A 285,789-nucleotide genomic window follows, 5' to 3' on the forward strand; every position below is an offset into this window, starting at 1 on the left:
GAATTTGTATATGTAATATGAACATAGTATTATGAACACTAGTTTTATCCCATCCAACTAACATAGGATTCCTGGTGCTTCTTGAGGGTGCAATGTATTTCAGAATTCAAGACTGCAGTCAAATTTTCAGCTGCCATGTATTACACAGAATCTCAGGTACTAAAAGAAAAACATACCCTCAAAACGTCAATTTATATTTATTATAGGGGGGGTTAAAACTTTTTTTTATAATCACATGGTTGGTGTGCTGTTTTCATAAAATTATTGATTTTATTTTAGTCATTATTTTTAGGGTATACTTTGACTTCCCATGTGAAAAGTTTTAAAAGTGTAAGTTAAATGTTAAAAAACAGAAGGGATTTGATTCTATTTTTGTTTTTCCTTGACTTTGGTGAACATAGCCACCTCTCTTTTTCACACAGTACCAAATGCTTGTGAGGTTGAGCAATGGTTTAGCTGACAACTACCATTATTTGGAGAGGGCATGAGGGGTGAAGGAAACTTCATATAGTGAAACCACTGTGAAAGGAAGATAGCACAATAGTCCAGGCAGGTCCAGACCCACCTCTTTCCCAGAGATTGCCCCTAGTTGCTATAGAGTATCCCATCCCTAAAACCTGCTGATTTTAGGGATAGGATACAGTCTTTAACCGTCTTCAGTTCTATAGTGGTGTCTTAGAAAACCCCTAAGTACACGAGGCAATATAACATAAATAGTTTTTAACAGGAACAGGCATGAATTCTGTAATAAAAATACAGACAAAACTCCCAGGGATCCTACATAGGCAATGGCATACTATCTATGGGAATGCAACAGCAATAGCAGGTGGAAATCATCATCTGTTGGGTTGTCTCTGACCCATAATTAATGCTGATCAGAACATTATATTCACTTTTCTACACACACCCAGGCAAAATTAGATCACTAGCTGAAATATTCATGAGTGCCCTGCTCACGCTCAGAGTGAACAACGTGGCTTCCTCAACGGTTACACTGGTCTTTCAGTTTTGAAAATACCATCATGTGTGTGGTACTAAATAAAGAGCATGTATTACTAAAAGGGAATAAAAAGCAAGATGCCCAAAGCCACAGAGGACATCTGCAGCTGAGGAATGACATGCTTTCCATGGGCCCATAAAGCACTCTAAACTTGCATGATCATTTCTGTGGTGAAAATAGTAGCAAAACAAGGAATTTCAGCCATACATAGTTATTGAGTGCATTTAACTGCTTCTATACCACCTTTCAGTGGAAATCCTTACTTCAAATTTAGTAAACTTCAAAGTTTATTTGAGTATGAAAAATAGGATTTAAGCATATTTTCCTGAAATACTTTTATCTTTTTATTGGTTTCACCAGTTTGACAAAATACTTTCAAATTCCTTTCTTTATAGGATCTTTTAGTAGGGTAGTATGCAATTTGATTTGGAGAGAATTATATCCTGCTTTTAACCATTATATAGGATAAAAAAACCTCACTATCAAGCTCATGATACCCAAATACGGCAATGTACAATAAGAGTCACAAGCGGGCCAGGCCATTTGAATGAAATAAAAATACCATTAAGCTCAATGAAGGATATGCACGTGCAAACAGTACAGCAAACATTTGAAAATTGCTTGTTTGAAGTCATCAATACACTTTTGTGTTTTACTGATTCAGAATCATAGAATAGTTAGGATTGGAAAGGACCTTAAGATCATCAAGTTCCAACCCCCTTGCCATGGGCAGGGACACCTCACACTAGACCATATCACCCAAGGCCTCATCCAGCCTGCCCTTGAACACTGCCAGGGGTGGAGCATTCACAACCTCCCTGGGCAACCTATTCCAGTGCCTCACCACCCTAACAGGAAAGAATTTCCTCCTTATATCCAAGCTAAACTTCCCCTGTTTAAGTTTTAACCCATTACCCCTTGTCCTATCACTACAGTCCCTAATGAAGAGTCCATCCCCAGCATCCCTATAGGCCCCCTCCAGATACTGGAAGGCTGCTATTTAGCAGGTATTCTAGCAAGTATTCTCAATTATCTACAGAACCCTGAGTATGTCCAACTCTCTGTGCTTTGTTCAGTATATGTAGCTAAAATGTAGGGATAAAATCCTTAACACGATCTACCTCCTTATTTCACTGTGTCTTTGCATTTTCACATTCTTCATACATCTTAGTCATGTGTCTTCCTTCTTTTGCAACAGAAATTCCAGAGAGACAAATTTCAGAGGTGTTCATTTTTAAATACAACTGTGTCCTGCAAAAATTTACAACTGTCTCTAGCTAATTTTTATATCTTCAAAATGTTATTAATAGTAACACTGTCATTTGGCCATCTGGGCCCTAACCAGATGGATCACAACATGCAGTTGACATGTTTTGATGATGTGTTTTACTCAAAAGCACTATGTTCTGCCACTTCCAGGGGTTCAATGTACAAATATTGCCACAACGTGATATCCATGTAAATATTTTACCTAATTTTATGAGAATTATACTGTAAATTAAGAAGGAAATAATATGAATTTCTGGAAGCTACTAAGCTAGGTTAGCAGACTGGCTATCTGATATCAAAGAGTAAAAAAAAAAAAAAACCAAACCAAAATATTAGCATACATACTTTGAAAATAAGCAAACGTCACAACCTTGTGTGTGACACCTTGTGCCAAATGCTGTGCTGGCTGGAGACTCATCCATACCATGAAAAACATATTGCTCTTTGATCAGTGATGGAATATAACTAAGCGGCTGAACAACCTGGAGAGAATCCCTGGGAAAACAAGACCTAGAGTCATGCCTTCAGTAACACGTTGTGGAGTGTAACTTGAAATTATACTGAAGACTCAACTGTTTCAACTAACCTTCCTGTGAAAAAATCACTTTTCTCACACAGATCAGAAGACCCTTATATTCCAGGCAGCCAGCAGTCTTGTTGGTCAGATGCACGCACCACGGATACTAGCAGTTCTCTTTCCACCCTCACTAATACAACATTGCAATAGCTTGTTAAGCTGGTTATCCCACAGTGGTTTAGCATCTATACAACTGATTTGGCCCTTGGTTAGATACTCAAGCTCCTTGGAGAAGATGAGCCTGCCTTTGTACAACAAGTAACTCAAAATCCCTTATTAACTCCATCAGAAAAACTCAATTAAAATATGGAGAGAAGGAAACATTTAAGGACAGTTGCACAGATTTCTTTCTTCTTAGCTATGGGTCCAGTCATTCTGTCCACAGAGGGAGTGGTGAAATTTTCTGACTTCAGTGATAACTGAACTAAGTTTGTCAGGACAGCTTGTCACTGCCAAAGGCAGCCTGCACATGCATGAATATCAAAAGTGTCTACTACCAGTCATGATAATAAAGTTATGGATAGCTGGCTAACGTGTGAGTCAGTAGCTCTTGCAAGGGCTCAGTGCAGCCCCATACTTGAGCATATGTCTGTTAATCAGAGCATTGTGATTTCACAGGGTTGGAACTTCAAGAGTAGAAGCAAAATGACTTAAGTGTATGACATGAAAAATACTGCTAGAAAAACCTCTATGAGAAAATACTGAAAATAAGGTTCCCTGTTTCTTCTTTTTATTTTCATTTTATTTGCTTATTTTAGTCTCTTCCTTCACAGAGGCCTTGAGTCCCTCTCTCTGACATTGCCATGGACCAAATACGCTCTCTTCCATCAGATAACAGCCTGTGGTGCTGTGCTCTCCAAGGCCAGAAAAAAATTCAGACTTCCTAGTTTTGCTGAGAACGTGCAAAGTGAGACTGCCATGAAGCAGCAGTGCGTAGCAGAAATGCTCCTGAGAGTCCAGCCCTCACTGCCTGATCTGAGAGAGCTTCATCTCTCTCAGAAAGTCAATTACTACGGAATTATTTCTTTCACAGCTTATTTTGTGCTACTGAGTGGAGCTCAAGGTAAACACAGGCAAATATCATTAAGCGTTTTACAATGACAATACAAAGCTTCTTTGAACTGTTCCTACCAACACAGTTAAATGGGCAGAATTCACTGCCCAGACTATTAGAAATCATTTGGCCTAGACAATTAGTCTTCTGCAAACATCTCTTACAACTGGATTTTATCCATTCACTCAAAGGGATGCACTTTTGACAACCTGGGTTTTAGCTTCTCCATTCTGGTACACACCAGAAGTGTGTCATCATGCTGTGGAACAGGACTCTACAAACAGAAAACTTCATACTTTGCAAGGTAAGTGGATATGAAACTGGTGAGTGACAGAGAAATGTAGAACATAAAAGACAAAAAGAGTATTTTCTTTTTCCTTCTGTTGACTCTGCTGATGAGCGCCTTAAACTTGAGTCTTCTCAGAGGGTAAGAGTAAGATCACAGAAAGGATGTGGGTGGAGTGGACCTCAGAAGGTCTGTGGTTCAGCCTCCTGACCAAAGCAGGGTCAGCCCTGGTGGCAGCACAAGCAGGGCTGTAACAGCTCTTCACTGAGGGGAATAAAGAAACACGAGTTTCTCTCACACAGTCTTTGGGTGCAGCTTTCTCTGCTTTCTCCTGGTGCCTTTCCCTGAATCCCACACCCCACAGTGGGAGGGCTCCAGCCTGCTGTCTGATATGGCCATGGCTCCTGAGCCTCTGGGCCATGTTGCAGTGCCTCCTCCTGCAGGAATTCCCACTGCAGCTGAGCAGCACAGTCAATGCCAAGAGCAGATGGGACTTTACTGGGTCAGGAGCAGATTTTTAGAGAGGTCAGTCCTGCAGATATCTGGAGCCTCCAGGAAGAATAATGTGAAATCACATTATTTCTAAATATCCCTGCTTCACGTACTCCCTGCCTCCCCCTTCATGGCTTTAAGGGTTTTTGGCCCTCCAAGCTTTTGTCTAATCATAGCCATTCCGCCATGACTCAACCTATTGTAAAATCCAGAGAAAGTGAGAACTGGGCCTGGGATGCTTAGGAAAAGGAAGGTTACGTGGAACTGGGTTCAGTTTCTTCTGGCTAAGACTTCTGCTGCGTAACTTGGCAGCACATGTTTTCACCTTAATACTGTGGGACACACAGGCTTATGGCTTGGAGCATCTGGTGGTCCAGCATCCTCGTGGGTGCCACTCAGAGCAACTGTGCCTGTGCAGTGAGAGGCAATGCTTGTGTATGGTGGCAAGGAGCAGATGAGCAGGAGCGTGCCGGTAGTTAGAGCCTGGGCTTAACTAGAAAATATACTAACAGGCAATAGGCATCTAGGAGGCTGCTCCTGCGCTGCTCATGGCTCTTCATCACAGGCTCTCAAGTAAGGCATGTAGCAGCAACCATCCAGTGAACTCAGAGGTAGGGCCAAGCACACCATCTAGACAGAGGATCACCAGGTAGGTGGAAAACACCAGCAGCACTGAGAACCAGATCTGCCATCACAACCTTCTCTAGCCAAGTAGGCTATGTAAAATGTCACCTTACTCATTTTCAAGTCACAATAGCTGCTGTTCATGACTTCAAAGTATTGAAAAGAGGCAAAGTACCACAGAGCACTGTCTTGCAGTTGGGCCTTCCCACTAATGAGGTGGGTATATGCCTCTCTGGTGCAGGCAAACAGAACTTCCTTCATTCTCCACAACCCTCCAAAATAACATACAACATATGGAGAATGTTCAAAATCTAAACATTCACACAACCACCAGCTAACAGCATTTCTCTGTGGCCTTTTCATATAGAAGTGTGGAGTGGCAGGGTGAGAATTTGACAGGTTTAGAAATCCCAGTCAGTGTCTGGATTAACAGTTTACCCTTGCTTCCTATCTTACCTCTCTCTTCTCTCCTGTGTAATGAGATCCCTGGTGTCTGTGGCAGTGAGGGCTCTAGACCCCAGGTCTGCAAAGGGTTGAGCTCCGTGGAGCTGCAGCAGTACTGACAGTCACCATGCCCTGTAGCATCACTGATAATTTTGTAGAAATTACACATGATAAGAGGACAGTAACAGACACTTGAATTTCCTTTAAGTGCCTCAGTTACTTACATAGCTTCAATAACTAGAGGCTATGTGATTTGTTGTGTGACAGGGAAAGCTGTCAAGCTGATGATTTCAATTTTTTCTTGATTAAGAAGCTAAACATACTTTCAGGGCTAGGGTTGTACCAGCAAATGGTGGACTTAAATACTTCAAAGACTGAAAACTATTTTGCCTTAAAGAACAACAACAACAACAGCAACAACAACAAAAAAAAAATCCAAAAATAGGCTTATCTCTGCTTATCCAAAGAATATTTTATCCAGCGTTGCCCATATAAGTGTTCCACCCTGTTGTCTCTCTTCATTTTCAGAGTTTTGCAGTTGTGCGTACTTCAGTCTTATCATAGAGGAACAAAACACGATGGAAACTGTCACTGTGAAAAATAGAAGAGCTGAGAGCTGAATGAAAAAGTGCCTTACTCAAAACTGTAAAAAAAACCCAGGCCAACTATCACTTTAAGTAAAAAGAATCCAGCCTTTTGCTGTGCTCCTCATTTACTGATCTTAACAAGCACAAAGACTGCCAAACGTCTTTCTTTCTTGAAGCATTCCAAATCTATCAAAAAAAAAAGAGTAAGTCTCTAAGCCTAGTCAATCTCAGATTTCCACCTAAACTTGTTTAGGGTAGAAAGATTCAGACACAGGTCTACCTTTGCTTCTCTGTTTTGTCTGTCCTGTGAGCATAATTTACTGTTTCAGGGCCCATGAACTTTTCCAGGCTGGAATAGAGCCTAGATTTTCTTTGCTCTCTCTTTAACTGGAACAGAAGGACTGTATGTAGAGGGAATGCAGGAGCACACCACCTGATTCACAGTAATTCAAGTGACTGCTCCATTAGATGACTTCTCTACCCACACACAACACCTTACAGCCCAGTGCAAACAAAAAAACTAATAACAACCATCTGTTAACACAGCCAAACACACAGAGGAGGAACATCCTGGCTCCAGTATTGCATGATCATCTTGGACTCAGGGCTAATAAAGGCACCTCTTTTTGTCATACCATAGCCTGTGCATCCAGGACAGTCTTGACACCAAAAGCTTTAGTTAGCAAGAACTCTTTAAGTGTCAGATGACAGAATCAGACACATAAATTTTCTGCCATTCCCGTCAAAAGAAAACTCAAGGTTACACTTGAGATGTGCAATGGGAGTGATGCATATTCACCTGCTCTTAAATGTATATCCTATCTACATCTGAGATGCACAAGCACCACCCACATGTTTTTTCACGAGGAACTTCTGAAGGCTGTGGGCAGCCTGCATGGGTTAAATGCAGGCAGTCCACATACACACTGTAACTGACCACATGGAGCTACCAGCACAAGGAAGTTGTAAATAGCTCTTTACAACTTCCAGATCTCTTTCTGGAATACTGTTTAACTTTCTATTGGAAAGAAAAGCTTATTTTCTCAAAGGCTACTCTTGCAGAGGCTGCACTTCAGGATAAATGAAAGTCAAATGGCTCTCGAGTTTGAGTTTGTAATGTTTGCTGATAAAATTTAATTAGGAGCTGTATTTGTAAATGCTAACGCACTCAGTTATGTTTAAGTTTGTGTGAATATATAATCCTCTTAAAGTCTAGATGATTTAATAGTCACTCTACTGAATAACAGTGCTTCTTTCCCCACAGGTAACACAGCTGAATACCGCAGACACAGGATTTAAGTGGTTTGGAGGCCTTAAACTGAAACAGACTTGGAATTATGCCACTTGGAAAAAGTTATCTTTTATGCACAAAATTTTTCTCATTTCAACGTCACAGACACTTATGCAGAGACAAGTCTCTTCTTAGAGAGCTCTGTGCACAGAACTAACACAAATCAAATTAGTGCACTGAAGCTGAAAAGGACATCTTTAATCTCATCTCTCAAAAGTTATTCAGGAAGTAATTAAAAAGAAGTTGTGGTTTTGTTTCGTTTTTTTTTTTTTAATCATCTCACTAGGAATAACTGGAAAAATACAGTAATGGATTGCTAAGAGCAGAAGTCATAGAGCTCTGTTCAGAGAAGGGAAAACTTATCACCAACCACTGGAATTATCTTTTTTAAATCCCCCTTCTCTTTAAAAAGATGGAAATACTAGAAGGTAAATAATGCCTTTTTGATTGAAAATATTGTCAATGCCTTGCATGATTCCAGTCATGCACTCTCCAATGTCATTCACTTGGAAACAGACACCAGTGAAGGTGGTAGCTACTTCAAGAAACAGTGCACAGGTTATTGCAGAGCAATGCAAAATCTAAGTATTTCTATATTTCATATAAACTGGATGTCGTGGTTTAAACCCACTTGAAAAACACTAATACAGCAAATACTGGCTCGAAGTAAGGTACGACATACTGAAACTGTGAGAGGAACAACTTTGAGAGCCAATAAATCAGCATTGTGATGAGTGACTATTAATCCAGTCAGATCTGTCATTATCTCAACCCTTCAGGCCCCACGCTGGGTGCCAAAAAGAAGTGTCATAGTTTAAACCCAGCCAGACAGCTCGTTCACTCACTCTCCCCCTTTTCCTGCCTCTTTCTTTCCTTCCCCTTCCCCCCCCTCCCTCCCCCTCCCTTTTCCCTGCTTCCAGAGGGATGGGAAGGAGAATCAAAAGAATGTAACTTCCATGGGTTGAGATAAGAACAGTCCAGTAACTAAGGTATAACACAAACCACTACTGCTACCACTAATGATAATAATGATAAGAGAAAATAACAAGGGAAGAGAATACACCCCGAAAAACGAGTCTGACCCAGAAGACCCCGTGTACTTCGGGGTAATTCCTGGTTACCCCCCCCGAGCATGACGTGCTGTGGTATGGAATACCTCTTTGGCTATCTTGGGTCAGGTGTCCTGTTTCTGCTTCCTCTCGGCTTCCCCTTCTCCCTGGCAGAGCATGAGACTCACAGAGTCCTTGGTCAGAGTAAATATTACTTAGCAACAACTAGAATCATCGGCATTATCAGCACTGTTCGCAGGCTGAAAGTCAAAACACAACGCTGCACCAGCTACCAAGGAGGAGAAAAATTGACTGCTACTGCTAAACCCAGGACACTGGGTTTATATGAAAATATGAAAACACTTGCAAGTGTTTCCCAGATAAACCATCTGTCTATAGATTTCTTTTTACAGACTAACTCTCCTTTTTCACTCCAAAACTAACAGAAATTTTAATCCTATCTTATTCTATCACAGTGCTCATTCACACATGTAGAAGTATCTATGACGCAGCAGTATTCTAAGAGAGCAATAAAAACCTCAAGAAGTCTTCCTTCAACAACAAATGCACTTTAAGAGATCAAAAAATGGATTTATGATTTGAAACTAACTATAGTCTAAATCTTCCAAAGTTGGCCTTGACCAACATTTTCTTGGAGGAAAACAGCTGTAGAGCTAAGAGGCCAACATGTTCAGCCTGTGCAATATATAGGGAGTAACATGCAGCAAAGAGATTTGAAAGCAGGGATGGTGACCACTCTCAAGCAGTCACTAATATATATGAGCTTTACAGTACGTTTTGTGATAGAATTCCTTAATTTCATTTTCCATTTATTTTCCACTTAAGCATAGATAAGATCTTCTGAAGAAAAAAGAAAAAAGAGTAAGAACTTCTGACTCGGAAGATTTTTTAAGAACTACTCCCCCCCCCCCCCCAGGTTTCTGTTCAGTTGCAAAGGTTTTCTAGAATAGTTATAATAGAAAAAATATGGTTTATGCACAAAAAAATTCTCATTTGAAGCTCACAAGTCTCTTACATGGAGATAGTTCTCTGAAAAAAGAGTTCTGTGCACAGAACTGACTCTATATGCTCTGGATGTCAGCATTTTCTTTTCCCTTTCAAGTAGAAATATTGTTTTCTATTTTTTCTTTTCAAATAGCAGTGCACTATCGAAGTCCTGTATTTCCAATTCTTATATCTAATTAATTTTTTCCTTTTTTTTTTTTTTTTTCCCCTCATCATTAAAGCAGCTGGCACTGGTTTACCCCAGAGAATTGATCAGTTTCTAGCCTTCACAATTCAAGGTAAAATTCAATATATCAACAACACCAGCTTGAAACCCTGAAGGCATGCAGGAACAGAAATATTTTGGGTTGTTTTAATTTTGATGTTTAGTAACTTGGGATTGACAGGTTTAAAACAACTGAACTAGAAGTGATCAGATGGGTGAAATTTAAAAAATGTAAGTCTATGTAGTGAATTATTAAAATAGCAGGCTCCATTATTGCTAAAAAAAAAATGTACTAAAAATTTGTGGTGCAAACCAGTAGAAGAAGAAGCTGTAGTTTCAGCAGCATGGGCAGGAGGATTTGCTGATGGTGGAAGCATGCTTCCAGTAACTCCACACCGGTTTTTGAAAAGGAGCTAGTGTGGTGGATGGGAAGAGGGTGTCCTTACAATGTTCTCAGAGAGGGACTGAGGACAGGCATGGTGGAAAGCAAGAAGGAATCACCAATCAGTACATATTACCATATTACAGCATAAACAATGTGTTAGAGCAGGTATCTCAGTAGCAAATTCAAAGGGAAAATATTATTATTATTATTATAATTATTATAAAAATATTACTTGCCTGAGGGAGACTTATTAGGAGTGTTTGCCAAATAGAAATGGACTGTTGAACCAAACCCAAGTGCAGTAATGGAGATTGCTATTGCATCTGTTGGCACTCTCATTCCTGTAATGCTCGATAGGCAAATAAAACATCACAGAGGGACATAATTCTTGCAGCAATATTGTTACTTAATATTGCAAAGTGACGGTCATTTCATAAGGACAGGCAAAAAGGGCTGACTTTTAGAAAGGCTGTCGATTCTTCCAGCAGCCATTTCTTCAGGTCTCTGCATAAAATGTTAATGCCATGACATTTGTAGAAGGCTTAAATCCTTGTAATGAAACTGGAACAGTTACTGAAGTGATTCATCCCAGCATGCTTCACTGTAGATTTTTTATTAGCATTTTAAGATAATGAAATTATAACAAGAATGTTTCCCAGTGAGATTTGACCATATGCCATTTTGTCTGTTTATTTAAGAACTTGAGTAGTCCCTGTCACATATTAGCTGAACACAGCTCAGTGTTCACATTTAGCAACAGAGATCAGCTGTATTTCTTTCACAGATCATTTTTACCTTAGAATTCAGGTGAAACATTTCAGAATTACTTCAGCAGGGTGGAGAGCTAACAAAAACAAAATTATTCCTACCTATCCAGGGAAATCCCCAAACCACTAAAAATCCTGTTGTGGACTGAAAAAGAACAGTCTGGCATGATTTGAGGTAGCTGTAGTTTCATGCAGTATGTGATAAAGCAGAAGCCAGTGTACCTGGGCAAGTAAAAGAGCAAAGCCTGAAAGAGGAAGAGGTATTAAGACGCAGTTTTTCTCAGCCTCTTACATGGCACAAAATTTCTAGGAAATGAATACATTCACAGAGGCAAGTTAAACTGGGCGCGTTTCTGCTACTGCTTCAATTATGTTTAAGGTAATAGAAATTCTTGCATTCTGTATAAAAAGATGCACCTGAACTTCCTCTCCTTTTGAGTAAGAGGTGAACACAACTCATCTCCAAGATATTTCATGCAAAATTATTTTGCTATTGGTAGGATTTGTTGTTTTTTTTTTTTCCTTTTTATGCAAAAATACACTTCAGATATACTTCAGAGAACTGCTGAAATGAAAATCTGGGAAACCCTATTAAAAGATCAGTGTTTATCAAATAATAGCAACTGCTACAACAAGGTTTTTTACCAAAGCTTTTGTTATAACAGCGTCTTAATTGAAAACCATAAAAATCTGCAGTCAGAACAGAAGAAGGTCTCTCCAAAATAAGGCCATCATAGTTTTATTCCCAGCCGCCTATGATCCTCTAGGTGAGTCTGCACACTGTGAAGCTCAAATAAAATGTATGAGTTCATAAATGGAGAGTCTGTTATGAATGTATAAATATGTGTGTGTATATATATATGCACAGAAAAGTGTGTGGGTAACTGAAGTTCCAGTTATACATATTGTCTTATGTGATTATGTGTATCAAATCTTCTCACAGAAATTTGCTAGAAGGGCTGGGAGATTTGAGGAGACAACTGCACAGTTGACACATGGACTCTCAAAGGTGAATATTTAATAAAATTTTCCCAGCAACTTACCATAACAGTTAAAGGAAGAGAAGTACATTGGGCTGCAGTAAGAGACAAGGGAGAACCTGACATGCTAAATCAGTGTCCACATGAATGGTCCATTACACCATTTACAGGCATTAGTTTCTGCTGATGTCACAGAATGCCTACTGTAGGCTTTACCTTAGTAGGAGGGATTCCTTCTACAGTAAACATGGAATCAGTTAAATTAACTGCTGTGGAAAAAGATGCACTATTTTTTACTCGTAGAAAGTTGTAATACAGTTTTCCAGAACAATAAGACATAAGGCAAATACATAAGTAATTCCAGCAATCTGACTCTGAAATGAGCCCTTCAGGCTGAAAAGGTCACTGGTATCATCACAGGCACACTGGCTTCACAAGCTGCACACCAAGTGTGTGTCAGAGTAAGAAGAAACCAGAAAACCATCAGAAACAGTGCTCTATTTAAGTCAGTTTGACCCACCAGGCCACACCTGAAAATCTAGGTCACTCTTTTTCTTTCTGCTAGGCATGTTTCTGGAAAAGAAAAACAACCACAAAACAACAAACAACAAAACCCCACAACAACAAAACCAGATCATGGGTATGTCCCACAGCTCCCATTGCTGATCTCTCTCTCACCACTGGAGGACCCTAAATTTTACTTAGAAGATGAGATCTTTAATCTTGGACCAAGTGAAGTAGCTTTTTTGATCCAAGACTTACAATAGAAGAAGTAAATTAAATCCCTGCCTGCCCCCTCCTATCTCCTAAATCTTACAAATTGAAAATATTCCCTCTTAATTTACTTCCATGGCATCTCTTGTAAAATAGATTATTTTCTCTATACAGTCTTAATGTTCATTGACTTCACCCTTGGAATCTCTCAAGGGATTCCTTAAACTGACTTACACTGAAGAGGCAGGTTGGACTCCTGAGTAATGCTAGTGTTATGAAATGAAATATAATGAAAGACGGTAGTTGAGTGATGAACAATAAAGCAAACCCTTACACTTGCCTGCTGTCTAAGTGAGAATATGTATTATTTCTTGCTACTCTGCAAGATTTCTGTATCTAAGAAGTGCTGCTCTGCTGAGTTTTAACATTTTAATTTGCATAAGGATCACTGCTATCCCACAGCCTCATAAGAATTTCAAAGGCTTTGGCAGAGCAACTGGAATGAGTGCAAATGCCCACATTTGCGCAGAAGCATGTAAGTCCTCACCCTGGGAATCCATCCACCAGCAACACCAGGTCCAGAGCAAGGGGTTTGTTGCTTTTATGAACTTACCACTTATATATGCCTACACACACGCAGTCGCTACTAATGCCACATGTGTCTGGCCATGAGGAGTTCCTATGGAGATAAATAGCAGCTACATGGACATTATTCATGCTGGTGCTGTCAGGCTTTCCATCTCTGACAGCATGCTACCAAGTGAGTTTTGTAAAGCCTGAAGCTGGGAATAGATCCTTCTTGAGAGCCTGTAAGTCAACACTCAGGTGCTGTTAGCTCAAGTACTCAGATGTTTACAGGCATGAAAATGAACTTTAAGTTAGAGTGAATTTAGATTTAACACACTTCATATGGTTGCATCTGGTCAGTCAAATTAAGCCGTGTACAAATAAGAGAGCATACAGGCTGCAATTTCTCTTGTGAAGCAGTCGTGCTAAATGCAGGTTGGTACTGTTGACGCAGTTTGATTCACAAGAGAACAAATGGTCTAGATAAATGAATAAATTGTGATAGCTTTTGAAGAAGAGCCAAGCTTCTATTTGGAGGGGCTGGGGGGGTAATCATTCTTATGTACAGTAAACTACAGCCAATTTAACCTGAGTACAAGCATTTGTGATAAAAGTGCCAAAACCCGTGAAGCAGACTGAGTGAGCAAACCACAGATGAGAAGGCACTGCAGGAAACCCTCTTCCTGCAGCCTTCCAGCCTTGTGGCAGCTCCTTTGAGCCCTGCTTTGGCACTCCCTCCTTACTTGGCAAAGAAGTTCAGTACCCGCTAAGAGGCAACTTACTCCCATGTGATTCAAAACGGAGTTAGACAGCATAAAACTGAATTCTTCTAGCAGAATTCCACAGTTAATCCACACTCTGCATACAGAGGATGTGAGCTTGCTCAGACAGAATGTTTAATAAGACCATGTTAATTTCTGACACTCCCCAACTGTCTTCTCCTATCAGACAACTGCCTTAGGACACATAGTGAGGAAATACCCCTGTAAAGATTGATGATACCTCTCCTCCCTTTTCACAAAAAGTTATAAAGCATCACTCTTTAAAAAAATAATATGTAGCATAATAATAAAAATCATAAAAATAATCAGGACAATTGGATGGGGAAGGAACAGAGATGCTATATCCTAGTTGCTAGATGATGCTGAGAGGTTGAGAAGGTTATCTGGATGAAGAATGAAAAAAATGTGGATTTTTTTAATGTGTTTTATATTGGAGATAGATCTCTATTACCAAGTCTTTGCTTGCAGAAGTGTATGAAGAAAGTATCTCACAAAAGAAAATTCTTCATGAACACATATAAAACTTGGGTTGGACTGTGAACAGTCAAGTGCCAGGGCAACTTCCACATGTGGGTGCTGGAAGATTGCTGTTCCAGAGGAATTTGGGTACTGCTAGTCACATTTCAGTGTTGCCAACCATGCAGGGCACAAAAAACCCTTGAGGTTATCTTGGTGGCAGAAAGTGAATGCAATCAAGATTAATCCAGTTGAAAAGAAAATCTGTCTATCACAGGCGGGGTGTCTTTCATGACCGAGGATCCTGCTTGTTGCACTTTGTGTACCTACAGGACTTACAGAAGGCATGGAGACACTGCAGGTGCACAGTGACTCTGACAGATCATTGAGTGCAACACAAAAGAAGAACTGCCCTAGCTTTGAGCATTTCCTGTGTTAGAGGTAACCCTTACTGAAATCCAGATTTGTGCCTGTGATGGTCAGGAAAGAGAGTTGTCCCACCCAAAGTCTTCATTCCTTCTACCACAGAATTTTGTTTAAAAAAAGAAAAAAGGAAAAAAAAAAATAAATCTATGTATCAAGCTTGAGGAGGTGTTACATTTGGTTTGTACTATTTTGGTAATTTCCTAACACTGGCTTTTCCATCCAAAGTCTCTAGTGAGTCAACAATAAATGCAGAAAATATTTTAATGCTCCTGAAGTCTTCTCTTTTCTAATTTTTTAAGCTAGACATAACTGCCCGTAAATAATGACATACAACATATCAAAGAATAGCTGTCAGCTCCTGCATGGGCCCTCAACTGAACTAAAATGATGAATAATGCAAAGTAGTAAAAATAAAATGGAGAGGCTGAATCAAAACAGCAGAATCCAGAAGTGCAGCCCAGTTCTTACATGGGGTGAAATTCTGACCATTTGAAACTATTTTGGGTTGCAAATCCTCCTGCCTCTGCATCAGCAGACTGACTGAGGTTGTTGAGGTGGAACCATCTCTGCTCTCACTGGAGTGAAGCCTGCAGGACTGGGAAATGGGACGTCAGTTGCTCAATAGAAATAAACTGCAGTGCAGGAGAAACATAACCTCTTTAGGTCAGAAAATACTCGCAGGTGTGTCATGTATCTGTTGTTCTGTCTGTTCATGTCTTTTGTAAATAAGTATGGGAACACATCTGCAAGTGAGTTTATGTTGAAAGTAAAGTCAAAAGGGGTAAGTAAACCTCAGGTTCCTGCAGCTGAACAGCTCTTGTGTAGTCCTAATTAACAATACTAAGTTCATAAAACAATACTGCTTTATAAATAACAGTTAATGAACATTTTATAATTAACTCCCATGTAATTCATAGAGATGACAGCAGAATTAACAGTTCTTTGAAATGAAGAAAACAGGTAAAATACTTCCTTTCATCGTGCACTGTCAAAGCAGTATCATCAAAAGCTTCTGTTACCTTAGGGACCACTGAAACTCATCACTTTCATGGAACACAGCAACGGTGTATTTTAAAGCTTGACTAAGTTGTAGGCTATGTTTCCATAGTGCTTATGTCCTGAAGACAGCACAGGCAGTTTAGAACATCTACTAAATATAAGGCAAGAAATAGTCAGATGAAGCACATAGCCACCATGATTAATTTACAAGAACATGGCAGGCTTAAGAAGTGACAACAGGATCTAACAGTCCACTGGCACATTGTTTTCCAGCAACATTAATGTTGCCAAGTTAAAATAAATAACTTGTAGTTTTTTGTGTCACTAGCTCACCTAGTAATTCTGCATGACTTGACTGTCATCCATCTGGACTTTTGTAAGGCCTTTCACATGGTCCCCCACAACATTCTTATCTCTAAAGTGGAGAGAGATACATTTGATAGATGGACTGTATTGTGCATGAGGAGTTGGTTAGATTGTTGCATCCAGAGGGTAGTAGTCAATGACTTAATGTCGAGATGGAGATCAGTGACACGCGGTGTCCCTCAGGGTTCCATGTTGGGACCAGTACTGTTTATTAACTTCATCAATGATGTAGATGGATGAGTTTGAGAAGTGGGCCCATGTGAACCTCATGAGGTTCAACAAGGACAAGGGCAAGGTCCTGCACACAGGTAAGGGGAACCCCTGATGTCAATACAGGCTGGGGGATGAGGGGACTGAGAGCAGCTCTGTGGAGAAGGACTCGGGAGTACCGATGAATGAAAAGCAGGACATGAGCCCTCAGTGTGTGCTTGCAGCCTAGAAAGCCAACTATATGCTGGGCTGCATCAAAAGGAGCATGACCAGCAGGTTGAGGGAGGTGGTTCTGGCCCCTTCTCTGCTCTGGTGAGACCCCAGCTGCAGTACTGCATCCAGCTCTGAGGCCCTCAGTATAGGAAAGACAGACATAGTGGAGTGGGTCCAGAGGAGGGCCAGAAAAATGATCAGAGGGCTGGAGCACCTCTCCAATGAGAAAAGGCTGAGAGTTGGAGTTGTTGAGCCTGGAGGAGAGAAGGATCCAGGGACACCTTCTTGCAGCCTTTCAAAACTTAAAGGGAGCCTATAAGAAGGAAGGGGGCAAAATTTTTGTACGGCCTGTTGCAGTAGGAAAAGGGGTAATGATTTCAAACTGAAAGAGGGTAGATTTAGATTGTCCGTAAGGAAGACATTTTTTACAATTAGGGTCATGAAACCCTGGAACAGGTTGCCCAGAGAGGTCAGATTGGATGGGGCTTTGAGCAACCTGACCTAGCTGAAGATGCTCCTGCTCAATGTGTAGGGGTTGGAACTAGATGGCCTTTAAAGATCCCTTCCAAGCCAAATCATTCTGTGATTCTATGACTATCTGCCTTGACTTTGGAGACTTATTCCCAGCAATATCTTTAAAATTTCTGCTTTGAAAGTTGAGGCAAGCATCGAGATATTTCTAATGAGGTAATTCACATAAAAAGGTTGGTATGTTTTGTATTGACTTGGGCAATAGGACCCTGAGACATCTCATCCACTGTCTTTGCTGGTAAACTTCTGTTAAGCGAGTTCTTTACACCTTTACACACCTTTTCTTGTTGCTTAACAAAGGGAAAGGAAGTTGCAGTCTGGTGAAAAGCTGTAATCTGGGGTAGGTGGTTGGCCCTGCTCCTGTTTAGTTTGATTGCAAAAGGGGACATAAATTACATACACTTTCTTAGTTATTATGTTTGATTGTAGCTTACTATACCTAGTACGCATTTAATGCTGGCTGTAATTTAGCACCAGAAATCTCGTGCATGGAAATCACAAAAGGATAAATGCTTTTTTCTGTTTGCAAGTTGCATTTTCAGATTTTAGAAAGTATTTGTTCTTACGTCACTTTATATTCCAAATTTTATTTGGGAAAATCATGCTTAGTTGTAATCTTACTTTGGATTTAGCGAGGGCTCATGGAGCTTTTGTCAATATTTTAATCAAAAACCCTCCAGCTCAATGTTTCTGAGCAAGCCGGGATGTAATATAAAGGAAGAGTTTGATTTATAAAGGGTATCCAAGGTATTACCATATTACAAGGTAATCTTTTTAAGATGACATAGCTGTCCAAGGACAGAATGGCAAAACAACTGCCCCAGAACAAATGCATTATATTTACCAGGGTCTGTATGATCTACAGCATGAAGCTCCTGCCCAAGCTTGCCAGTCCTTGGGGTTGTGGAGGCTCAGCAGGACTCTCATCACCCATACATCATGCAGGTGCAAGTTCATAGCCAATCTTTCTTATTCCTACCCAGTTTTCATGTACATGGTACAAAACACTTTATAATATTTAATTAGAATACCATTAATATGGTGGTATTTGAATGATAAGGCTCTTTTTTAATTGCCTTGGAGTCTAGTGACCTTTTACTGTTTTGTTAAGTCCAGAGTTTCATCTCATTACTAAAAGACAGAAGGAAATGGAGGGGAAACCATTAGAGAAAACTGAATGGATTGGGGAAGAGATTAACAACATGCACATGAATTTGTCAGTTCATAAAACACCCACTGGAAAAACAACTGAGATGTTTTGCTTATTGCTGACTGTTATTACTGTTGCTATTGCAGCTGGACACAAGAACTGTTGAAAACTATTGAGGGTTTAAAGAAGCCCTGGTAAGGATATTTTCTTTAAAGACAGTCCCACTTGATTTATTCTGAAGAATGAATTAAGCCGAGTGGGCTTGCTAAGTGCTGTGCAGTTTGCCTTGTGATTATGTGCTTGAAAAATGGTAGTGCTTTAAAAATAGGTAGTATAATGCCAAGGTTGGCCTTTTTTATGTGAAAAATGCCTGAGCCTCAAATAGTGCACTGAAAGAAAGCTAATGGTATTGTTTGGCACAAAGTGTGTGCATCTCCGATGCATTTTGCTCACCATACAGAGAGATACTATTACAATTCTCTCTCCATCTGTACATTTTCCATACTAGGGAAGAATCTTCATTTGGCAGTTAGAGCAGGTGTGTTTGCATTTCATTGTCAGCTCACGTTACTGACTCACTAATAAGTTATTTTCACAACATGCATGTATCTGTCTTGCAAAGGGTATTTTCAACTTTCATAAAATGTTAAATAATACAAAATTAGACTGAGTTGCATTAGAATTCTGTGTATCTCACTTCAAACTTCAGCTTATCCTTGCCTTCAGAGAAATGCTGAACTACAGAGAGTAGGTTTTATCACCATATTTAGAAGATGTGGAAAAAGAATTTCCTAGCTTTAACCACTGGGACTTCAAGAAAGTGAAACAGCATCAATCAGCTACTCACAGTTGGATGATGAATTTAACCAAGGCATAAAGTAAGTAAGGTTTGAAGATGTGTCTGGCAAGTTGCAGGAACTGCACGATGGCTTGCTGAAAAGAAGTAATTTTATCTACTGTATCTAGAAGACCTTCAATTTTCCTGCCAGAAGAACCTATGTACTTCTAGTGTGCATTACTACAGTTAAAGAATCCAGTTGCCCAAAGTGTATGTATTTCACAAATCAGAACTTCAGGGAAAAGTAAAAATAGGCAGCTTTCATGAGTGCAGCTAGAAGAACACAGTCACTAAAGTAATGGATTATTATATATAGTGACATTTCTGATAACATTTGTTCCAAAATCCCCAAAGAATTTACCCATTTCTACCAAAACAGAAGATCTCTACATTTCTGTATATCCTCCTCTGAGTTTCTTTTATCTTCCTCAGGAGGATTTCACACTGGATATTAATTTTTTGCTAACATAAACATTTTATAGGTTTTAATAAATTACTGCTTTAATTTATGCATTGTTTTTAGAATGTTCTTCTACACTGCTTTCTCTTTTATGCTCAGAACAATGAGGGGAACATTTACAATCTGTAGGTTTGTATGCTTTATACTAATATTTACTCATTAATGTAATATGATTTATACAAGAGTGGTAAACTTGCATATCTCAGGTCATTATAGTAGAATGTCATTAATGGTCTTTTTTGTATGTAACATCCCCCTGTTCTTGGCACTGGTGAGGGCGCACCTTGAATCTTAGGGCTCCTTAGGCCCCTCACCACAAGAAAGACATTGAGGTGCTGGAGCAAGTCCAGAGAAAGCAACGAAGCTGGTGAATGGTCTGGAACACAGATCTAATGAGGAGTGGCTGAAGTAACTGGGGGTGTTTAGTCTGGAGAAGAGAAGGTTCAGGGGGGACCTTGTGGCTGTCTACAACTACATGAAAGGAGGATGAAGTGAGGAGGTGGCTGGTCTCTTCTCCCAAGTAACAAGTGATAGGATAAGAGGAAACGGCCTCAAGCTGCACCAGGGGAGGTTTAGATTAGATGTTAGGAGAGATTTCTTCACAGAGAGGGTGCTCCGGCATTGGAACAGGCTGCCCAGGGAAGTGGTGAAATCACTGTCCTTGGAAGTGTTCAAAAATCATGTAGATGCAGCCCTCAGTGTCATGGTTCGGTGGTGTACTGTCAGTCCTGGGGTAACAGTCAGGCTTGATGATCTTAAAGGTCTTTTCCAACCTAGCTGATTCTAAGATCACACACGAGAGTCACACCAATGCCATGTGAGAAGCTTGTCTAAAGAGCCTTCCTGTGATCCAAAAATAGCTTAGCATTTACCATCCATGTACACAGCCAACTCTCAGATCTGAGAAAAAAAATTCCCCAATACATGATTAAAGAACCTTTCGTCTTTCATTTTGCATGAGGTTTAGAAATACATTAAGAGAACAAAACTTGAATGAAATCTTGTTCAGCTCTTGACATAAGTAGGCCAGCTTTAATATAATGAGACAGTGAACATGAGGCCCTGTGCCAAAATCCTGACTTGAAAGGGCTAAAAATGACACCTTTTTCCTCTTCATCAGTGAGTTACAATTTCCCAGAAGCACTTTGAGTTTTTAAACCAGGAAGTCACTTTCTCACAGCCTTTTCTGAATGTGATTAATAGACTTAACAGAAGTTTAAAAAGTAAGAGTAGACATACTCAGCTCATTGGCAGCACAGTATCTAAATATACCTGTAGTTCAGGGAAGTTTGTGGAAATAAGAGAGCGGAACAATAATGCATGATCATGCATCCAGAAAACAAATGGGAATATTGTAATTTACTTAGTTGAAATACAAGATTGAATCGTTACATGATACTTCAAAGAGTGCCAGTGCATTCACAACAAAATCCACTTATCTTACCAAAACCAACAGAAATATAAAGGTAATTGGTTGGAACTAGATGATCTTAAGGTCCTTTGCAACCCTAACTAATTGTAACTGTGATTTGTTTCAAGATTGGCTTGTTGATAGCAACCTTACTAAAGCCATATTCTTCTTCCATTCATATGCACCTCAGTATGCAAATGAGGTTCATCAGGCAGTAAAAATTATCTGTCCCTGTGTTCAGTGAATCTCAGGTCAAAGAGCTCATGGTATGAAGCTTGCAGGCTCAAGCCCCACTTAGAAGCACTTTTGGAAAAGACATTCTCACTCTTATAAAACTAAGCAGTTGCATGTAAGCATTGTGCCCCTGGCTCAGGAAAGAGTTGATTCTTAGAAAAATTAAGTTCATTTAATTTGCAAGAGCAACTACAAAAGCCAATGTTGGCATCTTGATTTATTTCTGAATTATTTCATATTCAAATTTGTCTCTTCATAAGAAAAATACTAAAGGCATGTCTTCCCCACCCTTGGAGCCTGAAACACATAGTAAATTCTCTGAGCTCATCACGTCTTGTACAGAAATCCTCTTAGAATAAAAACAGTGTCTCTCATTATTAAAGATGATTATTCTCATAATTTATTTTTTAAATGGAAAAAAGGAAGGCCCAGATAACCTCAGTCCAGTCAGTCTCACCTTTGTGCCAAAACAGAACAGATCATGGAGCAGATCCTCCTGGAAAATAGGATAAGACACAAATTAAAGAAGGAAATGGTTGGTGACAGCCAACATGGGCAACTAAGGTCAAATCATGCCTATGAATTCAGTGGCCTTCTACAATGGGGTTATAGCATTGACGGATAAGGGAAGAAACACTGATGTCATCCACCTAAACTTTTACAAAGTATTTGACACTGTTCCACAAAACATCATTGCCTCTAAACTGGAGAGGCATGGATTTGACAGATGGATGACTTGGTGAATAAGGAACTGGCTGGATGTTCTCTCTCAGAGAGTTGTGGTCAATGGCTCATGTTCAGCTGAAGACCAGTAATGAGTGGTGTCCCTCAGGGGCTGGCATTGGGACTGATCCTGTTCAACATCTTTGTCAGGGACATGAACAGTAGGACCAAGTTTGCTGATGACACCGAGCTGTTTGATGAAGTTGACATGCTGGAAAGAAGGGATGTCATTCAGAGAGACCTGGACAGGATCAAGAGATGGGTCTGTGAAGACCTCATGAAGTTCAACAAAGCCAAATGTGAGGTCCTACACATGGGTCTGGGAAATCCCAAGCACAAATACAGGCTGGGCAGAGACTTGATTGAGACCAGCCTGATGAGAATGACTTGGGGGTGCTGGTGAGTAAAAAACTGGACAGGAGCTGGCAGTGCGCACTATGGTAATGCAATCGTATCCTGGGCTGCATCACGATAAACGTGACCAACAGATCGAGGGAAATGATTCTGCTCCTCTGCTCTTGTGAGACCCCACATGGAGTACCGAATCCAGCTCTGGGGCCCCCAAAGTAAGAAAGATGAGGTCCTGTTGCAGTGAGTGCAGAGGAAACTATGAAAATGATCAGAGGCCTGGAGCACCTATCATATGAAGACAGGCTGAGCATGGTAAGCTCGTTCAACCTGGAGAAGAGGGTGCTCCAGGGAGACTTTAAAGCAATCTTACAATACCTAAATATATTGGTAGTGAAAGGACAAGGGGTAATAGCTTTAAATGGCAAAAGGGTAGATTTACATTAGACATTCAGAAGAGATTCTTTCCTGGTGAGGCACCGTAACAGGTTGTACCAAGAAGCCATGGTTGCACCATCCCTGGAAGTGTTGGGTGAGGTTTTGTGCAACCAGGTCTAGTGTTTGGAACTGAATGATCTTTAAAGTACCCTTCAACACAAACCATTCTATGATTCTATGATTCTGTAAATGAACAGAACACAGATCACAAGAACTAAAACTCTATCAACATTTTAGGATGAGACTAAAACAAGTCTAGTATCAATAATCAAGCATTTTGTTTATCAGTTTTGACAGTCTGTTCCAAGGAAGAGACTAGCAGAGCTGGTCGATTCATTCCTCTCTGTTGTGTTCCTTACCATTCCATATTCCCCAAACTATTTATACAAACTTCCAAGAGAGCTGAAATACTGGAACTAAGACACTATGTTCATTCAGTCCCAATCTCTCCACTGAACTTAAAAAAGAAAATCAATTATTTTCTTCAAACACTGAAAAGTATCTGTGTCATAAAAGGTAATGTAATTGTGGATACAATTGCAACTGATGACAACAGTTCTCCACCCCCTCTATCTTCATTAAAACAAATGGAAGGCAAGATCAGCTGGACTCTTAAGTCTCATTTGCAGCTTGGTAGCTTGGATGGCACAACCCCATTTCAAAGCTGTTGAAAATTTGAACATTTCAGAAGAGATCAAAGGATCACCGCAAACTTCCTAAGTGTGTTCCTCTTGAGACAGATTCACAGACTGCTAGAAATCATCATATGACCCCACCCAGGATTATATGAAACCACCTTGTTTTCAGACCATATGGTATTATGCTTAATAAGATTAATAGAAGCATACTGTAAAACCATTATCTACTTCTGGTATAAACTAATTAAGGGCAAAGGTTTCTGTGCACTGTTATCCACAAACCTCGCAAACTCACAATGTTCTTCAGTCAGTGATTGAATTAGTCAAATCGTCTCTGGTTTTGGGAAATTTTATCCTTACATATTCAGAAACTCTGTAGATAAAAAAAGCTAAAACTCTTTGTTTAGTAGCTGAAATCAGCAGAAGGACTAGTTAACAGTAGTTTGATGCTCCTTACTGTTCTAACAACTCCAGGTTACGCTATCTTTAAACTATATAGTATCAGAAATTGTTTTTAGATCATCGGAATAAAACAGAAAAAAAATCCATGTGTATATTGATTTCCTGTCTGATTTATTGTGCACAAGCTACACTGGTATTTTTGCTATGATTCTTAAACTGAGAACAGAAATTCTTAAACAATCAGTTCATATATCAGTTCATTACCGATAATGTAATTTAATGACTTCAGGACACTGTAACATTCTGATGCTTTTAGCATGCACTTACTGAGCTTATCTTTATACAGAATATGTGTGACATTTTGGATTATTTATTATGCAGATACTAATTTGTACTTTATTCATGAAAATGCAAAACAAATCTAAGACCATTCCTGGGTCCAGAAACACATTTCTTTCCCTGCTCTGGAAGTATTTTATCCTCTGAAGACAAAATACCACAGGTTCAACTGTGGCTTGACTAGTTCTCTTCCCATCTAGTCTAAGCAACTAGAGAAGAAGACAAATTTATCCCATGTTTGAACTATTGCATTGCACAATTTGAATTGTGATACCAAAGGCACTAAAGGAACGACCCAATCCAGCAGAGGACAAGGCCCACAGGAAACTGGGCAAGTGCAGTGGCAACCCAAGCTGAGCTGGCTCTAGAGCCCAACAACTCAACACAACATGCTGCCTTTCCTGTTCTGAGTGACATAACAGAGGTAGGCCAAACCATGGACTAAATGAAGGCAGTGGACATTTATGGACATTTGATGAGAGTTATCCATAAAGAGAAGGATATAGGCATGTATAACAAAGGACAGGAAAGGGCACGCTGGTTGATGAGGACCTGTTGGGTGGTGGAGGGCCTGAGTATGCTGTCAATGATATGGAATAGGAGTTAGAGATTGCATTGGGTCTGGAATGAATGTTCTTCGCAGGAGTCCATAAGCTACTGTGTTTTGGATTTGTTACTAAAACAGCTTTGACAGCATGCTCATGTTTTGACTATTGCTGATCAGTGTTTCCACGTTGTCAAGAATTTCTTTGCCCCTCATGCTGCTGCCTTGTCCTCTGTGGACAAGAAGCTGGCAGTGGACACAGCTGGAACAGCTGACATGAATTGACTACAGAGATATTCGATATCGTATGTCATGATCTGCAATAAAAGCTCAAGGAAATGAGGAAGAAACAGCAACACTTGTGATTACGGTTTTTATCCTCCACTTGCCAAGCAGACATCCCATGTGCTGAGGTTCTGCTTTCCAGCAAGTGCTAAACATCTGCTGCTCATGGGAAATAGTGAATAAACCCCTCGTTTGCTTTCCTGGTGCAAGCAGCTTTTGCTTCACATATTAAACTGCCTTTATTTCAATGCACGGGTCTTTTTGCCTTCCTACTATTTCCTTCCTGTCCCACAGGATAGGACTGGGTGAGAGAGCGGCTGTGTGGGTGCCTAGTTTTCTGCCAGTCTCAACCTATAACATCCAGGAAATTCAGAATCCCAAACATGCATTGCCATTGTTCTGAGACAAAGAGGCACAAAATCACAAAATGTAATATAGAAACCTTTAGAATTAGTTTTAAGTAATGTTAAGTTTGATGGCTTTGTAATAGTAGCAATGGAAAATTACTGAGGTTCATGATACATAGTGAAAAAAAATAGAGTACAGCTAGAGAACATACTGAGAATTCTCAAAAGACAAATTGTTATAGTTGGCATAGTTTTAAGAAAAACAGTCTAGAAGAACAGGACACAGGGATAAGGAGTATCTGGGAACTGCAGGTGTCCAGGATGGGCTACAGTTAAACTAACTGATAAGTAGGAGGATAGGAGGATTATTATGTCTCTGGTGCTAACGAACCAATTAAACTGGTATGAGCATCTACTGTGCGTGCTTCAAAGGCTGCCAGAAGTGATGAAGATTGTTGGAAGAAGTAAACGACCCTCAGAGACCACCACCACAATTCTGTACGCATGCAGGGAACTCTCTGGAAAATGATGTAATCCATACGTAGCCTCATGAACATGTATGTATGCACAGGGACTATATAAGGATGGCTTGTATAGCAGTACGGGGACAGACGTTAGGAGGAGCTATCCCCCGTGTCTCCTGGCGCTGCAATAAAGAATACCTGCTTGCCAGATTGAAAACTTTGTTGGCAAGTTTGTTCCTGGAGATTTCTCCGAATCAGTACCATCCGAGTCCCAAGGGAATGAAACCCAGGTTAACCACCTCAGAAAGGCTCATGATTTATTTTGTGCTCTAATGCATTTTGCTAGGTTGCCCAATAAGGCTTTCAGATGTAGCAGCACCTCCAGGAGGTAAGTGGGAATTCCTGCCTCTGTATTTTTCAGGTCATGTTTTCTCACTCAACTCTCTGGCTTCCAAGATATTATTCTCAAAATCTGGCCTTTTCTAAAGATTCCTGGACCTGTTATTTTCTGTGCTTGAACCCACGTTTGTTAACAGGACAGATGAGACTGAAAGAGCAGTGTTTGGGAAGAAAAACAAGTAAGCAGGGAAGAAATGTGGACTGTGATTATTCCAGTGCACAGAGAAGCACAGGTACAACCAATTCCTGTTTGAAGCCACCTTAATGCCAAAAGTGTGCTTGGAACACCTGCAGGAGGGACATGGGTGTGCATGGAACTGGAACCAGGCAGGTTTGCAATGACTTGGAGAAAAGAATATCATCTTTCTAGAGGAATTTACTACTGGAGCTCCTCTGCTACCGTTAATCTTGGGGCTTAGCTTTCAAGGTTTATAATTTCACAGCACAGAATAAAACAGAGCCTTATGATGCATGGTGTGGCACACCTTGCTTAAGCAATGAGACGTGACAAGCCATGGATTTTTATGAGATTATTAGCACACCATGAATGGTGTGATGACACAAAAGGCTAAAGGTCAAGAACAAAGTCACTTTAATCACTGAGAAATATCCTAACTACCCTGAAGTGAATTTCCTGGTCGGTCTCATACTGCTGTGAAGCAGAATGCGTTCAGGCAAATACAGCTGAGCATTTACTGGGCATGAAGAGTGCTGCACCTTACCTTCCCAAGTGAGCAAGCACTCATTTATTAACACACTCCAAAGGTAAATGACAGCTTATGTTATAAATACGACTTACTCCACAAAAGATTCACATGCTTGCAGACAAGGTGATATACATAGCTAGGTGTCTGGTTTTGCTACTTTACCAGCATGAAGTATCCCAAAGTAGCCTTTTTTTGATGCTAGATATAAAATCTTTTGCTGTAGCTTCATATAGGGGAAAAAAACATGAATCTCTGCATCCAACAGACCTTATGACAGATAATTAGACATATAAGCACTATAACATACATCTCTGAGAAACTGATTCAGTATTTACTTGGAGCATCTGATACAATATACCAACAAAAAACTATGAACACCTTCCAGTTTCAGTATTACATCTCACCATATGCTCTGATAATTCAGACCATAACTGTAGCACCAGCTCCAGGATACAATTCTGTCCTTAATTAAAGAACAGCAATCTCCACTTACTTACATAACTAGAGAGAAGCATCAAATAAGAATGTGAGAGTACAATCCGATTCATTCCTGTAGACAGCCGTGGAGCTTGGTCACTAGCTTAGCAAATGCATCAGAATTTGAAATGTATGAATCTGAAGTTTTTAAATGATTATCTTAAGATTTTGTGCTTTGCTGTCTCCATATATTTACCCAAACCAAATACCTAATTCTTCTGATAGCTGTTTGTGGTGCCTTTATATAGAGAAATTTACATTTTGGACATTTTTTGTCCATAGAATAAAGCAGTGCAAGAATTTTTAATTTCTTACATTTGAGAAGGCCTTTTTTACATGTGGCCTAAATACACATTAAGTTTTTTAAAAATGTGTTTACTCCTAGTCAAAAAGAGCAAGGTGGCAGAAAATTTTCTTCTATAAAGAGATTACAACATTCTATTCTGATGAAGTCTATTAGCCAAAGGCAAGAGACCTGAACCTTCAAAACTTGTGCTTTGCCCAAAGAATGAACATGATCAGAGCATATTTTGCACAGGTGCAGTTAACCAGTAGATGTAGTCCAAAACATGCCTGATGATAGCCAAATGCATATGTAACGCTTAGAGAATGCGCAGACTCCTCTGGCACAAAACCATCCAGAGCACCCATCACTTCTTAGATCAGCAGAGTGCAAGAGCAGTGTCATATAATTGCAAATTAATTTACTGCATAAATCTCAAATAAAAAAAAATGCACTTAATTGCCAATTTGTTAAATTTGGCAGTCTGATGTGTCAAACAGAAGCTGGCTTTGCCTCCTCCTTGCAAGCTGAAAACCACTGATACACTTTCCACACTCTTTATGGCTGCTAAGAAACAATATGTTCACGTGGTACACTTCTCTTGGCGAAAATTGCCAGGTACTGTTTACAGCTTAACATGCTGTCCTTTCTTGTCTCTCTTCTGTGACTGCACTTCTCTCTCAACTTGACTCACATACTACTCATTTAAATACCACTCAGTGTAGATTCCTAGTGCTGTTTTGAGCAGGAAAGATAAAAATGAGGTTAATAAACAAAGAAATTAAAGCTTTCTTAAGGAAGCTTCCTCAGCATGTCCTGCATGTACTGGGAATTGGCAAATTCGCAGACTTGGGCTGAAGAATCAAATCTGGGCAGTCACTCATACTCTGGCTGTATTTAAGTCAGGGAGAGTGACTGAACTGCACTACATTACTCTCAATTATTAAAGTTCAACTTTGGCTGCCTTTGAACCCACTGTTTTGGCTAACTCATTTGGATGCCATGTGAAAGCTTGAGGCCACTCCGGACCTGTGCAATGTGAGTTACAGTCCTGCTACACCAGCCAGTCAATCAATATCGCAAATGACACTGTTCTCCACTAGGATGTTTGCCCTGGGAGAGAGGTTTTCACAGATGATACAAAGCAGCTAGAATGTCGCAATTCTCTAAACCTCGTGAGTGATTCAGCAGTGGATGAAAAGTGATTGCTGACCCTATTTGCTGACAAACACTCCTTACGTACCTGGCACAGTGAATCTATACCTCTGACAACTCATTTTTTTAAGAGAAAGGATTGTTCTCTGTCTGGTGGCGTGTTAAGGCAGGAAGCTTTGTTTTGCCAAGATAGCAGTAACTGGAGGGATGGCTCCATTTTGAATGATGTAACAGAACCAGGGAACATTTTTTAAATGTATGTGGAGGTCAGGTAGAGTTCTTCCCTAAATAGAGCTTATGCTGGCTACCACTATGCCAAGCAGTTTGTATGTAACTGACATACGAGAGTCAAATGTCATATTGCTTAGACACATACCCACTCAAAAAAAAAATAATATCCATTTATTCCGTAATTAACTGTTTTTTATTTCACTTACTTAATTTGATTATAGTTACTCTAAGAGATTTAAATATTTTCAGAACCTATTAAGATTTGTCAGAAGAGGATGAACCTGTCATTTAAACCTGCAGTACAATACATCTGTGTACAGAACCCAAGACAGACCTCATGGATCTATGTAGAAGCAACAGGAAGCAAGAGAGATGACATTCAGGAAAAATGCAGTCCGTCCACTTTAAGTACTGCAAATCCAGAAAAGTTCGATTTTTAAAGGAAATGGCTTCTTGAACGCAGGTTGTTTTGCATGTTGTAGCATAGGCAGTTCAAGAACACATTTACACCTGAATTTTGGTGCAGAACAGATACCCACTTGTGGGCTACATTGGCAATGTTGGGCTATAGTAATTTCAAATCTCAACACAGCAACCACCTCCTTTCCTCCCTCACAGCATGTGTGCCTGCACAAACTACCCTGGTAAAGTGGCATTCTGCTGGTAACCTCTTCTCCCGGTCATCCAGTCCTGACACAATGAAATACCTGTCAGGGGCATTCAGGGGACCTGGAATCCTTTGCAAACTACAGGGAAGTGAGGAAAAGACAGGGAGATACTTTGCATCCAATCACAAAAGAAAAGTTTTGCAAACTTAGCATTTCCAAGTTGCCTGCTAAAAATCAGCAAGAGATTTTTGCTGAAGTTCAGGTAACAACATTAATCTTCTGGAATTCCAGAACTGTGCATGAATACTTCCTCCTCTTAAGAGAATCACATATGCTGGGAACCACATGGTAGGGCACAAAAGAGTTTTGACAGTTTATTCATCAGTTCTACTAACAAAACCAAATAATGTTTCACGAAAAGACAACATTCATTTCTCTTAGCATTTGTTTTTCTTAATTGACTTTCTCAGGTTAAACAAATTCACTTTATTCCCACTCACAAGTTACCAGATACCTGATTCTGTCAGAACTGTTACAAGTCCAAAAATTCAGACACACTATTTACTATTTTTTAAATAAGAAAGAAAGAAAAGTGTTACATTTATGACAGGATCCTTGAAATCTAATAACTAGTAAAGCCACATTACACAAAGGTGTAATCTAGAGGCAACACACAGCATGCAGCTTGGGTAATGAATAAAAACTGAAATGCACTAGTGTGTTTAAAGCTGTGAAATTTAAAAATGATACAATATGTGTATTTCACACTCAAGCTGTGGCTTTCATGTGCTAATGGGAATTGCCAGACCTTGATGACAACATCAGCCCTTCCTAAGAAAAAGATTGCAATTGTTTGATGAGGATTTCTTTGATTCTTGAAAATGATTTGCAACAGAAAATGTTGTTTTTGGTGGAAAAAAACCCCACAACTCTGACTGAGGAAGACAGTCAAAGTGCTTTCATTTCAGTTAGAACTTTTTTTTCACACTTTCAAAAACTGAGTTACAAAATGTATGAAGTACAAAGAAGGCAAGGACTGGATTGCTTAAAGAAAGAAGGAATTATTTTTTATGATCAGTTAGTAGAGGGACCAAACAGAAAGAAAGTGGGGCTTCTCAGTGTGAACCTACAGAAACCTGGTACTTCCTGGCTGTGGTCACAGTCTTTGGTGTCACTGCCAATTTGGGCAGTCTCTCCCCAGACGTTATTTTCTTCTATGCTGCTGGACTTCAGGTGTATTCACACCCCAGTACAGCTACCTCTGTAGTACAGATGGAATGAGAAGATGAACTGTCATTTCTTAAAAATGGTAAACTATGTCCTACTCAGCCATATGGAATGAAACTCTACAAAAGCCCCATGGACACTGTATAGATCCTGAAAAGCAAATAGCCAAACCTTTGAAGCCCATTTTTTTCTGAATCAGATGCAATTCATTTTAAAGTGATGAAATAACATGACTTAAACAAAGCTAATGAAAACTCCTTAAGAGTACTGCTAGAAGCATAAACGAACAACCACTTCCCACTAACCAGTGCCACTTCCATCCTAATGTGACCACTAGTGCTGACGTTGTGGAGGCTTGAACAAGGCACCAACAGCCAGCAAAATCATGAACTGCATCATGGCCTTCCCCACTACTGTAGCACTAATTTTTTACATTACTTTTTAAAAAGACATCCCTGTTTGTCTGGAAAACTGAAGAAAAGCATTTTCAACAATTTCCCTTTGTCCATGAGGTGGATCCTTGCTGCAGAGAAAGCTGCTCTGTATCACAGCTGAGATGAAGTCAGTCCAATTTTAATGTAGTCCAGTTATCAGTTGCCATGAAAAATATTAAAAATACCAAGGCTAAGAGCAACATTAAGCAACAGCAATAACTGAGAGGAGTTGCCAGTAAGACTATGGTATCCCCAACGAGTAAATGAAGAATACAAAGAAATTTTTAACTGAGATCAGAGACTGTTCATAACTTCTTTCACCTAACCCATCAAATGTTTCTTTTTTTTCCCCCAGATAGCTGATCTTCCATTTTTTTCTCTAAGCTATTGTCCTGGGTTTAGCAGCAGCAGTCACTTTTTCTCCTTCTTGGTAGCCGGTGCAGTGCTGTGTTTTGACTTTTGGGCTGGGAACAAAGCTGATAAAAATGATGTTTTGGTTTGGCCAAGGACTTTGTGAGCCTCATGCTCTGCCAGGGAGGAGGGAAGCCGGGAGGAAGCAGAGACAGGACACCTGACCCAAACTGACCAAAGAGGTATTCCATACCACAGCACGTCATGCCCAGGTTGTAACTGGGAGAGTGACCCGGAAGGGGGCAGAGGGACTGCAGGGTTGGAGGAGGTATCAGTCAGTGCTTGGTCGGGCTGGGGGGGCAAGTTATCGGTCGCCTGGTGATGGGGTGTTGTATTCTCTTCCCTTGTTATTTCCTTTATCATTATTATTATTAATGGTAGCAGTAGTGATTTGTGTTATACCTTAGTTACTAAACTGTTCTTATCTCAACCCATGGGAGTTGCATTCTTTCTGATTCTCCTCTCCGTCCCTCCAGGAGTAGGGGGAGGGCAAGAAGGAGGGGGGAGTGAGTGGACAGGCTGTCTCAGCTGGGTTTAAACCACGACAGTTCTTTTTGGCGCCCAACGTGGGGCACGAGGGGTTGAGATAACGACAGATCTGACCATCACAATGCTGATATATTGGCTCTCAGAGTTGTTCCTCTTGATCTCACAGCTTCAGAATGTTGTAACTTACTTAGAGCCGGTATTTGCTGTGTTAGTGTTTATCAAGTGTGGGGCTTGGGCTAAGGTTCCTGTCTCACTGTACTTTATGGCAATGACTTGTAATACGGGCGAGCTCCAGCAGCAGGGTGGGACGGACGTGGCCATGGACTGGTCCCTGGCCGTCCGGCTGCTCCTCACCGTCCTGGCCCTCGCCCTCGCCTCCGTCTGCGTCTCACAGCTGCCTTCCATTTCCAATGTTTCCAAAGCACTGGAGGGGCCCAGTGGACTAGATACTTGCCCATGCCGTCCCACATGCCCTGCCACTCATGGCTGTCCAGCCTTGGGGGAAATCTCTTGGTCCTCCCATATCGTCGTCTAACCCCAGACAAGACCCAAACCCAACTCTGCTTAACTTTTGAGATCAGACAAAATGGTAGTGGGTAAAACACACTCTGTATGCATGCCAACATGCTGCTCCCCATCACAATCAGCAGGCAGGTCCCAAGGTTACCCAGAGGCCATTCAAAACCTTCAGAACTCTCAAACGATGCTGCCATACTTGTCACTGGGGCTGGTGTAGCTGCTGTGCTTGCCGGCTCTCCCACCACCAGCTTCTCTTTTTCTGAGCCCAGATCTTCCTCCTCTGCCTTGTTGGGAAATGCTGTGGGGTCTCCTGCGTCCTCCTGCTAAAAGCAAACTCCCTACTTTGTGCAAACAGCAGGAGTTTTGGGACTACTCGGTTTTACATATGCCGCTAAAGTCATTAATATGTTTCTTTTCCTGGACCTTGACACTTACTGTCAACAAGCTCATATTTCTGCAAATAAAATGGTAGGGCTACATACCAAGAGACAAAACTGTGTGCTCAATTACTGGGAATACATAAGCTGCAGACTCCCCAGACCAGTCCAAAGCAGGCCAAGACATCTATTTGTCCTAAAAGCATCTTCTATCCACCTTTCATGAGAACATTTCTGCACTGATAGCTAGAACCAGTATAAATCCTGAATAGCGAGAATCTGCTGTATGCAACATCTGTGATGGAATTTGTACACAAAACCTCCCTTCTCAGAAGCATGCTGCTCCCTTAGCCTGGCTTCACGTCACAGCTCTTCCACCCATTTGCTGTATGACCTAGAGGAAGAGTTTACTTACATTGCTGTCTCCATCCTCACCCTGCTCATCGGGTCACATTCCTTGACCTGATGATTTTGGGGCAGGCTGCTAGCAACCTCTGTTCATCAGCTATGGAGGCCTTCTCTAAACAGTCTGGTTTATCTTGCAAGATGCAATTTGGATGGCTTCACAGTGTGTTTTGGGAGTAGTTTTGATGGGACAAAGACAATACCACTCCCCTGATGTGACCTTCCAAAGGAACCTCTCTGCTTCCAATCTTGATTTGGATTCTTTTGTCTCCTTTGACTCATTAATAGCCCATGACAAAAGTAATGCAAATCTTTCCCTATATAGTTAAGACATCGGAGGAAAAGGAAGTTGGGCTTCACTATAAATTAGTACTTTACAAATGAAAGTGAAAAATTTCGGGAAAAATTAATCAATCCACAAATTTTCTCAGCCTGTGTGCTTTTTGCTAATGGTTTTCAAGATCATTAAAGAGTTTTGCAGTCAAATAGTTAATTTTCTGTTTGTGTTTTGAAGAATGAAGCAACATGTATGCAAAAAACCACTGGCATAGGAATCAAAGGTCATTGAATAAAGTAATATTGTTCCCGGTTTTAGCCAAGTGTCAGGCTCTCTGTTAATATCAACAGGTGCTGCTGTATTAGTTATGCTCTTCTCCCATGCATTTGTCCTGACACCACAAGAAAGACAACCAAACAAAACACCAGGAGAGGAGCCAGTCAGTTCAAAAAGCACATCTGACAGATCACCCTAGTTTACTGTTTCAGCCTACCATCATGAGAAGGTTGGTATTTTTCTGAGATCGTCAAAGGCATTTCAAGGAAAAGTTTTCTCATGTTTCCCAGATGGGAGCAGTGGCCATACCTTAAAGGACAGGATTTTAGAGAAAAAGAGATATTTCACATGGAAGAAACCTTATATGTATGTACACATATGAGGAGAGCAGATGTATGAATTTCACTGATGGGAGCAATTTCTGGAGGATTCACCAGAAACGTACTCTCTGAGAAGGGAAAAAAATAAAAAATAAAATGGAAACCTGCTTTTATTTCTAGATGTCTTACAGTATATTTGCTTAAAATGTGTTTGCTTCAAAAAGTTCCTTCAATTAATAATTCCAGATGGAAAGTCAATTTTCCCTCTATCATGGTTCACTGCCTTTTTTCCATCTGCCTATAGTACACAGCTTCTAGCTATTATCTCCCAGCAGATTATTTTGCACTGAAGATCAGGTACACTGCCTTGGAAAAAGTTGTTTTTTATTAATCAGGTTTTTAAAGTCTTGCTAATGTTCTGTGCTGCTGACATTAACAGAATTATTATTGGCCAGTAACTAGGTATTGCCACATTTCACTGTGCTGTGACATTACTACTGCTGCTGATTTACTTAGTGCCCTAAACACAACAATTTGTAGTTAACAATTTCATGTGAAAAGATTTCATTCTTTTATGACATTAGAATATACTCCCACTTTTCCTAGTCCACACCAAAAGAGTCTAATTTCATCAGCCCATTTTTCTTCAAAATATGCCTCTTCGTGGTGAAGTCACTCTTTGTGAAAGGAGAGCTACTCTACCCTTGCCTTGCAACTTGCACAGCTGCTCAAACCCACCACAGAATAAATAGAGTGAAGCTCTCCTGACTCATCTGCAGTGACACAAATACTAAAAAACAGAGAGCGATGGCAAATTGTGAACTTGGTTTCTCAGCAGCAGCTTCTTTTATACGATCTCAGTCCTAATCTGATGGGAGTGACCAAGTCCTCACAGATTTGACAGAAATACCATGACCTTCACAGGGATGGAGATGCAGAGCAGGACAGGGGCCGATTCACCTCATCTTCTGTCCAGAGGAAGGAGAGGGAGAGAAATGGCTTGGGCAGGCAAAGCAAGTTCTCAGCACAAGTGTTGCTCAATAGAGGAAACACCACTGGAGGGAACGTTGGAACTGATCTTCTCACCTCAGCTATGGTGCCCCCAGGACAGCAGAGAGAGATGTTACTACTGCTTCCTCACTGTGGTGTGATAACACCACAGACTGTGCTCTCCAAAGCCATGGAAGATGTTGGCCAAAGATAAAACGTGATAAACTGTACCACTGGATTAAAGGTGTTAAAAGGCCACATGGTCAGAAGAGAAGCCTGGGCACAGCAATACCACTGAACACACCAGCAAAATGCAATCAGTCTGCTAAGAAACTAAGGGAGCTGTGGCATGTCCTGCAGCTGGGCTTTGCACAGGGCTGGCTGCCACTAGCCCACATAGCAATGGCGCCACATATACCACAGCCTGGAAATACTTAAGCTGTGTTTCTGCCAGGTTCTAGTAAACACCAAGAATGCTGTCCGCAAGATATGCCTGAGCTACCTCAAAATTTGTTAATTCAGATACCCATGGCAACAGATGCAACAGGACGACAGCAGCAGAGGTGAATGTTTCACCTATACACTAAGCTGCTTGTCTGGGTTTGATATTTCAGTTAGGCTGTTGAAATAAAATGGCTTAGCTGGCTTCAGATCATTCTGGCCATGCCCATGTAAGCTATGCACACACCCTGACTGTAACATAATCCTGTGCTGTATGGATGTATTTTCTGTATTTTGGGATACTGACATATAGCAAAGAGCGCCAACTGAAAATTCTTGCGGCTCTGGCTTACTGTAAGGTCTCACACATTGGATCTGTGACTGGACACAGTTCAGTACTGTGCGAAGGGCACAAAGCAGCTTGTGAAAGAGAAATTGTTTTTTCCTCACAATACCAGGGATGCCTCACAAGTGTGAAAAATGAAACAGAAGTAAATGTGAAAAGTCAAGACAAAATCCTAAACTCTTCGCTTTCCATGCGAAAACCTGATGGGTTTTGAAAATGTAGAATTCGGCTTCCCAGGTCCTGGAAACTTGCGTTTCACTCACAGACAAGGAAATATGCAATTTAATTTATTATCTGATTTTGGTCAGTTTGTTGGAGCTTGTTTTTTGGGTTTTTTTCCCATGCTTAGGCTTCTCCTGGGACCTCACACAGTGTTGATAAAATCTTTTTCTATTCCAGATATAATGTCAGAAATGCAAAAGATATCCAAAAGATAAGAAATTTATATTGGCTAAACCAAGAGCCACCACCTTAAATAAAACCAAATTCTTATTTGCATTAAATTACCCATAAAAAGCTCCAAAATTATAATTCAGCATAGTCATGCTGAATTTTCAGTGTGTCGAAATTAAGGATATACTTCAGAGTAATTTTGCATGAGCCAGTGACTTTTCTTCTTCACAGGTGTATTTAAACATTCAGATGCACCGGAGAATTGCATTATTAAATGTGCTGCAGAGTACGTTAAAAATGGACTACTGCTGAACATCTGTTTGTTTTGCATAGCAATTCCCTTTCTTACTCTTGCTAATGATTGTTGCCATTGCTTCAATCTAAATCACTTAATCATCTGACCTGGGGAAGGGAGGAAGAAAAAAGAAACAAGAAAGAAGAAATCACACCAGGCTGAGCAGTGCCTTTGGTCAAAAGGGCAATCTGTGCTCCAAATGCTGCTCAGCCTGTGTTCCCTGAGCTAGGAGGTACTAGTCTGAGCAGCTTCTAGGAAAAGGGAGATAAAAAGCAGTATTTCCACAGAAATAAACCAGATTACTCCAGGTATGTAAATAAATACTTGAAATTTATTGTGATAGAACTGTGTAGAAAAACAATGGTGATTTCAAAGCTATATGCTTCACTGCTCCTCCAAGCTCTCCTTCTGGGATACAGGATAAGCCACACTTCTGCATCACATCCTCAGTGATAAGGCCTCCAGCTAAATATACATAAATTCGTGTGCAAAATAAACAAATATTTGAAGCAGACTGAGATGATGCAGAGGATCTTTGGCTTAGCATTGAAAAACAAACAATCTGCATGGAAAAGACCTGCATCAAAGGAGCTCACACCCGAAAAGCACTGAGACCACATAAATAGCCTTTTATGGTCTATAAATCACTACAATCACAGACAAGGGGAAGAACAAGCTCTTCTGCCACCTACAAAAGTATCTTTTCAATTTCGGAAGCCAACAGTGGTGGAAAGGATGGAAAAATGAAGAGACAGTTTGGATGTCTTCCCAGGACTGTGAACTTAGTAAGATTTGTCCATTGCTGTCCAGTTTCTCACACGCAATGCTGTCCAGTTTCTCACCTTTCGAGATGTGTTGCTTTCTAAAATGGTGTAGGAAGGAGCACTGCCTCATTTGGCCTGGAAGGAACGCTTCCCTTTATGTGCTTAGGAGAGACTCTGGCCTCTGCCACTGGCTAGGCTGCATTTAAACAGCAGCTTCTCTTGAAAAACAGTATTTTTCCTTTTCTCTTAAGTCCTTCTTTTCTCCTAAAAATAACACCCAGCACAATTTAAGATACTCTCTAAGGTACTTTGCACTCTTGCTCTTTCTCAGAAGACAGAATCCTCAGAAATGAAAAACCAAATAAATCATAAAAACAGAGCAATATGATCAAATGTGGAAGGCCAGATTCTCAGGAAATAGAAATTGATATGACTCTGCTGAAATTCCTGGAACTAAGCCAAACTAAGCTTGGCTTAAACTAATTTGGCCACAGGCCCAATTCACTTTTTTTTTTTTGTTCTGTTTGAAGTGATGGAATGCAGTATTCAGTGCTGAGAGAGGTTGTGTATGTTTAAAAGATGTCAAATTTCTTTGCACTTTCATTCCCTTCGGCTAACATTTCCCCCACTATCACATACACTCTATCAAATAGCCACATCTTTACAGTGGCTTCTCTCAAAGTTTCTCAAACAGTGATACTGGTTAGTGAAACCCTGCTGGAGGTGCTTTTGAAGACGCTACAGAGAAGCATGTTGCCTCACAGTTCGGTTGATGAAAGCACGTATTCCTCAAGTCTGTCTCCCAGACATTGTTTGGTGGAAATAAGACATGTGCAGATCTGAGCATATTGACAAGAGCTCTCATGTTCCAGTTACATGCATTCAGACACAGGATTTCTGGTCACCTGTATTAAGATTCCTCAACCTTTACCAGTTGGAGCTGTACGTGACTGTGGTGACTGTGCGTGTACGTGTACGTGTACGTGACGTGACCAGGTGACTGTGCGTGATGGTGTGGCTGCGTATCACATTCTCTTTGCAAAAAACTCCATTTGTACATTTGCTAAAAAAAAACCCACCAAAAACGAAGAGCTGTTAAGTCTGTTTTCTCTGCAATTTTATCTAGCTAAAAGATAAACTCCAGAATGAGGAAAACACTTTATGAGCCATTAATAAAGCACAGAAGGTGGAAAACCACAGTGTAACAACAAAATTAAAAATGTAAAAAGATTTCAGAATGTGTTTGGTGCAGTATATGTCAGAAGTCCTGAAGACATCATATTTAGGACAACCAGCTTCTCCAGTCCTTCAACTCCAGAATATGAGAATGCCAGGGAGCCACACAAACATCAAAATTGGCAGCAGCTGCCTATTCAAGGCAGGATGCTATAGGTCTTTCACAACTTTCCACCTGAAACTCTGATGGTGTGAGTTCATGAAGTATTAACATCTCACCAGCACTCGCTAGAAGTTGTGAGCATAAAATACAAGATGTCTCTATAATAAAAGTCTGATGGACTGTTCCCAGGCTGAGCATTATTAGTCTTTCTTCAGCTACTGCTGACCCACAGGAATGAACATGAACCATCTTCCTGATCAACACTTCCATTTTACAATGGATTAGCCAGATTACAGGAGTCAAATCTTGCATGCTATTGTGGGTCATTTTGGAAAGACAGATGAAGCAAAAACACTGTAGAGAGATTATGATGAAGAAGAAAATTACTCCCTTATTGATGCAGATCTCTAAGCCTGGTCTATGCATTTAATGTTTCCTCCTGCCTCTACCTAGGTCCATCAAAAAAGAAGTAAAAAATGCTCATTCTAACAAGATTATACTAACAAGACAGTATGGAGTAGCTTACCCCTCATTCATATGCTGGCCACTACCACCTGTGTGAAGATAGTGCTCTAAACAATATGGTTAGAGTCTGTTTTTAATTATCTAGTAATATTTTTTCCAATGTAGCAGGTTGTGCTCAACAGCTGATTTTTGCTCTGCAGTAATTTGGTTTTATGATAAAAGATCTTCAAGGTCAATAAAGATGGGTAAAAGATGTTAAAATGGTTTAAAATATGAATTTAAAAATAAACTGGATGAGTAAACAACACATTTATCAGCTTTGTCTTAGTAATGTGTAGTCACTGTATCTTGACACTTGCAGGCTGACAGCATCTGTGTTATATTTTCCTCTGCAAGTAGCAAGAGAGGAGTTTGGAATTCATACTGGTGTAGGTCTTTTTTTAAGTTAGCTTTATATAGTACACACCCAACAGGCATGCACAAACTCAGATCTATAAAAACCTTGTTTTAATTCTCCTTTTCCAGTGCAAATCATGAATGTGTTTCAGATTTGTCTTCATTTAACATCAGGAGATAAGAACACTGTTCATGACACTGCTCTATCTGTGAGTAGTAAAGCCAGCTTTAACCACAGGCAAAACAATGAGCACCATCCTGGGAAGTATCAAAATTGCATTGTCAACTCATTTAGTATTTTGTTGGCCAACAATTTTTACTAAAGGTTGGTTAATAATTGCCCCGTTCAGGTTAATCTTTTGGGATAGCAAAAACAGCTGGCTTTCTCCTCAGCCATACTGTTCATGTGTCTGGGTGTAAATGGGCTTCTCTGGCTTTATAAAAGCTATGCCAGTTTTGATCTTCACAGTGAAAACACGGTTGTACAGCTGGCTCTCAGTGCGAACTGCATTCTGCTCCTTGCTCTGGAAGGCAAGGAAATTTACAGAAATCATACTGCAGGTGATTTTTTTTGTGTAAAGACTACACGTCCTCAAAGCTATATGTAACTATTCCATCGGTGGCATTTCCAGCTTAATCCCATCTGCTTCACAGTTAATTTGCTTCTTTTGTGTTTTGACTTTTCTCTCTGACATTATTTATACTCAGATTCTGATGTCCTGGCTCTGGCTGACCAGCCCTCAACTTCATGCATGGGTCTATGCCATTGCTTGCAATAACAGAAATAAAGATCTCACATGATAAGTCTTGTTAGTTATGGATGCCCTCCTTTCACCCTATCTCCTCTAAATAATTTCATAAAACTGCTCAGTTTAACACCCTCAGTTTGAACAACGCTAAAATAATGTTCAACTTTAGGAAAATTGCCATCAAGGTCAAAATAATTTTTTGTGATTCCTTTCTCTCTTCAACATGTGAATAGAGTTCAACAGAGACTAATTTATTTTTCTTCCTTCAATTGCCTCTGGCTGATGAAAATGTGGAAGACCCCTAGAGACCAGAAAGAAGAAGCTGAGAGCAACAAAAAATTCAAAATGTAATTATAGTTTCCAGTTCAAACATAACTATTTACCTCCTACGTTTCCATTCTACCTGCCTTAGATAGGTTTTGTACAGAAAAAAGGACTGTGAATGGCTCCATGATCACTTCTGCAGCCACTGTTGTTTTCAGTTTGACTGGAGAGCCAAAAAGGTGATGAGTTACTAGTAAGTGGCTGTGCAGGAGTGAGAAAACATACAGGTCCTGCTAAAAAGATACTCACCATGATGAAGAAGAATATGATGGTAGTGAGAAAATTTTATAAACGTTCTTAATTGCAAACAAAGCTTCCACCAATACTTGCATCATCCGCCGTATCTATCTACATCCACCAGCTTGGAGATAAATCGTCAGGAAACCAAATGCTATTAATTCCTTTGTTAACTGAACTATTCATTTGTTTGTAGCACGTTGCCTGTGCCTGTCTTAGACTGCAAGATACAGTACAAGTGTAAAAGTGCAAGACTACGAGTCCCCATTTTGTTATGCTTGCACAGCAATAAGCACTGTACAAAACCTCTGTCTTTATCTGGAGGATCTGGCATTCAACCCAAACAACCCCTGTTTCTTCTGGTATGGAAAAATCAAGCTTTTCACCCCAGTTATCAGGGAAATTTTTGCAGGCTTCAAACAAAGCACCAGCGGCATAGAATATAACCTCCTTCTGCAGCTGCTAAAGCACAGAGTAACTACAGAAGTCAGAACTGTAGTTCAGAGAAAGGTTTTCCTTTCAGGCCTGTGTATCTTTGCAGACAGTAAGTTGACCACAGAAAGCTGCAGAAATTGTTTAATGTAATGACTACACAATAGATTAACTTGTGCATCAGACATTTCCTGCATGTCATGCTAATTCAAGCACTGAAAAAGCATCCTATTAATTGATGCATATATAATATGGTCCTTTTATTGGCTGTTGAGGTTAGAATAATACTGATTAAGAAACAGGAAAAACTTTTGTTACTACTATAAGCAGCTTCAAGCTTCAAGCAGCTTCACTGTAGATGCTAACTATACGTTTATTCACAGTCTGTTACAGCAAACTTCCACAAGAAGTCAATTGCTGAGGTCAATTGCTGAGGTGAGTAGCTCGAGAGAGGACACCTTGAACACCAGAGCAGGGGGAGATCGGCGTCCAGGAGCCTCAACTCAGAGCAACAAGAGCAGAGCCACCGAGGGAACCTCAAGTCCTCAACAGCACCTGCCCAGGAGCCGGCAGCTCAGCTGACGGGAGCAGGGACTAACACAGGGCGGAGCCAGGAGGAACGGCGCTAGCCCTGATTGGTTAAAAACCTGCCCCAGGGAGCGGGAGCAACCAGGAGCGCAGCGAACAGAGCGGGTCGAGGCAGTTCGTGCGGGCAGGCGAGCGGGATGGTGAGCACTCGCCGTATGACCAGGACCCGGTCTGGGAGCTCTGCTCTGGCTGCCCCGGCGGTGGCCACCGTAGGCACTCAGAGTCAATGAGAGGGAAGGCTGCAGTGCAGACTTTGGGGTGTAGAGAGTGCCTGCACTGCGCGGGTGAGGGAAAGGTGCACAATGGGCAGGGCTGCACTGGGTGCTCCCTGGTGGAGGCTCTCCTGCAGCAGGTGGCTGAGCTGCAGGAAGCTATTAATGGGCTACAAGATGTCAGGGTATCTGAGAGGAAGCAGGAATGCTTGCTCCCTCCCCAAACTGTGCAGAGTTCTCAAGCTTCCCCTGTTCATGGAGGAAAGAAGGAGGTTGTTAACCTTCGAAGCTGGGAATTGGTGACAAAAAAAAAAACAAACAAACAAAAAAAAAAAAAACCAAAAAAAAATCAAAAAAAAAAAGAGAAAAAGGACAATTAAAAGCAAGGGACTTCCTCCTAAACCTGTTGCCTCCAAGCAGAACCACTTTGCTGTCCTGCAGGGGGCTCATGAGGAAATGCACTTGGTCAGAAACAGCCAGCTGATGAACTAGTAAAAAAGATTTCTACTGGTGCTGCCAGGAAAAAGCAGCGAGTCATAGTAGTAGGGGATTCTACTTTATGTTAGGAATAGGCTGGAGAGTATGGAACTGTCTGGGGACTGGTGAGCAGTTAACAAAGAGCTTGTGGGTCAGGGTTAAAGGGAAAACAACGATGGGAGACATTACTGTGGGGATCTGTTATAGACCACCTGATCAAGAGGAATCTGCGGATGAAGCACTCTATAGGCAGATAGGAAAAGCCTCACGCTCACAGGGCCTTGTTCTTATGGGTGACTTCAACCACCCTGACATCTGTTGGAATGACGGTACAGCCCAGCACAAGCAATCCAGGAGGTTCCCCGATTGTGTGGAAGACAACTTCCTTCTGCAAGTAAAAGAGGAACCGACAAGGAGAGGATGACCTTGTGCTCACCAACAGGGAAGGGCTCGTTGGAAATGTGGCACTCCAGGGCAGCCTTGGATGCAGCGACCACGAGATGGTTGAATTTGAGATCCTTAGGACAGTGAGAAGAGTGTGCAGCAAGCTCACTGCCCTGGACTTCAAAAAAGCAGAATTTGGCCTCTTCAGGAGCCTGCTTAGTAAGATTCCATGGGATATAGCCCTAGAGGGGAGGGGGGCTCAAGACTCTTGGTTGGTCTTCAAGGGTCACCTGCTACAAGCTCAGGAGTGTTGCATCCCAACCAGAAGGAAGTGCAGCAGGAAGGCCAGGAGACCTCCTTGGGTGGATAAGATGCTCCTGAGGAAAATTCAAATGAAAAAAGAGTTTTATAGAAAGTGGAAGCAAGGGCAGGCAGCCTGGGAAGAGTACAAGGATGTTGTCCGGGAAGCTAGGGACCAGGTTAGGAAAGCTAAGGCCCAGTTAGAATTAAACTTGGCTAGGGATATTAGGGACAACAGGAAGGGATTCTACAGGTACATAGCAAATAAAAAACAGATTAGGGAGAACGCAGGCCCCCCTCAGGAAGCTCTCAGGTGAACTAGCTACACAGGATTTGGAGAAGGCTGAGGTTCTGAATGACTTGTTTGCCTCGGTCTTCTCTGGCAAAGGCTCTGACCGCATGACCCAAGTCTTGGAAGGCAGATGCAGGGACTGTGAGAATGAAGACCTTGGGCCCACTGTAGGAGAGGAATTGGTTCGAGACCATCTTAAAAACCTGAACGTGCACAAGTCCATGGGACCTGATGAAATCCATCCACAGCTCCTGAAGGAGCTGGCGAATGAAGTTGCTAAGCCGCTGGCCATCATATTTGAAAAATCATGGCAGTCAGGTGAAGTTCCCGACGACTGGAAAAATGGAAATATAACCCCCATTTTCAAGAAGGGGAAAATGGATGACCCAGGGAATTACAGACCAGTCAGTCTCACCTCTGTGCCTGGCAAAATCTTGGAGCAGATTCTCCTGGAAGGCATGCTAAGGCACATGAAAAGCAACAAGGTGCTTGGTGACAGACAGCATGGCTTCACTAAGGGGAAATCCTGCCTGACCAATTTGGTGGCCTTCTATGATGGAGCTACAGAACTGACGTACAGCGGTAGAGCAATTGTTGTCATCTACCTGGATTTGTGTAAAGTGTTTGACACTGTCCCACACGACATCCTTGTCTCTAAATTGGAAAGACATCAATTTGATGGATGGACCACTCGGTGGGTAAAGAACTTGCTGGATGGTCACACACAAAGAGTTGTGGTCAATGGCTCCATGTCCAGCTGGAGACCAGTAACGAGTGGTGTCCCTCAGGGATCGGTGTTGGGACCAGTCTTGCTTAACATCTTTGTCGCTGACAGGGACAGTGGGATTGAGTGCGCCCTCAGCAAGTTTGCCAATGACACCAAGCTGTGTGGTTCAGTTGATAGGCTGGAGGGAAGGAATGCCATCCAGAGGGACCTTGACATGCTTGTGAGCTGTGCTGTTGCCAACTTCATGAAGTTTAACCATGCGAAGTGCAAGGTCCTACACCTGGGTCAGAGCAATCTAAGGCACAGCTACAGGTTGGGCAGAGAAGAGATTCAGAGCAGCCCTGCAGAGAAGGACTTGGGGGTGCTGGTCGATGAGAAAATGAACATGAGCCAGCAGTGTGTGCTTGCAGCCCAGAAAGCCAACCATATCCTGGGCTGCATCAAAAGGAGTATGACCAGCAGGTTGAAGGAGGTGATCCTGCCCCTTTATTCTGCTCTCATGAGACCTCAGTTGGAGTATTGTGTGCAGTTCTGGTGTCCTCAACATAAAAAGGACATGGATCTGTTGGAACAAGTCCAGAGGAGGGTCACAAGGATGATCAGGGGACTGGAGCACCTCCTGTATGAAGATCGGCTGAGAAAGTTGGGGCTGCTCAGCCTGGAGAAGAGAAGGCTGCGTGGAGACCTCATAGCAGCCTTCCAGTATCTAAAGGGGGCATACAGGGATGCTGGGGATGGACTCTTCATTAGAGACTGTAATGACAGGACAAGGGGTAATGGGTTAAAACTTAAAGAGGGGAAGTTTAGATTGGATATAAGGAGGAAATTCTTTCCTGTTAGGGTGGTGAGGCACTGGAACAGGTTGCTCAAGGAGGTTGTGAATGCTCCATCCTTGGCAGTGTTCAAGGCCAGGTTGGACGAAGCCTTGGGGGATATGGTTTAGAGTGAGGTGTCCCTCCCCATGGCAGGGGGGTTGGAACCTGATGACCTTAAGGTCCTTTCCAATCCTAACCATTCTGTGATTCTATGATTCTAAGACAGGGACAGAAAGAAAAAAAAAACAGCCGACTGAAAAGGCAGTGGTCATATAGGCCTGCTCCTTGAAGTGTTACACACCTATTCCCAATGCAACGTAAAGTGTTACAATGAAGACAGAAACAAAGAAGTATGTTGACATACACCTTCATCAAGGAGATGTTTCTCTGTCAGATCTTTGGGTGTATTTCTATCCCTGTCATCCTGTCAGTTACATAAATCTATTCTCACAGTAATTAAAATCAAATCCTTGCTTTGAAGTCTGCAGGTAGTATCATACATTTTATCATACGTTTTAATCGAGACTGTTCAAGGACACAGATCAAAAGAGCTATAAAAATTGAGCTTGTGGGTCAAGTAATCAGGGCAATGCTAGTGAGAAACTTGTCACTCATTAGAGGAGCAAAATGCAATTTGATTATTCCAGCCTGTTCTGTAAGAAATAATTGTTGTTCTAGCATTTAATGCAAAACCAGTTGTCTTTTCTGGGGCCTAAGCCCTGGCAGATGGGGATACAAGTTTGCAGCTTAGTGAATTAGTGGTCCTTCATTGTACTTTTTGTGTGGTAATACCAAATGCAGACCAAAGGTATTTACACATTGGTAGGACAGAACCAATTAATAGCAAAGCAGTCAACACTTCCGACATACCATTTTGTCTCACTATACGTACACATTCTTGTTAAGGTTTCCGCTCTGGACTCTCCCCACTGACCACAGCAAGTCTTTTCACTGTCTCCCTCTCATGCGGTCAGATATTTTCCTGAATACTACATAACATGATAACTGTCAGACCTCTCCCCTTCTGGAAGATGCAGCTGCAGCGATGAGTAGGTCTGAAAGTTAGTAACACTTCATCTCTCTTGCGAGCTGATTAGCCAGTTTGTGCATCTGAATAAACCCTATTGTATTAGGAAATCAGGCAAAAGTACTTCTTCACAGTTTGGTGAGGACTTTTTTCTCAGAAGTATGTTCCAGACCAGGAAACATGGTCTTTCTTGGCTTCATAAGTTGCTCCTACCACTGTCGGGATCTTTGAAAACAAACGTGTGTGTTAGTGATGTCTGCTGGTAATCAGCATCCAGCCCTGCAGAGGCAGGAAAGGAAATATTCCATGCCTGCAAGGACATCCCAATCTGCTGGGATGCTCCAAAGCTAGGTTTGCTCTTGCCTTTAGCATAGAATGCAGAAAAAGCACTAAGAAATAAGGGTTAAAATAAACCTGAGTTAACATGCCTCCTTGGGTCCTCTGGAGTTCTACAAATTCATCTTTAAGTAATGTTTTTCTTGAGAGTACTCAAGATTTGTGAGTTTAAGCAGATGATTCAAGAATATTAGTAAACCTGCGGATAAAAATCTTTACAGAGAGAAAACACTGCTGTTGAATGATCTTGTAAAATCAGGAGTGTAAATGTCTTTACATTGTTACTATAAAATACCCTGAATTTCAAGAAAGAACAAATATATGAATAGGTTCGAACACAGTTCCTTTTCCACTGATGGCACATGCTTTCACTGATCATAGACAAGAAGTAGGAAGCCAGAGTCAGGAATAAGTCTGCTGTTCTGTGAAAGTGCAGTCACCTCATTAAGACCCATTGTGTTTTAAAGAAACCACATCATATCCAAGCATGAAGAAGTGTATTTTGGAAAGAGACAGAAGCTCCCTTCACAATTCAGCATTCCTGTTAGTGGTTGAACAAGTAGGTCTGCTTGGCATTGTAACTTGGGCAAATAATTACGGGTTTCTTGCGCTCTGCTATTGATGGTGTCACTGTGTCATGTTTTGCTGGTGGGAGAGATAAGATTACATTTCTCTTGCACAGTCTGGGCTTTTTTTTTATTTTTTTAGTAAATTCTACCAAAGCTTTGGGTGCCCAGAGCATTTTTCAAAAAGCTTCTTTTAGTAACAGAAAGCTTGACCAGGAAAGTGCTACCATGCTGGGCGGGATGTATGTTCAGCACATAGTGATTCTTGGAAATAAGCTTCAAGTACACATGCTGTCTCCCCTCAAGCTCTGACACAGCTGTGGAAAGATAAAACTTTCAAAGTTCACAGCTATTTGCTCAATGGGGATGACCAGGTGAGTCTATTACCAGGAGTACAAAGAACTGGGAAACAAGATTGCCAGCCACTACCCCTTCCTGACTTAGAATCTCATTGCATGCTGCTGTGATGGTCTTTCCACCTAGAGCAAAGAAAGGTGAGGATCACACCCTGTGTGCTGCAACGTCACCTTCAAAGGAAAGCAAGAGTCCAGACTTGGGCTGAACTGAGCAGATGCAGCTCAGCAGGGTTGGTGCCAGCTGCCGAAGGGCTCATCTACCCCTGTCTCTGCTCCACCAGCTGCCAGGGCAGCACAGCCTCCACAGACACCATGTCAGCAGTGCAGCTGCAGCACACCCGCAGCCGGCCACTTAGCCACCCACCAGTCAGGTGTATTGATCTGCAATGATAAACAATGACTCAGGGGCCCTCTGTGTTGTGCAACACCTCCTCTTTGCAGAGATGTGCAATAAATATAGGAGGGGGTTGGTTTATTTCAAGGTGGATGAATTTTACCTAGGTACCTGCATACCTGCCTGCCTGCCTATCTGTATCTATCTATCTATCTATCTATCTATCTATCTATCTATCTATCTATCTATCTATCTCAAAGCACTGTCCAATCTGGCTTTGAACACTTCCAGGGATGGGGTAGTCATAGCTTGTCTGGGCAACCTGTGCCAGTGTCTGGCCAACCTCATAGTAAAGAATTTTTTCCTAATGTGTAATCTAAATCAACCTTTGTTAGTTTAAAGCCATTCCCCTTTGTCCTGTTACTACATGCTCTTTTAAAAAGTCCTTCTCCATCTTTCCTGCACACCCTGTTTAGGTACAGGAAGCTGCTCTCAGGTCTCCCTGGAAGTGTCTTTTTCCAGGCTGAACAAGCTCAACTGTCTCAGCCTGTCTTCATAAGAGAGTAACAGAGTAATCTTTGAATGCAGAGACATTGTAAGCAGAATAAATCAAACAACATGGGGAAAAGCTGGGTTTATGGCACAGGGCTACTTACTTAAGACCATGATCTGGCTTGTCTGCAGCAGCGGTTGTAGACACCCTGAGTTTGATAATCCATTTTAGCCTCAAAACTGCTTTTTATACCTCCACTGATGCTATTCTCCAAAATAAGTCACAAAGCTATGCAGTTAGCTTTTGTTCAGCCTTAGTGTTATGACCTAAAGAGGAAGAGGCAGGCCAATGTGGAAAAGGAATAAAAAGTGTGAGTGCAGCTGAGAAAGCCATGGTTGCCTCAGTCAGGTTCTGCACTTACTGTGCAAGAATGTTTCATAACCTGGTCCTGAGCAGGTTTTCCTGCACGTTGGTGTCTTGTTGCCTTAATGCTGGTTTCCACCACAGTTTTACCTTCAATCATGAGGTTACCATGGAAACATACCTGCCTGAGAAACATAAGATCCAGCTGTAGGGCTTAGAGAATACATAAATGAGTAAGTAGGAGTGTAAGTCAGAAACAAGCAAGGGATTCAGATGTGCACCTTTTCATTAAAGCCATACCTGAATGTGCTGAAGAGGGTAAGAAAGGTGCCTTATCCTAGTAGAAGCCATGGGTTACAGAAGCAGGCCATAGGGTAGTTAAGACGTTGAACTGAAATCTAGACAGCATGAAAAAGATATTATTTTCTTGCATGAAAATGTTTGATTATTAACATGATCTTGGAGCCTGATAAACACTTTTCCCATGCCTGTCCCAGGCAACATTTTTGGCTATCCTAGCCTTGAGACTGCAAGCGACTTCCCTCATGTCACAGTAGCATAAATCAGTTTTAACCAGTATCTCATAAGGGAATAAGAGTCCTGTATCTTTCTTCTTCCCACACTGTTCTCGTCCCACTCCTTCTTTTTCTACTGCATGCAGTCCAATAAATCAGAATTTGATTTGCTGTCTTGACCTAAGATGTGCACTTACGGGTGCACTATGTGGTAGCATTATTTTTTTCTAAAAGTGAGAGATACACTGCATACAAAGAAGGGGATTTTGCCTCTGTCAGCTGCATAACTGTCAGATAGTAGCAGTAGGACAGACCAGTTCATACTCTATGGGTCACAGACAAAAGACTAGGCAATGAGGTGTTGCAAAAGACGGACTTAGTTGTGTCCCTCCCTTGGCTGTTTAGCACTGCACTTAATACTAAAAGATTTTAGAGTTTCCACTTAAAAAATATGGTGAAATACTTTACATAGTCATCTTGATTAAGTCACTGATGCTCATCAAAGAATTAAGGTACATAAAGAGTTAAGATGCTTGCTTAGGAAAGCACCTTCTTGTCTTCTCCCTCTTCTGCATACCTGACTCTCAGCTACAGCATTGATGGCAGCCTTTCTTCTGTCTGACAGCTGCATGCTCACAGCATCAGCTGTATTGAATAGATCTTGGGAATAAAACTGAGGACTGTGCTCCTTCTTTCCTGAGAATTCAAACCAACCTGCTAAATGAACTGACTTCACTTCTTGGTGACTTTTGGGGGTGCACAGTTGCAGTCTAATGCTCTCTCTGCTTAAAGAACAGGCTTTTTTTGTTAAGGGTAAAATGCCATAACACCTTGCTTTCAGTGCTGTCTCAGGAGACTGGAGGTTAAAATCATGCTATTCGAAATTACTCGTTACAGGACAAAGCAGACACAGCCTGTACTTAGACAAACAGAAAGCAGTTCCTTCTGTTGCTAACTAAGCCCCTTTGATCACTTTATTGCCTAACAAGTTGTTATTATTATTTTATCAAGTGTCTTTAATCCTTTCCTGTGGCAAAGTCTTATTTTCCACTATTGTCCTTCTGAAAAAGAGTCTCTGTCTTAGCAAAATTTTGTTTTCTTGCTCTGAGTTATTCATGTTGTTAATGTTTCATTAGTCAAAGCTTTGATTTGACTTTATGTGCAGGGGAATAAGAAGCAGAAATTTCCATAAAAGACAAAAAGAAATTTATACCTGGTAATGCGAGAAATGCATCTCACAGGGATTCATGTCATCAGGAAAGTCAATTTTCTCAAGAAGAGATACAAGATACTTCATACACCCGGTGACTGCATTTCCCCAGTCTAATATATGGCATTTTAGTCACACACACCCATTCTTCCTAGAAATTACCCAAATTCATAATTATTCTTTTCCCAAAATTCACAAAGTTTCCATGCTACCCTCTCCTTCCCCCCTCTCAAAATACATAGTTTGGGACTTGTTACCAATCAAAACAGATTTAAAAAACTGCCTGTACCTGGAAGCTTTTCTCCCAGATCTTTTGGAAAAGGGACATATAATACCTTTCCCTTGGTGCTGTGTGTCAATATGCAGTAACTCCAGAGCACAGCTTTTTGGACTTTTGCTCTCAAAACAACACTACCAACAAAAATTATTATGAAATTCAGAGTCGTTATTACCATGCTAACTATTAACAATTGCTAGTTACACTTTAAAATTTTGTAGGATAAAATACTTTAGGAAATTCAAGTTGTTTCAAATTCTGAGTAATTTTTGAACCCAAGTTACCAAGTCACATGTTTTATAGGATATTCCTCTTGCCTTTAGAGATACAGATATACATAATCTCTCCATGTCACAGAAAGGACCCTTTGGGGAATTTCAGCAGACATTGTCACAGGAGTTTTCTATTCATCAGACAAAGAGCTGGAGCACAATAGGGACCTGGGGATTTTCAGCAGGTCCGCAGGGAACCTCACCTGACAATGTAAATTTGCATGCCCTAAGGCTGCTTTCATTTGCACCAAAGGTTAGATCAGTCTCTGAATACTGCCTGGCAGATATAAGTCAGGCTGGAGCCACTTTGGATGTCCAGTATCAATTTCTAATGTTTAAAAAGACTGCTTACCAAGTAGACAGGAAGGGAGATAGATTGACATGAACTGGAAAAGACTACTGAGTAAGTAAATGATAGTGGATAATCTCATTCATTTGTTCTGACAGAGAAAGCTTACAAAAAATATAGAAGTCCAAATACTGCTGAATATGTAGGTAATACTAAAGAGCTGACATTTGTGAAAGGAGTGATAGCAAATATAGAGAACATTACTAGTTCTGCAAGAGTAAAATACCATTTTGCAGATGCTTACAAGAAAAAAATCAGATCCTACAGGTAGAGTCACTGTGCCCTGGAGCTGCTAATGGAAATTTAAATATATATTTTCCCTCACCTTCCAAAAGGTGAGAAATGTGTTTCATTTTCTTTTAGCCTCCTTGACATTTTCTGGTACTGTTCTTGTGTTCTTTATATCAGTTTAAACAATTTCAGCTGTAGAAGTTATATTTACATGCAGGTTTATTCATATGCAATTGTTTGCTTATAACAGTATTTGGGTAGTTTAACATCTACTTTAAATTTGCTGGTAATATGCATTTGGTTTACTATGTGATACCTGCCTGGATTTTTAGTCTTGAAGTTTTTGACCATGACAAGTGTTCACTATTTATACTGTGTTATAATTTGTTAAAAAGGTTTTGTTGCAGAGCAACAAGATCAGATTTCTATTCAACTCATCCTGAATGCTCCACTCTGAAGTCCAATTGGACATCTTTGGAGCTGCAAAACAGGATGGTCAAGAAAAGATGAGGGCTTGATACACAGGTATAGATGGGAAGATGCCCAAGAAGTGGGAAAGCAAAATTACTTTATTGGCATGTAATACTGAGAAGACTATAGCAATATACAGAAGTTCTGGTTCCAAAGGAAGGAAATGGAAAAGCACTGGTTTGCATCTGGAAGCTGCCTCCTCTTCTTACTCCTGTGTTAAAAGACAGCTCAGCTGTCTCACAATTAGGTGTTCATTGAATAACACTGAGATTTTAGGTAGAAATTTTATGGTATGGATAGTGAACACTGTTGTTCATTCTAGAAGGCAGAAGCCACAAATGTTATTGAAGCCTTTTGTCATCAGGCCAAAATATCTAATGAGATTTCATTTCAGACCCTAACTTAACACCTCAGATTTTATGGAAAGCCATACCTTTCTAAAGCCTTCTCAGTAAATCAAACTAGATCCTAAATAATTGACTCCTAAAGGAGTATCCTGAATTGTATATCAAATTACGAGGTCAGAAGTCCCACATTCAATGACAGCCTCTAGTTACAGCAACTGTCATTTCTGCTGCCTTAGCATTTCTTCATTTACCTTCTTCAATAATATAAACTTAATCAATACAAATAAAAATAATGGCACAAAAGCTTGTGCTGGCATTGGGCTTTCTAGTAATTTGCAGACAACAGCAAAAGCTGATGTTGTGATGACTGCTTCTGTATGGGACTGGTATAACTACTTGCTGAGGAGCTGTAAAGGCACAGCCTTGACATTACAGTTCATACTGAGGCTCAGTTACAATGCATCCACAGTATTTTATTGGGACATTCAGTTTTGGGCTTACATGACTTAAGAGAGAAGATATTTGGGCATTTTGAAAAGCCTCTTTAAACTAACTGCAGAGTATAGGACTTATGGTTTGTCCCTTGTTTATGTATTATGGTTTTGTCCCTTGTTCATGTTCTTTCCCTCTTTTCTGTTGTTTTGGACTTCTTTTTTTCCCTTCTCCCTAAATAAACCTTCCAGTACTCCCAGTAATGGACTAAACACAATCTCAGCCTGCAGGCATAATCAGAGAGGAAGAAGAGACTGAAAATGAAGTGGTGAGTGATTGCCAAGTATGCCAGTGTTTCCAGCGCAGGGACTCTTACTAAATACCTGTTCACATGGAGGTTTGCTTGTCTGCTTCCTTGTTTTTCCCTATTGAAAGAGTCAAAGGGCTTTGAATTACCTATCTATCTTTACCGTTTCACAGGCAACTAATCAGAAGACATTTACAACTGAACATTTGCAAATAGGTTTATATAATGTATTTTACAATATTTTAAATGCACACTTTGTCAGGCCAGTTAAGTTTCAGCTAGTTAGTGAAAGAGACATCCAAATGTCAGCAGAAGAGTCATGGAATACCTCTCCATTCCTGTTTAAGTCAGACTTCAGTCGATTTTTTTCTATGAGCATCAGTTTCCATTCATTCCCACAGGTCTTTAATCAGCAAAACACTCACCATTAAAGCAATGGGCTTGAAACTGCAGTGTATGCCCTCCCTCCTTCCCTCCCTTCCTTCTTCCCTCCGTTCCTCTCTCCCTCCCTCACTCTCTCCTTCTCTTTCTCCCTCCGTTCCTTTCTCCCTCCTTCCCTCCCTCCTTTCTTTCCCTCCCTCCCTCTCTCCCACCCTTCCTTCCTTCTTGAGCCCAGCCCTCCTCTCATCTGCACTTGCCACCCATGGGCTGCCTTCTGTCCCGCAGGAATGTGGACCAATGCTGGGAAATCGTCCCTCGCTTTCCCTCACCACATGTGTCCTTTGGGTGGGCTTAGGGTGAGGAGCCACGAGGCCACCTGCATCCTTCCTTCCTGCTCTGACATGAGGATGCTATCATGGCTCTGTGCTGCAAAAGCCAACGCGTTAACCTCAGCAGCCTCTCCTTAATTAGATTTTTTTTTTCCCCTCTACATCTCTCTTTTAATGTGCAGTTCCCAGATTCCTTCACAGTCAGCTATCCCTTTTATGCCTTCTGGAAAGCAATATATAGCACAAGGGCTATAAATAAGACTAGCAATGTCATGGTAACCATGGTAACCAGTAGGCTTCAAACATGGAAGTGTGTGAGTTTTATAGGAGCCTGCTCTCGACAGTACAGCCAGATGATCTGTCCTTTTTAAAATTACACTGAAAGGAATTTGAATTTCTCACCTGGCACAAAAATTGTTCTTTCTTTTTTTAAATACTACACAAGAAACTGGAGAGTTTTTTCCTTCTTAAAAAATAAATGGGTGTTGAAAAGAATGCCTGAAATGGATACGTTCTTTGGATACAGACTGCAATGGTACTTTGAAAACTTTTTCATTTCATATAAAGGGAGCAGCTGTTCTTGTGCACCATTCATTGTAACTATTATGTCTCATCTCTTGCTGTGAAGGATAACTCAATTCATTGCAAGGATGAAATGGATGTATTCTATCTTTGTGCTGGGCAGTATATTAAAGGTTCAATTTCTTGAAAACAAATTCAGCAACTGAAATTCAAAGACCCAACTGGGATCTATCAATAGCTATACAATAAAAAGTTGCTACTCAGTTGCCCGGGGGTGTTGTAACTCACAACACAGTTTGCACGTGAAGCAGAGACAGCCTTTCAGTACTTTGCAGTCCTGCCCCTGAAGCAAAGCACTGACATCCACACAGTCTTTGTGGGCAGTGACTGGGCACTGATTTATGAGGGGGTCAAGCCCTGGTCTGCAGCTCCAGCCCACAGCTGCCAGCACCCTGTGTGTTCCTGCCATCTGCAACTGCAAGGCTGTGCCTTCTGGTCCCTTGATATTCATGCAACCACAGCAGTTCACTGCTGGCTGCAGAAATCCACCTGGGAAACAGGGTTGATGGTCAGATTGCTGGTCTGTGCAACCTGACATAGCTGTGGCAGCAGCACAGGCATCCCTTGCTGTGGGCTCCCAGGAGCTTCTCCACACTGTGATTTATTGCTCTGCCCTTCTGAGAATACTGATACCAAACTCTACAGCAATCCCTCAGCTAGTGGTACCGTCATGTGCTTGTGACCTTCCCTGGAGAACAGCCCAGTGTTCTCCTTAATCAACATGGACAATAACTAGAGCAGGGGACCTGGAGCTCTTCAAGGTCAGGACAGATATTCACATATAAATAAACTGATTGCAAAGTCAAACCCTGAGCAGGAAGCACCAACAAGTTGCATCTCAGCAAAAGATCTGGGAAAAGCCATACTGAGAGGTCCCTCCGCACATAATTCCTGAGTTACAGAGGAGTATGATCACATCCCTGCTCCACAGGGTGCCCGCGAACTCATCCAGACTAGAGAAAGAGGGGAACACCCCCTCCCCCACTTCTTAGTTTTTTCCTACCAGGATCCCGCTGTAATTGCTGCAGCCAGCACAGCACTGCACACCTGGCTGGATTTTACACTGGCATCCAGCGTGAGCACCTGGGTAGAGAGCGTGGTGAGGTCTGTTCCCATCTTCATTGCACAGGAAGAGAATGTATTGTACGTGTTTTTAGACTGGGGTTGGACGTGAGCAGTAGAAGGCTCCCCCAGTGGCAAAGCTGTTCTCATTCCATGAACCTCAGTGAGAATAAACTTGTGCTATGCTATCTGAGCAATTTTTACTAATGCATGAATGCTTCTTGGACAAAAAGTAAGAAGCTTTCATTGCCCCAGAGATGGTTCAGCTTGGACAGTTCAGAGATGCAGTTCTCTACAGAAGGATTTGGGAATAGTATCTGGGGAGAAGAGTAATGCACTGATGTTCAACCTTAAGGTTTGTTGGCAGCCCCTTGGGCACGGATCTGGGGAAGGAAACAGCAATGTGCTGTATATGGATGTTTCAGCTGGATGTTTTTACAGATTAGCTCCACAGCAAATGGAAATTACTGTGAAAGGATGAAGTTTATCAGTCCACATGTTAATGGAGGTGTTTGAAAGGTGACCCTAACTTCAGTGAACTTCAGAAACCTCCTTCACAGCATTGTGGCTTGTTTCAGTCAGTCCTGTGGCTCTATGATGTTTTTCTATTATAATGCCTATCCTTAGCTCAGCATCACCTGTGAGTTTTTTATAATTGGAAATAAAAATGGGTCTATTAAAAAATGTTGCTTGCACATATTTTGTGTGTGTGTGTGTAAAATATGCAGCAGGGGGGGAGGGGAAGCACTATGAGTCAGACTATTTCTTTCCACTCCATCAAGATTTGCCAAAAGGTCTGAGTTTATACAAATACACAGAATTTTTTCTCTTCCCACATCACACAAGACATGCACGCTGCCCCCAGCATAGCCATTGTCTCTGCAGCTTTTGCTGTCTTCAGCAGGAATTAGGCTCAGAAATTCCCACCCCAAGCACCTGCGCTCCATCTGTCAGCAGTGAATGCTCTTGAACTGACATAAGTGCCAACAGTGAGATTCACAGTGCAATGTGAGGCTGCTCCATCAGCCCACTGACCCATAACCATTGCCATAGATTTTCAGTGAGAGTGCGTTGGAGTGTTGAAATGGCTGTGGTCCTCTTGATAAGCAAGGGCATAGAAAGGTGGCAAGGACACAGCAGATCCATTAAGAGTGTTAGGTGGAGATAGTGAACCTTGATCTCACAAGCATTTGCAGGGTAGCATTACAGCTCTCTGTTTTCCCATTCACTTTGGTGGGATTTCTGATGTCAGGAAAATCCTTTGTCAGCAGTGCCAGCTCTGGTGTCTTTTGGTCAAGAATTCAGAGCCTCTTGGTGGACTTAGACTCAACCATGAAGAAAATACATCCTTCAGGATGTTTCACAGACAGCTGTCAAACCTTTCACTGGCACTGAACCACCAAGCTCTTGCACACTTTTTTTTTCACTCTGACAACAGTAACACATCTTCAGATTGCTGAAATTTATTACTTTTGAGAAAACCCTAGTGTACCCTTGAACTTTATACCAGAGACTTGTGTTTAGAGTCATCTCTCTGCCAAACAGCAGATACCTCATAATACATTTTGAAACCTGCTTCCAGACAGCAGAGTGCTGTTAGATGCTGTGAACAGCCTCATGATAAAGATGAGCACAGTCTTTGCCAAAACACCTCAGACACCTACTTCCCAGGCCCTCTCCTTTCCCTTTTCTTGGGTAACAGACCCAGGTTATTACTTGTTTTCAACTGACCTTTCTCAGCTGGAGGTAATAGAAGACATTAATTTCCACTGGCTGACGTTAAATAAATTGCCAAGAGTGGGGGAAGGTCAGGGAAGAGTGGTGGAGCCTCTTTTCTTCAACTCTCACAATTTCTATGGTTCCAGTCAGGCATTATAATTGTTCTTGGCATCCTTTTTTTTTCCCACAGACTACAAACTTGGGTTCATATACAGTTCTCCCAGTTCCTCCTTTGTTGTACAACTGGTCATAAGCCATTTCAGACACAGAGAAACTTTCTGCCTATCTGCAATGGCTTCTGTGTGAGTCTAATTTATAGTAGCAGTAGGTTTACAAAGACCAAACTGTTGGAGGCGAGTAACTTGCAAAGGTTTTCTTTCAAAGCAAATTTTCTCTCTTATATTTTTCAGTGTAAGGGAAATGTTTACACATTTCAGTATAAATAGCCAGCAAAAAAAGAGCTACTATTTCCTTGGGGCATACAAGGGTGCTGGAGAGGGACTCTTCAGTAGGGACTGTACTGGTAGTTCAAGGAGTAATGGGTTAAAACTTAAACAGGGGAAATTTAGATTGGATATAAGGAGGAAGTTCTTTACTGTAGGGGTGGTGAGGCACTGGAATGGGCTGCCCAGAGAAGTTGTGAACGCTCCATCCCTGGTGGTGTTCAAGGCCAGGCTGGACAAAGCCTCAGGTGACATGGTTTAGTGGGAGGTGTCCCTGCCCATGGCAGGGGGGGTTTGAACTTGATGATCTTAAGGTCCTAGGGGTCCAACCCTAACTATTCTATGATTTTGTGGTTAGGGGCCCAAAGATTGCTCCACCATTGGCTTACCAATGGTGAATTTTTCACTCATGTTAGGGAAATTCTCGGCTGAAGTAAATGCCACTGGAGGAGTCTCAATTGATCCTCCAACTGCACAAAGAAGAAAAACACTCCCTTTGATATTAATTAACTAGAGATAAGTTCAGTGTATGGTTGCTATCAAGGGACAGTAGGTCTGACGCAGATTTGGGACACATCCTGTTATTTCTGTGCCATCCAACATCTGCCCTCATCAGTTTCAGTCTCATCGTTATTCTGTTGAGACTGATCTTTGATGTTGTAAGAAATCTCTGGCAGGGGCTGAATTTTGCTGTGTGATTCACACACAACATCTGGTACAGCAGAAGCCAGAGTAGTCTGGGCAGTACAGATTTTGACCAATTCATATCTGAATCCACTTGATACTGGCAGAAAATACACATTTTTGATTTTCGAAAGTACTGAGTTGCCTAGTGCAGGGTGACTTTGCTTCTGAAATTGTATTAAACATTTCTGTGCATCTTTTAAAGCCAAGATCCATTTGACAATCCACCCTGCATGTCTGAAAAGACAAGAGCCACAGCTTTAGAGAGGACAGGTGGCGTCTCATTTCTCTGCCAAAAGCAGTTTTGTCATTTCAGGGAAGGAGGAGACATATGGAGGGGGGGCATGACTTTTTGCAGCCACAGTAGCTGAAGCAGAAGGAGCTTGTCATTGTGGGCTACCTGGATCTGAAGCTGACAATGGACTGTACATAAAGGACCTTCATGCTTTCTGAGGCATTGCCTTCAGGAAACCATTTCACAAGTACTAGTCCTTGCCTGCACTGTGCTGCCCTGAACACCTTATCCCATTCTTTCATCACTTTCTGCTTCAGTCTTTTGGGGGAAATAGTATGTGCTGAAGCACTGCACTGTTGACAATAACGATTATCTCCATAATAAACTGGCTTGATCCAGGAAGACAGATGGGAGAGAAAGTGAGAAAATAATTAAAAAAGGCACACAGATGAAGAGTTTGGAAGGAGGGAGAAAGCAGATGGTGGATGAAATTCATTAGTTTAGAGTAACCATATTGATCCCCTCCTTTTCTCCCGAGCTGCAGCTAACTTTTGCTGCTCATATTTGTAATCCTGCACCCCTTGACTAGTACCTTCCTTTCACATTTGCTATCCTTACAATGCAGTCCTCAGAGCATGCCAACAATTCCTCTTTGATTTACCTGTAACGAAGTGAAGCCACCTCCAGAACATCTTTCCACCTACTGAAACAGCCAGTCAGCCATAAATTCAGGTGGAGCTCCAGCTGTTGGAAGGTATTACTTTCTGGTTTTAGCCATACTGAGGCTGTTAATTTTCAAATAGGGGCATATGTCCTTTTTTTGTCCCAGGAGGTTTTTTTGCCCAATGGGAACCACTTGGGTACAAAGCCTAAAAGCTCAAGTCCCTGTGAAGTTCAAAGAGACTGACCATTTTTTGAGGGAGATCAAACAACAGTCATATAAATGCTTTCTCAAGCAATAATCCAATTACTGCTGTCTCACACTGAGGGGAGCTGAAAGTGGGCAGGTTTCCCTGAAGCATCTAGATGAATCTGGCAACATCCAAGAAGTTTCAGACATGACCGTGCCCTGGTGAGCAGTGCTGTGTCAGAGGGAGCACCTGTATGGCAGACAAAAGCACTTTCCAGGTCTGCTCACCTCAACAAGACAAGCAGAATTCGGCTGATAGCCTTCCCAAACACATCTTGTCCCATGGGTTCATCTGCAGACATGGAGGAATACTTCCTGCAGCTCCTTTGAAAAGGCTCAGAACATGTTTCCATGAGGCTGGGATACTCCTTTTTGTGCAGCTGTGAAGCCAGCAAGGCAGTGCCAAAGCCCAAAGAAGAAACTGGTCCTAAACTGAATGCAGGGATGGACAGAAGCAAGATGAATTAGATGCTAAGGCAGCAATTAAGTTGAGCTTTGGGTCTGGATCATAAATGGCTTCTACATTTTTGTGTGATGATTTTGCGTGTTGCTAATTTGACTAATTAATTTGACTAATTCTCCATGTTGTAAAACTGTTGATATTGGGGAAGCTAATGTTTAATTTAGAAGCTAATTGAAGAACATCAGGCTGCAGTCAAAAAGTGCAACAGGATAAAATATGTATTTGCCCATCACCTAGGTTTCATCATTTTCAGTGGAAGAAGGCAGGCTTGGTAAGCTTAGGAAACCAACGCCGTGTGTGAGTGAAGAGCAAGGGAGACAGATAATTTCTGATTGACATAACTAATGCTGATTTGTTTTTATGAAGCTGTCTTTCTTACAGTGAGCAACTAGAATATTAAGTTTCCACCTTGCTTAAACGATTTTAGAACTTGTGGCTCAAAATGTTCAGAGTATTTAAGTGCTGACACATAGCCAAATACTTTTAAATTCACCTTAAAAGTTACTTTGTGAGAATACTAACTGTATCAAGACTGGATTGCTTTCTCAAAGGCTTTAATTATAAGTACTTCATTAGGAAGGGTGTACATGGGCATGATTTTTTATTTTCGAAGATAAATGAAGAGCACAGCAAAAGCGTCCCTCCTGTCTGTGAAATGTACGTACAGTGCAACTGACACAGTGGTTTGAAGGCTTCAAAATGGTAGTTAACGATGCCAAACCCAGTAACAATTTTCTATTACTTAATGTTAATTACATCTTCTGTAACTGTACATATTCTGTGCATCTTCTGGGCCCCTGTATATAGAGAAAATTAAACCTCAGGAGAATTAATCCTTCACAAACTGAAAGGTGCTCCTTGCAAGGACTTTACCACTTAAAAAAGAATAGCTGTGAAATATTACCATATTTTTTTTTTGACACTCTGATCACATTTTCCCAGTACCAAGCAGAGCAAAAGGCAAGTTGCTCCACAACAAAGAATAAAACATTTTGCATGTATATATGTCAAAAGAGTTGTCAAGCATGCAAGAAAGGCTAGAAGTTACTGGGAATTTTAAAGGTTATTCTGCAAAATGCAGACCTAAAAATTGGTTGACAATTATATACTTAATGTCTTGTGTGCATTTAGAGATATGTAAATTGAATAAAAGAACAGAACAGAGGGTGGTGGATCACCATTATAAAAAAATGATTTTTTTTTTTTTTATTTTTATGCTATGTGTTAAAAGTAAAAATATAGTAAGTCAAGATTTCCAAAATATTTCATTGCTGTCAGAGGCTCAGGATCCCAAGAGAAACTGTAAGATTTTTCAAGTGGAAGTTGCTTTGCAATGAATGAGCTTAAACATTGTGCATGAATTCTCTATACAGTTTTTCATGTACATCAATGGATTTTGTAAAGCAGAAAGAAGCAATTAGATGTCTTCAGGATTTACTTATCAAAATTAATCTCAAATTAATTTTGAATTTTACATTCTGCAGAGGGCAAAAGCAAGCTATAAAAAGAAATAACGGCTCCAGACCAGAGGCTTCTGTTTTCTTAAATCTCACATTGACAGAATTGGGTTTAGGAAGAGATCTATAGCTGTTAACAGCACATTAAGTTATCCCATTAGGCTAAAGTGTAGAAACGTGACCTGTTACACTCCTATTTTTATTATGGCTATCCTTACGCCTCGAAGGATGATATGTGAGCTGCAGAAATACCAACCTACAGGCCGCAAAAAATTAACAAAAATAAAGTGTCTTAAGAAACGCTAAGAAATCTCTTAATGATAGCTTTTTGTCTAAATAGAGGTCAGGCTCCTATTTGGATGTCAACAACATAACTGTGTACTCTGAATGTTGGCTTTTTGGTGTTGATATACAGGCAGCATTGGCAATGTCCCAAAATCTCTGTATCAAGGCTGTTATTTATTGTATGGTGTTAGTCAATGATCATAGCCAATGCTCCTTTCTACTGTGATTTATTAAAAGATCACAAAAGGCTGTGGTACATGCAGCCTACCACCAAGATTCAAAGGCACAAAAGTCTTGGCGTTGAGTGTGTGTAGCAGAATAAATGCCTTCCATTAGTCCTAATTCCTAAAGCTTCCTAAGCCAACCTTGTGCTCAGTTGCCATAACTAGTAATGGAAAAAAGGGTATTTGAATGCTTAATTTGGCACTGAAAATCTTAGCAAATAAGTATTCCAACCTTAAAAGGCATGCCTGAACATTTTCCAATTGTACTGCAGTAGTATTTCTGATTAATTGCTGTTATTCCATGTCATTTGCCTTTTTCATAAAGACAGGTCACAGCTTGTTCACCCTTCAGACTTCTGAAGCACTGCTCCTCAAGGATTTTGTCTTAAAAGAAATTGCACAGAAAAACTGAAACTTGCCAAAGCTATTAATCAACATAATTTATTCTCTAAGTGCTGTAGCAATATCAATTTGTGCAGCCTAGCTTTTGTTGGTTTTACTGAGGTACACACTTGTTCTTGGAAAAAATAAAAGCATTTATTCAGTTGAAAACAGCTTGTGTTTTACTGGTAGCGTTAAAATAGCACTTAACGGCTGAAAGCAGAACACGTGGCCCTGGCTTGTTCTGATCCTTGTTGCTCTAAGTAGGATGGGAAATAGTTTTTCTAGCTTGTGAAAATCGCTATGAGAGAACAAATATTTTTCCTCATCCTGCGTTAGGTGGTAATTGTGTTATTTGTCATTTCCATTAAAAAAATGACCTATTTTTTCATTTGGACTGGACATAAACTCCCAGGAATTGATGGGCTTTTTTATGCATGTTTTAAATCTATTTTTCTATATATTTTAAATATTTTTATACATTTCTCTGCTATGTTATAGGCAAGATCAGCACATGGAAATCATTCATCACAGAGGTACTCTTCCAGAGGCGTCACATCTTAGATCAGACTCCTTCGTGATAAGTGAAACAGGCAGATTCCTGTAAATATATCATCTTAATGGATTTGCTGCAGCCCCTAAATGCTGTCTGATGTGTCCTTGATGTTACCTCTCCAGTTTTTCTTTCAACTTTTAAATTAAAGCACAGGTACCTGAAGTGCAGCACTAGCACCTGATCTTAGAGGCCCTTGTGCAGAGACTGGTACAGCCTGTGCCCAGTATGTCACAAGGACCCCATTCCATCAAGGAAAATGCTCCACATCTGTCTTCTGGCAGAGAATGGTGGAGATGCCAGAGTCCTGAATGTATCCAGGAAGATCTGTGGTGTGATCTACACATCACAGTGAATTGCAACCCTGACAGCTTCTGAAGTCAATTGCAAATCTTCAGTTAAGTTCAGCAGTGTCGTAAGGACCCCAGGACAGACCCCATAATGTGGACATGGATGTGTAACAAAGATGAAAAGACAACTTACTACCTCAAGTTAAAATGGGGAAATACCTTCTCAGAATGAGACTTCACAACCAAAGAATAGCCAGACTACAGTCCAGAAGCTGCCCTAGGCATGGAACACACTGCAGCAACATGGCAGTTTGGCACTTTCCCACATCAGGTTTAACGTGTTAATCTCTGAGACCACACCAGCTTTGAGAGCTGACCTGAAGAAACATGCAGATAAGACTCTGAAGGAGCAGGTGGAAAGAACAGATAAATTCAACCTCAAATTCAGCCTATTTCTCTAATCAGAACAGGCTCTTTCAATGTCAGGCTTTTCAAAACTCTGGGCACACTACAGTCATTGAGATAAAAACTGTAAAGTGAGGTTCATAGAAACTGGTACTTGGTTTGGATCCTGCTCCTTCTTCAGTGACAATGACCAAGGACTGATGGTGTAGCTCCCTGTGGAAGAAGTCTGCATGTTCCTCTTAGCTCAATGAGCAACCGCATACATATTTGTGTTGAATGTTAAATACATGCTTTCCTACCCTTGCTTCCTGAAAACATAAATTCTGCAAACTGCAGCATAAGCATTTTTCAGACTTCCACTGGTAATTGTTCTGATGGTTACTAAGAGCTGGAGAGGCAATGTAGCCTGCAAAATTTATTGCTACAGCTAATTACAGAGGGTGTACATGGGCAGCATGTTACAAAGAAAGAAACGTATACAAGTGCATGCATGTAAAAAAACAGCCCTTAATCTTCCTCCTAATGAAAGCTCCGAATGAAATTTCCCAATACTCATTATATTCATATCTAAATACTCATTAGCACTTCCATACCTATAGGCGTACATGGTTTACCATAGCTAATCATGACACAATTAGAAACTCAGCTTAGAAAGCTAGGGAAGGGTACTTGGTTAAAAGCCATTCAGTTTAGCACTTTTGCTGTCTCCCTGGAATGATTTTAGGGTTGAGCTAGTGTTTACTAATGAAGCACAGGGATTAGATTGCAGAGGAGTATCGATCTTACCCCTGATATGTTAAGAGGCACTCCACCTCATCACAAGGAAGATCACACCTGTGACAGATTTCTTCTATACTGTACCTCTCTCCTACCTTAAGTTCTCTTGAAGGTAGCCAGAACTGTACATTTATTAACAGTGTACACAGCAACTTTGGCTTAACTGATAATGTCTTTTCCCAATGGCATCAAGGTCACACATTTGTCTAGATGTCCTCAGGATTTCCAGCTCAAACATGGTCTCATTTTGCTGAATGCTGATCAGACACATGGTATGGACACTTTCCTTTAAGTTGATAATCTAGATATTAGACAGAAAATGGCAGGTAAGCAGAACAGAAAAGTGATCACAAAATGAACTGGAAAAAGTGTGTAGATAAAATTGACATGTTGCTATAATTGCAGTTTCAGTAAAACGATAATTTTCTCACCAAAAAATGCAGTGTGAGCTCAGGTGTCTTCTGCCATACTGCAATTCACTTTGTCAGGCATTTCTGCTAGTACCTGAATTTTTAAACTAAGGATATGTCATTCAGTGGCTTCAGCAAAATAAGGATGAACTCTTCCTAACCAAAACTGACTTTTCATGGGTAAAGCAGTACCTGCTTGATTACCTGTGGGCATGTGCTTGAGCTACACAGACATGCTGCTTTGACAGATGCACTACCATGCTGTTACACAAGAACTGGATGATGAAATGCAGAGAAAAAAATTCAGCAATTGACTAAATGACAGATTCTTTCTTTTTTTTTTAATTATAAAATTTGCAAATCAAAACAAAACACATTAAAAAAAAAAGGCAAATCAAAATCTGAAACATCCAAATCTAAATTCAGGGTCTCTTTTCCACAGTAGTAACAGGAATTTCATGCAGTTGTATCCTTGAAATGAGGATGCCAGAAATTTACTATACAGCTTCTTCTTCTTATTTCCAAAAATAGCTATTCCTAACACACTGAGTGAGAAACTTCAGAAACATTTCTGAAGTAATAAATCAGTAGCTCAGTATATTTAACTGATCACTAACTTATGAATACTCCTTAGTAAAGAAATCATAAGGGTTAGAAAAAGCATGCAAAATGTCATAGGCTATTGATATTTCTGCAGCTTGATAAACAACACTAAAAACATGCAGTCATAGCTAGATCAGTGGGAAGTTTTTCAGCTTTTTTATCAGATACAGATGCTGTTTGAGCTGTCTTGCTCATGTGCAGAGGCATAGCAAGAAAAAAAAAACAGGAAACCTGATAAAATATTGAGTATGTCTTGGTAAAAGACATAAGCATACAAAACATAAACACCACTTACAGCTTCATCAACAAAAAATAGGATCTTATACTGATAGGCTCGACAATGTTAGAAAATACTTCTTCAAACAATACAGAAGACTTTTCTCCAGTTTCTGGGCCTTTTGCTGAATCATGTTCAATGGAAAGGCACCAGCAGGGCTGAATTCCTGGGGCAAAACTTAGGTGCTATAAATAATTGTAGCTGCTTCTGCCTTACGGTGGGTTCTGAGATCAAGGAAGTTATGGTGGTTTCCAATGAAATTTATAAACTATCCAGTCGTTTAGTTAGTTATAACTTATTGTTATGCTCAACCCAGAAACCAACAAATGCCAGGAAGAAGAACAATCTAAACCCTCTGTAAGAGAACCCATGCAATTCTTCTCCATGTAGTATATAATTTCCATGTCCATTACAGAAGCTGTCTGCTTTTGCCACTTTTGCCACTGGAGACCATTAATTCTTCTCTTTGCATTTTTGTGCACTGCAGTGATTGGAGCTTTTAACACAACTACGAGCAATTGCTACTGATACCTCTGTCAATATACTTTTATACTTCTATATATCAATATACTTCTATACAAGAATTTTACTGCAGGACTCTGCCAAACTCCACTTTGCATGCCCTTTCGTACAAAGGGTTTCTTTCCCTCTACTCCACCCATGCTTCCAGCTCCATTTTCTGGTATTTCCAAATCTTCATAGATGTTTGCCTACATAGATGATTGCAGCAATCACACCTTCCTCAGTTCACTCTCTCATATCTCTTCTGTTGAAATAATTATGACTCACCACTTTCTTCTTTCTCTTGAAGAATATGGCAGAACTCCATACCAGTGAAAGAATAAACACCCCCAAAGCATGGTTTTTACTTCCTCCTCTTTAGATGGGGATAAAAATTAACTTCTGAAGTCATCCAGCTGCTCTTCTTTGGCAGTGGTGATGATACAGTGATAATGAGAGACCAACAAGAACAATGCAAGGTCAGCGTTAAAGGTGGGGGAAAGGGAAAGGCACAGTGGAGTTATCCAGCCAGGTATAAATTGGTGATTGTATGATCCATAGAATCAGAATCCTTTAAGTTAGAGAAGACTGTTCAGATCATCAGGTCCAACTGTTAACCTACTACTGCCAAGTACACCACTAAACCACATCCTCTGCCTTGCTCTAAGTCTTGGCATCTTCTGTCCTGGAAACTACCCTTCTAATATGCTTTGCAGCTGCTAAAGTACTGTAGTGCTTTCTTGTTGCTTTTCTGCAGAAATAAATATTTGCATACAAAAAAGTACTTCATAAAGACATTTATGAGAGATCTGTTTGTCCTCTTAGCTCACCCTGAATGATTAGGTCCTATTGGTGATAGAAGTTTTGTAACTGGTTGTTGCGGCTACACTCTCTGAAGAGCTTCCAGTTCTTTTCTACTAGTTCTGGTAACTCTTAGTTACTAACTCTGAGTGAGGGATAGATTCACACAGGATTTAGGTGCTGCTAGGATGTTCCCACTGATACAGAATTCTATGTTTCTGTGATTCTATGATTCCACCTTGCTGTTTCAGAACTCAGTTGCCCTTGAGGGCAGGTAGGCAGATAGTGAAGTCACACACTTCTCTAGAGCCACAAAGTATTTACATGAAGGCACATGAAGCTCATGGCAAAGCAGGGAGTTGAACTAAACGTATTGATTATATTTCTCTCACCTTCCCACACCTCAAATTGCTTTTACTATCATTTCAGTGTTTATTGATATCTTTCAAAGCAGCTTGTAGTACTGATAACGTCAAACTTCTAGTCAGCAGCTGCTGCTGAGAGCAGCCTGTGCACTAAGGCACATGTCCATGGCACACCTCACCAGCTGACAAACGTATATGTTGTAATGTCAGTGTATAATTATACAACTCTTCCCCAACTCCATCTGCACAACTGAGGAGGGCTGAGACCAAAGGTGATGAGAAAGGGGAAGAAGTAATTTAGCAGGGGAAAACAAGAAAATCTTCCAAGCTGCTGCAGGACAAATTACTCCAGCTGGGGTATAGTGAGGTATTAGGCACCAAGATGCAGCAGGCAGAGTATTAGGCAGAACAGCATCACCACTTCGAATGGCAAAGAACAGAGGAAAATACCCCTGTGTATGAACACAATAGTAAAATGGCAAGGTGAAGAACAATACCAAAACCCAAAACATACAGTAGTTGAGAAATGTAAGGGATGTGAGGATATCCATAGGGTTGTGAAATGGAAGAGGGATGAGGGTGAGATGAAGGATGCAAGTCTTAGAGCTTTCCTCCTTCGGTGAAAATGGAGGTCCTGTTGCCTGATCTCTGCTCTGTGCAAGGCTAAGGCACTGCAGCAATGACACGCTCTGAGCCAAACAGAATTCTGATTAGCTTTAGGATTTATGAGGTCAGTCAGGTCTCCAACAAAAGCCTAGTGTCAGCACTTTAAAAAGATAAAGCAAAACTTTCCAAAACCAAGAGGCTTGCATACATCAAAAGTTTTGAAGCTCTATATCTGAAAGCTCTCTACTTTTCCTTGGAGTTGCTAGGGTTAATTCTTCTAACAACAGTGTTGGATGAGCAAAACTGGGTAGTCTATAATCACCTTGTTTCGGGAGACTGGGATTCAAGATGCATGACATAATATTAAACTTTCATGAAATGTGTTCATTAAAGTGACTGATTTCCTTTCGTAAATAAGTAGATCCTTCACCACCTCAGGTCGTCACCAGGCCCTTCATGATCTGATGTCTTTGTTAACTTTGACAATATCTTTCTTCCCTCTTTTCCTCCCCTATATTTGTGGAAATATATATGCTCCTTCTCAAACAACTTAATATTCCTCAACCCTTATAAATATTAACCAGCAGACTTTGCAGAGTAGGAGATGAAGGGTTTACCACTCACATCAAAGTTAAGCCAATTCATGACCCATTTTGGTTGAATCCCTGTTGCGGGTATAAGGGAAGGAAGGACAGGATGAGGTAGAAAACAGTCCTCTGTACCTTTTGTGCACACATTTATGCCAAACGTCTTCTTTACAGAAATGGGTTTGTATATCCAAAAGTAATAAGAATTAAGATATAGTCTTTGTTTGAACTCTTCTTGACTTTCTTTTTTTTTTTACCAGGTGGGTCCTGGTTTGAATACTGTGTGCAGCGTTACCTGAATCCACAATTCGCTTCACAAAAACCAGCTTAATAACTGATTTCTGGGTCCCTTCAATTCCAGATCCTTTAAAGAAATAAATTAACAAATGTAAATCTTCTTTCCTGAATTCGTGTATTTCAGGGATAGCAAATTAAGTGCTCAGCATTGTTTCCCATGCACTGGTAGCTCTGAGAGTTGCCTGGGCAGGGGAATGTGTCTGCTACATGAGTAGGATGACTTCGAACAAATTCCATCATCTTTTCTGTGCTCAGGATTTTGACCTACACTTGCAGTATGGGACTAATACCAATAACTGTAACAGATGTTGAGACCTGGAAGGACAAATGTTCGAGAAAGAACAAAAACTATATAGCTAGACAGCCAAAGTTGCCAAAACAGACCAAAAACCAGAAGAGTGACTTCACTGACTTCAAAACAATGCTATGAGGGATTTCTCAGCCTTTAAATATTTACCTTACAGTCTGCATCTGCTTTTATGATTCAGCTCACATGCACAGTGCTAACAAATGATATATTAACAATCCTGTTTTCTCCAGAAAGTTATTTCATATGCAGCAATTTCAAGTAGTATTTGAGATATGTAGGCTAGGCTTAAAAATACACTAAGGATTTGCAAAACCCTCACTTTTTAAATAGTCCAGCTTAAGAGTTTACAAAGAAAAGAAAGCCTTCCATTTCTGTTTAGATACCTCTTAACCAAGATAATCTGATATTAGGCATAAAAAAACCCATCAATTCTACCCATCTAGGTAACATCCTCTGTTTCTTAAAACCATTGAAATTTCAATCCTCCATCACCTTATTTTGTGAAGGAAAAGTTAATTCCTCACATTTTTAATAAATTCTAAATCTGAATCTCGCAAATAACTATTTTGTGGGGAGTGTCAATAAACAGAAACTTAGAAGCAGGCATAGAAGCACTGCAAGTCCAGGTTCATGCCTTTCCCTCATTTTTTACCATGAGTAGAAGTTACATTCTCTACTTTTTTCTCAAAATTTCATTCAGGACAGTTATTACCCTGTAAGTGGTGGTGCCTTATAAGTGTTCTGGAGATGTGCAGAAACACATAGCATGACTTGATAGGACTTAGTGTGGTTTTATAGTGAAAATGTATCTGGCATTCATGCCCTAACCACAGACCTAACGCATGCTTCCTTGTGCTCAGTATCTCATCCTGCAGTGATAGTCACTGAGTGCTGGGGAACAGGAAGACCTTTCTATTCCTTTCAAGTGAAGATGTTTCTGGGAAATTTGATCCTTGGAGGTCAAATTCAGTTGCCCTTTAGCCCTGAATTAGATGATCACAGCAGTAATTTTCTTTAGTAAGATTCAGGTGTAATCATGCTAGTGCTACTCACTTTCTTTTCACTAGCAGGAAACAGTTGCAATGAAACTTTCTTTCCTGCTTGCTCTGTTGCCCTTGGATGTCAAAATAGAAGGTGCTGGGTATCACACTGAGGGACAATTACAAGTAAGATGAGTGGAAGAAATGTCTCATTTGTTAAACAGTTGCCAGTTTGCTATTGAGATATTCACATGTAGGGAAGCTGTTCAAGTTTTCTAAGCTGAAGGAGGAAAGAAGCATCCATTTGTCTTTCTGGGAGATAGCTCCCAGCTTAGTTGAAGCAAGATTCTTCTGCAATAGCTGTAGTCTTCCCATTTCTAAAGCTAGCAGAGCATGTCCTTCTGCTACTCTCAATTCCCATGTTTTAATAAACAGAACCAAATTCTGGTTTTGGATTCAGGGTAGTGTACATTTAAAGCTCACAGTGGAGCTGAGGAGAGGTGGTACGGAAATGCTTCAGTCCTCCTTAGCTCTTTAGCATGTCCATAGCTGGCATAGGAGGACAGCTGGAGATAGAAGGGAAATTGTGATGATGAGTCTCTGCACTCTGGCTCATTTTGTCTTCCAGAATTAATCTGTGTCATTAAGCCAGTGCCAAGGACACATTTCAGTGGCAGTTCATGCTGCCCTAGGAGACAATCTGTGGTAGCAGTTCTGAAGCCACTCAGGAGATGTTATTTTCTGTCACCTTTCCTTCCTCATGCTTTCCTCATTTCAGTAACCCACTTGTTCAGCACTAACTTGGCACTCCTGGGAGACCTTATAGTACACAGTAGAAAGCTGGAGCCAGTGAATTGCTTAACATTAAGGAAGGATCCTGCTGTCTGCATAAACGCAAGGCTGTTCTGTCTCAGTAAAAGCTCAGCTTTGCTCTTCAGTAGGGTCTGGGATACACAAAAGGGCTGAAGCTGAGTAACTGTGCTACCCATTTCTACTCTGCCTTCTCCCTTAACAGTTAATCCTTTCCATTTTCTCTCTCATTCCCTGTCTCATTTCATGTCCCCTTCTTTTACCAGTAACCAGGACCTCTCTAAATACATAAATACAATTATTATGTGTTCTAGGTTGTATGCAGCAACCTTAGTACACAAATTCCTTATACTCATCACTTTCAAATTGATCTCTTTATCCTGGGTGAGCTATGCGAATTGAGCTTGTTACACAAACTGGGTTGTAATTTTCAGTGTCTCACTTATAGGATCCCAGGACTTACTCTGAGTGCCCCAGGACACTATATTAACTTCTATTCTTTTTTTCATTCTGTTTTCCTTAAAAAAAAAAAACAAAACATTTAATATCCTCTCCATTTTAGGACAGAACTAATTTAGGGCCAAAATGAATTACTTAACTCTTTATCCCCCTTGATATTGTCCAGAAACAGCACTCCTGTGTCTCTGTGACCATCTGCTATTTCCCTGCAATCCTCGCAAGGCCCTGACTTTCCTCTCCCAGTCAGAAACTACCAAAGACCTCCAGACTTTCCAAGACTTGAAATCTAGACCCAGGTCTTGATTGGACCCTGGCTTTGTGGCTGCAGAGAAAAAAATCTGTGAAAATTACTATATATCGAGTAGCTCTAGTGCTTGTGTTGATCCTTTGATCTGATAATCTCAAGTCCTCTATTGATTCTGGTGTCTGGTTCCTACAGTCATGAGCTACCTGGTCATGGCCAGGATGTCTGGAAGATCCACAGAGAAATCTGATTGCAGTGACCTAAAGAAGACACATCCTTTTAAAAACCTGAGATATTATAAAGTACTAGGGCGTCAGGCTTTGGTGTGTATCCTGCAAATACTGTGAGAATCAGTGTTCAGAAACAGGTGCTCTACTCAAACTGTTGAGTCGGGGGTCTTCAGTTGCTGATTATCAAAGACCAATTACCACTACTTGTCACACATCTGTAAGACCATGCTTCTGTTTTGTCTCTGAGCTATTACAGGAGATTCTACACATTCTTGTGACACATAAGGCTGTGTACAAGGGAATAATTCCTCTGGACCAGGTTGTGCATATCTGCCCCTTCAAGAGCACAATAGTGGTTGATCTGAAAATGGACTGTGCCTGCCTGTAAAATACAAGGCATCATGGTGCTTGAAGAGCCAAACATCATCATCGTGATAACAGAGAAAGCGTTTTTTAACTGAGGAACCAAACTTCAGTAGACGCAAATTCTCTGTTTTCCCCTCTCCTTCCAAACACTGTGGATAACCCTCTTAATGAAATTGCTGGAGTGAGTAAGACAGAGAGGTCTGGTCACACTTTGGAAACACCCATGGCAGTCTCTCTAATCAAGTCAATGGTCCTCCTTGTTCTTAAATGCACATCTTGGCAAGCCATAGTACAATCAAATGCGTCACAAAAAACCTGGAGAGGCCTTACATGCTCAGCTGTTCTCAGGGGAGAAAAATCGTTCCTGCTTCAGGTTTGTATCTTGGGTCTCATAAAACACATTTTTTCTGTTGGTCGATAGCTAAACCTATTTGTCAAGCATTTACAATTTACCCTGTTCTTGATACTTAGAGTGCATCAGCCACCTCCACAGGGCAGTAGGTGGTTGTCGGCTGCCATTCAAAGTGCTCTGTAGCTGCGATGCTATTTCTTACTCTGCCTACACTTTGATTTGGCTGGCAATGGCTTGTCACCTCTATACAAATGAATTAAGTATATAAATACTTTGGGAAGGAGGAGTATTTAAGATTCCATTCTTGGAAAGATAGGGGCAAGCTGGAGTGGGTCCAGAGGAGGGCCACAAAAATTATCAGAGGGACAGAGCACCTCTTGTATGAGGAAAGGCTGAGAGAATTGGGGTTGTTAAACCTGGAGAAGACTCTGGGGAGACCTTACTGCAGCCTTTCAATTCTCAAAAAGGACTTCTGAGAAAGATGGGGCAGACATTGTGGCAGGACCTGTTGCAGTAAGACAGGGTAATGGTTTTGAACTAAAAGAAGGTAGATTTATACCGGATATGAGGAAGAAATTTTTATGATGGTAGTTGTGAAACACTGGAACTGGTTGCCCAGAGTGCTGGTAGATGCCCCATCCTTGGAAACACTCAAGGTCAGGCTGGATGGGGATCTGAACAGCCTGATCTAGTTAATGGGGGGTGGACTAGGTGACCTTTAAAGGTCCCTTCTAACCCAACCTATTTAATGATTCTATGACTCACCATCATACCATTGTTCAGGCTGGGTTTCAGTCCCTGCCTGGTGATGATTTGGACTGGTCCACCCTTTCCCCCAAAATGGAGACCGTCAAATACATATCCCTTATTTAATAAAGACTTCTGAATTGGGTCAGAGTCAAAAGTCACTGACTTTCCTTGGCTCTTGTCTCTGATTAACTAAAGCAGCCATCCTTCTTGTTACACAGTGCTTTCCGTTGTCTTTCATTTCAACAGAAAATACTGCAAAAAAATGGACTGAATTACTTTTTTTTTTTCACCTCCAACAAAGATGCACAATTTTCTTTGAAAGGAAGACAAAGCAGACGCTATGGATCACTTCAAAGTAAATCACTTCCACAGTTCTCATGATTATTTTTGGACATTGGTGTGTTCAGTCCTGTGAGAAGCCTGTGTTGTGAGGACCCCATGCATTTCTCTACTCATCCAGAAAATACCCATGGACCCAGGCCAAAGTCTGAGCAAGACTGGCTGTAGGGCTGGAGGGGTTGTCTGGCTGCTTTGCACTGATAAAGTGCAAGGTTTGGGTTACAACCTTTCCAAGTGTAGGTATGACAGCTGCAGATAGTAATGTGATGAGCAGTAAATCTGGAATGGTCTGTACTTCTGGCCTTTCCTTCCTCTAAAATTAAAATAAAACAAATGTCAGTGCCAGCTCAATTATCACTCATAGGCAATTTCTTGAAGCAGAAAGGTAGCACTGGGTCTGACTTTTCTACTCTCCTGTTGTGATGAGCACACGTTGACTGAATGAGGTTATTCTTTAATAGTACCTTCTAATAAAATTACTGTTCCAGGCTTCATTTCCAGTTGTTAAACCCCAAGACTGCACAAGCAGCCTTTCTGGAGCTCCATTCCTCCTGCCTGGTGGAAAATATGCTTTGCCAGAAGTGTGAGCAGGTTAATATCAGGCCTTGTAAAATGAAGCAGTTACCCTGAATGCTGTTGTGTGTGTGACACCGTATTTCCCCATTAAACCACAAAACCTCTTTGATGTAAGCACTATTCAGCTGCCAGATTAATTTATATCCCAGGTTCCTGACCCATCAAAATGACCGTTTACAACTTCTGAACCTGATTCTCTGCTGCTGCACACAAATGCAGTTGGACTTAACAAAAATGACAGCTGACAGTGTAATTAAACTCAGTAACTACATCCCTTCTTAATAACCTACTTTCTAGAGAGCTGTCCTACAAACTTCAAATTAATTTTAAACTTCAAGCCATCTATTATTACATGCTAATCTTGTTATTAGGCTAAGCACACAGAAACAGAGAAATTCACCTTGGCATTTGATTCGATGTAAAGCTTGGTGCTTGAGGCATCACACTCACCTTTGAGCTCTCATGTGGAGTCATGAGTAAGCAGATGAGCACAGAGGGGGAAGCTCCTGTGCAGGAAGGAGGTAGAATAGTCAGAGGGAAATAAAGTCCTTGCTGATAGAAAGGCAACTCATTTTAAATTGGGGCAAGTGATTTCTTTGCTAAAGAGCTTTTAAAATTACTCCTACATTGGAGATAAGGAAAAGAATGATAGACACTGGTTGTTACCTCTTGCAACTCTTTGTAATCCTAATGTTGGCAGGTCAGGCTTTCCAAAGCTGCTCCTAGTCCTTAGAAGTTTCGTCCTTCATCACTGATGCAAATAACTGAGAGCTTGGACCTGGAACCATGAAACAGCAAGCACTGAAAATGGATTAGGAGGCAAGGACATGTATGGTGGGATGGCAGAGGTGCAAACCTCTAGGACCTTCCCTGGATCAGCAACAGAGACCAGAAAAGTAGGCACGTAAGAGCTCTTCTAGGGAGCAGTGTGTAGCCCCCAGTGCTGCCAGACCTCAAATGGGTGCCCACATGGTGTTACAGGGACGCTCAATTTGGTCTACCTGGATACAGGGGCAGACCACTCCGACCCAGTTCTCCTGAGGCTGAGTCCAGGCCACACTCCTATGGTGAAAATGTAGCTATGGATTTTATTCACTGTCTTGTTCCAGCTGCCATGTCGAACTGCAGAGCTGCTTGACAGCTACCCCCAGTCAGCTCCACTCGCATCATCTGCAGACATTATTACCCCTTTTCTCATTTCTTAACCCTCGATTTCACCACTGTTGTACTTTCTTACGTCCCACTCAGTCTCCTCCAAATAAACAACCCATCTCAAATTACTTTTTCCTCACAGATTCCAAATTTGATATTTCTAATACCATTATCTGGGTAATCTTAATCTGCTGTGATATACCTGATACAGTTACCTGAGTGTGGTAGATTTTCACGACTGCACTCCTCCAAAGGTCCTTAGTGTTCCCCTTACATATCCTTGGAGTTTGGCTATGTCTCATACAACTGCCCCTTAGCTGCCTGTGAGGTGTGATCACCCTTCAGGGCACCATCTGTAACTTCTGTCAGTGTTACACTGCCATTTTTTATGTCCAGCAGTTTTGTCATGTCATGTCCAACATTTTTCTGTGTCCTGTTCAGTTTAGTTAACCTCAGGCCAGAGCCAAGTCAGTGTTCTCGTCATTTGCCTGCAGCCCTAACAGTGATTTTTAGTACAGGTCTTCTAGCATGAGTCTAGATATCTCAGTAAGCATGCTCAAATGATCCTTGGAGATCAGACTAAAATACACTTAGAAGAGCTGTTGTTTGTGCTTTCCCTCTAGGATGAAGAAGTCCAGGGATACATCAATGGATTTCATGATCAGAAAGACTTCCTTGACTTGTGAGTGCTACTGGACTTTAACTTAAGGTGCAATTGCAACATGAACAAATACAGTCAAGTGAAAACCACCAAAGTACAAGCTATGGCTTGTGTAGGCCACAAGATTAGGGACCTTTGTTTGAAAATTTCATCAAAGCATTGAAATTCATTGGCTACATTTTGGCACAGGAGCTGCTCAACCTCCAACAACAGAATACACTTTTTAAAACAGTATTGAAAAGCAAGAAAAGTAATGGAAAGGGAATTTCTAGCTTTGAGTACTAATATAGCATCCTGTTGAGTGTGGATGTAACCTGAGGAGAAAGTGCAGTTCAACACACTTGTACAAGAATAAAAAAAAATAATGCAAACTGAAAACATGGGAAGATATACCTGGAAAAATCCTGCATAGATTGGTTAGAAACTAGAAACTAAATCTAATTCAGCAAAATAAGACAGCTAAATTACTGTGAGCTGACACAAAAATACATAAATAGCACAGTTACAAGTACATCTTCAAGTAGGACAACCCCCCTATTCCCAAGGTCTGCAACTCTGAAAAATCTGAATGACTGCAGAGCAGACATACAGAAAAAGAGGAGCCTCGTTTCTTGGAGTGTTGAGTCTTGCTTCCACTGTGAGCCTCATCCTTACTCGAAAAAGAAAAAAAAAAGACTTGGCCAGACCCTGAAGTGCTCTTACAGAGGTGTTCACGTTTCTGAAATCTAGAGAGAGCAAATAGCTGAATGCTACGATGACTCATTCATTTACTTATGAGCTAGGCTGAAGCTAGCATTCTCCATAGATTTGATATGGCTGTTCTGAAAGCATAAATTTGCTTATTTTGCTAATGCCTCTTTTCTTGTGTAGAGATGTTGCATTTTCACTTGTTTGAACCTCCCTAAATGCTCATGCCTAAGAATATGAAAAGCCTGTAAGGCTTTTCTCCTACCCAGTAAACCATTCAGGTCACTAGGTCTAGCAGAAGTTCTCTCATTTAGGAGGTTAAATTCACAGCTCTGCAGCTTGATGATGTTCAGAAAGTTTGAAGAAAACAAGGTATGCTGTCTCAACAAAGCTACAGCTTCACTGAATTCCAATCTTTAGTTCATGTCTAAGCAATTAATTGCTGAGATTTTCAAGCTGTACTGAAATAGTTTTAGTCTTCATGGCTGCCATATAGGTGAATTCCTCGTCCTTATTCTTGTCAAAAGTTGTTTTTTTTTTCTATACAACAGGCCCCAAGCTGGCCACAAGTGAAGTACCCGACATCAATTTGAGGACTACAGCTGCAAAAAGTAAATTCTATATGTTTCCAAAAATACATATAATTTTTTTTTTTTTAGTTTTTCAAAATGTATGTGGAAAAGCAGAGCTTATTCTTAAGATACCTGAGCAGCAATGCCTGGAATAGTTCTTGGCCCATGTGGATCACTCTTTCTCTGGTGGCTTGGTCTTTGTCAGCCACTCCCAAACAGGGGGCAGATGCCCTCCGAGGTGCAGAACAAACCACCCCGTAGCATGTGTAGCATGTCTAGTTCACATGGACAAAGATTTTTGTACGAAAAATTGCACAGCTGACAAGGACTTGCAAGAAAAATGGCAGAACTGTTCTGGCATAGGAGGTCAATGGTCAGAAAGGCTCAAAAAATAAGGGGAAAGATGGGTTATAGTGAGATAAATCTGCACATCTTTGATTCTTGCACTTATGTGTTGAACTTCTTGCAATTGCTATCCCTGTTTTTCTGCATTTGCTGACTGCCAGTGACCCACACAAGAGGAATCCCACCGATTTCTGTGTCAGGCAAGACTTACCCAGCACTGTTAATGATGCTGACACAGAAAACAAGTCAACAAGAAAACAAAAAATCTAGAAGTGTAGACAGCCAAAAAAATGTTAGTTCAAGAAATGCAAATTTTGAGTACCAACACAGTCCAAATAGAGGGTATGCCCTGATTTGAGGCTTTAAGCCAACAGATGAAGGGCAATGGAGAGAACTGGGTTGCAGTATGCATCTTGCTCTCAGACACTGTGGGCTGTTTGTCAGGAGTGCTGGTTTTAGGCACCTACCAGCAAAAAAACCCAGGTTATCTCCACTTAGGTGCAAATCCTGGCTTATTCATCTCTCCTTGTACAGTAATTAGGAATTTGGCAATACGTGTATAGAAATAGTATCTTCCCTCCTGTAAATAGGAAGATGCCAGAAAATTTAAGGACAAAAAAACCCAAAAACCTAAAGAAAAAAAGTATTTGAGGCATATACATTCCTCACATGTGCTAAGGAAACAGCTTTCTAAGTTACTGCTGAAGCATGCAACCTACCTACACCCACTCAGCTTGCCTGCCAGTACGCTTCATTATTACAAGTGTAATTTGCTATAATAAAGCCATGAGATGATTTTTCCAAATTTAGGTGTATCATACCCTATCAGCAGCCTTGTGTGTGTGTATATGTGTGCATATAGAGGTTTTTTGCTAGAAAGCATTGATCTGATGTTGAAAAGCAGAAAGCTGGTTCCCCACTCCTTAAAGAATGAATAATATGGGTTATTCCCCTCATTGCAGGGTGTATTGCACATTATATTCAAACCCCTCTTGCCAGGTTGCTTTGCTCCTATTCCCCATGAATCTTCTTCATGGTGAATACTTCTGTGTCACTGGTAGCTACAAGATTTTCATATCTGCAGCAATGATATAACCTCTTAGAAATTGATCTGTTTCTTCTCTGTGGGCTTTAACCTGTACTTTACACTTGCGTCTTTTGTTCTTGGAGAAGAAACTGGTCTTTGCATCTAGCCTACTGAGTGCCTAATGAGAAATAACACCTCTCATCATACCTCCCTGTGGCCAAAAATGTCCGTCTTAAAAGAGGTTTGGATATGGCAGTGTTTATGAAGCTGGTCTTCCCTGAAGCTGAAGTGGGATACTGTTGTCTTACATTGTGAAACAGATGGTGCATTTTCCCTGTGACTAGTGAGCTATGCAGTGCCTAATCTGCAAAGAGTGAGAGGAAATCCTTGACATCTCTCTGCTACTTTCTCTTCCCCCAGGTGTTCCAGCTGTGCAGCACACCACTGCAGACTGTAATGGTCAAGAGCATGGTGGTCGGACAGTGTTTGACAGTGTCCAGCAAAAGTGGTCCTGACCTATTTCAGGACTTTGGCAATTTGACTTATCACTCATAATTAGTCATGAGTCCATTGCTTGGGCTGCTGCTCAACTCAGGTGTATTTGCCATGGACAGCAAAGGCAGGAAGCCTCTCTGGCTGACTCCCATGAAGACTGGCTTATGGCATCTGTGCAGTCCAGCCAGCACCTGGCATGGAGTTTCACATCAGGGCAGAACTGATGCATCCTTCCTGCTGCTTCATGGAAGGTCTTGGATCTCAGGGTGGCGTACAGAGTCCCTCTCAGATCTTGGAGAAACTGAGTTTTCGTTCTGTGATCTAGGTAAGGTGCTAAGTATAAATCTTAAGAGTCCGGAGTAGTACAGCAGTGTGTCCTGCTATTGAAACTACAAAGACTGACATTCTAACAATCAAGTGCACTGAATTCTCCACCAGGAACATCTGAAACTGTAACGATTGGTAGGGTTAAGTCTCTGGCTAGTGATGACAGGTGTCTAAAATCATTTCAGGACAGCAGGAGAAAATAAACCATAGTGAAAAGGAATCTTCCAAGCTTGAATTCACAGGCAGTTCTCAGGCAGTGAGTCCCAGCTTTCCAGACCAACATCTGACTGACAAATCGTCTGACTGCTGCCTGACCTGCGATCAGTGGGCAGCTGCTTAGTTTTAGGTGATTCACAGTGTTGTAGCCTCAATTGGTTTAAGCAGGCTTAGGACTGGTAACCCATCATTTCTGCTTAACAAGCACTTAGCAAAGATGATTAATTAGATGCAGTGTTCTTAGACAGAATGTACTCATCCAAGAAAATCCTCAAATAAGTCTTAAATTTAATTTTTGCTACATTGCTTGCAAAATTTTGTCTCCTTATACACAAATCCTACAGATGCAGTCTGGCCTTTGTATATGTATGTTGACATCTTGTTCTGTGCACGGGTAGGTGTGGGCATGAATTACATGCAGCAGTGTTTCATTACAAGTCAATGTAAGTCTAAAAGTCTAACTAGATATAAAAAGCTTTGCAGAAAGTCTATTGCTTTGCATACCAGAGAGTACCGGGGCAAATCTATTGACAGATGATAACAGCAAAGCTTTGTGTTGAATTTTTATGCACTAAACTCTGATGTGACTTCATCTGAAGCCTTGTTATATTCATACAAGTATGAAAAAAAGTCAGACTGGGGACATCAAAGAGGTGTTTATGAATTAGAGGAATAAAGCACAAAGTGCTGATTCTTCCTTCTTTTTGAGGAAATCATCTAATGAAATTAACAGTAAGCAAATGCATGCTAAAGATAGCAAACACATTTGTTGGCACTACGAGCATCCTACTACAAGACGTGATAGAACAATGTATGATTGTAGGACTTTGGTAGCCATATCTTGTTCAATGGAGACATGAAGCTTTGTTGTGACCCCCTGTACAAAGGAGAAACTGCTTCCAACCTGCAAGGTGAGCTACACAAGCTCAGCTTTTAAAAGATTATGGCAACACAGATTGGTCTGGATTTTGGGATTGCATCTAGCCAAACGCTCACCAAGCAAACAGCTTTGAATTGCAGTGTCCTGCAATAGGCTTCAGTGGAATGACTCAAGCTTTAAGAAGTCAGAATGTAAGATGTCTTATTGGGACTTTTTCTGGGAAGAGGAGAAACTACTACCAGGAGCTAAAAAAACCCCCAGTATAAACAAGCTCTGCAAGTCCACGTGGGAAGTACACATGTGGTTGTGGTGAATGTTGTTACACTCATTCTTCAGTGAAGATTTACTGACTAATGAATTATTGCAGTCTAGTCTTCCAAGTGCAATACTAAATGAAGGAGCTAACAGATACCCATGTCCCCCTCTGAATTACCATTCATCAAAACCTAAAATGTGTGTCTTTTAGCAGCAAAAAATGAACATTTCTTCTATAGTACATATTCTTATCTCTTTTTCTGCTTGCTGTAGAGAGCTGCACATAGAGAACAGCACCTTGCCCACAGGATTTCACTAGCAAACATGGGGAGATATCCTCCCAGCAAGTTAGGCAACCAGTTTCAATGCACTTTGGGTACCATCTACACTCTGATTCAAATCATAAATGTGTACCAGACTCCAAGAAGGAGATTAATACCTATTTAAATTAGCAGGCTAGGTATGCTTTCTCTGGGAAATGGATGCATACTGAAAACTGCTGAACTGGGCATCTCTAAAAATCCCAGTCCCAGGCACTAAAACAAGATACTTTGACTATTCTGAAGGCAACAGTTACTGCTGAGAGGTTGTATTTGTGGGTTTGTTGTTTTTTTTTTGTTGTTTGTTTGTTTGTTTTTGTGGGAGGGGGTGTGTAGTGTCATGTCCCCTAAGACCAGAATGCAGTTTCTACATGTTTACTATATAGCAAGTGCTTCTGTAAGATGATTCTTGTTTACATTTCTCAGTTTGTTTCCTCTTTTGTTTGCTTGGTTTGTTCCCAAATGTTCCTCCTGTTAGTATGTCTTCTGGAACTGCCTGGCCTACTTTAGGCTAAAAATAGCCCTTGTTGCTACTGCTGTAGCTCCACGCAAGCCACACAACACCCACACTAGGAAAGAAAACCTTGTGCCCTGATGAGCTTCTCTGAAATGACAAGCAGGTCAGAAATCCAGACAACCAAAAAAGCAGGAGGAATAACAAATCCTGCTTTCCCACTCTGCTTCTACTAGGCGTGCTGATGGTGTGAAGTGGGGAAACATCAGGAAGGCGTATTAGTGTTTTGGTTTCGATTTTGCCTCCTCCACATCCGCTAAGGGCAGTACATACTATTTCTTTTATGCAGAGATGTGTAAGAAACAATGAAACTGCAGAGACGTAAAGCTGCAAAGATGACATTTTCTTGTTAATTTCCAAGCAGTTATTCTTCAAATTAGCTAAACCTGATTGATCTGTTGGGTAAATATTGGTCTTTGGGTATGATCAAACCAATGCTGCCCATGCTGTTGCACTTTCTAAATGACCAGGAATAGGTATACCTCTTTTCTGTAGCTGAGACATCTGTGTGCTGTGCTTGTGCTCCTATGTCGTACAAAGGAAAAGGGCTCTGGATACACAAATGTTTCCTTCTGCATTGCAGCAGACAAAACTTAACACTTCTCAGTCTTAAGTGCCTAACTTTACACTATTTGCCTGCTTCTGCCCCTCGGTCCATGTGGCCCATAATGCACGCTGGTGAGACACAGTCTGGGCTACCTGGTGATGTTGGGCAAGTCATGTCCCTGCTGAAGGCACCATGCTCCCCGTCTCTGAAATGAGTACCCAGAGGCACTTCTTCAGCTACCTTTGCAACTGAGGGATAAAACTCCATTGCTCCACAGACAAAAAATTGTATTTTCATGATTTACTCTAACTTGTGGGTGCTATATTTTTCTATTTTATAGCTAAGGCATATTGGCAAGAGCGCTTCACATTCTTGTGGGAAGCCAGGACTCTGTGCTCAGTTGCAGTAGAATAACTCCTGGGTCACGTTTTCTTTGCCCTGCCAATGAGGAATTTGGCTTGCAGAGAGCTGGAGCAATACCATTCTCACTTCTAATTAACCCAGCTGTGACTTGGGGACAACCTGGAGCCTAATGCAGAGTCAGCACAACCTGCTCACTCCCATGGTGTTCTCGATGATCTCTGAAGCATGCATCTGGGGAGTACTGGTCATGTTAGGCACCTCAGGTTTGGAGCAGCCCAGAAGCTGGGACCTCCACTACGCTGAGCAGCACTGTCCTCGGTGCCTGCATAGCAAGCCAGTAGCCACGGGAGAGAGACTCGACAGCGGCACCAGGGCCCGAACCAGAGCCTGGATGTCACCCTGCCGCCATGGCCGTGCCCTGTGCTCTAGCGTGTGAGGGGCCTCTAAGCCAGAGCAACCCCAGGATGCTCCGGGTTGTAGGGGCACCGGAGCTGTTTGGGATCATCCAGAGCTCATCTTTCTGTGTGGTCACGTTCCTCCCCGGGTTCATTCTTCTTCCCACCTCCCTTTTCTTGGGGGGGAGCAGTCCAGCCCGTGGTGACGCTAGAGGCGTATGCTCGCCCCAGCAGAGGCCGTAGGAAGGATAGCAGGAGAAAGCTGCTGAGCCGCCTCCAGTCTCTGCCTGGCAATTGCCGAATTACAGGAAGAATGTCCCGCAGCTGGAAAGGTGTCGTGGTGCTCCCCGCCCCCCGACAACAGGGGTGGTATCCGGGGAAGCCCCGAGGACCGGTATCCCTGGCACAAAGGAGGGCGCAGGGGCCCGGCGGGGAGAACCACGGCAGTGCCCAGGGGGGATCCCGCTCCCTCCCCTCCCCTTCTCCCGCCCCTGTCCCCTCCCTCCGCTCTGCAGCCGGGCGGGGGACTGGAAGCCGGGTCCGACGCACAGGGAGGCAGAGGAGGAGAGGCGGGAGATGGGGAAGGAGCTGTGCTGGTAGTTCTGCGGACGTCGTTAGGGAGAAAAAGGGGGCTGGAGGGGGCCAAAAGAACAGAGAAGAAGGAACTGGACGGGGAGGGCGTCCGCCGCCCCCTCTCCCCCTTTCCACCGCACTGAGGCGGGAGAGCGGACCACGATGCCTGGCCAGCGGGTGCTGCCCGCTCGCCCGCATGGAGACAGCCGCCCGTAGCGGGGCTGCCGCGCTGCACCGCGGGGTGAGCCGGATCGGGCGAGGGCGGGGGGACCAGCGGGGGCTGCCCGTGGGCGCGGCGCAGTGCGGGGGGCCTGGGCGGGCGGCGAGGAGCCGGGAGGAGCCCGCTGTCGGGAGGAACTCGGGGAGTCTGCCGGAGCTGGAAGGGCTGCTGCTCCGCTGCCCGCCCTTCTGCTAGCCGAGACGGGCTGGGGCGCTGGAGACGCTTGCGGGCTCGTCCTCTGCACCTTCAGCATCGCCGGGGGGTCTGGGAACGCCGCAGGGGCCGGGATGTCTTTCGGTGCGGTACCTGGCTTGGGAGAAGGCGCTGGGCCGCCCCTTCCACGCGAGAACCTTCTCGGCGCGGGGGAGACCCGGCGCCCCTGCTCCCTGCAAAGGCGGGCACCTCGCCGGGGCCTGAGCAAGGGGCCCGGGGCAGCGAACGTTTTCCCCAGCGCAGCGCGCTGCAGGGGTTCACCGCTGTACCGGCGACCCTGCCGGTGGTGGAACCGCGTGTGTAGTCTTAGCGCGGCGGGTGGGGATAGCGCGGTGCCACCCGTGAGCAGCCCACGGCGCGGAGAGACGGGTGTCGGTGCGGGAGGACACCGCGTGTCTGCCTCTGTGCTGCAGGTGTGCCCTCCCTCCCTCCCGGCCTCTCGCAGTGCTGCTGGGTGGCGAGTGGATCGGGAGAAGGCGGGGTGCTGCGGCGGGGTGTGATGGACTCCCTGCGTGCAGGGGAAAGATGCCTCGGAGCAGGGTTGTAAGAATGGCACTGTATGCAATGTTCGTGTGCGGTTTGAGTGCTCTTAGAGACCCCGAGTCGTTTTGCATCTCCAGAAAACCTAGATGGTACCAAAAGGAAAAAATGCAGGCATTTTGATCGGCTGTCACTTAATACTTGCAGGGAGCGAGATGAGATTTCATATCTGACATCTGAGGTTGTACAATATTTCTCTTGATCCTTCTGGGGTAGTATTTAAGAAATAAACTGGTAATGGTAACAATGCTTGTCCTGCATATTATGTGGTCTTTGTGGGGGCATGAAGACGCCCTGGGACAGAGCAGGGACTTAAGGTGACATCCTCCCAATTGCAAATGAGATGGGTATGGTGTGGAAAAGCAGAGGTCTGGCTCTGTGCTCAGATTTCTGCCTGTTTCTTCTTGGACACAAGGAAGGAGGTTTTTTTAAACGTTTGAGTTTTGTACGGTGGCTCTTGTGCTTGACTTGGGAAAAAAGGTTTCCAGAGGAGCTACTGCAGAAGGGGTTACCTCTGAGTCAGAGGCTACTCAGTGTGATTGCCCTCAGCAGTTGAATTGCAATATCCAGTTTAAACCAAGGACATTGCTTTGGACCTCCGTTTAATTTAAGTCGAATCACTATTCTCAGGTGTGATTTTTGGGGTTCTATTTCTGAAAATGAAGATGCATAAGACCTCAGGGGAAATCTTGCATTTGTCCATAGGTAAGTCTGAATGTACTGTACAGGAGGAGAACCTGCTTTTGAGGCTTGACACAGGGTAGGAAAAAGGACAAAATTTATATCAACTGAGGATCTGTCAACTACTGGGAGCTATGGCAACGGCCCCCTACTGCCTCCCCTTATTTATTGGTATTCCTTCTCCTCAACTTTCATTGCTAGCTCTTGTGTGGCATATTTCAGTGTTGGTTTATGCTCACTCTAGGTGGAAAACCAGTGATGCTGAGAAACATGCTAAACCCTTATGTATCAGCAAGGTTGATATGCAGGGCTATTTCTCCTTTTGTGGTAGATGTGAATATGTAGACTTACTGAGCAAAACTGTGCCACTTGTTAGTGCTTATTAACCTGTTTCAACACACACAATGGAGACCGTAGGATTTTTTGTTCCTTCCTTCTCCTCTCCCCCTCATAGTTGATGAGATGTCAGAGAAGAGAAGGAGCTCGTGGAGAGCCATATCCTGAATTTCTCAGCCATGCAAGCACATCTGCTCTGTTACAGAACATTTTGTTGGGACTGTAATTGGAGACTTATTTTGGCTGAATTGAGAGTGTTCAGTGGCAGCAGCAGATTTTTGAATTTGCAATTGCATCATAGCTTTTTTTTTTTTAATATTGTACCTTAATTTTCTTTGACAGCTTTGAGCATCATGAAAACTTTTTTTTTAATTTGTTCACTCTTCTCTGCTTCTTTGTTCAGTGGTAGGAATATGCATGCACTTTGTCATTTTGAGGGATTTTTTTAAATTGGAAAACATTTCCATAATTCTTATTTCATCAGTCAGTATGTCAAACCAATTAGCCTACTTTCTAATGTTCTCATTTTTCCTTTTAATATATTGTTTCTGCAGCCACAAATATAAATACCTTGCAGTTCTGTAGATAATACAAGAGCATGGAGGAATTGTGTTTTTCCAGTTGTGTTCAGGAGGACCTATTGTAAATATCACTTTGACTGGAATTTTATTGTGGAATTGTCACTTTTCATGGGACTAGGCCCTCAAGATATGCAAACTTCTCTAATGGGAAATGGCTACATATCGTCAATATGTGAAATAAACATTTTTTTAATTCACTAATGCTGGCCTATTTGTACTGGTTGAAGTTATGGTGAAAGACTAATTTTTAAGTTGGTGACTCTTCAAGAGTAAGATCTGTCTTCAAGGTTATTTCCCCCTGTCACTGTTTCCTGAAAAGAAAGCTAGAATAAAGGCAGATTCCGTAGTACCGATACCAGAAGCCTTTGTGAGCCTCTCTCTTCTCTCTCAACTGGTGTATGCCGAACAAATCTGTGATACATGGCCAGTTCTCCATGAGTTGCCACACAAGGGTGCTAAAATGAGCTGTGTCACCTCCTTCTGAGAGTCTGAAATCAAAGTGGTTATTTCTTAGGAAGTGAGGGCACCCCTGCTTAAGTCTTGAAGCCTTTGCTGGCTTTTTAGTACATTCTTTCCTAGGTGGGATGTCCATGTTCAGTTTTGTTTTGTCAGCTTGGTTGACAGCTGGGAGGTTAGTTCTTCAGAACTTGCTGCATAGTGTCTGCTGTGGCTCTAACTGGGGGTCTGAGGTGCTCTGTGCTTTGAATTTTCCACCTCTAGAGGAAATCCATGTTCTTCAGATAGCCTGGCTTGATGTTACATTGAGTTCTCCCTTTTAGGAAAAACTGCTGCATTGGTAGCCTGTACACTGTCAGAATAACACTGAACAGCTGCCTGTCTGTGTTGTCAACAGTCAGATCTCCTAATATGCAGTAACTGCCTGAATCACCTGTAACAGTGATGGGGGCAATTCCACACATTTGTAGCGAATGGAAGGTATTGTCATTCCTGTGTAACCTTATCTAGGTGTTCCTGCTCTGGCAGGGGGATTGGACTAGATGATCTTTTGAGGTCCCTTCCAATCTCTAACATACTGTGATACTGTGATACTGTGATATAGTAATCTTTGCTGTGCTACTTTTTTTTTTTTTTTCTAATGTGCAAATGGATCACAGTTTGTCCATCCTGTTGAAATACATTATAGCTTTCCTCGCCCAAGCGGGTTTTGATGTTTTATTTGAAAATGGTCAAACTTTGCTGTTGCGGGGCACAGGACATCCCATGACAGTGTCTGGTGTGTCTTGTGCAGCTGCTGTCTTTTCTGATTGCAGTGATAATCATACAGGAGTGACTGAGGGTGTAATTAGTCGGAAAGGGATCGCCAGAGATGGAGAAGTAGGGACAAAATGGGCTCATATGTATGAGACAGTGATTTGATCTGTTTTTCTGAAGGATTCATGCTGCATTATTCTTGTAACCAGAATGGGAATTAGCTTCAAGGCATATTCACGTGCACATACGTGCTGATCATTGATTTACCATGCCCTCTACGGATCAGAGGACCAGCATAAATGTAAAGGCATGCTTCTATCAAACAGAGGTTTAAAGTTACCCACAGGCTTGGATATCAGTTGCATTTGGAGAAAGGTTTCTGCTTTTCTTGTTTTAAAGGTGTTTTATTCATGACTATGTATGGTAGTTACATTGCCACACAACCTCTACGCCTTTAAGCTGTTTGTTTAAATAGCCTTGACAATGCACCCCTCCTCTGACTTTTATTTTCTGTTTGTTGAGCTCTAGCAAGTGGAGGGCTGATCCTTTGATCAGAAAAGTTATCCCATGGAGGAGCAACATTTAGTGTTAATGGCTCTCACTACTGATGACGGAGAGGGTTTGTAGAATTCATGGCAAGTGTCTGTGAGACACTGACTCTTTTAATGGCTATAAGTCCACTCTTACAACCTCAGAAGGCAGAACTGATTTTAAAATGGAAGTTGAAACTCTGCAGAATTGCAAAACCAAGCCTCATTCCTAAGCCTTTGTGAGGACAAATGCTGTATAAGCCATAGAATCATAGAACAGCTAGGGTTGGAAAGGACCTTAAGATCATCTAGTTCCAATCCCCCTGCCATGGAGGGTTTCAAGAAACGTGTCTGAATCTCATGCCTGGTGTCCCTGGCATAGTCTCATCTGAGTGGATCAGAATGCCTGCTTAGAGTTTGTCAAAGCTAATGGGTTTCAAGAGAAGCTGAGAGTTGGGCCCTCTGAGAAGAGCTGCCCTCTTCAGTGACTCAAATGGAAGCATGAATTTCAGCATGAATTTTCATAGATATTCCTTGTGCTGCTTTTTACTGCTTTGCTGAGACACCAGTGAAGTCAGAATTCTGCTTCACCATTCGTCAGTTTAAGTCAATCAGGAGGAGAGGAGGAGGAGAACAAAATCCAACTTTGATGGAAACGCACATACTGCAAAAGGCAATTGTATTGCATTTATATCCTGCTGTGTGCTTTTGTCACCTATGCTTGTAAAATACTCACTGACAACAAAACGAAGTACATTTAATTTCCACATACACAATAATTTATTGCATTTGCTGAGTAATTACAGGTAGCTCCTATATGGTAACTGATTTTTCTACTTATTCCAGCCCCTCTTCCATTCCTTGTCCATGGAGGGGTGTGCTTAATAATGCATGAACTGAAGATAAACTCAGTTTGTATTAGCTATTTTTTAGCTAAAGCACAGGTGGGATTTTTTGGAGCATCCCATGAGAACCATTTATGGGAGAAAGGAAAAGTATTAGAAGAATGAAGAGTCTTTGTAATAGCATGCCTCTTCTTCCTTAAAACACCTAGATTATGCTCCTTTGTGCTCAAAGCTTTCGTATAATACCAATGAAACATACTCAATAACCTGTCAGAATAACACAGTTCTTATGGCAATGCTTTTACATAAATGAAGCCACAGTGTGATGCAGGAATTTTGCCTTCTCACTGAGCAAATCTGCTGTACAAGCTCACACTCTCCAATGCTCAGACCCTTTCCTGCCTCTCAGTGTCCTTGCCTTGCTTGTGAAGTTCTGTGCTGGCTCAACAATCATACCAGAGGACAAGCAGGGCGGGACAGCCTACAAAATGCAGGGCTGTGGGATGATGTCCCCAGTATACTGCAAAGTGCATCCGTATCCATTTGTTTCTATGTCAGGATTGGCCCACTGGTTTCTCCGAGCATGACTCTGTGCATGAAGACGTACGTTGGGACGGTGTCTTACCAGCTGCTGTGAATGCTGGCAGCAGAGCAGGGAAAATACATGCATCTTAATCAGGTGTGTATTCACAGCTTTTTGGTGTGACTTAAAGATGTGAGGTTGCTCAAAACCGTTGTGAGGTTGCAGAACCGTTGACTGTAACCTAACAAGCTGACAGTGGAACAAATTTTGAAGAACTGCATATGAAACACTAGTTGACAGTGGATCATCTTTGCAACTAGGGTTTTCAGGGATTTGAGTTGCTGGTAGAAAGGTGTCCAGCTTAAGAAATAAATGGTGGTAGGTGATATGTTTCTTAAGAGCATGGCCATGTCAGTCAGGAGACACCAGTCTCCAGCGTTATGCCTCTTACAATGGGCTGAGTCAGGGGAATTTCAGGTCTCCCCAGTGCAAATATAAGCCACAGACTGATGAAGGTTTCACATCCTTGCATCACTCAGCCAAATTAATCTGGGTTATCTTGAGAATTCAGGGCATGTTATTTCAAAATAAACGAGAAGATGTAACAATTCATCAGTCATAAAAGCCATTAGGAGCAGGTAATGTCTTTCAGCAAATGAAATACCTGAAAAATAAAATGTCATTCACAGAATACCTAGTTTCCTGAGGCTTTCTCTGAGACCCTACTACTTGCTGGCTTTATGGGGCTGCATACTCCAAACACATAGTACATAGACATAACGTGACATCCTAGGCATGTGGTTGCATGTTGGTTTTGTGTGTCAGTGAAAATCAGAGGTCAACCATTTGTAGCAGCCTGCAGTAGTGAGAAAACTAGAGGTGCGTCATGGGTTGTAGCAACCATATTGCTGCTGAGAGACTGCCAAAAACACAAGATAAAAATCGTCAGTACATAGTCATTTCAGGCACCGCTACAGCAGCGAATGGAGAGAGGCCATTGTTTGTGTGGGGTTGTCACACGTAGTACATCTGCTTCTGCTCTCATGCATGCCGTGAAGCCAGTGACTCAAGTATCTAAGAAACAGCTTGGAAGTTTTCAGGTATCTTAGGTCAGATAAGGACAGAAGCAACTGAAAGGAAAGAAAATGCGAGGTCTGGTGATATTCAGATTGAGCATTATATAGAAGTTGTGATGCCACTGCAGAGATAGCATAAGGCCACATTAATCTGTGCTGCCATTTGTCATAGAGATGTAATTCACATAAGCAGAACAGCAGTTGGCCCATCCACAGGCTGTCACAGAGTTCAGCTCACTTAGGGGATATTGGAACTGGACTGTGTATGACATGCATCAGCTAACAGATTATGCAAGGCAGTTGCAGAATATAACTAATTCACAGGTGTTCAAACAGAAGAAAAAATGTCTGTGCTACAACGAATTGTCTTTAAAGAGAAACTCTTCAAGGACTATAATGCCAACGCTCACTTGTGCTATATGCATGAATGTGGAGGAAATTTTGACTAGAAATTGCTGGTCTGTGACTTTGTTTCTCTTATGCAGGCAGTTTCCATAGCAAAATCAAATTCTGAAGCATAGTTTTCTGCCAAAAATTACTCAGTTCTGAAAAGTTTTGGCCAAAACATTGGGCAAAAATGTTATGCATACAATTTATTTATTTTTTTCTCTGTAAATCTGTTTTTTGTGGAGGGTTTGTTTCAGTTTACTTAAAATTGCAGACGTAAAATGATCCACCATTTTGAGTTGCATTTTTTTTTATTTCCATTATATTTATTTTATATTCCAGTTATGTTTAGTCCAATTATTATATTAATTGATATCTAATATTCCAATATATTTCATATTTATTAATCGAGAGTGTGAGTGGTTTCTGTTTTTCTCTGTTGTGCTTGTGTCTTGAGATTGGAAGAGAAGATTCTACTTTTAACTCTGCTATGTAGAGTAAGAGAATGGATGTGGAGTTTGAAGTAATAAAAAGAAATTAAGGATCCAGTGAAGGTCCGCTCTCTACTAATTCTGTTTGTGTACACATCTGTGTTTGTTAATTGGTTTCTTATAGAGACTTTCTTGAGTTTGAGGTTCTGTGATGGAAATAAGAGGTAAAATAGGAAAGTTAGGACCCGCAAAGGAAATTGTTTCAGGTTGACCAAAGCCATAAGCTGTTTTTCTTGTTTAACAGTAAGAAAATAGGGTGTACAAAACTTTGCTTGGTTTGTACCACTGTTTTATGTCTTTATGGTTTGCAGCTTCTTTCTGCAAAAGAGTACATTTATTTATCCCTTCAATTTTGAAACTGCCTGCTGGAGTTGTTGACCAAAAGTGTGTCTCCAGTCTCCTCCAATGCTCTTTCCTTGGTATTCACCATTTCCCTTAAGGAAAAGCACACAGCTGGCACTCAACAAAGCAGCGGTGGTGTGGATTGAATGGATTGCACTTATTTAGTATTGGCTGTGATTCCCCAGGAAGTGAATGCGTTTGTCCCTACAGAGAAGGGACCACCAAAGACAGGTTTTCCTGACACTCTGTAGCATCTCCTGAATTAAAAGGTTTAGATGTTCTTTAAAAAAAGACCCAAGATCAAACAACCCTGTAACAACCTTGTTACCTAAGCATGACATCAGACCTCATTTCTGATCACTGCAAGAGTCATGAGGAAGCTGTTTACAGGAAGAAATACAAATGTCAGGCTAAAAAAAGAGTACCTGAAAGAGGCCCTGTCTAGAATAACAACAAAAAAAAAAAAAGTAAATATTATTGACCTTGTTTGACTTCCTGCTGGCTTTATTCTCTAAATAAGAATACATATCGAGGAAACGGTAAATAAACTTGCTGACATTTTTTCCATACTGATAGCTCTGCATTTCCTGTCATGATAGTCTGTCTTTTCCAGTACACAATGATCTGCAATTAATCTGCAGTCATTGAAGTGGGCCAGCGCTAACCTCATGAAGTTCAGCCAAGCCAAGTGCAAGGTCCTACACCTGGGTCGAAGCAATCCCAGGCACAGCTACAGGTTGGGCAGAGAAGAGATTAAGAGCAGCCCTGCGGAGAAGGACTTGGGGGTGTTGGTAGAAGAGAAAATGAACAGGAGTCGGCTTCAGTGTGTGCTTGGAGCCCAGAAACCAACCGTATCCTGGGTTGCATCAAAAGGAGTGTGACCAGCAGGTTGAAGGAGGTGATCCTGCCCCTCTACTCTGCTCTCATGAGACCTCACTTGGAGTATTGTGTGCAGTGCTGGTGTCCTCAACATAAAAAGGACATGGAACTGTTGAACAAGTCCAGAGCAGGGCCACGAGGATGATCAGGGGACTGGAGCACCTCTCCTATGGAGGCAGACGGAGAGAGTTGGGGTTGTTCAGCCTGGAGAAGAGAAGGCTGCATGGAGACCTCATAGCAGCCTTCCAGTATCTGAAAGAGGCCAACATAAATACCAGAGAGTGACTCTTCTTCAGGGACTGTAGCAATAGGACAGAAGGTAATGGGTTAAAACTTAAAGAGGGGAAGTTTAGATTGGATATAAGGAGGAAGTTCTTTACTGTTAGGGTGGTGAGGTACTGGAATGGGTTGCCCAAGGAAGTTATAAATGCCCTATCCCTGGCAATGTTCAAGGCCAGGTTGGACAGAGCCTTGGGTGACATAGTCTAGGGTAAAGCATCCCTGCCCCATGGCAGGGGGGTTGGAACTTGATGATCTTAAAGTCCTTTCCAGTCCTATCCATTCTATGAGTCTATTTATCCCATTAAATGCTCATGACTTTGGAATCAACACCACTATGGTGCTTAAAGGAAAAACAAAGCTTTCAGTAAATCAACTGATTCATTTAAAGACAGAGCTCATCCTGTAATGTCTTTCAATCCAGCAGTTCCATAAACATTCTTTCAGTGCGCAAAAAAACCCCACTTTAATTATTGCCAGGTAAGAGGTGGCTTTGAAAATAATTATTATTGATAGTATTAATGAATAGCTAACGTAAACTGTGTTCCATATCAGGTTAGACAGAGTTAACTTGGGAACAGATGTTAGTACCATTCCTGGTGATCTGGAGTTAGGACAAATTTGGGATATATTGTTCCTTCAGCACATGACTTACTTTGAAATTTGTATTACTCATTTGTGTCCAGGATATCTTCAATGCACAGATAATCATTACCCTAACTTACACTGTTAAACTGGGCTGTGGGAGGTACCTGCTTTGAAAATGTGTTGCTTGTCACCACACTCCTGGTAGTGACTAAAGATGTTAGGCCACAATGTCAGTGCCCTCCTGGGAGAGCACTTTCTCTCTGGTCTCTAGTGGATGGCAGCATTGGAAAGACTGACAGCCATAGAAGAGAATATGCCACTTTGCTTAGGAGAGTATGGCAGTAATGGTGATCCACACCTAGTGACCAAGGTTTTCTACTGTGGACTTCATTTCAGAATTACCAGTAAGGGAATTTTTGACCAAATTTGCAATTACTACTTTTTTAAAGTATTTTAGATTATATTTTTATACTAGAAATAAGTACTTGACTAGCGGTTTAGGACTAGTGGGTTTTTTTTCTGTATTTCTTCATTTGCTAGCCAGAACTCATCTTGGCTAACATACAACCCTGTCTTCCTCAGTCATTTCTTCTTGGGATACTAACATCTTCATAACACTTTTTTAAATTATTAATGTTGCCATCCCTTTATAAAGGTAAAGATTCATTTATCTTAAGAAGAATTCCTTCCCTGGTTTCATTTATATGGTGGAGACAGTACCTGCTGCTGTCAGAGGTTTGATCTGATACATGTATCTCACGGTCCTTGAAGATAATCTGGTTTGAAGTTATTCATGCACTTCTTGGCTGAATAACTCAGTGAAATGGCTTCACAGATCTAAAATGCATGCACCAGAGAGAAGATGTTTGGTTGCATTACTCCTTTTACAGGGTATGAAAATACGCTTGTGTCGTTGTTTAACCAATGCCAGACAGCTTGTCCACTCACTCCCCCCCCCCCCCCTCTTGCCCTCCCCTATTCTCGGAGGGACGGAGAGGAGAATCAAAAAGAACGCAACTCTCACAGGTTGAGATAAGAACAGTTTAGTAACTAAGGTGTAACACAAATCACTACTGCTGCCACCAATAATAGTAATGATAAAGGAAATAACAAGGGAAGAGAATACAACACCCTATCACCAGGCAACCGATAACCTGCTCCCCCCAGCCCGACCAAGCACCAACCGATACCTCCTCCAACCCTTCAGTCCACTCTAGCCCCTTCCGGGTCCCTCCCCAGTTACATCCTGGGCATGACGTGCTGTGGTATGGAATACCTCTTTGGTCAGTTTGGGTCAGGTGTCCTGTCCCTGCTTCCTCCCGGCTTCCCTTCTCCCTGGCAGAGCATAAGGCCCACAAAGTCCTCAGCCAAACCAAAACATCATTGTTTTTCAGCTCTGTTCCCAGCTGAAAGTCAAAACACAGCACTGCACCAGCTACCAAGAAAGAGAAAAATGACTGCTACTGCTGAACCCAGGACACCTTGAAAGTGTGAGTGACATGAGTTTGAAAGAAGGACTTAAAAAATGGTAATTGTTAAAAGACCATAATGATTTGCTGAGTAGAGGCTAGTTTTCATTATTATTTTGATACATATTTGTCTGGCTCCTAAATTCCTGCTGAGAACATGCTGAGTCCTGATTCTAAGATGTTTGCCAAGATGTTTGCCCTGGTATAGAGGGCTATCGAAACAGCTTTTTAGATTTAAATCCCATTATACAGGTTTCATATTAAATTCTACCATGGACCGTGTGCAGAGCACATTTACTATTTGCAGTGATGTGATGTGGAATGATTTAAAAAGATCTTGCTGTGGAACAATAGAAAGCAATAATTCGTAAACTGTCATTTCTCTTCCTTGTTATTTGAAGTAGGGATAGATAACCACAGCAAAATACTTACTGCACAAGCATTACTGCTTGTGGAATTTAATTTAGCTGGGTGATCTTCAGCTAAAGCCAGTCAATGGTGCAGGTAATCAAAAAAACCCAAACAAAACAAAAGCACCCTCAGCCCCCCTTCCCCCCCCCCCCAAAAAAAAAAGGACAACAAAGCCAAAATGCCAAAAAAAAACACCAAAAAAATCAACCAACTAAAAAAACCCCAAACCAAACAAAAAGACAAAAAAAAAAAAACAAAACCTAAAAACCACACACCAAAGGAGTAGTATTTATCTCTATTATAACACACTCAAGGTAACAGGGGAAGTAGAAAGGCAGGAATAAAATCTACATTGTTTTGCAAGGAGAGGGGAATGAGTCAGGCAGTAAATGCTATGTTAATCAGAACAGAGCACAGTGAGCATTTCAAGTAAAGCTACATCATTTCAAGTAAAGCACAGGACAGAAAGAAGATTTTTTCATTCTGTGCCTCAATGAAGAAGTAGTGTTAGTACCTAAATGGTTTTTGATGAGCATTGAGTGGCTCTTCAGGCAGAGGAAAAGGGAGATGATAGGAATTCAGGATACCTCAGGCCAGTTTGTTTTCTTTATGTGGAGCTTTGTACATTGTGACCTCCTCTATCCTCTTCTAATAGGAAAATCCTTTTTGTCTTCTCTGTTCATACCCTTTGCCTGAAGACATGTGTGAGGTGTCCATCTGGGGACTATGGAGCCATGTTCATTTCCTTCATTCTCCTCAACAACATTTCATGTACCTTAACCACAAGCTTTTTGTGCTTCAATATGACTACTTCAGTGTGACTCTCTCAGTTACACAACTCTTCTGGATTTGTTTATTTATATGTATTCACGTGGCAAAGCCTTCAGTAGCCTGGCTGGGAAGAGTAAGGTCCTTTTCAGGTTTGGTCCCAGCGTGGCTATTGAAGGAGTCTGGTGTTCTCTGACCTTGCTCAGGTGTCCAGCCTTGGCCTTCATTAATATACTGATCTTCTCAATCCTTATTTAATTTTGTCTCTTACAGTTTTAATTCCATCTACCTGTGATGATGACAGATGGAGGAGCTAAACTTCCTCAGTAACTGCAGAACATCAGGGATTACTTGAAGTAATAGTTAAGACATTCTTGGTACTAACTGCAGCTTGAAGTTTGTTTTAAGCCTTAACAGCCTCAGTGAGAGATTCAAAATTTTGATCAAAACATCAATGAGTGAAGACTGGTACTTAAAAAAATTATTTGCTTTTAGCCTTTTGCTGGTGAGTTGTGCAGCACAGGAGGTCGTGGAAATATTTCAGTTCAGGTGAGTGCCAGATGGGAATTAGAAACTAATTTTCAGAACTTCTCTCTCCCTTTGAATTAGTGCAGCAGAAGCAGTTCATGCCCTGTTTTATCAGTTTGCTGTAAACAGTAGCTGAACAGTCAAGCAGTAACAGCTTGCAAACAAATGCTACGGTGCTGGGAGGGTGTAGCTGTTACCCTGAAAGCTGTGCAAAACTCTGCATTTAATGTATGTGCAGTGTGATATTTGTATGACAAATATGAATTACCATGGGTATAGCTGAACTTCCAGTGGGAGGGAGGAAAACAAGTGATATGTATGATGTAAAGTGGAGGTTGAGAAGGAAGAGAAAGAAATAGTGTAAATGGTAGTGGTTCAGTAATCATCAGTTTTTGACAAGTGTTAAGGGAATGAGAGCTGGGCTCTGTTGCTGGCCTATTTCCTTTGTACCTTCTAGGCTGAGCAGGAGATAGGATCGCCCATTTGGTCCTGGGATACTCATGCATTTGTTAACACAGAATGTTGTATCTCTAAACCAGTCCTATACTGCAGAGCTGTTACTGCAGGACTAAGACCACGCAGCTTCATACAAGTGTGTCTACAGCCCTTTTAGCTCTCCTCTGCTTCTGCAATTGGAACCTGCTCTTGGTTTGACCTCCAACAACTCTAACAGCTAGGGAGTTTCATTTGCTGGTCTTTTAAACACTGTAAGGTATGTATTGTCTCAGGAACATCCTCTAAAAAGGTATTTAAGCTTTATAAGTATCTTCCAGAGAAGCGTGTTTTTCCCCTCTCTTTTTCAGTCTGTGCATGAAAATACAGTTCATGATACTGACCTCTTGTCAATAGCCTGATTTGTTTCAGACAGTGGAGTTATACAGATTTATAGCAGAGGACTGTCTTATTTGAAAGGTGAAATGCAACCCCATGTAAGTAGCCTAAATTTTCTGTACTACACAGCATTAGGTGGATTGAGTGGGGTGAAATTAAACCAAGTAGAAAAGTTACTGAGTTTTTCCTCTCATTTCTGGTTTGTTCAGGTTAAGTAGTAATTAACACAGTCACTCAAACTCTTTTTGATGGCTTTACTTCTTAAAAAAATGTTAATTTTTTAGGTATCTTCATTGTGCTAATGAAATCTCAACTCCCACATTGGCTATTTTCACAGCCCTGAAAATGAAATAGAACCAAAAATTAAACTGCAAACTGAAATCTGTGGGTGTCCATATCTAAAGTTAAAACATTTTGGAAAAGCTATGCTGCAAGATATTCTTTAGACCATCTTTCCTTTACTGTTGTGGTATTCTTCATAGAACTTGATAGATCCTTTGACTCTCTTGAACTTAATGGAAGAACTTCTACTGGTTCAGTGGGAACAATGCTTAAGCCTGTATTTGCAAGTGCTGTAACCGTCGACCCCCAAATTTAAGTTTAATCTTACTTAACATAAAAATGGCTAATGCCTAAAATACATAATTAAATAAGTGCAATGTCTTGCCATGATTTCAGATGTTTTTCAGGGAACGGTTTCACAGTACAGTTCTTGTGTTTGTTTATGAGCACTTAGGCTGTGCATGCTGACATGTAATGAACACTAGTCTATTAAGGCATTTCTCTTCCAGCTGAATGTAGGTTTGGCTGATTTGAATCAGTCCTCAGTATATGCTCAAGATGGTTTTCTGTCACCTTCCTCGCTGCTTTTCTATACTTGTCTCTCAAGTCTCGTAACAGAAAGACAATAAAATCAAGTCAGCTTCTCTGACACAAAAAGAAAAGACCTTGACCTTGCTCAAATGGCCAGTCTGACATTGAAGAGCTGTTAACATCTAGAGACTTCTTCAAGAAGTTTTACTTGATCTGGCCAAGAAAGCAGGTGGTGGGGATATGAATTAACCTGACAGAAGCAGAAAGAACAGGTACTCTGATGCATTTAGGTCATGAGTCTTTACCTCTCTGTCCAGCAACTAAGAAGGAGCTGTAGGTAGGTTTATTATCCCGCAGCCTGATACTGCCTGCTGAACACCTGGGGGCTGCCACGGTCAGGTGGGATATTGAGTGTGAAATCTGACCGCTTTGATGCCTTTATAGAAGTCCCAGTATCTGTGGCTGGAAGAGCAGCTTATCCGCTGTTGAGCAGATACAGATCAGGTGGCCAAGCTGCTTATGTTTCCAGTAACTACCTGCTTAATAGCCGTTATGCTGAAGAGGGTACTTGAAAAGATAGTCATAATGTACTTTCCCAGCTTGAAGAAGCCAGGACCTTGAAATGGGTTGTTACAAATTATATGTTTTGGCTAGATGCAGATGTAAAGATAGAGACTGGATAAAAGAGTTAAATTGCTCTCAACAAAAACAGCAGGCACATAGTTGAGAGAGATTTGGCAGAGGAATGGTGCTTTTAGCATGCTTTTGACCATAGAACAGGCTTCTGTAACCCTTGAGAGTTCACATAATATAAAGAAATTTAGCCTAGAAATGAAAAGGGCTTAATTAAAATGTTAGTCTCACTTCACCCACTTACTACTATTACAGCATAACTGAGTTTTTTAATGAGATGTACCAATTATAGATGTTTTCTTTATCAAAACTGTAGGGAAAAAAGATTTTTAAGGTCAATTGCTTAGTCTATTTTTTTTTCTTTAAGAAGCTATACTTATTTTTAGAATGGTTTTGAAAAATAAGTTTGGAGGAAAGGACAATTGCCATGGTCAAAATAAAATGAACAAACATAAAAACAACAAAAACCCCCCCAACCAACCAACCAAACATCATAACAGAAAAAAGCCAACTTGAGTATTCTTTTAATGCATGTATTTTTAAACCCAACTGAAATGTATCCCCTACTGTGAATTATAGAAAGGAAAAGATGGTAAAAATTTGAAATTTAGAAAAGAAAAATCAGTATAACATGAAATTTGGTCATGTGCCATGCAGTTTTGTCTCACGAAGTTTCTCTAACAACAGGGTGTTAACATCAGTGAACATGATTGTCATACCATTCTTCACATGAACACATATTTTAAGTAGAAATATTAAGAAGTGTCAGTGAAATCACTTCTCCTCTCGAAGGCCTGTGATCTTTGGATAAAAGGTGGGACAATATCTTGAGACTCAAGTGTTTCTATCATCTTTGCTGCTCTTTGTGAGGATATGTTTCCTGTTGTGTCTGAAAGCCTGCTCTTTGACCTTTCCCCAGCAGCCCCAAGAGGGCTAGCTCAGTGAGCATTGTTTTATAATGCCAATCAAGATCTGCCTTCTGCAACCACAATTGTACACAAGCCTGGCTGGACCCACAGGACCACGCTCTGCTTCTGCTGCCATTTGCATCTGTGTAATCTATATGCAGGCTTGTAAAGAAGAGCAGAACTTAGCCCTTCACATTTTCTAATGGATTTCACTTTCCTGTGCCATGGGATTCATTTTATGTCTGTTACAGCTGCACTCTTGCTCCTCTTACCTTCTGCCCTTTGATTCTCTCTGAAACAACATCAAAGCTAACCTCTTCTACCCTTCTTGCTTCGCAGTATGAATTTATTTACATTGTCCTTATTTTAGAGTGTTAGCAAAGCTAACATCTACAACTGATGCAGTAAAACATTTCTATCTTGCCAGAGGGGTCTATAGGAATCAGGTGCAGCAAAATCTGGGTGCCCTTTGCTCCCTTAAAACCAAAATAGGGAAGGCGGCATCAGTTGATGACGTGCAGCTGTCTCTTTGTAAAGAGTAGCAGTGTTTCTGCACCCTTTCCATGACCCCTAAAAGCATTTCAGAGGAAATATTCCTCCAGCCAGCCAGAAGCTTAGAGGTGAGATCACTGGGTTTAGAAAAGCAGTTTCTCAGAGAGTTCAAGTTTCTTGGTTACATTTTCTACTGATATTTGTGGATAAGCTCAGCATGCAGTAAAGATAAGGATTAATATATAGGGGTGTTTTTTACTGTCCTCCCCTCCTTCTCCTTGGTATTACTGTGCCCTGTTCTTCCGTGATCACCATCCAGACAAAGCTTCCTGTTTCACCTCAGCTTCCAGCAGCTAGCTCAGGTGGAAGTAGCCAGTTGCAGTAGTAGCAGAAGGATCAAAGTGAAGGCATATTCACCATGCTGCTTGGGTGATTTAAGTAGTGTCCCAGGAGGTACCTTAGACCTGGTTCAGGTATATGTGTGAGGGCTGAAGTTGTTGGGGTGTTTGATATGGAGTGAGTCTGTGGTACCTACAGCTGGTTGTTCTGCACAAAGCTGTGTGGTGCTACACACAGCCATGCAAGCTTGAGAACTAGGGCCACTGTAGTTACAGTTTCCTGGACAGTTGATAATGCTAGTGAAAATATGATAATCCAGCTTTTTTTGTAGTACTGACGTTGGATTGAGTATCTGCATTAGGGTGGCAGTGGGAGCCTTCATCTGCAAGGTGGGAGAGCTAAGTTGAAGTTTCACTTGCCTGACAGTGACCCAAATGCAGACCATCTCGAGTAAAGACAGCATACAGTTTGTGATTTGAAGTGCAAATCCAAAACCCTTCCTCAACTCCCCTTGCAGCTTCTTTGTGCAGTGAACATGCCCCCAGGTCTCTGGCTCTGCCCATCAGAGAGACTCAGAAAACAGCTAGTTTAAGGACACAGCTGAAAGTATCCCCAGCCTTAAAGGTGCTTTAAAAGTATCTGCCTGGGAAGTGTTTGTAGGATTGGGAACCCACCAGGTTGCATCACAGCTAAGCAGAAGTTTTGAAGCATCAGACTCAAGAATGCAACCACAGAGACTTGCAGAAAGGATGTTCACCCAAGAGCATAGAACATGCTCTATCATGATTCAAGCAGTACAGCAGCCTTGAAGGTCATCTGAATGCAATTTCTGTCCAGCTTTCTCGTTTGACAGTAATGGCACTACTGGATGTTAGAGAACAATATTTGGCTTACCGTTTAGCACACCCTGGATTTTATCAAACCCTTGAAGTCTAATCCATTATATTGATTAACTTTAAAATAAATGTTTCCTCCTTTTTGAAAAGCTTCGTATCTGGCTCTGCTTTGCAAGCTTGCAAATTGAAAAGCAGCACTGGCTGCATCTGTGATGAAAACCACTGAATGGAGATGTAGCTGATTTTGTTCCTTGGTGAGGACTTTAAATATTTTGAGTTAGTTGATAAAGGCTCAAATCTCAGGAAGGAACAAAGCCCTGGTTTCACTGAAACTCTGCCAGTTTAACCAGTAGGAAAGTACTGCCTGGAGGATCCAAGAGCTGCACCTGGCTATAGTGGATTTGTAAGAAGAAGAAAGTGGGTCAGGTAATATTTTGGTTGGAGGGAATGAGAGGGTTTGTAAGGAAAGCTTATGGCATAGGGTAAGTTAATTACTATCCACTTTCTTGCCAGTCTCCAAGGAATAACTGTTTGAATTAATCAGTTCCTTAAATATCTTATTTCTTGCATGAGTTTTCATTTGGCTAATTATGTTGTCTGAGCAATACAGAGATACAGTGTGGCACTCACTTGTAGGTATATAGATAATTATAAAATCCTATATCTGGACATAACCTTACCTTAGAATCATAGAACAACCTTAGAGTGTTGTTTAGAAGTGTGCTTGTCAGAAGTGAAGCTCTCTACAAGCTGCTGCTCTTCCATGTTCAGCTATCTTCTGTAGCACACAGGGCTAAAGGAGTGGCTTTATCCAAAAGTGTTGTTTGTTGTTGACCAAGTGACATGTTTGTAGAGCCACAGACTCACCTTCTGGTGAAAAAAAATCCATATTTCAATGTGAAACACAAACATTAACGTCAGATGAAACCTTCTGCTGTATAAGAAGATGAAGTAGGAAAACCAAACAGAGAGGAAAACAAGGATTTGATCCAGTCATATCTAAGGTGATTGAGATTAGACTGCTGATTCTGACACGGCACTGGGTGATAAGATGCTGTCTGGGGCCTGGTAATTGATGTGCTGGTTCCTTCACTCAGGCGGATACCTGAGAGTGGTGGTATACACTCTCAGATTCAATACCAATTCTATTTCTGAGATTCAGTATCTTGGTTTCTGTCCTGTAGTCCTCTTTATTCTAAGCATCCATCAGATATATTAGATCCACTGTTTCTTTGGTCCAGCTGTTTATAGTCTCCGTTCCAAAGCTTTGACACTGAAAGTTTATTTACACTGGCTGGATTGGACTTGGTTCCTGTTCCCAGCAGGTTTGAATTTAATCTCCATTCTGCACTATGCTTATGATGAAATATATTGCATTTTTAAGATTCTCTAATGTGTGATGTTTATCTCTTGATGCCTGGCGCAGGTGAGCACCTATTGCCTTCCATGCGTGTGCTTTGAGTCTTGACTGCATGGATTTATCAAAATGCAACATGAAAATATATACAAACAGTAGGGTGCTTTTCTTCTCGCTGTTATTTCCTTTAAGTTCCTGTGGGGTTTTTGGTTGTTGTTTTGTTTTTGTTTTTTTCTTTTTTCCATCTAAAACCTTATTTAAGGAACTCTCTAAGACTATATCCTTAGCTGCAAGGAAATTGAGACATGTAAAAAGAGAGGCTACAAGCTCTGGTGACTTTCATATAGTGTAGGGGTAGCCCAGGCAGCGTTTCCCATTCCAAATGTGTTCAGGTGGACCTGTTTTAGTGTACAGATACCAGTTAAGCAGAAGACTGGTCCTTGTAGTGTCCCTTCTTTCTGTCATTCATACTCAGCTTTGTTGAATAGAAAGGAGATCTCAGGGAAGTGTAATCTGTATCTGCCTGGGGGAAGGAAGAATCAATGTGGTAATCAAAACAATGCACAGGCCCAGCTACTAACTCTGCCTCTGACCTTGCTAAGTTGTGGGTGTCCTGGTCCTGTGATGGCAGTTGAAAGCTATCCACATAGCTTTTGGCCTCTGAAAAAAAGAGTTGTTACTACTGTGTTTGCCTGTAGGCAATAATGAGGATATATGAAAGGGGGAAAGCTTTCATACTCTATGGACAATCGTGAAGATGCAGTTTCTGATTTTATCTGGGTAAACTTGTTAGCTGCAAGATATTTCACCTTATAGCTGCTAGATTTTGCACTGGGAACTTAAAGTTAGAGCAGAGTCCTTTTTTTTTTTTTCATGGCTATATTTCCTTTGGCTTCCTGTGTCACATTCTCTAGGATTTCTGTTGTTGAGCATTGTCCCTGCAACTGTTAGAGAATTTGCTTAATTTCACCTTCCTAATGATAACATACGAATTGAACAGCTGTAGCTTTAAAAAAGACAGACTGTTAAGTAGTGAGTGGAATGTGAAATTGCAAGGTGGTTGCAACACCAGTGGCAGAATATGCAAAACACACTTGCTCTGCTGTTAAAGTGAGAATGCTGCATGCAGGGTTTTTCTAATGAACAATGATGAGTATTCTAGAATATTCAAAACTACAAAGTTGACCTTTCTGATACAAAAATAATTTTTGTGTAAAGGTTTTTTTTTGAAGATAAACATTCTGCTTCCTTCAGAAAGGATTCTGTTGTTTAAAATGACCACCTGAAAAACAATTTTCATCTGGAGCTGCACTCATTTTGTTTGGTGGTTCAGGGTTCTTAGCCAAACTATGTCAATGTAATGCAGTGAGGCATTCAGGAAAGGGTACCATACTGCCTTGGAATGGCATGTAAACAGTACTCATTTGTAACGTTCTTTCACCTCCAACCATTCCAGTCCAAGGACTTCCCAAGTTAGATGTGGTTTCTGTGTACAAAGGAGAAAAGCAAGCATATTTTCACTAGGCTTTAATTCACTAGAGAGAGGCACATAAGCTCAAAGAGACAGGAAATAAACACCTGAAACAAATTTATCTTTGAATTGGAGGTGACATCCATGAAAAATGCTTTGTACTTTTTTACCCAGCCAAACTTTGCCTACCAATATCTTCACACCATTAATCACAACTAAAACGTTCTGTGGGAAACCTTTTTCTCTATGTTAAAAAATACTAATGAGGATACGGACTTAATGGTTTTTCCCTCATCAGATGGTTTGCTTATTGCAGACAGGGAAGGAAGGTTGTCAGCAGAGGAGTTTAACCCTGGAGAGGAAGTAAGCACCTCCTGTTCACAAGATGTTTATAATATATTGCTGTTAAGGGGCCACTAGCATGGCATCAGCGGTCTCTAACATTTCCAGTGGCAGAAGAAGCAGACAGCTTGTAAATGGCCTGACATACAGGCAGAGGATCTGTCTGTGCTCTTAGCCAGGACCTAGGCTGAGGTGAGCAACCTATCTTGCAAATTCATCAATGAGAGAAAAATGTCGGTGTGGCAGTTGTGTGGTGGCACAGAAGAACTAGCAATAATGGGGCATCTTTAGTCTTGTGTGAGAGGGCATGCTGTTTCCCCCATCCTGGGCAGGGAAGGGAGCACTGTACTGAAAGACTGAGGGAGCTGGGTCTCTATAGTTTGGAGAAGAGGAGATTAAGGGGTGACCTTATTAGTGTATATAAATATATAAAGGGGGAGTGTCACGAGGATGGAGCCAGGCTCTTCTCAGTGGCAAACAATGAAAGGACAAGGGGTAATGGGTACAAATTGGAGCACAAGAGGTTCCACTTAAACCTGAGAAGAAACTTCTTCTCAGTGAGGGTGACGGAACACTGGAACAGGCTGCCCAGGGAGGTTGTGGAATCTCCTTCTTTGGAGACATTCAAGACCCGCCTGGACACGTTCCTGTGTAACCTTATCTAGGTGTTCCTGCTCCGGCAGGGGGATTGGACTAGATGATCTTTTGAGGTCCCTTCCAATCTCTAACATACTGTGATACTGTGATACTGTGATACATCAAGGGCAGGGAAACTAGAATGTGTGGCCACCTGCCTGGGTGAACCCTTCTTAGGTGCACCTTAGATCCCCAGGGCTTTGTGGAGAAACAGGCTGAATGTATTTGCACATATGAAAGTGGTTTGTTTTTCTGGTGTTTCGTGAGCTTAGGCTTGGAGCTTGAGGAAAATACAGAACTAACTGCCATCCTCACCTTGCTCTTCAGATCACAAAAGGCCAGTCCTTAATATTCCATGGAATATGCAATCACCTCTGATGTGACCTCCTCATAAACAAATCCCAAATATTTTGGGGACAGCCTGATTCACAAAGACTAAACCCCCGGAATAGAGCATTAGTTTTTCTGGTTTTACTCCAGTTTCTGGTTTGTGCTGGCAATAGTAACAGAGTCCCAAAAAATGTGCCCTGGTCTCCAATTCAATCAATATGTCTGAAAGGCTCTGTAAATCAGGCATGCTTAAAACCAGGCCTTTGAGATTAAACTGTGAGATCTGAAGTCTACTTAGAAACTCTGTTTGTTGCAGACTCACAGCCAAATGAGTATGCAAAAGCCTGTCTGTAGTCTTGGAGGCATTATTTCATCTGAATAGTGGCAAAGAATGCTCTGGGGTATGTGTTGCTACTCACAGCACTGTCACTTGAGTGTGCACATGGAACTCTGTGGGCAAGGTATTCTGAAGCATCTAGCCTTGATCTAACTTTCCTCACATAGGAAATGTTGGTACAATTTGTGCTGATGCCAGTGAATGAATAGTTTAAAACTAGTGCTGTAGAAAATCTGACAAAGAGAAGTATTGTCACAATAGGGAACCATTGTGACTTTTTAGACTGCCTGATTTGTAGCCATTCATAAGGAAAGGTGAACCCAGCACTCAGACATCATAGCAAAAAGTGGAAAGAAAGAGATCTGAAATCCCTGCAGGGTGAATACAATAGCCGGCACAGTGTTGTCAAAAGACCTCTGTCAAAAGCCATTCATTGTCAAGTAACAGCATAACATATTGTGGTTATTGGAATATAGCATATTGAGATGCTAATAATACACTAGCAAACTACTTGAATAAATCCTAACTTTAAACTTTGTGGTGGTGTCACTGGATTTATATGGTCACATCAAAACAATGTTTGTTTCTTGAGTTATAACCTTTGTCAACGGCAGAGCTATCAAAAACAAGGACAGTGCTGTCACCTTCTGTTAGTTTTAACTGCCTTCTCGTTGAGATTTAACGATACGAGAAATTTTATTTATAGTAATCATCCCTCGCTGTGACTGAAAATTTTATTTAGTTTGAATGATGAATTCTTCAGGTCAACCCAAATTCACTGGCGCTGCAGTCCTCTTACTGTTGAGATTAGTCTGGGTGTTCCATGTGCTTCTGTTGCATATCATCTTGCCATCAAGAGTCTTTTGTGAATAAGGTCACAGTCTTAATCCATTCCTTGGCTTTTCAAAGACGTGCCTGTTAGAGGTAAGGTGGCAGCCTGCTGCAATGTGAATCCTAAATAGAAGACCCAAATTCCCTTGAAGCCAATTAACAAGACCAAAAGCAAAATTCCCAGGAGGCTCCTCTGCAGTTCTCATTAGGGCAGTGCAGGCATCACAAGCCCCCATGGGTACAGGTCCTGCAGAGCAGCTGCATCAGCGGCTGCAACAACTATTTTGGCCGGTTCTACCTTCTAGAAATCTGCAGCTCCTGTTTGCCTAGCTGCTCACACCCACATCATGTATGTCAAATCCAACGGCAGTGCAGTGACCCAAGGAAATGTCTCTTCTTTAACTACAAAGACGTAACTTTGTAGGGTTTTAGTGGTAGTGTTTTTCTGTTTGTTTGGGGATTTTTTTTTTTTTTTTTTTGGTCAAATACAACTGAAACTCAGTGTGTTAAGTCTTTAGCATCAATGGAAAGAAAATTACAGCTCTCTCTGTGCCCTGAAGATATCATCCATTTCTCCTCATGCAAGGGTAATGTGATTTTGTCTATCTCGCTAAGCTGAGAAAGAGCAAAGAATCCCATTTTCAACCTGTCCCATTTTCAGCTTTGGGAAAGATTTCCTAGCACCAGTGGGTGGGGAATGGGAGAAGGGTGAGCTGGACAGGGAGGGCACTGGGCAGCAGTGGTGCAGGCTGCCTGCCCTCCTCTCTCCACAAAGCCAGCAGGGAGGACATGCATGAATCAATTTCCTCAAAATCTAAGACTAAGGAGTGAGTAGGTCGGGAACTGCAGCTTCTTCCCTTCCTACTGTGATCTGACCTGGGCACAAATAGCTGACAAAAATACACTGAATCACCTTGCAAACAAGTGTTGGAACAGTGAGCTGGATTTTTTCCTTCCCCTCTCCCCCTGAGTCACATCTTGTGTCCCTGTGTCAGCGTCAGTTCAGTTTCAGGATCTCTGCTGAAGGGAGACCAGTGTCAGTGTCTCAGCTGGTGGATGCCCAGGGCTGCCCATGTAGGGGAAAAAAGAGCGAGGGACAGAAGTGGGGAGAGCTTCCTTTTCCTTTCTTTCCTTTCTTTCTAAGAACCCTTCTTCTAGGTGGTCTTGTAAAAATCCAATTAACAGGAAAAATACCCAGAAATCAAAAGAGAACTTTTGATATAGATTTTGCATTTGTATACCACAGAGTTAGACACAAAGAAAGCAGTGACTTTCTTCTTAAAAACATGCTTGGTCAGAGCAATTAATTTGAGCCCTCCCTATGTCCTGGTTAGAGGGCAAACTCTGTATTCTTCTCTGAGCTAGACCACAACAGACAGATACTGTCATGGTGGTAGTGTCACTGCACCCGCGGGAGGCCTGTAAATAGATCCTGATTTGGGTAGTGATGCATGACTAAATGTAGGCTCTGTAGTCTCCCATTTACCCCTTGGCTTTGTTGCAGTGTGTCCTTTTGCAATGTCAATTACAGGCAGTCTCTCAGAGCTTGCAGGTGGATGTAGAAGCAATGTGTAATCCTAGCAAGAGGCGTGGGTTTTCTGTTAGGCGCCTGTCTATATAGTCACCTACAAGCCTGCTGTCATATCTATATGGCTCGTACGTAGCCCTTTGAAATACCAAGTTTCAGCTTGCACACATACACCCAAATCTGCTAACAGCCTCTGTTGAAGTATAAATTTCCAAAAGAGGTACAAAGTTTCTTGACAGCTGATGACAATGATACACTGTTTCAGTCGAGAGACTTCAAATGGGGCTACTAAACATCACTCATCAAACCCTCTTTAAACATAATGATAATAGAAATGTCTTCACTGAGACAAGAAGGAGCAGAACTGCTGTAAATTGCAGTCATCTTGTAAAAGAATAACAACAGGACATTGCTGTCATCTTCAGCTGCCAGAAAATAGTAACTTACTCTTCTGTCAGTCACAGCTCAGGTCTCTAATCCCTTTCATCTCATTGCCCATGCTGAGCAAAAGATAAAGAATTTTCAAATTTCAAAACAGATTCCCTGCTGTCTGACCGCAGTAATGTCTTCTCAAATCAAAAGTGGAACATGCTCTAAGTGGGTCACTCTTTATCTTCAGACTTTACTTTCCTTCAAATACAAAGTTGGGCACCTGTCCCTTCCCCTCTGTTGTTAAAAGAAAGCTTGCCAGCATGTCGGGAAGCTTTTGCATCTGTCTGAGAAAGTTAAATCGCAGGATGTCAAAACTTTTATTAGTTTTATAGTTATATTTGGAGACCGGCACAGAACATTAAAGGGTCTCTTTGTGCTCGTATTTCAGTCCTTTCAAAAATGATGTAATGGAATTGAGAATTGCTATGAAAGTAAGTTGTCTTTTAGAACTGGCATGATTGCTGAAAGACAACAGGAAGTACAGTCAAATGCCATTAGTTAGATACTCAATCTTGTAGTGTTGAGTTTTGTGGGTTTGTTTCTGGTTTCGTTTTGTTTTGTTTTCTATTAGGAAGGAGTAATGCAAGAATACCAGATCAGGAACAAGCATTATTGTGTTTTCAGGATGGTAGAAAACTGAATATTTTTATTGTGATCATTAATAATAATTCAATGTGTTTATTAGAGAATTAGCCTTTCTTCTTTCTAGCTTTGCTTCCATGCAGAGGAGACTGGCTTTGAGAAATGTCCAAGTCTATATACACAGCATGTAAAGCATAGTACTCTAGTCATTGCATTTCTTTTGTTCAGACTTCAACAGAAAAAAGCCCCCTAGTACTTTCAATTCCTACTCCAAAAACAGCATTAATAGAAAAAACAGTTTTAAGATCAATCTACCCTTGCCAAAAACATTTTTTTAATTATGTTATTTTTAATAAGTTTTTTTTCTTTTACCTTTCTGTGAACACTAAAAATTATTGGAGATTGTTCCAAACTGAACCAAACACAGCCTCAGGCTTCAGTATATGTGCTAAGAGATTCAGGTACAACTCCAGTTGTTTTTGTGGAGCTGTCATTGATTTTAGTGGGAGTTTGTACAGTATTGAAAGGTATGTTACGACCTGGAAAGAGTGAATTCCAGTTTTGCTGTGTCTAGGTGTAGACAGTTGCTTGATCTTAGTCTACCTGTAAAAAAGCCCAATACCAAACCTGCCAATCTTATCTCATATCAGAGCAGTAACTGACTTTGTAATTGGTTTAATTTCAAGTTCAGGTCCCATTGAAAGAAATGCAGAGTAGTGCAAGTGTCCATTTAATTTCTGTGTTTTTGACAGGTGGAATATTAACTTCACTTTGCCTTAAAACAGGAAAAGCATCTTCTTCTTGTTCAGGTTTGTCACATAAAGAATTAGCTAAGGGAGACAAACTTTTGAGCTTAAAAATCTGACTTATGGGAGAACATATCCACACCTATGTCTTCCAGGTTGTATGGGGCTTTGAGCTACCTAGTGTAATGGAAGCTGTCCCTGCCCATGGTAGTGAGGTTGGAACTAGATGATCTTTAAGGACTCTTCCAACCCAACCACTCTGGATCTTCAGAGAGCCATGCTTCTTTTTCTGTCTCTTCCTGGTTTTCTTGTGAAGAAAATCTTACTCTGTATTGTGGAAAAGATGCAGTGCAACTAGCACAAGATCACAGTTAAAATATTTTTCCAGGCTACTTAGGTTAGCTAAGAGAGTGGAATTTTCTACAGACTATGGCCTTACGCTTTTGTATTTGCAGTTTATGGAACATAAATTAATGGTTATGAGCTTCTGCATGTGTGTCTGTATTGACATAGAAAACCTCATTTTGTCCAAGCTGGCCATATCATTTTCAGGAATGCTTACGTTGCTAAGCTTCTGAATGAGCAATCACAGTGAAAAAAAGTCCTTGAGCGTCAGTTACAAAGCAAGAGAATACCTGCATGCTAATTAAACATTCTTAGACATGAGATTTGTCCTCACTTCTGCCATAGGAAATTCCACTTCATGGATTTCTCCAGCATTGATTCTAGGCCCAATTTGCCCTGTTTTAACCCTTGCAGCTTGGTGGCATTGGGGTTGCCTCAAATACCACAAGGGGGAAATACATGTCAAAATACACTCCTCTGTGCTAACCCTGTCCCTGAGGAAACAGAGGGCAAGCTCCTTCTCATGCCCACTCCTTGTTGGCTTTTGGACTCAGGTGTGGGTTCATGCAGGCCAGTGCAATATCTTGGTGACTGCCTAGGGTAATACCAGGAATATGTTTCAGTCTTACTTCTGCATTGGAGGAGGAAAGGATCTTAACTTCGGATGCTTCTGTTTCTCAAGTTTGCTTAGTGTAATTCTGACCAAGGGCTGCTGAAATGGAAAAGAGAAGAACAAAAGATTTTGTATAGTTACTTATGGTTAACTTAGTCTTTCATGTTTCACTTCAATAAGGAAAAAAAATACCTATGTATGTTACATTATCCTGATTTTAAGACATGGGGAATCTTATCCCACTGGTTTGGTTGTAATCATATTCTAATACATTATCCCAAATTATGACAAATTTGACTTAATATCCTCTTTGGCAACACTGCAGGGCAAGCAACTGCAGCCAACAATGGCATCTGCTGCAGAACTGACAATGTGGCTGTAGCGACCAGGAACTGAATCTTTGTCTTCTATGATGTGTTGATTAGGTGACTTGTGCTCTTTAATTTTTTATTAATAAAGTAGAATGCAGGGTATTGAGAATGCTTCTTATAGACCAGAATCAAGCAGTTTAGACAATGCCAGAAGTAAAGCTTATTTCCAAACCAAAAAACCCAGCAGAAGGTAGAGATCTGCTAAGTGTAAATTCCTTTTAAGCTGCACAGATGGCCCAGCCCCACAGCAGCAGCAGGGTAGGAACAGCACTGTGTTTCCTTACGGTACAGACAGTGATGACAGCCTTCTTCAGTCCTTAAACCAGGGTGAGGAGCAGCCCGGAAGGGGAACCCACTGCAACCTGGGAGATGTAAGGAATGCAGGCAGTGCAAAGTAAACACCTCACAACTCAGGTGTAATTAAGTTTTTCTATTTATGGACCTTGTTAATGCACTGTAATGATGAATTGCAGCTCAAAAAATTTCAAGGAACCTATAATGCATCAATAGCAATCAAACCTGTAATAATTCTGATTTGTCAGAATCATGTAGCCTTTGTCTGAGGAAGTTAGACTTTGGCAGCATGCTGTAAACCGTATCCCTTCATGATGAATGTGCTTTGGGCACCATGCCAGGATGAGATTATTCAATATGATGAAGTAGAATCTTATCTATTTATCCTGTTTGTGCTTCAAAACTCATCCTTTCATTTTATTTTCCCACATGCCAAATGAAATTTAATACATGTTATTTGAATATAATATTACAGTTCATGGTATTAAATGGTACAAAAACATTTGCAGATGAAAAGCTTATTGCACACTGTCTTTGAAATGGCTCCATGGGGGAAAAAAAAAAAAAAAAGGTCTATTATTACTAGGGTGTCCATGTAGAAAATAAAAATATCTCTCGCCAGTGAACTAACAGGTGGCTCAATAGGGCCATGATCTGAAACAGGATAGACTGGAATACATTGATTAAAAAACAGCAATTTCACTCATTCAGTACAATAGTTTAAGGGCAGCATGGTTTGTTTTTGCTTTTAACTAGAATGATGCTTTACATTCTTTACCAACTACAGGACTATTTTTTTTTTTTTTTTTTTTTTTTTAGAAAACAGGAGGTTGCTAACATTTAAAAATGAACAAATCACAGAGCATCATCTATGTGCACTTTGTGAGATGCTGCATTCTCTCATTCTCTAGCTTCAGTACAGCAATTGTTGGTCACAGTTAATCTGAATTCTTGTCTGATTTCAAAATAACTGTTAGTGTGAGTAGGCAGTGTCCTTATCTATTGCACACTTTGGAAAGATGTAATTTCCTTCTTTTGATGGAGAATACAGGAGTATAAATTCCATGGCATGTGAAGGAACTAGATTTTGTTCAAGTATGGGAAGTTATCTGTGAGAAAATGAATCACAAAGTGACTTAAACAAATGAGTTGATATTATGTCTCTTTCTTAGCCACTTTCCACTGTACGTCACTCAGTAGATGGTTCCATCAAGACTTCCCATGGAATCCGCTTTTACTCACAGTGCCACAGTCTGGCCATTGCCTACTTAGTCTTAAGTACTTACAATAATTTAGGAATACAGTGAAATCAGCATTTCACACTTTGATGCTAGTGTAACCTTTCACTTGCCTGTAGTTCAGTACTTTAGATAAACGAGCAAAGTGAGTTCTGGTTGTCTAGCAGATGAGAAACCTACAGAACGTGGTGCTGTTCCATGAGCTGGTGAAACAAGTTATTGATCCAAATAGAGAGGTAGACTTAACTGGACCAGAGGAAGAGGGATTACTTATGTAGAGTGGGATTTTCTTTGGGATTGTTTTTTTGTGGGGGGATGGGGTTTTTTTTCCTCCATGGAGTTGAGTTTTACCTCTGTTTTTTTCTCAGGCATTTTTTAAGGAATTGAGTCTGTGTCATAAAAAACCCCACCCACACAAACAAACAAAAGCCCCTAATCTGACCACAGTGTAGAGGCTGGTACAAGGGAGACTATATGCTGCATATCCTTGTTTCTTCTCAGTATAGTATGATTATTTTTTTTCAGCTTGAGTGAGCATTTCTTTTCATGCTGTCACAGAATACCCTTTTAACACCGTCAGCCCAGTAATGAGTCACAAGAAGCTTTGTGCTGCAGTAATGTTGACTACTCTGAATTTTCCACTAAAATAGCTTGGGAAAAAAAAGCACTTTCCCATTCTTGAAGAGGTCTGTAGGGAAGAAAAAAATTTGGGATTGTTTTCAATATGTCAAAACACAGTCACTTGGATGCACTTCACTTGACTTTAGGGTATTGAATAGCCATAGCCTAGGTGTAACATGCTTTTCCTTTTCATCTGAGGGATAATGGTGTAGCTTCTAGCTTCCAGAATTCTTTGGACAAGGTTATTGTGAAAAAAATAAGGTGTGAAGCTCAGAGATGAGGTGACTTCTCAGTGAGGGTGACAGAACACTGGAACAGGCTGCCCAGCGAGGTTGTGGAGTCTCCTTCTCTGGAGACATTCAAAACCCGCCTGGACACGTTCCTGTGTAACCTTATCTAGGTGTTCCTGCTCCGGCAGGGGGATTGGACTAGATGATCTTTTGAGGTCCCTTTCAATCTCTAACATACTGTGTGTGTGTGTGTGTGTGTGTGTGTGACTTGCCTGAAGTCAGTCACCTATCTGTCAGTGTAGTGCCAGGGGTAGGAACAGGTACTGTCTTTCCAGAGTCCTGATCTGGTGTCTCAAATGCATGGCAAGGGCAGGCCTTTCTGAAATAACAGCATTGATCTGGTGAGTGTTGACTTCCACCTGCACAGGTGAAAGCCTTGTCCTTTCATTTGCTTCCTTAGCAACAACAAGTGCACAAACAGGAGGATCCAGTTCAGGCAGGAACTCCCAGAGGCTGCTTTTGCTGGGTGAGCAGCAAAAACAGGTGCAAGCCTGGCGATATTTGGACATTCCGTTTGATGTCTGGGTTGTTTTTTATTTGAAAGCACTGTAGAAAATGTGCCAGCTCAACAGTTTCCGTGGAATGCCTAACAAATCAGAAAACACAGGCCTTACAGTAACAGGGCAGAATGGTAAATAAATGTGTTCAAGAGCTTCTTCATCAAGTGTGAAACGGGTAGAACTGATGGATTATTCATTTCATTTTCATTTGTCAAATGCAGAACTGTTTTTCAGAGTAAGTGGCTGCTTCTTCGTATTGTAAAAGAACATGTAAATCTGAACACTAATATTTAGCAAATTCACTTGGCTTTTCTTTCATGCATGAAGAAGATATCTTAATCTCCTCAGGAGGAGAGGATGCTGCCTCTGTGCTTGTGAAAACAGAAGTGTTTCCGGTGGAGCTGTTGAGAACCCAGTTGCATTAAATCCAAAACATTTCATGAGATACACTGGCCTCAGCTCAGCTTTTATCATAACACATTGATATGTTTTATCATGATATATACAGTTGGTCACTTCTGAGTAGGGATCAAGGGACAAAAAAAGTCCCTCTGAATGAAAATATGATCCTGAACTTGTGGACTTGAATATGGGCTGGCTATTTTCGGAAAATTGCACCTTGAAAAGGTAGGCAATTTCCAATGCAGAATGAAAACACAAGTTTGCCAGGATGCAGTATATCCTTTTGGCAGTTCTATTTCTTGATCTAGTATGTGGACATTGGAGAATCCTAGCCATCTTACCTCTCTTGAGCTGTTGAGAGGGAAGGGGAATTGTGATTTGAGATTGAGAATCTTAATTGCATAGAAAGGATGAGAAATCACAATGTGGAACTATGCTATAATGCAAACATTATATGCAAATACCATAATATGAAGAAACTATCTTATGTAATTAAAGAATTAATATAAACTGAACAAGAATATATAAATATCTCAGACTGAAAGCTTTTTGTTTGAATTATTAATATTTAAAACAAAATTCTAACTCAGTATTTCCAGACACTTTCAATTTCAGTGCAACTGAAAATTTCAACAATGTCATCCTTCCTAATCTCCGTAAAGATGTGAAAATCCTACAGTCACTCATAGTATTTAATAGCAAAATTTTCTTGGTTTATACATTTTCACATGGAATCCATCTTTTGAGTTCTATCCAGTGTTAGCAGATGGGGAGTGGTAAGGGTTTGCATTTAGTGCCTTTAATCATCACGCACCTGAGGTTTGGCCCGTGTACTGAAGCTGGAAAGTGTGGATTCTATCTGTAGAATATTTAAAAAGGTTACTATCTTGTGTTCTATAATTGTTAACTTCAGCATTTCCATGTTAACTGCTGAGTTTCTTGCATTGCTAGTAACAGGAATTTCTGGGAAGCCCTGCACTGCCAGAAGCAGCTCTTTCTGGAAGCACTATATTTAGGGTTCACTGGATGCGGTTGATACTTCAATTGAGTATAGTCTCATCAGTTGACACATATTTTCTACAGAGGAAACAGCACTGTTGCACTGAATATAGTCCTGTTGTGATAGCTGTTTTTCCAACTGATTTCAGCAAGCTCAGGAAATGACTGTTGTGTAATGACCTGTACAATCAATGCCATCCTTTTCAAAATGCCAGCATCTGCTTCAGACCTGAAAAAAACTTTGTTCTGTGATCTAATAGAAAATATAAGATCTGTTGTTCAGAAATTCTTGGAAACAATGGTATGGATTTCAAAATGAAGTGGCTTAAAGAAGTAAAAGGGACACCATGTTGCTGCATGCAAAAAGGATTTACCAGGTATGTGAATTTAATAATGAAACTGCTTTGATTTTCACAGAAAACGTTAATAAAGATTAATGGACTCCACCACATCTAATTACTGTGTGCAGTAGCTACTAAGATGGTGAGCTCTCAGAAGTCAAAATTTCTTTTTTTCTTTCTCGCTCTTAGGTTCATCTAGTTCCTGACTGATATAAATTGACTTATTACACCTTCTTTATCCTATTTAGGAGTGGAGGACAATAGGCACTATTTGGCTGTAAATGAAAATAGTTACTTGAAAGAATTATGCTGTTGGTTGTCATTTGGGTGCCTAACAACCACATCTGAAATCAAGTCTTAGAATTTACAGACAGAAACTTAAGATGAAAAGTGAATTGTTAGGAAGAAAAGTTTTACGTCTTCATTGTTCTAACGAGATATGTACAGACTGTTTATTATTTACTAATTTCTGCTTATTTACAACTGTCAGAAGCAAGTCAGTGGTGAGAAAGCATGAGATGGAATGGCAATGCATTCAGTTTTACAAGAATGTATACCAAAAATCTCAGTTTATTTGTAATTTCTCCTGAAATAAGAACAAACTTGGAATGATGTTCAATCTGTCTTGATTTTTGGTGTATATTTCCCCTTTTTTTTTTCTTCCCCAGTCACTCTACTTACTGTATTTTTCTGTTGCCATCTTTTTCACTTTACTAAAGATCTGTGATTTAAAGAGAGAATACAAAATAAAGGTGGAAAAGACTGAAAAAGGATTGTCAAGTGAAAGACATTTTTCACAAAATAGTTTGGTAAAAACTGCCCAAAATGTAAATATTTTTTCCATACCAGCAAAAAATGGCAGGCTTCCAAATTTCACATTAAAAACTTGAGGAAATGTCATGAAAGCCTGTTCCAAATTCTTTTTTCCCCTTCTTCTTAATTTGAAAATCTTTCTGAAGAATACTTGAGCTATACAAACTGTTGGTCAGAAAGTAAAGGTTAACTAGAACCACAGCCGGCACAGAGAAGGAAGAGTATTGGGTTTATCCAGTTGGCATCCCCAGACTGACAGGTCAACCTATGAATACCATGTTCAGTGGAAATAACTGTAACAAAACTATGTGTGAGATCTTACGGAATAGAAAAGCTGTATTTGTTTACAAAGCCTTTGAGTAAGTTCATTTTACTTCATCTATTCTCTTACAGTTTTCTTTTACTCACATTCTTACATCCATGTATTTATAGGCACCAAGACCTGCATTCCTGAGTAGTCTGTCCAGCACCACTGGTGTGCAACACACAGGACTAGGGCAGCCAGTGTCTGACATTCCATTATATCCCTAGGATCCTTACAGACTGGAGACAACATAGTAGGCTTGGGACAGATTTTTTATAACCTTTAGGAGGCTGCACTTCCTTTGGAAATGTCCTGTGCACCAGGATTTTGCTTCCTGTGGTTTCATTAATTTGAAACAAGGTTGCTGCTCATTGTCTGTTTTCCATTGTTTGTTTGGAATATTTGTCTGCTTATGCAGAAGGTATTGGAAGGAAATTCTTCAGTTTTTGGAGAAATGGATAGGCAGTGTTGCTCAGTCCTGTTGCCATCTTCCTCATGTGGAGATGAAGGTCATTGGTGCTGTGGTTGTGTCTGGTTACAGCCTTCTGGGCTTAGCAGAAGCAATGTTTTCCCCATTAGTGCTCCTGGAATTCATGTCTACTCCTGCCAATACAGCATCTCCTTTTGCTTATTCTTGTCTATCCGGACAAACAACTTTATATTCTTAATGCTTCCGTTAGACATCCAGATATGTTCAGTCTAGCTGGCCATCCCACAGCTCTGTCAGCACGCAAATTACTGCACTGTTTCTCAAACTTTTCTAAGTCAGACTATTGAGTAGGTTGCTCCATCTCTCTGTCACTCTCTCCCTCTTTCTCACAGTATAGTCCTATTCTGGGAAGGCCTTTGCATAACGTGTAATTTAACAGAGTGCTATACCTGGAGCTCTGAAAGCCTTCTGCAGCTTTGACTGCTGAAGGTTCCGCCTCTTAATTTATTGGACTGTGCACTGCACTTTCAGCTATGTTAGTTGAATATAAAAAAAAAAAAAAAAGAAAAAAAAAAAGTGAATACATTTAGAAATAAGCTTCTTTTATTTTTTCTTGTCTAATCTTCATGGTAGCATAGTGGTGGGGTACTGGGCTGGGATGTGGGAGACACGGCTCCTGTTCCCATGCTGATCATTTCCTGATGGAAGCTGTTCATAAATAAAGAATTGCACTTACTACTGTTGTGATTTGTGTGTTTCTCAGGAGTCTGTGAGTCTGTAAAATTAGGAAAGAAACACTTCGCCTGAAAGACTTCATCTATGCTAGCACTTTTTTGTTTGCTTTTTAATTATAAAGTGGCTACTTCTTCATGATGGTCTTGCAAGTTTCTAGTTATATGGTGAGGCAGTTTTGCAGATTTATCCTCCTCCTTTAAACGTACATTATTTATGCTTTGGTCTTTATTTGTTTCAGGGACTCTTCCACTTTAGAAGCAAGATTTTATTGATTGTCATTCTTATTTCCCTAATAAATTGAATACTTTATGAAAATTGTCTTAATGCTGACTTCAAGAACTTTTGAGTTGGGTTTTATTTTTTGATTTATTTCAGTTGCTTGTAAAACATCATGTCCTGTTACTTCAAGTGTATTGGTGTAAACACAGAATAACTGCAGATGTCAACTCACTTATTTTACAGTTGAGTAATGCAGGTCTGAATTACATTTACAGGACAGAGTCTGCAATCATACAGCAGTTCACATTGAAAGATTAAGTTGTGGTTTTGGCTTCAGAGAACAATGTGGTGGATAAAAATGGTAGTTCAAATTGAGAGCAAGTTTTATGCTTTCTGGGATTGTGAGATTTTGTATCTATTTAAAGCAGCTGGGGCTGAGGAGACTTCTGGATGGAGTTCCTGCATTTGATAACAGCTCACAGGCTTTGCCTTCTTCAGGCAAATACTTATGCCCTCTGAATACAGTAGTTGCAGAAATCATTAGTATTAAGTGAACTTTGAAAAACGATTACACAGTAATGAAAAAACAGTGGTAGAAAAAAATGCCATTGTGGATGACAGGCAAAGGAGCAACATTTGGAAATAAGACTCCTAACAGAATCCTGGATTACTGTTTAATTCCTCATTGTCTACCAAACACTTAAAAAAGCACCATGCCTTTATAAAATCAAGACTTTGTTCTGCTTGAAGGACTTCTCAGTTCAGAAGTTGTACATAGGGACATGGAGAAAAAGAGAGCAGAAATAAAGAGCATTGAAGTTATTCAGAGAAGCATGTAAGAGATTGTATGCAGCAGTTCTTACAAGTAAAACTGAAGGCTCATGAATCTATCTCTTTAATCTCATTTCTGTTGCTCAGTAGTATCTGATATTATACAGTTCATTACACAAGTAAGCCTCTGTGCTGATTTTCTGAAATCTGCTGTAAAACACACTGTAATATTCTATTTCCTTTGTGTCTAATTGCTTTTTGCCCTTTCCGTTGCTCCTGAGATTGAACAAATATTACTAACCTCAAGTAACTTTGGCTCACCTTAAATTGGGAAGTATTGAATCTTTATTCCTGCTAAAAAGTCGTCATTATTGGTAATTCATCAAAGAAATACATTATGCCTCTCTGAGCCCAAATCAGATAAATAGTAAATCCACTGAGAATAAAGAATCCAACTTGTCTGTGTGTAAATAGTTCTCCTTGGAACATCTGATGGTAAAGAAAACATGAGAAAGTGAAAGACTAGTAGGTTCCAGTCTCGTGTCCCTGAAATTTTGGAGTTTTGTCTATTACAGAGCTTTATTTTTAAGATTATTCCTTGATTACAGGTCTGAAATGTCCTAAGGTCTGGCAGCAAAGGTTCTTTCTTAGCTTGAAGGAGGCTGTATTTCTTGCTGAACATCAGAGCTCCTGCAGGTTCTCTTGGTATTGCCTCAGTGCTTGTCTGTTGATACAACATGGCCCAGCATTTGGTTTATGCTACCTTGGCTAAATGAACTCCTGGGATTTATAGTCTAGCTTCAGAAAACAGGAATCATACATGAGATACTGGCTTTAAAAATTTTCACATTTTATTTTTCTTAAATACTGAATATTTAGGTTTTCACATATTATTTTTTAAAATACTAAACATACTTGAGGATGTGTTTGCTTTCTGGAAAATCTATGTTTTTGTCTGTCATTTGGTAAGAGTTTCAGTGTATGCACAAAACCCGCAAGACTGACTCTTTAAAAAGGTACTCAGATCCCTGTTGCTGACAGTAAGGATCATAGTAGGCATTAAAATGGTTAGTAATTGCAGTGCAATGAGAATCTGGGTTCCTTGAGGGTAGAACAAGATCTAGGACCACCACTGTGAATGTGCCCTCGAGATAACAGATCCATGACTTTACGCAATAGAAAACTGCATAAAAAAGGGGGAATGTTTAAGACAATGTTAATTCATGTGAGGAATGTATTTAGGTGTCTTTTATCTTGCTGCAAACCCTTAAGTTAGAAAAGGATGTAAAACTTGGCTGCTAGTCAATCTGGCAGTAATTTGGCTTTGAGAACTAAGAATTATCTTAATACAGTTTTCAGTTTTGAGTCTTAAACAAAATCAGAATTCTAGGATAGATATGCTATCGAATATACAGATGTGTTTCCTGCCAGTTTATCAAAAGAAGTGGGCAGCAACTGCTTTTAAAGGGTACTGGCTTCCAGTGTTGGAAAGCCTTTTACAGAGCATGAGTGTAACACAACGGATACATCATTCTTCTTCATTCAGAAATCTGGAATCAGGATGCTCCTAACTGCAGGACTGAAAAATGAGGAAAATAACCTTATTCTCAGCTCTTGGGAACTGATTTGGGTTTTGGTAGGGATGGTGGTTATGTGAGGTCATGCGTCTATCAAAAATGGTGGATAGGCAAAGGAGTTCGGGCTTGTATTGTTTCTTTCTATATGTTCAAAATATCAGGACTCCTTGCTTATTCAGTCTGAAGAAAATAAGGAAAGATGGAGGGACTGAAGGAAGGGAAACAGGCAGTGACTAAAACCCAGAAGAGAGAAAGTGAGTTTTCAAGTGAGACAGCAATGTTGAAAGGAATAAATACAAGGTTTTTATACCGATGCAAAGGGTATTTAGAAAGAGCAAGGTATACAGCATATGTGGAGTCCTTTGTTTTAGCATTGCATGTTTTTTAAAAGCATTTCTCTGTCTGGCAGTTACAAATCAAAATCTCCATGGAGAATTGTAATAGGAGAAGAACAAGCAGAAAATTAAAACCTGGTCCCAGAGGTACACAGCCTCCATTTCAATTGTCAGGGAATAGCAAGGGGGAATATACTATGCTAAAGGAAGGGTGAGTTGTTTTTTCTGTTTGCCATGATGCAGAGCAGCTGAAAGAAGTAGCTTTTTTCACTGACTTCTGAGCTAAGGCAATAGGTTTACAAATACCAGACAGAAGAACCTCACCATTAGTCAGAACTACCTTTGCAGAGCAAGTTACCCTTTTAGAAAGCAATCCAAAGGTTTTTATTTTGTTTTTATTGTAACAGCCCTCCCTCTTCTTCCTAGAACCAAAGTGAGTAGGAATCATAAAATATTCATGCTAAATATAGACAAAGGGCACATTCATCAGCTGAAATAAAGGTTTACTGAGTGTGTGCATGTTGTTGAGAACCTAAACATTTTAACTGAAATAGATTAAGGGAAACGTGAAGGAAAAAAAGCTATTTCTTATACTCAGAAAACTGTATTGATTTACAAATATGACACTTAAACGTGTAAGAGGAAAATGGGAGAAAAGGGAGAAGAGAGATGAGAGCCATGTTTTTATATTTAATTTTGTATTTTAAAAGTTGGAGCTTTCAGCATTTTTGTTGGTTGTTTTGGGGTTACAGGGTTTTTTTTGTGCCTAATTATAGAGGCTTTTAGGTATATGAAACTTACAAAATAATGCTGAAAATTAAAATTACTTTTAACAATAAATATGCCAGGGGTTTGAGTTTCTTCTGCTCTGATTTCTTTCTTCTCTGACAAGGACACACAGAACATGTTCTCTGTTAGCTCAGGATAGTAAAAAGGGGTTTTAAAGTCCAAATACCTTTCTGTTGAAAAGTTCTGGTTTTGAAAAGAACGCTTTTGCAAAGTTAAATTCCTCCTAACTTTTATGCCAGTATGTAATTGCAGTATGTTCTGTACTTATTTTACCTGATCTAATTTTAGGTGAGACTTCCTCATGGCCCTTGGGAAGATGTTTTGCAGTCTACAGTGTGTAAGCCTACACTTACACGTATTCTATGCTTGCACTTAAAAAGTAAAAAAAAGAAAGCATGCAAAGAAAATGTAGCTGCTGCAAGTTTGAGATTGATAACAGTTGGTTTCTGTCATCTTTTTTTTTCATTACCAGTGTAGGAGGTAACTAACGATTTGAACAGCTCATTTAGTTCATTACCCTAAGGAACAGAGATCAGTATTTTCAGGGTGAGAAGTCTCTTTGGTATAAGCCAGTGAAGATTATGACACAACGATTCCTGTGTGCCTTTTGTTTCTTCTGGCTTAGAAAACAGCATTTTAAAAACCATATTAATCTAATTCAAACTGAAAATTAAACAAAGGCATCTGTTCCCTGAAACTTGAACAGATTTTAATGAAATAATTTTCCCTCTACACCACAGGTTTGTTGGTCTGTGTGTAAACAAAACATAATATTGTAAGATTGTCTTGGTAGTGTGATTTATTTTCCATCTTTTGTTCCACTGCAGTGTCATATTTAGCAAGTCAGAATGACATTCCCACCACACACTGCTTTTGTTAGACAGATGACCCACATTTGTTAGTCAGATGCTGTTTTGGTAAATGTGGATGAGAAAATCTTCTATGGAGATAAACAGCAGAATAATGGTGTTTCACTCCAGTGGTTTAAATGAGTTAGGCAGCCTGAGCTGACATATCCTGAGCTGTCTTCTGCAGTGCCTTGAAACAAAATGTCACTTGTGACACTTGTTAAACAGCCATTCTTCTGTGCATGCAGCAGCACTGAACTTGGGTGTGGGGCTGGTCAAGACAGCTGAGCTCCAGCGAGAAGATTTCTGATTGCGCTGATTGCGCTACTGTGCCTAAAAACCAAAAAGCCCTCCTGCATTGAATGCACTGAAAGGCAGGAAGAGAACTATTACTATTCAGGAGAAAATGTAAGAATTTCCATTCTCGTTCTAGCTTCCAACAACTATGTGTGTCAACATTCTGTGTTGATGATAAGGTTACACAAAATGGGTTTGCAGAATTACGCTTTGTGCTTGTCTTAAAGCCTTTACTCCCAGAATCCAGTGGTTTTACAATCCCTATTTCTCTCTTGCTGTTTATTTAAGCCCAATACACAATGCTTTCAACAAGACCATCATAGAACAATGGTGATAGAATAGTTAGGGTTGGAAGAGACCTTAAAGATCGTCTAGTTCCAGCCTTTCTGCCATGGACATGTACACCTTCCACTAGACCAGGTTGCTCAAAGCCTCCTCCAGCCTGGCCTTGAACACTGCCAGGGACGGGGCAGCCACAACTTCTCTGGGCAACTTGGGCCAGTGTATCACCACCTTCATAGCAAAGAATTTCTTCCTAATGTCTAATCTAAATCTACCCTCTTTTAAAACCATTATCCCTTGCCCTGTCGCTACATGCCCTTGGAAAAAGTTCCTCTCCAGATTTCTTGTAGGTCCCCTTCAGGAACTGGAAGGCTGCTCAAAGGTCTCAGACCCTTCTCTTCTCCAGGCTGAACAAGCCCAGCTCCACCAGCGTGTCTTCATGGGAGAGGTGCTTCAGCCTCTGATCACCTTTGTGGCCCTCTTCTGGACCTGCTTGAGCAGATCCACATCATTCTTGTTCTGGGGGCCCCAAAGCTGAACACAGTACTGCAGGTGAGGTCTCATAAGAGTGGCAGAGAGGGGGAGAGCCACCTCCCTCAATTTGCTTGTCACATTTCTTCTGGTACAGCCCAGGATACGGTTGGCTTTCTGGGCTGTGAGCACACACTGCCAGCTCATGTTCATTTTCTCATCTACCAATACCCCCAAGTCGTCTCCGCAGGGCTGCTCTGAATCTCTTCTCCACCAAACCTGCAGCTGTGCCTGGGGTTGCCCCAACCCAAGCATAGGACCTTGCTCTTTGCATTGTTGGACTTTGTGAGGTTGGCACTGGCTCACCTCACAAACATGTCAAGGTCCCTCTGGATCCCATCCCTTCCCTCCAGCGTACCAGCTGCACCACACAGCTTGGTGTCATCAGCAAACTTGCTGAGGGCGCATCAGTCCCACTGGTCATGTCACCAACAAAGATGTTAAACAGTGCTGGTCCAAACATCAGCTCCTGAGGAACACCACTCATTACTTCTATCCACTTGGACATTGAGCCCTGTGGGTCTTTTGGTCAGTGGATTTAGTATTCATCAAGAAAAGGAGATGATAGTAAGCCATCAGCATCTGAGTTCTTGGCTGAAAGGAGAATACTGATGTTGATGGTTTCATCTTGGGCTTGCTTGGTGTTATTTTCATACCTCTTCAAACACAGACAAATACTTGCCCTGTCTTTATTGGTCCACAATTTCACATTACTTCTAAATTTATTCTGCCTGTCATGTTTCTGCTTTCTTCCTTTCTAAAGCTGAGAAAATGGGCTGTATTGCCTTAATGGCTCAGAACTGTTGCTGAGTTATTTACAACCCTGGCACCTCCATATCACCGTGCCTGTGATTTCCAAGTCTCTGCTCATTGATGCTGTGATTTTATTCTAGGTTCATAGTTACTTTGCTCTACACAAAATAGTGTTATGTTAAGGCTCTTAGTTGCAGGATCATACCAAATGTATTGCAGTAATAGGCATTGCACCACACACGGTGAAAGCTGAGGTAAACTGGATCAGGGGAACAGTTACCTGGTTGTTACTTGCTGAGACAGCTATGCAACATAAATCAAAGCTTCAGTCTGGCCAAGACAAAGCTGGACAAGACTGGAGGCTTTGCAGAATTCATAGAAATCCTGTGGCCTGTCACTAGTTACGGCAATATCACATCTATTAGTCTACAGTTTTGCCTTCAGTTCTGTAATTCTCCCTCTTTGAATTTATTCTTCAAGCTGCCTGTTACCTTTATAGCTCTGTATTCAGTGAATTCCTCTGAAGCTTGTGGATTTCTTGATGTCCTGGGTTCAGCACTAGCAGTCATTTCTCTCCTTCTTAGTAGCTGGTGCAGTGCTGCTTTTTTTACTTTAGTCTGCGAACAATGCTGATAGCACCGATATTTTTAGTTGTTGCTAAGTAAAATTTACTCTGATCAAGGACTTTCTCAATCTCATGCTCTGTCAAGGAGAAGGGGAAGCTAAGAAGAAGCAGAGACAGGACACCTGACCCAAACTAACCAAAGGGGTGTTCTGTACCACAGCACATCATGCCCAACGTATAAAACTGGGGACAGTTACCCAGAAGGACTAGATTGCTGCTTCAGTCGGGCTGGGTATCGGTCGGCAGGTGGTGAGTGGTTGTATTCTCTTCCCTTGTTGTTTCCCTTATCATTATTGTTGGTGGTAGCAGTAGTGCTTTTGTGTTATACCTTAGTTTGTGTATATTAAAAAAATGTGTGAATGAGTTATGTGAATGTTGGGACTTTATTAGTACCATGTATGTTTTCACTCAGTTTAATGGGAGAGCCTTTTCTCTGTGGTGTCTCGGTTTGTGTCACGTTAGTGAGTATATTAAACATCATCAGTCTCATGTGAATCAGACAGGGGACCCAACGATCATGGTGGTTGCTGAGTCCTTTTGTGTCTCTGGGGCTCTGCTTGGCTGACAATGGTGATTGGAATTTAAGACCTACTTTTCTTCTGTAATCTTTAGGAGTAGGTACCAGTATAGATAATTCACCTGTTTAGCTAGCTATCTATTTATTTGTTTAGTTATTTATTTATATATTTTCAACCATCTCATAAATCTTTGGCAAAGTTCTTGCATTACACAGTTCTCGTGTTTTCCTTACCTGGGTATTTTGGGTAATATATATCCTTCTGGCAGCTTATCTTTTCAGTTTCAGTGAAACTGCTTATGGTTAATACATGCCTTTCGTTTTAACCCTTCTATTGTTTCTCCTAGCACTTTGTCTGTCTGTCTTCCTCTTCTCTCCATTTACTTACATTCATACATTCCTCCTACAAATCCTAATAGTTCTGTTGCATCACTAACTTTTCTGAAAACTTTGCTGACAGGCAACAGCTTCTATTTTTGCTTGATCCTTTGCAGACTCTGTGTTAGAGAGAGAAGAATAAAACTGACCCAAGTGCTCAAAATAACTTTGTAAAATCTTTTTGTATTTTAACCCAGAGATCACTCACGATTTAGCTACAAGACTTACTTTGTCTTCAGTAACAATGTGCAGTTGGTACCTGTGCTCCCCAGAGCGTCCTTCATTTGATTTGTGTTAGTAATAGTGAATAGGACTGATTGTCTGTTAATAGTCACATAAATTGTAGAATCATAGAATGGGGGGGTTGGAAAGTACCTTAAGATCATGTAATTGGAAGAAGATTCTGTAACTTAATTTGTTTTCAAATTATTTTGGTGGATTACCTGGGCTGGCAACAGTCTGCTAGATTGTTCCAGGGAAAACAAAAGTAATCAGAGAAACCCAAATTTCTGTTGATTGTAATTATAATCACCTTTGTTCATACTTATTGTTGACAAGCGAATTCAACTGTGCTGGTGAAAACACAGCTATAGTGATAGCCTTACTTTTATATTGTGTGACCTTTCTGGCACATTTGTATCGCTCACAAGGAGTTCACTTTCATTGCTGTGACCATATAGATAGTACCATAAAGGGCAATTGAGACATGGCCTAAGAGTTGTGCATACCTTTGGTACCTCTTCCTTTTAGACTGTACAGGGTAAGACAACCTCCAGAAGAGTCTTGGACAGAGAGGTATGTAAATCAGGTTGCTTTTTCCTGTCTTTTATAAAACCTTGCTTTATGATAGAGAACATGCTAGTTTAACGGTGGGATTATTCTGGTGTCAGAAACGTCTTGGTAAAAAGCAAATGTGAAATATCACTCAGTTGAAGTCAGGGGCAACCACTGGCAGTGGCCAGACTATCCCACTATTGATGCAAAGGTCAGGAAACTTCTTCATACCACATCTTGCAGTTCTCTGGCTTTCTGTAAGTCCTGCTATGTTCACAAAGCAGCACTGAGAGGGACAAAGATAAGTGGAAAAAGCATTGTCAATTCTTAGGTTTCGACAGTGAATCTACAAATGGCTTATAATGACTTTGGGGCTTATTTCACATTGTAATTTATGTGGATACTACCACGGTGAAAACAGTGAAAAGATGAGAACACAATTACTTTTCAGTTGTTCATTTATTTGTATATCCACTAAGAGTTGAAGAGATGTCATACTACATCCCTGATGCTCAAGTTGAGAGATAGGAAGAGGCTATTGGCTTGTGCATATTAGCAGCTATTGCTCTGGTCCTGTGTGTTTGGTATGATTGGCTAGATATAGCAGTTGTAGTATGCTGAAATCTTTCCAAATAAATCCATTCTATAAATACTTATTGTATTAAATCTGATACCTAACACAACTTTTCTTTCTTAGATTCCGCCCTGCTACTTGTCATTGTAACTGGCATACTAAATATTTCCACCCCTTTATTGGAGGAGACACATTGTTTTGCATCTTGGGGCTCAGATGCCTCTTTGCAAACAGGTCCGTAAGTGAAAAGATCCTTTTGAAAGTAACTCTCAAAAAAACAGAGCTGTAAAGTAATTTACACTTTATACATATATAAAAATACTTGAAAATCACTATCATATGTTCCTCATTGCTTGGGGAATCCTACTATGTTTAGCTGTCACAGCCATTCTCTTATGAGCAAATACCTCCTGTTGTGATAATTGTTGTACTGCTTATCTTGGGACTCTTTTATGCCAATCATTATTATTGTGAGCTTTGCTCCATGGGACCAAACTCATTACAGTGGATCTCTTCCTCCCCACTGTCATCCATCTCTCTGTCAATTTCCTGCAGAGTTTTTTTCTTTTGTGCCAGGATGTGCAGGGAGGTGGGGTTTGAGACGTTCCAGTTTTGTTTGTAGAACCAGGTAAAAATGTTCAGCCACTGTGTACAAGGAGATGTCCTCTGGGTCCAATTCATATTCGTCAGCACTGAGAGAGTGGTTGCACACTCATTAATACCAGATCAGCACACTGTGGCTTGTCAAGCAGTAGTAAATTCATCTGGGTATGTTATTGGGTCTGGGACTGTGATCATGCTGAATTCACTGAACGGGAAGTATGGCTTTTCTATGGCTTTTTGGCAGCTGTAACAGGATAGGCAATACTTGACTCAGAATGCAGATTCAGAATGCAGCCTGCAAATGTAGCTAACCAGTGATATTCATTTTAATAATTCTCAATTACAGTATGCTTAGTATCTGAACAACGCATGGAGACACACGGCTCTGGTACCCTTCATCCATGTATTGGGAGACTGAAAGCTGAATCTTTAAACTGAGACACAGCCTTAGCTGTTGCTGAACTCTGTTATTTATGGAATTTATATCCTTGCCTTCAGTGACTTGCCTTCAGTGACTGAGAGTTAGCTCAACCGTGCTTGGGAAAATTCAGCCTGGGCCATTTTTATGGCAGCTGTGATCTCTGCAGAGATCATTAATGCATCCAAATGTGAGAGGAACAGAAGCATCTCCCTGGGGATGCTTCTGCTTCAGTGGATGTCACTGGCAGTGGAGGGCAATGATTTGGTCTGTGCTTGCCACTTTAAATGATGAGCAGTTGACACCAACTGGGGAAAAATGTCTCACAGACCCCTTGTGTGCCTGATCTACAGAGTCTGGATGTCTTTTTGAACACTTATGTGTAGAAATGGATGCAGGCTAAAGCAGCTTTTTGTTTTGGAGGAGTCAGGGTCAGACCCTGGTCTGTTGGACAAGATGTCAGCCATCACATGGATATTGCTCGCTTCTTTCTGTACATGCAAAGGTAAGTAGATACACAATGATGGCTTTTAAGCTTAATTATGGCCATATTGTATAATTAATGCCTAGTTTTATAGACCGGATGGTAATGTGTGCCTGCAGACCTAAGAAGTATGTCGCTCAAAATCCAGTAACTGCTTTTGGGACAACTTCTGTTGTGAAGGATCACAGTAAAAACACAGAGGAGGGAAAAGATGTCTGCCTCATTGTCTTAATCTGTCTCTAACTCAGCCTAGGCAAATTTGGATTTAATTAGGTGTCACCCTATGGACCGTGAGGTGACAGAGTCTGTTAAAAATAAGTGAGAGTCTGATCAAGATGAGGCCAGACAGAAGCCCAGCCTTTGCTGACACAAGCTTAAAATGTTCTTGTTATAGTCGTAGGTGAACAGAAGTCTTTGCCCCTGCATTTCTGCCTCGGTGTACTTTGGTCACAAGTTTTAATTTTACATTTCCTTTGTGCAGGCTTTTCTGCAAAGTTAGGTAAAGAACAGAAAAGACAGGAATACCTATAAAAGAAAGGCAAGAAAACAGGTTTATATCTTTTCACTGTTATGATTATTCAAGAGTAGATGTGGTAGCTTGTTCATGCAGCTCCTTAAATGCTTCCTTGGTTTTCACAGGAAAAGATTACCCACCGAGGAACGTGGGCTCTACAGTGGTGTACTGACTCTTGGAATCCAGATTCTTGCGGGACTGTCCTGGCTGCTGAACAGGAGCTTGCAAAACTGGAAGAGAAATCATAACTGAAACCATCCTGTGAAAAAAATCAGATGTGCAGGGGGATAGTGGAGAGGAAACAGAATGAGTAATTCACAAACTGAAGCACAAAAGAAAAAAAAATCCAACAAGAGAGGAAAAATTAGATGGGGCATGTAAACTGGGAGAGAGCAAAATTTAACAATAGGTTTGCAGTGAAATGATAAGTTATGCTACACAGCACCAAAAATCCTATAGGCAACTACTCTGAGGAAGTAAACACTGGAAGAGAATGAGGAAGTAAAAGCTTCCTTATAGGAGAAATGAGATGCAAATCCTTGAAAAGAAGAGTGCAGGCTTACCAGACTGTGAAGCTGAGGTGAAAAGTTTAAGTGTAGCGCTGGGACGATGTATGCCTGATCACAGCTGTTACTACAGCACCTTCCAAAAGGGGTGATGGAATGCAGAGAAACCTATGGTTTGATCTAGTTCAACCCCATCCTTCACTCAGAATAGTAGTCACAAGTCCCAGTGTTCCTGTTAAGGAGATACTAGTGATCTTCAAACTGAATTTTGGAGCACCCTTTACTGCTGTAAAATGAGAAGGTTGAGGAACAAGGAAGAAAGTGAAATGTGTGATCAGAGATATACCCAGGACTTTAAACACGTTTGGTTGCAAAATTAAGCCTTTTAAATAAAAATATGTATACTGACTGGCTTCTTAAATAAGAAGTCATTACTTACCACGGCTGAATGAGAAAATGCTGCAGAACCTTCCACTACGGCTGCTCAGTGGGTGGCTGCAACAGCTGGGTTAGAAGTATCCCCTGAAGCCACAAATCATTCTGAGGAGGTGCATTGACTTCTGAAAGCTTTAAAAGGAATATCAAAAGGAGAATAGTTACATTGAAGGAAAGAGTATGTGCCAAATAAAAGCATATTTGGGTCAGAAAAGATTGTCAGGCTCTGTGGTCTTCTAAACCAGTGGTTTCCATTCAGGGGGTGCATAAGACAGTCCACTGACGTGTGGAAATAAACATTTTGCCATTAATATGTTTTTAGAACAGTGTTTATTTCATCTTTAGCTCATCCTTTTCAATTTCTGTTTTTCTGTATGTTTTATAATTTACATAATAAACTAGTACAGTAGTACATGTATATAATTTATAAATTACATACATTGGGAGTGTGTGCTCTGAACATTTTTTACTGATACAGGTTCGTGGTCACAAAAGTTTTGAAAGCGCTGTTCTAAACCATAGGTGCAGCCAAGGTCTGCTTACCCACCAGGTTGCATACACAACAGCTGTGGTGAATGGTCTTGCCCAGGAGGGCATCTAATTTTATAGCCTATAAATATGTGAACTACGTGTCCTGAATCAGAAGGTGGTAGAAGAAATAGGTGTGTTTGTGTTGAAAAAAACCAGAGGATGGTAAACTGAAGAAAAATTGTATGGCTAGCAAAGAGGCAGTACAAACTGCTACCTTTGCAGACTGTGACTTCTCATTACTCTTAGGAAAGGTGGTGTCAGAAAGGGTAGGGGAAGAAGGCTGTGGTAGGTAACTTTGCAGTGGGGCAGTGCTTCATGAAGTGTCATACTGGCCTTTTGGGTGGAGATCAGTACAAGAAAATAAATTAAACTCAGTGCCCCCAGCCTCTCTGCCTGCAGCCCTTCCTTGTGTTTCTGGGGCTTGTGCAAAGTTAAAATGTGGAGACTGGGAAAGGCCTGGTGGTTCTAGTAGAACTGGCAGTTGATCAGGAATTACTAGAAGCTGTTGTGTATTATGCCCATTACAACAGAAAATACTGGATATCAGGTGCAGTCAGTGCTATCTGCAGTTAGGACAGATATTCTAAGGAAACAAATAGTGAAAGAGAATGGGGGGGCTAAGGAATTGGTGGTAGCAGAAGCAAAGAAAGAAAGAAGAACATAGAAGTATATAGAAGAAGCCAGGGTGCTGTGACTGTGAAAGTGCAGCTGTGGGTGACGCTGATTGTGGGAAGGATCAAGGAAACTCAATTACAAAGCAGGCAATACACTGAAACCAGTTTAATCTGAAACATGAACTAAGCTGGGGCTTGCAGGAGTGTGGGCTGCTGCAGAGAGGGCAAGGTGTGATGCACAGTGTAAGCAGGAGTCTCGATCATGGTGGCTCTTGCAGCTCTATAGCATCTCTAGCATGCTTTCCAGAACACTTAGGAAGACAAGGCAGAAAGAAACATTTACAAAGAGTATCTGAGTTTCCAATTTGCTGGAAAGGATTTTTCCATTTTTAAAGAGCTGATGGGGTAATTTTTGACAACAGAATAATGATATTTTAAGAGATGATCACTGTGCATCAGTAACAAAGGGCTGTTAAACAGGACACAGTGTTCCCAGTGGTTTCCTTAAAAGGCTGGCAGTAGACAACACAAGGCTAGATGAGGATGTTTAAACAACTGTCAGCTTTTAACATGCTTAATCATGTTTTGACCAAGTTCAATTATGTAATCTTTCCATTTCTTTTCAATCATCATCTGTCATGCATTTTGTAGGATCCAGCTGTATTTGAGTGTATATGATTTTGTATGCACATACATAAGCCTCCACTAAGCTTTTTGTATACAATTTATCTGATAACGTGTATATCTCTTGAAAACTCTATTAAAGAATGTAATTTCAATCACATCATACTCTTAGAAGTAATGTTATGCTCTCAGCTATAGGAATTTCAGAATTTGGCTTTATATGCTATAGCTGTAATTATAATCATAGCAGTTTTGTTTGTGAGACTATATTGACTTTAAAAATCAAATGCTTAACAGGTCAGTCAATGGCCATGTGAGCTCCTCTAAGACCTGAATAGGTGTGATCACAGAATTACAGAATCCCAAGGGTTGGAAGGGACCTCAAAAGATCATCTAGTCCAACCCTCCTGCAAGAGCAGGGTAACCTAGAGTACATCACACAGGAACTTGTCCAGGCGGGCCTAAAATATCTCCAACGTAGGAGACTCCACAACCCCCCTGGGCAACCTGTTCCAGTGCTCTGTCACTCTCACAGTAAAGAAGTTCTTCCTGATGTTAACGTGGAACCTTCTATGCTCCAGTTTACACCCATTGCCCCTTGTCCTATCACTGGACATCACTGAAAAAAACCTAGTTCCATCATCCTGACGCCCTTTACATATTTGTAAACATTGATGAGGTCACCCCTCAGTCTCCTCCAAGCTAAAGAGACAAAAATCACACAGGGAAGAACAAAGGCCTCAAAAAAATCTTGCTCCTGAGGAGGAGCTTTACTCCATAGAAGGTTTGCAACAGCCTTGCTGGAAGTCACAAAGAGGGCAAAGAGAGAATACATATAGTATAATGGAATTCTAGGAAAGTGTACAACAGATAAGGTGTAATGTATGTTAGAAAATGCATAAAAATAAGCCCGATTGGACCCTAGAGAGAAGAGGAATAATCTCCCACCATCGGCATTATTTCCCTCCTCTCAGAGAAAAGCTCAGGACATTGACAGTTTGCATTAAGCCTCTCACCCATCCTAGACTAAAGCCATCACCCATAAGACTCAGAGAGGTATCTGTGGAGACCATAACACCACAGAGAAAGGAGAGGTATTACGAAGACTTAAAAAAGATTTTTAGCTGTTTTGAAATGTTTTTGTAATAGCTTGCTGAATTTTCTTCTTGTTTTTTTTTTTTTTTGTTTGGGTTTTTTTAGATTGGATTGCTAACATTTATTTTATTAGATTGTTAAGAAATCAGCTAGTCTAACAGTAAATTCTTAAGTTCCTCACTTTGCATCCAGGCTGTGTTTCTGAGGCCCACATTAACTGTATGAGATGTAGTACAGTACAGTCCTTAGAAGTGGACAAATTACAGTATTCAGCCTATAGGGGCTATACTTGCTTCCCTTGGCCACATAATGGACACGGAAAAAAAAAGAGGAAAACAAAAAAATAAGGGCTATTTCTCTTCTCCTACTTCTTTTTTTTTTCTTTATATATATACATATATACACACACACACATATATATATACTATTTTTTTCTAGTAGGAAGAGCTTCTACCATAGTGTTTTGTGTGAAGGAACAGAGCAGGTATGTCAGAAATACTTCATACTCCTTGCAAGGGATGGAGGGGAAGGTGCTGTTTATAAACAAGATGAACAGATTAAAGGTCTGTGTAAGACTGAACTTGCTGTCAGGTTTTCAGGAGTAGGAGTCCATGCAGTCCCCACTCTGACAGCTCCACTGCCAATATGAATACCAGAATATCAGAGAAGCAAGAGGTTAAGCCGCTGGCTCTCATCACCAAAGGCTGCAGTGTGGTGAAGCAGTAGCTTGTTTACTTTCAGAATATTACAGCTTGCAATCAATACTTGCATAGTTTTGCTTGCTCGGCCCTGAGGGAATGAAATGACTGTTGGCTTTTTTTGTGGTGCAGAGTCCCCTGGCTTGTAGCTGTTACATGCCTAGTGTTTACTGTTAGCTCACCATGATTTTGAGTTGAAGTTTTCAATGAAGTATTCATCCCCTTAAAAAAAAATGATAAAAACTGGAAACAACTAGGAACTTACTACTCCCCTGATTTTCCTCCCCTCACCCTATCTAACATAGCTATTCAGTCTGTGAATTCCCGTGCTCACTGCCATTTTATCCTTACACTGTGACCTGCATAAACACTCTTCAGAAGTGTTGGCTTCCTAAATTGCCATAGCAGGAAAGCAGTAGGAGGGGTCTGGAAATTTCATTGGAGATCTCCATGTGAAGCCTGATAGTAGCTGACACTGCACAAGTCACTTCTTTCAGATTAAGAAGGGTATGCCATTGCTTACTGAGCAAGGTGTGAAAGGGCCATTCATCTTTTCTCAGTTCAGCTGTCAGAGCACTCAGTAGCCTTTTTTTAAATCCCTGTCAGCTGGATTGGTTGTACCCCTTTGGGAACAGGAAGCAGATGTGTGGCAGTGCCAGGTAGCAGGGAGAGAGGCAGGTCCATGCTGGGAGTGAGCTTGCTACACCTGTTCCAGTGAAAGCTGCTCATGGCACTGAGGAAATTCCTGCTGGGTAAGACTGTAACTGCCCTGTTCTCCCTGCAAGTAAAAAAGGTATAACTCAGTGACTGCACTCAAGTGTGTGAATCAGCAGCTTACTTGCACTTAGGCTCAGCAGGGGTGGCATACAAAAAGACTGTGCAGCATGTGTTTTTGAAATATGTTTTTAATACTGGGATTCCCAAAATTCTTCCTGTGCAAAGCTGTGAAACTGTATTACAAATTAAGAGCCATTACTTTGTACTGTTGCTGACACATAAGCAACCAATTGATTTTTTTAGTAGCTCAGTAGATTTCAGTAGGACCATTGACTTTGAAAAGAAAAAAACAAAACAACACTAACAGTTTTCTGGATGAAAGTATGAATTTTCATCAGAATTAGGAAAATTGCTCCTGACAATTTTTTTAATAATTATTTTGATAACTTTGAAATAAAATTATTTTAATCAATATTAAAATCTATTATGCAAAACCCTGAGGAATTTGGGCGGGGAAAGGAAAAGTGTATTCTGGTGTCTATTGTATTGATATTAGAGTAGATAAAATTTTCAGTCTTGTGGTTTCCCATCACAGGCCAAACTTCTGGTTTGTTTTCTTCATCTGCCCTTCATCCCATAGCAGTTTTTCTGTATCTCATCCAATTTTTCCCTCCTCTGCATTGTTATAGTGTTACCCTCTGTATTTCACAAACTGGTGTTACAAAACCTGAGGTTCTCTTGTTTTCTTCTTTCTCTTCTATGTCTTGTTCCCTTTCCACCAGTCAACTGTGATAAAAGCCTGAGGAGAAGGCTGCTGTGCTTTTTTCATATTGAAACTGTCCAGTTTCCTCAGTGCCTGTCAGTGTTTTGCATGGAGAGGCACCAAATGCAGTGGAATTGATTTCAGCTGGTGAAATTCAGTCACAAGTCATGATAGATGCGCCATCCCTGGAGACATTCAAAGCCAGGCTGGATGTGGTTCTGAGCAACCTGACCTAGTTGAAGATGTCACTGCTTACTGCAGGACGGTTGGACTAGATGACCTTTGAAGGTCAATTTCAACCTAAACTATTCTATGATACTGTGGTTCTGTGATAGTATCCCAAACATCAGGGAGGTCATATTGTAGTGCTTGGTTTCCAGCCTGAGCCTTGCAAGACTGCCAGCTGCAAATAAAAAGGGTCTTGGCTATTTTCTTTTTAGATTGTGCAAATGAGACAGTGAAATAAGAACTCTGTACAATATTTTAAGACTCATGATTTAGCATACAGCTAAACCAAGTACCCATATCTCAAGCCCATAACTAATTAATTCAATCAGTTGCAGTTCTGGATCTTGAATATTTTACTTTGGGAGCAATAGACTGCTATGTCTTCTTTAAATTAATTATATTACTAATTCTGGAAGTCAGAGTCCTTGATGTCTATGAATTGTTAACTTTATTGCTCACTGCACCTGCCAGTTTATTTCTACAAATGTCTTCAAAGATACATGGATTTTTAACCAGTTAGAAGTAAAAGAAATGAGCAATTGCTTTTGCATTTGTTCAGAGAAGCTCACAAGGAAAATCAGTTAATTTAAATCAGGATGATGTTCCTTCAGGTGGATGGGTAAAGGCCAGAAAATAGTCGTTTGCCCAAGATAATGCACAACTATTCATTTAGATTCACTGTTAAGTTTAAAGGGGTGAAATGAGAGCTAGAACAATTAGCTTTTTCAAATCAAATGACAGGAGTAGGAACAGTCCTGTTAATTGCATGGATAAATTCAGTGGTTTGTTGTGATTTTTTAAGATTGCTTGTTACTTTTCTAAATTTCCTCATGAATCTCATTGTCAGATTCCTTCATTTATCATGCACTCCTAATCCTTTTGCAAGAAAGAAAAAAGGATCATCAGCAAGTTAAGCTTTTTATTCATGTGGTTTTGTTGATGTGACACCACATTTCAGTGCTTATCATTCAAAGCAGCACTGAGTAAGTGAAATAATGAATATTTCACAAGGAATTCAATGCCTCGCAAAATCAGACCTGCAGGACAAGGAAAGACTTGCAGGTGTGGGACAGTTCGAAATAAAGCTTATAGCCATTTTTTTTGTTTATCATCTGAAAGCTATATACACATTTATGTTTGCATTCTACTTCAACAGCATCTATGCAATTCTGGCTAAGTGACATCAATGTAAATTTTGTCTGTAGCAGGTGTGACAAGTGAAATCCCAATGAATGGGATTTTACTTCCTTCCCTGGAGTGAGAAGTTGTTATGAGGCCTCTGCTGTGCTGACATAACACTTGAACTCTCTTGAAGATATAAGTGATGCAGATCGCTTATCAGTCTTCCTGTCTATGGATTTTATACTGATGCATATCACTCAGATGCGGGATAACTTTCCACATGAAGCTAGCAGCCAGAGAAAGTATCTGTAATACAATTCTCAAAACCTCTGGCACCATTTTCTTTTGTGGATCAAACTCTGCTTTGCCACCAGGATTCAGCAACAAGTTTTTAAAAGATTGGTAGTTTAGGAATCTATAGGAAGGTGGGTTTTGTACCAAGAATCATAATTTCAGATATGCTGTGAACTATGATACCTACCTAGGTATCATGGTTTGCCATAAAATGGTTTGCTAGTAGAAATGCTAAAATGCAACCTCTGGTTACATAAAAAGGTCAGAACTCTCATAAGAGAAAGTATTTTTTCTGGCTTAATATTCAAATGCTGCAAAATTGTTTATTGTAATGATGAACATGTATGGGCTTCTTTTGTGTACTGGTGGCAGGTTTTTTGTTCTTCTACTTACTGTCATTAGTCATATGTAATTAGTTTCCTGTAATTGGGTCTGTGGAGATACATGTGAAAAGCACTTCCACTGACAGGCCAATTTCTTTGAATGGCGATAGCTTAAACAGAAATGAGGCATTTATGCTGTTAGGAAAGTTTATAACAGATTTTATTCCATGGTGAGATCTAGATGCAGTAAACTGATCTCCTGATTCATCTATTCCTGCAAAGTAAAAAAAAAAAAATCCCAACCAAACAACCAATCAAAAACTCCAACTGACCCCAAACCCTATTTTTACTGTTCTTGCAGATTTGGAAGTCAGGCTGCTGACGCAGGGTGCCCAGGGAGACAGCCACCAGCCAGCTCTTGAAACTTAGAACACACATTTTTGTATGATCAGTTTAGAAGGCAATTTCTGAGTTAACAACTGAAAACCAAGTAAGCCTCAAACGCGTTAGTCAAGCTTTGGGCATACAATGTCATCTGTCTGAAACCATGTTACTGGTCTGGTGACCATGGTGTTGATCGCTATTTGCCTGTCAGTTCATGGTGGATGGGCCAAAGGATTCTTTGATGATGGGAAGCCAGAGCTGAGTAAGTGTCTTCGTTCTTGCCCAAGCTTCATTGTGTGTTTGCTCTTTTTCACAGATCAAGGGCAAACTCATCCAAAAGACAACTTTCTCATTTGTAGGTCAAACCCAGCGTGTTCTGGCTCATGAGGCAGCAAACTGAGTGCCAGTTGTCTTGTATATTCTACTTGTTGCAGACATGGCACTGTTTTCTTAGTTTTGCTATTCTTATGCAATAACACAAAGCCAACAGTCTGCTTGGATGCAAGGCAGACGAACCAAATCACAAACAGGTCTTTATGACAATGTGATTTCATAAAATCATAGAATCATAGAATACTTAGAGTTGGAAAGGACCTTAAGATCATCAAGTTCCAACCCCCCTGCCATGGGCGGAGTCACTTCACTCTAAACCATATCATCCAAGGCCTCGTCCAACCTGGCCTTGAACACTCTCAGGAACGGGGCATTCACAACTTCCCTGGGCAACCCGTTCCAGTGCCTCACCACCCTAACAGGAAAGAACTTTTTCCTTATATCCAATCTTAACTTCCCCTGTTTAAGTCTGAACTTTTTACCCCTTGTCCTATTACTACAGTCCCTAATGAAGAGTCCCTCCCCAGCATCCCTATATGCCCCCTTCAGATACTGGAAGGCTGCTATGAGGTCTCCACGCAGACCTCTCCAGGCTGAACAGCCCCAACTTTCTCAGCCTATCTTCCTATGGGAGGTGCTCCAGTCCGGTGATCATCTCTGTGGCACTTCTCTGGACTTGTTCCGACAGTTCCATGTCCTTTTTATGTTGAGGACACCAGAACTGTACACAGTATTCCAAGTGAGGTCTCATGAGAGAAGAGTAGAGGGGCAGGATCACCTCCTTCAACCTGCTGGTCACGCTCATCTTGATGCAGCCCAGGGTACAGTTGGCTTTCTGGGCTACGAATACACACTGAATTTGGCTCATGCTCAATTTCTCATTGACAAACACCCCCAAGTCCTTCTCTGCAGGGCTGCTCTGAATCTCCTCTCCACCCAACCTGTAGCTGTGCCTGGGATTGCTCCGACCCAGGTGTAGGACCTTGCACTTGGCATCATTAAACTTCATGAGGTTGGCATCTGCCCACCTCACAAGTGTGTCAAGGTCCCTCTGGATGGCATTCCTTCCCTCCAGCGGATCAACTGACCCACACAGCTTGGTGTCATCGACAAACTGGCTGAGGGCGCACTCAATCCCACTGTCCCTGTCACTGACAAAGATGTTGAACAAGACCGGTCCCAGCAGATCCCTGAGGGACACCACTCGTTACTGGTCTCCAGCTGGACATTGAGCCATTGACCACAACTCTTTGTGTGTGGCCATCCTGCCAGTCCTTTATCCACTGAGTGGTCTGTCTATCAAATTGATGTCTCTCCAATTTAGAGACAAGGATGTCATGCAGGACAGTGTCGAATGCTGTACACAAGTCCCGGTAGATGACATCAGCTGTTCTACCGCTGTCAATCAGTTCTGTAGCCCCATCATGCAAGGCCACCAGATTGGTCAGGCAGGATTTCCCCTTAGTGAAGCCATGCTGGCTGTCACCAAGCACGTTGTTGTTTTTCATGTTCCTTAGCATGCCTTCCAGGAGAATCTGCTCGAAGATTTTGCCAGGCACAGAGGTGAGACTGACTGGTCTGTAATTCCCTGGATCATCCATTTTCCCCTTCTTGAAAATGGGGGTTATATTTCCCTTTTTTCACTTATCAGGAACTTCACCTGACAGCCATGACTTTTCAAATATGATGGCCAGCGGCTTAGCGACTTCATTTGCCAGCTCTTTCAGGACCCACGAAACTTACACAATTTGCTTCTGGAATGAGTCATGCCATAGCTCAGTGTTTCTGGTTACTTTGAAAACACAAAAAGTGTCCGTACTGTAGCCAGGAAAACATGAAATAGCTATAACTCCCTTTGCAGGAAAATGTTGTTTGATTCCACAGGCCTTTTTGTATTCTTTGGTTAGTTGTGTATTGAAAAGAGCTTTGGAAAGGCATTTTAACCCTCTGTTATGCTGCGGCAACCTATTCAAAATTGCATGCACATTCATGCCAGCGTTGCACTTGGATAATGAGGTGCCTTTGGACATGCCAGGGGTGAAGTCTTGGTGTATGTTTGATCAGTGCTTGTGCAGAGCTGTAATGTGCATTCTGTTGTGTTTTCAGCAGAAAAACTCGGTTTGGTTTCAGTAGCAAGCTAAAGGATACCTGTGTTACTTAACTGTGCAATGAGAACTGCATAGCTCTTGTCAGGAATTAGCAAGTATATTTGAAGTGTAGAGATTGTATAGTCAAGTGGATGGAGCACTTGACAGGAGTCTTAGGAATAATACGTCCTTCTTCAGCCTAGACATTGAGTCATTGTGTGATGTCTGGCAAATTGCTTCATCTCTTTCGGGCTGTTTCCCCCACAGGAAGTAGAGGACTGTGCTTAAGAATGAGATCTGTAAGAACTGGTGTAATAAATAGTGGTTACAATGATACAGTTCTCTGCAAAAGCTTGGATAATCAACTTCAGCAGTGGCATTAGCTTGAATTTGTTTTCTTAATTGACCAGAGGTTTGACATACGTTTCAGTTGGGCAAATTGATCCTTGTTGGACTGGTGCAGAAGTTTTAGCAATTTCTTTGCTTGTAAACAGAATTCTTATTTTAGTGAGAATAAAGATCTTTGTAATTTGAAGCCAGTTGCCAGCAGAGAGTTGCAAATTGTTAATGCAGGGTTAAACTAATTTACAAATGAGGAAGAGCTTGAATTTAAGAATCTTCTACATTGTTACAGAAATACCAGAGTTGTGCTCTTCCTAATATAACATGTACGTGCTATTTTGAAACAGGATGCTAGCTGATTCTGAAAAGATCATGAAACTGTCTAGATGAAGAGGGACAGCAAATCCTGTCAACTCAACTTTTTTTGTGCTTGCATCGCATCCTGGTACCAAATGATCAGCGGTTGCCCTCCTCATCTCTGGTCTGAGCAGATTTGCGATTCTGCAGTGACATTGCGTGTGTGCCAGTGGCTTTGCTGCTATCTTCGTCTGCACTGCAGCTACTGTGTTTCAGGCTGGCAGTCCCTGAGCTAATGGCAAAAGAAATATGCATTGGTATTGATTAAACAAAACAGAGGTTGAAAACTGTGATAAATGGTGCCTGCTAGCTTTTCAGTATTGCTGATTTTAGTATTTTCCACATGTGCCCAAAGATCCACTACAGCAACATATAAAGCCATAATGTTCATCTTCTCACTCATGCAGGACATAGCTTAAAAAAACATAAGGCCAGCCAGTGTCTCCTGAGGAACAGACCAGAAACTAGTTGATCTGAGCACTGATTACACAGAACAGCAATCAATCAGCCTTACTGTGTCTGCTGGAAGAGCTTATACTGTAAAGGCTCAGCAAAGGCTGGTTTGTCCTAGATATGTCCTTTTTTTGCTCTCTGCCACATGCTCACATAAAAAGCTTTAGAAAATACCTGAATAAGGCTTTTAGAAACTCTTCTGTTACAAGAAAATACATTTTTTTTTTAGAACATTCTTCTTTCCACTGCTCTCTGACTGTCATTCTTTTTCTTTTCCTCTGGATGGATCCGTGTGGCAAGAAGATCTCTTCAGCTTGAATTCTTTTTTCTTTGCTGTCTTTTCCAGTTAATTTCCAATTCATTCATGTATATTCTGTGTCTCTGCTTGTTCTCCCAGGAGATGTCAGACAATAACCTTCTATACTGTAGATCAGAGGTTTTCTGAAAGTGACATGGAGTAGATTGACCGAGATGAGAACTGACTAATGCTAATTAATTCACAATTGTTGTATTATATGATTATATATATTGTTTAAAAAGTAGAAGGACCTCATAGTAACAGAGCTCTAGATTATTAATGCTCCCTTAACAGCAGTCCCTAATTAGTTAGAATAGGTTTGACCAGTTCTGCTGTCATGCTGTGCTGTGACTTTAAAAGGTCACAGCTAGTGGGATCTAAAAAGCCACTTGTGCTTTTGCTAATGTGAGTTCCTTAACAATTGATTCAAATGTATAAAAAAATAAAAAATTGAGAAGGCAGTACCATATACTGGTATTATAGCTGTTATTTACTGTTGCTTTGGTCAGAGGCTTTGCACTCCAAAAATTTGTTCAATGTGAAAACATCTTCATGGATTATAAAACAGGACTGTCACTAAACACTTGATTACATCTTATTACTATTCCCCAGTTCTTTGGGCAGAAGTGTGTTATCTCTGACTGCTCTGCAGACTGAAACATCTAGAGATTGCTGTAATCTGTTTTGCTGTCGGTGTCCCTAGAGCACTCGTTGCCAGCTGGAGAGAGACAAACAATGGGGCTCCCACAAAGATCACACTGTTCCTCCCCTTTCCTCTTCTGTCTAGTGAGCTGATGAAAAGGCACAGGCACAGGCTAGCCGTGAGTTTTCCCATAATCCAGGAATTAGCTGGCCTGATCAGGCAGCTATTTGGTCTCTTGCTACTTACGCCTGACACAAATGTGTCACCACATAGGAGAGAATCTGCCAGGTAAAATGCTTTCCCACAGGCAATGCTTTTTAAACCAGTGGTGCACAGTAAGCTTTAAAGCACAGACACGGTGATATGTATTTATGGTATCAGGAGTTCCCGAGCATCAAATTAGGCAATTTTGTATGCCTGCTAAGAATCTTCGGCTTCTTTGCTAGTCTATGCAGTTGCATTCAGTCATCTGTTGAGGACGTTTCTTAAATTCTTTGGCTGCCCTGCAGCTCTCTGCTTTGGTTAGGGACATGTAGCAGTCACAGCAGTCAGAACTGAAGGCACTTGGAGTTACAGAACAGTGTTGTGGAAAGTCTTGGTTATTTCTAAGCTTGATTTGGCAAAGCATTCATGAAGGTGCTGAGATATTAATATCTTTGCACTAAGCCATTTGAAAAACAGGAGTTGCAAAAAAGGTGCTGACAGTTTACCCCCAGGATGCAAAAAGAGTATTGTGGAATAATGTTCTGTAAGCTGCAATAATTCTTTAACGGCCCTGGGTTCAGCAGGAGCAGTCATTTTTCTCCTTCTTAGTGGCTGGTTCACTGCCGTATTTTTTACTTTAGTTTGGAACAGTGATGATAACACACCAGTGTTTGAGTTGTTGCCGAATGATATTTACTGCAATCAAGGACTTTTTCAGTCTCATGCTGTGCCATTGAGGAGGGGTACCGGAAGGCAGGAGGAAGCAGACACCTGAGCCAAACTAGCCAGAGGGGTACTCCATACCACAGCACGTCATGCCTGGGATGTAGAACTGGGGGCAGTTACCCGGAAGGGCTAGATCGCTGCCCAGGCTGGGGTGGGTATTGGTCAGCAGGTGGTGAGCAGTTGTATTCTCTTCTCTTGTTATTTTCCTTATCATTACTATCATTGGTGGCATCGGCAGTGGTTTGTGTTATACCTTAGCTACTGGACTGTTCTTACTCCAACCTGTAGGAGTTACATTCTTACCATTCTCCTCCCCATCACTCCAGGAGCAGGGGGAGGAAGGCGGGGGGGGGGGGGGGGGCAGCTGAGTGGTTCTGAGTTACCTGCTGGGCTTAAACCACGACATTAACCTACTATTCTACCAGGCCATGTATTTGCCAAGTTAAAAGGAGAGCCACATGGCACAAGAGATGGCGGTATGAAAAGTACTGTTAAAAAATGGATGATTGGAAATCTTTTTCACAACCCAAATGGGGTTGGATTGCCTTGTCTTTTTTTAAAACAATGACAGCAACTTCTGAGATTAAACCCCATTTTATCTGCTAAGTGAAGTTGAAGTATGTTTGGAAAAACAGGCATTTTGAAAATATAGAATATTTCTATTTCAGAACTGGGACACAGTGTGGGATGGGAATGTCTGAAGCATGTCACTGGTAGCATTTCTTGAGTATTTTGTTTGCCCTGGAACTACCTTTTTTAATGGTTAACAGTTCAGAAGTCATTCTGACAATGGGATGTGGCTTCACTGGAGTCACTATAGCTTTGCTGTGTCTAGAACCGTATTACAAAAACTATTATATACATTGTGTATTTTACAGCTCTGGCTCAAGAATGGAAGAGCTAAGAAACACAGGAAGTAGATCATAGGTGGCAACACAAGAGCCTTCATCATGATGCATCACTGGCAGCTGACATAGCTGATGCAGCTGATGTAGCTCCTCAGTCAGGCTTCATAACCACTGCTGAACTCAGTGCTCTAATAATAGTATTTCTTCCAGTAACCCTGCCGAGAGCTGGTGAGAAAGCACTGACCCCTTTGTGAACCTCACAGGCTTCATATTCCAAGGCCTGAATTGCCATTCAGATGCCAGTGAGGTCAAAGAGCTGGGCCAGGATGTTGTGCAGTGTCCTCTGGAAAATACACCAGCTTTCACGAGCTTCCGTTACTTTAGTCCTGACCTGTAGAGATGCTTATTATCAGGGCAGGGATTCTGTATGAGCGCTGGAAGTGAGACTGGACCAAACTAAATCCTCTCACTTGATGTGCTCACTTTAAAATTGATGGCAAAGGATTTCCATTCTCTTCTGTGTCTCCTGCTCTGTGCAAGCACGCATCTGGCAGTTCTGAACTACATGCTACTGTTCCTGCCCCCACATTCCCTGCTAGCCTATTCCTCTCTTTAAAATCTTTTAAGCTAGGCTTCTCTTTTTGACGTGTTACAGTGTGCGTGCAGAAAAGCACACACACTCAGTAAAAATTCTCCATGTTAGTCTTCTGTTCTTTCCTACTTTCTGTGCAGTGAAGAGATTAACACACAGAGCATTTTAAGGTTATGTTAATTAGAATAGCCACTAACCCGAAGTAACGCTAAGTAGGTAGGTAGGTCTCTGTGGGTTAATATATGAATTTATTGCAGGCTAAAAAGGCTCTACAACAAGCGCCCACTCATTCACTGACTTTTTGTTGTATTTACTTGTTAGGTGGGTTTTTTTGTGCATATGTTGTCATCTGAAGCAGGTCATGCTTTATGCAGATAAATATGATCATGTGTACAATTAATGTAGACCTGTAAATGTGTCCTTTAAAGTACAAGTTCACAAGACAGTTGCCAAAACCTTTTGATTTGAAACACACTATAGGCAGGAAAATGGGCTGAAAATGTGATATTACAATCCTGGGGAAGAAGCCCTTGCTTGGGAGTGGGTTGTAATTAAGGAAAACAGTTGTATTCCTTGTCAATATTTTCTATGTAGATGATGTATCTTGTCACTTATATCTATCTCTTGCTTTTGTGCCACAGAAGCTGTGCCTTCTCATGTTATTTTGTATGACCACAAATTAAACTTTTAAGTTCTTTTAGTCTGGTCCGGTATGTCATTGCACCATATTATGAACATTGTGTGTTAAATGTGAAGTTTGCCAAAAGTGAAACAGACTGAAACACCTTTGTCTTTTCTTTGTCAGGATAATAAAGTTTTGAATGGTGCCTCGCCAAGAAGTGTGATGAGAAATGGCTTTAGGAAACAATACCCAGAGAAGCTATTCCATCATCCCCTGCTTCATCTTTGTTGAGGTGAGTACAACATTCAGCTGCTAAGCCTACACAGAAGGCAGCTCTGCCCTGAAGGAAATAAGGCATTTGTTGGCCATTTTGTTTGTAAGGAAGCATACTTTCTTACTTGATAACATGAATATCCATCTTCATGCTTCGTACTATCAGGTCACACTGCATGAGTTAGCCAGATCTTAGGTACAAGCATGCAAGAACACTTGGATGCTGTGTTATCAAGACTTGACTGTATTCAATTTGCCAGCTAGTCTGGGTGCACTTGGTAGAGAAGCAGCAGTGCTTGCAGGTGTAGGTCAGTAGCAGCTGATTGCTCGTCTTCTCATTTTTCCTCAGACTTATTTCTATCCTGTTGCTGCACAAGGGCTGGACCTTGTTTAAGAAAATGTCTGATCTCACAGTCTAATGATCTGTAGGCTGAGGAAGCAAGACTTGGCTCTGATTTCAGTTCAGACAGAACATAAAATTGACATGAGGCATACCTAATGTGATGAAGAAGCTTGGCTAGCACAAGGGCTGTGAATTGAGTAGCAGTGAGTTACAGGAGTTGTTCCAACAATGGACTATGGCTCCACATCTTTGTTAAGGGTAGTTGTTTGGGTTTTTTTTTAATTGGCTTAGTATTTTACTCCATGCATCTCTGCTCCCTGGGGAAACTGAGAGGCTGTTCTGACAATAGGTCACTACTTTATCCCATTAGGTAGAGAAAGGAATGTGAAAAATGGGGAAAAACCCACAATAAGCTCAGAAGGAACCAAATAAACACTATCAAGAATGAGATGTCTCAAATTTGTTGCAAGCAAAGGACTAAAACAAGACTTTTAGTCTTCTAAATGTATGAATAATGAATAGGTTTGCAGCCTGTGACAGAGTTATAAATTGTCTTTCCCGTAGGCAAGACTGACATGAAAAAAGAATGAATTTTTTTACAGCTGGAAAATAAAAAAAATTTACTTCTAAGTTTACTTTCCTTCCTTTGTTGATTAGACACATTAAGACACAATTTTAAATTAAAAATCAGTCAAAACCAGAGAGATAGTATCTGAAGAGATGTTCTCTCTGCTACATTTGATAAAACGTCTATTTCTTCCTCTCTTTGTCCACAATATAGATTTTTACTGAAATACTACAAATTCATAGGCTTATGTCAAGCATTGTAGCATTAAACAACAGGAAATCTGATTTCCTGCTGTGAATGAAGAGATAATTGATAGTAGCTATTTGGTCCAAAAAGTCCTTGTAAATCTTAAGGCATGCTGAAGGTGTTTTTCTTTTCATATTGACGTGCTTCTGAGTCCAAAGGAAGTGCTTTTTTTTTTTTTATCAGCTACTCCAGACACCAAGCCATGTACTGAAATGCCTTGGTTAGGATGGTCCCTATTTTTGTAGCTTTGAGACAACCTTGAGAATTGATTATGTGTGACACTTTGCTGCAGTTCCTAAAGATGCATACAGAACAGCTAAAAATAATGTTGCCTGTTTTCCTGACAATATTTTTCTGTGTGAAAACAATATAGAAGCAAACATGTTAGCTGATCATGCATAGGAAAAGAGACGGTCAGTAAATATTATGATGGGCCTTGGTCATGGATTCCCCAGAATGTTCTTCCTCCCCCACTGTCTTACATGGAACGTGACACTGTGATTAAAAATTCTGAAGTATTTGCTCTTAAGGAAAAACTGCTGAGCACCTATTGCCCTGTTAGCTGCACTGCCAATAGATTGCTAGCTGCCCAGTATGCAGTGTGCATTCAAGGAAGTTGTGATTGCAGTCATGGAGATGAGGTGTCACAAACAGTTTGGACATTTTAAATACCATTATGTTTCAGTTTGTAAAAATGTGACATTTATAATTTCAGCAGTTATTCGCAGTTCTGGTTTTTTTTCCCATTTCATGTTCCTCGCACTGAACTAATTTGTCGTAGACAGTTATGAAAACTGACCTGAAGAGGAATGGCTCATTATAAAAACTGAAATCCTATGCTTGGCTCCACAAATTCCTTTTTATGTTCAAAATATGTACTTTGTAATAATACAGAGATACCATGTGATGTCTAATCTGTAGTGACAGGAATGTTAAATTACTGATTTCTGTCCCTAATTGGAAAAACAATGTCGTATTATGAATAGATCTAAAGGCTAAATAGGGAATCATTAAACTAATTTTTAGCCACTTATCAAATCTGAGTCCCTCTCCCAAATAATGTACACTGCTTTCTAAATGGTTCTTTATTCAATTGCAAGAGGTATTCTTACAGTCAGGCATTTGTCACCTAATGTTTATGAAGATTTGGTATATTACATTTTTTTAAACACATAAGCAATTAATTAGAATGTACAGGACACTAATATTTTTCTTTTCTTTGCCCCACTTAGCAGCATTGCTGGCAGCCAGTATCAGTGAAAGGAACCTTCAAGAGGCTCTTGCCCATCCTTGGTTTACATGTAAAAGCTTGCTAAAAGATGAGACCACTTTTGTTCCTCACTCAGCTGACACGTACCACTGCTTTGAGCAGTGTACAAACCACTGAGTACCTGGTCTCAGTACTGATGCTGTTAGGTGCTGACAGTTAAATAGAAGAGCAAAGAGAGGATGCCCTACTCCCTCCAGTAGCTTCCAGAGTCCTTTGAAGTCAGTGATAGAGCAAGGGCATGAAGCGAAGGCTGTGGATCCCCTACCTGTTGGTGTGCCCTGGATCTACCCCAGCAAATGCAGATAGTGCACAGCAACCTATTTGAGGATTTGTTGATGGCCAGGACTGATCAATAAAGTGGTCTTATGGATTGTAGATAAGCATGAGAGAAAGTAGGAGAAACAGCATCTGGGATGACAGGAAAAAAATTCTCACATATTATCATATCATAGAACGGTTTGGGTTGTAACAGACCTTAAAGATCATCTACTTCCAACCCCCCTGCCATGGGCAGGGATACCTTCCACTAGACCAGGTTGCTCCAAGCCCTGTCCAGCCTGGCCTCAAACACTGCCAGGAACGGGGCAGCCACAGCTTCTCTGGGCACCATCATCTCCCTCCCAAGGAAGAACTTCTCCCTAATATCTAAACTAAATCTCCCCTCTGTCAGTTTAAAACCATTCCCTGTTGTCCCATGACTACATGCCCTTGTAAAAAGTCTCTCTCTAGATTTCTTATAGGCCCCCTTTTTGTAATGGAAGACTGATATAAGGTCTCCCCTTATTTCTTATGCTATCCCTGATTTTGGAGGATCTGTGCTGGTGGGTCTGCATCTGACTTCTGCTTCATTAAACATGTTTGCATATGTTCTTCCCTTTTGACGGACTTTTGACTTGTGCTGTCATTTGTTGCCCAAAACCTTTTTTGGGCATCTCCTCCCTCTTTCACCTGCAGGGACATACCTGGCAGAGTGCTGTCAGAAACAACCTTAATGGTGCTTCAACACAGCTGTCTCACTATTTTGCAACCCTATCTCACAAGTTTTTCAAGGAGTACTATGTCTCATCCTTCCAGGTAACATACTGCTTGAAGCTGAGGAAAGTAAAATCGTAACAGGTAGAGGTGTATTTTGTATACTGTGGCCCAGTTTTCTGCAGGGAGGGAAAAAATTGTCAGAACAGCTAAGATTTAGTCAACGTCAGATGTAGAAGTGGGAGAAGTGCAATGCTTGGCAAATCTCAGTTCTCTTCCCAGCAGACTGGTGAGCTACCCTGAGGGCTTGATCTAGCGTTCTAGGACAAAACTCATGGAGGGGGAGGGGGGCGGAGGTAAGAGAGCTGAGTACAGCCTGGCTTTGACTTTATTGGGTCAGAGTTATTATACTTGCTTTTTCAGCGTATTTGATGCTTATCATTAGTGACAGAAAGTGTAATGCAATGTGATAATTGCATTTTCTAGTAGATGTTGGAAGGGTATTTGCATAGTATGAATGCACAGCATCCCCACAGCTTATGAGACTTCATGGGGAAAGCATGCGAACAGCTTTTAAGCTTTGGTGTCTGATTGAATGGTGGTTTTTAAAGAAGCAGTAAGCAAGCAACACTTCCTCTTTTTCCTGCAAAGGCAACCCTCTCATGTCTTCTGAATCAACAGCAGTTATGATTACGATGGGTCCCTAGATAATAGAAAGACAAAATTATTTTGGAATTTCTGCTGATGTGTGGTTTCTACTTCCTTTCACCTCCTTCTTCTGCAACTACCTGGCTTGAGTTCTTTCAGGGTGTGAGTTATCGGAGGATCTATTTTCAAGTATAGTTACTTTTAAAGGAGTCAAGTATATCTGAGGTGTGTCTTTGCACTTGAAAATACTGCAATTTTCTGGTACCAGATTTAATTAAATAGTCTTAAACTGATCAAAGAGTTACAGAATACCAACTGACTTTAATATGATTGATGTATGTGCCACATCATGCTTTATTATGGAGTATTGTAATCCTGACACTGACAAGATAGTAGATGCAGACTCGAATAAGCAACACCATTAAAACTTAAAACCTTAGATGTCTTTCAAATTCTGTAATCTGAAGATCCTGTTTTCTCACACTAAATTCATTATTCTGCCCCCGGGAAAGCTTTTGTAGGCAGAGTGGAAACTGTGTCTTTATGACGACTCCATATATAGTGCATTGCAAAGGAATGAAGATTTTGTAAGAGAAATATCCCCCTCGCTCCTGAATAAAATGAAAAATGCTGCAAAATAGAAAGCTCTGGTCTTACATCTATTCTGATGCAAACTTTGATTTGAACTGTAGGTATGTTACAGCCTCATAGGATCTCTGTTTTAACACTCAGTGGGGTAAACTTTCCTTCATTTTTGTAATTTTAGTTTTGAACAGATTGAATCGTACTCAAATATCCGTTCAAACATAATTTAAAAAAATTAGTTTAAACTTACATAAGCACAAAAGAGAAGCTTTCTTCTTTTTCTACCTGCTTGCATTTTCCTGCCAGTATTTAATGTAGTCAAGCCAACAGCTGAACTATTCTTTAGCAGGAGAATTTTTGCAATGCTGAAATATTTGTCTAAGTGAGACAAATGCTTCATAAACTCCTGTTTGTCATCAGCACCACAGCAAGTTTTAGGAACCTATGAAAAATGAGTTTAAAACAGTTACGATGTATGTGTCTCTTCTTATGTTTAATTTTTTTTTAGGTGTTCTGAAAACAAAAAAGATTTTGCGCATTTGGTTGTATTGGCTGGTGCACTCTAATTTTGACCAGTGATCAGGGACTGTGAAATGTCAGTTTTCTGCATGCTGTTGTCCTCAAAGCAACATTTCTAAGCATTGAATACATTGGCAGTGACTTTCTATTTGTGTTAAAAAAACTAAAAAATAAGAAGACATTTATCTTGTAAGAAAAACTTAATGATTGCATTAAAGCTTTAAGGTTCTGATTAAAATATGGGATCACAATTTTGGATATTCAAGGCAAGGTAATGTTTGGTGATCCTAGAAAATGGGAAAAAAAAAAGAAAAAAAAAGAAAAAAAGAAAAAAAAAAGAAAAAAAGAAAAGAAAAAAGAAAAAAAGAAAAGAAAAAAGAAAAGAAAAGAAAAGAAAAGAGGAAGAGAAGAGAAGAGAAGAGAAGAGAAGAGAAGAGAAGAGAAGAGAAGAGAACAGAAGAGAAGAGAAGAGAAGAGAAGAGAAGAGAAGAGAAGAGAAGAGAAGAGAAACGAAACAAAAGAAACGAAACGAAAAGAAAAGAAAAGAAAAGAAAAGAAAAGAAAAGAAAAGAAAAGAAAAGAAAAGAAAAGAAAGGAAAAGAGAAAAGAAAAGAGAAAAGAGAAAGGAAAAAGAAAGGAAAAAGAAAAGAAAAGAAAAGAAAAGAAAAGAAAAGAAAAGAAAAGAAAAGAAAAGAAAAGAAAAGAAAAGAAAAGAAAAGAAAAGAAAAGAAAAGAAAAGAAAAGAAAAGAGAAAAGAAAAGAGAAAAGAGAAAAGAAAAGAAAAGAGAAAAGAGAAAAGAAAAGAAAAGAAAAGAAAAGAAAAGAAAAGAAAAGAAAAGAAAAGAAAAGAAAAGAAAAGAAAAGAAAAGAAAAAAGAAAAGAAAAGAAAAGAAAAGAAAAGAAAAGAAAAAAGAAAAGAAAAGAAAAGAAAAAAGGTCCAGGCAAATTTTAATATAAACATAAACTAAAAAGGCATCCCAATTTGTACTAACTTGTAAATAGTTGCAGTTATCAGTGACTCTTTTCTGCAGCAGTATCCAGTACCCACCATGTAAGGCTTTTTGACTGTGTTTCCTGCAGAGGCAGAAAAGAAGGTTTTTCCAGTGGCTTGTGTGTGCCAGCTCAATCTTTTCCGTTCCTATAGGTGTCTTCTACACAGCTATTGAAAGCTCTGTGCCTTGTTTCACCATCTGTGCCATGCAAGCAGTAGTGCTGTGCTGCTCAACTGGGATGCCATGAGGACAAAATGCCCTAAGGGGCATGTTATGTGCTGGTGTTGTATAAACTGCCTGTCATTATATACTCTAGTTAGACTGACTGTGTGAATTGGTGGTGACAGATGCCATGCAAATTTGGAGGAGCTTGTCTTGTAGCAGGGTGATGCTTCTGCATAATCCCCATGCTTCAGTCACTTCTGTTTCTTGGGATTCATTGTTTCTTATTTTATTCGCACAGCATATGTATCTGTTTGTTGCTCTTTCTAAACATCTCATTATGCTCACCATTTGCCAGACATTGCTTATTGTTTGTTTTCTTTGCCTCTCTACTATGGTACCTACTTTGTTCCAGATGACTGTATAACTACATATTGTAAAATTGGCTTAATCTCAGTGAATAGGTAACTCCTGAATGTAGGATTAGCTTTGTTGAATTGCTAGGCAGCTTTAGTATCACCTAACTATAAACTAAAACATAATTTTTTTAAATTATAATCCTTCTAGGTGCTTCACAATTGAGCGAAGAGCACTGAAAACTCGTGGCCAAAATGGGCATTCCTTAGCATCTTGAGGACATCTTAAAGTTAGGATCAAGGGACTGCCCAAGAGGGATTAGCTGCTTTACTGCATATTTCTTTAAAACATAAATGAAAGAAGCATTGTATTGCTGCTTGCAGACATGTGAAGCCTGTTTTATTTATTCCCTTTTTATCCTGAAAATTTCCCTTTACAAATAATCCTTTTGACAGCCTGGATAACATCTTAGAGTTTGCACCAATGAATTGGGTGCAGTTTTCAAGGAAGACAGTAAAGGTATTGTCTTTATGACTAACAAAAAAAATGCATTTGGTAGTAGAGAAGAATATCATGAACATACTGCTTTGTCTGCTTCACTGCGCCCTGAAACTATTCAACAGTGTTGAGCACTACTGCAATTTATAACTGGGTTTGTAAGAGAAGGAATTTTGGGTTTTTTTAATTACATAGCAGTTAAGGAGATTGAATTTCCTTTGTTTGAAATGCATTTTGCTGGTTTGTAAGTTTAAAAAGCCCACAGCGTTAGTAGATTACAGTTAGAAAAAATACTAATCAGAATTGATTGCACAGAGGTTTTAAGAAAATTGGTTAATAAAACTAGATGCCATTCATGCAAGTTTCATGTATTATACATGCAGAACACTACAAGCCATGTTTGAAGCCTTCAAAGGTGGAAGGTATCTCCATCTGGGCCATGAATGACTGGGCAACTTAAATTAGACTTGAATAGATAGCAATGAGAAAATACATATGACACAATATGCAACATAGGCATCGATCTCCCAACGGGAATAGAGTGGTATTGTCAGTGAACATTACTGCTTGCTTCTTCCCTCCTTTTTTTTCATAGGTATTCTTAGATTTTAATGTTCCTTGCAGATTGCTGTAGAGCACTGATGTGTTACTTTTTGGTTTTTTGTTTGTATACTTAAAAGACCTGAGCATTTATTGTATTTTCTCTCCCAAGCACACAATGTTGACCTGTTTATTTGCTCAGATATATGAAAATTTGGAGATCATTTCAGGTTTAGTGCATTATCATATTACTGATTCCTTTGTAACACAATTGCACCATTTCCTCTGGTGTGCATCTGTGAACATACATATTTTTCTTTGGTCTGCAGGAATATGCCTGCATTTATTTAGCATTATATTTGATTTGAATAACTTACACACAGTTTTAAAAGGATGGTAAGGAATTAATAGGGACTCAGAAATCCATACTAAGAAACTCTAAATACAACAATCAAGCCTTCCCAGAACTAATCATTAAAGATCTGAGAAACATCAGAGGAAGGTAAGATGCTTAAAGCTTATTTTACAATATCAAAACCATTCAAACTCTTTGACAATGCTTTTCACATCAGGAGAATTTTCAGAAGAGGAATAGTTCTCTTTAAGCATCATGTCCAATTTATCAGGTTTGCAAAGGGCATGAATTCTGGCTGCTGACCAGCCATTCCAGACATTGAAAGAAGGGGTTTGTTTTAACAATGTTAAAAGGATAAAGTCATCAAGACCAGTCTTACAACAAATAGATTTGTACAAGTGATGTGAAAGAATATTGTCATTTTCTGCTGTCTAGAAATCCCAACAAAGTTTAAAGAACAGCTTTTGGAATCTGCCAGGTCTTGTACTTCCTTTACAAACCTAAGGTATTGCATCAACCTGGAACTACCCCAGGCTGCTGAGAGAACATTTTGATGTGTTTGTGTGGGAAGCAAATAGCTTCTAAATTGTCATTATCTTCTCCCTCCAAAGTGCAAATCAATAATCCAGTTGCTAGCACCTGAGTGACACATAAATTCTTAAAGCCATTATGAATGCAGCAGAACATGGCAACAAATAAAACAAAATACAGCTTTCTGGAGAAATCATAGTGTATGTTTTTAACTCACTTGGCTGGTATACCTCAAGCATCATTATTTATTTTGTAACTTCTGGGGCACTCTTAAGAGAGGCCTGGTACTTCCCCTTGTCATGGTTTAAGCCCAGCTGGCAACCCAGAGCCACGCAACCACTCGTTCATTCCCATCCCTTCATCCCCTGGCTCCCGGAGGGATGGGGAGGGGAATCGAAAGAATGTAACTCCCACAGGTTGAGGTTAGAACAGTCCAGTAACTAAAGGATAACACAAACCACTGCTGATGCCACCAATAATAATAATGATAAGGGAAATAACAAGGGAAGAGAATACAACCACCCGCTGACCGATACTCACCCCAACCTGGGCAGTGATCTAGCCCTTCTGGATAACTGCCCCCAGTTTACATACTGGGCATGATGTGCTGTGGTATGGAATACCTCTTTGGCTAGTTTGGGTCAGGTGTCCTGTCTCTGCTTCCTTCTGGCTTCCCATGCCCCTCCTTGTCTGTCAGAGCATGAGACTCAGAAAGTCCTTTGTCAGAGTAAACATTACTGAGCAACAACTAAAAACATCGCTGTTATCAGTGCTGTTCTCAGGCTGAGAGCCAAACACAGCACTGCACCAGCTACTAAGAAGGAGAAAAATGACTGCTACTGCCTAACCCAGGACACCCTCAATCTATCCCATATCCCAGCATTTCGGAAGTAAACATTTCTTCTCTGGTATATGATTTCCTTATAGTCATGTTGCCCTTCAGTGGTGTATTTCACCAGGAATTTCTATGAGGTGTTGGATTCTGAAGTCAGATCATAGACTCTCTCACACAGGTGTGAACTCAGTGGAGCTATTGAAAAGACTATATGAAAATTAATCATCTGCAGATGTGTTTGCAGAAGTTACATGAGAGAGTGGATTTGTTGGGAGTTGATGTTTTGAAAGTTATTGCATCCTGTGCACATGCTGGTAAGTGAGCACTGAAGTCTTAACATACATGAAATCATTACTCGTAATGGTGATTGCTTATAGCAGTAATTAGAGATTGGCCCTCAGTTTCAGAGTTCACGAATCTTCACAGAGTATCTTTCAGCTTGGTGCTATGCTTTTTTTATTATTATTATTTAAAAACTGCTGTGTAATTAAAAAAAAACAGAAAAAGAAAAAAGTTTGGGTTTTGTAAGATTTAGGATAGCTGCATTAATACACAATGATAAATTGTATTAACTCCTCTTGGAGCGCTCCAATTTTAAGTTAAAGAGTCAAAAATAAAGGTGCATCTTTATCTTGAAACAGAGTAATTTAATGGTCAAGGTTTTTATTGCAGGTAGATTTTTTGAAATGGTTGTTAGATGAATGATTAATCAATATTTTATGAAGTACATAGTCAATTTTTAAATAGTTGTTACACAGGTCAAGAAACCAGATGGTTGTTCATAATGGTCTGTAACTCTTTTGGGTGATGTGTTTATAGTGCCCACTGTGATAAAAAGCTGCATCAGACTAGACATAGCTAAAATCCCATGGCTTCCTGTGCTGTCTAGTTGCCTTGCAGCAAAGCCTCTTTATGTTTGCAGAGTGCAAAGAGCCAAGCTGGTTTGTCCAGAAGTTTTAAACATACTCCCAAACTCTGCTATGCATTTCTCATGTCATTTCCTTTACAACTTGGTCACATGAGGAGAATCCATGTAATAAGACATGTAGGGGATAAGCTCTTAGGAGTTTAAAATAGCTTTGGATCATTCATTTATTTTTCATAATTCTACACTGTTCTTTTTAAGATTCAACAGTAATTATTGATGGAGTCTAACATATGCTGCAATAAGATTAAAGCAGCTTGTAAATAATGATGGAGTTATTACAGAAGTTACTGTTTTGTCACAACTTCAGTAAATTCCATTACTTAAAGGATAGCTACATTTGGTCGTGTAATGACTGATGGCTGAATTATCCCTATATTTCCTCTCCCAGGTATTAAATGCTGCATGTCTGTCCTAAAAATCAATAATCTAATCTATTGTTCATTGTGACTTAATGGCTTATTTCTGGAGTGTAGACTTTGCATACCTGGTAGGAGCTCTAATAATAATTATTATTATTATACATCAATACTTCTTATATACTTTATTAAAACACAGGAATTTACTGTGTGATTATTTTATGCAGAGGTATATTATTGAATAGTTAGTGATGTCATTCATAGTGGAGCTATTAATCGAATTTCCATTTGATTTATTGTAATCTCTAATCAATATTGCATTTTTTATTAAATTATAGCAAAAAATGTGTAAATGTACCTCAGTAATGTATCTATTTTCCTATTAATACCTTAGTAATAGAAACTTCCAGTTATAATGGAGTGAGTTGACTTTTCAAATAGATTGGATACCAGATTATACATTTATTAGCTTTATAACTGTTCCAAACTTTACTAGGAGCTAGTTAAATAAGTAGTCTTCCAGGGTCTTTATGGTCTTATTTAAACCATCCAATGCAAAGAACAGTGCAGTTCTGTTAAAATGGTAGAAAGCATACTGAAATTGAAGAAACTGTGGGAACAGAGTGCTTTATACAGCACTGGTTTCATATGAATACATAGCAGGATTGGTTTATCATGATGAGCTTCAGGCTTTTCATTCTTACTGAAATTTCTTTCTGTAGAGAAAAAGGAAGAAAACAGTTTGGGATTTTGAAGAAACTTAGAGCAGATTTGATTTAAGCAAGAAAGGAAGCTGGGGTCAATAAGTTGAGTAGGAGACCTAAGACTATATGCTGCTTTGAGTTAAAAGAAAGGTCACAGACTGCCCCCCCCAAAGGTGGGTAAGGATCTCTGGATTAAGTTCCTCTGGCCTTGTCCAGTTGCATTTTCTTATTGACATACTAGGATACTTGCTTAGTTTTTGAGTATCCTCATAGGAAAAACACTCGTCTTAATATTCTTTCTAATAAAATGTTGTAACATGATGTGAAGGAGAAAGAATCTAGACCAAATGACAGTGAAAAGAGAAGGTAGGATGCAACAACTACAACAAAAAAGGTTGGGCAACAGTAAAGGAGTGAATCATAAAAATTCCTTCTGAATTTTAGAGCTGTGTACAGTTGGAGCCTTAAGATCAGTTTTGTCTGCCAAGCCCTTTTTCTTGCAATAATTTCACCTAGGTATTTGCATATCCGGTATGAAAATGTCTATTGATTACCCATAGACAGTATGCTGATTTCCTTGTGTACCTTCCCTGTTGCAAAAACCAGAAAGTTAGACAAGACTTCTTATTCCAAGCCTTGCCACCTCAGTCTGTTTTGTAAGTCAGCGAGCTACATCTTTCTAAATAAAACTTAACTGTGCTGCTTTTTCCTGACATCTGCATCCTGAAGTAATTTCTACTGGACTCTTCTCCATGCTATCCACTATTTAGCTTCTTATAAAAGCCACATGTTCATCTCACTGTCTCTGCCTAGTGCACCTGAGTTTAGTAACACTCTGAAGGAGCTAAAACTGCCCCTTTTTGTATCTGGAGACCTGTTAAAAAAGGATCTTGAGGAACATTTATGATGTTAAATGCAGGTTCAGACAAACCATTCTTGAATTAAAACAAAACCTTATCGTGACAAACTGCCATAGCAAATAGCAGTGAGTATTCCTACTTGTTTTGACAGGGTTAACATTGAAAAGCGAATAGCAACTTTTAATGAAAGGGACAAAAGTGAGCACCAGGACCTAGGGATTCTATGAAAGCTTTCAAAACTGAAGTTTTTCCTTCTTCCCTATGCTGCATTCACAATTACTTAGCAAGATTCTGCAAAATGAAGTGGTCATTATTTTTTTGATGACAGCCTACTAGTGATAAAGAGTTGTGTGAAAGGATTGGCTCAGATACAAGATGACTTGCAAGCAGCAGATAAGATACAAAGTGATAATTGTTTCTTTTAAAAGCTTCCTGTTCAGTTAGGAAAATGTTGGAGGCAAATAAAATGGACTTCATATGGCTTTATACATATTATTAAGACCGTGTCCATTTAGGTAAAGTAAAATGTCTTTGATAGTTTTCCTTTTAATTTAGAACGTCTCTATTTGATTCTTACGATTGGTCTAAGAGTCATGCAATCTTGATATCAGCAGATAGTTTATTTGGCAGTAACTGCTGCATTCATAGCTGTCTAAACGACTGTAAACGGCCCTTCTCTGTTAAGTAACATCGGTCTGGAAGCACAGGAGAGTTTTATGAGTTTTAATGAATACAATTCTATCAATGATTCAGAGCTCCAACCGTTTCCAAGGGTGTCAGCTTAGAGGGAAAGCCTTTCTACCTGGAAGAAATAGGCATCAGAATAAGCATCTAAGAAGGTGATAAGGTTAGTGTTATTAGAGTAAGACTAGATTTGATTTTCCATCTTTTACAGATGGTTTTGGAGTAACAAATTCTGGAGTGCATTGATACGAAGGGGCTTGGTGACTTTTACTAGAATCAGCAGTCCAGCACAAGGGTATTGGAACACAAAATACATAAAAGTACAGAGCATGTCATGAAATTTCCATCAGAAAACATTGTTTGGAACTGAGTTTTTTTATGCAGTTTTTAATTTGTGTTTACTGAAACTCAGGTAAGTAGACCTTGTTGTCCCACAAGCGCACTCAGGAGGCAACTAAAGATCTTTGATTTTTGAGATGCACTGTTGTGGCACAGATTGATACAATTTACCATAAATTTACCTAAGTCTGTGCCTGCCAAGGCATTGTCACCTTTAGACTTCTCCAGGATATTGAAGACTAACAGGAAAGATAGGGAGCTGCAGTTTAGATTTCTGCTCCTGTTTCTAGAAGAGGGCCCCTTTGCAAGTCTGGAGGATTGATTTCTTGACTTTAACAGGGAAATCAGACTGAGCAGGTAGGCTTGCAGGGTCTGTGGCTTTGAGAGATTTTTCGGTCTGAGACAGATCAGCTGCTTGAAGATACCAACAAAGAGTCTTTTAGGCCCTTAAGTCAGAGAAAGATCCGGAAAGCAACATTTCAGAAGCAGCATGTAGCCTGGAGGTTTTTAAGTTGAAAAAATATCTCCCAGTGAAATATTTTTTGTTTGAAAGTAAGTTTCCAGATTTTGCTTTTCAGCATGCTCTACTCCAGTAGGACTTAGGTTAGGATGCAGAGTAGCAGCAGCAAGCAGATCTATCTGAACTGTGAGACACTAGTAGCACAAAATTGTATTCTGCATTTCTACTTGGGTGCTGTAAAGGAAAGGCAGGACAACAGGGAGCCACTGTGCTCTTTGTGTGCTGAGGGGATGAGGGACCTGCAAAACCTGCAACACAAAGGTCTTTCACTGTTGCCTGTGTTATTTTCCCTTCCCTGCTGTCCTTATACGAAAATCAAATAGACAGCCAGGCTGATCGTATATCCATGCTGACCATCATCTTGTAACCTTCCCTGTATTTCTCTGTTAATGCTAATTACACTGTGATTTGTTTGTGTAGTGCCACTTGAGATCTTTCTGACTAAAGGCATCAAAGTACTCCACAGTTATTAAGAGAATTCTGAGCTGATTTAGGAGATGAAAAGGGCTGTGTTGTCCCCAACCCAAACAACCCTTAGACCCAATAGGATGACATGTTTCACACACAGAATACGAGGCAGATATGAGCCAGACTAAAAGCCTGTCTTGGCATTAGGGCTATGAACATCTGTGGTAAGCAGGAGATAGCTTGCAAAAGGCATAAAAAATTAGGGCTGTTACATGGTGTTGACCTCTGACATGCTGTTGGTACTTTTTCTGGTCAGAGGGAATGTCACTGTTTTTAATAGCTTGTCATAGATTTTTCTTCCAGGTTGATTACACTTGCTTTTTGAGCCCTTGTAGACTGCTAGCACCCATAATTCTTATGTCAGGGAGTTTTACAGCTGACCCATGCCATTTATGCTTTTGTTTATGTCCCCAGTAATTTCTTTTAAAGTTTACTACATCTAACATTTGAAAAGACTGCAACTTGTGCCTCTATGCCAAATACAGCCGTTTGCAAAGCAGTTTCTGGCTTGCACTTTGAGACTTTCTTGATGCTCTGAGATGGTCAGGGGAGTCCTGGGAACCTTTGGAGTAACATTAGGGTGCTAATGAAAACTGCTAGATGAGCCCGTGGCTTCTAGTGAGCTTCAGCAACTTCTAGCAAGCTCTTCCAGCTGCTCCTGATCAAAGCAGGCTAGGAGCTTGCAAAGTCACTCTTCACTGTTGATCAAGGAGGATCAAGCACTCTCTCAGCAGGTAGTAGGCAGAGGCCACTGTTAAGTTCTGGCCCAGAGCATAGCTCTTGGAGGCAGTTGTTTGCACAGCAGTTTGCATAGAAGGGAATAAGTAACTGCTCACACCAGCATCTGTTTCTCAATTTGACAGTGGTATATCACAGGGCCTGGTCCCCTGCTGCAGCAATTTTCCCTGTAACAAACAATGGAGGTCTTGGCTGGCACATGGAGCTGCAGAAGGAGGGCCAAGTTGAACATGATACAGGATTCTGCCATTGTGTATTTTATCAGGAGGAGCAGGTCACTTGAGATCATTCTTCCCCTCTGCTCTGTACTGGTGAGATAACACCTGGGGAGCTGTGTTGGGCTCCTCAGTATGAGACTCTTCTCTGTGGTACCCAGTTAAAGCATGTGAGGCAGGGGGCACAAACTGAAACAGGGCATGGCATTTAACAGAATAAAAAGATTTCTTCCATTAAAGGTGACTGAACACTAAGACAGGTGGTGCAGAAAGGTTGTGCACCTCTGTCCTTGAAGATATTTGAGACCCAGCTGGATGTGGACTTGGACAACCTGCTCCAGATGACCCTCCTTTGAGCTAGGGGGTTGGAATAGGTGAACTACTAATGACAGCTTAACATCTTGCTCACACGTTTGTAATTGGTGGGTCCATATAACTTCTCTTGTTCACCAGGTCTCCTTTATGCTTGAGACAACTACTGTAACACATGGGTTATAAGGGGAGCTGCATTTCAGTTTTACAGATGTGGAAACTGAGGCACAGAGTGACTTGTCTACAGTTATTCCTTTGGCTAGGGTCAGGATCTCACCATTTGCATATGAAGTCTGTTATCTTGACCTCTGCTTCAGTCTGAGACATGACTCTTTCAGATTTGTCAGAGAAAATACGGGTGCATTTCAGTAGCTGGTAGTTGAATACTCACTTCTTCCCTTCTTTTAAGTCTTTCTTTAATGGCCTTGAACTATCAACAGAATTTTTCATAGCTAAAGAAAACAGTTTTCTCTTTGAACCAAACATTTATCAAGTTATAGCTCCATTGCACTGGCACAACATTTTAAAATATATTTTAGTAATAAATAAATGCAGTCATCTGTAAAGCTGCTGTCTCTGAAACTCAATTACTCAACCTTTCTCTTTCTTCTTTTCCTCAGTGGGTAGCAGTGTAGGAATATTGAAGTATTAGTCATCTAAAAATGTGATAAAGTGTTTTCATGCCTATAGGAAAAGGAGGGGGATTAAACAAATGCTTAAAACATGTCTGAGTGCCATGCCACTATAGGAAAGGGAGAGGGAATATTAGAGAGATTGCTGCGAGAAATAATTAATAATACTAAAATAAAAACTTGGCAGCAGGGCAAAGAATTGAAAAGTCTCATTTGTTGTAATTGATGAATCAGTGTCAGTTATGAAGGAAAAGAACAGTCCAGGCACACAGGAGTAACCACTTTCTAACTGCAAGGAGAGTAGAGTTCTGACCACCTATCAAAATCTTCCTAACAGAACAGTAGCTTGAGCACAGCAAGAGAGCTGTGCTGCTTTCTGGGATGTGCCTTGGTGACCTGTGGAGTTACCACCAGTCTGGTGGAGGGAGAGTCTCTGCTGCAAAAAGACAGCTGTGGCAAAGGGTCTGGCTGCAGCCTATTCGCTCTGCATACATGCTTACTGCTGGGAAAGTATTTGCCTATTTCTAACCCAAAACACCTACCCAGAGCACTTTCATAATAAATGAAGCTTTCAGAGAAATGGCTGGATGTTAACACCTTTCAAAATCAAAGGCAACATGGCCGTTTGTTTCAAAGGCATCAGAAAGGGGACCAAGAATGTAGTGTTGTCGTGGTTTAACCCCAGCCAGACAGCTTGTTCACCCACTCCCCCCCTCTTCTTGCCCTCCCCCTACTCCTGGAGGGAAGGAGAGGAGAATCAGAAAGAATGCAACTCCCACGGGTTGAGATAAGAACAGTTTAGTAACTAAGGTATAACACAAATCACTACTGCTACCACTAATAATAGTAATGATAAATGAAATAACAAGGGAAGAGAATACAACACCTCATCACCAGCCAACCGATAACTTGCTCCCCCTAGCCTGACCAAGCACTGACCAATACCTCCTCCAACCCTGCAGTCCAACTAACCCTTCCGGGTAACTCCCAGTTACAACCTGGGCATGACGTGCTGTGGTATGGAATAACTCTTTGGCTAGTTTGGGTCAGGTGTCCTGTCTCTGCTTCCTCCCGGCTTCCCCTCCTCTCTGGAAGAGCATGAGGCTCACAAAGTCCTTGGCCAAACCAAAATATCATTGCTATCAGCTCTGTTCCCAGCCCGAAAGTCAAAACACAGCACTGCACCAGCTACCAAGAAAGAGAAAAATGACTGCTACTGCTAAACCCAGGACAAGTGTCTTGTTTGGATTCTCTGAGGCTTTATATTTACCATCAGGTTTTCTGGGTTGAGAAATACTGTAGAACAATAGTTCTGTTCTGTCTAGTAACAAAATAGACATTATTGCTGTTCTTCAGAACCTCACAGCTCTCCGACTTGCCAGTCTACCTGTAATGTTCACTAAATACAAATGTGAATACATGTATTAATTTGTGTTTGAGTTAAGCTTCCTTTCTACTCACATTTGCATTGACCACACTGACATCTTTTAAGAACCTAACAGGATTGGTCTCTGATTGATTCTCTCCTAACAGGCAAATTGATGACCAGAATAAAAGACATGAAAGTATAGGCAAAAATGTCTGAAGAGAGAGTAGATTTGTAAAGTATTCTCAGAAAGGTGAAAGGATAGGCTCTCTGACAAACTGCTTTTCCTAACCATGCACAGTTACTCTGTGACTTTACTGTAAGGTTTCCCTCCCTGGAGAGGTGCTTCCCTGAGCCTGTAAGGCAGAGATGCTGGGGAGTGGAGAACAGCTTCCCCTTCCTTTGGCCAGATATCCCACAATTTTTTCAATCTGTCAGGCTGATGGCAGCATTTCTGTAGCTTCTTTGGTCTTCCTGGAAGAGTAATGTGTGGATGAGGCAATGGCCTGTGGACCCCATGGCAGCTGTCTGAAAGAAGCTAGTTCGTTTCTTCCTATTAGCAGGCTGGGAAAGGAAATAATGCACAGGGTACAAGAATAAACAATTAATTGAGGGGAGAGTATGTACTACTATATAGAAGGCTGTTCTGTGTACTGCACCTTGGCATTTGTCTGGCAGTCAGGGTAGGCAAAAATTCATTCTACATTTTTCTTCAGACTTGGCTCAGATGTATTGCTAGAAATGTTACCCAAAGCATCATGACCATTTAAGTTTACAGTTTAAAAGAAGGACAGGATAAGTAAGGATAGTGCTTTTGTGTGGTTTGCTTTTCACCTTCCTCCCACCTTTGTTCCTTTTGTATTTTGCTTTATGCTAGTTCTTGTTTTCATCTAATTCTCCCACTGTCTTCATAAAGATGCTTGCTTTTCTACCTACAAGGACATCAGAAATCAAAATATACCTCTGCATCTCTCAGGGAACAGCTTTGCTTAAAGACATGAAGATACCACAAAGTGTACTGAAAATGTATTATTCTGTTGTGCTAGAATCCTGTGTCTTGTCAGGATCTGTTGCTTCTTGTCATTTGAGGACTAGATTTTCCTGACAGCTTCCATATAAGTGAAAATAGTCATTAGATTAAAATGCCTTTAGAGTGCATGATAGATTTAACAGCTTTTATGAGCCATTTGTACAGTGAAACACCATCAGTCAGTGAACCATTCTCAGGGCTGTAGAGCAACTTGGAAGTTGTTTTAGCTAACTGCAGTGTTTCAGCTTTCCAGGGCAGTCCTTGTATTGGGCACTTTTGAAGCATACAGCCTAATGCAAATAAAACGTGTGTGCCAGTCAAATCCAGCGTGGGATTATTTCAGTAATTCAGAGCTAAATAAGCTGTTATTTTGTTTTGATTACTAAAATGAAGCAGACAATGAATTATGACAAGATTTTGAAGTATTCCTAGTACACTGGGTGACTCATGTCACTATATAGTCCAGGTTAAGAACTGCTGTTAAAAAGAATCACACGTAACTCAGTCCTTTCACAGAACACATCTTGTTCCAAGTTAGAAGGAGAAATCCAACACCAAACTCTCATTGTACTTTTCAGACTTGCTCTGAATTTTACAAGACTTGCATTATTTTGCTACACTGCAATATTTAAGTATTCCAACAGGTTTCATGAATTCAGATATTTCTGAACAGATTGTTCTAGAACCGATTGTTAGGTAGATCCAGAGTGATCTCAAGCAAAAAGCAAGTTGCAGAACTTTATCTAAACATTTTCTTGAATGCAGTATTTTGTGAATGACTAAAGCACCTGTTTCATAAAAGATGTCATAGAGGACAACTGTCTGTCATGTCATGTCCCATCTACCCCCCAGTTCATACCTCATTTGGGTGCCTGTGCATTACTTGAATCTTCATGATGCTGTAGCTGATCCCTGTGGTCACAGGAGTCTTAAGCTTTATCGCACTGCAGAATGGTCTTTTCATTACAGTCACTGTCAGACCTGACCTAAGCTCAAGGGAGACAGACTGAAATAATACATTATGAGGCAGATAACTGGGGAAGATCTGCTCTCCAGATACATACATATACAGTGCCTGGACTCACTCCCCAGGGAGCAGTTTAGTGTAGTAAGTGCTGAGATACTGGACCTGCCGAAGCCTTGTGAAACACACCCTTCATTGGGAGGCCAGGATACAACACATATTAGGAGGGAAAAGCCTTGGCTGGCTCAGTGCTAGTGGTTGATGTATTGTAGAATAGAATCTCATTTTTTAAAACAGCAAACCCTGAATCCTTTGAAGCATAATTTGGAGAAATAATCAAGTCTCATGAGGGACTTCAACCTACCAAATATCTGCTGGAAGTACAGCATAGGAGAGGAGAAATAATCCAGGAAGTCCTTGGAGGGTATGGAAGATGACTTCCTAGCCCATCTGGTTAGTGAGCCAGCTAGGAGAGAAGCCTGTCTAAATTTGCTGATCACCGAGAAGGACTGGTGGATGATGTGATGGTTGGAGGCTGTCTTAGACAAAGTGATCACGAAATGATTGAATTTTCAATCCTTTTAGAAGTCAGGCAGAAGGTCAGCAAAACCTTAGCCTTCTGGAGGACTGACTTGGGCCTGTTTTGGATACTGGTTGTCAGAATTCTTTCGGAAACATTACTAAGCCACTCTACATCATCTATCAGTATTACTGGTCTAATGGGCAGTTTCCATAGAATAGGTTGGTCAATGCGACACCTCCCTACAAACAGGGTAGGAAAGAAGACCCCAGAAACTACAGGCCTGTCAGCCTGACCTCAGTGCCACAGAAGGTCATGGAGCAGATCGTCCTGCATGCTATCACACAGCACGTTCTGGAAAACAGAGGGGTAAGGCCCAGTAAGAATGGGTTCATGAAGGGTAGGCCCTGCGTGACAAACCTGATTGCCTTCTATGATTATAGAATCATAGAATAGTTAGGGTTGGAAAAGACCTTAAGATCATCAAGTTCCAACCCCCCTGCCATGGGCAGGGACACCTCACACTAAACCATCTCTGGTTCTGTCCAACCGACCTTGAACGCCACCAGGGATGGAGCATTTACAATTTCCCTGGGCAACCCATTCCAGTGCCTCACCACCCTAACAGTAAAGAACTTCTTCCTTGTATCCGATCTTAACTTCCCTTGTTTAACCCGTTACCCCTTGTCCTATCACTACAGTCCCTAATAAAGAGTCCCTCTCCAGCATCCCTATAGGCCCCCTTCAGATGCTGGAAGACTGCTATGAGGTCTCCATGCAGCCTTCTCTTCTCCAGGCTGAACAGCCCCAACTTTCTCAGCCTGTCTTCATATGGGAGGTGCTCCAGTCCCCTGATCATTCTCGTGGACTTGTTCCAACACTGCTATGTCCTTTTTATGTTGAAGACACCAGAACTGCACACAATACTGCAGGTGAGGTCTCACAAGAACAAAGTAGAGGGGCAGGATCACCTCCTTCAACCTGCTGGTCACACTCCTTTTGATGCAGCCCAGGATACGGTTGGCTTTCTGGGCTGCAAGCACACACTGAAGCCGGCTCATGCTCATTTTCTCATCCACCAACACCCCCAAGTCCTTCTCTGCAGGGCTGCTCTGAATCTCTTCCCTGCCCAGCCTGTAGCTGTGCCTTGGATTGCTCCGACCCAGGTGTAGGACCTTGCACTTGTCATGGTTAAACTTCATGAGGTTGGCATCAGCCCACCTCACAAGTGTGTCAAGGTCCCTCGGGATGGCATTCCTTCCCTCCAGTGTATCAACCGACCCACACAGCTTGGTGTCATCGACAAACTGGCTGAGGGCGCACTCAATCCCACTGTCCCTGTCAGCGACAAAGATGTTGAACAAGACCGGTCCCAACACCGATCCCTGAGGGACACCACTCGTTACTGGTCTCCAGCTGGACATTGAGCCATTGACCACAACTCTTTGCGTGCGGCCATCCAGCCAATTCTTTATCCACCGAGTGGTCCATCCATCAAATCGATGTCTCTCCAATTTAGAGACAAGGATGTCATGTGGGACAGTGTCCAACACTTTGCACAAGTCAAGGTAGATGATGTCAACTGCTCTACCCCTGTCTGTCAGTTCTGTAGCCCCATCATGGAAGACCACCAAATTTGTCAGGCAGGATTTCCCCTTAGTGAGGCCATGTTGGCTGTCACTGATCTCCTTGTTGTTTTTCCATGTGCCTTAGCATGCTTTCCAGGAGAATCTGCTCCAAGATTTTGCCAAGCACAGAGGTGAGACTGACTGGTCTGTAATTCCCCGGTCATCCATTTTCCCCTTCTTGAAAATGGGGGTTATATTTCCCTTTTCCCAGTCGTCGGGAACTTCACCTGACTGCCACGATTTTTCAAATATGATGGACAGTGGCTTAGCAACTTCATTTGCCAGCTCCTTCAGGACCTGCAGTTGGATTTCATCAGGTCCAAAAATAATGGTCCTTCCACAGGTGGTAAGGTGACCTTCCTGGCTGATAAGGGAAGAGCTTATTTGACTTCAGGAAAGCATTTGGCATTGTCTCCCATAGCATTCTCCTGAACAAACTGGCTCCTCATTGCCTGGATGGATGCATTCTTTGCTGGGTTGGAAACTGGCTGAATGGCAGACCCGGAAGAGTGGTGGTAAATGATATCACATTTAGCTGGCAGCTGGTCAGTAGTGGTATCCCTTAGGGCTCAGTGTTAAGGCCAGTGCTAACACGTTCATGGATGAGGGGATCAAGTGCACCCTCAGTAAATTTGCAGACGACAACAAGCTGGGCAGGAGTGTTGATCTGCTGAAGGATAGGAAGGCTTCATTTGAAAATGCTGATTCTGCAGATGTCTTGATGGGTATATCAAAAGAAAATAAAAGTGCCATTGGCTTCTTGTAATTTAATATCACAATAGTCAAAATATATCTATGTTTTGCTTCTATTGCTCAAAAAACCCCATTTAGAACAGACGCCATTTTAATGCAGCCATTTTCTCCTGAAAAAAATACTTACTGCTATAGTTTGTTGATCATTTTAAGGAATTAAGGGCTGGAAGCAGCAGTTCCCTGGCTGTGTGCCATTTGGAATTTGATAGAGCATTAATACCACCTGCTGAAAAGCCTCATGAGATCTGCTCAAGGGAAAACATACAATATACTTGGAGTTTGGAGCTTTTAGTAACACTTGATAATAGTTTTATTAATACATTTGTCCTGTACAAAACTGAAATAAAAAAAAAAAAGTCTGATGCATTCTCCCTCTTGACAAATGGAACTTTTAATTCTCGCCTCTCTTTCTTTGTATAAATCTCAGTGTACAAGATAAGAATGAGATCACGGCGTGCCACGAGTAAGGATAAATCATGAGTAAAAGACCAACTAGCAGAGCTGATCTCTTCCTCTCTAACTTTGACTCCTTCAGCCACCAACTCACTGCTAGATTGTCTTTCTGACAGAGAAGATTTGAGAATTGCCTTCCATAAGGTTTAGGAAAATAAAGTTATTCTTTCTGTTTTTTGTAAATGTAGGAAAACTAACACAAGATAAAATATCCTTCTGACATGAATACCTAGATTCATTCTTCATTACTGCTAATTTAAATCATCAGCATGATTACTTCTCCCTCAGAGTCAGTGGAGAGTGCAGTGGGCACTCTGAGGGAAAGGTGGTGCTATTTAAAAATTCCATTCTGGAAATACCTCTCTTCCGCAGGTCAGTAGCTACTGTCATAGTGCAAGCATAGGAAAGTTGGTTCTCATTAGTCATTTCCTCAAATGTGCACGGTCTGATGGCAGGGAGCAACTGATGCTTGTGACCAAATATCCCTCACATGTGTTGAGCCCACCTATTCTTCCTGCTAGGCATAATCCATTTTTCTGATCATAAAATCAGCCTCTCCTCTTTTAAACTGCATAAAACTGGGACAAAGACTTGTTTTAAAAATCATGATGAAGCCCGCAATAGGCTATTAAACAAACTGTGCTGTCAGCAAATGGCCTGGAATTCCAGCTCTACTTTAAAAAAATGAGATGATGTTGTGAAAAATACAGGGGAAAAACCAAACATATTAAAACCATAAAACACTACAGACTCTGCATGGTTGGTTGGTAGTTTGGCATTTGGAATTTAATGCCGCATTAATGCCCCCTGCTGATAATCCTTCAAAGCTGTACTTCAGATCAAGCTCAGTATTTAATAGCATTGTGCATCAATACCATCCTTAAATTAAAAAAAAAAAAAAAAAAGAAGAAAAAATCCAGTTTATTTCTCATCATGACTGGATTCATCTTAAATAAATCACATTTCTTTTAAGTCTGCTTCATCACAAGGCCTGTCACAAAAGCAGTAACAAAAACGTCCTTACAATCATCACATATGAACCCATTCTACTGTTTGCTTAGTGAAAGGGACAAAGTGATGTAGCATGTCTGTATAGGAACTAAATCTTAAAGGAGAGAAAGTATCTTACAATTTCATAAAGAAAGCAGATTATTATAATTAAATATAGCTTGCCAAAATAGAGAATTTGCAAGAGGTTGAACAGGCGTACTGCTATTCAGGGTTATACTAGGAGAAGCTAAATGGCAGACTGTTTCACAGCATTTAGTATCTCTTTTCTACCTAAAGAAAAAATACCATTAGTACTGATTTTTATAGACACTCTCTTACATATGGCAACACAGGTATTACTGAGCTGAGGATTCATTTCCTTTATCTTCAGGCCATGGGGAAATTGCTTTTCTTTTGCTGTTAGTGATTTAAAAGACACTGTTTTTTTCCAGTTTCCAGCACCTGTGCTACTGTTTCCTCTTTGTCCATTCATCTCTCTTGCTTCTCTGGGATACATAAAATCTTGTGCAAATGTCTGTAGCCTTGTCTGACCACCTAAAGCCTGCAGGACATACACCCATGTGTCATGCCCTCTCAAGAGAACGAGAAGATCTGACTTGTCCCTTTCAATCACCAAAGAGTGAGTTTAGCTTTTCACAGGCAGAGCTCATGTAAAAAGGCAGTGCAGCTCATCAGAAGTGTGATGAATGCAGTGAGAGCAGGGTCAGGTTGTTAAAGGACAGAGTATTGCACTCTGGATGAAAGCTGGGTAGGGCTGGGACAAAGGCAGGTCTGGTGCCCTCTTGTCCTCTCTGCATGCAGAATTTCAGGAAAAAAAAAAAAGGCATTCTGCAGGGAAACTGATACCTGCCCAATTCAGCTCTGCGCCCAGTCATCACCAGCTTGTACAGATACTGCCTTATGAATGCAGAGAATTGTGCATTTTAACATTTCATAGGGAATTCAGAGAGATTGTGAAGGGAGAAGGACTGTTGTAGCTCACAGCCATGTAGGAAATTCATACAGCACTGGCATGCATATGGTATACTTCTGCATGTGTGTTACAGTATTTGAAAGGTAGAGAAGTGTGTGTGGGAAAAGGCCAGCAAATTTTGTAGCATTAAAGCACTGATTTTTATCAGTGGGAGGAGACTACAGAGCATTGTTGAATGGTGTCAGACTTAGCATGGGAACAGAACTAGGAATGCTGTCAGATGTCTAACTTCTGTGCATCTAGTCCAGGATCGGAAGCATTAGCCTGTGGTTTAAACAGCTACAAAATCACTGGAAATGCAGACCTGCAGTTACATAGATGTGTACACCTCCTTGTAGTCAAGTCACTAACATCAACAATTAAGAGGAAGCCAGGAACAGTTGGGAAGTACCCACCTTACACTTAGCTTGACATATGTGCAAAGAGGTTAGTTGGTCAGATCTGCAACATTCATGTTGGTAATTGCTAAACAGGCAAGTTAACATCACCATTACCAGTATCCTGAGGAATCAGAAAAGGAAAATGAAATAAAAGCAGCAGGACAGAATTGTTCATCCACTATTTGGTGGATGTGGTTGAGCAAGTATGTGGTTCTTTGACATGAGATGGCACCTTGCCCATGGTTTAAAACAAGGTATGTTAATCTCTTGAATTTTCTACGTCTCAAAGCAAAATGTGCTGAGCAGGTAGAGTATGTAAGTATGTAAGGGGGGCAAGCCGTTACTGATGTCAGTTATCATTCTTAGTTGATAAAATCAGTGTCAGATTTCAGTGAATCTAGGGAAATTTGGCAATTCTCTGAGGTTTCTTTGGCAGGGCAGTATCAAGTGCTACACCAATCTGATATGGCACTCTGGTCTTCCCTCAAGCTTACGCAGCTTTCTGTACTGAGGAATCACCCCAAAGGTTAGAATATGCTTTAGCTTCCTTGTCAGCAGTCTGAGAGGGAAGGTAGTCAAGAAGTTACCAAGCTTGTTCGTGGCAATGCTGTTATTGCTCACTTTGAATAGTGGGGGACGTTTTCGAAGCTCTTCTCACTCTTTGAATGGTGCAAGTTTCCATTTGCTGCAATGCCTGTAGGAGTTGTCCTTGCCAGGTGCCTGCCCAGGAGTATTGTAAATATGAAGGTGGTCCCAGAAGAATCAATGAAGGAGGTAGAAACAAAAGCCATTACAAGCAAATCCACCTGTAATGAAACCTCTAAATAATATTGGAGGTCATGTGCAGCTTAGATATTTTTGTTGATATGGAGAATTTCTGATTATTCCTACCATAATTAGGTACCTGAGCTAATGCAAAGATGTTTATCTCTGATGCTTTGTAATTGGTTCATGTCTATACTCAGACCTTGGCTGCATAAAAACTATTACACTGCTGTAATGCACATCACAGTGCATGGAGAGGTGTCCCTCGCCCCTTCAAGCTCACAGTTGCAGTCTGTGATTGATCCATGGATCACAGCTACCTGTCAAAGAAAATAAGTTTGAATTTATTATGTAAGAATCACTAGTAAAACGTAAAGGTCTACAAATTAAAAGGTTGAAAACTGAGAAAGTTGGAGCAGCCTGTGGAGTGGATTGAATTACACCTAGTAATTAAGGTGCCTCATACTGCTATTTATTTGATTTCCTACATATAAAAAATTGTACTGGTTGCAGCATTTTTATGCCTTTATGCCTCTGTTGCCAATAAGGGAACTGTACTGCTTTAACAGCACAGTTAGAGCTGGAGAAATCTATCTTGTTTATATGGATGAGCTCTTAGGTAATGGTAAGTTTCTGTGGTGTACACAGAAATTCTTCAAGGATTGCTACATAAAAAAGAAGCTGAAACAGCTTTTTAACCAGGTGTCAGTATTTTTAGAGGACATGCTACTCTCACAAAACTTCCTGAAACAAGTGACTTAAGAAGATGTGAAATCCTCTTTTGTCTGAGAGTGTCTTTGTCAGCCTTGTAAGCTATACCTAGACCCAACTTAATTAAAAAAAGGTAAAATACTGCAGTTACTTCTTGAAAGGGACATGTGAGAAGCCTTGCAGAAACAGCTCTGATTCCTCTACAGCTCGAGCTTCAAAAGACTGTGTGTGCTAATAAACCCTCTCTGCCTCTGAGGTGCTTTCCAGCTTGTGCCACCATGCTGACTGGAATTAAAAACTCCTGTAACAAAGCCATGTCCTGTAATTGGCTGCTCCCAGAACAGACCATGACTTTTGTGCACAACAGCTGCATAAGAAAGCTGATTTCAGAATCAGGTTGCAAAATCCTTTCCATCAGGTGAGGGAGATGAAAAAAAACACTTCGAAGAGTGGCAGCTTCGAAAGACTGTTGGGGTTTTCATTTATTCTGACAGTGTTAAAATATATGGTTATTCAGCATAAAAAACCCCCACCATTTGCTTGGAATCATTTTATCATTAAGTGGAAGTTCAGTACAGATTGGTTTTCTTACTCTCTCTAGGTGGAGTATTTGTTCATTACACATTCCTCTAGCTGCTTTGTTTTGGGTTTTCTGTTGGGGTTCTTTTTGGTAATATTTTCACAAGAAGATTATTTGCTGCATCCAGTCCCCTGGCAACCTAAAAGATTATGTAGTTGGCCAGATCCTTATCCATTAAAAACATTCATTACTGGCTGATATGTTTCTACAAGCCTGGAAACACTATAGAAGTGTGAAGGTGAAACCTTTTAAGGCATTCATTTGTGATAAAATGGTACAGAACGGATGCTTAACAAACTGCAGTAGAAACCAAGCTTTTTGTTGATCCCTGGGGAATTCATACTGCTAACTTAAAGCTAACAGGAGACATGTACCTACTACTGATACTGGGAAATAAAGGGTTAACATTGTGCCTGCTTGCTTAAGCAGTGGCTGTGCTTGGTGAAGCAGAATCGTAGGAGTCAAAGCTGCTAGAATGGTGAAGCAGAACTGTAAGAGTTACAGCTGCTAGGCAGAATTGTAGTAGCTAAGATTCATAACATTTAAGGCATTCTTGTTTAAATAGTATGTTTGGAAAGAAAAGGAACAAAAGATAGCCAGAGTAACAAAATTTGCAAACTTGCCAAGTTTCTGCTTTAAGATACATAAAACCAGCTTGTAACAAACCTCAGGTTTGGACAAGAGCCGAAAGCATCTTGAGTCTGCGTGAAAGCAAGAGGTTACTCGTGGTGTTGAAGAGGAACTACAGGCCTTCATCCTCACGACCCCCTAACAATCACCTCCAGCGGGCACTGCACAGGCGCACCAATGGGATGAATGCCAGGAAACTAATTATAATAATAGGTTTTACATATGTATTAAGTGTGAAGCAATCTCATGTTTAGGTAATCATCATATGTAATAAAATTGAACTCAGTGGCAAAGGAAAGGTGTGCATGCTTTTGGAGGAGCAATTCCCATGCGCCTCAGCGCTGAATAAAAGCATACCTACTTTACAACTCCAGTGAGTTGTGGAGTCTATACACGTATCACTACCTTTACATGTCAGTGTGAAAATAGGCCTTTTAGCTGATAACACATCTGCATCGGATGGACAGACTTCTAAGCAATAGTTGTCTCCATTTTCTTTGTTACTTGTAAGGATAGGCTTATCTGATGAGGCGTATAACATTTTCTCAACCACCTGACCACTCCACAATGTGAAAACGTAGACCCTTCTTAAAAAGTTATAGGTGGTGTTTGGCATAGGCAGTTTCAGGAGGCCTGAAAAAAATCCCAGAAACATACTGTGAAAAAGCTTGCCAAAATAGTTGTTTTAAGTAAAATTTCCAGTATTTTTCACGAGTCTGTAATCCTCCTGCCAGTATTTGAAGGAAGTTTGATTATTTAAGAAAACAAAATATGACTAATGAGATGTTGTCTTTCTTTATTTATGTCAGGTACAAATGTAAGAGATCAGAAATCCGTATCAGGTGAAGGATGATTTCATAAGTGGATACCAGTTGGTCACAAATAAATACAGACAACACAAGAAAACTTCATCCCTGAACCAGAATGAATTTCTGAGACTTCCCCCTAATTAGAATGCCTCAAGAAGCACATCTCAGTAACTCTTTGATAGAAGCTTGGTCTGCTTTTAGAAAGGTAAAAGCAGGTCATTAGACTTAACAATCCATGTGATTTATTCCAATTTGCTGTGCTTCTGAAATCCCTTCTGCTGCAGTGGCAAGAATAAAGTTCCCATCTCCAAGTAAAAATGGCCTGGCTTCTTTCACAGAAAAAGACCCAGATCCATTCCAGGACAAAGCTGCCCAGACACACAATTACATGTTTCTGATGTTACCCAGTAGAGAGCAAAGAGACACTCTTAACAATTCTTTCCAGTCTTCATGACACACATATGCTATGGCTGTTGCATGCTCCAATGTGTCTGTTCCATGAGTTATGCTTTCATCACCTACCTAAAAAAAAACACACGCAATTTTTTTTCAGGCTTTGCATAATGATTAGTCACTAGAGTTTATTCAGAGGGGAAGGTGGAAGTCTGGTTAAAATGAGTGGAACTGTGAGCCACAGCAGGTGTGTTGCAAGTTGAAAACACTCATTCGGGTTTATGGTGCTCAATTGTGACAGTTTCATTTCATTCACTGAAACCCAGTGAAGCTTGCCAGGAACAAATAAACTGAGTAAGGGTATCAATAGGTATTTCATTGACAATCCACTAAGGAACACCTCATGCAAAATGCTGGTCTGTTTTTTTGGTTTTTTTTTCCAGGAGGAATAACAACGAAGTCTGTTATGTTCTCATTTGTGTGCAAGAACAATTTTCCAATTATCAGTCATGCACATTAAAGGCACTGTAAGATATATTATCAGCAGTGTGTGGGAAGGATGGTAAGCTGAAAGAATGTACCTATTTATGTATAAATACCAGCAGTACTTGAGGGTTTTCAAATTTGCTCATATAAATTTGCATTATGATTTATATAAGTGACAATACACACAGCTAAGGAGATTTCTGCAGTGGCCATATGCTGGTTTGACAGGATACAGAGACTGTATGGCTAGACAGTACATGAGAAATTTTTACAGCCTCTTCCTTTTCTCTCTCAGTTTCTTGCTCCTGTATTAAGAATTCTGGGGACACTTCAGTGTAGGCTGATCAAAAAGCTCTGCCTCCTATTGTGTGTACTTTCTTTTAACAGTGATCTATCTTTTGCAGCCTTATGACCCTTTCCCAAGTGGAGTTTACCTCTTGCTTTCTTGTTTGAAAAACAGGGGCCTCTTTTCTGGAGGTAACAGGGAAAAAAGGTAAAATCTTCCAATTGTCATTAAGGGAACTGGGAAGAGCTTCTCAGTGAATGAAGAGTGTGTGCAGACTGGGACTTCAGTCCAACTATCTGCTATCATAATAATTTTGATCTGGATATGCAGTGGTCACTTGAGTTATGCTGAGTATTAAGGTGAAGGGGAGGATTTCTGAATGTATCTCAGTAGCCACAGGATTAGTACATTACTTTGTAGATACCCAGGACACAATCTTACACTGACACCTGATTAGCCCCTGCAGCAAGCAATTACCAATTGCCTGTAGAAGATCGCCAGACTTTCTTCATATTTCTTGGACATTTAAGAAAGCGATTTTTTGATTGCAGAGAACTTGCACAACTTGAATAGGAGCAGTGTGCAGTCATAGGAAGGTCTGCAAGGACCAAATCAGTGTGGGCTTGCATAGCAGTACAGAATTTAATGGTGTGGTGAGGGACAGGTGTTAAGTGCTACAGAATTAATCCATTTAAATAGCTGACTTTGAGGAAAAAAAGACGTGCCAGTTGTTTGAGTCCAGTTTGTCAAGCTTGTTCCAAAAATCAAGCAGGATTTTTTAAATGGAGCTGTTTCTTCTACACTAGCATGAATGAGCATCTGCAGAATCAGGACCTGAGAATATAACAGTGAGTTTTTCATGCGCAGATTACTGACTAATCCAGAAAAATCTCATCCAGAAGAAAAGTAAATCTTGACTTTGCCACAGGCTCTACTGCGACCTAAGGGCAGTTATTTTATCTTCTCTGCTTTTGTCCCCACTCTGTCAAATGGTGATAAGATCATTTTATCTTAAAATGGAGTAATGATGATTAATATTAAGGATTATGACATGGTTAAATATTGTGGTAATAGAGGCTATTAAATACCTTAGACACTTCTATTCATTGGCTGCATTTCTAAAGTCAGTTATTGAGCATTTTTAATTTTCCCAATATTTAAGTATATTTAAGGAAATTAGTTGATTAATTAATAAACACTGCAAAATGTCACTGTCAAACTGCTTTGTGTTTTCTCTATTATGCAACTGGATGTTTTGTATCTTCATCTGAAGTCAGCTTACCTGCTCTTCTTCAGTGGTCCCTTCAATGACTGTAAAGCTGAAAATAGGGAGAAAGGGCAAATTTGTTATCTGTGGGAAACAGACTATGGTTACAAAAATCAGGGATTTTTGCATTTGTCACTTTAGGTCCTAGCTTCAGAAGTCAAAAAGAATTAAGGGACAGAAGTTGATTAAGGCATCTATGACCAGCTGGGCAATTTTTATGTCACACATCTAGGGAAATTAAACACACATTCTTGCTTAAATATAAAGAAAAAAATAATGAACAATGCATTGGACAGAGTCCTACCACCATAAGCAGTTCTAGATGGAGTCTGAAAAGATACATCAGGAGCTGATTCCTTATGTACACTTGCACCAGCCCTGAATCTCAGAGTGGCTGCTTGGGCACCTCAGCCCATGTGGGTCCATCCCCTCACCCAGCTGTGCTGCACAGAAGGGGCTCCTGAACCTGGGTCCCTGAGCCCTCCTATTTCAGGATGGCTGCAAAACAGTGCTGTTTCTTATCACCAAGGGAAATGTCACTCCGTTGCAAGGAGACCTTCTTTCTCTGGCATCCCTGCACACGGATGAGATCAGGTCTTTGCTGACTGTATAAGCAGCAAAAATTCTGCTCATGTTCATGGTAATAGCTGGACTGTCCTTTCTGTACCTCACATCATCCCTTGTCATCATGGGACTGTGGTAGAGTCTGTTGAACTGGAAACCTGATTTCTGATGTCTGCTGTTGTTGTTTTCATGAGGTGGTGGGCATCACCTAGGGGATCTGATGTTTTCACAATTAAAATCTCTTTCTGCAGACAGTATGTTTTTTCTTTCTCAAAAGAACAAAACACAAGAACTGGGATATGACCAGGATGGGTTTATTATTCAGGCATCTAGTGTTGTAGGTCAGTACTGACATAAGTCAAACTAAACCTGTATTTTATATTCAGGAGGGATTTTCATGAAGCACTAAGGCAGCACTTGGCACTGAGAAGGTCAAACTTAGTTGTGGAATCACTGGCTAGAGAGCACATTTGTGATAATTTGTATCAAACCCCCATATTTTTTGAAAAGCATTTTTCTCTCATATGACACCCAAAGAGGGTTATAAGTTTAGTACCTGCTTTCTTCAGTTCCCAGTAACAGGGCAAAACTCATCTGTGTCTGTTGTACCATCCCCTACGTATGCTGGCTGGGGCTGGCAACCTGAAGTATGTCTGAGGGTATGTTTGGGGTAGGAAGGGTGGGTCAGATTGCTTCTGACAGCCCTGAGTATATGAAGTGCTGGAACCGAGCATCCAGTATCTTGTAATCTCTAAGGTGTCTATCTGGGCATGTCAGGTAGAGTAGTGATAATGTCATTGCCTTCCTCTGATGTTAATTTATGAAACTGAGTTGCCCAAGGTTGATCAGGAAATATGTAGCTGCTCAAGGAGTTAAATTCAGGTTTTCTAAGTCCTTAATTATAGGACCATGTTTGTTTATATAGAGTTCCACTGACCATCATGTCAGCATGCGACATGATTGCAGCATTCAAGGCCAGGCTGGACGAAGTCTTGGGGGACATAGTTTAGTATGTGGTGTCCGTGCCCATGGCATCAGGACTGTGATATGAGATTTCCTTTGCAGTCTGTTAGACAGTGAACAAGAATGATGAATTAGTATATCTGCTTAATTTTATGAAGTGAGATTAGTGACAACCTTTGTGCGAAAGTTTTGAGATGTGTTGAAGCAGTGTGGGAAGCTGACACAAACACCAACAATGGCACATGCTCAGTAACTGGATATGTACAGAAAGCTGATAGTTGAGATTTTCCAGTGAACCCATTTAGCCAACAATAAACTACCAAAAAAATAGACAAGAAAGGCTCCTTGCAGTTTATAGGTATAAAGATGAAGATAAAGCCAGTTTATTTCAAATACTGTTGTGACAGAGAGGGGAAGCCAGGCAGTGCACAGTAGCCCCCAGCTGGTTGTTTATCAAGGTTTCTGGGTAGACTTCTACATCTTTACTCATAAGCAGTGGCTCCAATGAAAACTGAATGGCAAGAGGCAGATTTCCCTCTGGATAAGTCTTCATCTGGGACTCTTCTGGATTATCACAGGATGCACATTACCAAGCACTGTCTTACAGCTGCAGCGGAGAAGCATTTTGTCTTTAACTTCCTTTGTCCTTCATAATAAACCTTTCCAGTAACCTGCAATTATGCCTGGGTTTTAGCTTCTCACTGCTGTTGGCTCCTGCAGTGCTGCCCCTCGTCCTGCTAGCTTTCACTGATTGTTGTTGCTGTTGTCACTCACATGTCCTTTAAGAAAGTATCTGTCAAAGCTCTGTCCATCTACGAACCGCGTGATGGACCCGAGACGTTCATTAGTGTCGCTTGCCAAAAGGTTTATGTAACAGATGTTGCAAAGCAGACGCAGAGAAACACACACACACTCACACACCATTATTGCAAGGGCTGTCAGAGTGACAGTAAAGGGAGGATGGTCTGCAGGACTAAAGTAGCTTGAAGGCATAGCTGCATCTGTTAAAAAACAACTAACGTCTCTGTGTGGCCATGCTTTATTTTCAGCTTGTCATCATGGCTGGGACTGTTCTGCTCGCCTACTACTTTGAGTGCACCGATACTTTTCAGGTGCACATTCAAGGTTTCTTCTGTCAGGATGGCAATTTGATGAAACCATACCCTGGGACAGAGGATGAGAGCTTCATTTCACCTCTCATGCTCTACTGTGTGCTGGCTTCAACTCCAACAGCTATTGTAAGTATAAGAAATTATTCGAATTCTCCACGACTGCTCCATAAACAGCAAAAATAGTCCTATAATATCTCTGTCCCCGTTCCTCTTTTTTTAAACTATGTAATTGATTTACACTTAGTCAGGTCTCTGTTTTGCCTTAGCCTAATGTGGTCTTCATCAGTTATCTCCAAAAGTGATTATTCTGAGGTAATCACAGTGCAAGATTGAGGGGTAGAGCTTGTTAAGCTTTTTACAATAAGGTGCTCACTTCAGTGATTAGTTGTGAATTGCTTGGGCTTCAGAGAGGCTGTAATGCAACAGTTATGTATTACTGGAAATAAGAAAATAGGATAAAGCTGAGCAAAACCTGGGTTGGACATTTAGTATATCCAGGATTATTTGCTGCTATTTTATAAGTACTGTTGAAGGGCTTTAAAATGCTTAGATCAGCAGAAAAATGCTCAAAACAAAAATAAGAATGATATTTCCTTTTTATTTATAATCTCTTTATTTCTGGCAGTCACATCCTTTTAATTATTTTTTACCTGATTTTCTTTACTATCCAACCAGTAAGTTGTAATGTAGCTGTTCTGACGAGAACAGCTGAAAGTATTCAATTAGCTGAGTACATACAATTCCAAACAGATCATTGCAGTCACTGATTAGCAAAACTTTGGCCCTTTTCCATTTTCTGTGGAAAGTTGCAAATTTCACATATAGCCAGCTTTCCTGCATTCGTAATTACATCTATAAATTCCTGTCATACTGTGTCTTTATGTACTTCATTTTATTTCTCTTTATTTCTTTTGTCTTCAGTATTTCTTTCTTGTATTAAACTTTGGTTTGCATCCCTTTCAAAAGTTGATTAAAGCTGTATGTGATGTATTTAATTGTGAAAGGTGAATGCTGCATCATAGTCCATTTTAAGTTTTGGTCTGCAGTAACTTTAATGCATGAAACAGTCTAACAGAGAATGTGGTAAGAAATGTGAAAACAATTTGCAAAAGAGGCTACAGTTTTTCATACAGGACACTTCAGTATCAGCTAAAACAAATGTGGTCAGGAACAGCACAGGGCTCTTTGCACCATGCTTTTTGTGTGATATTTGGGTATAGCTTCAAGGAGACAACAGATGAAACTTCCCTGGGAAAACATTTTTCTCTCCATTTTTAATGTAGTATGTTTTACTACATTATTTAATGCAGTATGTTTTACTACAGTATTTAATGCATTATTTGCATTATTTGTATTATTGTTGTAGTATTAATTATTTGTTGTATTATTGGACTAATCCTCAACCAGAGCATATGACCGAGGGATCTTTTTCTGTCCTCCTGACTGGCACTCAGCACAGTGTTTTTATATGAGTAATTTCATATTATTTCCCATTCCCATCTTTTTCTGAGAAACTTTCCTCTCCCTGCACACTAATTTCAAACTCTGCTTCAGCTAGTAGCTGACTCTGCAGACTGAGTTTTGGCAATGATCATTAATACAAAGCTAGTAAATGAGACAGCTTGTTCAGAGTCTTCCTAAACTTCCGTCCTTGCATTGCACTGTTGATCAGACCACCATTAGCATCTTCAGCTGTCGTCTGGTACCTGTATGGGTGCTGCCTGTCATTTCGACTGTCACAGTCTGGGAAGAGATGTTTGATCCAGCTGAATCTCCCCAGGGATTCCAGTGAAAGGAGTTCCTGCAGCCCTTTCTATTTATATGGTGATGATTGCACTCTCTGTCAAAACAAAAACAAACAAACAAACAAAAAAAAAACCCCAAAAAAACAAACCCCAACCAAAAACTAGAACAACAAGAAAGCAAACAGACCAAAAAGAAAAAGAACCCACACAGCTGTGCTTCATGGGAGGGTGCTTTGCCTGCATCCACTGTGGGTTAAGTTGTAGTTTTGCTATCTACACTTTGCTCTCAAGAATAATGACATCCTGCAGCTCCACTGTGAAGAGGTGACTTAAGTGAAAGGTAATGCTAATCCATCCTTACAATTACTAGTTTCTCCTCTGCAAGACACTTGGTGTTTCACTTTCTGGCAGCAAATGGTTGGCTTGGCTAAGAGGATTTACAGTAGCAAGTCTGGTGCCTCTGTGCTCCCAGCATATTTCCACTGCCTGACGTCTCATGCCATGAGAGGTGCGATTATTAGAAGGGGTGGAAGCCTGCAGCAATGTGGGAGCACTCATGGTACACAGTTAATAGTGTTTCTGGAGCTATGGGAAATAATCTAGAAGTACAAGCTCCTTCACCTGAGACACAAGCAGTATTTAAGTACAGTCTTGTGTGCACAGGCCTGGAGAAGACTCAAAGCCCTGATTTCAGCATAACTACGAGGCGTTACAATGCTTGCAGGCCAAGAGGGAGCATCTTTGTGAATTTAATGGAATATCTTTGTGTCGCAGTCATTTGGCTATGACAGTGGCCATGGGGAAAACTAATACATGTACTTTATTTCTTCCCTGACAACACATCTCTGAAGTGCTGTTGTGGGTTGGTGCCACTGTATGTGCATTTCCCTGCATTTTTAGCAGCAAAATAAATAAGACCAGCCTGGTTTTCTGGAGTTTTATTTGTTGTTCTTGAAATGTGTGATGCTGTTGACTCTTTTTAACCTTTTTTAAATGCTACACTGGGTAGTTAACCATTATACAGTCAGGATTATAAAAGGCTTTTAATGCTCCTACTAATAACCTTAGTCTCTGATAATGAGAGTTTCTTGAAAGGAGAGATGCTCAAATCTTATGACAACACTGTTAAATAAATGAAAATCATGTATGGCCAACTCTGTTCTGTGAAATGCATTTTTCTCGAAAATGTTCCACTGAGGATAGGTCAAAGGCTTTCATCTGCTTTATTCATTTTTAATTTTCTGAGTGTGGTGTTATTAGCATCTTTGCATCAAAGTAGTAGAATACGGTGAATTCAGTAATAAATTGCACTTACATAAGGAAAAAACTCATTTTCATTGTAAAGAATGGCCTTTTTTTTCATATTTAGTGATAAGTGGTCATTTTATTTCATATTTAGTGATTTATCCCTTGAAACATATATCTTCAGACACAATAAGTAAATTTTGCTGTTGACAATGATAGAAAAGGGATATTCCTGAAATCCTGCCTGTTTTGAAGTGAACTTCTATTTATCTGTAGGATCAGGTGCCATGAAGAGCTTCGTGAGATAGGTATGATCTTCATCTCATGCCAGTTGTCTGTAATGCCCTCCCTTTGTATTTCTCAGATACTTTCCCCTCCTTGCAGGCTGATTTCAGTTGTACTGACATTGTTGGCGGTTTGTTATTAATAACTGCTGATTTGTTATTAATAACTGCTGAATTTTCAGCGTTCCTGATGTCATGCTGAGATGGCTATGGGAATGGTTTCAGTTTGTCTCCCAGCAATGTAGAAACTATGGTTACATCATTTTGCAGACAGAATATACCATCCTTGACAGTCATGGCAAGCACTTGGATACTGTAGCTACCAGGAGTCTCTGGGGGCTCAGGGAAGGGGCATGAGAAGAAAGATACTTGTCTCTGTGGCTTGCAAGAATAGCACAGGACTTTGATCTTGGCCTCTGTTGCACTTCAAATGGTCGAGAGTTTCCAACTTTAAAAAAGATGCTTTTGGTTTGGGCTTCAGGTGCCCTACAGCAAAATGTCTGCATGTCTGGATAGCTGATCTTTGCATTACAAAAATTCAGAGACAGTCTCTCATTTTGGTGGCTGTAAGTCCTTCAGGAAGGGAGAAATTAGCCAGAGAATAATTGCCCCCTGTTTTGTTCTTTTTTCCTTTTCAGAGTTGGAGGTGTTAGAATGCAGACCTTTTCCTGGAGGTAAACATGGTGTAGGTATTTTACTCAGCCGTTTCTGTGGTGATAGGGAACATAACATAAAAATTCAGAGCAGCTTGTGAGTTTGAGCACCAGAGCTTGAGTTTCATGATCCTATGTCTGGAGAATTTAAAAGTGACCTATCACACAGCAGCAAGTTATGTAGAGGCTGGGAGAATGCATATGCACTGTCAATTCCAAAATGTTAAGGCAGGAAGGGGTAAGAAGTAGTAATTATTTTTTTTGCCAGTATGAGAACTTTATCAAAACAAGTTGCTTTGCATAAACATAAAATTTTAAAGCCATTTCCTTAAAAATATTCTGGGATGACTCTACCACGTTTATTAGTGTCCCTCAGAATTAGCTTTCCCTGTTAACCAGGTTACTGCAAATCAGCCAATTCCCCAGCTGGTACTAAACAACCCTCCCAGTTGAAAGCTGCTGCCTGCACTCCTCCATCCATTGTGATTTGACTGCCTGCCCAAAAGAAGCAGAAAGGCTTAGGAACAGAGCCAGCTCACTGAAATGAATACTGAGCAGCAGCAGAGAGCTTCAAGGACACCGCTCTTTGTGTCCGTAAAGTAGAATAGAATGTGGCACTACAGTTTTCACACAACCTTCAGTTTCGTCCCTTCTGTTTCGAGGTTGGAAGTGGCAGCCTACATGTAATTATTAACTGGCCAGTGCTAGTAATCTGTGCAAAGAAGTATTTGTTTTTGGACAATGTTGGAATCAGTCAAACTGAACTGGCCTGATTAACAATTAGAAAATTAATTATAGTATCTGAGGCAGGAGGAAAGTCTTCATATTTTTCTTTTCATCTGTACTTACCTTCCAAGCTTCAGAAATACTGTTCTTACAGATGGTTTTCCTATTCTCCGTGCCACATTGTTTCCTTGGCTTTGGCTTTGTACAGCCATGTCATTACAGTGATTTATTTCTAGAAGGGTAGGCAGAGAATTTCTGCCTGTGTTGGCTGATTCCCCTGTGGCAGCTCCTCAGCACATGACGGGAAAACCAAGAGGAACTAATGTAGCTCAGAGCTTTGTTACAGTAGCTTCTTACCAGCTTTTTCAGGCAGAAATCCCTAGGCTCTGCTGGTGACAGTGCTGCCGGAAAGCACATCGGGCTACAGACTCCTACCTGCCATACTTCACCGCTGTGTTTTCGTGGCAAGTTGGGTGGCGGTAATGAGGAGAGGTCAGTTTCAATGCCTGGAGGGTCCCTTCTTTCTGGTTAAGGAAGGCTATGTCCCTTCTCCAAGGAGATGTACAACACATGGCACTCGTATGGTTCTGGCTTTCAGGGCTGGCCTCCCATTTCGGCTTGCTCACAGAGCAGAGTATCTCCATCCAAGGACATCTGGCTACACCTCCTTTTATTGTTAGGAAATTGAGCCTCTGTTCCCCACAGGATGAGGCTGTAGAGGCTTGCCAGTCATCCTCTGCGAGTGGTGGCTTGTCTCCTTCTTCCTGGGGCTGCTAAGGCCCAGAATGTGAAATGCTGAATGACAAACTGGGATATGTAGGAGTGAGGCAAGGGTGTGCCCATTACCCTGTGTAAATGTATATGCTCTGGTGCTTATAACCTTCAGTGGTTTTATTATTTGACAGGACAAGGGAGAACAGCTTTAAACTGAAAGAGGGTAGATTAGACATTAGGAAAAAATTCTTCACTATGAGGGTGGTGAGGCCCTGGCACAGGTTGCCCAGAGAAGCTGTGGCTGCCCCACCCCTGGCAGGGTTCAAGGTGAGGCTGGATGGGACTTCGAGAAACCAGTTCTAATGGAAGGTGTCCCTGCCCACCGGAGGAGATTTGGAACTGGATGATCTTTAAGGTCCCTTCCAACCCAAACCATTCTGTGGTTCTGTATTTTGCACACCATTCTGGAAAATAATAAATACACCTTGTTTGTTTGGTGTAACACTTTCAGGCATTGCTACAGCCAGTGTCTCCAGGACTTACTAATGGTTCTGGTCACATGCCAGTTTCTCAGGAACAGTGCAGAGCTGTGGGAAATTTCTCCTCTCAATTAAAAGTTCAGTAAAATTCTCTTAGATGGATTTACCACAGTAAATGGCTTTTTTGAGCACAATGATAAGACAGTCATGGGTTTTGGTGGGCAGCCTAGAATCTGAATCGTGGATTCCAGCCCTTTTGACTCTGTATAAAAGAAACCAATCTTCTGGTTTTGGAAAGAACTTTAAACTGTTCTTTGCTGTTGATTTCATTGAAGAACAACAGCAACAACAAAATTACACAAAACCACAGAATGACTGTCGCGGTTTAACCCCAGCCGGACAGCTTGTTCACCCATTCCCCCCCTCTTCTTGCCCTCCTGGAGGGATGGAGAGAAGAATCAGAAAAGATTCCCCACCCACTCCTGGAGGGACAGAGAGGAGAATCAGAAAGAATGCAACTCCCACCGGTTGAGATAAGAACAGTTTAGTAACTAAGGTATAGCACAAATCACTACTGCTACCACCAATAATAGTAATGATAAAGGAAATAACAAGGGAAGAGAATACAACACCTCATCACCAGCCAACCGATAACTCGCCCCCCCAGCCCGACCAAGCACCGACCGATACCTCCTCCAACCCTGCAGGCCCTCCTAGCCCTTCCGGCTAACTCCCAGTTACCTCCTGGGCATGACTCTTTGGTCAATTTGGGTCAGGTGTCCTGTCTCTGCTTCCTCCCGGCTTCCCTCCTCCCTGGCAGAGCATGAGGCTCACAAAGTCCTTGGCCAAACTAAAACATCATTTTTATCAGCTCTGTTCCCAGCCCGAAAGTCAAAACACAGCACTGCACCAGCTACCAAGAAAGAGAAAAATGACTGCTACTGCTAAACCCAGGACAATGACATAATACGTAATTGAATACAGATTAAGGTTTTGTCCTCAGCAGATTGTGGGTGAGCTGGCCTTGCAACCTTCATCTGAAGGCGTTGCTTCATTTCCTCTTATAGCTATGCAAAATACAGCACTGATTCCTGTGGACTGAAGAAGACTTGTTATGGTGATGGCAAGGATGAAAGAGTGTCTGAGACCACTCTCAGCTGATCCCTAGTCCTCGTGACCAGCTAAAGTACTGATGTTATCAAGGAAATCCTCTACCCTCCTAGACAGGCTTGGGTCAGGGTCCTGGCTGCAGATCACAGCAGAAATGCTGTGTTCTGGTGGGGGTACCGCAACAGACCTCAGTTGCCACTTGCTTCCTAAGATGTCCTTTTTTATATGAATGCTGACTAGTGTTTGCTGCCTGGATTTGATTATGGAGTCTCAGCTCTGCAGTGTCAATATTTGGCTCTGTAGGTAGCAGGTAGGATGGCAGATCAATAACCCTCAGGGCCTGAGGCTGACTGTGAGGGAAATCTAAGGAACCGGGTAACTAACAACACTAAGTGAAAGTCAATGTGAGCCATGTTCTTAGCGGGAACTGTAGAGAAGATGGAGACAGCCTGTTCTAAGCCCAAGAGACAACCCTACAATGGGCACAATCTGCAAGAAAAGAAAATTATTAAGAAAAATATTTTCACAATGGAAGTAAAAAAACACTGAAACAGTGCCCCCAGGAGGCCATGGACCCCCATTCTTGGGGACATACATTAACACAACTGCTCAAGGCTGTATGTAGTTTGTGGTGGTCCTGCTTTGAGTAGTGGTTAGACTGGAGGCCCCTGGAGCCCCTTCCCAGCAAAGTCACTGTGTGATTCTGTGCCTCATCACTCTGTAGTTCTAGTGAAAATTTTCTGCTATTTAACTAATGACAGATGAATGGAGCCATCAGCTCCTATATAGAGCCTAACAAGTGTCTCTACTGAAAGGCAGCTGTGCTAATGCAGTCCTCAGATGCACCATGATGCAAAAGGGCATAATTGCTTTTGGCCCAGTGCAAGCCAGTGCTGATGGAACTTCTACTAGAGCATTTTGCAGAGGTCACCTTTTGGTGAACAGGCCTGCTTTTCCCAGGGAGAGTTGTGTGGAGTCATTCTGAAACTGGCCTATTAGGGTTGAGAGCCCCATAACACTCATCTGCTTATATTCTCTGAGAGCTCTACCCATAGCTTGTCTCAAAGCTAGTGCCTTCCATGTATCTTCTCCTCCCCTAGACTGCTCTTTGAATACTGAAGACTTGATTAATTTAGATTTCTGATATTAATATGCATCCAAACACATCCTTATAGAGGATTCAGGAAATCTCATACAGCTTGCTGGAACCTGTCCAGATCTGAGAGTGTTGATGTCCCAAAATGGAAGTTCAGTTTTGTTTTCTGCCAGAGATATTTCTGTGTAATAGAATGTCTCTGGATGGAGTTTCTCTGTAGAAAGTGGTGCTAACAAGTATTGACAGTGTCACAAGGATGCTGTTAAACAAGTTGATAGATTTAAAAACTCTCAGAAATCAGGAAGATATGAAATTAATGCATAGAAAAGACAGATCCTGCCTCTACTTCACATAATTCTTCCTGACGTGGTATTCCATTCTCTCTCTGTGATTGGAAATGCCATCACTTGTACTCTTTTGTGGAAAGCAGCAAAAGGATGTTATTTCACAGGGGGACTTCAGACAGTCTGAGGCTGTGGGCACAGTTGTGCTTCCTGCATCTATTCTGTGCGCCCTGGCTGACGCTCCTCCTTAATTTGCGTGGAATTGCCACTGACATGAAAACTGTCTGTGGCAACTTTCACACAACCCCTGTGTTTCCTGAAAGTGGGAAAAAAATAGAAAAATTGTATTTTCCCATTTGTCAGCCATGAGTGAGTGAGTGGCAGGATGGCTGTTGAGATGAAGCCTCTGCCAGCAGTGACATGGGGCTGTATGGAGGCAGTTGGGCCAGAAACCATGGGACAAGAATGGCGAGCAGTTTGACTAAGTTATGATGAATCTGTAGTGAGTTTTCAAAGGGAGGTGGGGATAAAAGGTGGCAAGACCAGCAGCGTGGCTGGTGGTGAGCCAGTTTATGCATCAGAAGATCCAGACTGTGGCATTCTACACGCACAGGAGTTTGGAGAAACATGACTGAGGAGGAAGATTTTGGCTGCTGGAGGAGAGGTAAGCCAATGTGGCAGGGGAGTGAAGCAACAGTATAGTTGATAGCTTTGCTAGAGGATTTGAATTGAGGTATAAGGTTAATGTCCTGAATGCTCCATCCCTGGCAGTGTTCAAGGCCAGGTTGGACGAGGCCTTGGGTAATAAGGTTTAGAGTGAGGTGTCGCTGCCCATGGCAGGGGGGTTGGAACTTGATGATCTTAAGGTCCTTTCCAACTCTAACTATTCTATGATTCTATGATTCTATGATAAGAGAAACCAGTAAAAGAGAGAAAAGTCTTCAAGCTGGACTCATCTTTGGCTGTCAGCACTATCAATAATTACTTTGCTAATAACTCTCCAAGGCTGCTCCCACAACCACCTCACTGCACAGTTCCAGCAGGACTGGCATACCAGGATGCCTCTCTTCTGCAACCTCCTGGTGCTTGCACCCCAGACTCATTCCAAGATAGTTTATCTTATTTTATACATTTGGAAACAGGTCTCCTTGATGTTTACCCCAATACATTTTTAGAATGCAGTTGTGCAAAGAATTGTTTGGCAAGGACACAGTGAGCTTATTAGAAAGTGTGGTAGGAAAAAAAATAAACTGTAAAGATAGTTACATTGTTTTGTTTATTAAGCTGATAACTAAATTGACCATTAGTAATCTGTACAGGAATGTAGGAAGTATTGGGTGTTCAGGTTTAGCTGAGAACTTGAAAGGGGAAGGTGTGATGTTTCACTGTCTGAAAATGCCGGTGCCCAAGTTCAAGGACTATTACGGGCAAAAGGCTGTTGAAGAAGAAAATGGGACAGATCATTTTATCTGCTTCTTTGCTCAGGAGGAGCCAATAAATAAGTAAAGCATGTGCAGCAGAGGGTTTTGAGAGCTGAATGTTGAGGAGCAAGTATTTGGCGACACTGCCAGTAATGCAAAGGCAGGTCAAATTGAAGTTTTCTAGGGGATAAGTTGAGATCAGCAGAGGAAAAATGACTACTGGGTAGGTATTTCAAATTCATACTGGGGCTTTGGGGCTTCATTGTAGTATTTCTACCTGATAATAATGTGAAAATGAACATGAGCAAGAGTGTCCAAGCAACATAATTTTAGTGTAGTTGAGCTGCTATTCCATTCAGGGAATCAAGGACAAAATCACATCCAGTGGCACTACCTTTCCTTCCCTATGGCCTACAACACCTCAGACAGCAGATGACCAACATCCAGTGACATTTTCTTGCAATTTTTTCTGTCTAATTAGGTCAGTATGATACAGCAGTTTATTAACCTTACACTGTTTTCCCAAGAAGAAATAAGTAGTTTGCTTGCTTTTCTTTTTTCCACCAGTGTTTGTGTATCTATATTTAGATACAGCTGGACAACTTGTCTGGATGTGGACCCTGCTCATGCAGAATTATGAGAATCAGTGAAGTTACTTGACTTCAGAAATGCCTGGCAAGAAAAAAGAAATCAGCTCTTTGAGGAACTGTTCAGACCACATTCAACTCTCCACAGCTAGATTAGCTATCAGAATTAGGTGCCCAGGCCCCCATTGAATTTTCAGAGAACAGCAAGGCTCACTTTCTTAGAACCACATTAAACATACAGGGAAACAAAATTCAAGCAATTAAATACAGCACCAGTGATGGCACCACAAGAATAGTCCAGTTACTCTGAATCATTTTACATCACCTCACAAATACAGTGTTATTACTATACATATAAATTCTGTATTAAACCAAAGTCACTGTTCACCTAAAAAAAATGACATTTTGATCTGTTACGCTATGGGAAATTGGGACAACTCTGCTTAAATCAGTGGAATGGAATTGAACAGATTTATAGCCTGGCAAAATTTACTCCTGAATCTAAGTGGAACTAATTTATCCACATGGGATTTTCTAGGAGCATGCCAGACAGCTAAATGTATAGAAATAAGGAAGGGAATTGAAGTGGGAAAACATTCACTTAGCTTCTGATGCAAAGGAACTTCAAAAATGGATGTACTGCTAAAGGTCTATTAATATGTTTTGTACCTAAATCTGTCTAATTTGAAAAGTTTGGGGTTTTTAAAGTCCACTAACCCATGTCTTCACAGAGTAGAATTTCCTCAGGATGTGGATTGTCTCTCAATGTGTACATACAGCCACAGCAGACAGAGAGCCAAAGTATTAATTCAAACTTTCTGAACATCATCATAATTCAAATAATAAACCATGTGAAACAGAGTGTCACTTTTAAACTGCTTTAGTGCAGATGGTCTTTTTCTTAATTCCCAGCCCCATAGTTAGTGAGCTGAGCTTATTGAACTGCTTGCCAATTCTATTAAGAGCAGATGGAGTGAAACGGGATAAAGGCAATATTTCAGTGTAGCTCTCACCCCCAAATGCCATTATCGACATACATTTTACAACTCTACATCTCTTGCCATCAGCAGTTATAATTATAAAGAGGTTGAGCATACTTGGCTTGAATGTCAATGATCGATAAGGATGCTCATCTGGCTCAATAAGGATAAACTGTTGCCCTTGAAATAACATGATGTTCCAGCAGTCAAAGTGAACTAAGACTAGTCCCTAGATATTAATACTAACTCTTGGTGTCTGTGTGCATGTAATGCTTTTTGTTATGCATTTCTCTGACCGTTCCCTAGCACCATGCACTCTTCTTGTGTCTTATAGCAATGTATTAAAGTAATTCTTTTGAGTGCACCCTTTTTAAAAACTAATTTCTTCCACTTCAGGCTGTTGGTTTTTTTTCCTAAAGTCTTTCATTTAAAACTGTATCTTTCTAAAAACCACCTAGTTCTTCTTTCTAAACCCTGATGACAAAACATGATACGTGGGATTTTCAGAAGTGCCCTCTATGAGTGGACTGTCACTGCCTCTAAATCCCATGATCAAACTCTGTCCAGCTTCAGTTAGGGCAGATACACCTCTGTCTTAAATTTAAGACAGACTTAAATTATTTCTGAGTGCTCAGGAAATACTAATCCTACTTCTATGGGAAGCAGTTACCATTTATATAGAAAGCATGAATGACCTGATCACAATAAAAATTTGTAATACATAAGCACAGCTAACATCAAGATCACTGGATCCCTGGAGACATAATTTTTGATGTTTTAATAAATAGGGCATTTAGTAAATGAAACAGGCTAGAGGTCATCCTCTGGCCCTCAGACTAGCTGGCATGTGAAATCTGTGGCAAAATGACTGAACTCCTTCTACTTACACAGCAATAGCATGCAGCTTTCCTTGGGGTCTTGTCCCAGGCTTTTGCTGAGACTGTTGTCACCAGGCCAGGCTGTGGCATTGACCATACCAACAGCGTAACACTATGGGTGAGTGGCTGTGCTGTACCCATACCTTGGCCCTTTTTACTTCGTTAGTACAAATACGGTATGTTTGTGCAGAATGTTCACTGACATCCCCAAAAGTTTTGTGACTTCAGATCAATTTCCATTGCAGGGATGTCATTCATCTAAATTTCCTTTTGAAGTTGGCAGTTCTGTAACCTATCTGTCAGACACAGGCAAATATAAGTCTGAGAATGTGTGGAGGCTACTGGAAGTGTCCAATAACGCTGATGCCCCCTGGTAAAACCTTGGAGTAGACTCCTGCAGCATCGCTTTCCAATTCCCCAGATGTCTAGAAGCTTTCTGTCCGTGAAGTCTATGCTGTCAGTAAATTTTAAATGCTAATAACAGGACATGACAAATTCTGTGCTAATCGCAGTAAAAATGGGAGTTTCTGTGTTCCACGGTATTCATTAAAGTCTTTTTGCTCCCTGTGTTCCAGGAGTTAGTATAAGAAGGCCTAATAGTTGATATATCTTGCCACTGAGTGCAAGAATGGCAGATCCTTTTCCTGCCCAAGAGCGGGTTTGTGTCAGTTCAGCTCAAGTGAGTAAGTGTAGCCTCACTGTGGAATGCAGTGTTCCAAACACACACTGCTGTGCAGTAGTTCCGGTGAGCTGGAACCAGTCACCCATGTTTTCATGTTTGCTCATGTAATTTTTAACCCTTTGTTTCTTTCCCTTTCCTGCAGATTTTTATTGGTGAGATATCCATGTATTTCATAAAGTCAACACGAGAAACCCTTATTATCCAAGAGAAAACTATTTTGACTGGAGAGTGCTGTTACCTGAACCCACTGCTTCGAAGAATAATACGCTTTATAGGTAAGCATCCTGAGGACTGAAAGCTTAGTTAGTCCCTTTTTTGCACCAAAACAGAACAAAACACTCTAATAATCTACACCACAAAATTAATTAAGCTGTGAAATCTTTACAGGCGTCTTCCACCTTAGAGGGATAGTCCCCCTTGGATTTGCAAGGTAATGTTCAAAATGTGCCATATCATGCTGGCTGGAGCTAATTTATATCCTATTCTGTTGAGCTTAATGCTTCTTCTGGACCCTTAAAGAAGGCTATGCCAATCAAATCCTTATATGAATAATTCCATCATTGCTAGCCTGTGTAAGCTACCCATTTTACTTACAAATTGGTCCTCACCAGCCCATCTCTTTGGAATTTTTCTTTCCAGCTCTAATTTTATCATCCATAGCTCTGCCACAAAACCTAAGAAAGCACAGAGTCCACATAAAATAATGTGGGGTTTTTGTTTTGGTTTGGTTTTGTTAGAGCTTCCATTGAGTTAATCGCTAAGAAATTAATGAAGAAGTTCTGTCACTAAACCATTGGGGGTTTCTTTATATGCTGCATGCAAACCACAAAGACTTTTTACCATTGTTGATTAGTCAAAAAAACGTCTATGAGACCTTACTGAGGTGATGATCCCATGGTTCTTTTGGAGCAGGAGGAGGAATAGCATTATAGCTTGTGTTTCCACTGTGGCACTAACAGAAAATCTAGTTCTCTTCTGATGGCTTCCCAATTCACAGCCATTTAAGGCTGCCCAAATCACACCCCAAGGTGTTTAGAGACAAGGAGGGCTCACTTCCTACTTCCTTGTAGCAGCTGAGTAGAAAGAGGGCAGCTCTGAACTGCATGTGTAAGGGGCTTGTTCTCACTTCTCTCCTTATTCATGAGAAGTCCCAAGTTCATCCATTGGATGGGATGGTTTGTCTTGTTGCTGGCATGGGCCAGTGTAAATATGGCTCCCCACTGATCAAGATGGGCTTTGCCCACAGAGCATCACTGCATCTCCCTCCGTGTATACTCATAAAGTTAAAGCATACTTACACACTGCATCTGGCAGAAAGGCTGGGTCTGAATTCAGTCTGAGTCAACAAAAGCATTGGGGAAAAATGCTAAAAACCTCTGGATCCCTTCTTCCGTATCACTGCCTAATTTCTGAGTTTTGTCTGGAAGAAAAATATCCAATGTAACTGTGGCAAGGATTGTATTGCTTCCATGGAGTGCAGCCCTGGCTGAAGGCAGAGATACTTGCACAGAGCATGCATGGAGCTGAAAGTCTTATCCTGTGTTAGGGTTTCCATCAGCAGCCAATATATGCTGCAAAGGTTTTCTTTACCCCTCTCCCCTCTCTGTGTCTCCTGCTTTATGCATGGCAGTCAGGAAGTGAAAATGGATTTTTACCTTCTTCTGTACTGGGGGTAGAGACAAACAACCTGTGGTTCATTACTGAGACCTGGCCTGGGTGCTGCTGATAAAAACAATAGACATGGGAATGCAGTTAAAAGTAAAATACCCTTGAACTTCACATAGGTCTAGGATACATTAATGGGTAGTAAACTGCCATCAGGAGAGAAGCAGGGTGCTAGAGTCCACTCGGCCACTCAGGGCTGTTTCAATGGTGCAGCACAATCAGAGTCCTAATCAAATACTCTTGCCTGCAGGGTCAGCACTAAAAGAGCTTAGACCATAGAAGCTAAGCACTTGCTCTAAGCACTATGTTTTCTTGTAGTTAGCTTTATGCTCAAACATTTGTGAGATTGTGGAAGAGAAGGGGGTAGCAGTGATACAATGGACTCTCAGAGAGCGACTATAGATATGAACCCTACTAGAGAAATCAATCTTGGCTTTGCAGCTATGCATGCTTTCCTATGAAAAATGAAGTTAACATCACTAGAAATGACTTAAAGTGTTTGTCTCATCTTAAAATACACTGATTGTTTGCTTGTTTTCTTCTTCAACCTTTGCCCTGCCCTGCAGTAAAATAAGAGAAGTAGAGATTGTTGGAAAGTGGCTGAAATAATTTATGAAAGGAACTAAAAATAGCTGCATTTTTTTAATGACATTCCACCTGTATTTTGAAATCATGACACTGACCGACGAGCTGTAGCCTGTGCTGGATGCTCAGGGAAGTTAGCTCCATACAGCTGCTAATTCCAAAAAGAGGCTACCTGGATGCTTAGCTCTGGAAAGACTAACAGGTTGCTCATACATACATTTCCTTCTGTGAGTTTTCTCTTGCTAAACTTGAGGACCATAATTTACAGAGTTGATTAAGTAGGTTGTCTACCAAGATACCTTAGCAAGCAGTATGTCTTGTTGCAAAGAATTTTGCTGCCTATTTAGTCTTGGTACAAATTCACTTGAATATCCGTATCTGGTGTTTCCTTTGGCTCAGATGTGTGAGTAAGAGTCTTAAATAAGTACCTGTAAAAAGTAGTAATTTAACTCCTTGGAATACTGCCTTAGAAGTCATTACAGTTGGTGTTACTCAAAAGGATGAGAAAAATTCTTCAAGGTGTCTGAGTATGCATATGTGAGGAAAAGCTTACTACTTCCTGACCCTGCAAAGCACATCATGGAGAGCTTCTGAGAGTTGCTATCACCAAATTTTAGAAAGTCAAAGAGGCTTTTCCTCCCTTCCTAACTCTGTAACTGGATTTGCTGGGAAGAGATAGGGTTTTAAGAATAGTAGCCTAAAGGAGCTTTCCACAAAACAAAGTTACAGATACTTCATTGCATATTCACTTAGATTTTATAAGGAAAGAAGCAAAAAGGGAAATTCCAGACTATCTTTTGGTGATGTGAAAGATTAGCATCCTTCTCATACCATCTCCAAGGGGTATTTCAGATTTGGTTGCTAGACTTGATCGTTTTCCTCTCTTGCTTTTTCTTCATATACATAATGATGTACTTTTTTTTGCTTTGATAGTGGATCAAAAAATTAAGCTAAACCAAACCCCTGAAAGTCTTCTGAGATATAGGCAAAGCCAAAGGTTTCTGTCCCTTGATTTTTCTTATCTTGCCAACAGTACTCCGTGCTTATTTTCTCTTTGTTTTCCTCAAGCCCTCAGCAACTGTCAGTTTCTAAGATTCTACCCTCCTAAGTTTAGTGGGAACTTTAACTGTTGAGCTTTGTCTTAAATTCTTCCCTGTTTTTTTTGTCCACAGGAAGCAAACCCAAAATTTCTCACTGCTTCCTGGGCCAGGCATGAATTCTGTGCATTGGCAAACATTTGCTTCTGTGGCAAGGGGCTGCCTCTCAAATTGCTTCAGTGTACATCAAGTCCTTCACTGCAGCTTAGATTGGTGAAACCAGCTATGTTCTCCATATTTAGAAATTCAATACCTTTATCAGGAAAAAAAAGCTGGCTTATCTTGGAAACATCAGACTTTGATGTATGTTGCAGTTTGTTCCATCTTTGCCTTATCTTTTATAACTGCTTCCACAAACATTTCTTTTGAAGATTTTCAGGTCAAACAAGTGGTGTGCAGTGACTTTAGAGCTGGTTTTTCTGTCTAAAATATTGGTACTGCACTGCTGTTCTGTAGTTAAATTGCCTGTCCTCCCTCCTCTCCACGCCTCTCCCATAAGTTTTATTGCTGCCAAAATTTGCCATTTACCTGCTGGACCTTTGAGAAACCAGTGTATGAGCGGCTGTTTCTTGGGCCTCTGCCTCTTCTCCCAGTATCCCAACTTTAGTACACAGTTTTGTGTTTTTATTCTCCCTGTTTTGTGGCAATTTCCTGTTCAGTACTTTGTTAGCTTCCTGCCATATTGCATTTGCTTCTATGTTCTACTTCATCATTTGTGTTGTGAATAGAGATTAAAAATTATTTTAGCATTATATACTGAATGGTTTCTGTTAAGTATTTAGTTTGTTTATGTACAGCGGCTATCATACCCTCAGGATCATGGATTCAGACTTCCCTGACTCTGTTTGGCAGGGTGACTACAGTGTGCGTTGTGTTGCATTTCGTTGTATTGGGCTTCTAATCCATGTAATTAAGTTGTATATCTGCAAAGCCCTGATAACATGCAAGTAGCCTCTCTCCAATTCTGATATTTAGGAGAGCAGCATGCTTTGTGAATTTGTTACCAGTAGCTTTTACTTTGGACCTGCGTAATTTGCAGTTAACAAATGGTACAAATCAGCTTTTGCTGACAGCTTAATTTAAAGCATAGTGACACCTCACAGTGGGCAGCTAAATAATGAAATTAGGGCTTTATTTCAGCAAATTAAGGTGCTAGTTCAGCAGATAAAGGTTTACAAGATTTATACACACATTGAGTTTATTGTAATAGGCTAGATATACACCAGAGCTCTAATGTCAATTCCGTAGACAGCTGCAGGACATAGTTTGCCTGACCTTATCCTTCTGCTTGCCTTGGATCTGAAGTTAATTGTGAAACAATGCATGTTCTGTTACTAACTGGCTGCTTTTCAGAAGGGCTCAGGATGTATTCAGTTGTGCTGCCACTAACCTAGACTACAGCTTAAATTTCTGTAGGTCCTTCTTATCACTGAAGAGCTTCCACTGTAAGAAACAGGTCACTGTGCTGGGGGCAAATCAAACCTTACTCTTCCCTTTTATGCCAGGCTCTGAGCTGGCTGTTGCCTAGGTAGTTGGGAAGGAGCAAGGAAGAAATGAATCATGTGTACCTGTAGGGAGGAATCTTGAGACTCCAGGGTACTTTCACATTGGTAGCTGAATTTCTTCTTGCATGCCTAGACCACACGTCTTCCTTCTCATATCTTGGGAGAACAGTATCCAGGCAGGACACTCACAGGTGAAGCAGGCACAAGAGGCAGTAGATGCCTGGAGAAGTGAGCTTTGTGGGGTCTTCAGTGGGGAGATCAAAGCCAGTCCCAGGATCAGATTATGAGTGCTTGCAAGGAGCTTGCTATTGAGTCTGCTTCTGATACCATGGCAACAGACAATAAATTTTCCTGCAACCCCCATCTCTCCAGTTGTAAAATGGATTAATGATACAGAGCTCCTTTAACAACACCCTTTCAGATACCATGATGAAGGGTGCTTTAGTACAGTCTGAGTCACAGGACTATAAATATACAGCTGTACTGGATGCACAGGACCATTAGAGCAAAACCTTCGGAGATGGGCTGAGGATCAGCGTTGCCATAGAGCCATGAGTCCTTCCAGGGACCCCTTCCTTCCAGTGGAACTCTAATCCTTTTAAAAAACATAGGCACGGAAAACGGGTTGGGGAAGTGTGAGTGTGCATGTGTAACATGAATGTTTTCTGAGCAAATTAAGTTGAGTGTGACAAATTCAGATAATTGACTGGGCACTGAGAAACAAGTACCTAAATAAACGCACTCAGTAGAAGACATGATGATATGTTACCAAACAGCAGAGCTTCCAATGTCTCAGGAGCCCTTTAATACATTTTTTCTTTTGCCATTTTGCTTAGGGGTTTAATGGGCTTTTTTTCTCTAATAAAGAATTCTATTTCCTCATTCTCATTTCCACCCCATTTCTCACTTCTCTCTTCCTGATGTCTTTTCAACTCTTCTACATCTCTGAGGGGTTTTTTGTTGATTTTCTTTTCTTGTTTTGTTTCAAATCAGTGGCATTTTAAATATAATAGTGAGAGTTCTGTGGAGTCACAGACAGCTGCAGTCACTGATATTTACACAGATTCAGCGTGGAAGAAGAGTTTGAGCGTAAATTGCAGGGAGAAGACAGGATTGTACTGAGGTTACAGTGAGTGAGGAGAGAGAGATTCTTCTTCACGGTAGATATCTCTATTGGAAAAAGCAGTAGACATATTTGTAGATGGCAACAGTGATCAACAGCCACACAGGAAGCTCAGCAGGAGAAAGACTTTTAGAGTAGTGTGTGAGTGACTACGGAAATTATGGGTTCGCGCTTGAAGGACTTTCTGGCAACAGTTTAGAGGGAAATGTAAGTAAAGAAATTAAAACCAAACCATTCAAAATTGAAGCTGCTTAACATTTAGGTTCTTCTGCCAAGACAAGTGTTAGTTTACCTGAAATGGAAATGGAAAGATTCACAGTTCATGCTGTCTATCCTCGGCATTTTTGAGCATGACTTTCCTTGTTTGTTCTTTTTTGGTTTGCACATTTAGTCTGTTTAAGGTCTTTCCAGCTGGAGGTAAAGATATGTTAAAATCTGATCCTCAGTTCCTTCTGGGACTCTGGGGCAGCTAAAGGGAGTAGCAGGGAGTATAGACCACCCTTTGTCTCTCCCCTAAATTAGTCTCTCAGTTACATTCTCTTACAGGTTTGCCTTCTAGCCTCTTCTTCTGGCTGTTCCTGACACACACTAACACAGCTGAGAGCCACGATAGTGACAACAAAAAAAAAAAGGAAGCCTTTCCAGAAATAGTTTCTGCTCCTTCTTTAAGGTCCCTCTGTGCAGCCAAATGTGTGTGTGACGTGTGGATGAGGAAAAGGACTGTCACTGTGTAAATGAAATTAATGTCTGTCCATCCTTTTTCCTAGTAACCAACTGTAGAGGCTGTAGGTATTCTCCTCCTTGCACTGTTTACATCTTATCTCAGCATATGCTAAATTCTGGACTAAAGACGTCTTCCAGGATTATCTGGGTCAGAGGGAGCACAGTATGATAGAGCACTTGCTCCTTAGCAGGATGACATAACCTCCCATTACACCTGAGCAGAGGTACATGTTCTCTTTCCGTGGCATTATATCATGGACTTCAGCTATATGACCCTGAAGAGCTAGGGGTAGTTGCCTTTCCTGTGAAGCCTTTCAGCAGCAATTTGTCTGCCTCTTAAAACCTATCAACCACATCACTGCATTCTCCCACTCTGGTCAGTAGCCTGGCTTCTCTAGGTCATTGAACAAATCCATTGGACAGATGGATTTATGAGGTACAAAAACCGTCAGGGGACTCTCCACCACTACCCAGGCTCACTGGTGTCACAGCCTTTAAATCAATTACAGCCAGCCATATCTCAGTCTCCAGAGACTAAATTACGTGCAATCAATCTGCAAGGGTTAAATTCCTGCTAGCCAAATTCACTGCTGCACATAGCTGTGATTTTCATAAGGAGCAGTTTGGCAGAACTGCAAGAGAGGAATTACAGTGATCAATATTCATAGCAGTCAGAGCATGATAAAGATTTCAACCATGGCTTGCTCTGCTGTTCTGCAGAGTACTGCAGCCCTCAGTGGTTGAGTCTGGGCCAGCACTTTTAGTGCTACCCAGTATTGACAAACTGGAGATGTTGAAACTTGGGTTTTTTTTGAGAAAAGCACTGACCACTTTTGTACCTGTGCACTGCCTAGAAATCAATGTAACATTGTGAAACCTATGAGCTTTTTCTGAAACTCCTCAGTCCCTGGCTTATACTTACTTACACAATAAAGACTGTGGGCCAGACTGCTTGGCTCTTAGATTTCTTCTAAGTATTGTAGAAGGCTGGGTAATAATCCTCTCTTCATTGCATGTGATTTGCTCAGCACATCAAAAAGATGCCATTTAAACCAAGCTGTGACCAAAAAAAAAAAAAAAAAAAAAAGGAAGAATTTGGCCACATATAAAACAAGCTTAATCTCTGGCATAACCTGCTGTTTCAGCAGGCTGAGAAAATACCTACTGCCTTTTTCCTTTCAACTTCCTTGTGCACTTGCTAATGTAGATGAGGAGTTCGTGCCAGCTGTGGAAAACCATGGATTTAAAGTATCAGCAGAGGGATAAAGCAAATAAAGGAGTAGTGTCAGTGCTCTCTTTATTTCTCTTTTTAACACAGCCACTTAGCAGGATAAATGGAAAAAAGGCACTCATGCCAGTAAAAAATGAGGCAGTCCTGCAGTCTAGAGCAAGGGGAAGGCTACCTCCTTCTTTGACCACCACCGTCTTTTTAAATCCATGATCACACATCAGTTTGTTCATAATGAACAATAATAAACTCATGGTGAGGACAGACATCTCTGCGCTCCTGCAGCCACTCCAGACTGCTACTCAGGGATAGGGCTCTTCCCATCACTACCTTACCTTACCAGAGAGGAATTGTGTTACAGCACAACACCATCTCTGTGAGCAAGTGGCACTGGTAAGCCTCTCTTGACGCTCGTACAATTAATCCATTTTTAGTTACAGGTTTTATTTGATGTTACTGTCTGTACAAGTGTCCTGTGTGAAGATAGGCCCTGAGCATTTTGAAGGACCTGTCAGCTGTAGCCCATTTTCTTTAACAGTGACAATATCTGTAGAGCAACCCTTGATTCTTGTTAATTTCTTGTAAAGCATTTTCTGCTGAATTATTTTGATTACTCCTTGATAATTTTTGTTTCCTCCTTGATAGTTTTTGTTTCTCAGACTATAGCAGCGTTTTTTTCTTCTTTTTTTAGTATCAATGAGGTTGTTATAACCATGGTGGTGTCCACTCTCATATCACAGCTCTCCTAAGATGTTTTTCCTGGAGCTCCAGCTCTTGGTTATACTCAAACACATCCATCTCAGCTAATTTATAATTTAAATTACTTTTGCTTACAGAGATACAGGAGGTGAAAACCAAAAATATATGACCCTCAACATTCCCACATTATAAGTAAATATTTATTTGTTTTAAATTTTTGTGATACTTTAATCCACCTTAGTGATGGGAAGGGGGAAAGAGGAGCTGATTTAGGCATTTAGAACATTTGGGTTTGGCATTTCTGCAAACCTGCTATTCTGTTCCTTTGCTATGTGGGCACTACATGCAAGTGAAGGATCCTCATATATGTTTACAGCAGCTGTAGCAGGTATTGGTAACACTAATAGAAGTCAGTGGAGAATGTGACAAATGCAGTATTGAGCAGAGGGTGCTCCAGAACCCTGGAAATGTTTCTGCTGTCGAGAATATTTCCTGCTGGAGCATTTGTGGGTATGCACTCCCAGGGACATGAGCTGAACAGCAACTGTGCGGAAATGTCTTCCAGAGAAAAGCATTAGGATGTTTCCAAAGTGACTTTTCAAATATTACTAGTTAATATTACTATTAGGGTCTTAATATTTCAACATCAGGATGGTGAATAGTCAAAATCCAAATGGTACATGACACTAGATAATCAAAAGAAGTGCAATGCAGTTTCTCAGGACTACACTGCTCTTTCAGGTTCAGAGACATTATACTTTCTGGTTTTGGCCCAGATGTGGCAAAAATACAAAAACATTTTTAACAACTCATGTACATGACACCTGACTTCAGGTTTGTGTCACAGGGGAAACTTTACAGACAGGTGCAGCCTTTCCTGTTCAGAGCTTGAATCACAGAAACACTTATGTACTTGCTTACCATTTTCAGCCTGTTTCTGAGTCCTTCTGGAGTCACCTGTCAAGAGTTAAGCATGTGGTCCTCTGCGTCATGCCTTTGATGCGGGACTCTGCTGGAGTCAGCAGGGACTTCTTTTAGGTAATGACTGCAGAACAAGGCTTTGGTTGCTTACCTTTCATTCTGTCTCTTCCTTTCAGGTGCCAAGATTATTTTGCTTTTAGCCTGTTTGAATAATCATTATTTTAAACCTTTTGTCACAGGAGTGTTTGCATTTGGACTTTTTGCCACCGACATATTTGTAAACGCTGGTCAGGTTGTGACTGGGAACTTGGCTCCCTACTTCTTGACTGTATGTAAACCCAACTACACTGGAAATGACTGTCGAGCCCACCACCAGTTCATAAACAATGGCAACATCTGCACTGGGGATGTCGGGGTGATTGAAAAGGCAAGGAGATCATTTCCATCCAAACATGCTGCTTTGAGCATCTACTCAGCTTTATATGCCACGGTGAGTGTCAGTGATGATTTCTAGCTTGTGTAAGAGGTCTCTGTAGCTGCATACAGGTGGAGCCATTTTTCTTAAAGGAAAAGAGGGTTGTTTTGGGGAGGGCTTTCTTCTTTATCTGTAGGGGAAAATCTCTCTCTCTCTGCTTTACCAACCCTAATATGAGCAAATCAAATGTTTGTTGCTTTTGAGGCACTGTATGATGTGGAGGCATGAGGTGAGGTCTTGAGTATGCATTTGGCCTCTTCTCCCTACCGTGTCTCATTAGCATTAAGATGAAGTTTATGCTTAAATGGCTCCTGAATCACTACTGTTTCTTTCGTTCACATGACACAGGTTGTTGAACATTAAAAATGTACACTGTGCCATTTCAATGTGAGGCTGAACTAGGCTGGATTTTTGCGCCTCTTGTTTAGTACCTGAATTCTCCATGCACAGAAGGTTGTAATAAAAGTCAGTGGCATAATTTTGCTGTTATCACAGATAAATGGACCCCAGTTGACATCTTGACAAGGTGATGCTGCTATACTGTCAAGAAGGAAATTGTCCGTCTTTAAGAGTATTGAGAAAGAGATCCACCACTTGTTTGTGTTCTCTGGCTGAAATTTCTGTAATGTCTGAAAATTGATCCAAGAAGCTTACTCACAAAGTAGAAAACCTTGGTGGTTTTTGCATTAAAATCCAAGGACTTAACCTGGTTCTGATTTCAAAATGGCTTATCTAAGCCTTTTTCCCTCACCAGATTGACTCAAATGAGTGGCAGAGTCTGTCTGTTGGTCATCAGGATTTGAGAAAATTCTTAAGCTTATTGATGACAGGGTATTTGCTGAATATTTTACCCTGTTCTTCGTAGCAGGTAAATAAAACACCACATTATTACTATAAAATCAAGAGGCCACCCACTGCTGTTTCAGTGCCCATGTGTGTGCACTGAGTATTGTGTGAATAATGACAGATACAGACTAGCAACTCCTTTGTTCAGGACTTGTTGGGAAGTGTTTGGAAAGCCTGTAACATTTTGCACACATTACTTCCAAACAATAAGCAACCACATATGAAATAGAGTTCCCAATAAACTCAGTATTATTGTAGAAGCTGTTTTCACCTTTAAAACTCTTAGACGGAAGCTGCAGGATCAGGCTTGGTCCTGGCTCTGCCCTAAGCTAGTTACATCCTTTCATGGACTTTCCCTGTCTAACCTCCCATGTTTCTTATGAAGGCAAGTCTTCCACAAAAGGAAATCCCTAGTGTTTCTGAGCCCCAATGTTTCAAGACCGGCCTGCACTTCTCTCCACATTGGAGGATACCAGGTGGAGCCAGGACATAGAGTTACTTCTGAGCTGCAAGGTCGTAAAAGTCTGTCCTTAAGGCATTTCAGCCTGCAGTCCAATTTTAGCCCAGTTCTCTGCCTGAAACACCCCTCTAGCTCTAAAGGTGTTGTCACTTCTCTTTTCTGTGCCTGTCAGTTGGGAGTAACGTGAGCATTACGCAAGAAATGCAATGTTCAGATCTAGCTCTGCTTAGTAATTATGCTGTGCACAATTTTTTTGCGTCTTGCTGATTCTAATATGAGTGATAATGTGGGCTGCTGAACAAAAGCGTTTGGTTAGTAATAGCTGTATTTTGCATAAAGCTGGAGAGATAAGCCATGGAGCAAAGAAAATAAAACAAGTTGGACATGAGGAGAAAGGAGAATTAAATCAGCACAGACATTGTCTTTCATTGTATAAATGTCTGTTGAGATCTAAGAGTCTACTCCCATTACTGCAGCTCTACTATCCTCTGCAGATGTCTCTGTACTGATTTGTCTGCTACTGACAGTATTCACATTGTCATTGTTTGGATTTGTGTTTTGGTTTTGTTGTTTTGTTTTTTTTCCATAATCTGGGTTTTATATTAGATAGGCTTTTTCTTGTCACCTGCCAAAAAAGTTGAGGAGAACCAGAAGCATCACTTCTGTGATCTCTGCAGGCAGAGATAAATCTCCTTTGCCTGAAGCAGGGGAAAGAGAAAACAAGCAGCAAGCCCTGGCTTCCATACTTACACAAAAATTAGAATGGCATCTAATGAAGTATTACTAGTCTCCCAGAAGTATTGCACGAAGAGATGGCAATCACTGCATATAATACCTGCTGATGTACAGTTAGAAACACATACTTCCAAGTACCTTTCCCAATAAAAAATTATAGGCTAGAAATACTCCTTAATTCATTAACACTTCTGGAAAGAACAAACAAAACCCACCACAAGTAAAATAGCAACCAAACAAACCAAAACAACCCCATCATTAAAACAGAAAACAGATGATGAAATCATATGTTCCCTATGAGTGTCCCAGTCACATCATCTTAAGACAACTGTTACTTCATGCTCTTCTGAGAGAAGTCATGGAAGAGTCAATAACAAGGACATCTAACAGATGGCAGTGTTCACCCAAAACTAAAGTATTTCACCCACACAACTGGAGGATCTCTTATTGTAGAGGGAAGGTAAATATCTTTGCTGATCCTCCCATTTCCCTCTGGAGTGAAAGCAAGAATTGTTTTAGAATCACAAAAGGGTCTCTAGGATTGAAAGGTACAACCAATCACTTATTGACTGTTCAGTAGTTTTTAGGATTCTTCAGCTAACCCCTTGCCTAGCAGCATCCACAAGTAATGTTTTCTGTCGCATTCAGCTGGTAGAAGACTCTGCCTCATCACACTCAATCATGACCTGACACCTGTCTTTTATACCTGGGAGCATCGCTTCTTGACTAGATTAGAGTGATACATACCTGGGCATGAGACTTTGAATATTTGGGAAATTCTGAATAGCAGAGAACACTACAGCAAATCCTTTCTGCAACCCAGGTGACTGTGACCCCATCAACAATTTCTTCCATTTTTGTGTTAACACCTACCGGATCAATGAAGTTCAAGGCCTCCAAACTTCAAGCAGCTGCATTGAGCATCTAGGAGACTGCATCATGTTCTACAATACACATAATTGTCAAATGTTCTGCTTTTCTACTGTAGAAATCTCTGTGGTAAAGGGAAAGATTAAAATTTGTAGGGGGCAGAATTTTTCAATATTTGTATGAAACTGTGATCTTTCTAAGGAAAATAAACTATCACAAATCTCTCTACTTCCTGCTGAAAGGACAAGACAGACTTCTTCCACTCTGCCTTTCTCATCATAGATGTAACATAAATTCTAAATATACGCATATGTTTGCATATAGCTAAATATATATATGTATGTATATTTTAAACTTGCAAACAAAAAAGCCTCCTTGATTGCCTATGCCTTTGTCTGTCTGAAAAAAATGGGAGAATTACACACAAGATGAATGCTTCTATCACACATTGCACATTGCACAATACACTGCTTGAGCGTATCAAATGTGATCAGAGCACAGCAAAGAAGCCGAATAGATGATCTATATAGTTAAATAATATATAACTTATTTATTAATATGATTTATTCTATTTTCTTCACATATTTTTTATATTCACGTCTTCTTCCTTTTCCCACCCATCAAATAAGTGGTTTTGACATTCAGAGTTTTGTAAACTTACCCTATGAATAGCATCTTGGAAAATTTTCAAAAACATCTGCAGTGTGTAAGAAATCAAATGTAAGTGACGTTCACTGAGATTTTGGGCTCTTACACATAAAGCTTCGAAAACATGCTGTAAGTGAAAGGGTAAACACACTGTGGGAATCTTAAAAAGACCTTGTCTTTAGGGACTGCAACAATAAAGATCAGACCACAGTGATAGGAAGCCTGGCCAGAATGAAGAAGCTTTCCTAGTTATTTCAGTGTGTGATTTATGGATGAATTGGAGTACATTCTGGGAAAACAGTTTGTCTTGTTTTAAACCCTCCCCATGAGGGTTAAACAGATTTCCCTTGGCAATCTGTTCACATGGTTAATTACCCTCATTGCTAAAAATGTTCTCTTTACTACAAGTTTACATTTTCCTGACAAGATGCATGAAGCTTCGAATACATTAGCTACTTCCCATCTGTATTAAGGAGAACTGTCCCATTGGACAACCCAGAGATCCAGCTTCATCTCATATTTGTAAGAAAACAAACGTGTGTGGCCTAATTTCTGTAGCTAGGGTTTTCAGCTGTCCCAGCAGGACTGCATTCTTAAAGAAGTGATGCTTTTCCTTTGGATGCTGTAAACCGCAGTAGTGCTTTGGTAGGGAGCAGGAGAGCAATCCAACTCCATGTTGCTCGTTTAAATTAGTTTCTGCTAAAAGAAAAGCATAGGGTGAGAGGGTGGGTGGTAATTATTCAGACAGCAGCAATGCTATTTTTTCCCATTGCTCCCAAAGAACCTTAACTGAGTTTTGGCAATAGTGAGGTGCAGCTCAACCTACCAGCAAAGACTGGGGCAAGATTGCCGCCTAGTGCACAGTTGATAGCGATCATTTCAAGGCCTCTGGCGCAGTTAGGTATTTGGTTTGAAAAACAGAGGAAGCAGGAACCTCTCAGTCTCATTCCCAGTGCTATCACACACCAGAATGTTCCAGTTCATAAACTGAACTCACCTTTAAACGATGTGTTCAGCAGCAGCAATCTCCACTTCCTCAGGCAAAGATCTGGCAAATTCAGCTGTTAAAAAAGTCTAGCACTGAAGTTTCTTGGCAGGTGAAAGTGTACTTTTTCCTAGATACATGTCTGGAGGCAGTTAGATATACCTTCCCCTGGTCCCTTTCTCTGGTCTGACTTTCCCTTCCACGAGGTGGTTGATACATTCCTTCCCTTCTGGAGCTGTGTTGTAATGGGTTTAGGGTTAACATTTTTGACACCAGCCAGTGAAGGGAAGCTAGCTGTAGAGACATTTGATTCGCTTGGTCAGGGAGAAGGGAAAAGAAGTAAGGAGAGGGAAAAATAATATTTGTAATGCATAATACAGCACAATAAAATAATATATTAAAAGCAATTAACAGAGTGACCTTGAGAATGGATGTAATTTCTTTTTCTCAATCTCAAAACTATGTGCCAGACCACAGTGACCTCTCTATATCTGAGATGCAGAAGAAACAGATGGGCATTAAAATACAGTCAAATAATTACCCATGTTGCCAAATGGAGCACAAAGCAAACTGCACTGGTAGTTGCAATTGGAAACACCAAGTCAAGCCTGTGCAGACTTCCTTCAGCACAGGCACAGGAAAATCAGAAGGCACTTTATCTCAGCCAAGCCACTGTAGTCTTGGCCAGAGACTGGTGTCAGCCAGCACTGAGTCCCTAGCCTCTGCAGCAGTAACAAAGGAGAGCAGCTCTGGAGTCTCCACAGGCCCTCAGAGTCACACTCTGATTTCAGAGCCACCTGTGGCAAAGTTCTCAACAGTGCCCTTCCCCAGAAACTCAGTAATCCAAGAAAAAGATGAGGTCTGTGACCTGCAGGCAGCACAATCAGACATCCCAGTCATGGTGGTACTGCAGATGTGATTAAAATAATAAGGATCTTCTACAGAGTCTTTTGTCCAGAATACAAAGGGAACCGTATTTCGATTTCTAACATCTGAAAAAGGATCAAGGAAATGTTTCAGCTTTGAGAACATATTCTGAGAACAAAATATTTTTTTTTCTTTACAAATAAAATGCCATCTTTTGACATTAAACACTGGATGAGTCACTTCCATGGTCTGTAATTTTTCCACTCCCCAGCAGAACAGATGTTTGTATTTCCACTGGATCAGATCTATGCTTTGTGAATCAGGTTTACTTATCACCTGATTGGTAATAAAAATCAAATCAATATTTCAAATGTATCTCTCTGATTCTGTGTCATGTAGGGGTGCTAATGTATTATCTGGAGATATTTCTGGCAAACATGTCTGACATATTGTCTTTCCTTATCAAAGCTTTGGGAATCATCCAGGCATCCATGCTTCCTTGTTGAAGAGGATTTTATTGATTTGTTTTGCCATCAGACTTGGTTTGCTTGACCTTTGCTCTTTTGTGGCACTGGAATTAACGACCAGCTGCTAATTGAGACCCACACAGTTTCATTCACTCTGTCAAAATGCATGTAAAAGAAAATACAAACTGCCAGAAACGTGGGGTTTATTAAAAGTTATTCAGAACACAGTGAAACGTCATGCTCTGAGATTACATTTTCAGAATCAGCTTCATTTTGAAGGAAATCTCATATTCTGTGTTTAATTTAGTCTTGCAGAGAAAATGTTTGCAATGGTTTCTCTTAATGTTCTCTGTTTCTTAAACTTAACACCACTTAGAAAACTGGAGCAGCTAGTTCACATGGATGCAAGGCAGTCCACCATGTGCACATTACAGCTTTAGTAAGAGTATAAACATAAATTCTTGGCACCCTTTGCAAACACTTAGTCGTGTAAATTCAGGATGCATGTTTGATAGCATATGAGCAAGTACTTGCACAAGTTAGGGAGTCAGTAAACTGAACCTGTACATACCAGGTCAAAAAAAAGTCCAGTATGTAAATCTAATTGATGGCATATTTGACATCATGAAACATTGTTTAACAGTATCTGATTTATTCTCTTAAGAGTGTTCTCTGAATTACCTTAAACTTCTTTCAGTGTTTCCCAGTGTTTTTTTAAATGAATCATGGGTCTTGGCACATCCTTGCTGATTTACAATGTCTTGGTGAAAAAAGATTAATTTCTGGCAGAGCCCCTTTTAATTTTTGGCTTGTTCTTTTTTTGCAGATGTACATCACAAGCACAATTAAAACAAAGAGTAGCAGGCTAGCCAAACCTGTGCTGTGTCTGGGTACCCTCTGTGCTGCGTTCCTCACTGGGCTAAATCGAGTTTCTGAGTATCGAAACCACTGTTCGGACGTGATCGCAGGCTTCATCCTGGGGAGTGCTGTAGCTTTGTTCCTGGTAAACCCATCAGTCCTTCCACATTCCTTTTTAAATACTTTACTTAAAAAAAAAAAAAAGTACTATTCTTTTGTGGCCAGTTGCAGCTGATTAATCCGGTTGCTAAGAACTAATTCTAGCCTCATGTAGTTTAAAATATCAGAGAAAATCTTAACAGGAAATCATGTTTATACTAATTAATAAATCTGATATTTGTGCATTGTATATATTTCAAGGAGGTTTTTTAATTACTGTACGTTTTTCCTTGACCTGTTCTGAAAAATGCTTTAAATGTGGTAGAAGTCTCAGCTAATGTCAAAAGGTTGTTGTGCCTGAGAGTTCTTCTCTGACACCCCTGTACTGCAAAACCCTACTGCCTGCCTGGTATCTGGCAAAAATGTAGGACAGAGTGAGTGTATCTGGGGCTCTAAGCAGTGGTCCTGGTTCCTTTGTTTCAGACCATAAAAGAAGTACAGTAGAAAGGAAGGTCAGAACAACCTCCCTGGGAGACTAAACTACTTCCCTTTGTGGCATTTGGAGTTGCAATGAAATTATTCACCATCTCGTAACCAAATAACATTTGATAACCAAATGCATTTTTAATAATGCTCTATCAAAGGCAAAGGCCTTCCCATAGAACCTAGGAACTGCATCTCTCTGGACTTCTAATAGTACTTGCTCCCCTGTCAACTGTGTGGTTTAAGTGTTCTGGTTGGTGAGAGATCTCTTGCTGAGGGTTTACCCACACAGCAAACAATCAAGGTGATTTTTGCTATTACCAAGAAATGTGTGTGATTCCCTTTAATCAAAATATGCTTCAAAACTACTTATTGCATAGTAGCAGACATTTTAACCCTGTAATCAGGAGGGATTAGGTTTCAAAGATTCCTTAAATCTAGATTTTCCTGACACTGATTTTTTTGTATTTTTTATTTAAATAAAAATGAAAAAAAAATTACCCACCAAAACAAAAAAAAAAAAGCCTTTACATATCATTTAGTCCCATGGCCCCTTTAAATAAAAACACATCTACAACATCTGACCTGAATCTCTTTGGCTTTAATGTAAGTCATTTGTCTGATTCCCATTGAGAAAGTTTAAATCTAGCTCATACAATGTAAGAGGCAGTCACCCCATATATCTGGTCAGGACAATCTATGTGCTCCCAGCTCCTGTTTCTAGCAATGATAGTTGCTTCCAGCCACATTTTGGCCCTGCAGACCTGTTAGCCTGGGAGTTTCACAAGCTCAAATGCAGAGTGCTGGAAAGGGTCTCCCTGGATCTTGGAGCAGATGGGTGCTGAGATTCCTGCTGCTGGCACCGGACTCACCCAGGCTGCAGCCTGCTCCCTGCTCAGGTCTAAAGAGCAGCAAAGAGGAAGAGCCAAGGAGCTGACTGCTGGAATCGTTCTGACAGCAGATGTGTCAGCTCCTGTTTGTCTTTTTTCCCAGTCAGTGTGTTCTGAAGCCCCAAACTGCTAATGTGCGTTTGCTCTTATTAGCATTACCATGTGGGTGCAGTTAAGTCTGGTCATGCACAAGGGAAGGGCTTGTGGGATAAACACCACCAGTTGTGCTGGAAGTATGCAGGAATGGTGCTCAATCAACTTGACATAATCCACATGTGAGGTAGATTCAGCCATCCAGTGAGCTGTTTTCAGTGTTTGGAAATGACTGTAAGAGTCTGAAGGGAGTATTTGGCCAGTAGCATGCATCATAAGGGTAGTCCCTGGTCTGTGATGTAGACGTGGAAGTCCCTGTTGTATAAGGCATAAAAAGGCTGAGAATGGTTCATCGCCTCAGATTAGAGGCCAGGTGAACCCATTACCAAGGTAGCTCACCATGTCCAACTAGGTCAGTAAACACACTGAAGCCCAAGTGCCTTCACCAGAAACACAGGTTAAGTTCTTGTCAAAAACTAGCAGTTGTGAGACCCTTGGTGGTAATTCCTGAGAGGTTTTCCCATGGACAGATCATGCTAATCTCATTTCTTTTCCATTTTTTTTTTTTTTTTCCTGAATTACACAGGGGATATGTGTTGTCCATAACTTTAAAGGCACTCATGGAGCTCCTTCTAAACCGAAGCCTGAAGACCCACGAGGAATGCCACTAATGGCCTTTCCAAGAGTGGAAAGTCCTCTGGAGACATTGAGTGCACAGGTACTGTAAATCCTCTTACTCAGATCCTCAACAAGCACACTTGTGTTATGGCAGAGTAAAAGCTAGTTGTATTCCTAACTACACATCCCTAACACCAAGCGCATTGAGCAGAGTGAATTTGCATTGGGGAAAGTTTGTTTTAACGCATTTATCTCTTAAACTACCGAATACTGTAGATCATCTGCTCTTGGGCACACCCAAACCTAAACCAGCAGGATTTCACATGCCCCAGCATACCATTTGTGTTAACAAACATTTTCTTAGTAGAAAACTGAGAGAAAAATAAGGATAATTCTGTCTAATTACACTTCAGGGTGCTTTTGGCATATCTTAAGGATTTACTCTCACATTCTTAATCCTGGGGATAAGCTATGCTGTTCAGAAATATATGATAGAGATTAGGTTTTTATTCTTATTACTGTTCAGTATCTTCTATAAGAAGAAATCATATACCCTTTTCTATCTCTTAAGTCATCAGAAGAGAAGGCAATAGCATTCTTTCAAGTCTGCAAAAAAAAAAAAAAAGGCTAGTGAGAGCACCATTATTGATGGTGTTTCTGTTAAAATTAACTTCAAAAGGCTTGTGTTGGCGTAAACTGAATCATAGCTGACCCTTTCAAAACGACAAGCAAATGCCACCTATGAAAAATTTCTGGCAACAGGAGGAACTGTAGTTTGTCTGTTGTCTGAAATGCCCTGTTGTAATTTATTTGTTCTTTAAATTGTACTCCTCATTAGGTGGCCTGTCATTCCTGTGTACATGGTGTGTGGCACTGTTTCTAACGTCTTTAAATATTTTGCTTAATTGAAAAGTCAGTTTTGATTAGGAAAACATTTGCTGGAAGACTTTCAACTAAATCTGTGGAACTGTGTGTATTAACTGTTTTCTTGGTGGACTTGCAGTCCAGAAACTAAGTACTACTTACACTGTATTGCATATGGCAAAAGGGATGAACGGGAGAAAATACTCATAGACTGTGAAAAAAAATTCATGTAGCCAGGTATTTTTAAATTCTGGGCTCTGAAGTGCAGGTATGGACTAGGCCTTAGCTGTTGATGTCCACTGTGACCAAGAGTCTTCTCTGATTTGGAGTATCTGTCTCTAAATGACCATACATCTACCATGCAGGAGTAGATTTATGAAAAAGTGATCCTACTCTGAACCTCTTACAAGCAAACCCTTGGGAGTGGCTGCTCATTACTGTTTCTTCAGATAAAGAAGGTGCATCGTCTTTCTGTGTGCAGATTCTGCTTTCATTGCCAGTTGTTTTGCTTTGCACCCACAAAAAGCCTGCAATACACAGCATGATCCAAGGACTCAGTATTACCCCTGAAGTCTTGGACATTGGCTTCCAAGGTTAAATCATCCATTTCCACCTAAAGAGGACTTCTGTGTTGCTATATATCTGTGGCTGCATGTATGTTGACATAATGACCCCACCTCTGTATGGTTTTAAGCTCTGTATGTTCCCTAATACCAAACTGTCTAGAATCGCATCACATGAAGCCAGACTGCAGTCTTCTAGGCTCTTCAATGGCTGAGGATAGATGTACTATATTAGTTACATGACTGTATGAGGTGCTTGAGCCCATACTGATGTTTCATATGCATAGAATGCAGTCGTGTTTGAAAGTCTCAGTTATAAAAATCACACCTTGTTCTTCAAGCCTGTTAGCAAATGTTCATAGCCCAAAAGGAGGGCTTGAGTTCAGCCTTCCCACCACAACCTCAGGACAGAAGGTAGTCACATTTGCAGTGATCTCTTCATTTTGAAGACCTAAATTAGCTGGACAACAGATTGTAATGAAGGTCTTTCTAATTCATTTTACACACCAGGATATATGTAACTGCCAAAATGTATACCAATTTTCATGTGCTTGTTTTTCCTCTTTGCAGAATCACTCTGCCTCTATGACTGAAGTAACCTGAGATGGAAGACTGGCAACTGAAGCTATTTTTTATTACCCCCCCAAGTACAATACTCCAAGACACAGATACTAAATGTCTAACTGCAATGACCAGTATTATGTTATGTCTAGTTAGAGGCTAATGTTTTGTACTTTTTTTGTATGAAGAAGTGATGTAGCTTACCCTGATTTTTTGTCAGCTTTAATATTATTATGCCAGAATTTAAAAGCAAAAAGGAAAAAGAGGAAAAAAACACTTTTCTTGTTTAAAGTGTGCACTAAGGAACTACATCTATTGAATTGTTGATGTTGTTATGTGATATTTGTACACAGTTTTTTTCTTTTTCATTTCTGAATTTATACATGGGGGGGGGGGGGAAATATCACTTTTTCTTACCATGAGAAGTGTTTCTACCAGTGGGTCAGATTTGAGTAAGCTCAGCATAGATCTGAAGCAGTTGCATATACCTAATTCAGATTAAAATAGTGGTGATTGGGAATCTAACCCAAATGATAATATCAAAACATAATAAACATCCAACCTCGATTCAGTGAGCTACTTAAGCGTTCCTTAGCGTTATGGACTTCAGCTAGCCACCCTGTTTCCAGACTATTTGGCAGACTTGAAGTATGTCCTCAAGCATCTTACTGAATCAAAGCCCGATTGTTCTGGTGTGGGTGATCGTGTTAGTTATTGAAGAATAACTAAAACAATGTACTCAGTCCGCAAATATACAGAATGGATGTGAAAATTTATAGTAGTAGCTGATAGCATGTGAGCTGACTATATCACCTCCCTAGATCTCTGTTCCTCCCTGAGGCCCAGCTAAAGCTCCCAGTGAAACCTGGCTTCAGGAATTGACTATGGGGATATACAGCCACCGCTGTGGAGCTGAGGCTGTGCTTTAAGTGTTCCATAACTTCATCATAAATTTGTGGAGTAACTAGTAACACTCGTATAAAGGAAACTGACACCACTTCTTCAGTGGAGTGGCATGACATGGCATTCAGATTGGCAGAATCAAGAAGGCAGTTCTACCCCCATAGTGTAGTTTTCACTGAGGGGATTTGGCAAGACAAGAAACAACAACAATAACAACAACAACAAAAACACCAAAAACAAAACCAAAAACTGACAGTCTTTAGTAGCAGTCTGCATTTCTGTAAATTCTGCTATACAGAATTTATATCTAAACTGCCATTTTACAATTTAACAACTTTAAGGAATAAAAAGACAATTAAATCTGGGTGGGGGATGGGGGAAGAACAAAAAAGAGCCCCTTTATAATGGTTAAAACTGGGGGCAAGGCTTCATTACATGACTTTTCACTGTTCCTAGAATTTTCCTGCATCTCATTCTTCTAGCATGGTGATAACTGCTGTGTGTCTCCTTTTAAAAAAAGAAGCCTTTGTCTGTACTTTTACTGGAATGTTTACCTCACATTTCCATGTTGATTCTTCTTGGCTTTTTTTGTATATTTTTTCCAAAACAGATGCAAAGAAAAAGTATCAAAAAACTAAAACATGTAGCCTGGTCTGTCATTTGGGATATCTGTGTCTAGTCTCGCGGTGTTTCTTCCAGGTCGCTATTCTGACTCTACTGATGTCCACTTCAGTCTTCAAACTTGGGCCATGCAGGCTTTTTTTGTGACCATAAGGAGGCATCAGTAGTGTTCTGGGTCCCACAGTTTGATCCAAATTCCACAGCGAAGTTTCTGCTGAATAAATTTGGCTGTGGATCTAGTCCTTGCTCTGCTGTGTTAGGAGAATAATGACACACTATAGGAAATCCTTTAGCATAAATGGGCATCCAATCAGTATGCCCCGTCAGCAGCAGGTAAATTATTCACACTGCAAAGGGTTAACAGTGGGTTGAAATCTAAGATGAAGAAGTTACATTCTGTAGCCTAGGTTTTGCAGTCAGGTTCCCTGAGGCTCTGTTCCTCTCAAGTGCACTGCTACCACAGCATGCATCTTGTAGTTTTGGTCAGTAGCTTCCACAGAATGGGTAGTGGTATTTGTCCTGTCTCTGCTTATCCTCTAGCATGAGGCTGTTGTCATGCTCCTTTCTTGCCTAGCTCCTCTTTTCCAGTTTTGCTCCTGTTCTTCTGTTTTTCACTCTCTCCTCTGATCATGTTACATGAGCCATGAAAGTTGCATGCTGGGAGAGACACCCTTGGGAAAAGGGGGGGGGGCAGAAAGTGCAACTATTACTGCAAGTGTTTTTAATGAGCATGGAGTAAGAGGAAATAAGACTTAAGCATCTTTTCTTTGCTGGAAATACATAATTTTACTAAAAAATACTTCCAATACACTGCTCTCAAACAAGCTCTGAAGCAGATGACACAGATCTACCTATTTATCACACTGTTTTTTCCATAAGCAACAGGGAAGCGATTTGTGAACAGCCAGCCTTCCACAGTGATCAGTGAAATACCCCCATTCCCTCATGTCCACCCTGCAGTGGAGCATGTAGTGGTACACATAGGCTATTCAGTAATTCCCCAAGAGTCAAAAGAAGAAAATAATGGGTTTCTTAAATTTCTTTATAGCTGCAAGAAACCAGCACTTATGAAATCTGTTGAGCACTGTTAGAACATGAAAGCAGCAGTTTCCAAGCATGCTTCAGGTATCTGTAATCTCAAAGAAACCAGGGGAGCAACAGTTCAGGAGATCGAGGTGTAACCTGGGTCTTTCTGGAGCATCCCCAGAAATACCACACATACAGAATCTGATCTCACCATCAACTTGCTTTGTAGAACACATTCACAAACTGCCATGCATTTCAAGACTGCTGCATGTATTTTCTTGTCATCCTGACTTCACTGCTTGATTCCTCTGATTAAATCAAACCTACACCACCAGTTGCAGGGCAGAAAGAAAAAAAAAAAAAAACACAAACATATAGAACATAAAACTAACAGCTGTTAGAAGGAGCAACAGAGTTTACATAAAAACAAGTCTTGAGCAGATACAGAAAAATTCTACAAGCTGCCCTGATGGCAGTTTTTGTAGGGCTGCTGGAGAGTTCACAGCTACTGAGTAAAAAGATTTCAGAATGCCATAGAATCATAGAATAGTTAGGGTTGGAAAGGACCTTAAGATCATCAAGTTCCAAGCCCCCTGCCATGGGCAGGAACACCTCGCACAAAACCATATCACGCAAGGCCTCGTCCAACCTGGTCTTGAACACTGCCCAGGGATGAAGTATTCACAACCTCCCTGGGCAACCTATTCCAGTGCCTCACCACCCTAACAGGAAAGAATTTCCTCCTTATATCCAATCTAAACTTCCCCTGTTTAAGTCTGAACTTTTTACCCTTTGTCCTATCACTACAGTCCCTAATGAAGAGTCCCTCCCCAGCATCCCTATAGGCCCCCTTCAGATACTGGAAGGCTGCTATGAGGTCTCCATTCAGCCTTCTCTTCTCCAGGCTGAACAGCCCCAACTTTCTCAGCCTATCTTCATACAGGAGGTGCTCCAGTCCCCTGATCATCCTTGTGGCCCTCCTCTGGACTTGTTCAAACTCCATGTCCTTTTTATGTTGAGGACACCAGAACTGCACACAATACTCCCAAGTGAGGTCTCACAAGAGCAGAGTAAAGGGGCAGGATCACCTCCTTCATCTGGCACTATCTTTTATTATAAGTAGAAATTATAAGTAGAAAAATTGGATTTATGTTAAGATGGCAACTGTAATTGCTTCTAACAAAATTACTGCTGACAGGGTCTTCTTTTCAATCTCAAGCAAAAAAAAAAAAAAAAAAAGAGTAAACAGAAGGAAAAAAAAAAAGAAAAATACAAAAATATGGCTTACTTCCCCCTTCATGCCCAAGTTTGCTGGCCCTGCCAGTCTTGGTGGCTGAGCTGAGCAGGGCTTCTGACATCAGCTGCACTCACAAAAGCCCAGTACACAGTGCAAAATCAAAGACAAGAAGTCTGAGACGTGGGGAATAAACTGGGGGCTGATCCTCTGGCTAACCCCACTGGATCCTCTAACTGTTGGGCAGCACATTAAGGGGCAGAAAGCATGTTAGTACCATTACGGACCACACCATATCACTGTTTCGCAAGGAAAACTTCTGCTTCTTTTCTTACATATAATAAACAAACACGAAACCCAAGGAAAACTAAATGAACTTTTATTAGTGATATTCATAAATTCAGTTGCTACAACAATAAGAGGGCTCTGCTTCTGCTCTGCAGCCCCGCCTTACAAACACAAGCAAAGCAAAGCAATGCTCTGTGGTGCAGCTCACTGCTCCCAGTTAATCTTCAGGTTTGGGGGTAGTTCAGCAGCACACAGTTCATCAAACTTGGACTCATCCTTCACAGGACTGCTATAGAAATTCAAGACATCCTCAGCACTGCGCATCAGGTAGAGCTGTGAATTAGGGACAGCATGACCAAGTTCTGCTGCCAGCTGAGCCAGTAGGCGATACTTTAACCTGTTATCTTTGAGGGAGGTCTGCTGCCAATTATCAGGAAGTGAGGGCCCAAAAATCTCCTTGACGCGAGACTCAAGGTAGCTCTGTATATCCTCTGGAGGACGATAGCTTCTGCTGCGTGGTGGGGGACAGATCAGGCTGGGCTCATTTTTCTCTTGATGAATTATTTTGGCTGCTTCTACTTCTTTTTCTTTCTTCCTGTTGGCACCAGACAGAAGTACTTCGAATCTCTGGGCTACTTAAGACTGAATCAGAGCACACTTCTATTCATAGTCTTTTAATATCTAACTAACATAGCCTGTAGACATTTATACCTCCCATAGACACAGAAGACTCATTGCTCATACAAAAACAAAAATGTGTGGTCTAGATGTTTGGTTTCCCCCCAGATTGCCACATTGTCTCTACACAGCAGTGACCTGTCTAGCTTATTTGACTGGTCTGAGAGCAAACAGAATTTTAAGCAGATTAATGACTTATTTTCTCACTTATGCCTTCATTTTCTAATCTGCTGTGAAAAAAAGATAACAGAAAATAACCACCACTATAGAAAAAAAATGTACCACACATACATATACAGATATATACATAAAGCGCTAGTTTTAACTACAGATTTAAAGCCTACCCCAAGTTATTTGACTTGCTCAAATGCCACTATCTAGTTAGCAACACAAGCATGGTTTCACCTAAAAGGTGATACAAAACTGACTGGTTTCCATTCCCATTATAGTACTGCCCCGAAATATCTCCTTTTCCACACCCCCCGAGTTCTCTCACCGAAGACAGTGAGAGCACTGAAAAGCCCAGCTCCGTACCGCCACGCCCGCCTGCTGGCTGCGCACCTTCGGCAGGGACGCGACGAGGACACCCGCTGCAGGCTGCGGGACCGACGACCCACCGCGCTCTGGTGCACTAAAGCCCAACACTGAGGAGGGGAGGTCTGAAAGACCAACTAGCCTCCCGACCACGGCACGGCACCACCATGTTCCGTTCCTCTTCTCTTCCCTTCCCTTCCCTTCCCCTTCCCCTTTCTCTTCCTCTTCCCCGGCGTTACCTCACACCACCCCAGAACGCCCTGCTCGCCGCAGCGTTAAGACCCAGAAGCCGGCCAGACACCCGCAACGCGGCCACAGCAGCCATCGTGAGAAGACACAGAACTTCCTCCCAGCAGCCAGCGCGGCTGCGACGCATTCCGCTCCGCCCGCGCTGCCTCACGGGAACTGTAGTCCCGACACGCCTACGGCTGGAGGCGCGGCGGCTGTTAGAGGGTTAGCCATATTTTCAGCTCTCCTCCTCGGGGTGGGCTCGTTAGAGTCTGTGCCAGCGGGCGTGGGGAGGAGGTTTGGCAATAGAGTGCGTGGGACTAAAACAACATAAGGTAGGGACATACGTCGTCACCCTCTCCGACTGTAGCGGTGGATGTGTGTTCTGCCAGTCAGAGGCTCTTGGCAGCGGCCCCCGGAAGTTTTTACCCTGCCTTCGGGGTGCGATGGTTGCCAGAGCTGTCAGCCAGCACAGGGAATTTTTTCTCAAGGCTACATTTCTGATCCAGGCACACGATTATATGGGAATATCACTTTACCCATTCTCTAAAAGGATGTTCTTTTTTAAAAAAGTGAGAAATCATGCTTCATCGTGCTTTGGTGCATGGCAGTACATTCAGAAGATCTCCACTAGCTGTCACAAACACCCCCATCAAAGAGGAACACGAGGAGCCTGTGCACAGCCACCAGCTGCAGCAGGTGTGACGCACATCCAGCAAAGGAGCAGGTGTTAACTAGCAAAGCTATGGCTTTAGTTTTAAAAAGTGGGAGAGGATTTCTTTCCCAGTTTGAGGAAATACTTTTTTCCGTTCTCAATTTTTAGAAAAGCAGTGTACATAGATAGGAAGATCAGCAGGATCCTCATCATGAGCAGAGCTTTACTTGAGCTCAAGTGCATGGAGACCTACAGGACCACAGCTGAACCAGAAAGGAGGTTTTGTTCCTGATTTCAGTGTTGGCCTGTGTCATAGTTTAAGCCCAGCTGGCAACCCAGAACCACCCAGTAGCTCACTCACTCCCCCCCTTCTTCTTCCTCTGCTCCCAGAGGGATGGGAGGGAGAATCAAAAGAATGTAACTCCCACAGGTTGAGGTGAGAACAGTCCAGTAATTGAGGTGTAACACAAACTACTGCTGCTACCACCAATAATAATAATGATGAGGGAAATAACAAGGGAAGAGAATACAACCGCTCACCACCTGCTGACCGATACCCAGCCTAAGTCGAGCAGTGCTCTAACCTTTCCAAGTAACTGCTCCCAGTTTATACACTGGGCATGATGTGCTATGGTATGGAATACCTCTTTGGCTAGTTTGGGTCAGGTGTCCCCTCTCTGCTTCCTCCTGGCTTCTCCTCCCTGGCAGAGCATAAGACTCAGAAAGTCCTTGGTCAGAGTAAACATTACTGAGCAGCAACTGAAAACATCGGTGTTATCAGCGCTGTTCCCAGGCTGAAAGTCAAAACCACAGCACTGCACCAGCTACTAAGAAGGAGAAAAATGACTGCTACTGCTGAACCAGGACAGCCTATACATTTATACTAAAATGTATGCATTAATTACACAATGACTGGATCCATGTGAAGGAGTTTTTGCTATTTATTGCCTTTCTGAAAGAGTGGTTACTAACATGAACACAAGGAGGTTGTTACAGGGCAGTGGTTTTGCCCGTTTTCCTTGCTGGGAGATGCAGTGTCCCTGTGGCTGGGAGAGCAGCCTGCGGAGCCAGGTGGCCCTGAAAGGAGAGGCCAATAGTGCTGTCTTCTGAGTTGCTTGGTGTTTCTTGTGTAACCTCAGGTCTTTCTGCTGTTTGTGCCTTCTTTTTTAACAAGAACTGCCTCATTGTGCTTTAGCTAACAAAGCTTACATCTCTAACACGTACACAACAACATACCAAAGGTCAAACTGTGGGCCTTCAGCAGCAGCCTCATTATTCAAACTATGCCACTGGGGTAGGCCAGGATGCCTGCCCTCATGTTTTATGTTAATTCCTTTCATAAAACAGCTTTTGCAAAGCACTAACCCAGCCTGTGGAACACTAACTCAGTGTATGGCAGCCTCGTCACAGCAACCATGGTTCTCCAGATCCTCAAGAAGATTATTTATCTATGGCCTGAATCCCATGCACTGCTCTCTGTGTGCATCTCTCAAGTTTTTTCAGTGTCTGTCAGTCAGCAGGATTAACTTCCCCAACTGTATCACTATGGGATTATTTCCCCTTGACCTCAGCAGGGTTTCCCAAGCTCACCAGCAGTAACACTTTGTGACTGACTTTATTGGTGAATAGGCTACTGAAAACCAGAGACATTTGAAAGTACTGTAAAGTTTATACAGAGTAAAGAATAGTGAAAAGGAGATTGGTTTTCAATTACTGTTTTATTCCCATGATTGAAGAGACAATCAGGTTTTGTAATTCAGAATTTTGGCTGCAAAATGTGGTAGTGGATAAGGGTAGGTGTATTGCCAGGGAACTACTTAATGTGCCTGCTAATTCTGGGGACTAAGTTTAAACGAGATGGAGAGCAGGTTTGTGATTCATTGTCAGCTTTTTGTTGTATGGAAAGAATTTTCCTTCCTTGGAATGTGCAGATAAAACAGGAATATCCCCTTGGTAAATTGTAGGAGCAAAGGGTGAGGAGGAAGGTAACCCATTTTATCCCCATATTTTGTTTAGGGTAAGAGAAATCGTATTTCTTTAGCTTTCTTTCATTTCTGAACATCTTGGAAGTTGTGAAGAGGGACAGAAGGTTGCTGCAGTTTCAGTAGGTGTAGCTGGCAGTGAAAAGTGACTGCATGGCAGCTGTGTCAGCCTTCCCAGACACGACATACTGTCCTCTGCAAGCCAAACTGTTAATCTGAAAAGGAAAGAAAAGGGGCAGGAAACCAGTTAGCTTGGAGTAAGATGGACAGATGTGTAAAGACAGTAGGAGTAACCAAGAAAGGCAGAAATAACAGAGTAACATCCCTGGTGAACATGAAGCAGCAGGAGGGGTGGGAGCAAGAGGAACCTTAGGAAGGTGACAGCATGTCTCCCTTCATGATGAGCAGCTCCTCTCTTTACTGGGGGGAAGCCTTGTACCTGTGCCCGCTTGCGGAAGGCCTCTTGTGCAGCCTTCTTGTTTTCACTTTTGCCCACCCATGCTGCCAGGGCAGAGGCTTGCAGGGCTCTGCCATAAGAAAAGGTCAGTTTCCAAGGCTTAGGCAGAGGGGACTGATTCATGGCGTTCAGGTTGACAGAAGCCTCCTCTTCACTCTGACCTCCAGACAGGAAGCAGATTCCTGCAAGAAAGAGGTTTCAGGGTTTATAAATGGAGTGCTCCAGCCACCACAATCCCTGACCTTTATGTGCCAGAGAAACAAGCATGTCAGATGTAGGAAGAAGTACAGCAAGAGTGACAGTGTGAATAGATACGTAGGAGTGAAGCACGAATCACCAGGAACAGCAGCAGGAACCGTGCGGAGAAGAGTAGTGACAGTTGCTACGGCTACATCTTGAGGGGTGTACTTCTTGGGGCAGGAATGCCCAGCCATCACCATGTTGGGTTTCAGCAGTGTCCCTTCCAGGTATACGTGATGATCATTCAAGGCTTTGTAGACAGCAGCCAGAACCTGAAAACAGGAGGATTGAATACAGACCTCTGCTCAAATCTTCACCTTAACTTGCTGTGAAAGGCAGCTTATTCCTTGGGAGTGTGAGAAGATCAAACTGAATTTCGCTTTCACGTTAAATTTATCACAGGGGTTGGCAGCCCTGGACACTGACTCAAAAGCCAGCTGCTTTTGAGATGACCAGAATACCCCTCTTCATGTTTGCTGGATTTGTCCCTGCAAACTGAGACGCTGAAAGAGGGGTAAATGAGTTTGCTCCCAGTCCATCTTCTTGAGACTGAGAATGCTTATATTGGTAGTCTGAGTGGAAATCCAAAAGCACATGGATTCTAGGCTCTCATTTGCTTGAAACTCATTATTTGACTGTGAGCAACTCATTTTTGTGATGCAGATATGAAGTACCTTTTTCATCAAAACTCTTGAGATCTGTGAGCACAAACTGCATAGTATTAGCTACTGATTTGTGAAGGGGAGGAGAGAGGCAAGAGTATCTTACCTTTTCTGTGACATACTGACAGCGCTGGAGATCATGGTCTCCATCAGGCAAAATTTCTGGCTCCACAATGGGTACCAAGCCATGCTAAGAACATAAAGACAGGGAAGGGTATCAGTATGGAAGAAAAACTACTGTTGTTGTCTACCCTGACGCTGGTGGAATTCCTTCTTGCTGCACTGCAAGAAGCTCCCTTATTTGCCTGTCAAGTTACCTGCATGTCATCACAGGGAACAGTAAGAAAGGGCAATAGCATCACAGGAGAGGTTGTTGGAGGCTAGATACCTGCTGGCAGATGCTGGCATAGCGTGCCAATGTGTTGGCATTCTCTTGGATGGCAAGTTCAGAGGGTGTTGTGCTGGTGATCTTCAGCACTGCACGCCACTTGCCAAAGTCAGCACCGTCTTTCTTGTACTGGGCACAGCGCTCAGCCAGTCCATCCAGCCCTGTAGATGAAAAAACAGTGCTTCACTGAGAGCGGTTCTTCAGGACATAGTTCTAGTAGTTCTTCTGAAAAGTACCGGGATACCAGCCAAGGCTGCAACTCAGGCAAGTCACCCCATGGCTTTTGCTGCATCAGACATAGCTTAGGCTCCTTAGTTCTCTCCTTACCTTGGATGGTGGTTTCTCCATTTGTTCCTGCCAGGGGTGCTGTTCCTTTATCCAGCTGTGGAGACCAGGAAAACAGGAAGAGTTACAGGAAGAGGAAAAAACAATGTCATGCTTCTCTTCTTAACCATGGCTAGTCTGTCTTTGCAGGCTGACTGTGAGAATGTGGGGCTGAACGCACTAAGGGTGCAAAGGGAGGAAATGCTGGAGTAGAGGGGAAGAAAATGAGTTAATTGGGTAAGAGGAAGGGGCAGTGTGTAGCTGGCTGCAGGGAGTGTCTCAAGAACACTGTCAGATGTGGAAAGGACTGGATTTAGTTTACTGCAGGGAGGGATTTAATTGCAGTGAATGGTGAGTAGATGGGAGTTGGATAAAAGTTCCCATATCAAATGCAAATGCAGTAAAGGGAATAGTGTCATGGTGATTTATTTGAAGCAAAAAAAAAAAATTAAAAAAGTGTTTAGCAGGAAAGAGTACAGCCCCATATCTAATTTTCACTGTAAATGGGGTTTGGATTATGCTGCCAGTCAGTCATGTATAGATAGTCACCTTTATTCCCACCACAATGCCTTTCTCTTTAATAAGAGCAGGAAATGGCTTTCCATTGCTGTCTTTCTGGTAGAGAGTCTCATGGAAGAGGATCACCCCCCCAATGCTCTGGTTGATGGAAGCATCTGAAGAGAAGAGGATCTCTCTAAAAGCTCGGCGATTCTCCTCTGTGTTCTCCACATTAATCCTCTGCAGCCTGTTCCCCATGGTACCTAGTGAAGTGGACAAAGGGCAGACAGAGAGGTGTTAGGCTTGGCTGGCCTCCTGGTCCCAGTATATAGTAATGGACTGGGGCTCCATTTCAGAGCTTCCCTTATCAATCCGTAGTTAGCTGTTGCTGTAGGTGCAGCCCTGCCTGACTTTTTCCTGCTCAATCAACAGTTTTTATGTGTTTTTCATTTACTTCACTGATTTCAAAGATTAAGAAAAGAGAAAAAGTCTTGGGTACTTCTAATTCATAACTCACCCACTGATTCATCTGCAGCCAAGATCCCCTTTCCTGAAGCTACAATCCGCTGAGCAATGTCTGAAAGAGCTTTCTTCTGCTCTGGAGACAGTGCTGGGAATTGGTGAGTCATGTTGACTGAGCTGTGGAAGAGAATTACAGTTACAAGCTTAAGAGACTGTATACACAAACTGTGAACCAGAGACACCACTCCGGTATTTCTGCTGGGCTCTTGGTACTTATCTGGTCCATGTTACCACAACCACATGCCCAAAAATCCATCTGAGTTCTTGGCTTGGTGTGTCTGGCTAAACTAGAGGAGAAATGCAGGAGCTGCATCCTAACATATCCTTCTAGAACCAAAGTGGGAAAGACTCTGCATTTTACATGGATTTACTCAGAGGCTAAAGGAAGGTCAGTCTGTCATAAGAATATGCACCAAGCTAACAAGTATGCTAACTGCCTACTCTGCAGATACTTTATTCCAAATCAGAAGAACACCAATTATCCCATTGCTTACATTTACACATTTCCTAACAATGCACATTTTCCAGCAATGCACATTCCCCATTCCCTGGCCTGTGTTGGCAGTATCTGCTACTCTGTCTAGCTGACTTTCCATGCCCACCCTCCTGCCTTGCTTTGTAATTCTGTCTTCCCCTTGACTGCTTTTAGAACTGTAGCACAAATTGCTTACTCTATGTAAGACCTGGATGTTACGCAGCACGTGAAATCCAGGTTCTTCTTGTAATGACAAAATGCTTGATCATATTAAAGTTCTGATTATATAGCATTAAATTACCGTTTCTCAGATTCGTTTGAACAGTCTAAGTTACTTCCCTATTTGTATAAGCCTGAGAGCCTGAGCGGTAAAGACTCCCTTCCCTCTGTTTATCATAAGCAATAGCTAAAGCAGCATCCATGTTTTTATCAGCAGGTGGTGAATCCACAAGATGAATAATTAAAAACAACACAAAAGAGCTCCAATAACAAGTTTTAGCCCAGAGGGGCAGGCCTGTAGGCAGTATCTACATTTTCTGTTCCCAAACTCGGCCTCAGAGAGGAGTGAGAACATGCCATTTCCCATTTCACTGTGTGCCAGGGATGGACAGCAAATATGTCTCACAATATAAGCACATATAGGCCAAATCCTCCATCCTCTTTCCCTCTACACAGATATTATATTGCCAGGAAATCCTTGTCATGCAGTCGCAGCTGAAGGGTATAATGGGGAGAAGCTATCAGGGGTCTGGCTGCTACTCATGATAGGGTAACAGGGTTCTGTGTACCATGCAGAACAGTGCCAAAATTTTCTGGCAACAGTGCCATCACAGTACTGTGACAGCTCTAAATCTGTCTGTGATTTACAGTTGAAGGTACTTTGGTACTAGTAATACCACTTTGCAGGATTCAAATTGCATTGTCTGCCAGTACAGGCCAGTCAGATGCAGTGACCAAATGTCTGCTTTACCTTTTTTTGAGTTGTTTGAGACTAGAATTCATGTTGCACCATTTATCAACAGTGAGTCAGTCTAGGTTTAGAAAGAACTGATGAAGACTGTGTCACATGAGGGAGGGTTCCCTCCTTTTTCAAGCACTGAAATGCCTTGCTGAACTCCTCTTTCTGTAGACCAGGCAGTGGCCAGAGCTCTGGGAAGCATCCTTCTGCTCTAATGACCATAACTCCACCGCTCCCAGCTCTTACCCTGTTTGGCTCACCTAAAAGAATTTGAAGAGCCTGGTTTATGCTGAATAGGTAATTTAGTGCACTTGTAACCCTTTTTATCCCTTACCTGCTTTCTGTGTCTGATATGTCTCTTAGAAATAGGAAACTGGCTTTTTATTATGAGTACTGTAATAATAGTTTGTGTTGTAAGCACTTCAGTCAAAACCATAGTGCTGTTAAATAAATTGCTATGCAAAATCATGAGGAATCGCTTCAATAGTTCACAGTTTCTGGAAAAGACTGGCAAATTGTGATCTGGCAAGAATATGATCTTGTCCAAGGTCAAAGCTAATGAACTGCTATATCAGTAATGGGATTTCAGAGTTGCAGTGTGGAGGTACGCTACAGCATGAGTAGGTGTATCCAGATAATCTTTAATCCAGCTAGCTGAATTACAAGATCAGTTGCTCTAGTTACGTTATTAAGGGTATACTTTCTCACCAGCAGTGCGGTAAGAGGTGAGAGTAGTGTCTGTTGTATCTTACTTGTTTCCAGTGTTTGCATGGAGATAACAAAGAGACAGTTATCACTCATAACCAGCTTGCAAAGCAAATTGCCAAAAAACAGAAATGTGAGTTTTCAGTGGATAATGCTGGTGAGTACTCTTGAGAGACTGAAACAATACAGTGTAGTTCCACAATGATCAATTGGAACACAGCAAATTAGTTCCAGTTTCTATGCAAGTGTTTCATTGAGTTTGAAGGAGTAAGTGCAGATTTACGAAAAGGCTCCCCAAAACAATCTGTAAAGCCATGCTGAGTGGTTCCCAGCTACCCTGCTGAGTGGTTCCCAGCTACCTTGCTGAGCTACAAGGATGAATCAAATGCACTGTGTTTCTAACTGAAATGGTGAAGAAGTGAGTGCAAAAGAGCAGTGGTAAAACTAATGATAGCTCCAAGGTTCAAAATGTTCAAGTGCCCTTGATTTAGGACTTTATTTTTCTGTGATTCTTTCATGAGGAACATAATCTTCGAGGATTTTTCCACACTGAATTCAGAAAAGGTGTTCTCTGCTGTAAGGTACTGCTCCGAGCATTTAAAGGGAAGAGGAGAATTCTTACACTTCAGTAACAGGTAAAAGGTAAGCTCCCAGCAAGTCCATGGAAACGTGAACATCCACCTTAAACATATCCAATATGTTGCCTTAGAGGTTGTGAGGAAAAATGGTTGTGCCCAGGCTGCCAGAGCTAAGCAGCTCTTTTCATTCTTCCTGCAATGCCTGTTTGCCTTATTATTCTGCTTTAACTGTTTGACAACTTTTCCAGGCAGGAAAAAGATTGAAAGAACTGTGTTCTCAGTAACATTATCTAGGAGTTGCCCCACCACTAAATTATTTCAGTAGATTTTATTTTTATTTACCCATTTTGGGCTGAGGGCTATTATCATAGTGTCACAAGCTCAAGTGATTTCACATTGATCTGACATTGTATGAATACAGTGTGTTCTCTTTGTGGTAACTGCTTACATATCATTTTCTAAAAGTGGAAGAAAAAACCCCAAAAGAACAAAACTGCACAGAATGCACAAAAGCGCAGCTTCATGGATACCTTGAGTGTTCGTCAGGCTCCAGTACTCCTCAGGCAAAGAAAGTTCTTAGTTCAGCCCACAGCCTGTGACCAGCAGGAGGTGGGGGTGGCCACAGTTGTAAAAGTAAATATTGTACTGCTAAAGTCTTAAGTTTTCCTCAGCCTCCATAAACGAGGACTGCAGGGGAAATAGCTTCATAGGTATCAGCACAAGCACTGCATCCTGTTTAATATTAATAGTGAGAACCAAAGGGCAGGGGCAAGACAAATAGCGGAACAAACTGTTACATTCCAGTGTAGGTCATCTTAGAAACATTAATACTTCATTGTTGTCTTTTCTTTCCTGCCACCTCAAGTGGCGCTTCTAATTTTACAGATAATCTCACCTGAGTCCTAGTTTGCAAACAAGAAAAGATTGGATTAGAATTTGTAAATTTTTCTCTTCATTCTCTTCAGTGCCTTGTTTAATTGGTTCCAAAACTGCAGGACCAATCTGCCAAAATGCAGTTTGTATCCCTCGCATGTAGCTTTTCCTGTTGAATACTAGTAAACATAGCCCTTCAGCAAAATTTCTGTTAGTTAACAATACAAACCACATGTGCTTATCATTGCAGTGTGTACACAAGAGGTTCTGCTCCCAAAAAGCAGAGTTTGAAGAAGCAAAAATTGCATCTATAAATAGGTAAATACAGCTCATAGGGAGAATGAAAAGTATTCAGAAATTTAGCTTATCACATGTAGGCAGTGTTGACCTGACTGAATTCACTCCTTATTTACAAATGTATGCTGAGGAGTAACAGACATGAGTTATGTACCTTACATTTTCATTACAGTGGATAAATCTAGTTTTTGGCCTCATTTCTCTATTTCTAAGAAATTCCGGTTACTTGAACATTGGTCAAGCTGATAGGCATGAACGGCTGGGCAAGCCTGGCCCCATCCTGCTGATGGAGCACATTCTTATCTAGGCTGCAGATGACACAAAACTGGAAGGACTAGTTGATAGGCTTGGTTGCTGGGCAGCCATTCAGAAGAGCTTTGATGGGGGGTGGGAAGAGGCCAACAGGAGCATTATGAGGTTCAGCCAGGACAAAAGCCCAGCCTCTGACAGAGGCAGAGCATTGGCAGTGATCCCACCAGGGCTAGTAGGACTGGGGAAAAGCTCTTTGGTGAAGGCCCAGGCCACTGTCAGGCAGTGAGTTAAGAGGGGCCAGCAAGAAAGGCCAGAGGCATCCTGTGTGAACAGGGGTCTGGCTCAGAGAGCCAGGGGAGGACAGGAATTACCCTCCTCTGCTCAGCACTCTTTAGGTCACATCAGGGTAATGCATCCAGTGTTGGGCCCCTGCAGTACAGGAAAGACAATGACAAACAGGGGTGAGTTCAGCAGATGCCACTGTCTGGGCACTGAAACCTTTGCTTTGCTAGATCTAGCTCAGCCTTGAGCAGAGATGGTTTCGGGGCCACCTCTTGGCAACCCCAGAACCTTCAGAGTGGTGACTGAAGTGGCAGAATCAGGCTGTTCACAGCAGCATACAACAGGAGAGTGAGACACAACAGGCATAAACTGAAACTAGAGAGATCTGGACTGGATATGAAGAATATTTTTTTTTTCACTATTGGGCCAGCCAAGCAGTGGAGCACATTGACAGAGACTGTGGTGTCTCCATCCTCAGAGGGCTGTCAAGACCTACTTGAATAAAATCATGAGCAGCCTGATCTGACCTTGTGTCCAACCCTGCTTTGAGCAGGATGTAGGACTACAGACCTCCTGAAATCCCTCTCAGCCTGAATTACCTGTGACTCTGTGTGAGTACTTGCTTTACAGAGTTGAAGTAGGAGCAGTGCTTCGTGTGTGTATGAAGGAGCTCTGAGGGAAGAACAGGCTGTTTCTCCCTTCATCTTTGCAGTGTGAGTGAAGGATTTCGTATAGTAAAGTGTTTCATTTCTGGATTCTAAAAACTGTCAAGCATATGGGACAGAAAGAGATACTCAGCCTTCTGTTACCTAGAAAAAGCAGCAGATGTTTTTGATTGACATACTGATTTCACCACCTTGACAGGTCCTTTGGGCTGTATATGATTGTCAATTGCCAGGTTGGATCTTGCTCTCTGATGGTGGGAATAAGGTTTTTTTTTCTGTCTTCATGCTCTGTCTAGGGACTGTGCTTCAACATCCTGTCTCAAGTGGATGGGAGTATGCGAGACCTGAAAATACTTGTCCCAATTCCCACATTAGCTCAGAGCTATTCTCAAGTCCTGAGCAAATGTATCCTTATTTCATCTCTGTTGCAAGCATGAAAGGTGATTATGTACTCAGGAACCTGGCCTCTGCAGCCAGTGCAGAGCATCTCTTGCTCATAATGGCTAGAGATGGATGAAACGGCAAGAAATCATTTTCTTAGAAGCGTGGTCAGTAGGGTGAAGGTGTTTCTCTCTGAAGGCTGGGATCTTATCAGAGAAGGTAAAAAAAGTGCTTGTATCAGAGACGGTAAAAAGAGTGCTGTCAGACAACTCAAGTCTTGTAATGCCAGCAGGGGAGGGTGGGGTGAAGCAGTGGTGAGGGTTTCAGGTGGACTAAAGTTTTGGATGCAGGCAATAGGGTAGTTGGAAAAGTGAAGCAGGATCACAGACTCAGGATTTGAATTTGTTGAGCAATTTCCTGAAGCTGGCTGTTCACAACTTTAAAGGTTACAGCCTAATGCAAGAGCCATTTCTAGTCTCTGTGCTGCAGACTACCTTAGGTCCCCCTGAAGAAGCATATTATCCCCACTACCTCCCTAATACTTCAGAAGAAGCTGCACAATAAACACCACATAATTACACTTCAGTCAGCACTGGTGTTTGTCAGGACCAGCTTTCTCCATTCTTTCTCTCTTCTCCATGAGAAACATAAATTTGTGTATTCCAGAAGCATAAACAAACACATACAAAATGAATCTACAAAGTGTAGAAAGCAATGCTGGTATGTTACTGCTTTATTCCCCTAAGGATGCACTTACTCCAGGAGTTCTGAGTGACTAAGCTAAGTTAGAAAGCCAGTGTTAGCAGCAAATGGGACACACTGGATGGTCGTTGCAGGATGGCTGTGTGCTTATTTCTTGCATGATGTTCCTGGAACAAAAAAATCAAACCAAAACCAACTCCTCAAGCCCACCTTAGGTAAACACATCATGTCTCAGCTGCTGATATACATACCACCTTTACATTTTAGAAATGAAATTACTATACTTACTTGCTTGGGGACGGTGCCTCTGCTCCTACACGCTTCAGGTGAGGTGGTTGCAGGCAAAGACACCTGGTCCTTCCGATCACTAACTTTTATAAAATCCTTGAGGGTTTTTTTTTTTATCTCTCCACTCCTTCATTCTCCCTCCTCCCCAAGCTGGTTGGGGAGGTGTCATTGCTCAAAGTTGGTCATTGGCTGTCACACCACAACCACACACAACCAACGGGACTCAGGTTCGCTTCTGTTGTTCCTCCCCTTTCTCCTCCCCTGTCTATATAAGCACATTTGTGATGCAGTGAAACTGAGACGTTATTTCAAATAATTCCTCTTTTTTCTAAATTAGACTGAAAAGAACTTCAGATTTTTTTTTTTACAGGGACCTTGGGAATAACTTTCTGTTTAGGTTTAGACCTTCTGGAAGCTTACTCTTAGGAAACTACACAATGCAGCAAGAAAGAGTAGAAAACAAAATGCAGAAACAATGCAACAGATCCTCAATTGACGTGAGTTACTGTCATTTCAGTGGCTTCTAAATGTTACACTGATTTCTCACACTTGAAAATTTAGCACAGAAACTTGTTTTCACTTTCCAGTTAGCATAAGGAAAGGCAAAATGCAATGTTACCATATCAGGGTTAATGAAACTGCAAGTCTTATTTCCTCTAATGCAGTGTTTGAGTGAGAATGATGGTTATCAGAATAAATATGCCCTCACTGAGGTGCGTAAGTGCAAGCCAAATTTTCCACCAAACTCCCTTTGAAACACCTTCCCATATTGCAAGGACATACAAACGTCTCAGTTGCTCAGCAAAAAAATTCTAGGAAAAAAATGCTAATGCTCTAAAATGGTGTATCAGCATTCCAGTTTATATGAAATCACACCACAGCTATTCACCAAATCCAGCTAGATGTACTTTTTTCTTCTTTTTTACAGGTCAGTACTCCTGGAGGGAAGTACAGCACGGGGGCTGTTAGGCAAACATCATACCCTCAGCAACAACATGCTCTGTGACCTTGGACATTAGCGTATCTTTACCACAAAGACCCAATGTTTACCTGAAGAATGACGTAGTTTCACTGTTTGTTTGATTTATGTACTGACACCTTTTAGCCTTTACATGGACGCAGTGAGAGATTTCTCCTCTTACTGAGCAACACTGTCTTCATGAGGGCAGTTCCTCCTTGAGCCTGTCTCTTGTAGAGTCATGCCAAGACAGTGCCTGTAGGAAAATCTTAACAGCTTACATGCTGCCAGCAGTAGCATGTAAGTCAGCAGAGAAATAACAGTCAGCAGAGACATCTCTGAAAAAGCTGAGGATACAGTCCAGTTGAAGGCCTTGTGCTTGTGTTGTTTTGTTTTCTGTAATATTCTCCTTCCTGACCCATACCTTCTTGCTGAAGAATACTGTGGTACCTAACACAGGCATAAAGCCTTCCCTGCTTTACAGTGTTCACTGTGTCTTCCATTTTTTCCCATCCTCGCAGAAAAATGAACCCCATGGTGTATTAAAGTTTCTCCAGAGGCATCTAGTGTGGATTAAAATTATTTTTAATGAGATACATGATCTAACACTCTCTTGAGACCAAGAAGATGTCATGCTGCTGGTCTTCAGAGCCACACTGAAAATCAGTCTGAGCCCACCATTCCTGGTTTGTTTAGAAACTGTCACAGGTAGGGAAGTCCTAGGAAGTGGCTCTTTCCCAGTGTCATTTGTGGTATTGTCTGTCAGGCTATTAGAGAAAAGCTGGGGGGAGTCTTCTTGAAAAAAGTAGTGTCTGACATTTAGAAACCACTTTAGATAATCCCCCACAGCCCACCTTGCTTTCTTAACTCTTTCAGAAAAAAAGTAGATAATGGCTAGTATGTGCCTTTCTAGTCCTTCCAAGCCAATATGCAGCACTTTAAGCACAAGGATTGCAGGTCCTAGCAGACATTCTGAGGACTGAGGAGAAAAAAAAAAAAAGTGGATGGACATGATGGTTAACTTTTTTCACTTAATTTAGGAATGGAAGCCTTTTTCAGCAAGAAGATGGAAAGAGCAACTCGGCTAGATAATGTCACTGTAAGGTTTAGTACTATTAACATGGAGACCTGTAACACTAATCCTGCTGTGCAGAAATTACTAGTAGAGTGATATTAAACAACACGGGGAAAGAGTACATACTTCCATTATCACAGCTACATAATCATAATTTGGGGTACTTACACCTCTAAAAATTAGGTTATAGTGATATTGTGTATCCTTAAATGATAAAAGGAATAAGCTTGCATTGTGAAGGGAAGGTCATGTACTTGCATTTAACCAAACAACTTACCTGCCCCATAAAAATATCTAATTATTGCCTGCACTAATTATTCTATGGCAAAATTGGTGTATTATCTAAGTTTTAATCCTGTCTCACTGAGGTATGTTTGAACTCATAATACTGCCAAATCCCTCTCAGCTTTCCAGTGACCCAGCTAATTTTGGAATGACTTTTTTAGTTTGTGTGTTTGGTTTATTTTAAGCCTTTTTCAGCATAACATGATGCAGCCATAGGGCTGTAGCTACCAGGAGGCTGTCTTCTGGTGCCAGCACCCTTGGTAGAGGTGGTTACATCTAGACATTACTTTCAAAGAAGCTGAATTTGTGGCCATGGACAGCATGACTTTGATAATGCAACTGTCACTATACAGGAAGACTGGGACACCTTTGGTGGACATGGAGTGGGAGGAACACTGAAGCCCTGGTGGAAGGTGTGTTCAGGGAAGTAAGAACACAGGTCAGGAATCAGATTTGGGGGGTTTAGGTAAAGAGGACGTAAAGAGGCAAAGGTTGTGCAGTTGAATATTAAGGGGTATAGGTAACAACTCTGTGACAAAATGGCTTGGAAATGGTGTGAAACAGAGACCCTTTTGTAGCAACCACTGCTGTTTGTGTTGCCATGATTTTGTGTTCTACAGTTTGTAGGGCTGGCTATGCAGGCAGAGTTTCCTGAGGCAGTTCAGTTCTTGAGGAAGCACCAGCTGTTTTGTGCCTCCCTAGGGCTCCTCATCCCCCTCTGCCTATGCTATAGGAAGGAAGGGCAGATGAGCTAAGGAACAAGTACTCTCAGTTACTGGTATTCTAAAATATTTTACAGACTATTGTGATTGCTGATCCACTTTCTAGTGAAGAGAAAAATCTTTTAATAGAGAAAAGATTAGTAACTGGGTTTTTTTTGAGAGTTTCAGATGCGTGAGAATTGATTACTTAAAAACATATCTAACTAAATACAGTGATTGAAAATTTTCTGCATGGCTTATGTCTTATCTATTAATGAGAAAGCCAATATAAACAGTCTTGCCATATAAAAATCTTTATAGCCCACTCAGATCTGTTTTTGCAACATTACTGCAAGCAAGATGTGTAACTAATAAGAGAGCTTAAATGTTCATTGTTGTTCCTTTTATAGCACAGAAACAGAAAATGGCCAGCTGTAAAAGATATGGATCCTACTGAAACACAAATGCCTATCATCTCCTCTCAAATGTGGCATAGCATAAGTGAATTTTGTATTTTAATGGCTTGGAGATTTTGCTGATGTTGACTTTTCCTTCTGAAATTACCATACAAAAGTTCACAGAAGTATACATTAAAAAAATTTAAAAACCACTAAAAACTGTCTTTATGGGTGGCTTGGTTTATTATTTAAGTCTTAATTTGTGGGTTTGCTTTCTTGAGTTTGATAATGCAAGTACTGGATTTTCATAGTAGAAGTTAATTTAATTGCTATTTTTGTTATATCCAACCTTGCTGTCAATGAATCTGTCAGTTCTGCACTGTTTTGAGTGAAGGCCGGCTGGATGAAGTACATCAAAATCAATGGAAAGCCTGGTTTAAAGGCAATGTGTAAAAATCTCAGAATTGCTTGTGTTTCTTTAGGTTGATGATTGTGTTTTTTTCTGTGTGTTTCTAGTAGTATCATTCAAATATTTTGACTTTAATTATTCATATTAACTAGCATTTAAATAGAAAATAAGTAAATGTGAAGAGAGACAAACTAGTATATCTGAGAAAGAAGGATGACAGATGGATGAAGCAATTTCAGAGACTACATGGTCACCAAGATAAAAAAAAAGTTAAAACTTCCCTCTGTAAATTAAGTACTTTTAATCTTATCAACACTTTTATACATGGTCTGGCCTGTGAAAGGGTTTGAGATGAAATGGGGAGAAAAAATACTGGAAGTTGGAAGAATGTCTGAGTATGATACACATCTACATGAAAAACACCTGGCTCTGTTGACTCAGAGACTGCTGCCTACGTGATGGGGTTAAAGTCTAATCAGAGCAGACTTGAGCTGAGTGGAGTCTGCCTCCCCCTCACCTCTCCATACCATGCTGGTTGTTTCCTGTTTTCTGTACTCCGCAGTCTTGCTTAACTGTCTCAAAGTCCATCTTGTTCATCCCTATCTAATCAGAGATATTGTTTATTAAGTGGTTTGTTTTCCCCATTCACCTCCAGCCCTCACCCCCAGTGCATAGGGCCTGGCCTTTAAACCCAGTGAACAAAATCACCTATATTTCTGGCTCCACAGCAGTGTCTGGAGACATGTACACCAGGGAGGGTATGGAGGGTAATGGGTAGAACAGACTGAGGCTCACAGAGTGCATGGAGAGGATTGTACAGGAAGGGTTCGCTGACTCCTTGTTCTTCACATTTAAAGCTAGGCTGCAGCAAACACCATGACTTGGGATGAGAATCAGGCAAACACATTACTGTTACCAAACCCCAAACCTCTGTGGCAATTTCAGTAATGGGGATAGCAAGCAAAGATACAACTTTAAATCAGGCTGCTGGGGGGCAAACTTTCTGAGCTGTGCAAAATAGCTCTAAGAGGACATGAAGACAAATGCAGTAGTCATGACACTGCCTTTCTGTTGACATTTTGTTTTTTAAAAAGCAAGCATTTAAACAACTGGCTGCTGTAATGGAAGACACTTAACTGTTTATTATCTATCTGTTTATCTAAGCAACACAGTGTCCCCCAGAAAAGCATACTTAGGTGCTGCATGTTAACACTGCAAAATACAAACTATAACTGAAGTGGGCCACTCTGCTGAAACGCCCTCTGTAGATGCAGTTTTTGCACATGCTGGAAGAACACTGGACACCATGGCAGAAAGTCAAAGAGAAAGTAGGCACTGAAGATTATATAGCTGCCCAGAGGCTTACTAACAGGGCAGGACAATACAACACTCATTTTTATTTGTCAACATTTAAAAAATCATCACTGGCTACTACACAGCTGGGAATGTGGCATTCATAGCTTGCCATGCAGAGCAAAGTCTTGGGAATGCACATTGATAGTCCTGACTCTTAGCCTACAGGTCCGTGAATAAACTGGCTGATGGGGCAGATTCTCCTGAAACATGAGCTGTCATGACAGATAGTTTGTGGAAATGAAGTTACTCTGGCAACAGAGACACCTGCAGTGAAGAAACACAGGCCATGGAGTACCTAATTCTGTATGCATTTTTGTCAGATGTATGTTTTAGTTAAGATTATTCAGAACCACATGTTGGGCTCTGCCATCTGCTGTATTTGGATACGTCATCTATACAGCTGGTGTGGAAATACACAAGAGAAGCTCTTAACTTTGGGAAACTGCCACTGCCTCTGTAACTACTACTGTTTCCCACGGAAAATTGCCTTTTTTTTTTTTTTTGTGAAATACATAGCCTTTCCATTCAAAAGTATACTAAGGTTAAATTCAGCACTTAAGAGATTGATGATGTCTTGGGTCCCTATTAAAGTGCCTCAATACTTGATTGGAGAAGGCCTTGAGTAACCTGATCTAGTAGGACCTGCTTAGAGTGGGAAATTGGACCAGGGACTTTTGAGAGGTCCTTTTCAACCTGAATTGTAGAATCTGAATTATTACATCCATGCAGATACACAGAGAAGCATGAACACAGATGTATCTTTCCTAGTCAGATATAGTAAGTAAAAATATGGGTCTGCCTGTCATGAAATTGAACAGTGTCATACAGAAGGAAGAGATAACACAGTTTTAATAGAAAGGTTATTTATTTGGTAGAGTTTGCTTGTAAGTATCTTCAGAAAAAAAGTAGTTCACCCTGCGTCCAGCCAAATTGCTGTTGGAATACCCTGTGTGGCAAGTCACAGCTCCTCAAAACTGAAAGGAAGGCTTTGTCCTCTCTTTAATTTTAATGCTTTCTCGCTAAGACATTGACCCTACTGCAGTTACAAAATCCACTTGGGCTTCCAGTCTAATAAGGATCTATCAATTTATGCTTCATCTTCTGCCAGAATCATGCTTGTGTTGGACCAACTTGGAAACAAAGGTAGTTTTGTTGAATAACTTCCCCTGAGTTGTCTTGGACAACAACACATTGAGTCCTGCTGTCTGGCCCATCAGGAAAGACTCCTCTTGTGCAAGCAGTAGTTGCTGCATTGAAAAATAGTCTCTGAATTATTTGGAATGAACAAATAACAAGAAAATCCATATTGTTTGTTTCAAAAATAATCACTACGTTTGTTTTAATGTGAGTAAAAGCAAACTCTCAAGGCCATGTTTCAAGGAGTTAATGCTGGGCCTTGCACTTATGTAACATGAAATATGCCAACTCAGCTCCACTTGCGTGGTGAAAAAGAGACCAAAAAGGCATGTGTGTTTGAAACTGCCCAAACTGTGGAACAAAATCCACCAGGATTAGGAACTCACAGTAACCTCCAATTTTTTGTTCCAAGGGCAAAGTACACTTCTCTGACTTGTCATTTCTAATAAAACATGGCACAGGAAAACAAGAAAAATCAATCTGCTCGTGAAAGTTGAGAGGCAGCAGCAGTAGGAACACTTTCCTGACACACCACTTGAGCATGGCTGGCACTGAGCAAGTACCTGAGTAACTTGGAAACAGTCCCCAGGAGGCTCAGTAAAAGCAGCACCTCTGTTGTAAAGGCGAACTGAGCACTCAAGGAAATTATTCCAGAAAGATCTGAAGAATTTATTAACCTGCTCCATGTACAAAGGAGTTCATTCTCAATGGGTTTATCTGAAACTCTCTCACAAGCAGGTTCAAGCTGCTTGGTGTCCCAGTCAATTTCTCTCATCTCTTATGCCCTGAAAATTGTCTTCAGTTTAGAAGGGATACGTCAAATTAATGTTCTTAACTTTCAGCTATGAAGCTCAGGAAAATTATTTATCTCCCCTGAAATTCTGGGATGACAAAGTACTACAGGACAAACAGGGAAAATAACTTTGAGACAAACAGTTAAATCATTTCCCACATCAAAACATTTATTAACAGCATATAGTTAATCGGTTTCTTTTCTAAGGTTTCTTTCTTTTCCTTCCCCCTCTTTCCTCTCCATGTTCCATTCATTGTACCTTGTTGTGAGATTTTCTTTGCAGGGAGTATGAATGGACTCTCATGAAAAGAATAGGGCACTTGCTGGATTTGTGTAGTACAAAAAGAGTGAAGAAAAAGCACACAGCACTGAAACATTCACAGCTGAAGGTGCATAAACAAGGTGTATTTCCTCCCATGCACAAGTGCTTAATGAAATATACTCAAATCTTACCATATTCCTATAGTACTGGAAAGCCTGAGAATAGGTTTGCCCACCTGACATTGTGAGCACTCTGGTATCTTTGACATTTCCAGCAGCTAAGAAAAAATCGTGGTTCTGCCTGTGCAATTTTTCCTGTGTCCTCTGACAGAGAGGTACTTTGCCTTTGAAATTATATGGAAGCCACAAGCAGTTTTTCCTCACATCTGAATTCCAAAGGTATTATAAAAGTGTCCCAGCTAATTACTAAGAGAGCAGAGGACTGTGCTCTGTTGTGAAGCCTTTTCTTGGCTAACTGACATTATGCATTTGTGTTGTGGGATATCCGTCGCACACTAACAGCTGGAGGTTAGCAAATTTTTGTGGTTTCATCTCTCATGAGTTTTATGTCCTTCATACGTATAACCAGACCCGTTGACAGCTTAAGGCATAAATCACCCAAGAGAGACAGGGAAAGAAAATTCAAAGTAAAGCTTTTCCTCCACCAAAAAGAAAAGGTGAAGCAACCCCACTGACCAAAACTCGGCAAGAATACTGTAGTCGGTTCATTCCAAATATAGGAATATAGTTTCAGAAACAGTTCAACCAAATTCCACATGGAAGTGAACTTGACTCAAAGCCTTCTAAAGTCAAGGTTGGCTTTTCATTAGACATAAACATTCTGGTGCCAGTTTTGATCCTGTCTGGGATCTCTTATCATCTGCATGGCTTTATATTTAACTGTGCCCAAAGCTGTGGGACAAAGTACCCATCCCAAATGCTTAACAGTCAGAGCACATTAAGTTAATGGGTGAGTATCAGAGTGGCCCCTTCATGTGCTGTGCTACTGTTATTATGAACAGCTAGTTTCATTTCCTTTGGGTATAATAAACAGCTTGCTTGGCAGCAAGTTCTTGCTTGCTGCCAAGAGCAGTGAATAAACCACTTGGGCTGAGCTGTGAATTTGAGATCCAAAATGAAAGAGAGATCCTGCACAATAGCCACACCTGATCTAATCTTTCCTTTAGCTCTGTGCTCATCAAAAGTCAAGGTAAATTCATGTTGAATGTCTTAAGTCCAGTCAGCAACTAATAAGACCCTTTTTAATGATGTGGATACACTACAATTAGTGATGATGCTAACCAGCACAGTAGTCATCCTATATTGTTCATAATGTCTGTATTGTGTCAGTGAAAACGTGCATTTGTGATCTGGCTGTGTAACATCAATGGCTGCATTCTGCTTTCCTATTCCTGCCTTCAGACATGACCTTTAATGAAGCAGCAGCAGCTTTGTTTTTAGGAGCCTCTGTTCCAGGAAGAGTGGGAAGGATGGAGGTGCAGATAGGATCTGTAGGGGGATACAGTTACAAACAGAGGGTCTGTAAAATTTAATGAATATAGGTGAAATTTTTGAGAAGGTTCACATAAACCACTGCTGCTTTTGAAGCGTCTGCTCAAAACCACAGTTTTGAAACAGAAACAGACAGAAGGCAGAGATCAGACCTCAGTAAGGATGGGAAAATAAGGGCTTTTCCTCCTCACTAGTTTAAATTTGAAACATTCAGTTTGTCCAATATTTCTGTTGCCCTAAGGTGAGGACTTCTGTGACCAGTGTAAAAGAAAGCAGGCAGTTATAGCTGTTTATATTGGTGTAAGAGCTTTTCCTTAATAATGATTAAAGAAAGTTGACAATCCACACCCCCAGCTGGAATCCTCCATTCCCCTCTCACATGGTGCATAGTGTTTAGGTCCAAGTATATATTAAACAGGGTCTGTACATATGGAAGTTTATTTTTTTGAGAAACTTCTTTCTTTTAAATAGACTTATTCTTTGTTCACCTGGAGGCACAGGATGCCCAGTGATAGCAACGCAACATCTGAGTTTGCACACTGTCTGTCTGCTCAGTGGCAAGCTCTCTGGGCTGCGTGTCTGCAAAAGCATGAAAAGGTCACAGCAGCTTCGGGTTATCATTTAGGCGAAGACTGGAATACATTCCCACGTGCCGGACCAGATTGGGTTCTACCACGTAGGCGTTCTCTCCCTTAGAATGCAGCAGAGAGTAGAGGGCAATATCCTTAGCAAAACCCTGGCGGCAGTGCAGCCCCTTCAGGTAGCCTAAGGCACGGCGGGCAGATGGAGCAGAGAAAAGCATGGCAGGTGTGCAGCATTCAGTGACTGGCACGATATTATACAGCGTGGGAGCCAGCCGGCGCAGCTCCAGCATGTAATGCCGTCCCACCAGCTCTGACAAGGCCATGCTGTATAAAGCAAAGAACAAGACAAGGGGCCAACAGAAGCTGGGGCGCCCAGTTGCCCAGGAGTACAGCCAGTTCAGCATGGGTCCCAGAAGCATGCCCAGACCTAGCCACTCGAGAATTCTCATGGGTTCAGGGTTAAAGTAGCGCTGAAGCCTCTCAGGATGGTAAAGCTTGAAATAGAGTGCATCTCTGAGGTATGGTTTGGAGAACCGGACCAAAAAGAGGTGCTGCAAGACAGCAAATATCTCCTCCTCTGGCACAGCATCATCTTCCACTACAAGGATGTATTCTGGGTTGTACGCCAACAGTGACTGCTCAAGGCAGAAGACATAGTCCTGCTTCTCCTTCTCAAACTGGTTCATTCTGGGGTCAGGGTTCTCACCTGTTCTGTCATAACTGACCATAGGAAAGAAGCTGCTCAGCAGCCTGACATCCTGATGGCTACTGGGGTCTGACTCCACATTACAAAGGAGGATGCGGTGGCTCTGACAACGTGCACCACATATCTGAAGGAGACGGTGGAAGCGAGAGGCCACTTGCAAGACATAGTGGAAATCATTCCGCCTCTGCACAGTGATAATGGTGACAAGCAGCAAGGGCTGGAAGGCATCACTGCCAGAGGCCTCGGAGGTATTTGATATCTGAAGCTTCTCAAAGTAATGGAGCGCAGCCTTGCCCTCCTGCCGGTTCTGCTCCAGGAACTCCTGACTCATGGGGTTCAGGTGCCACTGCCGCAAATAGAAGTAAGAGTGGAGGAGCCGGTGGCAAATCAAAGGTGCAAGCACACCAAATGTCACCACAGTCAGCGTGAGGAGATGGATAAAAGGACTGGACCAACGCCACCACCTCCCATACAGCTGCCAGGCTTGGTGTAACATGGCTGCTGTAGGAGGGCATCCGTGCTTTACTCATGCCCTCTTTCCTTCACTTCCCACGCATCTTCCCTGGATTGCAGAGTATCACTGGGGCAGTGGCTGCCAAACCTGCATAAGCTGTCCAAACCTAGAGAGGAAGAAAAGAGTTGGTTAATGAAACAGAAACTGTCCAAGTGGGAAAACGTGATTTGGCAAAATGGAAAGTTGTGCTAGTCACTGAGTAAGCCAAAATAAAAGGTGTCTGAGGAGTGCCTTGTGGTGGGGGCATCACAGAATTGTCATGAGAGGTTGAAGAAAGATAAGACAAACTTAATTTCTAGCAAAGTGCCCTTAACACCTTTTCAGCATGTAGGAGCTCTGATCTGACCTAGCTAGACAGGACTTTGTTTTGTTTATGATGCTTCAAATGCAAAACAATCAGGCAATGTACATGCAGGATGTGTGGAAATCCCTTTGTTTCAAAGTAGAGACTATAGATACAACTATGTGGTCACTGTGATATAGTAAGACTTGGGTCATAGACATGAACCAAAGCCAGATCTCTTGTATCTCTAGCCTAGCACATATCTGAAAGATAAACTTTTCTCTCTGTGGAATGACATGTTTCCCTTCTGTTGCCCACACACTTCCAAACATGTCTTTTCACTTTACTACTCGCCGTGTGAAGCAAGGCAACAAAGATACCAATTCACTTCATTAAGGGCATGTGTATGCTAACGGTAATGTGTGTGTGTGTGTGTCTCAGATGTCTCCTCCTCTCTAGACCTTGTGAAATACAGTCACAGCAAGATTAGCAAGTTGCAATTGAGCCATTGACTCATATTTAAAGGTTTTTATTTTAAAATTATATGCCTTTAAAATCAAAACATATATATAAATATGTGGAGTGGATGTATACGCAGACACTATAAGCAAACATCCACCTTCACAGAAATTAATTTTGCCATACTTTCTTTTCTGTTCTTCTCTGGGCTGTCACAAATACCTATCAGCCTGCCTGTCAGAAGCTTACACAAAATCAGTGCAATTAGGCTGTTAGATGAATTCTCCTGTGCCAGTGATTTCCTTTTTTAACCTGCTGCTTGACTCTCCCTTTCACTTCCCATTCGCCCTCCTTATGAACTGGGTAACTCATGCCTCCCAGCTGACTGACTGTGTACCACTCAGTGCAGAGTTGCTGTATTTTTTAACCTTCTGCTTTCACCAAGTTCTGATCATCAAGTGGTGCTCCCAAGGCCCTTATTCCTTCTCTTCACTGTCATCTGAAGCAGCCTAAGCAATGATGTGTGAATGGAAAGATAACAGGGCTGTGAGTTTGCTTCTCTGTCTCAGAAGAACAAACCATGTAGAAGAAATGACTCAGATGATACCAAGAAGGATCTAGTTCTAGGACTACTTCAAAACTGCCTTCGTTATTGTAGTCACATATTTGCTGTATTTACCATTAAGAAAAATCTGACTGATATGAAAGTCCTTTTACTAAGATTAATGGAAAATACGTGAGAGCTGTGCCAAATATTTGCTAGAGACCAAGTACTTCATGCTGTGAGATCTCAAACCCTCCTTGGATAGACTGTGGCATCAGTGTTCTGCTCTTATTCACGAAAACACAAGCCTTCAAAGATCAGTGTAATTAAACAGACGTGACAAATTTGCACACCACTGCATGAGAATCTGCAGTGTCTCCCTATATAGCTTTTTTAATTTTTTTTTTCATTTTCTGATTACACAATCCTGTTTCAGAGATACTGCATTGTATTGCATAAGTGAACTTTGTAACTTAAAGGTAGTGGTAGCATTTCATTAGTTTGATTCAGGACACAAAGACCTGAAATCCATCACATGCAAAAACCTGGCATTTAAATGTATTTATTCATCCAAAATCTAGGGCTTTCCTTTTTCTCATTTTCTGCTAACGAGTCACAAACATTAAGGGAACACACAGAATACAGAATCATACTCTACAACTCAAACTGGCATAAAAAATCCCTCACACTTTGAAGCCTTTTCTTGATGCGAGCAGCATTGCTGGCACTATCACTGATCCAGCCTCCAAACTTGGAAGGGAGGACCACAGTGGGAATAGGAGATAAAGAAAAGCTAGAGGGCAGTTTAGATCTCGGGGAGGAAAGAAATTCATTTTTCATCTGCTGGCTAGGCTGAAGACCTGAGCCTTCAGTAAACTCTGTAATTCTTGGGATATACATGATCCATTAATAATCACCACCCAAGCAAGAGGCCTCCTCCCGTGTACCCTCTTCTACTGACGTGGGAGAAGTGCGTGCTGTGTTCCGCCTGCGGCAGCCGCCTCACAGGGTGAATCAAAGGGAAGCCTGCCTGGGGGCCTACCGTTCTGCAGCCTGTGCTGCTCAAGGGCCGAGTTCACCCGCACCACCACAAGGGCGGGCGGCCTGCCAGCCCGTGCTGCCCCGCCCCTGCTGCTGGGAGCGTTGTGCTGGGACTCCACCTGCTGGTGTCCCGGCCCCGGGCACACCGGATGGCGGAGGTTAAGCACCCGGGGGCATGTGTTTCCTCGCTTCTTTTGGGGAAGCAGCCATGTCTGCGAAAGCACGCAGGCCTCGAGGCAGACCACGCGGCTCACAGCGGCATACTCACAAGCGTTTCTGATTTATCCTGGCTTCACCTCATCAGTAACACAAGGACCTTGGCGCTCTTAACGCTGCTTTTGCAAGTCCCAGCACCCCAAGGGAAACATTTTACTTCTCCCAAATCTCCCTCTGCTGCCTGTGCTGCTAGCTTGCATTCATATTGACCGTCAGTCAGTTTTAAAACATTCTCAGTTTATTTGCAAAGGAAAAGGCTGTTTTCACTGGGCAGTGGAATACCCACAGAGGCTAAAAATAGTTCAGAGTATTTTAACGTGAGTCATACTCCAGTTCATACCAAAACCAAGCTGAAAGATCTAGGAAAGAGGTGAGACACCAACATCCCCATTTTCTGGCTTTAACACTGGGAAGCCGAGAGTTTCAGATCTATGATAGAAATTTCTTGCTTCTATAGAGGCAAGGTTTGATATTATCTCAGGATTTGAATCCAGAGTTTCTGGTCAGACTGTTTTCTACCCCTTTAGAATGGTTCTGACTTTACAGAAGCTATTCTGTTTTCAGAAGCTGTTGGCACTGTCACTTTAACTTTTTCCCCCTTTTTAGGGTGGAAAAAAACATTGCTTGTTCTTCAAGTATTTAAGTGGAATTTCTGGCAGCAAAATGGAGTTTGAGGAGAAAAGCAAAAATCTGAATTGGATTTTACAGTACTTTAAAAAACACTGTCTGAAACCTGAATAGTAACTACTTTGCAACCATGTAAATACTTGCAGTGGAAGCCACTTTTATATGTGTTCTGTGTAAAACAGAGATACTGCTTAAACACCTTTAGAAGTTGTTGCGATACAAAGCTATATATTCAGCTTAGTTTTTTTTCTTAGATCATGATGACAATTCTTTCCACAAACACCTAGATCACCTGCTTCCAAATCTACACTCCCATCGTCATTAATCCCCTAATGAAGATGGGTGAATTGCCTCTGCACACACTTAAGCAGAGTAGAAAAATGAGTAATGTCCTCTTTGGGCAGGGTACTGTCTGCTGTGCTAGTGCTTTAAAAGAGAAAGCTGGTTTTGTCTTTTTTGTTTTGGTCTGCTCCCAACTCCTTTGCAGAGAGGTATTCCCACAGGCAGGTATGCATTCCTGGTACGAAGCTTCATATGTGTTTCAAAGCTGCAAAATTTTAGGTTTCTGGATAAGTAATGTAAGACAGGGCATCTGTCTTCTGCTACCTGCTCTTTGAGACAAGGCCGTAATTGTTCCCTTATGATTAAAATAATAAATGGTTCCTTTGTCAGTGTTAATAGGAAAAGCCACTCCTTTCCTAAAACAAAAACAGCTGGATGAAGTCATGTGATCAGAAGCCACAGAGTCAGCTCTGTGGGAAACAAAGGTAGGATCCTGCAAAATGTCATGGAAAGGCCAACTATTACTGTCCACCCCCCCAGCCAGTACAGTAGTAGTAACGGTGTTTGTGGGGGTTGGAATGTATCAAAACTGTCAGAGACCATGGGAAGGAGAAGCTACAGCAGGCAATTAAGAATGACCATGGAAAGGAGGAACTGCAGCAGGCAATTAAGAGTGACCCGTCCCTGACTGGTACTTGGAAGATGTTGGAACTGGCAGGGAACAAGGACATCGGACTGGGAAGAGGATGTCAATAAGAAAATCAGATAGACCGTTCACCTGATGTAACCGCAAGTCAAACACAGATGTGCTTGGCTAATTGCTTGGAAGCATATAAATACCGTGTAATCTTTGCAATAAATGATCCAGATTGCACTCTATCTCTGGGTCTGTGCCTCCATCCTCACAAATGGGGCCCAAACAGGAACAAGACAGAGAGCCGTGACTCGGTGACTGGTGAGGATACCCAGCCAAACTCCAAAAGGCTGCAGCAATTAACCGATACTAAGCAGCTGGGAACGGGAACATGGGAAACTCAGTATCCCCCGAGCACAAGTCGGTGTACAGAGTATTAGTAAAATTCCTAGCGAAGAAGGGGGTTACTGTAAATGAAGATAAACTGGAAAACTTATTAATATGGATAAACTGAAAGACTTACTAATATGGGCCTTGGCCTATGCCCCAGAGGCGACATCAACTCATATTTATCGGAAGGGAGTATGGGACAAGATTGGGGTGTACCTTTGGGCCACAACCACAGGTGATGATGTGGCAGCACCCAAATTTCTGGCTGTATGGCGCTCAGTCTATGAGGCACTTGACAAGGCAGTACAGGAAGCATTGGCACTGTCAACCCCTTCTGTCCCAACAAACAACACCCCTTCTGTTCTTGCAAGCAACACTCCGGATATTCTCGACTTGGGGCCGACAGACCCAGAAACCGAGCCAGATCTATTCCCGTCTGATCCTGGCATTGGCTGTCGTGAGGCGCAAGCTTTGCTGGTGCTCACACACCCTCCGCGCTTATCGATCTGTGGGAAGATATCCGCCGGCAGGCTGCAACAGCAACTGAGCCATACAAAGATGACCCTTTTGATTCCGGACCAATCGACCCTGACAGAGAACCCTGCCTCTACCCCCCTGACCCGCATGATATGTGGAAAAACATTAAAAAAGAAGCGGAAAATCAAGGTGCTGTGAACCTGCCCCACAGCCTGAATGCTCCACATCCCGTCCGTCACAGGGCGACCCGCGGGCTGGGCGGCGGGGAGGAAAACGGCGCTCCCGCGGGAGCCCAGCGGAGGCTGCGGCGGGGGCTCCCCTTCGGCAGAGGGGCTGCACCTGGTTGCAGCGGTGGGACCAGGAGCTGCGGAGCACGGGCGCGCCGCCTCCACCTCCCCGTTGCCGCGGTGTCACTCCCTCGCAAGGAGGAGGCAGCAGCAGCTGCGGCGGGCTCCCTCCATTGTCTGCCAGCGGGCAGAGGGCTAGGATACTCGTCCGCCCCTCGCCTTTGTGTGCTCCGGCAGGCGCGGGTGCGCGCTGCGGGGCGGCGCGGGGTCCACTCCTCCCGGTGAGAGGCGGGAAGAAACCCAGCCTCTGCTCCGGAGGTTTTTCACCCACAGCAATGGTCTGTTAACAGATAACGATTCCGTCAAACATGCTACCCTTCAAAATAGAGCTGCCATAGTTTTTTTGCTAATAGCTCAAGGACATCGTTGTAAAGACTTCGATAGAATGTGTTACATGAACCTCTCTAACCATTCTGAGTTTGTCCATGGGGCAATTCAAAACCTAAAGGAGTTCAGAAGTTGCGAGTGGAGAGTAGGTGGAACTGGCTAGAAAGTTTGCTGTCAGAATAGGGCATCAGTGCATGGTTGAAAGACATTATTAAAATCGGAGTAGCCTGTGTAAAAATCTTTTTATATGTTTTAATCGCAGTTCCTTGTTTAATTGCTTGTATAAATCGTTTGATTGCCAAGTCTTTTAACAATGTTTTGTTAGTTTATAAATAAGGGGGAGATGTGGGGAATGCTGCACAAGAAGCTGCGCAAGTAGACCTGGACGAGAGCCCGGACATCTGGGCTCTCATCAGCCACAAACCTTGGGAGAAGTGAACGGGACAAGTGGGGAAGAACCGGTGAAAGAACTGGAGAAAGAACATCAGGTGGAACTGAAGAAAGAGCATCAAGATAATTTCTGAGGACTGTAAATTTGGGAACAGGAGGATGCTTAAGACAAGATAAAGAATGTGTAGTCAAGGGGAAGTGGAACTGAGATTGTAATGAGTAGTGATAGCAAAAGACTATGTTTAGAAATAATTATTCAAGCAAAGGCGAGTGGACAGTAATGTGATTGGCTGAAAGAGTGAGTGATCAATAAGATTGTTTTGTGATGGAAAAGTATCAAAGAAACTAACTGGTACTAACTGCTAGGCAGAATACTATAAAAACCTGTAAGCTCACTCAATAAGGGATTTCGTTTGTAGCCAGAACCGGAGTCCATGCTGCAGTTGCCACAAGATCAGGCCTGGCAAGCGGTGCCATCCCATATAAAGGGCAGCCCATGTGCAGTAGGGACCTTAAGCATGTTTGTCCCTAATAACACTATGATAATGAATAAATGAGGATTGCATTCTCGAAGGTCAACGCACGCTTTTCAGCTGAGCTGCGATGACAAAGTAAATTTTTGGAACCTGGGTGAAATAATAGCTGCTTCATTTTTAGCTCCCAGAGTAGCTAGCGCCCAAGCTTTAGCAACATTGAATAAGTTAGGATGCTGGCTTGCTAAACAAACTAATGCTACAGCGTCCGCTCTCTCTGCGCTGCTCACTGATGTTGACTCTATTAGACACACAACTTTGCAAAATAGAGCAGCAATCGATTTTCTCCTCTTAGCACATGGACATGGGTGTGAAGTTTTGGAAGGAATGTGTTGCATGAATTTGTCAGACCATTCAGAATCCATACATGACCGTATCCGTAAATTAAAATACAGTGTAATGAAGTTAAGGGAAGATGATAATGATTGGTTATCATCACTTTTCTCTAATTGGAGTATAACTGGGTGGCTGTTGACATTGGTTGAGGGAGGACTGATCTTTTTGCTTGCTCTCTTCACCATCATATGTGTTGTACCTTGCTTATTACAATGTATGCAGTGAATGTTACCCCAAGCTTTTGAAAGATGTGTATACTGCATTGCAAAAACAAGAAGGGGGAACTGTGGGGGTTGGAATGTATCGAAACTGTCAGAGACCATGGGAAGGAGAAGCTACAGCAGGCAATTAAGAATGACCATGGAAAGGAGGAACCGCAGCAAGCAATTAAGATGGACCCGTCCCTGACTGGTACTTGGAAGATGTTCGAACTGGCAAGGAACAAGGACGTCAGACTGGGAAGAGGATGTCGATAAGAAAATCATATAGACCTTTCACCTGATGTAACCGCAAGGCAAACACAGATGTGCTTGGCTAATTGCTTGGAAGCATATAAATACCGTGTAATCTTTGCAATAAACCATCCAGCTTGCACTCTATCTCTGGGTCTGTGCCTCCATCCTCACAGGTGTCCACACAAGCTGTAGTTTTGGCTTGTGTGTCAATACTATAGTGGCACCTCAAGTTAAGACCTGTGTGCAAAAAACACTTCTAAACCCTAAACTATCTTTGTGCAGACATGCTGCAACCACAGAACCAAGCTCCTCTGCTAATTAGCCCTCTCTGGAAGAAACAACAGCTTTGTCCTTGCTGGGATATTGTTAGTGCACTAGCAAGGAGCCCTGCTCAAGTCTGAGGGAACTGATGCAAGCTTCACAAAGTCATAAAGAGCCATATACATCTTCTGTTTTATATGTGAGAAATATATGTAGTCATGCTGACAGCTGACTGTTGTGCACAGATACCCTAAGCTTCTGAAAACTGAGGTCCGTACTATGAGTTGATCCCTGTTACTGGACCAGATGGACAGCTTTTCTCATCTGCAGTTCCTGTTGTTTTCTGACAGCTTTTAGTAGGTCAGGTGCCAGATAATAGCAATGTATTCAGGGTTGCCTTGAAAACAGCAGTGTCCAATAAAAGCTGAGGATTCACAGATCTGGCCATTACACTTGAAATTAAATAAAATACTAACCTTCCTGGTAACAGCTGTGTTTCTAAAAACATTGAGCAGAATCTTAAATAGGAAGAGCTCAGCAGTTGTGCTAGCAAAATGGGTGCATTTTCTAGCAGGTACCAAATTTAGCTCTTACCTCTTCTACTTCAAGCACTGCTTAAGCACTTGTCATTATGTTGCTTCTAGAGAATAAATGTCAAGTAAGCCAGTTGTTTCATTTAACTTCCACCTAAAGTGCTTCCTGCTATGGCACAGACCAGGGCTGCTGGTGATGCACTTGATCTCTCAGCTCTCTTAGAACTTTTCCTTTTGTTTCTTATGGTCTATGTATTAACGGCATGACACTTCTACGGTTTAACAGGTTAAGAATAGTGTGAAGCATAAGAGAAGTGGCTAGGGAGATGGAAAGGATTTTGACAGCCCTTTACAGGACTTACGTGGTATAACAGGTAGAAATCAGTGTCACAGCCTTCCATTTTTGTATGCCATTCCTCAGAACCTGTCCATGAACATGGAACTTTTTCTGTCCAAGGAAATGGAATTAAAGCACTATCAGAAAACTGAAAATGCACAGATACACAGGGAGTAAGCCTGTACAGTTAGGAAACCCCAGAAAATGCAGAATTGCATCCTGGATGTAAATTTACTGATAGGCTGGCCTGCTTGTCTCATTTAACTGGAGTTAGCTTTTCCAGGCTGTTCATAAATCCCTAGAAATCCAGGGAGCAGTTTGAAAGCTGAATTAAGAGGCAAAGTAGATGAATGTGGCAGCTGGAAGATACTTTGTCCATTTCCCTTAAACTAAGAAGTTAAAAGCCTCTAGTGGAACAGGCTATGAACTGAATATATTAATTACAGCTGTTTCCCCAACTCCTGTCTCACTTTTCCTGTGTGTTCATTTTCCTCTGCCACGTAAATCTGAAGGGAGCCTGTTCTCAACATCTACTGACTTTCACCAGACTGCTCCCTCCTGTGCAACATCATGGGAAAACAGTGTTCCCTGTTGCTATCAAGCAGTAAGGTCAGTATTCAGATCAAGTGGGAATAGAAAGCAGCTAGGAGAAGAGTTCTGCAAGGTAACAGCTTAACACAGTGACTTAAGGCAAGGAGTTTTGTGAGGAGCTGTCTTTTAGAAAATGACACCAAAGGTTTATGGTTTATGCGACTTTAAAATTATTCAATCTGTATTTGTCTGAATTTACATTTTTTTTTGTGCCACAGATGAAAAAAAGAAAAAAAAACAACCCAGGATACGTTATAGGATTTGATAATATGTATAAAAAATGATGCATGTTTTCACAGAGGTGAAGCTCTCCAAAATCTTAAATTCAGCTTTTGGTTTGAGCTATCTTGTGCTTTAGTATAAAATGTGTATCCCTATTTATTAAAAGAAAAAAAAGAAAAATTACATTAGACAAAGCTGCTACTAATAACAGCACAAACTATTAACTTTTGCTGTCCTTGGAATCTCAGAGCTAAATGTGCATTGACTCATTAGAGATGCTACAGATAATTTTTATTCTAACTCCTTGTGTCAGTCTTTTGTTAAAATAAGACCAGGGCTCCTGCATGCAAGGTGCTGTACACAAATGCAGCAAGAGGCAATTTCTACTTTATTGATCTTCAGCTAAAGACAATATCAAAGAAGGGAATCTGTTTTTCTGAGGTATGTAACATATCAATCTGGTTTTGTTGTCGTGAACAACTGGCATTTTATAGTTTGACTGTACTGGTAATCCACACAGGTAAATAGAATAGCTTTTGAAAAAAAACCCCAAAACCCTAGTAAATGTGGTATGCTGAAGTAATAGCAACTCTTTGCAAATTCAAAGAATTCTTATTCTTGGAGAAGTCTGTCCAGATGAAGTTATTCCAGAGCAGCAGGAATGAGGTATCCCAGCGTAGCTATTGCTGAAGAGCTCCTTCTGCCTGAGCTCTCCTATTTGATTTCTGTACGCAGTTGTGCCCTTGGGGCTTGCTATGAAACCAGGCATTTCACAGTCACTGGAAGAGCAATGTGCAGATTAAATTAGCTCCTTGAGTATCTGTGATTTGGGTAGGTGGTGCTGGGTGCACCCACTCTAACTCGGTGAGCAGCCTTTTGGTTCAGGCATCACAGACAAACCAGCCCTGCCAGTGAACAGTGAGAACTGTGCTAGGCTGTATCTTCTCAGGAACTAAGGAGTCTAAGCCATGTCTTACCAGCATCTAACAGTATCAGCCCAAGTGGGGACTAGACAAAACTACAACTGCTACAGCTGCACGCACACCAAATGGGGTTGGTCGTGAGTCAACCACTTCAACATACAGATGTATTTGTAGCCCCCCTGAGCCAGTTCCCTTTAAGCGGGGACACTGCTACTCTTTTGAGACTGAGAGACACCTTACCCATAACCTGGTATCTATAATGATGTAACACATTTTACATTAGGCCTAAAAGTGTACTTTATGCTAACAGTATTTATATCTCCAGGTACAGTGTAAGTATTAGAAGTGTAGTAAGTGGCAGACTATTTAACCCCCATCTAATCATTGTTTAAATCACTGCTGAAATCACCAATTAGATCATTGTCCAATTAACAGTTCTGTTACAGCTTAATTATCGATAATTATTGTTAAATCATTATTATATCACTGTTTAATTATCCTTCAGTTATTGTTTAATCATCATTTGAATGACATTTAATTATCATCATGGATTAACTACAATTTGATAATCATTTAATAGTTAATAAAACCTTTTACTTAACCCTCAGTGATGATTTCTCCTAATAATTATGACAGTAGAGCTGGAGATGTGGGTATATGAAAGGAGGGAAGGGGAGAGAAAAGGCAACAGATGTAGTGATGGCTGCGAACTCAGAAAATGTTGCAGCTTTACTTTTATTTACAACTGTGAAGAACAAAGCAGGGTGATAAGGATATTAAAGAACAAAGCAGGGTGATAAGGATATTAAAGAACAAAGCAGGGTGATAAGGATATTATTTTTCTGAGCACAGGTCCTTCATAAGAAGGCTGTGAGTTTCCAGTTGGCATAGGTCTATGCAACAATCAAAATGCAACACAGTACAAGGTAACAACCAGAATATTGTGATTCTAACCTCCGTTTGAAAGAAAAATTGTTTAGTCATATTGATAAACAGCACTATTCTTTCAACACCTCCTTTTTTATGTCTATTAATGTTAAACAACATTACAGATTTTTTTCTTTGTATTCACCACTTGTGTCTGAGGAATATATGGCCTTCCTCCCCTCCCACAACAATGTATGAAGCAGACTATTTATCCTGCACAGCACTGCGTGGTAAATGGGATGCCCTGGTTCTGGGGGATACTGGCAATCTGTCTGAGCCTCAAGGGAAGAAAACTGAATAAATACAGTAACTGGAAAATATATAATCTGTTATACAATATTATAACAGACATATATATTAGACTGTATAACAGACAAAAATATATTTCCTGTTACACAATTACTGTTGCCCTTGTTGGACAGACAAGAAAGCAGCAGACTTCACACATACAGGAGGGTGTTTCTTCTGGTCTCTGTGCCTACAAAGTGCTTCCTGAACCTGGGAAGCCTTTATGGCAGCCCACTAGCTGCACCTAAAATGACTTTCTCAGCAACTGTGTATGGGCAAGCCAGCCTACAAACCTGTAATGCACACTGGTATAGTTTCATGTTTTGCTGAACCATCAGCACAGCTGCAAACTCCCTCCACAGTCTATGATTTTAAATGTCACAGACTTCAGCACTTAGGTGCACCTCTTTCCCTTTGGGAGAGCTGCCAGGTAGCACAAGGTGACCCTTAAAGCACTGGGATTAATAGCAGTTACCTTAGTGATGCTGGTCAAAGAAGAGAGAGCGTTAGGTAAGAAAAGCTGACCCCACCTCCACCCTCTGACCTCCTTGCCAAACAGCAGAGCCACGGATGGTATTTGTGCCCAGTTCTCTACCCCCTTGCCCAGCCTCTTGAGCGTCACAGCAATTCTGACCATGCTTGTTACCTCGGCAGAGGGCTGCTTTGGGTGGGACCAAGCACAGAGCAGAGGATGGCCGGGTTTTGTTCCCGTTTCCTTAAAAAGAGTTTAATTCACCTTCCTTAATAACAAAAGGGCCATTTGCTTAGAGCCAGCGAGGCTCTGGCCATTCTCTCTTCTGCTTGCCACCATACAGTGCCACATCCTCAGAGCAAGCACAAAACATTCCCTCCTTCGAGGGCGGCTTCCCCCCTCGCCCGGGTGCCTCAGCTCCAGCAGCCAAGTCCATCCGTTTCTATGAAAACATGTCCCTATTCACTGATACCGATCCCGTAACTCCGCGTCTCCCCGCACTTCGCTTCCCCTACTGCTGGGGGAGGCGGCGGGACGAAAGCGCCCCCGGCCCCCCGTCCGCGCCCGCCCGGAGCCCCGCTGGAGACGCGAAAGCCAGACCTCCGGGACAGCCCAGGCACGACGAGAAATTTACCCTTTCCCAGCCAAACGCCCCGAAGGTTTCCTGCCGCCCGCGGGAGAGCCGGGCCACCACCAGTCCGGTCCCCTGCTCCCGCCGCGCATCTCCGCCTTCTGTTTGTATTGCCGCTCCGCTGGCTGCTCACTTCTCTCCCGCAAATTTTCCTCCTCCTTCTCGGGCGGTGAGGGTGGGATTACAGACATCGAAGCCTAAACATGTGACTATGCCAGTACAGGGATGCTCGGAAGGAGGGGAAGGGGCGCTGACAACAGTGAGACACCGAAACCTGGGAGCGGGAATGTCTGTGAAAGCAGGCTGAGAAGCAAAAGGCGAACTCCATGAGCCCCAGGGGATTTCTGGGGCACAGACAGCAGCGCAGCCGGAGTCCCTAATTCCTGCTCTGCGGCCCCCGAATCCCGCACAGGGAGCCGCGGAGCGCCTGCCCGGGTACTGCTGCGGCCCCTGAAGCTGCACGCAACTTCCCAAGCCCTTCCCGAGACAGGATTTCAAATGCAGTCCACGCATCTGCCAAGTGCGTTTATCGGCGTTCGCGGCTCCGCCTTTGCGGCACTGCCCCGCCTGGCTCCTTCGGCATGGCTCCCACGCTGCCCGGTTTGTAGCGGTTTATTGTCCGCGTTCCAGCCGTGCTCCCCACCTTCCAAATTACGATTCCTTTGCGTTGCGGGGTGAACGATAGGCCCTCCCTCCCCCAAGCTCGCTCAAGTGGAAAGTCGGTGCTTCAGGGTTGTCGGCGGATTGTTTGTACGTCAACCATGATGTGTAGAAATGCTAAACTTTCGCTGTATTAATTTGTTATGAATTCATTACAGATGTATTAACTGAAATGGGGAGGCTCATCAGCTACACCAAAATTTGTATCAGGCTGTTCAGGATCCAAAAATCTGACCAAAGGGCACTTCTGACCTGTTCATTTCCTCTTCTCTTTTTCTTTGTGTTCCATCTGTGTTCTTCCACGCATCTGTCTTTCAACCTTGTGACTGTAACACTTAATGATACAAATTGGTTTTAACCGCAGTTATCTGAAATATGCCTCAGATAAAGTTTTCCGCTTTTCATTATAAGAATCCCTTAGTTTTGTGCCTGCAGCTCCAGAAAAAGTGAATACATGTATTTAGGCTAAATTATTTACAGGCTCTGACACCTCTTACTTCTAGGAAAAATCTGGGGGGAAAAAAAAAAAACTAAACAGAAGCCCCTCCTTTATGCTGTTTCAGTAAAATGCTATGTTCTGTTAAGCACAGCTAGAATTTTGCCCAGTCCTGTGATCAGAAGCTTCTAGCATGATGCATGTTTTTAATGTTAACAGATTAATTTATATTATTCCCTCTAATAGCATTATGAACTAAAGAACTCAGTTATTCATGCCTGCAATCCTTACTTCTTAAAGCTGGCAAGAACTATCCCTCAGCTAAGGCTTCTTATTACAGAAACAATGTGGATGAATGGGGGAAAAAGTCTGAGGAACAATACTGAGGAACAGTAATGCTCCTATAATAACACAATCAAGCATCACATTTGTGTTCCTAGAGTGACTTGCTCTCCCTTAGAAAGGTGAGAAATTCTGGAAGATCCACAGGTTTACCTAGATGCATGTTAAACTCTGAAAATAAGGCAGAAGAAGAAAGCATAGTTACTCAGGTGGTTTGCTTTCCAAAATCCTTCTTTGCTGACCACCTCTGCCTGTTTTCCACTAGTTTTTAATGACTGATTCATACTGTACCTTCCACCTAAATACTTTCAAGCCTGCAAATACTGATGAACTAGAAACATAATAGATCTTGTACCAGAACAGTGGCAAAAGGACATATGAGACTGGAGGGAGTAGAGAGATTGTACATTCCTGGGACATCCATTACCATATTCTTCACAACATTCTGCATTAGATTTGCAGAATTTGTGAGAAAGAATGTGAGCTTTTTTCCCACTTTTGTGTCAGTATGTGTGTGGGAGAGTGACTACTGAGTGGCATCAGCAGAAACATGTCACATTGCACCCTGTATTACATTTCATATAGGGTTTCAGACAGCAGAACAATTTCGCAGTAATAAATTAAAAGGAATGGGTCAGAAGGCCTTCTCTTTGGGAGTAAATATTCAAGTAATTGAAATTTGTGAGGAAACTTTCTGTATAGTCTTTGCTGCTCCCACTTCTTTCACTTGCCTGCTTTTCAAGGAATGCTTGACTTTCATCCTTAAAAACTTGTCTCTTTTAAATAGCTTTTGTTAGACCCAAAAGACTGAGGAAGAAAAGACACAAATGATTTTGGAGCAGTAGCACAGTTTAAACATAAGGGAGACTGAAAAAAACACACTTTTTCTTAGGATGGATTATCTCTTAGCTGGATCACCTCACATCTTGAGTTCCCCACACCGAATTACTATGGCAGCACAGCAGGGAGGAGTCTGGAAAGCAGACACAAGCATTTGGGGATAGGACTGCTCATGCAGTAATGTATCTGCAACCTGAAATGCTCAGGAGATAATTACTTCTGAAATTAGTCAGCCTGTACAGTAACAGGTCAATATTTTACAATTAGAAAAAAAAATTCTAAGGTAAGAATTGCATCCGAGTTCAGCCCAGCTGTACAGATCCAAGGATCTTCTGTTGCTAAAGCAGTCTTACTGTTTGCCATCCACTGTAACAGCTCTCAAAGCTCTGAGCATTTGTGGAAGTGAATTGAGCCAATGCATCCCTGTCAAAATATCCTTAGCTCCTGTCATTTCCATTCCCCCTCATAATTCCTTAGATTTCTCTCCCAGTTAGTCCCACTGCTTCATGTTTTTACCAGAAGGCAATGTTGTGAAGGTCTGCACACATGCTGATTTTGAGCTACATGTGGTGATTACGCAGCCAACAAATCAAACAGGCTCCTGTTCAATGTATGTCAAAGGCATTTTCCCAGTGGGATGGAGATGTGAGCCTCTGTTTTACGGGAAACTTCCATGAAGTATATACCAGCAAACACATTAGAGACTTACTCCCCTAAGACAGTTGCAGTGAAATCTGACAAGTCTGTTCAAAACTTGAGGGACAGCGCTGTGAAAAGCCAGAGGGGAAAGAAAAAAAAAAAAAAAAAAAGAAGAGAGACTGAAGAAGTAAGGAAAAGCAAAATTTGTAAGCCCAGTGTCCTTAGGAACAAATCCAAAGTGATCACGTACTATCAGGAGGAATAAATAAGTATGTTTAGCACATAACCTGTTGTACTAGTATGTGTATAATCTAGTAAATTGTAAAGGCTGTGCCTCTTCTACAAACACCCTGAGACATTCTCCACTGCAGTGACAGTATTATTCCTTTCCGTTCAGCTACCAGATGGTAACAATAGTCTGGTTATTCCTGTACTGTGAGCTGTACAATAAGTATCTTCTTGAAGGTATCTGCTGTTCACTTCAAATTCTACCTTTTAAAATTTTTTTCTTGCCTTGTTACATATATATAGGAGAAAATCTGCAGAGTAAATAAATATGTCCTGCTTACACTCTGCTTTTTAAGAAGCAGCAGGCATTTCTGATGGCTGTTTTGAATAGGAATGCAAATTGATGGTAAACAAACTACATACAGTGCTTTCTCTTTTTTTCTTTTAGACTCAGTATTGATCACTGGGGACAAAAAGTGTTGAAAGTCCTTGTTTACTGGAAATACAGTGAACTGTTATGTCAGGACTACTGTGTTTAACTTTAGACAACACTAGTGAGATGAAATACAGCTCCAAAGGGGATGAATTCATGCTGGCTTAGCTGTCTAGGGGATGTTAATGTTGGAAAAGGCTGAAATATTTCGATTTTCTTTTCATCCTGGTCTGTACATTTGGTTATCTGTTAATGACTAAGCACTCTTCATGTTATTCCAACTCAATTTCAGACTTTTCAGGCTTACACCAATAAGTAATTCACCTTGAAAATGCATTACCAAACCCTGTTCCTGTAACCTCTTCTACCTAAGCTGCACTTAAAGATGACAGAAAAACACTTACTGTAGTCCAGTTCATTTTAGAGAGTATTGCACACAGACACACATGCAAAGTTTTTTGATCATAGAATGGTTAGAATTGGAAGGGACCTTAAAGCTCATCTAGTACCACACACCCTGCCATTGGCAGCAACACCTTCCATTACACCACACTGGTCAAAGTCCCATCCAACCTGGCCTTGAGAACTTCCAGGGACACCTCATCCACAGCTTCTCTGGGCAACCTGTTCCAGTGTCTCAATACCCTCATACTAAAGAATTTGCTTCTAATGTCTAAATCTAAATCTCCCCTCTGTCAGCTTAAAGCCATTTTCCCTTGTCCTGTCACTACATGCTCTTGTAAAAAGTCCCTCTCCAGATTTCTTGTAGTTCCCGCTTAGCTACTGAAAGGCTACTACATATGTGTATATATATATATATATACACACACTATATAAGGTCCTCCCAGAGCCTCTTCTCCAGGCTGATTAAGCCCAGCTCTCTCAGCTTGTCTCCATAGAAAAGGTGCTCCAGCCCTCTGATCATCTTTGTGGCCTCTGGACTAGCTTGAGCAGATCCACATCCTTGTGTTGGGAGCTGGGTGCAGTACTTCAGGTGGGGTGTCATGAGAGCAGAGTAGAAGGGCAGGACCACCTCCTTTGACTTTCTGGTCATGCTCCTTTTGATGCAGCCCAGTATATGGTTGGCTTTCTGGGCTGCAGACACACAATGCTGGCTCACATTGGGCTTCTCGTCAACCAATATCCTCAAGTGCTTCACCTCAGGGCTGCTCTCAATCCAGTCTCTGCCCAGTCTGTATTTGTGCTTGGGATAGCCCCAGCCCAGGTGCAGGACCTTGCACTTGGTCTTGTTGAGCTTCATGGTGATGTGTTAATTAATGGCAGAACTTCAAAAGATCTGCAAGTATGATCACACTCAGAGAAATGCATGTATCTTAATCAGTTTAGTTGTATGTGCTCTGGTGATGCCACTTTCTACCTGTTCTGCTCCCATATTCTAATTCTTGCAGACTACAAACCAGGTATTTCAAAGACAGGGACATTTTAATTTAGAAATAGTGTCAAGTGGCTCCCCAAATGATATGTTGAAATATATTGGCTCTCAGTTACTTGCTCTGTGTTGCAAAATAGAACAGTCTGTAACACTGTACTTTCTGCAGATGCTAAAAAAAAAAAAGGATGGGGTAAAGAGGCAAAACACAAGATTTTCAGACTGAGGGTTCTGACAGGAATTGTCCCTTTATCCCTCAGGAACTGCTGCAAAGATTTTTTACTTTTTTTTTTTCTTTCCCTTGAAGGATAGAATAAAGTTTTGCATGGTCACTGGGCACATTTCACTAACAAATTATGTGCCTGTGTGAGAAGCACAGAGCATTAGTAATTGCTCTCTTTCACTGCAGATTTTAAGTGTGCGCTTCTGGAACTAAAGGTTTGCTACTGGCATGAGAGAAACGGCTTGTCTAACTGGAAGGTCTGGGTACCATTCGTGTAAGGTTTTAATTACACAAAGACTCTCATGAAAATTGTATCAAATTATGACTATTTTAAAACGGCTTCAAAACTCTAAGGAACAGAACTATTTCAAATTTAAGAGATTTTAATTCGGTTTATCTGAATGGTCTTTGGAAGTGAAAGGGACAAAATATTAACCTTCATTCATTCTATGTAATAGTATCCATACAGGATGAAACATGGTGATCCAAATAGTTGACTCTTAGTTCCTATTTTTAATTAATTCAGGTTAATTTTTTTTTTTTTAATGTTTGAGTTTAGGTAAGTCCTGGCATGCCAGCTGGGGGCACTGACCTTATTTGAAGAAGGACATAAAAATCCCTGACTAGTCCATGATCTAGAAGGATAGAGAACCTCCTATTATTATTAGAGCTACATTGGCTAGTGTAAAGATGCAAGTGATACTGGAAGGCTGCTATGAAGTCACCACGCAGCCTTCTCTTCTCCAGGCTGAGCAGCCCCAACTTTCTCAGCCTGTCTTGGTACGGGAGGTGCTCCAGCCCCCTTTTCATTCTTGTGGCCCTCCTCTGGACTTGCTCCAACAGCTCCATGTCCTTCTTATGTTGAGGACACCAGAACTGCACATAGTACTCCAAGTGAGGTCTCATGAAAGCAGAGTAGATGGGCAGGATCTCGACCTGCTGGCCACTCTCCTTTTGACGCAGCCCAGCATATGGTTGGTCTCTGGGCTGCAAGCACACACTGAAGCCGGCTTATGTTAAGTTTCTCACTGACCAAAACCCCCAAGTCCTTCTCCACAGGGCTGCTCAGCATCATTTCTCTGCCCAACCTGTAGCTGTGCTTGGGATTGCCCCAACCCACGTGTAGGACCTTGAACTTCGCATTCTTGAACTTCATGAGTTTTGCATTGGCCCACCTCTCAAGTGTGTAATATTTATCTCCTTTCCCAGATGTGTATTGAAAGTATCCTAGTATGCTGTCATATTAACTTAGGTGAGCAATAATTAACTAATTAAGTTTCTAAAAAAGTAGTACAGTTTCTTTTTGCAATAAAGCAAGAACCCACTTAGTCCAAGCACACTGGCTACAGTTCTATGTGTGTTCATTTTCTTCAACCAGCCTGTCTCCCAAAAAAATTATACCATCTTAAATAATACAAAAATTACTGGGTAGATCAGGGATGCTGTAGAATGATGTATTTCTGTGTTATGTGATGTATGCTTTGCACTGCATACAACACTATGTATTATCTCAGAACCCTAATGTTATTAAATACAGTTCCACTGGTGTCCCTAATAAATATGTACCTAGCACGGCACACTGCACCATCAGCTTTTCATTCATTTCATGCCGACAGCAACAATATCAGCTACATCTTTGAGAAAAAAAACCCACAAAAATTATCCTATTTTTACAACACATCCTTTGCCACAACGAGTAAAGACAAACTAGAACAAACCTTTAAGAAACAAATTTTGTGCAAGGATTGAAGCTTTGCGCTTCAAAGGTCAGATTTAAAAATTACTTTTCTTATTGCTTCAGTACTTCAGTAACTGAAAGTGTGTCTTGAAAAAATGAGCCAATGAGAAAGGGCTATCTTTTAATATACTAGTGTTTCTATTTTTGCCTCAAAGCACCAATGATCAAAATAGCAGAATAAGATATAATTGAATTGGAGCCTGTAGCCAGTATGTGAGGAAATTAAGGGGGTTAAGGAAATTCAGCCTAAGCCCTTTATCCTGTTTATTTATTTATTGTTGTTGTTTTTCCAAGGAAAGAGTTACATTCACTTTGAAGCCAAAAACTCACATAAACATATGACAGGATCTGGCCCTTTAATTTGGAAGTATGTTCTAATAAAATCTTTCTTTTATTTTCTCTTTCTCTTTTATTTTCTTTCTTTTCTCTTTTCCCTTTTCTTTTTTCTCTTTTTTCTTTTTTCTTTTCTTTTTTCTATTTTTTTCTCTTTTCTTTTTTTTCCCTTTTTTTTTGTTTTGTTTGTTCAAGACTTTTTCTGCCTTTTCTGTCAACTGCATGATCTGATCTAGTAGGCTTTCAGGTTATGTGCAAGCTACCACAGGACACACTAAGGGCTGTGTTTCATACCTGCCCTTGTATGGTAGCTGGCATTGGGTTATCATGGAGTAACTGCAGTGATTCCAGTTTACAATCCAGCAAATTAAAGGCTGACTTATGTGCCAACACTAAAAGGTATTTTTTCCACATAATTAGTTACGGCAAGGGCTTTACTCCATTTAATTTCGGGTCTTGTTAGCTCTTTCAGTCTGTGGTGAGTATTGTAGGTAGTATTTTGCTTTGCCCATCCACAGTGCTTACCTGAAGGTGGCAGTAAATTGGGAATAAGTGGGAATAAGATTTTCTGGCTTATTATCTGAGGCTAGCTGCCTCTTGTGAGGTGCAAAGGCTGCAGTTGTCTGACCTCTTTCCTTGTGTATGCAACTTGCAATCCCCTTCTCCATCTGCAGCATCAGGAGCCTGAGTGGCTAAAGCTCTTCCACTGCTGTCTTTGGGATAAATTTGTGTTCTGGTATTTCATCAGTGGATTCCAGGGCATGTAAGCTTTCTGGCAAAAGAGGATTTCTCGCTGTCCTAAAGGCTAGAGCCTTCTATTAGCTATGAGCTCAGAGCAAGTTTCACTAACAGGTTTTAACACACCATCTCTTTATGTCTCTCTTGAAAGCAGCTACGTGGAAGCTACATAGGTACTTTGAAGCAGAGCTATTTCTTTTTTGGCACTACACTCTAGCTGGCTGCAAGAACTTTCCCTTTTAAAATGAGTATAAAGCAAAGGCAGGGAAAACACAAGGACTGAAAGCTACGCTGACTTAAAGACCTCATTCTTGATTCAACAGAAAAGCTCCTCTGGTTTCAAATATTTTGGTCAAGGACTTTCTGAACTGAGAATCAATGACTTACCAATCGTTTCTTTCTTAGTTAAGGAAATGCTGTGGGCAGAAAATACATTAGTTTTATTTTTTTTTTTTTCATTCATTACGAGAGGTTTGAATACAACTTTAAAAAAAGTTTCCCAAAGTACTCACCTTTCCAGTTCTGTTACATGATACTTATTTTATGCTACCCTACTGTGTAGATACAGACTTCAACCAGGCTGGTCAATTTCCCCATCCCAGCTGCTCTTGCACTTGCTCCCGAAGCTGCAGCAGCTCGCTGTCTTGCCACGCTTGTTCTTGCAGCTGCAGGGGAAAGAAAGACGATAATATAGGAATCATAGGGGGAATCATAGTTCCTTTGTTTTCACTTCAGGAGCTCAGATGTCCATTTGGCCCGAGTCTCGTAGCTTATTACTAGGCTAGCCTATTACTCTTGGGCGTAGTGGCCCATGAAGTGTGAGGATTGTACCTTTTTTTGGCATTTCCCAGTGGCGACATCTGCCGTGGAGCTGGGGGAAGGAGACCACCAGCACCTGCGCAAAAAAGCTTGCAGCTACAATACTTTATATACTTTATATTTGCATATATATACATTCATGTATTTATATACTTTGTATCTTCAAGTCAGCACAGCTTTCAGTCTTTGTGTTTTTCCCTGCCTTTGCTTTATGCTTGTTTTTTCTCCCCTGTACATGTTTTCAGAGGTGATGATCCCATGTAGACTAGCTTTACATCATCACAGCAAAACTGTACTGAAATTGGCAGTCAACCTTTTGTTTAATTTTGTGTCTTTTATCTCTACGCACGTTGGCATTTCCTCCACAGGGAATGAAAGATCTATTTCCTGCGAAGAACCCTCCTACTCTTGTACGTTCTCTTCCATATACATCTTAATCACCATTCTTTAGGAAATTATTAAAACTGGTCTTTTAACTGCTCTTTCATACGCAGCACATCACATAGTTTTTGGGCCTGCCCTAAAATGGGGTACACAGACTTTTAACTGATGAATAAAGTTAGAGCCCTGTCAGTCTGATGGTGTTTGTAGGTGTTTTCAGTTTTTTTTCTACAAAAAGGGCCAGAGATGAACATACTAAAGCTAAACAAGTAAAACTTTCCTTAAAACTTGCAAGACGTGAAATACTACCCTAGGACTAGGAAGAGCCGGTGTCGAGCCACCATTGCCCCCGCCCCGATCGCCATCTTCTGTTTGGGTAAGGGCGCTGGCGTCAGGCGGCTCCTTGGCACCATGGCAATGGCGGCCATGTCGAGCGCGGGCAACCGACAGAGCGCCAGCGTCCATGGCGAGTGAGGGCGAAATGGCCACCGGAAGGGGCGGTACCCGACGGCTCTTCCCGAGGGGCTGTGCTGCGTGACGCCCGGTGGGCCACACACGCGATTGGACGGTTGCCTGCGTCTTAGACTTCCGGTGCACTGGGGGAGGCAGTGTCCACTGTGGGATCGGTTTTGGAGGTGCAGATAGGGGTCTGTGGGGCGGCCGGGGCCGGGCGGCGCCTGCGGAGAGGCAGGCTGGCAGGTGAGGGTGCGGGGACGGAGGGGCTCGGCTCGGCTCGGCTCGGCTCGGCTCGGAAGCGGAGGCGCTGTACACTCGCTGAAGAAGGGATGGGCCTAAGGGCCTGTACGTGCGGGGCTGTCGTGGGGCGCAGCTGTCGGTGTAGGCTGCCCAGAGGCAGCGGCAGGTGCGGGGTGTCGGCCCCGGGGGTAGTGCCGGAGCTCCGCGAGGTGCTGGAGGGGTGTGCAGTGGGGTGCGGACCATGGGGGTGGGCCATGGGTGTTCCTGAGGTGTGTGGCGGGAACGTGTGGGGAGACAGAAAGTGTTGGGGGACGTCCCTGGGGATTGGTGACCATAGGCGCAGTGGAATCCTACATGTGTTGAGAAGCCAGTGGGCCTGGAAAAAGTTTGTTCTCTGCAGGTGACTGAAGGTCGTCAGAATATATGACTTTTTGCCAGTGGAAAGTGCGGCCGTCGCCAAGTGGAGACATATAACAAAGAGGGTGTTAATCCCAAGAGGGGTATTAAGACGAAGTTGAGACTCTGCTATGAGAGAGCAGTCAATCTTTGCTGAGTGAGTGTATCAGTTTGGGAAGAGAAGAATGTGCATAGCCCAGGACTGAGGGTAAGGTTGAATTCCTAAAGAAAAGAGAGGGTCTCTGGTCATGGAAACTTGGTCAGGTCTTGGTGTACAGTATGGGAGGATCTGAGTAGTGGAGAGAAGGGGAAGTCTAGCTGTGAAGGATGTTGGTGTCAGGAGGCAATGGAAGAAATATTTTGTCCATGGACAAAACAATCTGACAATAGTATCTAGTGGCTCCCTGGACTGATAGGCAGCAGATGTTTATAGTAACAGCTATTCCATCCACTCCCTCCAGTGGCCTAGTCATTCTAGGCCCAAACAGGGCAAGCTCAGTTGTGTTGCTAAAAATGGTTAAGTGGAAGTTTTCTTTATTTATTTTTTAATTTTGAGATGTATTAAATATTTATGTTAAAAGACACGTTATAGGAACACTGTTATGTGGTACTTAAGTAACTTGTTTAGAATTAATCCGTATATTGTTGTGCATATGTGAAGGGCAATGCGAAGCTAAAATGTTTTTTTAAGCTGTAAGGTAAAGGAAAGCAGCATAGCAGCTTCATCCTAAAAATACAGCAGCTTCATTACTTTCAGTAGAACTGCTCAAGTAAAGCTAATACATAAAAACTGTCATGTGCAGTTTGTAATCCTTAGATTAACTGTAAATGCATTATAGATTGAAATGGAATGATACAGATCTTATCTTATGGTCTGCATTTCACTTACTTCTGCGTTCCATGTAGTTTAGAGGGAGAGAGAGATCTGTGGATTGAGTTGGCACAGCATCAGTGAATGTGGGAGAAGAATGCTGCTTACATCTCATGGACATCTGCTTGGTTTTGTATTCTGTCACTAGCTGATATATATATTTTTTTTAATCCTATAAGGAGATATTTATTACTTTGATAAGAAATATTTTAGAGAACCACAAGAAATACTGTTCAAACATAAGAAAAACCTGGTTTAATGCTGAGGATCATCAAGTACTGGGAGAGGTTGCCCAGAGACATTGCTGAGTTTCTTTATTTGGAGATAATCAAAAGCTGACTGGACAAGGCCCTTGGCAGCCTGCGCTGGTTGACCCTGCTTTATTCAGGAGCACTGAGGAAGTGATCTCCAAGACATCCCTTCCAGCCTCAGCTGTTCTGTGATTCTGTAACTAGTAGTCCAGAGCTTTCCAGACTCTGTTAACTTGGGATAAATACTGTTCAAACATGACTGTGTTGCTCTTCATACAAAGGAAAACTCTTCAAATAGATACAAACCTTGGCTTGGAAGTTCCATAGGGTTTGTATGTTTTCTGTGTAAAGTCTTCAAGGGCTTATCTTCAAGGTGTTGCTGCCCTTGGCTTTAACTGACTTTGAATGCTGAATAATGAAAATAATTTTGTTGTTATAAGGTTAACTTGTGCCATATATATATAGGCCCAGTTGCTTGCTAAAGTCTAACCCAGACAATTTTTGTTAATACAGAGAGAGATCAAAAAACCATAGACTGAACCTGCATGAAGATATTTTTTTTCCAAAGAGTGCGATAAGGTACAGTGTTTCCATTTTGACATTATAGAGCAGTGGGATTTTTTCTCCCATTGATTTGCTGTTTGCAGTGCTAATCCTAGTGGTGTCTTTTAAGTCTTAATATTTGCCCAGTATTTTCTGAAACTTTTTAAGTCCTATTGTCTGCACTGTGTTGGCATCTTGTTACCATGACTGTGTTAAAAACCGTTAACTAGATTGATTGTGTGAGTGTGTGTTTGCTGGATTTTTTTAAGAGTGCTCTTTAATATTCAGAGGAACTTGGAGAAGGCAGGAGTCTGTATGCTTTGGCCACAATGTCTGGAGTTGGCAGTAAACGGGCAGCTGGAGAGCCTGGTCCTTCTGCACCTCCAGAGAAGAAGGCAGGGGTTGAAGATTCAGGGACCACTGTGGAGACCATAAAGCTTGGTGGTGTTTCTTCAACGGTATGTCTTTCTCAGACACCCCCACTCAACCTCTTGCATTTTTTCAGCTGGAAACAAAAATAGCTCTCTGCCTTCTGAATGAGTCTAGAGATCCAGCTTGTGTGCAGTGTGCTCTGCCATGTGCCTCTCTGCAGGAGGAAATGGATATCCGGGCCCTACAGACCAAGAACCGGAAACTAGCAGAAATGCTGGACCAGAGGCAAGCCATTGAAGATGAGCTACGGGAGCACATTGAGAAGCTGGAGCGTCGGCAGGCCACTGATGATGCCTCTTTGCTGATTATCAATCGATACTGGAATCAGGTTAGTGTCATGCTTTGTTATTTTGTATACATTGTTCTCTTGCCTCTTTTTCTGTTATACTGCACTCCTTTTTTTTTACATCCATTCTTTGTCTTGTCTGTCCCATCATTCAGTTTGATGAAAATATCCGCATTATCCTTAAACGCTTCGACCTGGACCAAGGTCTTGGAGACCTTTTGTCTGAGAGAAAAGCACTGGTGGTACCAGAACCTGAACCAGACTCAGACAGTAATCAGGAGCGCAAAGATGAGAGGGAGCGAGGTGAGGCACCTGACTGGGACAGTGGAAAAGATGGATTTCAGTGGTGGACAGTGTTTATGTCCCTTTCTAAAAGGTGACAGAGGCTCTCTGATTGTGAAGACTAGTGATATGCTGCCTGGCAGAGCACATTTACATTTTTTACACTTCTTTCTGTTCCCAGGTGAAGGAATTGAGCCAGCATTTTCCTTCCTGGCCACTCTAGCCAGCAGCACCAGTGAGGAGATTGAATCTCAGCTGCAGGAGCGTGTAGAGTCTTCCCGCCGTGCTGTTGCCCAGATTGTGACAATGTATGACAAACTGCAGGAGAAAGTGGATGCGCTGTCCCAAAAGGTGAACAGTGGAGGTATGTCCAAGGTGGCTGATCCCCCTTCAACAGTCCTTAGCTACCCACAGCTTAGACATGATTCTGCATTGTAAGTGCTAAGGCATTGTCCTCTTCTCAGCTGGGATAGGGTTAATTTTCTTCCTAGTAGCTGGCGTTCCGGCTTTCGTCTGAGAACAATGCTGCTAACACACCAGTGTTTTACTTGTTGCTCAGTAGTTCTTACCCTGATCAAGGACTTTTCAGTTTCATGCTGTGTGAGGAGGAGCACAGGAATCCAGGAGGGAGCAGAGACAGGACACCTGACCCAAACTAGCCAGAGGAGTATTCCATACCACAGCACGTCATGCCCAGTATATAAACTGGGAGGGCAGGTTGCTGCTTGGGTCAAGCTGGGTGTCAATTGGCGGGTGGTGAGCAGTTGGATTGTGCATTATTTGGGTTTTTGTTTTTTTTTTGCTTTCCCCTTTTTAGTTTTGTATTCTCTCCCCTTGTTATTTCCTTTATCGTTATTATTAGTAGCAGTATTTTACCTTATTTCAATAATTAAAGTTTTCTTATCTGCACCCTTGGGTTTTACTGTTCTTTTAGTTTTTCTCCCCATCCCATTCACTGTGGGGAGAAGTGAATGAGTAGCAGTGTGGTACTTATTTACCAGCTGGGGTTAAACCACGACAGACATAGTCCTTCTCATGTTTATTTATGTTCCAAAATAAATTGGTGTAGCTTTCCAAACTCTCAGTAACCAAAACCTCTAATAAAGACTAGTACTGCATGCTAGAAATGTATTATAGCTGCCTCTAAATGTGAATGGTGAGAACTCTATTGGGCTAAGGAAGGGCTTGTTCCTGCCAGTAGTATGTTCGTGCACCTAAGAAGTTACGGATTACAGTTGAACCAGCTAGCTGTCCTCAGCCACTGCAAAAACAGAAGTAGTGAAATCAGTATTGCAAGCTGAAGTTGGACTACTTCTCGCTTCCAGTTTAGTAAAAGGTGTAGGGATAACCAGCTTCTCAGTTACAGCTGAGTTTTGAGCAAAATAGTAGACATCTGATGTCTTGGTATGCCCAGTATAGTTGTCAGTTTTGAATACAAAACAGAGCTCTGCAGAACAAAGCCCATTGACAAGGTTCTGAAAATTAATGTAGCAGATTTGATTTACACTTAGATGACTCTCTGAAAAACTTAAGCTTAGAATTTTAATCTGTTGAATGAAAATTTAGGTGGGATATCAAGTCATCCTCTTTGGTTTGTATTTCATCTAGTGTTCTATATGCTTTGATCAAGGAGCTCTGGAGGGTCTAGCATTGGTGTAGTGAATCATTAGTCCTTAGTTGGCAGTCTTGAACTCTGTAGTAGTATTGGCATTAGTGCAATATGAGCCTGTACTCAGTTGCTATAATTCCTTAATGTGAGGGTGGTGAGACGCTGTCACAAGTTGGCCAGAGAAGTTGTGGCTGTCCCATCCCTGGCAGTGTCCAAGGCCAGATGAGATGGGGTTTTGAGAGCCCGGTCCAGTGGTATCCCTGCCTGGTGACAGAGGGCAGGAACTAAATGATCTTTAAGGTAATCCAGTGATCCAGATGATCCAATTCAGACCATTCTGTGACTTGTCACCTGGTATGTTAGCTCAAGCCACCTGTTGTAGCAGGTTTATGCATGAATTTGATCTGCGTTAGGGTATCACTGGGTTACAAGGGCATGTTCTGTGTGGCTGATACTGACACAATTAGAATGGGGTCTGACATCAGGGGACAGTAACCGACAAACAGAAATCTGTAGTATGTTAAACTGCAGAGCCTTTTGCTTCGTGAATTCAAGTCAAAGCTCTGGAGATCAGATGAGATCTGTCTGCTGGAGAGATTTAGTAATCAGAAGTTAACCTCAAAAACTTCCTTTCTCTTTGTTTGTTTGCTTTTTCTTTGCTGCTTAAGAATTAAAACCAAATTTTCTCTGTTTCTGTTAATTTCCTTTTCTTTATGCGTCTTTCAGATATTACATTGATGGAAGAAGCAGTCCTGGAGCTTAATACCTACCTATCACATGAAAATGGGCGACTGCAGGAGCTAGCCGATATTCTTCAGGAGAAGCACCGCATAATGTCTCAGGAGGTATAAAAAGGAGAGAGAAAGAAATTTGCTTTGGGGTCCTGCTTATAATTTGTGGTTGCCATAGTTTGAAAAGCATGTATTGCCTTGAAGAGGGACAGGAGCAACACAGTTTGAAAGTTGCCTTCAGAATGAAGCTTATGGAAGGGGTGGGTGAACGTGTGGAGAGCTGTACATATATTTTTCTATACAATTTAAATTGGTATGCTTGTAACATCACTGAATGAAAGAGTATAATCATATCGGTGAGTTTAATGAATGTGGTTTCAAAAGAAAATAGAGGGAGTGGTAAGGTGATGCTAAGGTGGTTTTGTAACATCTGAGACATTTGATGTTATATCCCTGTCATTTCAGATTCCTTGATTTCTCTACATCATATGTGAAAGCATAGTGACATTAATTGCAAGATGATCCCAGTCATTAAGGGCTTCACATTATTGCCAGTATTTGTTTCACAGGTTGCAGTTCTTTTAAAAATTGTGTTAATGCTGGCCTTCTTTAGCGTTAGAGCATGATGTACTTCAGTAGTGTGTAGAGTAGATGAACATATGGATTGAAAAGATTAAAAAAAAAAAGAAAAAGCCTTTGAATAAGCTTTGAAGTGGTTCCCTCTCTAGGCTGTCAGATATTACCAGCTTGTTGCTCTTTCTCCATTTTCAGTTTTATTTTCAGCCCTGTTTTCGTTACTGTGTTTTGATTCAGCTGGTGTAAAATTCGGGACAGTTCATTGAGTAGTCTGTTGCCACACCAAAAGATAGTTGGAAAGCATATGAATCCAGGGTATTCAAGATAAAAAATTAATACTAGGCAGTCTCAGAAAATGCTTCTAGTAGAATTACTGTGTTCAGTTGGCTGACAAAATCACTCTTTTGATTGCAGTTCTCCAAGCTGCAAGAGAGAGTGGAGACAGCAGAATCGCGGGTATCTGTTCTGGAGACTATGATTGATGACCTTCAGTGGGATATTGACAAGATACGCAAGAGGGAGCAGAGGCTCAACCGGCACTTAGCAGATGTTCTGGAACGAGTAAGCACCATCTTCGTCAGGAAACCAAAGAAATGGGTGTCATTTTGAGATGTGTGAAATCATCTTATGGCACTTCGCTGTGCGAACTGTGAATCTGTAGCGTACTGTCTTTGGTCTTGAATTTGCTGTATCAGCAGTCTTGGCATTTATTTGGGTACTGATGAAATCTGTTACCTTTTCTTTCAGGTAAATTCCAAAGGCTACAAGGTGTATGGAGCTGGAAGCAGCCTCTATGGGGGCACAATCACCATTAATGCCCGCAAGGTAATGCCATAGGCTTGGTTGCGAGGAGAGTTAAAGTCAGAGTTTGTGTGTAGGGCCATAAATTGGAAGAAAATTCAGATATCTTCATTGTCACAAGTCTAGGTGACTCTGGGCAAGCCATTTTGATTCTACAAATTCGCTGCTTAGAGACCTGATGGATGTAGACTGTCTCACTCTGTAGTGTTAACATGACAGTCTGTAATTACTGTACCTAATTAGTACTCTCAGTAGATATAACAGGAGGATTTATAAGCAGTTTATCCCCAACAGTTTGAGGAGATGAATGCAGAGCTGGAAGAAAATAAAGAGCTTGCTGGGAATCGCCTCAAGGAGTTAGAGGAACTACGCCAGGATCTTGAGGAAGTAACAACACAGAATGAAAAACTCAAGGTGAGACATCAGTACCTATTATGAAGATGAGGGCGTTCTATGTGGTTAAGTCACCCTCTGTCTTGTGAACGGTGTCTTTGGAAAACCTCATTAATACTATTCTACTCTCTGCTTGCTTTTTAGCTAGATTGTATTTTGTACAAGTTCACAGGTCTGTGAGACACTTGAATTCAGTGCATTGGTGACACCATGCGGTCATAGTTGGAAATACATTTCTTATTTCCTGTTCTCCTTTCTGATCTGTTAACTAGACATCATTAATATATACTGAAAACTAATTACAGCTTTTCAGAAGTATTAACCCCTTTTCCGCTTCCGCTCTGCCCTGTGCAAGTGGAGTCAATGAACTGAAAAAAAAAATCCATGGACCTGTGTAAGAGAGCTTGGCTCTAGGAAGAGTGTTGTGAACTTAAATCTTTCACTTTGTGGCAGAATGAATAGATAGGAAGCAGCGTATGAGTTTCGTATGTCTAAAAGGTAGTAGCACAAAAAACTGTGATCCTGTAGTATATAAGTATATAATACAGATAATAATCCAGATTTTTTTCTTAGTGATCTACAGGTCTGTTAAGCTGTTATAAGAAACATCTGAGCTTGTGACTTAAGTCTCAGAGATGAGATTCCAGAAACTGTCTTGAGGCACTTCTGAATTCTGTTTATCCACATGAGTTTGTTTTGAGAGAGACACCACTTGGCTTACACCTTCCTTTTACTTTTAATTAGTGTTAAGATGTATGTGTTTATTTATGTGTCTGTTTCACTCTGGTAGTCACAATGATCTGCAAACATTTTTTTGGTAAGGAAAGCTCAGATTCTGTACTTATGTTTCTCTCATTTCCTTTCACTCGTTATGTTTTTCACTGGTAGAAAGCTAACATAATGCCTACATGTATTTTCTGTAGTTTTCTATCATACTTTTCTAGGTGTCCATCTTTACTGATTTAGGTGATTCTAGTTTTACAGTAGGTCCACTGAAAAGGTATATCATGTTTTCCAGGCTCATATCTTTGAGAGAAATTGTTGCAGAACCTGAGAATCAAAAGCTTTAGTCGTGTGACTATTCCAGAGAAACAGCCTGCTGGAATATGGAGAAAGCATAGATTTCAAATTGGTATTGAAGCATCTACTTCATAGCAATGTTGTTAAAGTTCTGCTTTTTTCTTTGCTTGTGGCAGCTTAATTCACTCTTCTCCTACCTTGCAAAATAGGTATCAAAGACAAGAAAATAAATTTTCTTTCTGTGGCCTTTTGTTGTGTCCTGACTAGGTTGAGTTGCGACGGGCAGTGGAAGAGGCTGTGAAGGAGACCCCAGAATATCGCTGCATGCAGTCACAGTTTTCTGTTTTGTATAATGAGAGTCTCCAGCTGAAGGCACACCTTGATGAGGCCCGCACTCTGCTTCATGGTACTCGCGCCACACATCAGCGCCAGGTGGAACTAATTGAGGTAGCACCTCTGTTCTGTCAGATTAGGGAACATTTTCATCTCTCTGACCATCACTACTGGGTCTGGGTGGCTCTGGGAGTGGTCAGGAAATTTGTCTTCCTGGTAATAGTTCATTTGTTCTCTGGTAGCTCATGTTCCTGAGCGAATGATTCTCCAGTGTCACAGCACCAAATTCTGCCCCCTTCTTACTCCTCAGAGGGATGAAGTCAGCCTTCACAAGAAACTGCGCACAGAGGTGATTCAGCTAGAGGACACCCTGGCACAAGTCCGCAAAGAATATGAGATGCTGAGGATAGAGTTTGAACAGACACTTGCTGCCAATGAACAAGCAGGTATATAGTTTTTCTGCTACACTTAAAACCAAACAAACACCACCACCACCCCTGCCCATTAGGAGCTGTACTGCATAAAACACCTGGTTTGATTCTTTGTCTGTTATTAAATACTTATCCTGGCAAGTTTCTATCTCAAAAGCCCCAAAACTAGTCGTGTTTCGTGGTAGGCCAGTTGCATGTTATCTGACTTCTTTTTAGATACTTCAAAATACACACATTTTGCTAACAGTTTGGTTCATGGCAGAGTATTTTGCGTTATTAAAATACTTTGGGGAAGATTCTTTCAGCTCTGGGGCCCCTGACACTGGAGGGACGTGGACCTGCTTGAATGAGTCCAGAGGAGGGCCATGAAGATGATCAGAGGGCTGGAGCACCTCTCCTATGAAGATGAGTGAGAGGGTTGGGCTTGTTCAAACAGGAGAAGAAGAGGCTCTGGGGAGACGTTAGAGCAGCCTTGTAATACCTGAAGGGAGGCCTGCAGGAAATTTGGAGAGGGACTTTTTACAAGGTCCTCCAGTGACAGGACAAGGGGGAATAGCTTAAGCTGACAGAGGGAAGATCTAGATTAGACATAAAGAACAAATTGTTCACTATGAGGGGGGAGAGGCACTAGAACAGGTTGCCCTGAAAAGCTGTGTTTGCCCCATCACTGGAAGTTTTCAGCTTCAGGCTGGATGGAGTTCTGAGTAACATGGTCTAGTGGAAAGTGTCCCTGTCCATGTTAAGGGATTGGAGCTAGATTATTTTTAAGGTCCCTTCTATCTGCAAGCCATTCTGTGATCTAGAAGACATCTGAAGGACAACCTGGATAGGAAGGCAGTAACTTTCAAATTTCATTGTTTGAAATAACTTATTTCTAAAGTAGCATTTAAATTATAGAGATTTTTGTAGCATGACACTTTTCACGTAGGAACATGGGGGAAGAAAACTAATGTTAATGAGGAAATTGGGACTGGAAATGTGCAAGGACTTAAGAGTTGTATGTAAAGCTGGCATGACTCTCTTCTACACTTGGTCTGTTGTGTGGCAGAATGATAATTGTTTTATTTTGGTTCTTCATTGTTGCCACTAAACTTGTTCTCTGTCTCCATGGGAGTGTCGCAGAAACTTGGCAAAAGTGTGTTTTGTTACAGTTGTGTTTCTATTTCTGTAGGTCCAATTAATCGGGAGATGCGTCATCTCATCAGCAGCCTCCAAAACCACAACCACCAGCTGAAGGGAGAGGTGTTAAGATACAAGCGCAAACTGAGAGAGGCCCAGTCTGACTTGAGCAAGGTATCAGAGCCCGAAATGCTGGAAAAGAGCAGAAAGTGCTTTGGAGAGAGGGGAATGCTGTCAGTCTTGCCTGCAATATCAACTTTTCTGATACAGCATGCAGTGTAACTTTTGATGGAGCTCTACACTCTACTTCAAGCTTCCACTTACCAAATGAATGGTCTTCCTTTGTAGCAGTAGAGTGCTTCATGGAAAGTAATAGAAATTGTGGAGAGGGCATGCAAGCATGGATCTGGGTAGACAAAAGGAGGGAGGTAAGGTAGACTTCTGATGAAGAACTTAATGTTTTGTTTTCTTCTGTCTTCTTTCTTGCTATGCTGCAACAGATCCGCTCTCGCAGTGGTAGTGCGCTCTTGCAGCCCCAGTCCAGCACTGAAGAAACAAAAGAGGAACCTCCAGAGATCAAGCAGGAGCCTGATGATCCTTCTGCCCAAGTGTCTGTCCCCAAGTCCACTTCTGAAGATATTACTGAAATGAAGGCCAGGCGAGATGAAGAGGAACGGGAGCGAGAGAGACGGGAGAGGGAGAGAGAACGAGAGAAGGAAAAAGAGAAAGAGAGAGAGCGGGAGAAGGAGAAAGAAAAGGAACGAGAGCGGGAAAAGCAGAAGCAGAAGGAATCTGAGAAGGAGAGAGAATCCAAAGAGAAGGAGAAAGGGAAGCATGAAGATGGAAGAAAGAAGGAGGCTGAAGTGATCAAGCAACTGAAGGCTGAACTAAAGTAAGAGTTGTTGTCCCTTCCTTTCCTGCTTGACTAGTGCTCAAACTGAAGGGTTTGTGTGAGATGACCTTGTAGCTTACGAGATCAGCTTCACTGAAGCAGAGAGGTTCCTGGCACCCTCTGTGTCTGATTGTGATTTGGACAAAGTAGTAACACTTCTCCTACAACAACCTAAAACATGAATTACCAAACCATTCATGATGTGAGCCAAGTAATCTTTTATTTTCTTCTGGCATAACAGTTGTGCAAAGCTTTACAGCAGCAGGCTATTAGTAAAGGTCACAGTAGTTTTCATTTGCCTTGGATCAGCACTAAAGCAAAAGTGGAGAGTTTGTTGCTTCCCGTTACAGTATATGTTTCCTACCCACCCCAATTCTCTTGACTTTCCAGTCCATGGGCCTGAACATGCTTCTTTTCAGTTTTCAGCCTGTACTCCTTGGCTAAAAGAAGCCAAGGATGACTCCATATACGTACCATACACGAGATGGAGATAATATTGCTCTTGAGTTTCATGCTGGATTTGTAGCAGCGTAGCTTTCCTGCTTGTTCTCACTGTTGCCTATCTCTCTGCTTCTAGGAAAGCCCAAGAGAGTCAGAAGGAGATGAAGCTGTTGTTAGATATGTACCGTTCTGCCCCCAAAGAGCAGAGAGACAAAGTACAGCTGATGGCAGCTGAGAAGAAGGCAAAAGCTGAGGTAAATCTCATTTCTCATCTGTTTTTTTTTTCAGTGCATTACTTGAAACTTCTTTTTGAATACTTTGCACCTGAACTGTGTTGCTTTTGTCATTGTCAAAACTGAATATTGTTTCTCTTCTCAGCTTTGTTAATTAGGAGAGAGGTTGGAATGGTCAGGAGATGAACAGGGAAATTTTAGGATGTCCCCCCCTGGGAAGGGATAATCCCTTTGCCCATGCTGAGGGATGGACATGGCTCAGTCTTTCTCAGTTTCAGATTCAACCAGTAGCAAAGCCAAGCACTTGTCCCAGAGACATACACACACAGAGTTCACTGACACAGCCCACAGAGAAGGTGCTACCTTCAGCAGCATATACATAAAGGACTCGCAAGACATAACCATAGGCAGCCAAGTTCCCTTCCTCCTCTTCAGCCAGTGGAGATAGAATGTCACTAGTTCAGGCACACGCTAAACAATGTGTTGGTTCACAAGCACATGTGCATTTGCCCATCCCTCAAGTACCAGCGTGTCCCCTCATGTTTGATACCCCCTGTGATCGCAGGCACTTTTACCTTCTGCATGTACAGGTTTCACTGATAGCTAGCACTTAATTCTTCTGCAGCACACATATGCATGGTGTAGAGAGTTATATTACACAGAGATGGTTAAAAAAATATTTAATAAGATACAAGAAGATAAGACAGGCTGCAGTGATCATGTGTAGGGCTGACCCAGACAAGTGTGTACTGACTGGCCACATTTTACATGTGACTAGCTCCTTTTATGTCTTTCTCTGCCTAATCCAAATCTTTTCATTCTTGCTCTCCCTTCCTCTGCGTTTCTGTCCTGGGTTTGTACAACTCTGTCAATTCCCCCAGTTACCCCAGTCCAGGATCCACCCCTGGTTTACAGCCATATCAATTGCAAAGTCCAGGTTTATCGTCCTGGAAGTGGTGACTGTAGTTTCTTGGTAACCCATCAGTTACTGCGACTGGGGAGATTTGTTTTTTGTCTTTGCCTCCATGTTTGTTTTGTCAGGTCTGTGTCTCTGTGTGTTTTGTTTCTAGTTTCCTCCTCCCTCCCGCCTGTTTCCCAGTTGACAGGATTCAGCCAGATAACCTTGCTATAATAAACATTCTTACACTGTCACTTGCTCTTATCAGTTCATGTGACTGACCAGGTTTGGTTCTCATCTTTGCCTTTCTGACCATTTTTCTGTCAGGTTTGTCTCTGTATGTTTTGCTTGTGGCTTCTTTCTTACTTTTTGTATTGAAAAAGGTTCTTGACCAGATGCCCTTAAGGGAACAGATGCTCTCCATTCATGTACCCTCACATGTAGAACTGCAGGACACTGATGTTCCTGTTACGATGCTGTAGAATTTTCAGAGGTTTTGAAATCAAGATCTTGGGCTTACAGCCCATCTTAATGGTCCGTCTACCAGTAATACACTTCCCTGCCAATACGAGATGGGTTCTCTTTTTCCATCCTTTGAAAGCAGTTTTTACAGTGTTTCAGAGAATTGTGGGGAAAAAAGGCTCTTAACAACATTCAGCCAACATTCTTGTATTTAGTGTTATTTGTGTTTTGTCCATTCTGTAGCTGGAAGAACTGCGGCAGAGGGTCAAAGAATTGGAAGACAAGGAGAAAAAGGAGAGTAAAAAGATGGCTGATGAGGATGCCCTCCGCAAAATCCGAGCAGTGGAGGAACAGATTGAGTATTTACAGAAGAAACTAGCCATGGCTAAGCAGGTGAATACTTTCTGAAGGTTTCTGCTGGAGCATCTGGGAAGGAGCTAGCTTCAGAATCCAGCCAGGCAGGTTACCTGAGAGAAGGAATTTCTGTCTCTGTATGTGCCAGAGATGGGAGTTTTGTCCCTGTTTGTCAAAGGGGAAAGGCCAAAAGAAAAGCCCCAACTATCAGAAAACCCCCACAACACTAGGGTGTCACAGATCTCATGGCAGGGGTGGTGGGGAATGATTGGTTGAGCACAGAGGAGAGATGTCTGTAGCAATCTTTATGGGAGGAGGTTACAGTTTCTTTTTAAAAGTATTACCTGCACAGTTCATATAATTAATACATGTGCATGGTACTGTGGCACACCTTTTTCCACAAAAAAGGGCTTAATCTCATGGTAAGAAAGCAGGAGCACCTCAGTTAGGGAGAGGCAAGCCAGTGTACTTGACTGTACTTTTTTAGAATTCAGATTGTTTTCCTTATAGTACAAGTCTGTTCTATCTTGTCACTTAACTCTAATGTTGAAGTGGCTTAACTGAGTTTAAGGGGCTTGGCAGTCTGTTAGTTGGAATCTGTCAAGCTCTCCACATGTAGAATCTTTGGCCAGGTAGATATGACAGCTGTTTAGCTAGCTGCCTGAAGTTGAGAGTCATTTTCTGCCTACCTCTGGCAATGAATGTGTCACAGCTGAATTTGCCAGCAGACAAGCCACAGTCTGTGAATACTTGTGGAGATAGCCATCTCTTTTCTACAGCTTCTAGTTCAGGGTATGTCTGCTGTGTGTAGACTTCTAAAGAATGCTTTTCTTTCTAATTGCTGGGAGATACAGTTCTCTGATACTGAGACGTGTTCCTTCTTCTGTGCTGGGTTTGGTGTCTTGCGAGTAAAATGTCCAGGGTCATTGTAGGGAGTACAGGAGACAGTTTTGCCAGAGCCTGGTATTCTTACGCAGGAGGAGGAGGCCCTGCTGTCGGAAATGGATGTCACAGGCCAAGCATTTGAAGACATGCAGGAGCAGAACATCCGCCTGATGCAGCAGCTGCGGGAGAAGGATGATGCCAACTTCAAGCTGATGTCAGAACGCATCAAGTCCAACCAGATCCACAAGCTGCTGAAAGAGGAGAAGGAGGAGCTGGCAGACCAAGTTTTGACACTGAAGACTCAGGTAACCTGGGAGAGTGAGAGAGGACAATGGAACTGACAGGGAAAGGTGGAGGTGTTGCAGGTTAACTCTGGCAGGCAGCTAAGCTCAACACAGCTGCTTGCGTACTCCCTTGCAGGAAGAGAATCAGAAGGGCAAAAGTGAGAAAACTGGTAGGTTAGATAAAGGCAGCTTAATAAGTACAGCAAAAGCTGTGAGTACAAGCAAAGCAAAACAGGTATTTATTCACTGCTTCCTATGGCAGGCAGGTATGCAGCTATCTTCAGGAAAGCAGGTCCCTATCATGTTAGTTCTTACTTGGGAAGACAAACACCATCACTATGAATGTCCCCCACTTCCTCCTTTCCACCAGCTTTTCTTGCTGAGCACAAGCATCATGTGGTATAGAATGTTCCTTTGGTCAGTTTGAGTCAGCTGTCCCACTCTGTCCCATCCCAGCTTGTGCACCCTCAGCCTACTTGATGGCAAGCAGCATGAGACAGAGAAGGTCTTTATACTGTGCAAGTACTGTTCAGCAGCAGCAAAACCAGTAGTGTGTTACTGATGCTGTTTTGGTCCCAGATCCAACCAGCACCAAGGATACTGGTTCCAACAGTGAACCGGAATGTTGGATCACTGGTTCACTGTCTTGCAGTGAATCTGTAAGCCACCTTCCAAAAAATAAGACTTCTTTGTTGAGAGTATTTGACTGCTTTGTTTTTAAGTGTTTGCCAGGGAGGTCTGGATGTAGCTCTTAGACTGCTAGTGTGTCTATTCAGGGAGAAAAAGGCATGCTGAAGAGGTACTCCTTGGTGATGGGGAGGCAGGGAGAGTTTTAGCATTCAGCTTTAATAACAACTCTGAAGACCTACAAAGCATGCATTTTGTTCCTTCTCATAACTCCTCTCTCCCTTTCCAAGGTGGATGCCCAACTGCAGGTTGTACGTAAGCTGGAGGAGAAGGAACATTTACTGCAAAGCAGTATTGGAACAGGCGAGAAAGAACTGGGTCTCCGAACACAGGCCCTGGAAATGAACAAACGCAAGGTAAGTTATTGCTTGATTTCCTCTTGGATTGTAAAATGAAGTTGTTGTCTTGTGGGAAGCATAGAAGGCTCCTAGCTCTCACTCATACTATGGAACGTGATACTCCCTGGTTTTGGACTAGTATACTAGAATGCTGAGGAATCCTGAAGAGTTCTGATTAAAGTATTGTAGACTGATACTTCCTTTGATAAAGGGGAGCAGGTCATAGGTGTTTCTGTGAAAATCTGGTTAGCGAGCAGAAGTAAGGTGCCTTTAAAAGGAAACCTATTGTGAAAGAAGCAGCAGCAGCAGCCAGATGAAATTAACTGGTGTCAGAGCTTTTATAGGAAAGATGGGTAAGTAAAAGGAAAATATGGCTGGGGAATGTTAAGACCTTTAGCAAATGTCTTAAGACCAATGAAGTAGGTCTGTTACAAATAAAATAAGACTAAGTCTCAGGGTTCATGCTGCCTGTGTTGTTAAATCTTCAGTAGAAATGCAGCAGTGACATTAAAACAGATAGAAAGGAAAGCAGAAATATCACTGTGAAGTAGAGATGGGGGGATTTAAGCACAATCATTTCCACTTAATATCTGCTTAGTACAGTTGTGGTATTGAGGGAACTTGGCTAATAGATTAATTGGTGAGGCACAGTTAGAAAGTAATAGAACTGGTGGAAAGGGAAAATGATTAAAAATAAACACTTATCTTGCAGTTCTGTCTAGTTCAGCTGTAGAACTGCCTCTAAATAATTTAGTAGGGAAAATGTAGAAGGTGGAAAGCTAAAAATACTTGAACAAGAGAATTGTGTGGTCATCAGTATTTTTTCAAGTGATGTGCATTGCAGTGTGACAAGGGTTGGCTCTACTGAAGAGGAGTGTTTAAGCTCAGTGATTGGAACTTGTAAATAGTAAGATATTTTGCTGTTGAAGTAATGTTTAGGGCGTAATTCCAGTTATTCCATTTTGAAATACCAAAGTTGAATTGAAAATTGTATCTCCAGCTGCCTGGTGAATATCCTGTGAGCAGTCTTGGATTGCCAGGCCAGAGGGACTAGAAATCACTGGAGCTCTTTTTCCATGTTTGGTACTTCCTATACTGGTTTTCTTCTTCAGGCCATGGATGCAGCCCAGCTTGCAGATGATCTGAAAGCCCAACTAGAGCTGGCTCAGAAGAAGTTACATGACTTCCAGGATGAAATTGTGGAAAACAGAGTAACTAGGGAGAAAGAGATGTTTAACTTCAAAAGGGCTGAGGTATACACCTAATGCACAATCTTTTAATACCTGTCTGCTTCGGTGTCTGTCCTCTGAGTTTGGAGTTGGTTTCAACTACACTACTTTCTTGGGGGTCCAGTTTCACTTTGATTTCAGCTTCATCAGTTTTGTCCACTGATAACTGACAATACATGTAGAACCAGATTATAATGTAATCTTTCGGAAATCTGTTGGACTATAGGGGATGAAAGTATGGGTGGAGGGACCTGGCCAGGTGCTTGTTGTCTTTTGTCTTTGAAGAAGCTGTGACTAAGCATATATTGCTTTTGTTTGGTCTTTTGTTTCTATGCAGGAAGATATTTCTAGGTTACGCAGGAAGCTGGAGACCACTAAGAAGCCTGACATGGTTCCTAACTGTGATGAAATACTGATGGAAGAAATCAAGGATTACAAGGTGAGTAGTTGTCTCTGTAAGATTCCCTCTTTAACTGTACTTTAGTCAAAAGGCTGTGTAGTCATCTTTTCAGTATTGACATCTCGTCTCTGTACTCTGTTGTAGCCTTATCTTGTATTGAGGAAACCACCTTCTTATGGAATGGAAGGACCTTTCATCTTCAATTACCATCTGACATACACGGTGCAATGCAGTGGGCCCTCACTATAATGTTTCTCTCTTGCAGGCCCGCCTGACATGCCCATGCTGTAACATGCGCAAAAAGGATGCTGTGCTCACGAAGTGCTTTCATGTCTTCTGTTTTGAGTGTGTGAAAACACGCTACGACACCCGGCAGCGTAAGTGCCCCAAGTGCAATGCTGCCTTTGGGGCCAATGACTTCCATAGGATCTACATTGGTTGATTCTATCCATAAAGTGATTCCATTTATCTGGAATGATGAAAAGTTACTGCTTATATTGACCACTCAGTCTCCCTCATTTTCTGTGATTGTCACCTTTGGGGCAGTCAGTGCTTCTGTCAGCTGATCTGCAGTCTCTTCTGGAAAGTAGGGTTAGGGTATTGGGAGAAGCATATTCTGGATCTTGGTTCCCTTGTTGCTTTTCTTTTACTCTTGCTCTCATTTTTTGTGGATTCCTTGTACTTCAGAGGACATTTGCCCTACATCGCTTTGACACTGCTGAGTTGGGAACATCTAAGTGAAGTCCTGCCTTGATGGGATGGAAGCTGTGGTGCAGCAGAGATAAATGAGGCCTTTATTTGCGGAGTTTGCTTTGGATGTTCTTTATTAAATCCCATCAAGGTATGGTAATGTTTCTGAGAGTTAACAGTTTCCTAAGTAATGGGCCAAAAAGTGAATGTACAGGTACATCTGTAGACTTCAGCGGAGTGACTCCTTACATATATAACTCCCTCAGTCAGGTTGAACTATTGCTGTTATTGTCCTGTTTCCAGAAAAGAATTTGTAGGGGTTACTTTGTTGCAAATTTGCCACAGAGATTAATCTTACAATGCATAAAATCTAATAAAGGCTGTTTTCTTGGTGTTTTTTTGGGTTTTCTTGCTTCTGGTAGTATCTTGTCTGTGCTTCTGTCCTTTGTCTGGTTACTGGAAACATTTTTCGTAGGCTTTAACCTTCTATAGTAGAGAAATCAATTTATTCCTTCGTTTGCTTTCAAAAAAATGCTTACCTAAAAGAACCTTTGCTTTTTGTCTGTGTCTTCACTACCTGATTCCTGACAAAACAGAAGGACCAAAATGCTGGATTATTTATACAGTCGTTTTGTCAGGGCCACTAGGAGTTTTGTGAAAAGACATAGCATAGGGTATTGTCTCTGTTGCTCCCTGTAGTGCAAGGCTGCATTTGAATTCTTGAACAACAATCACTCTAAAAACGTGAAGTAATTTATTTACAACATTCCTTCATAGAGCAGATTTTTTTCCTGTAAATTTAATTTTCTTGGAAGGTGCAGCTGTTAGGTTTGTCTTATCTGTGTCCCTTCCCTGTATCATAAAATCTGTACTACCTTCCTGTATTCATGTAGGGAATTATAAAAACAATAGTAAAGTGAAATGCAGACTGTCTTATAGGATGCATTAACTTCGTGAAAACATTCAGAAACTATGAATAAAACCTTGTAAATAATTGTGAATCCTGAGAGGGAACACATGACCCTGCATTTACAAAGTGGGGCTGGGATGCTGGAGTTTGAGGTATGGCTTAAGTTCTGCTACAGCATGCGTAGAAGAAGTGAAAGTAGAATCCTCCCAGCTTTCACTGGAAGTCTGTCCATCAATTACAGTTTGCAAAGGCAAGTTGGAGAAAGAATAGTGCACTAGGAGTATTAACGCTGGTGGTAGGGTTTTTTTTTGGTACAAGTGCTTGTTCATCAAAGCCAGGTCCTGGGTCACCATCAGGCATTGTCTGGATCTTCAAACAGCTTTGCTGTAACAGCAGACTTCCTTTTACAGCTGTGAACAGCAATCTGAATTAAACAGCCCTTGCAGTGTTAGGAAGCCCCTTTACTCTTTCTCACATTTAAGTCACGTCACCTTTTTACTGAAAATCAAGGTTGAAACTTTTGTGTGTATGTTGTTAGTGTTGGGTTCACTCTGGTCATGGTAAGAAAAAAACACTTGAAACGGTCTGGATTTGTTTCACAGATGGGGCTTGGAAACTCCTGTTTTTTCTTTCCTCACCAAGACAAATGTATTTTCTTATTTTAAAGTATTTTAAGCTTAGGAAGTCCTTGAAGCTCATTTTGGAAGTGACTAAATATTTCTCTCTGCTTGTCAATTTAAACATTGAGAAGCAGTGAAAATTTTAGCTGGTCTGGTTTGACTGGCCAGAATGAATGGAAATAATTAAAAGTTTATCAAGACTAGAAATATTTTGGGGTAAAAGGGAGACAGTGACAAGTTTATAAAAAAAAAAAAAGTTTTAAATTCAGTGTCTAGGACAAAGTGTAAACAAAGAAAAAGCCTCATCTACAGTCTCCAGTGCATATTCTTGTCATAGCAAATCCTCCCCCAGCTTATCCAGATGCAGGCATTGACATGTGTGTGATACTTCCCATCCCATAGAAAGCTACAGCAGTGGTTTTTTTCTGTCTCCTATGGTATTGGGCTGGAGCAATAGCTGAATAAGAAAATAACATACTGAAACTTGTCTCCTCCCAGAAGGCTTCTACTTGATGCAGCAGTAATTTGAAGCAGTCCCTATTCTGCATTTGACATAGGAGTAGCCCCTAAGGCATCCCCAAAAAATACAGATTTTTGCTTTAATTAACAGGTGGTTGACATTTTTTAACTTTTAATTTTTTTTAAATGAAGATTGATCTGTTTTAAGATAGGGTGTTTGAACTTTTCTGGGTTCATGAATATAGAGATAAGGGCATAACAAACTCTTAATAGACATACTGATTAAACTGCGCTGAAATACCTATTTCTTGGCATTTGTCTAATAATAATGAAAAGAGCTTGTCAGGAGCAAGGAAGGAAAGGACATCCTAGGTCTCCCAAATCTATCTAATATGTGGAGCTCTGGATCCCCCTTGCCTGTTTTATATCCTAATTACTCTCTCCAGTGCTACTGATTGTATTTGAAAGAAGCAAACACACTTGCTGCCCAAAAGCAGAGGGCCAAGAACTGACCAGGGAATAGAATATGAGCACCTTTTGATGAGGCTAATTATTCCAGGTATCATTGCTGTCAGGTTTTAGAGGTTCATGCACAGCTTTCCATTTACAAGTGGTTTTCACGGCTTCAAAAAGGTAGAATGCCTTTTTCAACGCCCCAAATATAGTTTCAGATCAGCCTAAAGCCTTTAAACCGTTCATGGGCAGAACATCAGTGCTGGCAACATTCACACAGGTGGCTGGAGATGGAGGGTAAAAAATTACCTTGGTGATGTATCTGGGGGATGGGAGTTAATTCTGACAGTATTACAAATGTTCTTTTTCTCTGTCATACTGGATGTGTTGGGAAGTGTTGTTCAAAAAATTCATAGAAACCCTGTTTAAATAACACAGTCAGTTGGGTTAATACAGTATTTATTCAGATGCTGAACAGCTTACCCTTCCTTCCCCTCTAATCATCATCCAGGTGGGAGGGAGCTCCACTCAGTACATAGGCTTTGAAACCACAACTCTTCTTCTGTTTTGAAGTGAACCCTGGCACACAGGGAGACTTTGGTATGACTCCCCTTGATTTTGGTGGGAGCTTGGTGTCAAATCATGGACCAGACCCCCTCTATGTCACTTTGGCTGTGAGGAAGAACCTTATTGTCAGCTGAAGACAGAAAATACAAGTCAGTGGTTTCATATTGTTAGATACTTCACTTTGAGTGGTAAATACTGATGTACTATACTCCCACCCTCCCTTTCCATCATCTTTGCTCTGTGCCACTGAGAACCCATCCCCTCACACTGGCTGGTGCAGCTGTTTGCATGGCTTCTCTCTGGGTGGCAGTGGAAGCCGAACCTGCGCTCAGAAACAGGCAGAGGTGGTGGTTTGGTTTTTGTCAAGTTATTTTTAAGCTGGGTGAGTTCCTTTATCACAGTTACAGAGCAGCCACATCTGCATTTGTGCTGACAGAACTGAGGGAATGGTGTGTACTGAGATTGCCACCAAGACCTTGTCTCATGAAACCATAGCATGTGCTAGGAGGGGAGGGATTGCCAACACAGAACTAGCACCTGGTGTAATGAGGCAAACATAAGGAGCCTTAGCATGAACAGAGACTAGACCCATAGATACCACAACAAAAATGTACTAACAAGGGACATGCTTCCAATGAGCAGTTTAAATGTCTTTTTTTTTTTTTTTTTTTTTTTTTTAATTAATGCACAGAA

At 41.4% G+C, this 285,789-nt stretch overlaps 5 protein-coding genes across 8 annotated transcripts; 2 read left to right on the forward strand and 3 right to left on the reverse strand.

The window, feature by feature from the left end:
- The first annotated feature begins 83,700 nt into the window (after positions 1-83,700).
- PLPPR1 (phospholipid phosphatase related 1) lies at positions 83,701-214,544 on the forward strand. Its single transcript, XM_061370277.1, has 8 exons — positions 83,701-83,981; positions 145,691-145,799; positions 179,539-179,727; positions 192,628-192,760; positions 202,271-202,521; positions 209,211-209,387; positions 211,394-211,525; positions 213,423-214,544. Exons 2-8 carry the CDS (start codon positions 145,737-145,739, stop codon positions 213,453-213,455), a joined length of 978 nt encoding a protein of 325 aa, XP_061226261.1. The 5' UTR covers positions 83,701-83,981; positions 145,691-145,736; the 3' UTR covers positions 213,456-214,544.
- Positions 214,545-217,559: 3,015 nt separating this feature from the next.
- On the reverse strand, positions 217,560-219,088 carry MRPL50 (mitochondrial ribosomal protein L50). Its single transcript, XM_061370279.1, has 2 exons — positions 218,937-219,088; positions 217,560-218,080 (listed from the first exon to the last, which is right to left on the reverse strand). Exons 1-2 carry the CDS (start codon positions 219,071-219,073, stop codon positions 217,690-217,692), a joined length of 528 nt encoding a protein of 175 aa, XP_061226263.1. The 5' UTR covers positions 219,074-219,088; the 3' UTR covers positions 217,560-217,689.
- Positions 219,089-221,279: 2,191 nt separating this feature from the next.
- ALDOB (aldolase, fructose-bisphosphate B) lies at positions 221,280-231,267 on the reverse strand. The gene is made up of 9 exons (XM_061370280.1): positions 231,110-231,267; positions 224,649-224,770; positions 224,183-224,394; positions 223,637-223,691; positions 223,310-223,470; positions 223,028-223,111; positions 222,357-222,531; positions 222,002-222,201; positions 221,280-221,777 (listed from the first exon to the last, which is right to left on the reverse strand). The coding sequence occupies exons 2-9, from the start codon at positions 224,758-224,760 to the stop codon at positions 221,682-221,684; spliced, it is 1,095 nt and encodes a 364-aa protein (XP_061226264.1). The 5' UTR covers positions 224,761-224,770; positions 231,110-231,267; the 3' UTR covers positions 221,280-221,681.
- A 5,870-nt stretch (positions 231,268-237,137) lies between these two features.
- PGAP4 (post-GPI attachment to proteins GalNAc transferase 4) lies at positions 237,138-255,228 on the reverse strand. Of its 4 annotated transcripts, XM_061370288.1 has the most exons (3): positions 254,328-255,228; positions 253,868-253,936; positions 237,138-241,904 (listed from the first exon to the last, which is right to left on the reverse strand). In XM_061370288.1, exon 3 carries the CDS (start codon positions 241,778-241,780, stop codon positions 240,593-240,595), a length of 1,188 nt encoding a protein of 395 aa, XP_061226272.1. In that variant the 5' UTR covers positions 241,781-241,904; positions 253,868-253,936; positions 254,328-255,228; the 3' UTR covers positions 237,138-240,592. The 4 variants fall into 4 exon arrangements, with proteins under 4 accessions (XP_061226272.1, XP_061226271.1, XP_061226270.1 ...); XM_061370287.1 differs by lacking the exon at positions 253,868-253,936; XM_061370286.1 differs by lacking the exons at positions 253,868-253,936; positions 254,328-255,228 and adding an exon at positions 253,958-254,084.
- An 11,305-nt stretch (positions 255,229-266,533) lies between these two features.
- On the forward strand, positions 266,534-282,476 carry RNF20 (ring finger protein 20). The gene is made up of 19 exons (XM_061370285.1): positions 266,534-266,739; positions 266,874-267,041; positions 267,155-267,302; positions 267,463-267,645; positions 269,617-269,735; positions 270,612-270,758; positions 270,945-271,022; positions 271,293-271,412; positions 272,679-272,858; positions 273,055-273,190; positions 274,347-274,468; positions 274,795-275,186; positions 275,764-275,881; positions 277,464-277,613; positions 278,552-278,764; positions 279,661-279,786; positions 280,881-281,021; positions 281,335-281,436; positions 281,663-282,476. The coding sequence occupies exons 1-19, from the start codon at positions 266,611-266,613 to the stop codon at positions 281,837-281,839; spliced, it is 2,949 nt and encodes a 982-aa protein (XP_061226269.1). The 5' UTR covers positions 266,534-266,610; the 3' UTR covers positions 281,840-282,476.
- The last annotated feature ends 3,313 nt before the right edge of the window (positions 282,477-285,789 follow it).

This window comes from Neopsephotus bourkii, unplaced genomic scaffold (assembly GCF_033783945.1).
Source record: "Neopsephotus bourkii isolate Nb327-2 ecotype Australia unplaced genomic scaffold, CSIRO-AGI_Nbou_v1 NB_1530, whole genome shotgun sequence".
NCBI classification, from domain to species: domain Eukaryota; kingdom Metazoa; phylum Chordata; class Aves; order Psittaciformes; family Psittacidae; genus Neopsephotus; species Neopsephotus bourkii.

Excerpts from the sequence above, each read along its gene's own strand:
- MRPL50 (XM_061370279.1), bottom strand. The coding sequence starts at position 219,073 with ATGCGTCGCAGCCGCGCTGGCTGCTGGGAGGAAGTTCTGTGTCTTCTC. Across the intron at positions 218,081-218,936 it reads GCGTTCTGGGGTGGTGTGAG|GAAGAAAGAAAAAGAAGTAG; the intron begins GTAACGCCGGGG and ends TGGTGCCAACAG.
- PGAP4 (XM_061370287.1), bottom strand. The coding sequence starts at position 241,780 with ATGTTACACCAAGCCTGGCAGCTGTATGGGAGGTGGTGGCGTTGGTCC.
- RNF20 (XM_061370285.1), top strand. The coding sequence starts at position 266,611 with ATGTCTGGAGTTGGCAGTAAACGGGCAGCTGGAGAGCCTGGTCCTTCT. Across the intron at positions 273,191-274,346 it reads TGCTGCCAATGAACAAGCAG|GTCCAATTAATCGGGAGATG; the intron begins GTATATAGTTTT and ends CTATTTCTGTAG. Across the intron at positions 277,614-278,551 it reads AACTAGCCATGGCTAAGCAG|GAGGAGGAGGCCCTGCTGTC; the intron begins GTGAATACTTTC and ends ATTCTTACGCAG.
- PLPPR1 (XM_061370277.1), top strand. The coding sequence starts at position 145,737 with ATGGCTTTAGGAAACAATACCCAGAGAAGCTATTCCATCATCCCCTGC. Across the intron at positions 192,761-202,270 it reads AAGAATAATACGCTTTATAG|GAGTGTTTGCATTTGGACTT; the intron begins GTAAGCATCCTG and ends CTTTTGTCACAG. Across the intron at positions 202,522-209,210 it reads ACTCAGCTTTATATGCCACG|ATGTACATCACAAGCACAAT; the intron begins GTGAGTGTCAGT and ends CTTTTTTTGCAG.
- ALDOB (XM_061370280.1), bottom strand. The coding sequence starts at position 224,760 with ATGACTCACCAATTCCCAGCACTGTCTCCAGAGCAGAAGAAAGCTCTT. Across the intron at positions 223,112-223,309 it reads ATGCCAGCATCTGCCAGCAG|CATGGCTTGGTACCCATTGT; the intron begins GTATCTAGCCTC and ends TTATGTTCTTAG. Across the intron at positions 222,532-223,027 it reads GTCAGTATGTCACAGAAAAG|GTTCTGGCTGCTGTCTACAA; the intron begins GTAAGATACTCT and ends TCCTGTTTTCAG.